Genomic DNA, 288358 nt, shown 5'->3' with positions numbered 1-288358 from the left:
GGCGACGAGATGGGATACTGAGACAACAGAGCTGACCAGCATGTGGCAGACAGCGCGAAGATGACCAGCAAGATGGCCAGCAGCGCCGTGCCACCCGCACCATTCAATCCGGCCAGCGAGGACTGGGAGTCCTACATTGATCGTTCCAAATGTTCTTGGAATCAAACAACCTGAAAGACACCACCGGCAGCAAGAAGCGAGCAGTCTTTCTGACACACTGCGGACCCGCCATTTTTAAAATGGCCAAGGCGCTCGCGAAGCCTGCTGATGTCAAGACCATGGATTGGGACAACCTAGCTCCCATCCTCCGGAACCACTACACTCCGGCTGTACCGATCCTTATCAGAAGGCATGACTTTACCAGCATGACCAGCGTGAGGGTGAGAGCATTGGTGAGTTTGTAGCCGACCTGAGGGACCTAGGAGGCTTGTGCGGATTCGCCAATCTGAGCGAGGCCATGCGCGATCGAGTCATCCTCGGCCTGAAAGACCCAACACTCCAAAGCAGGTTGATGGCAAAGGAGACATCTCCTCGCATAGCCAGCCACCGCGAGCCGGCCACCCGTTCTCAAGGCAGCATTCAAATGGAACCGACCACCAATCCACCAGCAAGACAACTACATTTTTCGAATCCTTCACAGTGAAGTGGAAGAAATCCACCAGGCTTCAATTGTGAGACACCTTTCTTACATTGACGCTTGAGCTTGCTCTACTGTTCTTGATTTTTAAGTCTCTTTTGCGAAAGCTCCTAGCGTTTTCTTCTGTCCTCTTTTGCCAGATGTCAGAGTAGTGATAAGCACAGAGGCAATGGATTATTTTGGATTCACAGAATATAAATGCACATTGAATAAAAGATATGAATAACGTTGATGTTAAGCTCTACTATTAATCCAGGCAAACTGATTTAAAACATGATAGAAAGCATGCACATCAAGCAAAAGATGATACCCAAATCTTTTAAAGCTAATAGGAGCCCCTCAATAACAATAGCAGAGATACCCAAGGGTGGCCATTTTCTGCATTACCCAGTACATATAATCCTCAATTTACAACTACAATGGAGCCCAAAATTTATGTTACTAAGTGAGAAATTTGGTGAGTTTTGTCCCATTTTATGACTTTTCTTGCTACATTTGTTAAGTGAATCACAGAAGTTGTTAAATTAGTAACATGGTTATGAAGTGAATCTGGTTTCCACATTGACTTTTCTCATCAGAAGGTTGCAATCACATGACCCAGGGACTCTGCAAGCATCATAATTGTTAAGTCAAGGACTACTAGTAGCTGGTTCTATGCAGAAGCTCTCAGTTAAAAGACCAGCACTAAATTCTTTTATTAGAATGTGGCATCATGATTTCATAGAACTGGTTTTATGGTCAAGAGATGGCAAGACCTGATTTTGACCAAGTGGCACATGACTCTGGGATGAGAGCTGAAAATTGAAGAAATTCACAGGTATATTTTACAGCTCTGGGAATGTTTACCCCAACTCACTCACTCTCTCTCCCCTGTCTCTCTCTCCCTCCCTCCCTCCTTTCTCTCTCTCTCACATACACATATACACTCACTCTCTTACACATACTTTGCCTTCATTCAGCAAACAATCAAAATATGTCACTAGATTGCAAGTATTACAAAGTCCATCCCACATGGCTCTCAGTTCCCTATAGTAGTTTACCTATTCCTAAATTGGCTTGTCTACATATCTGAGACTTCTTTATAGAACTCCATCCTATTTAGTTTTAGCATTATCTATGTTATATTCCACTCTTTCATTCCTCTTCAATCCATCTATAACATGAGAAATAAGAATATGAATTATGCCCTACCTAAGATGCCCGTTTTTTGAAAGTTTCTATCAATGAAATTTTCTCTACTTTATTCCCAGAAATGGACTTTGTATATGCTGTGTTTAAGCATGATTTGTAGAATAAGAAAATGATAAAGGTTCAGTCTAAAATACCAACAAGGAAGAAATGAGGTTGCTGAGAACCAATAAAAATTTGGGGAACTAAATGCTCCTAAGGTCATCAAGAGTTGCAGAAACCAAATCCACCTATACGATGAAAAGAAATTGCAGTGCCATGAAAGCTTATCTTCTAACCTTTTCATGTGTAAATGGAAATTTTAGTGTACATGTAACAGGAGTGGTGCTTGCATCATAATATTGCTGTACTGATGTTGCTAGTGTCATCACTCTTACTACAGACACTGCTGTTTTGTTTCTACCTGCTTAGCTGTCAGGATCAATAACTAGGCCTAGACATGAAGAGCTCAATCACCTGATCAAGCCTATACAAAAGAATCTTTTCAGACTGACAGCTGGCACTTGGGTGAGACTTGACAAGGCCAAATAGGATTGGATGGGGACTTTGGGATTCTTGACTAATTCATCATTTGATTTCTTCCCCTGGCTCAGCCAGTTATGCCTTCTAAATTAGCAGAGCTGATATATTTGTACTTCCCAATACATTCCCATCCCTGCCACTGGGATGTTTAATTTTTCTTCTTTCTAGCTCTTTTTCTATATGTCCCAGTCAAAGCTGCAGAAGTATCATATACAGAGAAAGAGTCAGCCACCCTATAATCTGGGATCTGCTTATTTTTTACTTTACTTACTCTGTATGTTCCTTAATTTTTTTAGGATTTACTTTATACTTTATTTTGTTTTTTAACTTGAGTAAAAAAATAGTGAAAATTAAAAAAAATGAAATATGTTTCTTGGTGCTTTGCCATATGGGCTTTGATGGATTCAACTGGGGAAGTGCTAGTGACCACTGTCCCAGAATAAATTATATCATTATCTTATTGCAGGGAACAATTCATTGCAGAAAACAACAATTATTAATCCAGAAAACTTTTTATATGTATATTGATTTTCTAAAACATGTATCTATATAAATTCTCTTTCCAAATCTTATTTTCTGTCTTTCTTCTTCTAGGTTTTCTTATTGATTTCTATGAACTTACTTTATTACTTATTTTACTATAGGTATTTTATAGTTCTCTATGGGCTTATAGCTCATTCTATGAACCTTGTTTTAGATTTGTATTTGCAATCTACTTGTTGTGGTTAGCCAGCAGCAGGTGCAGATGGCTGAGAGCGAAGACTCAGATGAGGGGCCAGAACCGTTAGGGAGTGGACTGCTGCCTTCAGAGATTGTGGGGCTGGCAGCAGCGATGGGATTCCCAAGGAGCCTGTGCCAAGTGCATGTGCACACAGGGCTGCTCAGTGAGGAAAGAACAGCTGCAGCAGCACAGGCGACTCAGGAGTAAGGCTGCAAGGTAATGTTTCCTCCTTCAAGAAAATAAAAGTCAGCTGTGAATCAGACATCCTTTGTAGGAACTAAAACATTTTGAAACTCCAGCCTCATGGACACTGCATTATCTTAGTTGGTATTTGAAGACTCTTGTGTTGTGAAATATTTTTATCTGTGATTCTTGGAAGTCTCACACAGTTTTGGCAAGGTTTGTGCTTATCAAAGTTAATTAGTTTGCAGCAGCCTTTTAACCGGGATTCGTGAAACTCATTAAAAGTTTCTGTTCCCTTTGGTTATTGTTTGTTTTATTGGAAAAAGTTTGGGTCAGAACACTACTCAGGCAATGAAATGCACCCCAAAAAGATATATGGCTTGGATTATAGCAATGAACCATTGACTTGCTTGTTTGCACTCTCCTCACAGATGCCTCTGGTTTCCATGGTTTCATTGTGCCCTTATTCTATTGGACCTCAATTAGGTACCTATGGATTTCTTGGAGGTTGTTTTCATCCTATTCCCTTTTATTCTCCAATAGACTTGAATTTTCCACCCCATGTTAGTGATCTGGGTTTTACTCACCCAGTTTTCAGCTGTTCCTCCTTGCTATGGTAGGCAGAAAGAACAGGGTCTCAACTTTGGCCACTTTAAGCTTACGGACCAACTACTAGAGTTAGGATTTGAAGTCCACAAGCTTTAAAGTGGCCAAGGTTGAGACCCTGGAATAGAGAGTGGATTTTTTTAAATTGGAGAAGTGAAAGAAAATCCCAAGTGATGAAACATGCTTCAGGAAACAAACTAAATCAGTATTATTTTGTTCTATAGGAAAAATAGCAGAAAAATAACAGATAATAAACACTCAGAAGAAGATCATCTTAAATTGCAGATAGCTGTTTCACTACATGAAAATTAGATCAATAGTAGGAAAATTAGCATCAGTTAAGTCATTTCAAATCTGTCTGTACGTCTATAAAAGAAAAGGATATCTAGAATATTTCTAAATGTCTTTTCAATTTTAAATATTAAATCATTATTGTTGATGTTCCATACTAGCAGGCTTGTAGGCCTGCATTCCTATTGGTTGTGGAAGAGCCAGGCCGTGATTGGACAATATAAAGCAATCCTGATTAGTTCGCATAAGGGTTTCCGCGATTGGGTAAAACCAAGCGCGGCAAGCTCAAACGTCTGTCATAGGCTGCCTAGCCTCAGCCAGCTCTATAAAAAGAGCTGCCGCAGCTAGGGTTTTCGTCTCAGTATCTGGTTGCTTAATAAAGAGCTGTTGTTCACTACTACGAGTCTTGTCTCTCCTTGCGACCCACCGCCCAGACATGACACTGGCGACGAGGATGGGATACTGAGACAACAGAGCTGACCAGCATGTGGCAGACAGCGCGAAGATGACCAGCAAGATGGCCAGCAGCGCCGTGCCACCCGCACCATTCAATCCGGCCAGCGAGGACTGGGAGTCCTACATTGATCGTTTCCAAATGTTCTTGGAATCAAACAACCTGAAAGACACCACCGGCAGCAAGAAGCGAGCAGTCTTTCTGACACACTGCAGGACCCGCCATTTTAAAATGGCCAAGGCGCTCAAGCCTGCTGATGTCAAGACCATGGATTGGGACAACCTAGCTCCATCCTCCGAACCACTACACTCCGGCTGTACCGATCCTTATCAGAAGGCATGACTTTTACCAGCATGACCAGCGTGAGGGTGAGAGCATTGGTGAGTTTGTAGCCGACCTGAGGGACCTAGGAGGCTTGTGCGGATTCGCCAATCTAGACGAGGCCATGCGCGATCGAGTCATCCTCGGCCTGAAAGACCCAACACTCCAAAGCAGGTTGATGGCAAAAGGAGACATCTCCCTCGCCGACGCCGTAGCCAAAGCCACCGCAGCCGAAGCCACCCGTAAGTCAGCGGTGCGAATGCAGCATTCAAATGGAACCGACCACCAATCCACCAGCGAGACGACAACTACATCAGAAAAACACACAGCATCCACCCACCACGGCGACATCGAATCCCCTTCTGACAGTGAAGTGGAAGAAATCCACAGGCTTCAATTGGAACGCGAGTGGCGAGACCGGCACGGTCGTAAGTTGGGATACCAATGTGACGGCTGTGGAGGAAATCACCCGCGTTCTGAATGCAAGTTCTTGGATGCTGTTTGCCATTTTTGCGAAAAACGAGGGCATATTGCCAAAGTATGCCGCAACAAACAAAACTCCAGCCCCCAACGCCGGGGAAACAGCCCGAGAAGAATAGATGGCACCCCTACCATAAACCGGGACCACCCAAATGACAGCCGATGGAGCCGAGACAGCTGACCCAAGAGGTTCTTCGATGCACCAAGAAGAGAAGAAATGCACCAAACAGTCATCATCGGCCATGCTTCATCGATAGACGCATGAAAGATACGTGTGGAGGTCACCATCGAGAATCAACCTTGCACCATGGAAGTCGACTCCGGCTCCTCCCTCTCTATGGTCTCCTGGAAGACCATAAACCACTAATTCCAGCATACGCCGCCAAGAGCTGCTGACCAGAAACTAATATTGAGAGACTATCAAGGTAACTGCATTCCGGTCGCTGGCACTGGACATTTTAAAGTCTCCTTCAAAGACCACACCACCATCCTACCACTCACAATCATTGATAAAGACTGACCCAGCCTACTCAGGTTGCAATGGTTCGCACCGCTGGGAATCGAAATGGCAGGCATCAACCACACAGAAGATGAAGACTGGGAGGCAGCACTCGTTTGGGACTTCCAAGAGGTCTTCGATGACACCTTAGGCAAGTACAAGGGGTCCCCAATCTCCTTTAATCTTAGCCCTGACATTGCTCCCATCCGCCTCAAACCGCGCCGAGTGCCATTTGCACTCAAGCCTAAGATAGACGAGCAATTAGATAAGCTCATAGCACAAGGTGTATTAGAACCTATCAATCATGCCCGATGGGAAACACCAATTGTCACCCCCATCAAGCCAGATGGTTCCCTGAGAATTTGTGGAGACTACAAGGCCACCCTCAACCATGCCCTACAGCAAAGTGCCTACCCTGTGCCAGTAGTCCAGCACCTCCTACACTCACTGGGAGGTGGCAGAATCTTTGCAAAGCTCGACCTGGCACAAGCCTATCAACAACTACCGGTCGATGCTGAAACTGCCGAAGCCCAAACAATTGTGATACATAGAGGGGCATTCAAAAGTAACCGGCTCCAATTTGGGGTCAGCGTCACCCTGGGGGTTTTTCAAAGCCTAGTGGAGAGATTGCTGCAGGGAATTAAAGGAGTCATGCCCTATTTCGACGACGTTTTAGTAGCAGCCCCTACTAAAAAACAATTGGAAAAATGACTGAGGGCGGTCCTACAGAAATTCAAAGACACTGGCCTCAAGGTAAAAAAGGAGAAGTGCCAATTATGTACTTAAAAGGTTGAATTTCTTGGATACCTCCTTGACAAACAAGGAATTCACCCTACTGACAAAAAATTAAAAGCCATCAAAGACGCCCCCAGACCAAAAAACAAAATGGACCTCCAAGCTTTCCTCGGACTCATTAATTTCTATAACATTTTCCTACCCCAGAAAGTGACTGTCGCGGAACCCCTGCATAGACTCCTTGATAAAAAGGCTTCCTGGATATGGGGACGGCGAGAAGAGCACGCATTTCAGCAAATAAAAACCCTTTTGACTTCAGACGCAGTCCTCATTCAATATAATGAAACACTACCACTGACTGTCACTTGCGACGCATCACCCTTCGGTGTTGGCGCCATCCTGAGCAACATTTTGCCGAATGGAACAGAAGCTCCCGTTGCATTCTTTTCCAGAACCTTGTCCAAGCCAGAGAGGAACTACAGCCAGCTGGACAAAGAAGCCCTCGCCATTGTTTCCGCAGTAAAGAGATTCCACTAATACATTTATGGTAGGACATTTTCCATTATTACAGACCATAAGCCCCTACTTGGCATCTTGGTGGGTAACAAACCCACCCCACACATCCTGTCACCTAGAATGACAAGATGGTCTGAATTTCTTGCCGCTTATAATTACCAATTGATACATCGCCCAGGCAAGACTATCTCGCATGCTGATGCATTAAGCCGCTCCCCCTTGCCAGACTTGCAAGATGACCCAGCACCCACATTACCAATTTTGCAAATTGAAATGATACCCATGCCACCAGTAACCGCACAAGACATTGCCCACGAAACTAGAAAGGACAAATTCTTGGCACGAGTTCTCAGCTAGGTGGAGAGGGGATGGCCAGAAAACGAGCCAAACGAACTTTTTAAACAATTTAAAAACCGATAAACTGAACTCTTTTCACAAAGGGGTTGCATGTTGTGGGGAGATCGGGTAGTAATACCGGAGAAACTACAGAAAAAAGTTTTAGACTTGCTGCATGACGGACACCCTGGTATTGTACGTATGAAAGCCCTGGCCAGGAGCTATGCTTGGTGGCCAGGCATGGACAAGCAAATTGAAATCTGGGTCGCCGCTTGTAACAGATGCCAAGAGACTCGCTCGGCTCCCCCAAAAGCACCACCATTAGAATGGGAGACACCCAGGGGCCCTTGGTCGCGCATCCATATTGACTTCGCAGGGCCGACCAAGGGGCATACCTTCTTAATCACTGTTGACGCTTATTCGAATTGGCTCAAGGTGAGAAAAATGAAGACAACCACCACGGAAGCTGTCATCAAGAAATTAAATAAACTTTTCGCCACGCATGGTCTGCCAGATGTGATAGTATCTGACAATGGCCCACAATTTACCGCCTTGGCTTTTGAACAATACTTGGCAGACCGCGGTATCCGACACGCATTGACATCGCCAGCTCACCCGGCGGCGAATGGTAGAGCTGAACGCATGGTTCAATTTACAAAAAAAACTCTTCAAAAAATGGAACATGGCAATATCCACGAGAAAGTTTCCAAGATGCTTCTCCTACAACACATCACACCGAACACCACTACCAACAAGAGCCCAGCAGAACTGCTAATGGGCAGAAGACTCAGGTCACCTCTGGACCGCCTGTACCCTGCTTACACCCCAGAAAAACTCTTTGGCTCCAGCAGCAAGCACCGCGCCTTCAAGGTAGGAGACACTGTTTTTGCCAAAAACTTTATGGGGGGCCCACTTTGGCTCCCTGCAAAAATCACCCAAATCACAGGCCCCCGCTCCTACCGGCTCGAGACCACCGATGGGAGATCGTGGAAACGTCATATTGACCAGCTAAGATCCAGGCTGGCCACTTTCCCCCTCATAGACTCTAACCAAGGAATCAGAGGGGGGGGGGAAACCTCAAGTTCAGAAGAAGAACTGACACCTGCACAAGCAGAACACCCCCCCACACATATTAAATAAAAACCAACAATACTTACCAGCCAGAAGGGATTCGTGGCAGACGGGTACTTCGCCTGGAAGCAGCAGCCGGACAAGCTCTACCAGCCCAGAGAACCCAGGCGGGAGCAACAGAGCAAATGACTCAACTGACCCAGAATCACCAAGTGGGAGTCGCAGGTACAGGACCGGCTCACCCTTCCAGGCTGTTCCATCGAGTAGCTTGAGAGCGACGCGGAGCCTGTCCGAACCCGATGGCGAACAGAGACATTGTGAACTGCGCAAGTCTAGTAGGCAGGTACGAAGACCCGCCTACTTGCGAGACTACGTTACCCCGCCCCTTGGACAGAACCAAGAGGGGAGGGGTGTTCCATACTAGCAGGCTTGTAGGCCTGCATTCCTATTGGTCCGGAAGAGCCGGGCCGTGATTGGACAATATAAAGCAATCTTGATTGGTTCGCATAAGGGTTGCCGCGATTGGGTAAAACCAAGCGCGGCAAGCTCAAACGTCTGTCATAGGCTGCCTAGACACAGCCAGCTCTATAAAAAGAGCTGTCGCGGCTAGGGTTTTCATCTCAGTATCTGGTTGCTTAATAAAGAGCTGTTGTTCACTACTACGAGTCTTGTCTCTCCTTGGGACCCACCGCCCAGACATGACAGTTGAAAATCTTGTTCCACATTGTTAAAAGAAATACTGAGATATAGTTGTAAGAGGCTGCATCTCATTTTGTGGTCAAACTCCCCTGGGTGGAATAGAGGTTTGTATTTGATGGGAGATTGCTTTTTAAAATCAAAATATGACTTTCCTTCTGATTTTTGAAAAGGGGGATTTATTAATTCATTCTGCCAATGTCAAAATTCATTTTTTTTTAAAAAAACTTCCAGTCATTAACATGTGTAATGCCACCTAATGAATGTCAAGAGTTATGCTCCAAGTAAAGATTTTTTTTCTTCTGTTTAATTATATATTTGATTAAAACATGTTTAGGAATCTATTATTTATGTATTCGATTTAAAGTTTATTATGCTTTTTTTTGCCAAATAGGTACTAGAGCATCTGAGAAAAACATTCCCATCTGACTACCCCATAAAATACACACATATACACACATATTGCAGCAGAAGGCAATATCTACACTCAAGATTTCCAAATAAAAGATACAGCAATTTATTGTTATATATTCACTAGATTTACATTGTTTTTCTACTAGAAGTTCAAAGTGCCATTCATACCACATCCACCAATTTTCTGACACTACCATAATCCTATACGAGTAGTGAGTGAGAGTTTGAGACTGATTCCAATAATCCCAGAAAACTTCCATGGTTGAAAAATAACTTTAACAGGGAATTTCCTAATCCAAGGCAATCCTTTTGTTCAGTGCCTGAAATAACAAAACTGGAAATAGGGAGGTTAACAATGTGTTTTGTTATAATAGCAGAAAACTCTGTGAATGGGCAAGTGGCAAATAGTTTCTTTTTAAAGGGGTTTGAAAAAGAATGGAAAATGGGTTTAATAAATCTAATTGAGGAACACTCTTATCTGTGAAATAATAGAAAGTATTTGTAGCTCTGGCTTAAATTTTGGCAATCTTGCCCTACAAACTTGTTTCAATTTAGTTTCTGAATATTTTGTTATCAGACTAGGTAATATCATCAGCAGGATTTTCTTGTCCTATTCTCCTTGGAGCTATATTTAAATTCTGAGCAGCTGACTATTTCTCTTGTTGATTGGTTGTTCAAATGGTTTGGTGTCTTACTTATTCTACAAGTATAGATCAATATACATGTTAATTGCTTCAATACCAGGCTTCAATAAATTCATGTGTGTGGCGGCTGTGAGCATGGCTAATGATTTTTGTTCCTTCCCAATTGAATTGGTGTTATTTATTATCTATGTAGTTTGAGATAAAGGATTTTTGGTCGTGTCATTTAACTGCTACTTGATGTTCACGAACCCTTATTTTCAATCGCCTTCCTGTTTATCCCACATAGAATTGCAATTGATTTTGTATACTATGTTGCTGTTGTCCTCCTTCTGTATTTTGTCTTTGACTTTAGATAGCTCTTTTCTGAGTGTAAATGTTGATTTGTGAACTATTATTTTTCCTAGGGGTTAAGGTATTCTGGGGGCCATTTCGCATGTTCGTTTGATATATGTCAGGACTTGTTTTTGTGTTGTGGTTGGCTGTGTATTTTGTTAGGGTTTGGATAACAAGGATCATATTATGACATTTTCCTTCACAATGGCTATCCCAAAAATTTCATAATACAATTCCTGTCATCCAAACCCATCCAAGCATATTGATATAAAGCCAGCATATGAATATGTAAGAAATCAAACCACTTGAACAACCAATCAACAAAAGAATCTATCAGCTGCTCAGAATTTAAATATAGCTCCAAATGAACTATAATTCGAATGACCAACTGACCACCCTGGCACACAAGACATTTATGAGCTAAAGAAAATAGGACAAGAAAATCTTGCTGATGATGTTACCCAGTCCAGTAATGAAATGTTCAGAAACTAAATTGAAACAAGCTTGGAGAGCAAACCACTCTCCATTTTATCTGGTTGGGTTTTGTTGTTGTTTTTCAGGGAAGAGAGATTGGCTTTTGAGATTGGACTTATTGCATTCAATCAAGCAGCAATTGATAATAAATGGTATAAAGAAACAAATGTGGATATTTGATCAGGGACCAATAGAGTTAATATTTGAGGTGATTTGGGATTAAACTTTTATTTAATATGTTTATTATTGTTTTTCTGTTAACTGTGTTCTTATTAATATAATTGATAGATGACAGACTTACAATTTGTAATAAGGTTAGTATAATATTTTAAATTATTTTGGCCTGTTTTGTAAGGGATGGAAAACTAACATTGCTGTATTATATTAATTAGCATTCAACGAGGGAGAATGTTATGTGTATACATGTTAGTCTTTTTAATAGGTTCTTTAGTACAGATGGGTAATAAATGACAAGAGTGTACTCTAATATCCCCATCCTACACCCCCCAATTACATTCTGTGCATGCTTTACATTTCTTAATGTTTTTTTATTCTCATGACATATCAAAATAGCACCTCCAAAATTTTATCTAAGAGAATTTTCCTCCTCTGTTTATTTGCAGTTATGCCTGCTCTGTCATAAATAAAACATGGAGAACCAAACCGCAGTGCCTTACTTTCTGCTGCTGGAATTCTCAAAAAATCATCATCTACAGCTTTTGCATTTCTTCTTCTTCTTTGTGTTATATCTGGCAACTGTAACCACAAATCTTCTCATCATCTCTGCTGTTGCTTTTGACCATCGACTGCACAGCCCCATGTACTTCTTTTTAATGAATTTAGGTCTACAGGACCTGGGCATTGCTTCAGTTATTGTCCCCAAATCCATGATAAATTCTCTCTTGGACACTAGATATATCTCTTACTTTGGTTGTGTTGCTCAAGTCTTTCTCTTTCTTTTTTTTGAAGCCTCGGAATTATGCCTACTGACCGTTATGGCATATGATCGGTATGTTGCCATTTGCAATCCATTGCACTATGAGATGGTGATGAATTCAAAATATTGTGCTGAAATAATAATTATAGTGTGGATTACAGGTTTCCTCTATGGAATGTTGCACGCCACTGGCACCTTTTCAATTATTTTTTGTTCTAATGTGATCAACCAATTTTTCTGTGAAATTCCACACTTGATAAAACTATCCTGTTCTGGCTTAAATCTACTTGAGGTTGGAATTATAGTGGTCAGTATCATTGTTGGACTAGGATGTTTTACTTTTATTGTTGTTTCTTATGTAGTGATCTTCAAGACAGTGTTAACAATTCCTTCTGAAAAAGGAAGGCAAAAAGCCTTATCCACTTGTATTCCCCATCTTACAGTAGTGTCTATATTATTATTAACTGGATGCTTTGTCTATCTGAGATCGTCCTCCAACACTCCATCTTACTTAGATTTTGGGTTGACTGTTCTGTATGCCCTCCTTCCACCCCTGTTCAATCCAATCATCTATAGCATTAGAAATAAGAATATCAAATCTGTCCTTTCTAAACTGTGGAGATTGTGACAAATTCTTTTATTGTTGTTTATATTCTATTTATTGTTTTTTTTTTGGGTTTTTTGTCTTTTTTTTACTTTTGTGAAAATATGATAGAAAGGGAGATGGAGGCAAAGCTTAACCAATGTTCTTCACCTCTAATTACTGTCAACAATTTTACAGATGCTCAATATGGATGTTTGGCAGCTCTGGCATTCTACACACTAACAATTCTTTATGTTTGATGTAATGAGAATCAGAGTACAATGTGATTGGGGAAAATGGGAAAGAGAGAGGAAATTTAAATGTGTTCTATTTTTCACAGTACTTTCCTATATGAAATGGCTTCCCTCTAATGCTGGTCCCTCTAATGCTTTAAGAAGAGACTGGACTCCTGCTTGAACAGGGGGCTGGACTAGGAGACCTTCCAGGTGCCTTTCAACTGTATTCTGACTGATTGATTGGTCCATAATATGTCTAGCTAAAGCTTCAGAGTTTCCAAAATACATAGTCTTCTCTATCACTTCCCTCCTGAAATGGTCATTTCCCCACAAACTTTGATATTTTGCTCCTTTCAGACAACCTGAAATCCTGGGAACTACCTGGACAAATCCCTATATTTTTCTTGGCAACATTTTTTTTTCAGAAGGGGTTGTCATTGTCTCCTTTCAAGTTCTGATAGAAAGGGACTGGTCCAAAGTCATACAGCTGGCTACATTCCTAAAATGGATAGAAGTCTCAGACTTTGGTTTTAGCCTGTTGCCTTAACTTCTACATTCAGTTGGTTTTCAGATTCTTTAGCTCATAATGTTTCTTTTCTTTAGAAGTGCTTTGGCAGGTCCAGACATATGGCAGGGTGCATAAGCTGTGTAAACAGATACTATTTCATACAATCTTTTGATAACCATGAGAAATAAAAAGCAAGAAATTAAATTAAGATGATGCTTAATTCTACCAGAACATCAAAAAAGCTTTCAGAAGTCTAACAGCTTAATACAAAATGGAAGATATAAGGCATGTTCCCTGGTCCAAAATCTGAGGAAGGGAAGATAGATAGAGCTACACCAAGGATAATATCTTATTGAAATGTTTTTGAGAAATAATGAGTTTCATCCAAACTTCTGATAACATATACAAAAAGCCATATCACTATTTTGTGATATCTCTGCCACCACTCTCACAATATTTTGGTGAATGTTTACAAAATGGAAGGTTTACCATATATTTGGGGGCTCACTATAAGTATATTTGGGGGTACCATGTACTTATTGAATCTTAGGTAACATGTAATTTACTTTGAGGAAGATGATGGGCTTTCTGCTAAAGGGATATGAAATATTCTCATACATTTATAGTGTTCTATTGGATTTTGCAGTCTTATTTCTTGCTTTGTCTGTGTATACATTATACTTAACTGTTAGAATTATGATTTTGCTCTGCTTTGCCGAATAAACTCAAGTTTTAAGGGCTTTTTGTGTGTATATTATTGTTGTTTCATTCTAATCCATGAACCTCCTATTCCCATCATGGGTGGTGAAAAGGAGTGATCCTATACCTCTTTAAGAATCTTCCTAGTTTGTAATTTCAGTTGCATCGGGGGATGTCTTTATGTGCCCTTGATTTAGTGAAAAAGTCAACATTCTATCAAAGATAAATTTTAAAAGGCAAATTTAAAATACAAGAAAACCAATATAAGTTACCTAGTGCAATATTGAAAATATTACAAAGTAATATCCATCCTACATGGCCATCAATTCCCTATCTTATAGTTGTTTGCCTACCACTTAAACTGGCTTGTTTGTATATCTGTGATATCCCACTAGCACCCCAAATTATTTAGTTTTAGCATTATCTATCTTACATTCCATACCAAAATGCAAGTTATACCATGTTATCATATTGCTCTTTCTACTCACTAAATTCTCAAAAAAATTACGGCTATAGACTTTGCATTATATTTGAAAATTGCAACAGGAAATCTTCTCATATCTTCAATAACTTTGGATGAGAACTGAACCCCATGAATTTCTTTCTGATAAATTTGGGTATGTGTGACATAGGCATTATTTCAAGCATTTCTCAAGGCTATAGCAAGTTTTTGTTTTTTTTAATAACAAATTTTATTAATTTTCAAAGACAATACACAGACAAACAAAACATAAAACATAAGAACATAAAACATCTTTTCTAAAAACTGCTTAACAAAACAAATAAAACATCTCATTTAAGTACATTACTCTTTTCCAACTTCTCACTGTTTCTTCCTTTATTTCTGTTCAATTTTATTCATTAAACTTATACTTTCAAGTATAAGTATATTACTATATTTCATATTATTACTATTTCATATGTTCTTATCCAACATCATTAATCCTCGATAAACAAACATAAGCAAACAAAATACATAACATAAAAACATAAAACTTCTTTTTAAAGCGGCTTAACCCGGGTTATAACTTTTGTACAGACATAAATCAAATTCATGCTCACCTTATATACTATTTCATATCTTCTTTTCACTCTCTTAATTCTATTTTATTTATTTAATCTCAATTTAAATCATTATACTTGTATCTTTTGTCCGTTCTTTTTCAATTATCTATTTATCTTTTCTCTTTACCACAAACTTTTTCCTGTAATCACCGGTTGAAGTATGACACCTTTCTATTTTCCCCCCAAATTTAACACTTAAAATAATACATAGGTTCTATTCTGATTCTGCTTAGTACATTCTACATAACATTTTAAAATATAAACATAATGATCTTATAGTATATTAAAAATAATGTTCCATAACAAATTAATTAATTAAACTCTATTAATTAAATCTTAGGCATTTTACACATTCCCTACAATATTCTATTAACACATATTTCAAATACAAATACTACAATACAATCTTGTGTACTTTTGCAGAATCTCTTTTTAGATTATGTTTTACCCTTTATCTCTGAAAAACCTGTTTATTAGCATCTTGTTTTAAGCCTTTATAACTTCCCTTCACTTTTTCCCTTCCTTCCTTGTCAAATCTAGCCTTTTTACCCTCCCCCTCTCTCAATCTCCAGCCTTTTAGTCTCCCCTCTCTGTTGTATTCCTCTCTTCTGTTGCTTTCTGACATTATATCGATTTTTCACCTTATTTTTCCCTTTCTTGGTTGTTTTTTAGAACTTAAATTCTCCATTTTCTTTTCCTTTTTACCCTTTTCTTTCTCATTTAAAATCATATGTCCATTAAAGATGACTTCTTCTTCATCATCCCAGCCTTTTTCTTGTTGCATTTCCTGATAAGTAGAAATCGCCATTTCTAAGAAGCAAAGGATAGATCCAAAGGAGCCCTTGCCTTCTTCTTCTTCTTCTCTTAATTTTTCAAATTGCATTTTCAGTTCTTCAACAGATACCATTGTAAAAAATTTTTAAACAATCCAAATGTTTTCTTAGTCTTTCAAAAGATAGTTCACAAAAGTCCCAAAGTCATCAAGCAATCAAAGTCAGCACAATCAGCACAGTCTGTTTCATTTAGCACTTTCTTCTACTTTCTCTTCCTGGGGTAGCATTCAATTACACAATTCCAAGGTATTTTTGGAAGTTTTATTGCAATTTAATCTCTGATCTTATAAAACTCCAAGCAATCTCCTTCAACAAACATTAGTATAAATAATTTACCTCTCTTCCTTCCCACTTAAAGCAAAAAGATTTTAATTTTTAAATGTCAGTGTTTAGAAATCTAATGTCCCCTTGGCTTTAATTTTCAAAGTTAGTACCTTCTGCTGCCAAAGTGGGTATTTCCTATTTCCATCTGCTGTCTCCGTAGGGAAGTGAGGAGAAAAAAACAACAACTTTCCCTTTACTTTCCACCGCAGCTTAACGATCTTCTGGGAAACAATGTATCACTTAAGGAGCCAAAGTTCCAGGGTATTCAGATGTTAATTGTTGTCCCGGTTCAGCCAAAAGCCTTCTCTTTCTTCACTTCCTTCTGCACAAAACTTGTCCGGCTGAGAGGTTCTTTGTGACGGCCATTGCTGACCGCCGCTCCACCACCTTTGGAAAAGGGAGTTAAGCCAGCTGGGGAAGGGGTGTGTGATATCCCCCGACCCCTGCCCGGATCTCCCCTCTCTTCAGTTATCCCTACAGGATAACTATAGCCTCCCAATCCAATTGGATCGAAGGCACTCCAGCAGCGAGCGCGGCAGGGATCGCGCACAAACGCGAATTCCTGCTGCCTCTGAAGCCTGACAAACCGGAACTCCCAAGGCTATAGCAAGTTTTTTCATGGGCATGTGACACCTTTCTTACATTGCTTGAATTGTTCTACTCATTTTTAAGTCTCTTTTAAAGCTCCTGTTTTCTTCATCCTCTTTTGCCAGATGTCAGAGTAATGATAAGTACAGAGGCAATGGATTCTTTTGGATTCACAGAATATAAATGCACATTGAATAAAGGTATGAATAACGAGATGTTAAGCTCTACTATTAATCCAGGCAAACTGATTTAAAACATGATAGAAAGCATGCACATCAAGCAAGATGATACCCAAATCTTTTTTAAGCTAATAGGAGCCCCTCAATAACAATAGCAGAGATACCCAAGGGTGGCCATTTTCTGCATTACCCAATACATATAATCCTCAACTTACAACTGCAATTGAGCCCAAAATTTATGTTGCTAAGTGAGAAATTTGGTGAGTTTTGTCCCATTTTATGACTTTTCTTGCTACATTTGTTAAGTGAATCACAGAAGTTGTTAAATTACTAACATGGTTATGAAGTGAATCTGGTTTCCACATTGACTTTTCTTGTCAGAAGGTTGCAATCACATGACCCAGGGACTCTGCAAGCATCATAATTGTTAAGTCAAGGACTACTAGTAGCTGGTTCTATGCAGAAGCTCTCAGTTAAAAGACCAGCACTAAGTTCTTTATTAGAATGTGGCATCATGATTTCATAGAACTGGTTTTATGGTCAAGAGATGGCAAGACCTGATTTTGACCAAGTGGTACATGACTCTGGGATGAGAGCTGAAAATTGAAGAAATTCACAGGTATATTTTACAGCTCTGGGAATGTTTACCCCAACACTCACTCACTCTCTCTCCCCTGTCTCTCTCTCCCTCCCTCCCTCCTCTCTCTCTCTCTCTCTCTCTCTCACATACACATATACACTCACTCTCTCACACATACTTTGCCTTTATTCAGCAAACAATCAAAATATGTCACTAGATTGCAAGTATTACAAAGTCCATCCCAGATGGCTCTCAGTTCCCTATAGTAGTTTACCTATTTCTAAATTGGCTTGTCTACATATCTGAACTTCTTTATAGAACTCCATCCTATTTAGTTTTAGCATTATCTATGTTATATTCCACTCTTTCATTCCTCTTCAATCCATCTATAACATGAGAAATAAGAATATGAATTAGGCCCTACCTAAGATGCCCGGTGTTTGAAAGTTTCTATCAATGAAATTTTCTCTACTTTATTCCTAGAAATGGACTTTGTATATGCTGTGTTTAAGCATGATTTGTAGAATAAGAAAATGTTCAGTCTAAAATACCAACAAGGAAGAAATGAGGTTGCCCAGAACCAATAAAAATTTGGGGAACTAAATGCTCCTGAGGTCATCAAGAGTTGCAGAAACGAAATCCACCTATACGATGAAACGAAACTTGCAGTGCCATGAAAGGTTATCTTCTAACCTTTTCATGTGTAAATGGAAATTTTAGTGTACATGTAACAGGAGTGGTGCTTGCATCATAATATTGCTGTACTGATGTTGCTAGTGTCATCACTCTTACTACAGACACTGCTGTTTTGTTTCTACCTGCTTAGCTGTCAGGAACAATAACTAGGCCTAGACATGAAGAGCTCAATCACCTGATCAAGCCTATACAAAAGAATCTTTTCAGACTGACAGCTGGCACTTGGGTGAGACTTGACAAGGCCAAATAGGATTGGATGGGGACTTTGGGATTCATCATTTGATTTCTTCCCCTGGCTCAGCCAGTTATGCCTTCTAAATTAGCAGAGCTGATATATTTGTACTTCCCAATACATTCCCATCCCTGCCACTGGGATGTTTAATTTTTCTTCTTTCTAGCTCTTTTTCTATTTGTCCCAATCAAAGCTGCAGAAGTATCATATACAAAGAGTCAGCCACCCTATAATCTGCCTCTTGGGATCTGCTTATTTTTATATCTTACTCTGTATGTTCCTTATTTTTTTTAGGATTTACTTTATACTTTACTTTGTTTTTTAACTTGAGTAAAAAAATAGTAAAAATTAAAAAATTTAAATATGTTTCTTGGTGCTTTGCCATATGGGCTTTGATGGATTCAACTGGGGAAGTGCTAGTGACCACTGTCCCAGAATAAATTATATCATTATCTTATTGCAGGGAACAATTCATTGCAGAAAAAAACAATTATTAATCCAGAAAACTTTTTATATGTATATTGATTTTCTAAAACATGTATCTATATAAATTCTCTTTCCAAATCTTATTTTCTGTCTTTCTTCTTCTAGGTTTTCTTATTGATTTCTATGAACTTATTTTATTACTTATTTTACTATAGGTATTTTATAGTTCTCTATGGGCTTATAGCTCATTCTATGAACCTTGTTTTAGATTTGTATTTGCAATCTACTTGTTGTGGTTAGCCAGCAGCAGGTGCAGATGGCTGAGGAGAGTGAGGACTCAGATGAGGGGCCAGAACCGTTAGGGAGTGGACTGCTGCCTTCAGAGATTGTGGGGGCTGACAGCAGCGATGGGATTTCCAAGGAGCCTGTGCCAAGTGCGTGTGCACACAGGGCTGCTCGTAGGAAAGAACAGCTGCAGCAGCACAGGCGACTCAGGAGTAAGGCTGCAAGGTAATGGTTCCTCCTTCAAGAAAATAAAAGTCAGCTTTGAATCAGACATCCTTTGTAGGAAGCAAAAACGTTTTGAAACTCCAGCCTCGTGGACACTTTAAGCTTATGGACCAACTACTAGTGTTAGGATTTGAAGTCCACAAGGCTTAAAGTGGCCAAGGTTGGAGACCCCTGGAATAGAGAGTGGGATTTTTTTAAATTGGAGAAGTGAAAGAAAATCACAAGTGATGAAACATGCTTCAGGAAACAAACTAAATCAGTATTATTTTGTTCTATAGGAAAAAATAGCAGAAAAATAACAGATAATAAACACTCAGAAGAAGATCATCTTAAATTGCAGATAGCTGTTTCACTACATGAAAATTAGATCAATAGTAGGAAAATTAGCATCAGTTAAGTCATTTCAAATCTGTCTGTACGTCTATAAAAGAAAAGGATATCTAGAATATTTCTAAATGTCTTTTCAATTTTAAATATTAAATTATTATTGTTGAAAATCTTGTTCCACATTGTTAAAAGAAGTACTGAGATATCAGAGTTCATAGTTGTAAGAGGCTGCATCTCATTGGAATAGAGGTTTGTATTTGATGGGAGATTGCTTTTTAAAATCAAAGTATGACTTTCCTTCTGATTTTTGAAAAGGGGGATTTATTAATTCATTCTACCAATGTCTAAATTCATTTTTTTTTAAAAAAAAACTTCTGATGTCATTAACATGTGTAATACCACCTAATGAATGTCAAGAGTTATGCTGTAAGTAAAGATTTTTTTTCTTCTGTTTAATTATATATTTGATTAAAACATGTTTAGGAATCTATTATTTATGGATTCGATTTAAAATTTATTATGCTTTTTTTGCCAAATAGGTACTAGAGCATCTGAGAAAAACATTCCCATCTGTCTATCCCATAAAATACACACATATACACACATATTGCAGCAGAAGGCAATATCTACACTCAAGATTTCCAAATAAAAGATACAGCAATTTATTGTTATATATTCGCTAGATTTAAATTGTTTTTCTACTAGAAGGTCAGAGTGCCATTCATACCACATCAACCAATTTTCTGACACTACCACAATCCTATACGAGTAGTGAGTGAGAGTTTGAGACTGATTCAAATAATCCCAGAAAACTTCCATGGTTGAAAAATAACAGGGAATTTCCTAATCCAAGGCAATCCTTTTGTTCAGTGCCTGAAATAACAAAACTGGAAATAGGGAGGTTAACAATGTGCTTTGTTATAATAGCAGAAAACTCTGTGAATGGACAAGTGGCAAATAGTTTCTTTTTAAAGGGGTTTGAAAAAGAATGGAGGAATACTCTTATCTGTGAAATAATAGAAAGTATTTGTAGCTCTGGCTTAAATTTTGGTAATCTTGCCCTACAAGCTTGTTTCAATTTAGTTTCTGAACATTTTGTTACCAGACTAGGTAATATCATCAGCAGGATTTTCTTGTCCTATTCTCCTTGGAGCTATATTTAAATTCTGAGCAGCTGACTATTTCTCTTGTTGATTGGTTGTTCAAATGGTTTGGTGTCTTACTTATTCTACAAGTATAGATCAATGTACATGTTAATTGCTTCAATATCAGGCTTCAATAAATTCATGTGTGTGGCGGCTGTGAGCATGGCTAATGATTTTTGTTCCTTCCCAATTGAATTGGTGTTATTTATTATCTATGTAGTTTGAGATAAAGGATTTTTGGTCGTGTCATTTAACTGCTACTTGATGTTCACGAACCCTTATTTTCAATCGCCTTCCTGTTTATCCCACATAGAATTGCAATTGATTTTGTATACTATGTTGCTGTTGTCCTCCTTCTGTATTTTGTCTTTGACTTTAGATAGCTCTTTTCTGAGTGTAAATGTTGATTTGTGAACTATTATTTTTCCTAGGGGTTAAGGTATTCTGGGGGCCATTTCGCATGTTCGTTTGATATATGTCAGGACTTGTTTTTGTGTTGTGGTTGGCTGTGTATTTTGTTAGGGTTTGGATAACAAGGATCATATTATGACATTTTCCTTCACAATGGCTATCCCCAAAAAATATTTTGTTTTCTTTTTAGGGAAGAGAGATTGGCTTTTGAGATTGGACTTATTGCATTCAATCAATCAGCAATTGATAATAAATGGTATAAAGAAACAAATGTGGATATTTGATCAGGGAAGAATAGAGTTAATATTTGAGATGATTTGGGATTAAACTTTTATTGAATATGTTTATTATTGTTTTTTTGTTAACTGTGTTCTTTTTAATATAATTTATAGATGACAGACTTACAATTTGTAAATAAGGTTAGTATAATATTTTAAATTATTTTGGCCTGTTTTGTAAGGGATAGAAAACTAACATTGCTGTATTATATTAATTAGCATTCAACGAGGGAGAATGTTATGTGTATACATGTTAGTCTTTTTAATAGGTTCTTTAGTACAGATGGGTAATAAATGACAAGAGTGTACTCTAATATCCCCATCCTACACCCCCCAATTACATTCTGTGCATGCTTTACATTTCTTAATGTTTTTTATTCTCATGACATATCAAAATAGCACCTCCAAAATTTTATCTAAGAGAATTTTCCTCCTCTGTTTATTTGCAGTTATGCCAGCTTTGTCATAAATAAAACATGGAGAACCAAACCACAGTGTCTTACTTTCTGCTGCTGGAATTCTCAAAAAATCATCATCTACAGCTTTTGCATTTCTTCTTCTTCTTTGTGTTATATCTGGCAACTGTAACCACAAATCTTCTCATCATCTCTGCTGTTGCTTTTGACCATCGACTGCACAGCCCCATGTACTTCTTTTTAATGAATTTAGGTCTACAGGACCTGGGCATTGCTTCAGTTATTGTCCCCAAATCCATGATAAATTCTCTCTTGGACACTAGATATATCTCTTACTTTGGTTGTGTTGCTCAAGTCTTTCTCTTTCTTTTTTTTGAAGCCTCGGAATTATGCCTCCTGACCGTTATGGCATATGATCGGTATGTTGCCATTTGCAATCCATTGCACTATGAGATGGTGATGAATTCAAAATATTGTGCTGAAATAATAATTATAGTGTGGATTACAGGTTTCCTCTATGGAATGTTGCACGCCACTGGCACCTTTTCAATTATTTTTTGTTCTAATGTGATCAACCAATTTTTCTGTGAAATTCCACACTTGATAAAACTATCCTGTTCTGGCTTAAATCTACTTGAGGTTGGAGTTCTAGTGGTCAGTATCATTGTTGGACTAGGATGTTTTACTTTTATTGTTGTTTCTTATGTAGTGATCTTCAAGACAGTGTTAACAATTCCTTCTGAAAAAGGAAGGCAAAAAGCCTTATCCACTTGTATTCCCCATCTTACAGTAGTATCTATATTATTATTAACTGGATGCTTTGTCTATCTGAGACCGACCTCCAACACTCCATCTTACTTAGATTTTGGGTTGACTGTTCTATATGCCCTCCTCCCACCCCTGTTCAATCCAATCATCTACAGCATGAGAAATAAGAATATCAAATCTGTCCTTTCTAAACTGTGGAGATTGTGACAAATTATTTTATTGTTGTTTATATTCTATTTATTCTATTTTTTATTTTTGCTGTCTTTTCTTTTACTTTTGTGAAAATATGATAGAAAGGGAGATGGAGGCAAAGCTTAACCAATGTTCTTCACCTCTAATTACTGTCAACAACTTTACAGATACTCAATATGGATGTTTGGCAGCTCTGGCATTCTACACACTAACAATTCTTTATGTTTGATGTAATGAGAATCAGAGTACAATGTGATTGGGGGAAATGGGAAAGAAAGGAAATTTAAATGTGTTCTATTTTTCACAGTACTTTCCTATATGAAATAGCTTCCCTCTAATGCTTTAAGAAGAGACTGGACTCCTGTTTGAACAGGGAACTTGCCTAGGAGACCTTCCAGGTGCCTTTCAACTGTATTCTGATTGATTAATTAGTCCATAATATGTCTAGCTAAAGTTTCAGTTTCCAAAATACATAGTCTTCTCTATCACTTCCCTCCTGAAATGGTCATTTCCCCACAAACTTTGATATTTTGCTCCTTTCAGACAACCTGAAGTCCTGGGAACTACCTGGACAAGTCCCTATATTTTTCCTGGCAACATTTTTTTTCAGAAGGGGATGTCATTGCCTCCTTTCAAGTTCTGAGAGAACGGGACTGGTCCAAAGTCATACAGCTGGCTACATTCCTAAAATAGATAGAAGTCTCAGACTTTGGTTTTAGCCTGTTGCCTTAACTTCTACATTCAGTTGGTTTTCAGATTCTTTAGCTCATAATGTTTCTTTTCTTTAGAAGTGCTTTGGCAGATCTAGACATATGGCAGGGTGCATAAGCTGTGTAAACAGATACTATTTCATACAATCTTTTGATAACCATGAGAAATAAAAAGCAAGAAATTAAATTAAGATGATGCTTAATTCTACCAGAACATCAAAAAAGCTTTCAGAAGTCTAACAGCTTAATACAAAATGGAAGATATAAGGCATGTTCCCTGGTCCAAAATCTGAGGAAGGGAAGATAGATAGAGCTACACCAAGGATAATATCTTATTGAAATGTTTTTGAGAAATAATAAGTTTCATCCAAACTTCTGATAACATATACAAAAAGCCATAACACTATTTTGTGATATCTCTGCCACCACTCTCACAATATTTTGGTGAATGTTTACAAAATGGAAGGTTTACCATATATTTGGGGGCTCACTATAAGTATATTTTGGGGTACCATATACTTATTGAATCTTAAGTAACATAAGTAATTTACTTTGAGGAAGATGATGGGCTTTCTGCTAAAGGGATATGAAATATTCTCATACAATTATAGTGTTCTATTGGACTTTGCAGTCTTGTTTTCTTGCTTTGTCTGTGTATACATTATACTTAACTGTTAGAATTATGATTTTACTCTGCTTTGCTGAATAAACTCAAGTTTTAAGGGCTTAAGGGGAAATCTTGTTTTATGAGAAAAGAAAATACGAAAGTATAAATAGGACAGACAAAAGTATAAATATAATGATTAGAAAGATACTGAAATTTAGAAAAAGATGAATATGTAAACGAGTTTATTTCTGTATAGAGATGTGATAACCTGGAATCATTCTGTTCTCAAAAAGATATTTTAATTGTATGTTTTGTGAAAACCCAAATAAAATTTTTACAAAAAAAAAAAAAGAATCTTCCTAGTTTGTAATTCCAGTTGCATCGGGGTTGTCTTTATAATCCCTTAATTTGGTGAAAAAGGTCATCAAATGCAAACCCAGGGACTCTGCAAGCATCATAATTGTGAACAGTTGCCAAGTATCCAAACGTAAATCATGTGACCATTGGGATTCTGTAATGGTCATAAGGGTGAAAAATAGTCATAATACACTTTTTCCAGTGCTGTTGTAATTTTGAACAGTCACTAAGCAAACTGTTGTAAGTGAAGGACTACTGGTAGTTGGTTCTATGTCAAAGATCTCAGCTAAAAGGCCAGCACTAGGTTTTTATGAGAATGTGGCATCATGATTTCATAGAACTGGTTTTATGGTCAAGAGATGGCAAGACCTGATTTTGACCAAGTGGCACATGACTCTGGGATGAGAGCTGAAAATTGAAGAAATTCACAGGTATATTTTACAGCTCTGGGAATGTTTACCCCAACTCTCTCTCTCTCCCTCTCCCTCTCCCTCTCCCTCTCTCTCTCTCTCCCTCCCCCCTCTCTCTCCCCTGTCTCTCTCCCTCCCTCCCTCCTCTCTCTCTCTCTCACATACACATATACACTCACTCTCTCACACATACTTTGCCTTTATTCAGCAAACAATCAAAATATGTCATTAGATTGCAAGTATTACAAAGTCTATCCCACATGGCTCTCAGTTCCCTATAGTAGTTTACCTATTCCTAAACTGGCTTGTCTACATATCTGAGACTTCCTTGTAGAACTCCATCCTATTTAGTTTTAGCATTATCTATATTATATTCCACTCTTTCATTCCTCTTCAATCCATCTATAACATGAGAAATAAGAATATGAATTATCCCCTACCTAAGATGCTCAGTTTTTGAAAGTTTCTATCAATGAAACTTTCTCTACTTTATTCCCAGAAATGGACTTTGTATATGATGTGTTTAAGCATGATTTGTAGAATAAGAAAATGATAAATGTTCAGTCTAAAATACCAACAAGGAAGAAATGAGGTTGCTGAGACCAAATCCACCCATATGATGAAAAGAAATTTGCAGTGCCATGAAAGGTTATCTTCTAACCTTTTCATGTGTAAATGGAAATTTTAGTGTACATGTAACAGGAGTGGTGCTTGCATCATAATATTGCTGTACTGATGTTGCTAGTGTCATCACTCTTACTACAAACACTGCTAGTTTTTTTTTATTATTATTGGTTTTTAAAGCAAACATAAGCAAACAAAACATAAAAACATCAAGCCATCTTCCATATATATACATACAGTGTGCCGGTTGGTTTACAAATTGTTTTGTGCTTCCATTTTGTAGTCTTCAATTACAATTACATTGTATATATTCTCATATTTTCAATCAAGTATTAAATAGATTAATATCATTATTAATCAATCATTTGACTATATTTTTATTCATTCATGTTTTACGAAATAATCATATTTTACTTAATTTGTTTTATGACAGTTCATATTATCATCTCAAATCTATCCTGGAATCATTTTGTAGATATAATAAGAAAAGAATAACTCTTTATATATTTATTATTTTCTAAGAATCTACATAATTCATTACTATATTTTATTGTCTAACCATTGATAGAATAGATCCCAAATTTTATAAAATTGTTTATCATCTTGTTCTATGGTTTCAAATGTTAATCTACTCATTTCAGCACATTCCAATATTTTCTTAATGATTTCCTCCTGTGATGGTATTTTCTCATTTTTCCAATTTTTAGCAAATACAATCCTAGCCGCTGTTAATACATTTACAATCAGGTATTTCAGTTCTTTACTATATATTTCAGGTAAAATTCCCAATAAAAATATCTCTGGTTTCAAATCTATATGCTTTTTTGTCATTTTTTCCAACCACATGTGGATTTTAGTCTAATATTTTTTAGCATCCGTACATGTCCACCACGTATGGTAATATGAGCCAGGTGTCTGATGACATTTCCAACATTTTTCAGATTTATTCTTGAACATTCTTGCTATTCTTGTCAGGGGAAAATGCCACCTGTAAAACATCTTATACAAATTTTCTTTATATGCTGTTGACATTGTCATTTTATAATTTTGAGACCACAATTTTTGCCATTTCTCTAGATCAATCCCATATCCAAAATTCTTCCCCCAAGCAATCATAGTTCCTTTAACTTGTTCATCTTCTAGTTTAATTTATAACAAATATCCATACAATTTTTTAATCTTTTCATCAGTACCTGTCAAAAACTTATCTAAGTCAGTCAGTTTATCATGAAAACCTTCTGTTTTAGAGTCTTTATCATACCTTGAATGTATTTGTGCATATGAAAACCAATTCATCTTTATACCTTGTTCCTCTAGTTTTTGTATAGATTTAAGTTCACCCTTTTCATTCAATATTTCACCATATCTAACTGTCTGTTCCTTTTTTAATATTATTGGATAAGAAAATGCTTCAATAGTCGATAGCCAGACTGGAATTTTCAAATAACATTGCCTTTTAGTCTTCTCCCAGTTTAACCACAGAGACTCCCGTATAGAATGTCTTCTAAAATACCCCTGTGTTTTAGTTCCTTTATACCATAGAAAAGCATGCCACCCCAACAACAGATCATGTCCTTATAATGTCAACAATCTAGTATTTCTTAATGTTATTCATTCCTTAACCTGCATCAAATTTGTAGCTTGGTAATACAACTCCCAATTAGGCAAACCAAATCCTCCTCTTATTCTAGCATCTTGCAAAAGTTTTAACTTTATTCTCGCTTTCTTACCTTGCCATATATATTTCAACACAATTTTATTTAAATCTTCAAAGTAGTCTTTTCCAAGCCTAATTGGAATTGTTTGAAACAAATATAAAATTCTGGGTAATATATTCATCTTGATTGTTGATATTCTCCCTATTAATGACAGTTGTAAATTTTCCCATTTCGCCAAATCTAGCGTGATCTGCTGCTTAAGTTTGATATAATTATTCTCTTTTAGTGTACTGCATCTTGTTGTCAAGTGTATCACCAAGTACTTGATCTTATTCGTAACCTGGATTTTCAATAGGTCTGCCAGTTCTTCCTTTTGTCTTGATAGCATATTCTTTGTCAAGATCTTTGTCTTATCTTTATTTATTTTCAAACCAGCCACCTTTCCATATGTCTCTATCTTTTCTATCAATTTTGATGCTCTTTCTAGTGGGTCTTCTAGAATGAAAACCAGATCATCTGCCAATGCTTGCAACTTAAATTCTTCCTTTTTAATTTTCACCCCTTTTATATTCTTTTCGTCTCTAATATTTCTGTTTAGCACTTCCAAGGTTAACACAAACAACAGAGGTGATAGTGGGCACCCTTGTCTTGTTCCTTTTCTTATATCAATAGAGTCTGTCAGTTCTCCCTCTATCATTACCTTTGCCATTTGCTTATGATATATAGCTTCTATTGCTTGAATAAATTTTTTAGAAAAGCCCATCTGTTCCAGCTGTAGTAACATGAATTGCCAATTCACATTATCAAATGCCTTCTGTGCATCTAAAAATATCAAAGCCATTTGTTTTTCAGGATGTGCCTCGTAGTGTTCCAAGGTGTCCAAGATTACTCTCATATTGTCTTTAATTTGTTTCTTTGGCAGAAATCCATTTTGATCAGAATGGATAAAATTATTTAAGTATTTTTAAGTCTTTCTGCCAATATTGAAGCAAAAATTTTATAATCTGCGTTTAGTAAGGAAATAGGTCTATAGTTCTTAATTTGTAATGGATCGTCCTCCTCTTTTGGGACAAGTGTAATATAAGCTTCTGACCATGATTTAGGTATCCTCTTCTTTAACATAACTTCATTCATAATTTCTAGCAATGGAAGGTTCAGCGATTCTTGTAATGTTTTACAAAATTCTGCCGGAAGTCCATCTGGGCCTGGTGCCTTTCCATTATTTTGCTTCTTGAGTGCTTCAGTTAACTCCATCATCATTATATTGCTTTCTAACATTGTTTCAATCTCTGTAGGTATCTGGGGTAGATTAGCATTCTGTAAATACTGTTTAACTCTTTCCTCATCAATATTCTCTTGTGTGTATAGTTTCCCATAATAGTCTCGTATGATTTCCTTCTTCTCTTTACTACCATAGCAAACTTAGCCTTGGTCATCTATTAATTGCAATATTTTCCATGATTCTTTCTTCTTTCTCAATTTATATGCTAACCATCTACTTGGTTTATTTGCATCTTCAAGGTTGTTCTGTTTAGCACCTCTAATTTTCTGTGCTAGTTCTTCTTTTTCTATTAGACCCATTTTATGTTTAATTATATCCATTTTTAACTTAATGTCCTCTTTCTGTGGCATTTTCTGTAGCTCTTTTTCAAGTCCTTTATACTCATCCTCTAATGCCTTAGAGGCTAATCTTTTCATAGTATTTCTTTTCCTTGTATAGTCTATTATTAAGCCTCTGGCATATGCCTTCATTGTATCCCATACGTTCTGGATTGATGTATCTTCTTTTTTGTTTTCTCTAAAGAAGAAAGCCAGTTCTTTCTCCATCCACTGTGTGAAGTCTTTTTCCTTTAATATAGTATTATTTAATGTCCATCTAGATCTTCTCCTTTGTCCTTTCAATTTAATTGTCATTGGATTGTGATCTGCACAAGTACTTGTTTCAATATTCATTTCTTGAATGTTAGGTATTAATTCTGTTGACATCCATATCATATCTATTCTGGACCATGATAAATGTCTATTTGAGTAGAAGGTGTATTGTTTAGTTTTAGCATTTCTTTCTCTCCATGTATCTTTTAAGTTTATTTCATCTACCATTAAAAAAAAAAAAAGATTTAGGGAGAGTCTTTCTGTTTTGCTTTGTTGTTTTTTGTGCTGTGTAGTCCAGTTTATTGTCTACAATTCCATTAAAATCTCCCATCATAGCTATATTAGCATAGTCCAGTTCAATTATTTTCATATGTAATTTTTTATAAAATTCTTCTTGATTGTCATTCAGGGCATAAATTGCAATCAGGAGTGTTTTCACATTATTGTCCATTATTTCCACTATTAGTATTCTTCCATCGTCATCAGTATAAATCAATTTCGCTGGGATATCTTTAATATATAGAACCACTCCTCTTTTCTTGCATTGTGTCAAAGAAGTAAATATTTTCCCTAATTTTGGCTGTATCAACAATTGTTCATATTGCTTTTTGATATGTACTTCTTGTATGCAGATTATATCAAATTTCAATTTCTCTAATTTATTGAAGGTTTTCCTTCTTTTAACAACTGAGTTAAGTCCATTTATATTAATTGTAATCAGTTTTTTCTCTTCCATGGTTATATTTTATAGTCAGGAGGGCGGAGCTGGCGGTTGCAACGATATGGCATGCGATCTTGGAGGTCTGAGATCGCTGCTGATATCTTTGCTCCTGGATGGTCCAATTGGATCTAAACCGTCCCGAAGAGACAAGGAAAGTAAAGAGCGCATCCTGTTGATCCCAGGGATACCGCAAAGTAGATCCAGGAGAAGCTCTTTTTGCCAGCAGCATAGAGGCAGCCATTAAAGCTGCTGAAGTTGGGACAGCTCCGAAACGAAAGAGAACGGAAAGAGAGAGTGTGCCGGTTTGGTGAGAACTTTTTCTTTATTTTAAGATTTGAAAGGACACCCTAAGGAAAAGAAAGAATCTCTAAAAGTTTTGACAGAAGTGATTAAGCAGCGATTTTAAACAGGAATGTCAAAGTAATATATTTTTTTTCTCATTGCTGGATTTTCTACACATGATCTTACATTTTGAAACTGGACTGGTTTTTTCTCTTTTTTCATCTACTCTTTCTCTCCTTTTTGACTTTGTAATATTCTAGGCTAGAGACTCCCTTTTAGTTTTTTTTTTAAATATCTTTTCCTTTTTTAATTAATTCTTATTATATTTTGCTTGGAAAAGGAGGGGGAAAGTGAAAATAAAAGAAACTTTGTAACACTGCCAACTAGAGGGTTGGAAATATTCTATTTCTTTTTCTTGACCAGACAAAGATGAGAAAAAACTGAGACTTCTTTTCAAGGACATTGCTATTTGATAAGATAGAGGGAAGAGCATGGGAGATTATTATTGCAGGTGCTCTTCTGGGTTTCTATTAACAGCTGGAGTCTGGTGTTGAAGCTTATAGGAAAAGAAAAGGTGATAAGTCTCTGGAGAAGAGTTATAACAAGAGCCTTGGATAATTAAACAAAGTGCAGTGTGCTCTTTTGATTTTTTCTAAGCTGTGCTACCCCTCCTCATCAGTTTACTTTTTGTAATAGCTATTTGGATTTTTGGCCCTTTGGAACTTGTCTTTTTTTTTCTTGCCTTTTGAAGTTAAATTTCTACGTTTGCTTTTTATTTTAAAGGAAAAGCTTTAGTATTAATGATTTCCTTCCTTTTCTTTTTAAGAAATTTGTCTTTTTTCTTTTTTCTGTCTCCCTCCCTGGTACTTTTTTTTCTTTCCATTTACCTTCCATATTGGTTTTTTTTTTTCTGGCCTTCTTTTTTTTCTTATGCATCCTTTCATATCTGAGACTTCTTAATTGGATTAAGGTGTTGAAGAACCTGAAGAATTTTTCTTTTTTCTTTTTTTCTTTTTCACTTTTCCACCATTTTTAGGATTTAACAACTTTCTCTCCTTTGTATGTGTTTATGGTCTTTTCCTCCATTTTTGAGTTTTTATTGTTTTTCAACCAATCGATTGAATTAAGGTATACAAGAACCTGAAGAAATTTCTTTTTTTTTCTCTTTTTATTATTATTATTATTGCTACTATTTGGCTTTATTTTCCTGCTATTTTTATTTGGAATCGCAATTGGTTACTTCACAAGTGGATTAAGGTCTAGAAGAACCTGAAGATTTTGAATTGCTTGAAATGAGTAGGAAACTAACAGCCCTTGGTTCCTCAACCTCTACTTCTTCCTCTCCAACATCTGGAGGACAACGTTCAATACAGACAATGTTATGGCAAGAAAAAGAAAAAGTGACCCTGCAGATGATTATGCAAGGAATTCAAAATATTCAAACAAGAACAGAGAATATTGAAAAGAGAACAGAGAACATCGAACAAAGAACAGGGAAAACTGATGAAAAGGTGGAGAACATTCAACAAATGATGATGAAATATGATGAGAGATTCCAAAAAATTGAAGAAGAAGATAAACAAAGAGAAAAGAAGATTGGAGATATTGATAACAGATTAACTGTGGTTGAGCAAGATAAAAATGCTGAGATGGGAGATGGACAGATCAGAATTTTATCTTAGATTCCAAAACATAGAGGAAGAAAAAGGACAAAACCTAGCTGAGATAATGATAGAAATATTGGCTGAAGCTTTGGAAATAACTGAAGAGAAGATGATGGATAGATGAGGTTTATCGAGTCTTCACAAGATATGCAATGAGAAATAGCTTACCAAGAGAAGTTCACATTAGATTTACAAAGAAAATCTAAAATGCAAATATTGCAAGTGGCAAAAGAGAAAACATTGAAATATAAAGACAAGGAGATTGTGGTCTTGAAACAAGTACCCAGAAGAGTGAGAGAGAGGAGAAGAGAATACCGATTCCTGACCAAAATGCTACTTAAAAAAGAGGTGAATTATAGATGGCTGATTCCAGAAGGTTTAATGTTCACATGGCAAGAGATATATAATTGACTCAGTTGAGAAAGCTGAATCATTTTACATAGAATTTTTTGGAGGGAAAGAGGAAGAGGCAGAAAAAGAAATTTCACTAATTGAATTCCAAGAGGACGGCCAAATGACAACTGAAAAAGAAGAAGGTGCAGTAGGTGGAAAGGTGGAAGCCAAAGAACAACGTGAACCAAGATCTACGAGAGCTGCTAAACCTAACTACAAAAGACACTGCTGTTTTGTTTCTACCTGCTTAGCTGTCAGGACCAATAACTATACCTAGACATGAAGAGCTCAATCACCTGATCAAGCCTATACAAAAGAATCTTTTCAGACTGACAACTGGCACTTGGGTGAGACTTGACAAGGCCAAATAGGATTGGATGGGGACTTTGGGATTCATCATTTGATTTCTCCCTCTGGCTCGGCCAGTTATGCCTCCTAAATTAGCAGAGCTGATATATTTGTATTTCCCAATACATTCCCATCCCTGCCACTGGGATGTTCAGTTTTTCTTCTTTCTAGCTATTTTTCCATTTGTCCCAGTCAAAGCTGCAGAACTATCATATACAGCCAGAGGTAGGATTGAAATTTTTTTACTACCAGTTCTGTTGGCATGGCTTGGTGGGTGTGGTGTGGCTTGGTGGGTGTGGTGTGGCTTGGTGGGCATGGCAGGGGAAGATACTGTAAAATCTCCATTCCCGCCAGACTCCTCGGGAAGGATACTGCAAAATATCCGTTCCCTTCCCACTCCTGGGGAAAAGTTACTGTAAAATCCCATTCCCTCCCCAACCCACTAACCTGCTTTCCAGCTTTGTTCTCCTGTGCAGGGCAACAAAAGAAGACCCAGCCAATCAGCTGGGATGCAGAAGGCAGATAATAGATGGGGGCGGGTACAGTCAGATATGGTATTTGCCGGTTCTCAGAACTGCTCAAAATTTCCTCTATCAGTTCTCCAGAACTGATCAGAACCTGCTGAATACCACCTCTGATATACAGAGAAAGAGTCAGCCATCCTATAATCTGCCTCTTGGTATCTGCTTATTCTTGTATCTTACTTTGTATGTTCCTTAAAATTCTTAGGATGTACTTTATACTTTACTTTGTTTTTTTTAACGGGTAAAAATAGTGAAAATGAAAAAAAAACTGAAATTGTTTCTTGGTGCTTTGCCACATGGGCTTTAATGGATTCTACTGGGGAAGTGCTAGTGGCCACTATCCCAGAATAAATTATATCATTACCTTATTGCAGGGAACAATTCATTGCAGAAAACAACAATTATTAATCCAGAAAACTTTTTATATGTATATTGATTTTCTAAAACATGTATCTATATAAATTCTCTTTCCAAATCTTAGGGCATTTCTAATACCTCTCTTTGCCAAGAATAGTTCAAAAGGGCTGGAAATAAACTGGGGGCCATTGTCAGAGACGAGGATGTCAGGATACCCATGAGTTCCAAAGATGTTGTCCAAGGCCCTAGTCACTGCTTCTGTAGTGGTAGATTTAAGCAGTTAGTTGTATCAATTTTGAATAGGAATCCACCAAAACCAGTAAAAATTTTCCCTTGGACAGGGCCTGCCAGGTCTATATGGATCCTGGACCGAGGAGTCTTAGTATTTTCCCATTCCCCTGAGGTGGCAGATGGGGAGAGCAGGCCTGGACAATTGGCAGGCCTGACATCTTTGTACTTTATTGTATATTGCCTCATCCAGCCCTGGCCACCACACATAGTTTCTGGACAAAGCCTCCATCCTGGTTATTCAAGGATGTCCCTCGTGTAGGACAGATATAATGTTGGGCCTTAACTTTTGAGCAATAACTACCTTGCTACACCATAGCAGACAACCCTTAAGCACACTTGTTTACCTCCATCTTGCAGGGTTTACCTGCTAAGAGAACATCAACATTAATTTTGTAAATATTAAAACAGGTTTGGTTAGATAGTGACTCAGCTGTAGGACATGCTTTATTAATGGTAAAGCAGTCCTCTTTAGACTTAAAGTTTTTTGTCTGAAGTTGGTAGGGAGCTTGCTGGTTCAGGCTTTTTCCAGCCTGGCAGATTCTTGCTAGATGGCCCTTTCCCTGGCACATGAGGTAGATCATACTTCTGAAGCGGCACGTGGCTCTGGGACGATTGCCTCCACAGCTTAGGCAGATGATTTGTGGTGTGATCTGTCTTCTCTTAGCTGGGTTATTTCTTTGTTGAGCTGGCTGAGGCCCCTTCAGGTGGTTGATGTCCTCTTCACCCTCGTAAAAATCTGCACTGATGCTTTCTTCATAGTGGACAGCTGCTTTGGTCCTTCAACCTGGGTGTCTGCTGGAGCCTTGAAATTCTGCTGTGGAAAGTGTTGACGTTTCTGTGGCTTGTGCTTCTTCAATGGCTTCTTTCAGGTTTAGGTTGGCTTTAGCTAAGAGGCACCTCTGCAAATGGAGGTCTCTAACACCACAGACCAACTGATCCAGAAGCATGTCATCCAGGTCCCAGAATCCACAGTGAAGGGCAGCCGATCTGAAAGCAGCCATATATTCACTGATGGATTCTCCCTTCACTTGACTTCTTCTTCAGAAGGCATGATGGTGGGCTATGCAGGATGGTTTCGGCACATAGTGATTGCTGAGAACCTCTTGTAGCTCTTCCCAGGTGATGGCTTTGATGGTCTGGGGTGATAAAAGGGCAGTGTCAGTGTCGAAGACAGTGGTTTTGCAGAATCTGAGGAAGTAAGTCTTCTTCCTGTTCACAAGGATCTCTTTTAGATTGGTGGCGTCCATCACACACTCAAAATGGCTTATGTAGGACGTCCAGGTTTCAGTAGACAGGTGGAAAGGCAGGAAGTTAGGTTGTGCTGCCATCAGAAGTGACCCAGTGACAAAAACTTCCGGTTTGTTGGCTTCGGCAGCGGCAGGGATTCGCGATACTGCGCGATCCCTGCGGCGCTAGCCATCTTGGTGTCTCCGATCCCGACGGGTCTGGAGGCTAAGGCTGCCCCATAGAGGCAGCCGAAGACAGGGGGGATCCGGAGAGGGGTTTGGGGGTGTTGCAGACCCCCTCCCCAGCCGGCAAAACCCCCTTTTCTCTTGTAATGGCCGCCACAAAGAAGCCGGCAGCTGGGTAAGACTGTGCAGGAGGAAGAGGGAGAAAGTCTTGAAGAGAAAGTTTTTTCTTGGCTGACCCAGGACTTTAAGATACACCTAACATCCTGAAAACTATGACTTTTTGAATGATACTTTGTTTCCAGAGGAGAATTTCAAGCGGCAAATTTGAGGTGCTGAAAGGGAAAGTTTACTCTCCTTCCCTATGGAATCAACAAATGGATATTGAGAAACCTGTCTTTTTGTAGAAGGTAAAAATTTGGCTCCTTGTTATAAGTGGGAAGGGAGAGGACAAAAAAAATATATTAATATCTTGTTGGAGGAGATGCCTTGAAGATTTTGAGACTAGAAATTAATTGCAACAAGGCTTTAAAATATAGATTGGACTTTTCTTTTCTTTTTATTGATATTACCCCAGGAAGAGAAAGTGAGAACTTTGTGCTTTGTTTGGACTGATTGATGACTCTGGGACTTTGGGGAACTGTTCTAACTTTTGAAACATCTTGGTTGTTTTAAGAAGAAGAAAAAAAGAAAAGATTTACAATGGCTTTACCTGTTGATGAACTTAGAAAGGAATATGGAAAAATAAAGAAAGAAGACAAGGACGCTGTGAAAGAAGCCTTTCATTTTTTAGAAATGGCGCTTGCTATTTATCAGCAAACACAACAACAGATGGAGAAAGCAGAAGAAGAAGAAGAAGAAGAAGAAGAAGAAGAAGAAGAAGAAGAAGAAGAAGAAGAAGAAGAAGAAGAAGAAGAAGAAGAAGAAGAAGAAGAAGAAGAAGAAGAAGAAGAAGATGCCATCTTTAATGAATCCAAAGATTTAACTAAGAAAGAAAGGAGAAAGAGAGAAAGGAAAATGAAGGACTTAAGACTTAAAAAAACACCCAAGAAAGAGAAAAATAAGATGCAAAATCAACACAACGTTAGAAAGCAAAAGAAAAATGGAATACAACAGAGAGGGGAAGCTAACAAGGCAGAGGTTAGGAGGGGGGTAAAAAGGTCAGGTGGGATAAGAAAGGAAGGAAAGGGGGAAAAAAGCCACAAAGATATGAAACAAGATGGGAAAAAAGGAATTTTTATAGGGACAAAGGGTAATGTATAATTTCTTTAAAAAAGAAGATTCTGCAAGGTACATAAGATGGTATTGTAGTATTTGTATTAGAAATAGAAAACTAGAATGTTATAAGAATTAATAAAAGATTAAAATATTGAAATGTTTAGTAATGATAGACTTTAAAATTTAACAAAAAATTAAAGGGAATGTTTAAAATATTGAGTTTAATTAAAGAGTTTAATTGACTAATGTGTTGATGTTATTATAAACTTATTACTGTAGCATTTGTCTTTGAAATAGATAATTGGAATGTTATAAGATTTAATATTTAGATTTATTATCTAATTATGTATTTAATCACTTTGGATTTATTATTTTTTCTTCTTTTTAAAAGTTAGTAGGTAGAATGTACTAAGCAGAATCAGATTGGGTACTAGGCATTATTTTAAATGTTAACTTAGGGGGACCATAGAAAGGCATCATACTCTGATTAGTGATTCCAGGAGAAATCTTTTTTTTTTTTTTACTATAGGGAATGAGATAAATGGATAATTTGGAAAGAATGGACAAAAGATACAAGCATAATGATTTAAATTAAAATGAATTAAATAAAATAGAATTAAGAAGAGTGAAAAGCGGGGAGAAGCTAAATAGAAGATATAGAATGGTAAATAAGATAGGTAATGGTATATAAGATGAGCACGAATTTAATTGAAGTCCATATAGAGAGAGGTAATCTGGGGCCAAGTTACTTTCTAAAAAGAAGTTTTATGTTTTTGTGTTTTGTGTGTTTATGTCTGTGTGAGAATTAATAAAACCTTGGAGGAATGTTGGATGAGAATAATGGTAACTAAGTCAGAGAGAAATGAAGATGATAACTATAAAGTGGATAAATATAGGAAAAATAATAATAATAATGAAATTGAATAAGAGTAAAGAGAAATAATGAGAAATTTGCTAAGAGATATTTATATGTTCATATGGAAATGGTGTAAAATAGAATTATGTTGCATAAAATAATGTTTTATTCGACTTGTAAAATTTATAATGGAAAGAGGTTTTATGTATTCAATGGTTAATGATGGTTTGTTTGTCTTTAAAATTAATAAAATTTCTTTCAAAAAAAAAAAAAAAAAAAGAAGTGGCCCAGTGACCGCTAGGTCAGTGACTTCAGCTCTAGTGACTTCAGCCTTGTTAGTTCAGCTCTTTTTGCCTCAGAATTACCTCACTGCACTAACATCCCATCCTTGTCACCAGTTTTAAGTTTGGCACGTGGGAGTAAAGAGACAGAGGCTTAACTAAAGGCTAACAGGCTTTATTGCTATAAAGTAGCACAGCCGTGGCTTGCCACAAGCTAACAGTCAGCTGGCTGACAGAGAACAGCTGATTCTGTTTGACAGTCCTTTTATACTGAGCCAATCAGGGGTGGCTCTGGCTCCCGCTCACAGAGCGGACCGGAGTGAAGACTTTGGCAAGATGCAGCATTATTATTGTTGAAAATCTTGTTCCCCGTTGTTAAAAGAAGTACGGAGATGTCAGAGTTCATAGTTGTAATAGGTTGCATCTCATTTTGTGGTAAACTCTCCTGAGTGGAATAGAGGTTTGTATTTGATGGGAGATTGCTTTTTAAAATCAAAGTATGACTTTCCCTATGATTTTTGAAAAAGGGGATTTATTAATTCATTCTGCCAATGTCTCAATTCATTTTTAAAAAAAACTTCCAATGTGATTAACATGTGTAATACCACCTAATGAATGTCAAGAGTTATGCTCTAAGTAAAGATTTTTTTTCTTCTGTTTAATTACATATTTGATTAAAACATGTTTAGGAATCTATTATTTATGTATTCGATTTAAAGTTTATTATGCTTTTTTTTTGCCAAATAGGTACTAGAGCATCTGAGAAAAACATTCCCATCTGACTATCCCATAAAATACACACATATACACACATATTGCAGCAGAAGGCAATATCTACACTCAAGATTTCCAAATAAAAGATACAGCAATTTATTGTTATATATTCACTAGATTTACATTGTTTTTCTATTAGAAGTTCAAAGTGCCATTCATACCACATCCACCAATTTTCTGATTCTACCACAATCCTATACGAGTAGTGAGTGAGAGTTTGAGACTGATTCAAATAATCACAGAAAACTTCCATTGTTGAAAATTAACTTTAACAGGGAATTTCCTAATCCAAGGCAATCCTTTTGATCAGTGCCTGAAATAACAAAACTGGAAATAGGGAGGTTAACAATGTGCTTTGTTATAATAGCAGAAAACTCTGTGAATGGATAAGTGGCAAATAGTTTCTTTTAAGGGGTTTGAACAAGAATGGAAAATGGATTTAATAAATCTAATTGAGGAACACTCTTATCTGTGATAAGAGCTCTGGCTTAAATTTTGGCAATCCTGCCCTACAAGCTTGTTTCAATTTAGTTTGATCTAAAGCCAGTATATGAATATCTAAGAAATCAAACCACTTGAACAACCAATCAACAAAAGAACCAATCAACTGCTCAGAATTTAAATATAGCTCCAAATGAACAATAATTCAAATGACCAACTGACCACACTGGCACACAAGACATTTATAAACTAAAGAGAATAGGACAAGAAAATCCTGCTTCTGATGTTACCTAGTCCGGTAATGAAATGATCAGAAACTAAATTGAAACAAGCTTGGAGAGCAAACCACTCTCCATTTTATCTGTTTTGTTTTGGGTTTTTTTTTTTAAGGGAAGAGAGATTGGCTTTTGAGATTGGACTTATTGCATTCAATCAATCAGCAATTGATAATAAATGGTATAAAGAAACAAATGTGGATATTTGATCAGGGACCAATAGAGTTAATATTTGAGGTGATTTGGGATTAAACTTTTATTTAATATGTTTATTATTGTTTTTCTGTTAACTGGTTTTTTTATTCATATAGTTTATAGATGACAGACTTACAATTTGTAAATAAAGTTAGTATAATATTTTAAATTATTTTGGCCTGTTTTGTAAGGGGTAGAAAACTAACATTGCTGTATTATATTAATCAGCATTCAACGAGGGAGAATGTTATGTGTATACATGTTAGACTTTTTTCTTTTTCTTTTTTTAATATACTGTTTCTTTTTAATGTCTTTTTGTTGTGTTTTTTTTTATTCTTTTGTCCTTTTTAAAGTATTCTGATATTTTGTATTTTAACCTTCTTTTAACAAACTATTTTTTTCCAGAAAAAAAATGAAGTAGGATAGAGAAAATGTGAGGTTGGTGGTTGGTTCAAGTACAATTGAATGGAAATGAATCAGCGTTCACCTAGTGAGAATGTTTTGTGAGTGTGCTCTGACATGCCCATCTTGCATTTGCTACTTCCATGGCCTGATACTCTCTTTATTCTGTTCATGCTTTACACTTCTTTTTATTTGCAATTATCTCCACATATCAATATGCCACTTCCCTGCAGTTATGTCCTACAGCTCTCTCTTAAATGACATATGGCGAATCAAACTCTGGTGTCTTAATTTTTGTTTCTGGAATTCTCAAAAGATTGGCATCTGCAGCTTTTGCACTTCTTATTCTTCATATTATATCTGGCAACAGTAACAGTAAATCATCTCATCATCTGCAGTAGCTTTTGACCATCAGCTACACAGTCCGATGTACTTGTTTCTAATGAATTTGGCTCTGCAGGACTTGGGCATTATTTCAGTCATTGTCCCCAATTCCATGATCAATTATCTCATAGACACCAGACACACCTCTTACTTTGGTTGTGTTGTTCAAATCTTTCTCTTTCTCTCCTTTGAAGCTTCTGATTTCTCCCTCTTGACAGTCATGACATATGATCATTATGTTGCCATTTGCTATCCCCTGCACTACGTAATGGTGATGACTTGGGAAGTCTGCACTGAAATAATAATTCTAGTGTGGATCATAGGGATTCTCTATGCAATATTGTCTAAAAGTTTTTCTTGTGTAACTATTATCATTCCACTAGATTTCTATTGGTTTTCTGAACTTTCTTTTCTGCCTTTTCTCTTTGTAATTTGCAGAGTTATTTTCTACCTCTGCATTAATAATGTAGGTATACCTAGCCAAGGTCAAGCTCTTCCCCTGCCTGTGGCATGCAGAATAGAGGTTGGGATTTTTAAAAAAATGGAGGTGAAAGATACTCACAAATGATGAAATTATATGCTGGAAAATCTTCTCCCTTGGTTCATGTTTCACCTCTCACAATTCACACTGCAACTCTCCTTCTGTTAACAATCTGAAATATTAATGTTCTGTGGGGTAAGGTAACTAACTGGTCATAGAGGTAGCCGTAATACTCTTAATGGCCAATTATGTTAATAAGCACAAAGGAACCAACATTACACATGTTTACTAAGTATATTATTAATCACAAACAAGTAAGTTTCATTTTGGTGTACAACTCTCTAGAGAAAAACAAAACAAAGATTAATAAACATTCAAAATAGAAATCTCTACAACTGCAGATTGATGATGATAATTTGTTTTACATCTGCAGATAGTACATGATAATTTGTTGGACAGCAATGACCTAGTGGTAAGATATGTAACACTTTTTAATACATAGAAGACATAATCTTTAAAGACAAGTCAGTTATAAATTGAAAATTTAACAAATCAGTTATTTTCATCTTTTATGGAGCAAATTAGTATTTATTTCCATATGCCTTAGTATTGTATCTCAGGATTGGCTTTATAATTTTTTTGCAGAAGAGAATTTAAGTAAATTGGATAAGATAGTTTTCTAGTGTAGTGGAATGAGAAGTAAGTAAGTAAAGTTATATCAGTTTTTTTAATTTAATAACATCCCATTAAATAAGCTCAGGAATTTTGTATATATGTATTTAAAGACTTTTTATTCTATTTTTAGTCTAAAATATGTGAGGAAAACTGAGAAAAAGAAATCATCTCTATCCTTTAAATAAAGACATAATAATGCAGGCAAATGCACACTCAAAGAAAAATTATACAAAGAGGAAATTTCTGCTCCCAAGATTTCCAAGTAAAAAAAGACTTGGCATATTAACTCATTATTTATTTGCTAAATATACATTGCCTTTCTTCTAGAACTACAAAGTAACAGATATAAGACATTCTCCAATTTTCCAAGAGTATCACAATACTATAGCTGAAGTAAGACATCATGATGGGTCCAATTATTCCGAGTAATTTTCCATTGATGAAAATAAATGTGAAGAGTGTTTTTTTTACTCCTAGGCAATTGATCAGTACATGAAGTAACAGAACTGAAAAGAGGAAAGAAGGAAAAATATGAAGTTAGTGATTGGTTCCTTAGTATGGGTGGATTGAAATTGTCAAGTTGATCCTACATCTGTTTTTCATTCTCTGATTCTCTGTTCATTCTGTCCATTATTTACATTTCTTGATGTTTTCTATATCAAAATGCCACTTCCCAAATGTTATCTAACTACATCTCCATTTTCTATATCCTTGCAGTTCTTCCAACTTTATTACAAATGAAACATGAAGAATCAAACCACAATGCATTACTTTCTGCTTCTGGAATTCTCAAAAAATCGGGATCTGCAGCTTTTGCATTTTTTCATATTCTTTATGTTATATCTGGCAACTGTAACAACAAATCTTCTCATCATCTCTGCAATAGCTTTCGACCATCGCCTGCACAGCCCCATGTACTTCTTTCTCATGAATTTAGCTCTGCAGGACATTGGCATTGTTTCAGTCATTGTGCCCAAATCCATGATAAATTCTCTCATGGGTAGCAGACACATCTCTTATTCTGGTTGTGCTGCTCAAATCTTTCTCTTTCTCTTCTTTGGAGCTTCTGATTTCTCTCTCCTAACAGTCATGGCATATGATCGATATGTTGCCATTTGCCATCCACTACACTATGAGAGGGTAATGAATTGGAAAGCCTGCATTGTAATAATTCTTCTAGTGTGGGTTACAGGTATTCTGTATGGAACGTTGCATACTACTGGCACTTTTTCCATCCTTTTTTGTTCTAATGTGGTCAACCAATTCTTCTGTGATATTCCACAGTTGCTAAAACTATCCTGCTCTGGCATAAATCTATTTGAGGTTGGAATTCTTGTGGCTAGTTTCATTGTTGGATTCGGTTGTTTTACTTTTATAATTGTATCTTATGCAGTGATCTTCAAGGCAGTGTTAAGAATCTCTTCTGAAAAAGGAAGGCAAAAAGCTTTATCCACTTGTATTCCCCATCTTATGGTAGTGTCTATGTTATTATTAAGTGGATGCTTTGCCTATCTAAGACGTTCCTCTAAAACTCCATCATATTTAGATTTTGGGTTGACTGTTCTGTATGCCCTCCTTCCACCCCTGTTCAATCCAATCATCTATAGCATGAGAAATAAGAATATCAAATTTTTCCTTTGTCATCTATGGAGATTTTGACAGATTCTTTTAATGATCTTTATCATTAATGATGTTTATATCTCCCCTCTTTGGAAAAGCTTTATAGCTCCTGCTGCTTTAAGAATGTTCAAAACATTCTTAAAGATCCATCTCATTCTGGGCACCCTATTACCATCTGGCAGACTGTTCAGGATAATAAAAACAAGGACAAATAGGCTGAAAAACACTTTCTATCCCAGAACAGTAACTATTTTGAATTCTGCTGTATCGTGAAATATTAATGCAATATCAGGAGTTTTCAATTCAATTGTATAGAATGTGAAAGATGTGTAATTGTGTTTTATTTTTATAGTAATAATGTACACTAAAGATGGCATTTAATTTCATTGTATGAGGTACAACGACAATAAACTAAACTATTCTGTTCACTTTTTTCCTCTTTCTTTGTCTTCTCTGAATAAAGGGGGAAAGGATAAAGGGATGCAGGTATATTTAACCTTTACACCAAGAAGAACTCAAGAAGTTACTCAGCAAACATTCTGCATCCTTAATTGTTGTTATAAAACTTTAAATGTAGTTGATTGGCAGCCTCTTGATTTTTGGAGAGGTGAATACCAGGATCTAGTACATTTGTACGAAACAAACATAATTGTGAAGTTGTTTAAACTATGTGACCTATTTGAGGCATGTTATGTTTAAGCACGGTTTGTAAGATATGAGCAAGAAAAAAGTCCAATCCAAAATGGCAACGAAGAAATGATGTTGACCAGAACAATCAAGAACTGGTAGAGCTGAAACCTTTTTGAGGTAATCAAGATTTCTAGAAAAAAATCTACTTGTCCAACAAAAAGAAACTTGCAGTACCATGAAAAGCTATGTTCTATCCTTTTCATATATCAATATACATTTTAAATAATAATTGATGTTGTATCAAAATACTGATGTATTGATTTTATCAATGTGACCAAATTTGCCCCTACATAATAATAACGTAGGTTTTCTTTCTACTGACCTATGGAAGCATTAGAATCTTATACTTTCTATTACATGTTCTGCCCTCCCAAAAGGATGTTCATTCATTTTCTCATTTTCTACCAATAGTTTTTATTCTTTCAATCCAGCCAAAGCTAGGTACAATTAGTGAGGGGTTGGTCTTCCCACCAATTTTCTTCTAGAGATGTTCTTACAGGGCATTTTTCTTGATTTCTATGGATTTATTTTATTATTTATTCTATTATAACTTTTCTAAGTCTGAATGGGCTTACATTTCATTTCATTCCCTGAACTTTGTTTTAGGTATGTATCAGTAGAATTATCAGGCAGCCACTTTCTTCCTACAAAGGAGTGTGGCTTGCAATATAACAGTGCAATAATCATGCTTTCTTGGACTCCCACACAAATGCCACCATGTTCTATTATTTTGTTGTATAACTACTGACATTCCACTTGGTTTCTATAGGTTTCCTGATATTTCTTTTTGGCCTTTTCCCTTATAATTGGCAGAATTATTATCCATCTCTAGGTATGTGAATATAACTAGCCAAGGTCAATGTCTGGTTCCTGCTGGAAGGCTGCCATTCTGAAAGGGAGAGGGGTTATGCTTCTTGGGGGTATGTTTCTTGGGGTTGAATGCTTTGAATGCTTTTGTTATGCCCCTGAAAGAATCTGATTCCAAGGGGGAGGCTGAGCAGCTGACAGGGAGTGGGAGTGTGGCTCCATTGGCTGTGGAAGATACTGCGGAAGGGCAAAGTCTGGCTGGGCAAAGCAGGGGAGAGGTAGAGCAAGGAAGAAGGAATTCAGAGGAAGATCCAGGCCCACCCCTTCTTTGTCCTAGGGTATGCAGGGAGGAACAGAGAAGGGAGAAATGTGAGTTGCATGGCTTATAGGGGAGGAAAGGGACCTGATTCCCTTCATTAGCTGCAGCTGGGAACACAATGTTTAAAAAAGGATGTTGTGCACAGCAACTTGTTGGAAGCAAATTGTGAGTTATCTTTTATTCTCAAGGCTTATCTGAGTTCCTGGCATCTTCCCAACTCTGTGTGTTTGTTGGCCTTTGAAGTCTGCAATTCCTTATCCTGCCCTGTCCAGTTAATTGCTGCAGCATAGTTTGTGTGGATTTTATTTACAGTTTATATGTATTTTGTTTTTGGACCGAATTTCCTCCACTTAAAGACTGTTCATGGGAGAGGTTTTTTTCCAGCCAAAGGTAACTGGACATTGGGGGCAAAGTTGGAAGTATTAAAGGGACTTTTCTTACTTATGTGACTGTGTGGCCATTGTGCCATGCCCCGGGTCATCACAACTTTTGCTTTTGCTGTAGCTGCATGGGAATTAGTGTTGGGGACTGATCGCTCAGGATGGATTCCCTCCAGCCAGTTCCAAACTGTTACCCAAGGCCATGGTGCCCTGAGGATGACCTGTTATCACCATCCTACCTTGAAGTTCTCATAAAATCTTTGTGGCATCATATTGGCTATTGGTGGACATGGGGCACTGGGTGAGGATTGAACAGGAGAAATCAGCTTAATGCTTCACAAAGGAAACTTCAGAGTCCACCTGACTTCTCTGCTATCACTTCTCTCAGTAAAAGTTCCATTTGAACTATGATTGTTTCAGGAGTCATGCTTTCCTGAGAAGATAGCTGAGACAGGTTCTTAAAGTCAAGCTCTTCCCCTACATGTGGGATATAGGATAGAAGGTGTTGTGATTCAATAAAAGTGAATAACCTAAATGCAAATTAGGGGTTGAAAACCTGCACACTTTATTGGTCCTTATACAACAACTTGGGATTGGACCAGATATATGTTTTTATTTCTCTTTAAAGCAAGTTAAGTATTATTGTTGAATATGTGCTTACATGGCATTTAACTTTGTTGAAAAAAATGCTGAGATGTCAAGAGTTCAAAGGTGCAATATGTTGTGTCTCATTTTCTGTCCAAACTATACCTTAAACATTATTTGTTTGTGTTGGATGGGATACTGTCTTTTCCAACTGATTTTCATTTCTTTCTGATAGTTGGATAAGAGGATTTATTAATTTATTCTGCTCTTATTTGAGGTCCTTTGATTGAATGTATTTAACAGTGGTATAATTGTGTGTTGATCATGATGTGAATATCAAAATAGCAGTTATGTCATAACACGTACTATCATTTTCTGTTTAATAATATGCTATTAAATACATGTTTAATAATCTTGTATTTATGTATTAATTTAAAAGCTATTTATGCTACTTAGGCTAGATATTAGGCTAATATCTCATAGGAAAATTGAGATAAAAGCATTGTCATCATTTACAATTTACATAAACACACAAAGAGAGAGATTATAAAAGGAGGAAATGTCTGCTCTCAGGGTTTCCAAGTAAGAAATATAGCAAATTATTTTTATATTTATTGGGTAGATTTACATTTCCTTTCTTATAGAAGCACAAAGCATCATACATTGGAATTCTCAAATTTTCCAATACTACCACAATACTATAAAAGTGCAGACAATTTATGAGTCCAATTATTCTGAGTAATCTTTCATTGATGAAAATGGACCTAAACCAACTTTTTTCTACCCTTAGCCAGTAGTTTTGATCACGACATGAGATAACACAACTGAAAGAGGATGGGTAAAATTGGGGGAAAGTGTACTCTGATATGCCCATCTCTGTTTTCTATGTTCTGATCCTCTGTTCCTTCTCCCCATGCTTTAAGTTTCTTAATGTATTCTATTCTCACCACATATCATACCTTTGTTTATTTTTATAGTTGTATTTTATGCAATGATTTTCAAGACTGTGTTAAAAATCCCTTCTAAACAAGGAAGGCAAAAAGCCTTATCCACCTGTATTCCCCATGTTACGGTAATGTCTATATTATCATTAAGTGGATGCTTTGTCTATCTGAGACCTTCCTGTAACACTCCATCATACTTAGATTTTGGTTTGAGTGTTCTGTATGCCCTCCTTCCACCCCTGTTCAATCCAGTTATCTATAGCATGAGAAATAATAATATAAAACTTCCTATTAGAGAGAACAGATCTAGACAACAGATCTAGAAGAAAACCAAGAACTAAAAGCAAGACAAGAACCATCCTATACAGGCAGTAACATGGATAGAGAAATTACCCTGTTTTCAATTAACATTAACGACTTAAATTCACTATCTAAAAGGAAACAGACACTTGAGAAACTTAAAAAACAAAATGCAGATATCACATGTATACAAGAAGGTCACATTCCAGAGTACCAAATCTCCTAATTTGGGTAAAATGTATTGGGCTCTTTCAAACCAAAAGAAAAGGGGCATTGTAGTATATGTAAAAGATTGGCTGCAACATAAGCAGATATATAAAGATGAAGAAGGGAGAATGCTATTTATAGAAATAATGCTAAACCAAAAAAAGATGTTATTAGCTACAATATATGCTCCAAATATAAATCAAAAAGAATTTTATTCTTGGCTTCACCATAGGATAGTAGAAACTGAATACTCAAATATATGCATAGTAGGAGACTACAGTGCAGTCCCAGATATGGATAAATACTATAAAAGCTCTAAAAAGAATAAAAGAAAGAGGAGAACACTCCCGTCCACCTTTAACAGCATAAAGATAGAACTAAATTTGAAGGATGCATGGAGAGAATTAAATCCCACTAAAAAACAATACACATTCTTCTCCAATCCGCACCATTCCTGGTCAAGAAGAGACCTGATATGGATAGACACGGGTTTAATGGAGAATATTGAAAAGATAGAGATATTACCAAACACATGGGCCAACCATAACCTGATCCAAATTAAATGGAAAGGAAATAGAAAGATTGGAAGATGGACACTTAACAATAATGTGTTAAGGGATAAAAAATATATTATAATGATAAAAAAATTAAAAATATTCTCTGAAATCAATAAGAGAGAACACACATCCCTACAGAATTTATGGGACACAACAAAGGCCTATGTAAGAGGTTTAACTATTGGTTATGGTATTAAAAGGAATAAAGAAAAAAGCCAACAAAAGGATTGGCAGGAGAAACTGAAAGACCTAGAAATTAGTACACAAAGAGATCCGAGTAATCAAAATATTAAAAAAGAAATAGATTTGGTGAAGCATAAAATAAATTTGAGTGTATAGGAGGACCTGGCTAGGAAAATCAAATTAGCAAAACAAAATTATTTCGAAAATGCGAATAAGCTAGGGAGATGACGAAGAAATTATTATAACAAGGTAGAATACATCGATGATAGAAAAATGTAAATGTAACTATCACTCAAACCTTGCTGTAAAATGCATATATGTATATAAATATGTTTGTTTGTTTGTTTTTAATTGCATAAATGTTGAATAAAATATTTTTTTCTTAAAAAATATCAAACGTGTCCTTTCTCAACTCTGGAGGTTTTGATAAATTCTTTTAAAGTTCTTTCTATTCTCTTCATTATGTTTTTTTCCTGTCCTTTCTTTTACTTCTATGAATAAAAGAATATGGTAGAAAGGTATAGTTGGAATGCAGCCAATCCAGCCTCTCAGACCAAAAGAATTGAGCACTCCATATGTTGCTTAGGCAATGTGCTACATTCCTAATTACTGTCAATACACTTTACCAATGCTATATATGGATGTTTAGCAGCTCTGACATTCCATAGACTGATAATTCTTGTTGTTTAGTGAAGGAAGATACAGAATGTATCTTCAATTGGTGGTGTGAGAGTTTTACATGTTTTATTTTTTATACTGTTTCCATCTTCCCTTAAAACATTAATAAAATGAGCTGAGGATCCAGTTGAAACTAAATTTAAAAACTAAAGTCCAAATGAAACTAAATTTTTAAAAAGTAAAAATCTTTTGATGTTTTTTTTGGGGGGTGTGTGTGTGTGTTGGGGTGTTTTATTCTAACTTCTTCAAACCACCAAATAAGTTACCCAGACCTAATTCACATATCAAAGGATAAGGTCTGTAAACAGAAATAGAATTAATTAAATTAGGTCTCCCAGCAGAATTTCATGTTTGTAAGAATAAACATAATAGATGACAAACTTACACACACACACATACACACACACATGCCTATCAAGTGTCATCCTAGAATCAGCACATAGACACTTCTACATCCCAGACAGGCTTCCCTATAAAAGTATGTCCTTGTACCCCACTTCTCTATCCTATCCTATCCTACCCCACCCAAATATCTTATAAACACTTATAATCTCTTATAATCTCTTATAATTAGGTGCTACTTAATAACAACAGCAGAGATACCAAAGTGTGGCCATTTTCTGCATTAGTCAATACAGGTAATCCTCAATTTACAACCACAACTGAACAGATTTTTCTGAATAAAAATAAAAGAAACAGTTGCAAAAAAAAAATCAAAATGGATATAGTAAAGGTACAGCACTTTCCTAATGTTGGGCTTGCTGGAAAAAAAAGATTGAGATTATCAAGAATTCTAGGAAACCATATCCACTCGTCTAATAAAAGGAAACTTGCAGTGCCACGAAGGGCTATTTTCTACCCCTTTCATGTATAAATGGAAGATTTTAAAATCCTTTTCTCTCAACATCCAATGAGGTAGCAAAGGATCTTAGAAACAAGCCACTGGCTTAAAAACTGGTGTCATTAACATAACTTCAGCTTTCTAAACCATGGTCTGAATTACCTACATGAAGGGTTACCAGCAAGGGATGGACTGCAGCTCACAAGAACTGGAAAGAATATATTCGGAAAATGACTGGCTCATCTTATCAAAAAGGCTTTAAACTAAAAGGGAGAACGGGGAAGGACAATCTTAACAACCTTTAGAACCTAAGTCCAAGCAAAAACCACTAGATAATCAATCACATAAGGAGGTAGGGAGTAAAGAAATAGAAGAAATAAAACAAAGAAAATCACAATGAAGGAGAGGGTGATGGGAAAAAAAATGAAATTCCAGTTACAAAGTAGGACATGTAAGAAAAATACCCAAGATCAATGGTGGGATTCAAATTTTTTTACTACTGGTTCTGTGGGTGTGGTTTGGTGGGTGTGGCATGGCTTGGTGGGTGTGTCTTGATGGATGTGGCAGGGGAAGGATATTGTAAAATCTCCATTCCCACCCCACTCCAGGGAAAGGATACTGTAAAATCTCCATTCCTCCCCACTCCTGGGGTAAGGTTATCACTGGTTCTCCAAACTACTCAAAATTTCCGCTACCGATTCTCCAGAACTGGTTAGAGCCTGCTGAATACCACCTCTGCCCAAGACTGATAAAGGACTCAAATGCCTGAACAATAATGATAAAAGGGTGAACTTGAAATATTAGTACACGAAGGCAGATAAATAGTTACCATTATTGAAACTTAATGGGATGAACCTCATGACTAGAATGTACTGCTGGAAGGATACAAACTATTCAAAAGAAACAGACCTAACAAAAGAGGAGGTGGAGTTTTATTATATATAAAAGATCACCACAGCCCTACAGAAATAAATAAATAAAAAACAAGGGTGACAATCTCCTAGAATCTATATAGATCAATATAAAATGGGGGGAAATGGCATTGCTATAGGGGTATATACTACAGGGCACCCAACCAAACAGAAGAAACAGATGAATTATTTGCTAATCAGTTAATAAATGTATGTGGGAAACAAACTGTAGTAGTAATGGGAGGATTTAACTTCCCTGATATCAACTGGGAGAAAAACTCTGCAGCAAGTGGGATATAGAACAGATTCCTAATCATCTTAATTGACGACTTTGTCATCCAAAGGATAGAGGAGGGAACTAGAGGAAAAGCTATACAGGACTTAGTCATATTGGAATTCAATATAATGTAGACACCAGCAATATAATATAAACCAACCCAACCAAGCCCAGTCCACGCTTTGGTATCTCTGCTGTTGTTATTAAGCAACACCAATTAGCTTATAAGAGATTTGGTATCATCTTACTTGATGTGCATACTTTTTATCTTTTGTTTTAAATCAGTTTTCTTAATAATAGTAGTGCTTAACATTACTTAATAGTAGTGTTTAACATTGTTTTATTCATATCTTTATTCATTTGAATTTATTGTCTATGGATCCAAAAGACTCCAATGCCAGTATACCTTATCACTACTCTAACATCTGGCAAAAGAGGAGGAAGAATCGGGAGCTGTAAAGAAGATGTAAAAATGAGTTGATCTATGCAACCAATGTAAGAAAAGTGTCACATGCCCATGAAAAAAAAATTGTTATAGCCTTGAGAAATGCTTGAATTAAAGCCTAGGTCACACACAGCCAAATTCCAGCCAGAAAGAAATTTGTGGGGTTAACTACCCATCCAAAGCAGTGGCGGAATGTAACTTTTTAAACTACCAGTTCTGTGGGCATGGCTAGGTGGGTGTGGTTAGTTGGTGATGTGACTGGGTGGGCTTTTTTTTGCCTAATGGGCCTCAGGGAAGTAGCTTCCTGGGAGCAAAAATGGCGGGTTGCTACACATCCCCCCACATTTTTGGTATCAGGAGGCTTCCCTGAGGCCCAGTAGGCAACATTTTTGCCTACTGGGCCTCAGGGAAGTGTCATAGGTGAAGAAGTAGAATTTGTACAACAGCAAGGGGGGGGGACAACCGTGCCACATGATTTAGATTAAATAGAAGGCAAGAAATCCCACAATTTCCTGCTTTCTAGCTAATCTAAATTGCACAGCTGATAGTCAAAAAAAAAAAAGGAAATACTTTGTGTTACATCCAGTGACAGTCTTCACTCTGGTCTGCTGCTAAAGCGGGAACCAGAGCTGTTGCTGATTGGCTGAGCTGTTTGACAGCTCGCTATAAAAGGGAGCTGTCAGACGGGCTCAGCTGTTCTCTGTCAGCTGGCTGCCAAGTTAGCTGGCAGCAGGCGCGGCTGGGTTACTTTGTGGCCAATAAAGCCTGTTAACCTTTCTCTAGCCTTTGCCTCTCATTCCTTGCATGCCAAACTTAAAACTGGCAACAAGGATGGGTTGTTAGCGAAGTGAGGCATTTCTGAGGCAACAAAGAGAGCTGAAAAGTCACAGAGCTAAAGTGCTAACAAGGTTAACAAGGCTGCCACTAAGCTGACCCCAGAAGGCAGCAGCACCACCCAACTTCCCACCATTCCACCCAGCTACAGAAACATGGCAATCATATATTAACCATTTCGAGTGTGTGATGGATGCCGCCAACAGAGATCCCCGCCAACAGAACAAAAGCTTACTTCTTAAACTTCTGTGGAGCTATGGTCTTCGACACCGCCACTGCCCTGCTGGCACCACAGACGGCTGTCACCTGGGAAGAGCTGCAGGAGGTCCTCAGCAATCACTACTCTCCCAGACCATCCTGCATCACCTGCCGCCATGCCTTCCGGAAGAGAGCCCAAGTGGAGGGAGAATCCGTCAGTGAATACATGATGGCCGTCAGATCAGCCACCCTTCACTGCAGATTCAGAGACTAACTTGATGACATGCTGCTAGATCAGCTGGTCTGTGGGGTAAGAGACCTCCAGCTACAGAGGCACCTCTTAGCCAAAGCAGATCTCAGCCTGAAGCAAGTGATCGAAGAAGCACAAGCTGTGGAGCTGTCAAATCTATCCGTGGCTGAATTTCAAAACTCAGGCAGCCTTCCAGGTGTCAAGGCAAATGCAGCAGTCCACTATGAAGACATGTTTGAAGCTGAGTACTTTGAGGGGGAAGAAGAAGTGAACCATCTAAGAATGCCTCTGACACCTCAAAGAAAAAGCAACCCAGCTGAGAAAAGACCAAGCATGCCACAAATCATCTGCCTCAGCTGTCGGGGAAACCATCCAAGAGCCACCTTTCGCTTCAGAAACATGATCTGCTTGAAGTGCCAGAGGAAGGGGAACTTGACAAGAATTTGCCAAGCTGCCAGAAACCTGAATCAGCCACCTCCAATCCAAACACAGACCAAAACCTTCAGAACCAAAGAGGATTGCTTTGCAATTACCAAGACATATCCCAGAGCTGAGTCACTACCACAACGCTTTAATATTAAGATTAATGTTGATCTTCTTTTAGAAAGAAAGCCATGCCACATGGAAGTGGACCTCCTCCCTCTCCATCCTGTCCTGGGACACTCTGAAGCAGCTGGTTCCAGACATCATCAAGAAACAGCTGACACTCTGTAAGCTGGCCTTGAAGGACTACCAGGGCCAGACTATACCAGTCATCAGGACAGGCAAGTTCCACATTCAATTCCATCATTTTAATGGGCACTTGCCTCTGGTAATAGTTAATGGATACCTGCCAAGCTTATTAGGGCTAGATAGGTTCAATTCCCTAGGTTTGCAAGTAACTGGCATAATTCTATTAACACTTTTTGAAGATAAGCTTGGCTGCTATAAGGGCACACCCATTACCCTAAATTTAGACCCATAGGTGGCTCCAATAAGGCTCAAACCACAGAGAATCCCTTTATCCCCACGTGCAAAAGTGAATGCCCAGCTGGACAAACTAATAGCCCAAGGGGTTCTAGAATCCATTGATTTCTCTAAATGGGAAACACCCATAGTAATACCTCTGAAACAGGATGGTTCAATTCTCCTTTGTTTGGACTATAAATCAACCATAAACAAAGGCCTACAACCCAACACCTACCCAGTACCCATCATACAACACCTGCTGCATGCCTTGGGCAAAAGCTCCATTTTTACGAAACTTGACATGACACAGGCTTACCAACAGTTCCCTGTGGATGAGCAGACAGCAGAAGCGCAAACCACCATAACCCACAGAGGTGCTTTTAAATGTAAATGCCTCCAATTTGGAGTTAGCATAGCCCCTAGCATTTTCCAATCAATAATGGAGTGGTTACTTTACAACATACCAGGAGTCATCCCCTATTCTGATGACATTCTCATCGCCTCAGATAGTGCACAGGAACATTTAAAGAGTTTACAAAGGGTTCTGCAATGCTTTAAAGATACTGGACTCAAACTTAACAGAAAAAAGTACATTTTTGCCACTTCCCAAATCAACTTTCTGGGCTATCATATTGATTCTTCAGGGATTCACCCCATGGAATCCAAAGTTAGGGCCATCCAAGATGCTCCAGCTCCCACAAATAAGACAGAGCTGCAAGCCTTTTGGGGGCTTACTTAACTTTTACAATTCATTCTTGCCTCACAAGGCCACTATCGCTGAACCATTACATAGGCTTTTAGACTCTACCACTACTTGGACCTGGGGACCAAATGAACAGGCCTCTTTTAAGGCTGTTAAAGCCCTATTCACTTCAGATTGCATTTTAATGCAATTTAACAATGCCCTTCCTTTGGTGCTTGTGTGTGATGCCTCTCCTTTCGGCATTGGGGTAGTTTTAGGCCACAGACTGCCTAATGGCCAAGAAGCCCCTATTGCTTATTTTTCCAGAACGCTTTCAAAAACAGAATGCAATTATGCACAAATTGATAAAGAGGCCCTTGCTGCTGTGGCATCAGTCAAAAAATTTCACGAGTACTTAAACGGCCATAATTTTGAACTCATTACTGACCACCAGCCTCTCCTAGGCATACTGGCTGGTGACAAACCCAGCCCTCAAATTATGTCACCAAGAATGACAAGATGGACTATTTTTTTGTCTGCTTTTAACTACAAATTGCTTTACAGACCCAGGAAGCAAGTAGCCCATGATGATGCTTTAAGCTGATGCCCCTTACCCATTTTGGTTGATGACCCTGCACCTACAACGACCACCTTTCTAATTGAAGATCTGCAATTACCTTTGAATGCTAATGACATTGCCCAATTTTACCTCCAAAGACCCTCAATTGAATAAAATTTTGGACTGGGTCAGGAGGGGGTGGCCCAGGGACCCTGTTCCAGTGGATCTTCGCCTGTTCAAAGCACACCACCTGGAATTGAGTGTACTGAAAGTCTGTTTGTTGTGGGGAAACAGGGTGGTCATCCCTAGAGACCTGAGGCCCCATATTATGTCTGTATTACATGAAGGGCACCCTGGCATTCACAAGGATGAAGGCCCTAGCAAGAAGTTATGTCTGGTGGCCAGGTCTCAATGAGGCAGTTTCCAGGAAGGTGCAGGGATGTCAGGCATGTCAATTATCTAGACCTGCACCTCCAGCTGCTGTCACCAGTGAATGGGAGGACACGAAGACTCCATGGTTCAGGGTCCACATTGACATAGCAGGCCCATTTCAGGGGAAAACCTTTCTAGTGGTTGTGGACTCCTACTCAAAATGGATTGAGCTGGCTCTCCTTAAATCCAACACCACTGAGGGAGTGTCTGGCATTCTAGATGCTCTGTTTGGGACCTATGGTTACCTTGACACCCTGGTATCAGACAATGGGCCACAATTTACTTCCTCTTCTTTCGAGCTCTTCCTGGCCCAAAGGGGCATCAGGCACACCCTAATTTCCCCCTTTCACCCCACAGCAAATGGGATGGCTGAAAGAGCTGTGAGATCAGCCAAGGAAGCCCTGGGGTAGATGACTGGGGGGGGGGGGCTGGCCTTCTAAGATTGCCCTATAACATCTAACACAACACACCACCCCAAATGCCCAGACCAACCTATCCCCAGTAAAACTATTGATGGGCAGGAGGTTAAGAATGACCCTGAACCAGCTCCAACCAGCCTATGCCTCTAGCACACCCCTGGATTCCAATAGCAAAGTATGGGAATTCAGGCTAAGGGACCCGGTCTACGCCTGTAACTATGCAGGGAACCCCCTATGTTTGCCTGGGTGGGTGGTGAGAATAACTGGCCCCAAGTCCTATAAGGTACGGATGGCTGATGGGAGACTATGGTGCCAACACGTGGACCAGCTAAGGAGCCTTTGGAGTACTCCTGCAGGTCCGCCCCAAGATGACGCCGAGGCCGCGGAGGTCGAGGAGAATGAAGACCCAACCGAATACTACAGGCCGACACCCGAGCAGTGGTCTCTTGTGAAGGACTTACCAGAACCAGACACACCGCCAGTGACCGAGGCCTTCCTGCCGCCCATTGAAGCCATCCCGCCATCTGCTGAGGCCGCCTCGGGGAGATAGCCAACACCACTCCCAGTGGAAGACTCCAGCACTGCAGCCGATCCTCCTCTGTCAGTGACTCCAGCCAGACTGAGGAGAACCGAGAGAGTGAGGCGTCACCTTGCCTACTGGAGCACTACGCATGCACAGTGCCAGGGGTAAGGAGTGTTACATCCAGTGACAGTCTTCACTCTGGTCCGCTGCTAAAGCGGGAACCAGAGACGTTGCTGATTGGCTGAGCCATTTGATAGCTCACTATAAAAGGGAGCTGTCAGGTGGGCTCAGCTCTTCTCTGTCAGCTGGCTGCTGAGTTAGATGGCGGCAGGTGCGGCTGGGTTACTTTGTGGCCAATAAAGCCCGTTAACCTTTCTCTATCCTCTGCCTCTCATTCCTTGTTCACCAAACTTAAACTTTGATTTTTGGAGGGAAACAGCTCGCTCCCAGCTGATCTTCGGAGCTACTGGTTCGTCCGAACTAGGCTGAAACAGTAGAATCCCATCCCTGATCCAAAATTATTGTAGATATGAGATTTCCTGTTGCAATTGCCAGATATAATGCAAAGTCAATAGCTGTAATTTTCTGAGAATCTAGTGAGCAGAAAGTAAAGCACTGGTTCCATATTCCATGTTTCATTTAAAATAAAGATAAATGTTACACCAGTAAATAGAAGAAGTAGGAGATACAATTTGGGATTCTGTAATTTTATATTTAGTAAAAGTAGAAAGCAAAAAGGAGAGAGCGAGACATATTTAGTTTAGTTTAGTTTAGTTTACTTTATTGTCATTGCACCTCGTACAATGAAATCAAACACCATCTTCACTGCACATCATGACCATGAAAATAAACACAAACACACATCCTTCACCCTCCACACATTGAACCAAAAAAACCCGACACCGCACCAATACTGCACTATACAGCAGAATTCAAAACAGCTGCTGCCCTGGGGTAGAAGCTGTTTTTCAGCCTATTTGTCCTTGTTTTTATTATTCTGTACTGTTGTGTATTAAGAACCTGCCAGCAGTTCTCCTTCTGGTCCGCCGTCAGAGCGGGAGCGCCGATCGCTCCCATTGGCTGATGCCGTTTAACAGCTGGCTATAAAAGGGAGCTGTCAAACGGCATCAGCTGTCGCCACCAGCTGGCTGTCAGATTGCCTCTGAAGCCGCGGCGACCCTTTATTCGTTGAATAAAGTATGTTAGCCCTAACCTGGCTCCGTCTCACTCTGTAACCGCTGCTCTACAACACTGGCGACGAAGGCAGGATACAGTATAAGACGTCCATCAACCGTTTCCTTCAAGTTAGCGCATACCCAGTACCTGTTATTCAACACCTGCTTCACTCATTTGAGCCAGGCGTAGTTTTTGCAAAATTGGACATGTCCCAGGCATACCAACAATTCCCTGTGGACCAGCACACTGCTGACCTCCAAACCATAGTAACACACAGGGGCGCTTTCAGATGTAAACGCTTACAGTTTGGGGTCAGCGTAGCTCCTGGCATTTTTCAATCACTCATGGAAAGAATCCTCCAGGGCCTACCCGGGGTGGTTCCATACTTTGATGACATTTTAGTATCGGCCTCTAACAAGGCACAACTGCTACTCAGAGTAAGGTCTGTTCTTGACAGATTTAGACTAAATGGGCTCAAATTGAAAAAAGACAAATGCACCATAGCTACCAATCAAGTAGACTTCCTTGGTTATCGAATTGATGCCTCTGGGATTCACCCCATTGAAAGTAAAGTCAGAGCCATTCACGAGGCACCCACTCCCTCTAACAAAACTGAATTACAGGCCTTTTTAGGGCTCTTAAATTTTTATGCATCCTTCCTACCCCACAAAGCCTCTGTAGCTGAGCCCCTACATAGGCTCCTAGACAAGAAGGTCTCCTGGCACTGGGGACAGAAAGAAGCCAACGCTTTCCAGGAAGTGAAGTCTCTGTTAACTTCAGACGCAGTGTTAGTTCAATTTAACAAGGACTTGCCCCTAGTACTCGCCGCTGATGCCTCACCTTTTGGGATAGGAGCAGTTTTAAGCCACAGACTTTCAAATGGATCTGAGGCACCCATTGCCTATTTTTCAAGGACATTCTCTGCTGCTGAGAGGAATTAAAGCCAGATCGATAAGGAGGCTTTGGCAGCTGTAGCTGCTGTAAAAAAGTTCCATGAGTTTCTCTATGGCCATTTTTTTGAACTGGTAACAGACCACAAACCTCTCTTAGGACTGTTAGCTGGTGACAAACAAACCCCACAGGTACTTTCCCCGAGAATGACCAGATGGACTCTTTTTTTGGCCGCTTATTCATATACCTTGATCCATCGCCCCAGAATAAATCTGAGCCATGCAGATGCCCTCAGCAGGTGCCCCCTGCCTACACCAGTCGAGGACCCAGCTCCCATCCACGCAATCTTCGAGTGCACGGGACTTGACCTCCCGGTTTCAGCCGGGGATGTTGCTGCGCACTCAAAAAAAGATCCATTGATTTCCCAGGTCCTGGACTGGGTGGGAAGGGGGTGGCCTGATATGCAATTTGCCCCGGATTTAATCCCTTTTAGGATCCGCAAGCAGGAGTTGTCTGCAATTCAGGGCTGTCTGTTATGGGGGACTAGGGTGGTCATTCCTGCCACCTTGCAAGAACCAGTTCTAAGGGCACTGCACGAGGGACATCCGGGCATGGTAAGGATGAAGGCCTTGGCCCGCAGCTACGTTTGGTGGCCAGGACTAGATGCCCAAATTGCCAGCTGGGTCAACGCATGCCAGGCCTGCCAGGCGACAAGGGCAGCTCCACCCACCACTACACCCACCAGGTGGGAAGATGCGGGGGCACCCTGGGCCAGGCTACATATTGACCTAGCTGGCCCCATGCTGGGGAAGACATTCTTGGTGGTTGTAGACTCATTTTCCAAATGGACTGAAGTGGCCATGCTATCTTCCACCACAACTCAAGCCATCACAAGGGTTTTGATCAGACTGTTTGCTACTCATGGACTGCCAGACACCCTGGTGTCAGATAACGGGCCTCAATTCAGCTCTAATGATTTTGCCATCTTCACTGCCAACCTGGGCATCAGACAAGCCCTCACGGCCCCCTTTCACCCCGCTAGTAATGGGATGGCGGAGAGGGCTGTTAGATCAGCCAAGGAAGTTTTGGCCAAGCTGGGCCAGGCGGACTGGCACTCCAAGCTGTCCACTTACCTACTCACGCAACATGCCACGCCATGCCCCGCAACCAACAAGTCACCTGCTGAAGTTTTGATGGGCAGGCGACTCAGGACCACCCTGGACAGGTTGCACCCTCACTACACCCCCAGCACACCCCTGGCATCTGACAGCCATGCCAGGGAATTCGCCCTGCAAGACCTGGTTTATGCCAGGAACTATGCAGGGCACCCGTTATGGCTGCCAGGGCAGATAGTTTCTGTTACAGGGCCCAGGTCTTACAGAGTCCTCCTGGAAGATGGGAGAACCTGGAGAAGGCATATCGACCATCTCAGGAGACGCTGGACCTCGCCTGCCGCCGAAGGGCCTGACAACCAGCCGCCGAGTTACCCGGTCTACTCGCCGCCTGCCGCAGCTGTCCCGCAGAACTACCCGGTCTACCAGCAGCCCGACTTCCCAGCCAACCGTCCACCGCATGAAGACTCACCTGAGCAGCCGCCAGATAGCAGGTCCGGGATGGCCGTCGACCCTCCGCAGACGCCTGGCACCGCCGGAGTAGAAAGGGACCGTGCAGCAGCCGCCAAGCCTCCAGAGCCGCAGAGATCAGGCCGCGAGCGAAGGCCGGCATTATGGCTGCAGGACTACGCATGCTCGCGGCCAGGGGGAAGGAGTGTTGTGTATTAAGAACCTGCCAGCAGTTCTCCTTCTGGTCCGCCGTCAGAGTGGGAGCGCCGATCGCTCCCATTGGCTGATGCCGTTTGACAGCCGGCTATAAAAGGGAGCTGTCAAACGGCATCAGCTGTCGCCGCCAGCTGGCTGTCAGATTGCCTCTGAAGCCGCGGCGACCCTTTATTCATTGAATAAAGTATGTTAGCCCTAACCTGGCTCCGTCTCACTCTGTAACCGCTGCTCTACAACATGTACCATCTGCCAGATGGTAATAGTTCAAAAAAAGGGTTCCCAGGATGAGATGGATCTTTGAGAATGTTTTGAACTTTCTTAAGGCAGCAGGAGCTATAAAGCTCTTCCAAAGAGGGGAAAGGGCAACCAATTATCTTCTGGGCAATGACATTAACCCTCTGGAGTGCTTTCCTATCTGCCACTGTGCAATTGGCAAACCATACAGAGGTGCAGTATGTTAAAGTGCTCTCTATGGTGCAGCAGTAGAAGGTCACCAGCAGTTTTTCATTCAGTTGTTGTTTTCTGAGAAGTCTCAGGTAGTATAATCTCTGCTGAGCCCTTTTGACCGGTGCTGCAATGTGGGCACCCCAGGTCAGGTCCTCTTTTAGAGTAACACCCAGAAACTTAAAACTGGCCACTTGCTCTACTCGGTCTCCATAGACAGAGAGAGGGGAAAAGAGAGAAATATGGGCTACTCTATAAATTATTACTTTCTTATTTACACAGTATGCTAAATTATAATTTCTTGATTTGGGGTTAATACACCATTGAGGTTATAGTTAATAGCTTTTATTATTGTGATTTATGATTGTTTGTTTTGAGATTCCGCAAATTATAAAACCACTAATCCTATGGTGACATAGGAAACTATTTCTGTAATAAAATACTCCAAACAACTTCTTCTGTTAGATGTTTCAAGACCCGAACAATCCAGTGAAGGCATGAGGAAAAATGCTCATAAACAGATTTGCAGAAATCTAATATCTATTTTATCTTTACTTTTGATAGAATGCTGACTTCTTTCATAAAACAAGGGACTCACGTGGACATCTCTAGATGGAACTAGAATTAGAAAAACTTTTAAAGAGATAGGAATCATTTTATTGCACAAAATGTGAATAGATTAGAATTCATGGATTACTAAGAAACAAACACACACACACACACACACACAAACCTCAAAAGTTGAGTTTAATCAGCAAAGCAGAGCAAAACAATAACTTTAACAATGAAATATAACATACTTTTAAAAATTTAGTTTCAATTGGATACTCCGCTGATTCTGTTAATGTTTTAAGAGAAGATAGAAATGGTATAAAGAGTAAAATATATTTTGATATAAATCTCTCACACCACCAGTTGCATTAAACTCTGTACCTAAAACATAAATTGTCAGCATGTGGAATGTCAGAGCTGTCAAACATTCATATTTATAATATGTAAAGTGCATTGACAGTAATTAGGAATGTAGCACATTGGCAAAGCAACAAGTGGAGTACTTAAAGTTCTTCTGGTTTGAGAGGTTGTATATGCTACATCCAAATTATCTCTTTCTACCATATTATTTTATTCACAGAGGTAAAAGGAAAGACAGAAAAACAAAATAAAAAAACTATGGGGAAGGAAATATAAACAACAATAAAAGAATTTATCAAAACCTCCGCATTTGAGAAAGGACATATTTAATATTTTTATTTCTCATGCTATAGATGATTGGATTGAACAGGGGTGGAAGGAGGGCATACAAAACAGTCAAACTAAAATCTAAGTAAGATGGAGTGTTAGAGGAAGGTCTCAGATAGGCAATGCATCCACTTAGTAACAATATAGACACTACTGTAAGATGGGGAATACAAGTAGATAAGGCCTTTTGTCTTCCTTTTTCAGAAGGGATTCTTAATACTGTCTTGAAGATCACTGCATAAGATACAATGATAAAAGTAAAACAACCTAGTCCAGCTGTGATACTGACTACAAGAATTCTAGCCTCAAGTAGATTTAATCCAGAACAGGATAGTTTTAGCAAGTGTGGAATTTCACAGAAGAATTGGTTGACCACATTAGAACAAAAAAGGATGGAAAAAGTGCCAGTAGTATGCAACATTCCACAGAGCAGACCTGAAACCCACACTAGAATGATTATTTCAGTGCAGGCTTTCCAATTCATCACCATCTCGTAGTGCAGTGGGTGACAAATAGCAACATACCGATCATATGCCATGACAGTCAGGAGGGCAAAATCAGACACTACAAAGGAAATAAAGAGAAAGTTCTGAGCAGTACAACCAAAGTAAGAGATGCATCTGTTATCCATGAGAGAATTTATCATGGATTTGGGCACAATGACTGAAACAATGCCAATGTCCTGCAAAGCTAAATTCATGAGAAAGAAGTACATGGGGCTGTGTAGTCGATGGTCAAAAGCTACTGCAGAGATGATGAGAAGATTGGTGGTTACAGTTGCCAGATATAACCCAAAGAAGAAAAAGAAATGCAAAAGCTGCAGATGCCGATTTTTTGAGAATTCGAAAAGCAGAAAGTAAAACACTGCAGTTTGATTCTTCATATTTCATTTATGACAAAACTGGCATAACTGCAAGGAAAGCAGAGAAATTCAGTTAGATAAAATTTTGGAGGTGGCATTTTTCTATATGGCGAGTATAGAAAACATCAACAAACATAAAACATGGATGGAATGAACAGAGGACCAGAAAACAGGAATGTAGGATAGGGATATTAGAGTACATGCTTTTCTATTTTTACCCATATGTATTAAAGGGCCAACCACCAAGCTCTTATTTTTCCTTCTTTCATCTTTTCAGTTGTGTTATCTCAAAAGGGTTGGTTAGGAGTAGAGCAAAGTTGGTTCAGGTCTACCTTCATCGATCAAAGATTACTTTGAATAATTGGACCCCTGATAATGTGTCTTCACACCTAAAGTGTTGGAAAATTGGAGAATTCCAATGGATGGGTGCATTAAGCTTCTAGAAGAAAAACATGCATATCTACCCAATAAATATAAAAATAATTTGCTATATCTCTTACTTGGAAATCTTGAGAGCAGCCATTTCCTCTTTGTATAATTTGTTTCTCTGTATGTTTATGTAAATGATGTCAATGCTTCTTCTTAATTTTCCTACCACATATTAGGCTAATATAACAATATAGAAAACTTTTAAACTAATACATAAATATAAGATTATTAAACATATATTCAGTGGCATATTGTTTAACATACTGTTTTAGATACAATATATTGTAACTGCTGTTTTGATATTCCCTTGGTGATAAAGACACAGTTATACCTCTATTAAATACATTTAATCAAAAGATGGCAAATATTAATAGAATAAATTAATAAATCCCCTTATCCAACAATCAGAAAGAAATGAAAACAGTTTGAGAAAGCAGTATCCCATCCAATTTAAATCAATAATGTCTGTAGTGGAGTTTGGACAGAAAATGAGACACAACCTATTGCATCTTTGAACTCTGACATCTCAGCATTTTTTCAACAATGTTAAATGTTATGTAAGCACATTTTCAACAACAATACTTAACTTGTTTAAAAACAGAGAAATAAAAACAGACTTTCTTTTCTTTTCCCTTTTTTCATATATAAATAGATTATGAAGTGACCCAATGCTAATTCAGCTGTTAGGGATCAGTTCATACTTGAAGGTTTTGTCCATTTTTTTTTTGCAAATTATAACTGTTTTTATTCTTCATAATTATGTGGAAAAGGTACCAATGTTAGATATGTAGTTAATTCATTATTTAAAGTCTACACAGAAATCTCTCCAAATCTCTCTTTACCACTAGGTCAGTGCTGTCCCACTAATTTTCATGTAATGAAAAATCTATCTGCAGTCATAGATAATTCTTTTCTGAATGTTTATTAATCTTGTTTTATTTCCCTCAAGAGATTTGTACACTAAAATGAAATTGACTTCTGTGTGCTTATTAACATAGTTAGCAAATGTAAATAAAACTAACTTCTGTGTGCTCATTAACATAATTGACCATTAAGAACACAATAGCTTCCTCCAGGACCAGTTATCATATCACATAGAATAATAATATCTCAGATGATTAACAGAATGGGTAAACCAATGTAAATTTTGAGAGGTGAAAAATACTCAAGTGAGAAGACTTTCCTGAAAAATATTTCATCGTTTGTGTTTCTCTTTCACCTCAATTAAAAAAAAATCTCACCTTCTATTCTGCATGCCACAACAAGCGAAAGAGCTTAACTTTGATTAGATATGTCCACATACCTAGAAGTAAATAATAGTTTGCCAAATATAAGGGGAAAAGGCCAAAAAGAAATACTAGGAAACCTATAGAAACCAAACGTAATGTCAGTAGTTACATTACAAAACAGAACCCAGTGGCATTTGTGTGGGAGTCCAAAAAACACGACTATTCTACTGTTTGTTTGTTTTTGAAACAAATTTTATTGATTTTAAAGACAAACAAACCATCATTAACCATTAAATACATAAAACCTCTTTCCATTATTAATTTTACAAGTCAAGTAAAATATTATTTTATACAACATAATTCTGTTTTACACCATTTCAATATGGACATATAGATATCTCTTAACAAATTTCTCATTATTTCTCTTTTCATTATTCAATTTCATTATTATTATTATTATTTTCTATATTTATCCAGTTTATAATCATCATCTACATTTCTCTCTGACTTGATTACCATTATTCTCATCCAACATTCCTCCGAGGTTTTATTAATTCTCAAAGAAAACATGAACACACAAAACACAAAAATATAAAACTTCTTTTAAGAAAGTAGTTTGGCCCCAGATTACCTCTCTTTGTATGGACTTCAATTAAATTCGTGCTCATCTTATATACCTATCTTATTTACCATTCTATATCTTCTATATAACTTCTCCTGCTTTTCACGCTTCTTATTTCTATTTTATTTAATTCATTTTAATTTAAATCATTGTATTTGTATTTTTTGTCCATTCTTTCCAAATTATCCATTTATCTCATTCCCTACAGTAAGAAAAAAAAAAGGATTTCTCCTGAAATCACTGATCAGAGTGTGATGCCTTTCTATCCTCCCTAAATTAATATTTAAAATAACGCCTAGTACCCAATCTGATTCTGCTTAGTACATTCTACCTGCTAACCTTTAAAAGAGAAATAATAATAATAATAAGTCCATAATAATTAATATAATTAAATAATAAATCTAAATGTTAAATCTTATAACATTCCAATTGTCTATTTCAAAGGACAAGTGCTACAATAATGAGTTTATAATAAAATCAAAACAATAGTCAATTAAACTTTTTAATTAAACTCAGTATTTTAAACATTCCTTTTAATATTTTGTTAAATTTTAAAATCTTTCATTACTAAACATTTCAATATTTTGGTCTTTTATTAATTCTTATAACATTCTAGTTTTCTATTTCTAATACAAGTACTACAATACCATCTTATGTACCTTGCAGAATCTTATTTTTTAAAGAAATTATACATTACCTTTTATCCCTAAAAAAAATTCCTTTTTTCACATCTTGTTTCATACCTTTGTGGCTTTTTCCTCCCTTTTCCCTTCCTTTCTTATCCCACCTGGCCTTTTTACCCTCCCCTCTACTAACCTCCGCCTTTTTAGCTTCCCTCTCTGTTGTATTCCTTTTTCCTTTTGCTTAGTAACATTGAGTTGATTTTGCATCTTATTTTTCTCTTTCTTAAAGTGTTTTTTTAAGTCTTAAGTCCTTCATTTTCCTTCCTTTCTTTCTCTTTTCTCTCTTAATTAAGATTTTAGATTCTTCTTCTTCTTCTTCTTCTTCTTCTTCTTCTTCTTCTTCTTCTTCTTCTTCTTCTTCTTCTTCTTCTTCTTCTTCTTCTTCTTCTTCTTCTTCTTCTTCTTCTTCTTCTTCTTCTTCTTCTTCTTCTTCTTCTTCTTCTTCTTCTTCTTCTTCTTCTTCTTCTTCTTCTTCTTCTTCTTCTATTTCCTCCATCTGTTGTTGTGTTTGCTGATAAATAGCAAGCGCCATTTCTAAAAAAAGGAAGGCTTCTTTCACAGCGTCCTTGCTTTCTTTCTTTATTTCTCCATATTCCTTTCTAAGTTCATCAACAGGTAAAGCCATTGTGAATCTTTTTTTTGTTCTTCTTCTTAAAGCAACCAAGATGTTTCAAAAGTTAAAACAATTCCCAAAGTCCCAGAGACATCAATCAGTCCAGACAAAGCACAAAGTTCTCATTTTCTCTTCCTGGAGTGGTATCAGTAAAAGGAAAAGAAAAAAAAGCCCAGTCTGTATTTTAAAGCCTTGTTGCAATTAATTTCTAGTCCAAAGATCTTCAAGGCATCTCCTCCAGCAAGATCTTAATATTTTTGTCCTCTCCTTCCCACTTATAACAAGAAACCAAGTTTTTACTTTTTATAAAAACAACAGGTTTCTCAATGGCCATTGTTGATTCCATAGGGAAGGAGAGTAAACTTTCCATTCAGCACCTCAATTTTGCCGCTTGAAATTCTCCTCTGGAAACAAAGTATCGTTCAAGAAGTCATATTTTTCAGGATTAGACGTCTCTTAAAATCCTGGGTCAGCCAAAAACTTTCTCTGAAACTTTCTCCTCTCTTCCTCCTGCTCAGTCTTACCCAGCTGCCGGCTTCTTTGTGGCGGCCATTACAGACCGCCGCTCGACCGCCTTGAGTAAAGGGGGTTTTGCCGGCTGGAGAGGGGGTCTGCAACATTCCCAAACCCCTCACCAGCTCCCCCTATCTTTTGGCTGCCTCTGCGGGGCAGCCTTAGCCTCCAGATCTGTCAGGATCGGAGGCACCAAGACGGCTAGCGCCACAGGGATCGCGCAGGATCGCGAATCCCTGCCGCTGGCGAAGCCGACAAACTGGAAGTTTCACTATTCTACTGTTATATTGCAAGCCACCTTCCTTAGTAGAGAGAATGTGGCTGCCTGATGAGACTGCTGATACTTACCTAAAATAAGACTAAGAGAATGATATGCAATATAACCTGATAGAGACTTATAAAAACTAGAATAGAATAAATAATAAAATAAATCTAAATAAATCAGTACAAAATCTCTCAGATCAGATACATGGTGGTTATTATTTAAAAAAAAAATTATACAAATACTTTTTTTAGGATATCAATGTACATAATATATAGTGGAACCTGAACACACTTGTAGGTGGATCATAAGCTTCCTAACAAATAGGAAGCAGAAGGTGAAGCTAGGCAATTAGCACAGGGGCCCCCAAGGTTGTGTGCTTTCTCAATTTCTCTTCTCCCTATATATCAATGACTGCACGTCAAATGATCCATCTGTTAAAATACTGAAGTTTTCAGATGATACAACAATATTGGTCTCATTTGAGACAACAAATCCACATACAGACAGGAGGTTGTACAACTTGCTTAGTTGTGTAACCAGATCAATCTGGAATTGAACACTCTCAAAACTGTAGAAATGGTGGTAGACTTTAGAATAAACCCTCCCATACTACCACCTCTTACAATACTAGACAACACCATATCAACAGTAGAAACCTTCAAATTTCTAGGTTCTATCATATCATAAGACCTAAAATTGACAACTAACATCAAAAACTCCATCAAAAAAGCACAACAAAGAATGTTCTTTCTGCACCAACTCAGAAAACTCAAATTGCCCAAGGAGCTGCTAATACAGTTCTACAGAGGAATTATTGAATCTGCCATTTGCACCTCTATAACTATCTGGTTTAGTTCAAGACAGACAGACTTCAGAAAGTAATTAGGACTGAAGAAAAAACAATTACTACCAAACCATGTACAACATACATTAATATAATGTCTGAAATCAGTTGAAAAGCTATGCAGCAACAATATCAAAAACAAGGAAATGAGGAAAGCATAAAAAAGTCTCCAAATTATTTCTCTTCTTTATAAAATTCTAATTCTCTTCTTTTTCTGTATAAAAAGGAGCAAAAATAAAACATAATCAGTTTTTTGTGACTCTAACAATATAATTCCAGATAAACTTGAGGAGTTGGTTTCTTGACTGACCTACCTCAAAATGCTGACACCTCCTCAAATTCAGAATAAGCTTCTGTGCAGGGGTGGGCTGGTGGGGGCTCAGAGAGGCTAGGGTGAAACTTAAGAGACTTAAGAAACTTAAAAAGAAATTTTCTGACAGTGAAAACAATCAACTAATGGAACAGCTTGCCCTTGGAAGTTGTGGGAGCATCATCACGTGAGACTTTCAAGAAGAGATTGGACTGCCATTTGTCAGAAATGGTGTAAGGTCTCCTGCTTGGGTGGGGGGTTGGACTAGATGACCTATAAAGTCCCTTCCAACTCTGATTATCTGTTAAGTTTAGGGTGATTCCCTAGCTAAGACTCTGTGGGGCTTGGTGAGCCCCCATATCCCACTCCTGGCTGGCCCTGTCCTGCCCTGCCCTGCCACACAAGGGGGGAGGAGAGAGATGAGTGAGAGAGAAAAGGGAATTCTCTCTCTTTTGCACACACGTGCACGCGTGTGCGCGCACACACATACAAAAGCAGGACACCCTCCAGGGCTGGGATCACAGAGGCAACTCTTCTCACTGCTGCCACTGTGTGCTCATGTAAGTAGCTGGCCGTGCTGCACAGGAGAGTCAGATCTCTTCCTTCATTGCATTCGGTGGTGGTGACAGCTGTTCCTCCTTCCTGAAACAACATGAAGGGGACCATGGCTGGTGCTGAGCTGCCCACAAAGGATGCAGAATCATAAAAAGCAGCCGTTACAAATGCATTGCCCACAACCAGCTGCTTTTTGCAATTCTGCATCCTTCATGGGCAGTTCAGTGCCAGACATGATCCCTTTTGTGTCAGCTCAGGTGTGAGAGAGAAATGAGAAAATGATGGAGGGAGAGAATGAGAGAGAGGAAAGAGAGAAACAAATGAGAGAGAGAGAGAAGGGGGAGAGGAACACAGAAATGAGATAGAGCTGGAGGGAGAGAATGAGAGAGAGGGAAAATAAATGAGAGAGAAGGGGGAAAGAAAAGAAGAAAGAAAAAGAAAGGAGAAAAGGAGAAGGGGTGGAAAAAGAGAGAAAAACAGAAATGAGAGGGAGAGAGGGAGACAGAGAGAGAGAGACAACGAGAGACCCATTTTCCACAGAAAATACCAGGAGCAACAAAACCTGGGTAAGTGTGGCTGGTGGGGTGTCATGTGACTGGGTGGGAGTGATGTTGAGTTGGCCATGCTCACCCAATCACATGCCCATCCGATCTCATGACCACCTAACCATGCCCACCCAGCCACATGACCAGCCAGCCACGCCCAGCCAGCCACACCCACCCATGCAGTCATTAGGGCAGAGAGCCCCTTGCTAAAAAATTTGAAGCCCACCCCTGATTCTGTGTTACAGCATGGGTAATCATATGCCATAACTGTGAGGCACAGTAATGGCAATGGAAATGAACATTGTATTTTGAGGAATTTAATGACCTATTTTGATTTTCTTTATTGAAAAAGTCTAAACATTTACAGTCCATTCTGAGCTAACCTGTTTGTTTTTCCCTGTTACTTACCGAATAAGAGGATGAGTGGGGAATCTTTACATAACTCCAAAGTTTCTGCTGTCTGTATAAGTCTCAGATTTTTACTTCCCATCCCAGAGTCCTGCATATTTCAAGAGAGAGTAGCCATTAGATAGACTTCTGAAAGACTCATTTGACTATGCTATACAAAAATCTGAATACCTTGTTAACTAATTATAAAGTAGTACCCACACAAATTAGGTAAATGTTGAAAGACTTTATTGAATAAAGCAGAGCAAAGTAATATCTCCAAAATCATAAGTACAAGACTAAGAGGAAGATGGCCAACTAAAATAAATACCTAAGGAGAGATCTCTGAGGGGTTTTTCCCTGGGTTGTAGCTCTTTAGCTTTTCAACTGAAGGGACTGGACTTCCTTCATTTAGAATAGAATAGAATAGAATAGAATAGAATAGAATAGAATAGAATAGAATAGAATAGAATAGAATAGAATAGAATAGAATAGAATAGAATAGAATAGAATAGAATAATAGAGATGGAATGGACCTTGGAGGTCTTCTAGTGACTAGAAGACCTGCAAGTACCTTCCAGAACTGGACTGCTGTTCTGTTTCAAACCATCCTCTGAAGCTACGTCTAGTACCAAGGTTTGTGCTCCTTCTTTCCTCTACTTCCCTCCCTCCCTCCTTCCTTCCTTCCTTCCTTCCTTCCTTCCTTCCTTCCTTCCTTCCTTCCTTCCTTCCTTCCTTCTTTCTTTCTTTCTTTCTTTCTTTCTTTCTTTCTTTCTTTCTTTCTTTCTTTCTTTCTTTCTTTTTCAGCATCCTCCTGGGTGCTGAAAAAAGAAGCACTTTGAAGGTAAGTACAACAGTGAGGGGGGATCAGCTGTGCTATATGATTTAGATTAGCTAGAAAGCAAGAATTTCCTACTTTCTAGCTAATCTAAATCACGTGGCACAACTGATCATTACCTAGCTGATCATCAGAAATACCGGTTCAGCTGAACCGGTAGCATTTTTTACTACCCATTCGACCAAACCTGTAGCAATTTTTTTACTACCAGTTCCACTGGACCAGTAGCATTTTTTACTTTGGCCCAGATCGGCCAAACCGGTAGAATACCACCACTGGTTTGATTGCCACATCTTTGTGGCAGCCTCTGAGATATTGGGACACTGCTATCATGTCACCCCGAGACCTTCTTTTCAGCAAACTAGACATACACAGTTCCAGCAACCGTTCTTTATATGTTTTAGCCTTCAGTCCACTAATCATCTTTGTTGCTCTTCTCTGCACTCTTTCTAGAATAGAAAATTCAAGGCCTGGGAGCCAGATCTGACCCACGGGGTGCTTAGATCTGGCCTGTAGGCCTCACACATCCTCCTGACCTCCATTTTCCCTGGCAAAGGATTGCAGAAGACCGTCCCAGCCAAAAATGGCATTCAGGGGCCTGTTTTCAATGGCAGAGCACTCGGACCACCACAGGCAACCCCCCGACAAAAGTCATGCTGCCCACACCCATCCCAGCCCTTCAAGGTCAAATACAACCCTGATGCTTCCTTTAATGAAATTGAGATTGATATCCCTGTTCTAAAATCTCAACATCTTTTTTGCATTGTAGAGACCAAACTGGATGTAGTATTCCAAGTGTGGCCTTACCAAAGCACTGTAAAGTTATGTTAACACTTCACATTATCTTGATTCTATCCTTCTGTTTATGCAGCCTAGAACTGTGTTGGCTTTTTTGGCAGCTGCAACACCCTGCTGGGTCATATTTAAATGATTGCCCACTAGGACTCCAAGATCCCTCTCACAGTTACTACTATTGAACGAGGTGCCACATATACTGTACCTATGCATTTTGTTTTTCTTGCTTAAATGTAGAACCTTACTTTTTTCACCATTGGATTTCATTTTGTTAGATAGTGCCCAATGTTCAAGTCTGTCAAGACCCTTCTGTATCTTAAGCCTATCTTCTGGAGCATTGGCTATTCCTACTAGCTTGGTGTCATCTGCAAATTTGATGAGTTCCACACCTATCCTTTCATCCAAATTATTGATGAAGATGTTGAAGAATACCTGGCCTAAAACAGAGCCTTGGGATACCCCATTGCATATTTCCCTCCATGTAGATGCAGTTCAATTGATAACTATACATTGAATGTGAATCCAGTTAGAAATCCATCTGGTGGTGATGCTGTTTAACCCACATTTTTCTATTTAACAAAGTAGTAGGTTATAGCCTACCTTATCAAATGCCTTATTGAAGCCCAAGTAAATTAAGTTGTAAAGTAATGAAGTCCAAGACAGCATTCCTCTGGTCCGCTAATTTTGTCTCTTTGTCAAAGAATGCAATAAGGTTAACCTGGCATGATTTGTTTTTGACAAACCCATATTGGCTTTTGGTTATTACTTTGTTTGCTTCTAGGCATTCTCTGATTCACTGCTTGATTATCCTTTCCATAATCTTCCCTGGTATTGAGGTCAGCGTGATAGGTTTTTAGTTTCCTAAATCTATTATTTTTTTTCCTTTTTTGAAGATGGAAACTACATTACTCTTTTCCAGTCCTCTGGCAGTTCACCCAGTGCTCAAGGATACAGTTCAATGATTTTGAAATCACATCAGCCAGTTTCTTCAGAACCTTGGAATATAATCCATCTGGTCCTGGTGATATAAACTGATCTGGAATGGACAGGTGATCACTTATCATTTTGCTCCTGATTTTAATTTGTGTTCTTAATCTGTTTTTTGCGGTGCTGTTTTTGATAGTGTTGTGAATCAATAAAAGAAACTAAGCCTAAATGCAAAGCAGATTTTGGAAGCCTGCAAACTTGATTGGTCCTTAAACAACGAACAAGGATTGGTCCATAACAAGCCCCTGATTGGCCACATCTAGGACACTTCTTATTGGTTATCAGTTGAACTTGATGCACTTATTATTGGTTAATAGGGTAGCAGCCAACCCTATAAAAGGGTTACTGCTGCCCATAGCCTTGCTCTGTTCTGTACTATTTACTGTTATTAAAGAGTTGAAGTCACTGGTCAGATGTCTGGTCTCCATTATTCTCCAAACTTAACACTGGCGACGAGGGGTGGGATGCTGGAGACCGAAGAGCTGACTGATCTACAGAGCAACCAACAGAGCACGTGGGTCGAACACGCACTATCAACGGCAACATGACCAGCAGTGCCGTACCACCCGCTCCATTCGACCCAGAAAACGAAGACTGGGAATCGTACATGGATAGGTTCCAGATGTTTCTGGAGACCAACAATTTGAAAGACGCAACAACCAGCAAAAAAAAGAGCTATATTTCTAACCCACTGTGGGCCTACCGTGTTTAAAATGGCAAAATCACTTGCCAAGCCAGCTGAAGTAAAAGCGATGGACTGGGACGTCCTCGAGCCTTTGCTACGGGCCCACTACGCGCCCACTGTGCCAACCTTAGTCAGAAGACACGAATATTACCAGAGGGACCAGCGGAAAGGCGAAAGCCTTGCCAACTACATCGCAGACCTCCGCAACCTTGGAGGCCTCTGCGGATTCTCTGATTTAGAAGAAGCCCTCCAAGACCGCCTGGTTCTGGGCCTAGAAGACGGCACGATCCAGAGCAAAATCATGGCTAAGGGGGACATCAGCCTCACCGATGCCCTTAAAGAAGCCATTGCAGCGGAGGCAACCAAAAAGTCGGCAGCCCGAATGCACCGCACCAGCGCACCGCTACGTCAACTCGCCAAAGATACCTCGCCTCGCTCAGAGAGACACCCGGTATCGACTCACCACGAAGACCTAGAATCCCCATCAGAAAGCGATGAGGAAGAGGTCAACCGACTCCGAACGGAACGAGACCAGTTCACACAACCCTCATCTCGACCTTGTGCAGGATGTGGGGCGAATCACCCACGATCCAGCTGCAAATTCCTCGATGCACTCTGCCGCGTTTGCGGGAAAAGAGGTCACATCGCAAAGGTTTGCAGAAGCAAACAAAACTCCAACTCCAAACCCCGACAGGCAATGCCAGTCTTCAGAATTCTTCGGCACACCCCGAAACAAACTGAATCACCAATGGGGAAGCCACTCCTACAGAAACAAACCGTCCACCACTTCCACCAGGCGGCAAGAAACCAGGCGGGAAGAGACCCACCAAACAATTACCATAGGCCACGCTACATCCCTTGATGCCGGGAAAATCAGAGTAAAGGTCGCTATCGAAAACAAACCTTGTGTAATGGAGGTGGACTCAGGATCATCCCTCTCGATGGTGTCCTGGAAGACGCTTCAACAGCTCATCCTGACGATTCGCGCCAAGACCTAGACCCTCAAAGGGTTATACTCATAGATTACCAGGGTAACCGAATTCCCGTTGTCGGGTCCCACCGATTCCAGGTCTCTTTCAAGGACCGCACCGTCGCACTGCCACTGACTGTCGTGGACCGTGACCGGCCTAGTCTTTTAGGCCTTCAATGGTTCAAACCGCTTGGAATCACTGTAGCCGGAGTCCACCGTGCCGAGAGCAACGATTGGGAGGAAGCTCTCGTGCAAGAATTCCAAGACGTTTTTGCGAACGGACTAGGCAAGTACAAGGGGACCCGATCTCATTTAACTTGAACCCTGAGGTAGCACCCATCCGCCTTAAGCCGCGTCGGGTGCCGTTCGCCCTGAAACCTAAAATCGATGAACAACTCGATAAGCTAATAGAACAGGGCGTTCTGGAACCCACCGACCACGCCCGGTGGGAAACCCCAATAGTGACGCCTATCAAGCCTGATGGGTCACTGAGAATTTGCGAGACTACCAGGCCACCTAAACCACGCACTTCAGCAAAGTGCGTATCCAGTGCCGGTAGTGCAACACCTGCTCCATTCCCGGGCAGCGGGAAAGTTTTTCGCTAAATTAGACCTAGCGCAGGCACATCAACAATTGCCTGTAGATCCAGCCACCGCGGAGGCGCAAACTATCGTCACGCATAGGGGTGCATTTAAATGCAACCGGCTCCAGTTCGGGGTGAGCGTCGCTCCAGGAATTTTTCAGAGCTTAATGGAAAGGCTGTTACAAGGAATAAGAGGGGTCGTACCGTATTTCGACGATGTACTCATCGCCGCCCTAACAGAGACATTCTAGAAAACGACTCCGAGTGGTCTTACAAAGGTTCCAAAACGCAGGCCTCAAAGTAAAAAAAAAATAAATGCCAGTTATGTACCGAAAAAGGGTGGAGTTTTTGGGATACCTCCTGGACAGTCAAGGAATCCATCCCACTGAGGACAAATTAAAGGCAATTAAGAAGGCCCCCACTCCAAGGAACAAGGCAGATCTACAGGCGTTCCTTGGACTTATCAATTTTTATAACGTCTTTTTACCCAATAAAGCAATGGTAGCTGAACCATTACATAGACTCTTAGACAAAAAAGCAACGTGGGTTTGGGGACAACGTGAACAATACGCTTTCCAACAAGTAAAGAAATTGCTAACTTCTGATTCTGTACTTATGCAGTACAACGAGACTCTGCCGTTAAGTATTACTTGTGACGCCTCACCTTTTTGGGGTTGGAGCAATCCTGGCCCACGTATTACGAACGGAGCAGAAGCTCCCGTCGCGTTTTTCACGAACTTTAGCTAAAGCTGAAAGAAATTATAGTCAGCTGGATAAAGAAGCTTTAGCTATTGTGGCTGCAGTTAAAAGATTTCATGAATATGTGTATGGGCGTGCATTTACAATAATTACTGATCATAAACCACTACTGGGGATTATTGCGGGTAATAAACCAACCCCGTATATATTGTCCCCCAGAATGACCCGCTGGTCTGAATTCTTGGCGGCGTACAACTACACCTTGCAACACCGCCGGGAAATCAATTCTCCACGCTGATGCATTGAGCAGAACACCGCTTCCAGAATCGGTTGAAGATCCAGCCCCAACCATCACAACGTTGCAAATTGAGACTCTACACGCGCCCCATTGATGGCGAGAGACATTGCCCTCGAGACAAAACGAGATCCGGTCCTGCAACACATCCTACGCTGGGTTGAGCGTGGTTGGCCAACAGAACAACTATCACCTGAATGGGCGCCTTTTAAAGCCCGCCAAACCGAACTGTTTTCTCAAAAGGGCTGCATCTTGTGGGGTGATAGAGTCGTAATCCCGGGCAAGCTGCAACGAACTGTTTTAGCGGTATTGCACGATGGACATCTGGGCATCGTGCAAATGAAAGCACTCGCATGGAGCTATGCCTGGTGGCCGGGAATCGACAAAAGAATCGAGGCCTGGGTCGCTACTTGTCAACGTTGCCAAGACGTCAGCAACGCCCCACCTAAAGCAAACCCAACCGAATGGGAAACTCCGAGGGACCATGGTCCCGTATTCATATTGACTTTGCGGGGCCTACAAAAGGGCACACTTTCCTTATTACAGTCGACGCCTATTCAAATTGGCTCGAGATCCATCGAATGAACACAACTACAACGGACTCAGTTATCAACAAATTAAACAGGTTATTTGCCACACATGGTTTTCCGGACGTTCTCGTCTCGGATAACGGCCCACAGTTCACAGCATTACCATTTGAACAATATCTTGCTGACCGGGGCATCCGCCATGCGCTAACCTCGTCCGCGCACCCTGTGGCGAACGGACGTGCAGAGCGCATGGTACAGTTTGTAAAAAAGACCCTCCACAAAATGGAATTCGGAAACATCGATGAGAAAATCAATCGAATTTTATTGTTGCAGCACATCACGCCCCACAGCGTTACCAACAAAACGCCACATAGACCAACTCCGTTCGAGATTACCACCCAGCACCCAGAGCTCCCCGGGTTCACCAACTGAGGGGGGAGGAAATATCGAGGAAATTGACTTCGATATGACGGATAGCAGGCCAACGGAAACCCTACGGCCCAGCGAAGTACCGGAAATTGAAGCGGGGAGGGAGTTGACTTTTCCATGGGACTTGAACACGGGGAAACCGAACTGCGAAACCCAAGAAACACTGATTGACGGAGACAACCACAACGAAAGCAGCACGGAATCACCGTGCAGCGAACGTAACTTAATAGAGATCATCCAAACGCTCCACCGGAACCGGACCTTGGGACAAACCCGGTGGAGCCACGAAATCATCCAGACAGACCAAACGGCCTGTCTATCTTGAAGATTTTGTTACAGCTCCCCTCAAACGGAACTTTGTTCTATTGCTTGTACTTGCATAATGTTGAATTCCAATATCGCATGATCATATATATATATAATGTCCCACGTTGGAACCCTCCAAATACAGCTGAAATCCAGCAAATGGCTTCTGGAGCTTGACACTGAAGCTATTTGCATGCCAAAAGCTGTGGGTGGGTGGGGGAGCTGCAATCTATTATGAGTAGAAGCCACTGTTTTGGTATTTACCTTTTAAATGGACAATAAGTTGTGCCTTTTTTTTTCTTAATCACCTTCAAGGACTATTAATGTTAGTCTTTTTTCTTTTTCTTTTTAAAATATACTGTTTCTTTTTAATGTCTTTTTTGTTATGGGTTTTTTATAATTATTTTGTCCTTTTTAAAGTATTTTGGCATTTTGTATCTTATTACATTTTATTGTATTGTATGCTAAATGACATATGGAGAATCAAACTAAAGTGTCTTACTTTTTGCTCCTGGAATTTTTTTTCTAAAAAGGCATCTGCAGCTTTTGCATTTCTTCTTCTTCTTCTTTGTGTTATATCTGACAACTGTAACAGCCAATCTCATCATCTCTGCAGCATCTATCCATGCTTCACTAAGGATGACATGTGGAGAGGCCAGTTCAGAAACAAAGTCAGCCTCCAAGTTTGTTTGTTTGTTTTTAAAAAGCCAACATTAAAGTTCAATATAGCTATTTTCTAAGGCTTCCACAGAGTTTCCAGAGTCTGTGAAGCCACAGTGGTGTAGTGGTTAGAGTGCAGGACTGCAGGCTACTCCTGCTGTCTGCCAGCTGCCTGCAATTTGGCAGTTCAAATCTCACCAGGCTCAAGGTTGACTCAGCCATCCATCCTTCCCAGGTGGGTAAAATGAGGACCTAAAATGTTGGGGACAATATGCTGACTCTGTAAACTGCTTAGAGAGGGGTGTAAAGCATTGTAAAGCAGTATATAAGTCTAAGTGCTATTGCTATAGCTGTGAATAAAGGAAAGTTCATCTGGAAAATCATTCTAGTGGCTTTCATATATCATATCTTGCCAGCCACATTTTTAAACCAGAATTTACATTATTAGCCATTACTTGGGGGGTGGGGGGATAGGATACTGGAGAAAATGACATTGTGGATTTGATAATAACACCTTGTGATGAGATACAATTATTATTAAAACCCATGCTGTAATATAGAATTTTATTCTGAATTTGTGGAGATGTTAGCTTTTTGAAATAGGCCAGTCAGGAAAACAATTCCTCAAGTTTAATTGAAATTATAGTTTTAAAAAATGGATTTTTAATGCATATGTAACAGGAATGGTGCCTGCATCATAATAGTATATACTGATGTTGTCAATGTGCTAGATAGATAGATAGATAGATAGATAGATAGATAGATAGATAGATAGATAGATAGATAGATAGATGGATGGATGGATGGATGGATGGATGGATGGATAGATAGAGATAGAGATAGAGATAGAGATAGAGATAGAGATAGAGATAGAGATAGAGATAGAGATAGAGATAGAGATAGAGATAGAGATAGAGATAGAGATACCCACCTTTCCTCAAGAATAGACTTGACTCCGTCCAGTACCCAGAAAACCAGATAACCACCAAACCACCTCATTTTGTTCATTGCACTGATCTCATCATCATGGCTGGAAGCAATGAACCAAACATTATTCTTCTAACATTATGTTCGTTATACCTCCCAATACAAGCCATTCCCTTCCACTGGGATGTTAAGAGTTTCTTCATTTTCTAGCTGTTTTTCCATTCACCTTAGTCAAAGTTTCAGAACTGTCAGCTACAGGGAAAGAGTCAGCCATTCTAAAATCTGTGTCTAGGGATCTTCTTATCGTATCTTACTCTCTATGCCCCTTAAAACAGTGATCCCCAACCTTTTTGACGCCGCGGCCCGGTACCGGCATCAGCTGGGCGCCCGGCCCGGTACGGCATCAACTGGGCGCCGCCATCTTTTGAAGAAAAGTGGCGGCGCCAGCCTCGATGAGCTTTTTCGGGTAGAAATGGCTTTCTACCGGAAAAGCTCACGGAAGACTAGCGCCGCCATCTTTTTGATGAAAAAGTGCTTCGATGAGCTTTCTACCGGAAAAGCTCACCGGAAGCACTTTTTTACCAAAAAGATGGCGGCGCCTATCAACCAGCGCCCGGTAAGACTTGTTCCGCGGACCGGTACCGGTCCGCGGACCGGTGGTTGGGGACCCCTGCCTTAAAATGTTTATGATTACGTTGTAATCTTTGCAAATGTTTTTTACTTGAGTAAAAATTACTGAAATATGAAAAAAGTATGAAATCTGTTTCTTAATGCTTTGCCATATGGGCTTAATGGATTCTTCTGGGGAAGTGTATAGACCACAGGAGAGAATATTACTTATTTCAGGAAACAATTTATTGCAGAAAAATAAAAATTATTAACTGACAAAACTGAGAATATCCACACTGATTTTTAAAACATGTATCTATCTAAATTCTCTTTCTAAATTTTATTTGCTGTGCTTCTTCTGTGAGCTTTCTTATTGATTTCTATGGATTTGCTGTATTGCTTATTCTATTTTTTCTCTTTTAGCTATTTTATAGCTCTCCATGGGCTTACATTGTACTTCATTCTATGAGGCATGTTTTAGGTCTGTATTTGCAGTGTACTCAAGCAGCCAAATGGACCCTAGAAGGGAGTGTGGCTTGGAATAAAACAGTGAACTATCAACTTGTGTTCTTGCACTCCTAACACCAATTCTACAGTTCTATGGTTTTATTGCAATCCATTAGGTGTCAATGGGTTTCCTGTAGTTCTTTTCTTCCTCTTTCCCTTTATTTTCCACTCTTGTGTTAATGATCTGTGCTTAACTGGGCTTAACTAACTAACTAATCAGCTGTTCTCTTAGAGAGGATGGGATTTCTTAAAACCTAGAAGTGAAAGAGAATCCCAAGTGATGAAACATGGTTCAGGGAGATCTTCTCACCTGATTCATGTTTCACCTCTCACAGTTTGGATTGCTGGAATTACTGCAACCCCAATTCTGTTAACATTATTCTGAGATATTGTTATATTATGATGTAGGAAGTTAAAACCCACCCTCTCCTAGAGAAACATTTTGGGAAATATTAAAAGGACAGAATATTTTCCCTAAAAGAGAGGCAGAACCTCAGCCCCTGCCACACACCCTTGTTAATGGCCATGAGGACCTGGGCCAATCTATTCTACATAACAAAGATCTACCTCCTTCAGGCAGAGCCATTTAATTGCCCTTCATTTAATTGCCCATCAACCAAAAAGATTCAACCAAGCTACCCCTGCATGGCTCCATAGGAGTCTGACAACCAATCAGAATACATTTATTGCCACAGGAACAGGAAGCAAGTTCAAAGCCCAACAGAGGTTATAGATCTCACTCCCTCTCTCACTCGTGTGTTTTTTTTGCCCAGGACCTCAATGTGGTCTTCTCTACCATTAAAACCATCCTTCCAAGCACTCTCCATGTTTCCAGTTTTTTCTTCCCATTTGGAACTGAACCAAGATGGACATTTCTTCCAACAATGAGATAACTGGTACTGGAGCTCTGGGGATAGCTATAGAGTTATTAATAGCTAATTATGTTAATAAGCACAGAGAAGTCATTTTTATTTGCTAATTATCTTAAGAAGCACACAAAAGTCAGTTTATTTTGGTGTTTAAGACTCTTGAGGAAAAAATAACAGATAATAAACATTCAGAAGAAGATCTCTCAACTGCAGATAGCTTTTTCACTATCCGAAAATTAGATCATTTGTAGGAAAATTAGCATCAGCAAAGTAATTTCAAATCTCCCTCGATATGAATAAAAGAAATGATAATATTTGTGTTTTCTTTCTAAGCATTAAAGTATTATTATTGAAAATGTGTATTCATATTGCTGAAAGAAATACTGATGTGTCAGAGTTCATAGTTGTAATAGGTGCATCTCATTTTGTGGCCAAACACTCCTGGAGGGAATAGAGATTTGTACTTAATGGAAGACTGCTTTTTCAAACTTCCCTCTGATTGTTGAAAAAGGGGGTTTATTTATTTGTTCATTTTGTCAGTATTGGACTTCTATATTAAAAATGTTTTCCAGTGTGTCTATTATGTATAATATCACCCAGTGAATGTCAAGTGAAAGTTATGTTGTAAGTAAAGTTTTGTTTTTCTTCTGTTTAATTATATGTCATTCAATGCATGTTTAGGATTCTAGTATTTATGTATTAGATTTAGAGCTTATTATACTATTTAATTGTTTTTTCTTTTGTCAAGTAGATGCAAAGGCAACTGAGAAGAACACTTCCATCTTCTGTCACATAAAATACAGAGAGAGAGAGAGAGAGAGAGAGAGAGAGAGAGAGAGAGAGAGAGAACACAGGGGGCAAGATCTACTCCGAATATTTCCAAGTAAAAGATACAGCAACTTATATTATATTTATTTGCTAGATTTACATTGTTTTTCTTCTAGATGCACAAACACCACACATAGCAAGCTCATCCACCATTTTTTCAAAACAATCACAAAGTTGCAAGGGATTGTAACTGGTCCAAACATTCCCAGTAATCTTCTATGGCTGAAAGTAGACTTCAACAGGGCTTTCCTAATTGTAGGCAATCCTTTTAATCGAAATAACCTAACTGGGAGTAGGAAAGAAGAGAAAATGTAAGGTTGGTGGTTGTTTAAAATGTACAGATTAAAATGGACAGAAATTAAGGTAGAACTCTTCTATTCTAATGTGCTGATCCTACATTTATTCTTTCCGTGGTCTGTTTCTCTTTACCTTCTGTTCATGCTGTACACTTTGCTTTGTATACTATTCTCACCACATATCAAAATGCCACTTTTCAGCTTTTATCTAACTATCATTCCCTTCTCTTTTTTCTTACAGTTATACCCTGGAGCTTTGTCGTAAATGAAACATGAATAATCAAACCATTTCTTACTTTTTACTGCTGGAATTCTCAAAAATTCAGCATATACAGCTTTTACATTTTTTCTTGTTCTTTGTGTTATATCTGGCAACTGTAGTAACAAATCTTCTCATCATCTCTGCAGTAGCTTTTGATCATCAACTGCACAGCCCTATGTACTTCTTTCTAATGAATTTAGCTCTGCAGGACTTGGGCATTGTTTCAGTCATTGTCCCTAAATCCATGATAAACTCTCTCATGGACACCAGACACATCTCTTATTCTGGTTGTGTTGCTCAAATCTTTCTATTTCTCTTCTTTGAAGCTTCTGATTTCTCCCTCCTGACAGTTATGGCATATGATCGGTATGTTGCCATTTGCCATCCACTGCACTATGAGATAGTGATGAATTGGAAAGCCTGCATTGAAATAACAATTGTAGTGTGGTTTGCTGGTCTTCTGTATGGAATGTTGCATACTGCTGGAACCTTTTCGATCCTTTTTTGTTCTAATGTGATCAATCAATTCTTTTGTGAAATTCCACAATTGCTAAAACTATCCTGCTCTGGATTAAATCTACTTGAGGTTGGATTTCTTGTGATTGGTATCATTGCTGGACTAGGTTGTTTTACGTTTATAGTTGTATCTTATGCAGTGATCTTCAAGACAGTGTTAAGAATCCCTTCTGAAAAAGGGAGGCAAAAAGCTTTATCTACTTGTCTTCCCCACCTTATTGTAGTATCTATGTTAATAGTAACTGGAAGCTTTGGCTATATGAGATCTCCCTCTGATACCCCATCTTATTTGGATTTTGGATTGACTGTTCTGTATTCTCTTCTTCCACCTCTGTTCAATCCCATCATTTATAGCATGAGAAATAGGAATATTAAATATGTCCTGTCTAAACTGTGGAGATTCTGAAAAAAAACCTTTTAATATTGCTCCTATTCTGGTCATCACAATTTTTCATTTTTGTAGCTATTCTTTTAAATGTCTGAATACAGGAATAAGTTAAAAAATAAACATAGTTGGGATGCATGCACATCCAACCTTTAAATCCAGAAGAATTGCAGAACTGAAGAAGTTACTCAAAAAATATTTTGCATCCCTAACTGTTGTTTGTACACTTTAAATCAAGGGTGTCCAACCTTTCACCTTCCCTGGGCCACATTAGAAGATGAAAATTTGGCTTGGGCCGCACATAAAATAAAATAACAGTAACGATACCTGATCATCCAAAAACAGTGGGGGCGCTGTGCGACAGTGATGGCCGCAGCGCAATACAGTTCAACAGGCTCATCTACACTCTGCACAGGCCGCAAGATGTGGCCTGTCGGAGCTTCTAAAATAGACGGGGGCAGGTGAAGCTGGCGCGCTGGCGTCACTTTTGTGACGCGCTCACCCATACTCAGCACAGGCCGCAAGATGTGGCCTCTCAGAGATAATATAATGGATGGGGCGGGTGAAGCACGCTGGCGCGCTGGCGTCACCGTTCTGATGTGCCCGGCCACATTCCCGCCGCATAGCGCCGGCAGTGTAACGAAACTTTGGAATTTCTTAAAAATAAAAAATTGCACTGGGCGCATTACGAGCCAACGTGGGCCGCATGCGGCCCGTGGGCCTTGAGTTGGACAAGCCTGCTTTAAATGTAGTTGATTGGCAGTCTCTTGATTTTTGGAACTGAGTACCAGGATGTAGTACAATTGTGCAAAACAAGCGTAATCATAAAAATGTTTAAACTACATGGCCTATTTTTCCATGTTCTTTTGGAATAAAATGGCTTCCCCTACAATGCTTGCACATAATATGACTACTTAAGGTATCAACTTTTCCAAGACTTCTCTCCTTAAGTTTGATGTTTAGTTTCATAATGTCAGTCTTAATTCCTTCCAACTGCCTGGAAAAATCAGTGCATTTTCTTGCCAAAGATTTTCATAAGGGATTTGCCATTGCCTCCTTCCTACGGCTGTGAAAGTTAGTGATTGGCCCAAGTTACCCATTTGGCTTCGTTCCTACAGCAGAACTAGACATCACTGTGATCTGGTTTCTAGTGTGGTGCCTTAAGCACTACACCAAACAGGTTCTTACTCATTTTAGCTTTTCCTTTAGAAGTGCTTTGGAAAAAGCAAACACTTGGCATGATGGGCATGATGGGTAAGCTGATACTATCTTCCACAACTCTTTTGTAACCACAGCAATATGAAAAAGAAAAAATCAATTTCATAACTATATTAGACCTTCATATAAGTTTACAGTAACGTGCAATATGTCAATTGGAAAAGATAAGATATGCTTTATTTTGTAATAGCTGAAGAAACGAGTATAAATAGTTGTACTCCAGAATGATATTTTATTAAAATTTGCTTGAGAACTACTTCATAACAGTTGCTAATATTGTATATTAAAAGGCTTAGCCAGGTTTTGTGTTATCTATGCCACCATCCTGGTAAATGAAATAAAGATATATTTAAATAAAGATAGGACAAATACTTTATTTTAATATAACAATATTTCAGGAAGGTGGCATATGCATATTGGAATTGCCTAGATAATATCAGTACCTTTTTTGAGAGTGAGGGGCTTTCAGCTAAAGTAATATGACATTTTCTTCTATATTTATATTCCTGTATTGAATGTATCTTTCTTGTTTTCTTACCTTGATATTTCTTGTCCATATTATATTTTGCAGTTATAGTTATTATGTTGCCCTGTTTATTGAATAAAGTATTTTAATATTTATCTAATTTGTGTGAATATTAATTTCTAATTCATGAATATTGTATTCAGATTTGTGTATAGCATAGTCAAATGAATCTTTCTAATCTTTCTAATAGACATTCTCTCTTGAAATATCCAGGACTCTGATATGGAAACTGAAAATCTGAGACTTACAAAGAAACCAAGAGCTTTGGAGTTATGTAAAGACCCCACCCCCAAGATATTCAGCAAGTAAGATAAAAAAACAAGCAGGTTAGCTCAGACTGGACTGTAAATTTTAGACCTTTTAAATATAGAAATCAAAATATGTCATTAAATTCCTCAAACTACAATGTTCATTTGCATTGTTATTGCCCTACCTCACAGTTATGGCATATGATTACCCAAGCTGAAATTAGCTTAATGCTTCACACAGGAATCTTCAGAGTCTGCCTGACTTCTCTAATACCTCTTCTCTCAGCAAAAGTTCCTTTTGAATTATGATTGTTTCAGGAGTCATGCTTTCCTGAGAAGATAGCTGAGATGGGTCCTTATGGTCAAGCTCTTCCCCTACATGTGGCATACAGGATAGAAGATGAGATTTTTTAAAAAAAACTGGAGTTCAAAGAGAATTACAAATGATGAAATATTTGACAGGGAGGCCTTCTCATTTGATTGTTTTTCACCTCTCACAATTTTCACTGCAGCCCCCATTCTGTTAATAATCTAAGATATTATTATTCTATCTGATAGGATAACTGGTTCAGGAGGAAGCTATTGTGCACTTGATGGTCAATTATGTTAATGGGCTCAGAGAAGTCAGTTTTATTTATATTTGCTAACTATATTAATAAGGACACAGAAATCAATTTCTTTTGATGTACAAGTCTCTGGAGGGAAATAAAACAAGATTAATAAGCATTCAGAATAGAAATCTCTATGATTGCAGATACCGTGTTTCTCATATAATAAGGCCGGGTCTTATTTTTTTTTGAGCCCCGAAAAAATGGCTAGGCCATCTTTTCGGGGGTGACTTAATTTTTTTCCCCCCTTGCATCTTCGGGCGGGTGGGCAGCGATGGCTTGGATGTTGACCTCAGCATTGGTGGGGCACTTCGTATTGGGGTCAATGCAGGCAGCACCATATCCGTGTGTGCAACAAAAGTACTTCCTAACAGCAAGTCCCCCCACCATTCCCCCCATTTCGCACATTTTACTATAGGCCTTAATTTGGGGGGAGGGGCTTAATTTCATTTCATGCCTATAAAACATGATGGGACTTCCTATTGGGGGAGGCCATATTGTTGGAGAAACAGGGTAGATGTTTCACTACATGAAAATTAGTGGGACAGCATTGACTTGAAGAGAGATTTGACAGATTCTGTGTAGACTTTAAATATGAATTAACTACATATTTAACACTGGTATCTTTTCCACATAATAATTATAAAGAATAAAAAAACAATTATAATTTGCAGAAATTTGGACCAAACCTTCATGCATTAACTGATCCCTAACAGCTGAATTAGCAATGATAAAGTAATTTCATAATCTACCAGTATATGTAAAAAAGAAATATATGGTAAAATTTGTTTTTATTTCTTTATTTCTAAACAAGTTAATTATTATTGTTGAATATGTGCTAACATGGCATTTGACATTGTTGAAAACAAATGCTGAGAGGTCAGAGCTCAAAGGTGCAATAGGTTGTGTCTCATTTTCTGTCTAACTTCTACTACAAACATTATTGGTTTGTAATAGATGGAATACTGTCTTTTCAAAATAAGTTTTCATTTCCATCTCATCGTTGGATAAAGGAACTTTTTAGTCTGCTAATATTTGAGGTCCTTTGATTACATGTATTAAGCAGTGGTGTAATGTCATGTTTATCACTAGGTGAGTATCAAAATAGTAGTTACGTTGTAATTTAAGTTTTATAATTTCCTATTTAACAATATTCTATTAAATACATGTTTAATAATCCTGCATTTATGTATTGCTTTAAAGGGTTTTTATTATATTATTTTAGTCTAATATCTAGTAGGGAAATTGGAAAAAACACTGTCACTTACATAAATACAGATACAGAGAGAAATTATATAAAGAGGAAATGTCTGCTCTCAAAATTTCCAAGGAAGAGATATAGCAAAATATTTTTATATTTATTGGCTAGATTTACATTGCCTTTCTTCTAGAAGCATCATTACATTGCAATTATTCAATTTTCCAACCCAATTACAATCCTGTAGGAGTGCAGACACATTATGATGGGTCCAATTATTCCGAGTAATTTTTCATTGATGAAAATAAACTTAAACCAGCTTTGTTCTACTCCTAGCCAACCATTTTTATCACTACGTGAGAAGACATAACATTTAAAATAGGAAAGAAGGGGAAAATGTGAGTTTGGTATCTGGTCCTGGTAAAAATGGGAAACTGTGTGCTCTGATATCCCCATCCTACATGTCTGTTTTTCATGCTCTGATCTTCAGTTCATTCAATCCATAATTTACATTTTTGATGTTTTCTATTCTTACCACATATAAAAATGCCACCTCCAAAACTTTATCTAACTGAATTTATCTCCTTTAAACAAGTTAAGTATCACTGTTGAATATGTGCTTACATAACATTTAACACTGTTGAAAAAAAATGCTGAGATGTCAGAGTTCAAAGATGCAACAGGTTGCGTCTCATTTTCTGTCCAAACTCTACTACAAACATTATTGTTTTGTATTGTTTTGGGATAGTATCTTTTCAAGCTGAGTTTTCATTTCCTTCTGATTGTTGGATAAAAAGATTTATTATTATTTTAATATGAATTAATTAATATTAATTAATTAATTAATGCCTGCCATCCCTGTCCTATTATTTCTTTTTCTTTTATGTATCCATTTCATGTATTCATAATTATTTTATACTTATAGCTATTATCTTGTAAGTGATTGACAAATCAAAAATAAAATAAAAATAAATAAATAAAAATAAAATAATTTATTCTGCTAATATTTCAGGTGCTTTGATTAAATATATTTAACAGTGATATAATTATGTGTTGATCACCAAGTGAATATCAAAATAGCAGTTATATTGTAACTGTTTTCTATTTGATAATATGCTATTAAACATGTGTTTAATAATCTTGTATTTATATATTAGTTTGAAAGCTATTTATGCTACTGTTTTAGCCTAATATCTGGTAGGGAAATTGAGATACAAGCATTGCCATCACTTATGTAAACACATACAGAGAGAAATTATACAAAGAGGAAATGGCTAATATTAAGATTTCCAAGTAAGAAATATAGCAAATAATTTTTATATTTATTGGGTAGATATGCATTGCTTTTCTTCTAGAATTACAATGCACCCATACATTGGAATTCTACAATTCTCCAAAACTGTAGGAGTGAAGACACATTATCATGGGCCCAATTATTCTGAGTAATTTTTGATTGATGAAAATAGACCAGAACCAACTTTTTTCTACTCCTAGCCAATGCTTTTGAGATAATACAACTGAAAAGATGAAAGAAGGAAAATATGACAAAGCATTGTACATTGGAATTCTCTAATTTTCCAACCCTACCACAAGCCTATAGGAGTGCAGACACATTATGATGGGTCAAATTATTCTGAGTAATCATTCATTGATGAAAATAGACCCAAAACAACTTTGTTCTGCTCCTAACCAACCATTTTGATCACTACATGACTGAAAAGAGGAAAGAAGAAAAAATCTGACCTTGTCTCAGCTACTCTTTGGCACAAATGCAGGGAGAAAATAAGACACTCTTCGCTTCAGTATTTCATAACACAAAAGATTATTGTTTATTCCTTCCTCCGCAATGAGTCCAAGATAATAGCTAACCAAACAAAATAAAGTTGGATCTAACCGGAGTTTCCTGGGACTCAATATTTATAATGATTTCCCCTCATTACCCTTCATTACCCCTGATTACCCTGATTACCCATGATTACTGTTTTTAATGATAATTATTCGTATGAACTCAATTACATGAATCGTGGTTAATGCATAGAGCTTCACCTCACAGCATTTTACATAGACCACGCATATTATTATGATACAGAGTTTATTCTGATGAAGAAGAATGCCATCCTTCAGATCGCTGTGGCTTCGATGCAAACGCATGTGTTGCGTAGTCACGACATGCGTCCCCCTCTACCAGGAACCAGTCTATAAAACAATATACATTATATCACTAATTATGTCTCTACCTGTGGTCCAGGTTTATCAGGATATTTGGTATGAAATTGCCTTATCAGTCTATTTGCACACACATCTGCTACTTTCATCCAGGTTGCTTCTGTTTCAGGATATCCTTTCCATCTCACTAAGTATTGTAACACTCTTCTACATATCCGTGAATCTAGAATTTTATCAATTTCAGCATGGGTTACATCTTTAGCTATTACAGATTTCTCACATTGAGGTATATCAATGTGTTCTACAGGCTTAAGTAAACTAGCATGAAATACAGGATGTATTCGATGTAACCGTGGTGGCAATTTAAGTTTTACAGTTACAGGGTTTATCACTTTCATAATTTGGAAAGGTCCAATATATTTTGGTCCCAATTTTTAACTATTTAGGTGTAATTTTATATATTTAGTTGATAGGTAAACATGATATCCAGGTTTGAATGTTTTATACTCTTTTCTTTTCTTGTCTGTTTGATGTTTATATTCTAGTGCTGTTTTATTGAGAGTCTTTTTTACTTTATCCCAACTATCCTGAACTTTTCGGTCACATTTGGACATTTATGGGTTGTTGTTCATCACATTGTAAATCAGGGATTGGCACAAATTCTATCCCATTTACTACCTGGAATGGGCTATATCCTGTGCTTTCATGTATAGCATTATTATATGCTACTTCAGCAAATGGAACTAAATCAGCCCATTTTCGCTGTTGATAGATGTATATGATCTCAAATACCTTTCAATCATCACATTAGCTCTTTCAGAAGCACCATTGGTGCTGGGATGGTATGCAGAGCTAAGACCTTGAGAGCATCCTAAAAGGCGTACAAACGCTCTCCAAAATCGTGCTGTGAATTGCACACCTCTATCTGAAATTATCCTCCTAGGTGTGCCATGTAATCTATATACATGTTTTATAAACAGGTTGGCTAATTTTGTTGCCAAAGGTAATCCTTTACATGGTATAAAGTGAGCTTGTTTTGAAAACAAGTCTATAATAGTCCAGATTACTGTATATCCATTACTGCTGGGCAACTCCACAATAAAGTCCAATAGTCCTAAAGATTTTCCTACTCGAGGTTTCGTAGTAGCACAAATGTGGCATTCTTTAAGGTACTGCTCAATGTCTGATCTCATATGTGGCCACCAAAACTGCCACCTTACCAAATGAAGTGTTTTTAAAAATCCAAAGTGTCCAGCCTGGCTTACATCATGACATTGGGATAATATTTTTTTCCTACAATTTGATGGAACATATATTTTATCCCCTCTCCAATGCAATCCATCTTTATGTAAACAGGCACTATTATTTGTTTTTATCCATACATCCATTTTTGTAGCCTCTTCTAATTCCTTTTTGGTTATCTCTTTCGTGGTCAACATCTGAATTTGTTTGGTTGACGGTCCTACAGAGATCATGGACTGAATAACTTCATCTCTAGACACATTGTATTGAGGTAGTCTAGATAGTGCATCTGCCATAAGTTTTTACCTCCCGGAACATATCACAACTGGAAATCAAAACATTTAAAATACAAAGCCCATCTTACTTGTTTATGGGATAGTTTTCTCAGTTTCTGTAATGCTTGTAAATTTTTATGATCCATCCAAACTTCAATTTTTTTTTCAACCCTTCTAATAGGTGTCTCCATGTACTAAGTGCCCATTTTATGGCAAAAGCCTCCTTTTCCCAAATAGCCCGCCTGCGTTCTGCGTAAATTTCCGTGATGTATATGCACATGGCTGTAATTGTCCATCAATGTTATACTGTAAGAGGACAGGCCCCACAGCCACATCACTTGCATCAGCTTGAACTACAAACCTTTTAGTTGTATCAGGATGTTTTAAAATGGGCTCTTGAGCAAATAAAGCTTTCAGGTCATCAAACGCTCACTGACACTGCTGTGACCATACAGTGGGTTGACTAGGTCTGGGTTTTGGCACTTGAGGTTTAGTTTTTAACTATTCTGTTCATGGTAAAGCAATTTGTGCGAATTTAGGAATAAACTGCCGGTAAAAGTTCACAAATCCTAAACAACTTTGTAATTGCTTTCATGTTTTTGGCTCTTTCCAATCAACTATGGCTCTGACTTTGTTGGGATCCATTTCTATTCCTTTATTGGATATTCTGTACCCCAAATAATCCAACGACGTACAGTGAAACTCGCACTTTGAAAGTGTGAAGTAAATTGGTGTGAAGTAATTTTTTCAGAACTTTCCTCACTAAGGTCACATGTTCCTCCATTGTTTTGGTATAAATTAAAATATCATCTAAATATACTAGAATGCCATGATATAGATGTTCTTGTAATACTTCATTTATAAGTTGCATGAAGACAGCGGGTTCCCCTTGCAACCCAAATGGCATAATGTTAAACTGAAAACTTCCAAGGGGGCAATTAAAAGTAGTTTTCCATTGATCCCCCTCTCGTATACGAACTCTATAGTAGGCTTTTCGGAAGTCCAATTTTGTAAAATACCTGCCAGTCGCCAATGTTGCTAACAAATCATTGATCAGTCATAAAGGATATACATTGTCTATACAAATAGCATTGAGCCCGTGGAAATCAACACAAAGACGTAATCCATCATCTTTTTTTTCACGAAATAAAACAGGGGCAGCTATATGTGATTTCCCGGGTTGAATAAATCCATGCGCTAAATTTTTATCTATATATTGTCTTATTTCCTCCATCTCTTTTGGAGTCATGGCATACATTCGTGGTTTTGGAAACTTTGCTCCAGGAATTAAATCAATTGTGCAATCAGTTGTTCTGTGTGGTGGTAATGTTTCACGGTCCTTTTTGCTAAACACATCTGCTAGGTCTTTATATTCCTCTGGATAACATAGTTCTTCAGAATCATCTATAGCTGTTACAACTTCCCTATTATTTACATATGGAGGGGACATAGGGCCAACTGCAATTCGTAATTTCCTAAAACTGTTTCCCCACCATATCGTGGGCTTCCATTTGTCTAACCATATTAGACCTAAAATTAGCGCCTCCCTCATTTGTGGTACTACAATAAATCATAATGACTCCCAATGACTCCCTATCTCTATTTTGATAGGGATTGTCATTATTGTAGCAGGACTCACACCTAATAATGAACCATCCACTTGTTCAAAATGCAGAGGTTTGGGCAGTTCTTCCACTGCTATGCAATTCATCAACCACTTTTTTACTAATTTACTAAATCTAGTACATCCAGTGTCGATTAATGCTCCATACTGACCCCTCAATTTGCTTGTTAGATTTTCCAATACTACTGGTATAACAAATGGTTGCACAGGATTACTCACAAAATCATCCTCATCTGGACTGTCATCTCCACTATCGTATAACCCCGAGACTACCTTGGGTAGTTGTTTGCCATCAGGTGTTTTCCTCTCACGTCTATTTGTCATTACTTCCGTGTTCATTTTTTGTGACACCCCTTGAGATCTTTCAGATGTAACTGTCCCTTGTTTCGTACCACGGGGCATAATACCACCTGGTAAATTGCTATTTGTGGTGCTGGGAATGTGAGCCACCTGTTTTCTATTATCTAGTTCTATAGATGGACACTCCATTGCCCTATGTCCCAGACCTTGACATCGGAAACACTTCATGGGCCCCATTCCCCTACCAATCCTTTTAGTCTCCTCCCCCACTTTACCCTGTGGTGCTACCTGCTCCTATTGGTTGTCTTTTGGGACCTCCAAAAGTAGGACAGAACTCCCTCAGTCCCACATCCAACTCCACAACTGTTTTATACCATTCCCCCAGTTTCTGGGGAACCCCCCTATAAAGACAAGCCTGTCTCAATCCTCTGTCTAAACCAGATCTGAATTCTCTAATCAATAGTCTTTCTGGCCAGGTGTGCAACTTAGTTGCTAATTTCCAAAATTCTCTGACATACTCCACAGCAGGCCTCCCATCCTGCTTCAGTGACATTAATGCTTCTTCATACTGATGTATCCTTAACCTATCTTCAAATTGAACTTTGAGTGCATCCAAAAACAAACCAACATCAATCAATTCCTTTGCATGCACACTATGAAACTCTGCAGCCCAATCAGCAGCATCACCTGTTAACACTGTAGTTATCGCAACTATAATAGACCATTGAAAAGGATAGAAATTTGAATATAATTCTAGGTGGTTCACAATTTGGCTTAAAAATAATGCTAACCTACCAGGGTTCCCATCAAAGGAAGTGTTTATAGGAGGAGGACTACCCCAAACCATTCTTTGAGGCCAATACCCAGATGTGCCTGATGGACCCCAGGAGTGAGTTGTTTGTCTGGTTTCTTGCTTAATGTTTTAGTTGTCAATATAGGGAAGAAAAGAAAAGAAAAACAAATCCTTTCCCTTCCCTCTCTCATTCACCGCTTCAAAGTCTTCTTTGGGAACAATGTTGTTCTTTATAATTCAAATTGCAGGGTACCTTGTATTGTTGTTTTTCCAGTTCGACCCGGTCAGCCAAAACTTTCTCTTCTTATCTTCCTCCTGCACATTCTTTTCCGGTCAAGTTCTTCTTTGAGGTGGCCATTTCTGACCACTGCTGCAACTGCCTTCGGGAAAGGGAGTAAGGCCAGCTGTGGAGGAGAGATGCAATTCTCCTTGACCCTGCTGGCAGTCTCTCACCTCTTCACCACCTCTATGGAGTGGCTTAGCCCCCAAACCAGCCAGCTTGGGGTGCTCCAGTGGTGAGCACAGATCGAAACTGCACACGATTGCTGATTTCAGTCTGTCACCGAAGAAGCTCAAACTGGAATTTCCAGGGTTTTCTTAATCTTATGCAATCCTTTTGATCAAGACATGAAACAATCAAACTGGAAATATGAAATGGAAAATATGAGGTTGATGGTTGGTTATTTAGGACAGGTAGATTACAAATGGATAGAAATGAACAAGAGAGTAATCTAATACTCTAATATGCACATCTTACATTTATGTTCTCCATTATCTGTTTCTCTCCTCATTCGGTTCAAACATATTTTTTATTTACTGTTCTCACCACATGTCAAAATGCCATTTTTCAAATTTTATCTAACTGCCTTCTCTGTTTCCTTGCAGTTATTCCCTGCATCTTTGTCCTAAAACATGAGGAATCAAAACATTTCTTACTTTTTGATGATGGAATTCTCAAAAGATCGGCATCTACAGCTTTTATTTTTTTCTTGTTCTTTGTGTTATATCTGCCAATTGTAGCAACAAATCTTCTCATCCTCTCTGCAGTAGCTTTGGATCATCAACTGCACAGCCCTATGTACTTCTTTTTAATGAATTTGGCTCTACGGGACTTAGGCATTGCTGCAGTCATTGTCCCCAAATCCATGATAAATTCTTTCATGGATACCAGGCAAATCCCTTACTTTGGTTGTACTGCTTAAATCTTTCTCTTTATCTCCTTTACAACTTCTGATTTGTCCCTCCTGACAGTCATGGCATATGATAGGTATGTTGCCATTTGCCATCCACTGCACTATGAGATGGTGATAAATTGGAAATACTGTACTGAAATAATAATTATAGTGTGGGTTACAGGCCTCCTCTATGGAATGTTGCATACCACTGGCACATTTTCTATACCTTTTTGTTCTAATGTTGTCAACCAATTTTTCTGTGATGTTCCACAGTTGCTAAAGTTATCTTGCTCTGGATTTAATCTACTTGAGGTTGGAGTACTTGTGGTCAGTAACATTGCGGGACTAGGTTGTTTTACTTTCATTATCATATCTTACATTATGATCTTCAAGGCAGTATTAAAAATCCCTTCTGAACAAGTAGGCAAAAAAACCGTTACCCCAACATGAGCCTGAAATGTTGGAAGTGCAAAAAGAAAGATGGAACATTCTACTACATATGGTGGTCCTGTATAGGATCCCAAAGATACTGGCTGAGAATTTAAAAATGGCTGGAGTAAATTACGAATGAACAGATTGAACCTAAACCAGAATTCTTCCTACTAGGGATATTTAGGGGAAAATATCCAAAAAAAGTTAAATACATAATATTACATACATTGATGGTGGCTAGATTGGCCTTTGTGGTGTGTTAGAAACAGCCCTATATTCCACCAGAGGAACTGATAATTCAAAAGATAACAAGTTGTGCAGAAATGGATAAACTAACCCCAGCCCTAAAAGATAAGGAATCATCAGAGTACTATACGATTTGGAATTGTTGGTATGAATGGATAGACCGGAGACAGATTATATAATAAATGGTAAAGAAAGATAAGAAATAGCTGTAGTAAATATGTATTTGCACTAAATATTAATTGTAAATATTGCACAAAATAATGACATAAACAAGAAACCACAAACTGTCGATGCTGAAATTGTTTTTAACCAGTCTTTTTCTGTGGGTTTTTTTTGTGTTGTTCATTTTATTTTAATTGTAAAATTAATCAAGTTTATTTTTTTAAAAAAGTCTTATGAACTTGTCTTTCCCACCTTATTGTAGTGTCTATGTTAGTATTAAGTGCATTAATGGCCTATGGGAGACCTCTCTCTAATGCCTCATTTTACTTAGATTTGTGGTTGACTGTGCTGTGTCCTCTTCTTCCACCTCTATTCAATCCTATCCTCTATAATATGAGAAATAGGAATATCAAATATGTCCTGCCTAAACTGTGGAGAATGTTATTTCTATTCTGGTCATCCCAATTTTGCATTTTCCTACCTATTCTTTTAATTTTCTGAATATAGGAATATGTTAAAAGGGAGCTATGCAGTAACTGGATGAAGGCACATTCAACCTTTCAATCCAGAAGAATTGTAGAACTGAAGAAGTTACTCAGCAAAAATTCTGCTGTACTTTAAATATGCTAAATGTGTGTAATTGGCAGCTTCTGTGTTGCCATAGAATAAATACTCTTGATTTTTGGTGAAGTTCATACCAGGATGCAATATAATTGTCAAAAACAAGTGTTAATTATTTAAGCTTGTTTAAGTGAGAGTTGTTTAAACTATGTAGCCTGTTTTTCCCTGTGCCCTCTGTGTAAAATGATTTCCTCTACAATGCTTTCACACAATATGATTAGTTAAAGCTTCAACTTTTCCAAAAGTTCACAGGATTTTATGCTGTTCTCTCCTTAAATGGTCATTGCTCATACACTTTGACATTTGTTCCTTTATGTCAATCTTAACTTCTTCCATCCACCTGGGAAGTCACTGCATTTTTATTGATAAAGTTTTTCAGAAGGAATTTTCCATTGCCTCCTTCCTAGGACTGAGAAAGTGAATAACTGGTCCAAAGTTTCCCATCTGGTTTTGCTTCTACAGAAGGACTAGACATCACTGTCTCATGGATTCTAGAGTGGTGCCTAAAGCACCACACAAAACAGGTTCTCACTGATTTTAGCAGTAACATGCAACAACATGTCAATTGCAAGAGATAAATACTCCATTATCTAATAACTGAAGAAACTACAACAGATGTAAATAGATGTACACCAGAATGATATTTTATTAAAATGAGCTTGAGAATGATTTCATCCAAGCTGCTAATAAGGTATACTAAAATGTTTATTCAGGTTTAGTGTTATCTATGCCATCATCTGTCCAATGCCTTTTAAAATTTATTCCATGTAAATGTACTAATAAAAATTGGATCCTATATTTATACTTATATTGAATGTTTCCTTGTTGTTTTCTTGCCTTGTTTGTGAATTTTTCCTACATTAGATTTTACTCAATAAAGTCTTTGACCATTTATCTCATTTGCATGGGTATTACTTTCTAATCTGTGGTGGGATTCAATTTTTTTTACTACCGGTTCTGTGGGCGTGGCTTGGTGGGCGTGGCAGGTGAAGGATACTGTAAAATCTCAAGTCAGAGATGGTATTTGCTGGTTCTCCAAACTACTCAAAATTTCCACTACTGGTTCTGCAGAACTGGTCAGAACCTGCTGAATACCACCTCTGTTTCTAATTTATAAACATAATCTTCAGATTTTTATGTGGCGTATTCAACAAATCCACACTTTTCAAGAGTCCTTTTAATGCCAATTCCATCTGGAGATGTCCAGGATGCTGGGAAGGCAATGAAATGTGTGAGTCTTACACAGAGAATTAGAATTTTGGAGTTCTATAAAGATTCACCACCCCCTTTATTCAGCAAATATGAGGAAGAACAGTCTCCAAAAATTTTACTTTTGAAATATGAGAAATCAAAACATGTTAATAAATTCTCAAAATACAGTGCTCATATACATTACCATTATTCTACCTCAGAATTATGGCATATGATTACCAAGTTAGAACACAGGGAATAGATTTCTACTGGTCTTTAAACTTCACATCCCCTACTTATTTAAAGAAAAGCTTGAATTTTCCACTCCTATATTAATGATGTGGGCTCTTTAGGCTATCTTGCCCCATCCATGGTGGGCAGGATTGAGGATGGAAATTCTTAAAATAGGAGGTGATACAGAATCCCAAGTGATAAAAGTTTAGTCACATTTTCTCACTTGATTCATATCCATATTTCATCTACTGAATTTCTAGGTATAATTGGACAGGCGTCATTCTACCAATTTTCCTTTAGAAATATTCTTACTATGCATTTTTCTTAGAAGTTTTGTAATTATATTATAATTGTTTCAAATATACTTTACAAGTAAAAGATGCTGAAGTATGACACATGTTCTCCTGGGTAAGTGGTAGGGGCCATAGGAGTGGGATAGTATAAATTACACAATTACATATGCATGTATATATATGTATATATGCAGGTCTTGGCGTGTTCGGGTCTTTTCCCGTGTAAGATTGAGAGTATCTTGGCAATATTTCGATGAGGTCCCACTCACCATCTTCAGGCTGGTGCTTTTGGCTTCGTGCTTGTGCGAGCAAAGCGTGATTGGAGCTGCCGTCTCCCTATATATACTGATGAGGAGGTTGGCTGTGTTGTCATTTCTTGATTGGTTGATGGAGTTGATGTTTGCAGATTGGCTGGCTTTTTTGTAAGAACATGTATGGCTGAGGTATTAGCTGTGTGTCTCTCAGCCTCCTGTGTTGTAACAACCTGGGTACCCAGACATCTTGTATCTTGATTGGCTGGCAGCATACTCCATTAAAGTAACACAATGCTGCCAGCCAATCAAGATACAAAAAGAGCCAAAAAACAGACAGAAGATATTAGAGACACCAATCAAGCAGAACACAGCAAACTCCGAGACCAATAAACACAGACCAAGACTCCCAACCAATCAGGATGAAGAAAAAACCATTCTGGCACAGCAATAGGCTGCCCCAAATTTAAATCTGAAACCACTGTAAAAGTCTGACTCACAGACGGACACAATACAGAAGCCTGATGATGGCAGATGAGATTCTGCTGAAACGTTGCTACAACTTTAAAAGAACAACTACAATGACGTGGGAAAATACCCAACCAAGCCGAACACCATATATATATATATATATATATATATATATATATATATATATATATATATATATATATATATATATATATATATATATATATATATATATATATATTGTATGTACAGTGATTTTCTAAAACCAATATTTATATAAACCCTTTTCTAAATATTAACCACTGTGTATATAATCTATGAGATTTTGTACTGATTTCTATGGATTTATTTTATTATTTATTGTATTATAAGTTTTATAAGTCTGTATGGGCTTATATTGTGTCTCATTCTCTGAGCCTTGTTCTCTGATTGCATGTATCAGCAATCTCATCAGGCAGCCATATTCTCCCTAACAAGGAATATGGCTTGCAATATAACAGTACAATAATCATGCTTTTTTGGACTCCCACATAAATGCAACTGAGTTCTTTTATTTGGTAACCATTGGCATTTATTAGCTTTCTAGAAGTTTCCTGTTACTTTTTTTGTTCTTTCCCTCTAAAAATGGCAGAATTATTATCCCACCTCTAGGTATGTGGACATACCTAGACAAGGTCAAGCTTTTCCCCTACCTGTGGCATGCAGAATAGAGGGTGAGGTTTTTCGTTTGTTTGTTTTACAAAAATTGGGGGTCAAAGAGAATTTTTAAAAAATGAAATATGTGCCAGGGAAGTCTTCTCACTGGATTGTTTTTTACCTTTCAGAATTGAAACTGCAGCTCCCATTCTGTTAATAATCTGAAATATTATTATTCTATGTGATATGATATGATAACTGGTCCTAGAGGAAGCTATTGTGTTCTTGATGGTCAATTATGTTAATGAGCACAGAGAAGTCAGTTTTATTTACATTTGCTAAACATGTTAATAAGCAGGCGGAAGTCAGTTTTCTTTTGGTGTACAAGTCTCTTGAGAGAAATAAACAAGATTAATAAACATCCAGAATAGAAATATCTAGACTATAGATAGTTTCACTACATGAAAATTAGTGGGACTGCATTGACTTAAAGAGAGATTTGTAGAGATTTCTGTGTAGACTTTAAATAATGAATTTACTACATTGGTACCTTTTCCACATGATAATTATGAAGAATAAAAAAACAGTTATAATTTTCAAAAATTTGGACTAAATCTTCATGAACTGATCTCTAATAGGTGAATTCGCATTGGCAAAGTCATCTCATAATCTATCTGTATATGAATTTAAAAAATGCATGGTAAGATTTTTGTTTTTAAGCAAGCTATGTATTATTGTTGAAAATGTTCTTGCATGACATTCAACATTGTAAAAAAAAAAATGCTGAGATGTTACAATTGCAGTATGTCTCATTTTCTGTCCAAACTTTACTACAAACATTGGTTTTTATTGGATGGGATACTGTCTTTTCAAACTGAGCTTTAATTTCCTGCTGATTGTTGGATAAGGAGATTTATTAATTTATTATTCTAATATTTGAGGTCTTTTGATTAAATTTAACAGTGGTAAAATTGTGTGTTTATCAGCAAATGAATATCAAAGTAGCAGTTATGTTGTAAATTAAATTGTATAATTTTCTATTTAACAATATGCTGTTAAATATATGTTTAATATGGTTTTTATGTATTGTTTAAAGGCTTTTTATGCTATTATTTTAGCGTAAAATCTGGTAGGGAAATTGAGAAAAAAACCATTGCCATTGCTTACATCAATACACACACAGACAGAAATTATACATTTGCTTTCAGTATTTCCAAATAGGACATATAACAAAATATTTTTATATTTGTGGGCATCATACATTGAAATTCTTCAATTCTCCAACACTACCACAGTCTTGTAGAAGTGCATACACATAATAGGTCTAATTATTCCAAATAATCTTTCACTGACAAAAAATGACTTTTGTCAACTTTGTTCTACTCTTAGCCAATGGTTTTGATTACTACAAGATATAATATAATTTAAAAGAGGAAAGTAGGAAAAATGTGACATTAGTGGCTGTTTCTTTATTATAGATGGGTAAAAATGGGAAACTGCTCTAATATCTCCATCATACAACCCTGTTTTCCGTCTTCTGATCCTCTGTTCATTCTCCCCATGCTTTATGTTTCTTAATGTTTTCTATTCTCACCATATATCAAAATGCCACTTCCAAAATTTTACCTAACTGAATTTCCCTCCTTTCTTTCCTTGCAGTTATTCCAGCTTCGTCATAAATAAAACATGGAGAACCAAACCACAGTGCCTTACTTTCTGCTTCTGGAATTCTCAAAAAATCGGCATCTGCAGCTTTTACATTTCTTTTTCTTCTTTGTGTTATATCTGGCAACTGTAACCACCAATCTTCTTATCATCACTGCAATAGCTTTTGACCATCGACTACACAGCCCCATGTACTTCTTTCTCATGAATTTAGCTCTGCAGGACATTGGCATTGTTTCAGTCATTGTCCCCAAATCCATGATAAATTCTCTCATGGACACCAGACACATCTCTTACTTTGGTTGTGTTACTCAAAACTGCCTCTTTCTCTCCTTTGAAGTTTCTGATTTCTCCCTCCTGACAGTCATGGCATATGATCGGTATGTTGCCATTTGCCACCCACTGCACTATGAGATGGTGATGAATTGGAAATACTGTACTGAAATAATAATTCTAGTGTGGGTTACAGGTCTCCTCTATGGAATGTTGCATACCATTAGCACTTTTTCCATCCTTTTTTGTTCTAATGTGGTCAACCAATTCTTCTGTGAAGTTCCACAATTGCTAAAACTATCCTGCTCTGGATTAAATCTACTTGAGGTTGGATTTCTTGTGGCCAGTATCATTGTTGTACTAGGTTGTTTTATTTTTATCATTGTATCTTATGCAGTGATCTTCAAGACAGTATTAAGAATCCCTTCTGAAAAAGGAAGACAAAAGGCCTTATCTACTTGTATTCCCCATCTAACAGTCGTGTCTATGTTATTATTAAATGGATGCATTGCCTATCTGAGACCTTCTTCTAACACTCCATCTTACTTTGATTTTGTTTTAACTGTTCTGTATGCCCTCATTCCACCCCTGTTCAATCCAATCATCTATAGCATGAGAAATAAGAATATCAAATATGTCCTTTCTCAAATGTGGAGGTTTTGATAAATTATTTCAATGTTGTATATATATATATAACATTGAAATAATTTATCAAAACCTCCACATTTGAGAAAGGACATATTATATATATATTAATTTTCCTTCTCTTAATAAAGGAATAAAAGTAGAAATGGATAGTTGGGATGGAGGCAAATCCAACAAACAGAAAAACCATAGAACTCAAGATGTTATTTGCAAAAATCCTGCATCCCTAATTATGTCAATTTAGTTTACCAATGCTAAATATGAATGTTTGGCATCTCTGGAATTCCACAGGCTTGGAAAATTTGCTTGGGAAAATGACATTGTGGGTTTGATAATGACCCGTTGTGATGGAATGCTAGCGATACTACAACTGTGTAGTGATATAGAATCTGATTCTGAATTTGAGGAGAAGTTAGTTTTTTGAGATAAGCCTGTCAAGAAACCAACTCCTCAGGTTAACCTGAATTATGCTGATATTTTTAGAATATGAAAAGCCTGCAGTATTGCATTCTAATGACTGTGTCACCATGGCACTCAGTAGTAAACAGTGCAGGGAAAAACATCTAAGATTATCTTATTGCAAGGAACAATGTATTGCAGAAAACAAAAAATATTTCCCAACAAAACTGAGACAATGTAATTTAGTTTTTGACATGTGTCCTTACATAACTCTCTAAATTTTATTTACTGTGTATCTTGTTCTGTGAGATTTTATTTATTTATTTCTATTACATTTACTGAACTCCTTATGCTATTATTAATATTTTATAGGTCTCTGTAGGTTTACATTGTATCTCATTCTATGAGCCTTGTTTTAGTATATATCTGAAGTTTCCTCAGGTAGCCAAATGCAGACTACAAAGGGGTGTAACTTGGAATAAAACAATGTAATAATCATCTTGCTTGTTTGGCCTGCCATCACAAATTCCAACAGTTTCTATGGTTTTATTGTATACCTTATTTTATTGGCATTCCACTAGATTTCTTTTTTTTCTTTTTCTTTTTATAAAAAAGTTTGTTTTTATATTTTTAACAACAAACATAGACAAACATAAATATAAGACAACAAATAAAAATCTTCTTTCAATTGTACAGCGTTTCAGTTGGTACATATTTCTTGTGCACAATATCTATAATCTTTTCCTCTTATGTTTAAATTTGCATTCATGTTACATTAATCAACTTTTCATATCATATTATATTGTTATTACTTCATCATTAGACTTTGATTTCAAATACACATTGTCCTTTAAAGCAAATCTCAGTTCTTACTAATTTTAGTTCATATTATAATTAATTCCAAAATAATCAATTATAACATATCATTACTATTAAATTATACTTCAATTTCCTACATTTCTATCTAACTATTGGTAAAATAAATCCCATATCTTAAACTACTCTTTTTCTTCTTGCTGTCTAATTGCTAATGTTAAGCAACTCATTTCTGCATATTCCATAATTTTCTTAATCACATCCTCCTCCCTCAGAATTTTCTCATTTCTCCAATTTTGAGCAATACAATTCTAGCTGTAGTTAAAACCTTAATAATAAGATAAGTCAGTTCTTTGTTAAAACCTTCGGGTAATATTCCCAACAAAAATATCTCAGGTTTTAAATCTATATGTTGTTTTATCAGTAAATTCTTTATAGAACCATTCTATCTTACTATCTTTATCATATCTGGAATGTATTTGCACATATGAATACCAATGCATATTTATCCCTTGCTCATCTAATTCTTACTTTGTTTTGAGTTCATCCTTTTCATTTAAAATCTCACCATATAACAACGTCTTCCATTTAAAAAAATAATTGGATAAGCAAATGCCTCTATTGTTGATAACCAGGCTGGTATTTTCAGATAATGTTGCTTCTTATTTTCTCCCAAGTTGATAGCAAGGCATCTCAGATATAATGTCTCCTAAAATACCCATGTGCTTTACTTTCTTTATACCATAAAAATGCATGCCACCCTAATTGTAAATCATGGCCTTCCAGAGTTAGCAATCTAACATTTCTCAAAAAAATCCATTCTTTCACCCACACCAGTGTTACAGCCTGGTAGTATAATTCCCAATTGGGTAATCCAATTCTGTCACAATCTGTTGTTTATAATAATTATCTTCCTTTAATGTTCTGCATCTTGCTGTCAATTGTATTCCCAAATATTTTACTTTGTTTGTGATCTGGATATTTAATCTGTCCATCAATTCTTTCTTTTGTTTTTCCATTATGTTCTTAACTAACATCTTGGTTTTATCTTTATTTCTTTTTAGTCTTGCTACCTGTCCATATTCTTCTATCTTTTGTATCAATTTAGATGCTGTTTCCGATGGTTCTTCTAATATAAAGACCAGATCATCTGCAAATGCTTGTAATTTATATTCTTCCTTTTTTATTTTCATTCCCTATATTTCCTTATCTTTCCTAATGTTTCTATTAAGCACTTCCAAAGTTAATATAAACAACAGTGGCAACAGAGGACATCCTTGCCTAGTTCCTTTTCTGATGTTAATATTACTTTCAAATCTCCATTTATCATTACTTTTGCAGATTGTTTGTGATATGTAGTCTCAATCACCTTAATAAATCTTTCTCCAAAGCCCATCTCTTCCATTTGCAATAACATAAACTGCCAATTTACATTATCAAAGGCTTTCTGTGCATCTAAAAATACCAAGGCCATTTGCTTCTCTGGATGTGCTTCATAGTATTCCAGTGTATTCAGAATTATTCTCGTGTTATCTTTTATTTGCCTCTTGGGCAGAAATCCATTTTGATCAGTATGTATAAAGTGATTCAAATATTTTTTAAGTCTTTCTGCCATTATTGAGGTGAATATTTTATAGTCTGCATTCCGCAGGGACATAGGTCTATAGTTTTTTATTTGTTGCAAGTTGGTATAAGAGTAATATAAGCCTCTGTCCATAAATTGGGTATTTTAGTTTTGGCTAAAACCTCATTCATTACTTCAAGCATTATGGTATTTAAAGATTCCTGCAAAGTCTTATAAAATTCCATTGGTAGCCCTTCCGGGCCTGGAGCCTTTCTAGCATTTTGTCTGTTTATCACTTCTGTCAGTTCCATCATTATTATTTCCCCTTCTAGCATTACCTTAGTTTCTTCAGGTATTTGGGATAACTCTGCTTTTTGCAAATATTGTTTAACTTTTTCTTCTTCAATATCCTCTCGATCATATAATTTTTCATAGTACTTCTGTACTATTTCTCCCGCCCCCATTTCCATTACAAACCATTCAATGCTCATCTATCAATTGTATTATCCTTTTTGTTTCTCTCTCCTTTTTCTTTTTCTTTTAAATATACTTTATTAATTTTTACAATTAAAATAGACCAACACACACATAAATGCAAGAGAGAAAAAGAAGACAAGAAAGAAAGAAAAAAGACTAGAAGGGAAAAGATAGAAAACAATTAAAAACATTTTCATCTTCAACAATTTGTGAGACCTCCTTTTTATCCTTATTTTATACCTTATACACAATTAATCCTTACATATATCTATATATCACTACTATAATTCTATCATATCTTCTTTTGCCTTTTAGTGTGAAGCCTATCTTTGATCTATCCATTTGTACCAGCTGTTCCAGCTGTCATAATATATTGAAGTGTCTTTATCTTTTAATGCCAAGGTTAATTTGTCCATTTCTGCACAACTTGAAATTTTTTGAATAATCATCTCTGATGGAACATGAGGCTGTTTCCAACATTGTGCAAAAGCCAATCTGGCCACTGTCAAAATATGTATTATGATATATTTCACTTTTTTTGGTAGTTCTTTATCAAAGATCTCTAATAGAAAGGACTCTGGTTTAAATTCGATCTGTTCTCTTGTCATTTCCTCCAGCCAATTTCTAATTTTCTGCCAATATTTTTGAGCTTCTGTACAAGACCACCACATATGGAAGAAAGTTCCCTCTTTTTGTTTGCATTTCCAGCAGTCCGGTCTCATATTGGGGTGCATCTTCACTAATCTCGAAGGAGGAAGGTGCCACCTGTAAAACATTTTATAGGCATTTTCTTTGTACGCTACCAATTTTGTGATTTTGTTATTTCTACTCCAGACCTTTCCCCATTCTGTTAAATGATACTACGTCCTATGTTCCTACTCCAGGCTATCATGTTCCCTTTAACAATTTCTTCCTCTAATTCTACCTCTAATAAATAATTATAAAATTTTGTTATATTTTTTTTGCCTGATCCTAATAAAATTTTATCTAATTTCTGGAGTTTATTATTAATTCCAAATTCTTTCTTGTCCTGTTTGTATCTACTTTGAATTTGAAGATATGCCCACCGATCAATTTTTAATCCCTGATTTTGAAGGTCTTGCCACAATTTCAGATTTCCTTGTGTATCCAATAGGTCCTTATATTTAATCATTTTAGTAATATCCAAATTATTTGGGTGGATCATTGCCTCCATTGTTGAGATCCAAATTGGTATCTTTAAGTAGTGTTTTTTCCATATTTTCTTCCAATTAGTCAATAATGAATCTCTGATTAGGTGTCTGTGAAAATATTTCTGGCTAGTTTTCCCAATATCTCATAAAAAAGCATGCCACCCCCTCTGTAAGTCATGGCCTTCTAAGAATAATATTCTCTTATAAGTCAAAATCACCCATTCCTTCAACCATACTAAAGAGGCTGCACCTATAATACAACTCCCAATTTGGAAGTGCCAGCCCTCCCTTTCTCTTCATATCCTGCATTGCCTTTAAGTTTATTCTAGGTTTTTTTTCCCTTGCCTAATGAATTTTGCAGTTATTTTATTAAGTTCTTCAAAAAAACTTTTTGTGTACTTTAATTGGAATCGTCTGAAATATATAGAGGAATTGTGGAAGAATATTCATTTTAATAGCAGCAATCCTGCCTAATAATGAAAGTTGCAGCTTGGCCCATGTTTCTAAATCCTTCTTTACCTGTTGCATTAATTTATCATAATTATTTTCTTTAAGTGTCTTACAATATGCTGTCAACCATATTCCTAAATATTTAACTTTCTTTATCACTTGTAGTCCCATAACTTCTTCTAGTTCTAATTTCTGTTTTTCTGTTAAATTTTTGGTCATTAATTTTGTTTTCTTCCTGTTAATTTTTAGTCCTGCTACTGCTCCAAATTATTCTAATTCATTGATCAATTTTTGTCCTCTTTCTATTGGTTCTTCAATGAAAAAAATCATATCATCCACAAACACTTGCAACTTATATTCTTCTTTCTTAACCTTTAATCCTTTTATGTCTGGGTTCTGTCTAATTCACGTTAATAATGCTTCTAGTGATAATATGAAGAGCAGGGGTGAGAGTGGGCAGCCCTGTCTGACTCTTTTTTCTATTTTTATTGGGCGGGTATATTCCCCGTTTATTATAATATTTGCCTGTTGTGTACCATAAATGGTTGTTTTATATTTTCAAATTTGATGCCTAAATTCATATTATAATTTTTTTGGATTAAAAATTGCCAATTTAAATTATTGAAGGCCTTCTTTGCATCTAAAAACATAAGTGCGATTTGTTTTTCGGGGTGAGTTTCATAAAATTCTAAAACATCTAATACTATTCTTAAATTATTCCTGATTTGTCGAGAGGAATCCATTTTGGTCTTCATGTATATGCTCATTTAACATTCTTTTTAGTCTACTTGCTCTAATAGAGGTAAATATTTTGTAATCAGTATTTAGCAAAGAAATTGGCCTATAATTTTGTATATATCGGGGATCTGAATCCTCCTTCGGGATCAGCAAAATCAATGCTCCTCTCCATGAATCCGGCATCCTGGCTGCCAATAAGACGTCATTAAAAACTTCCACCATAAGAGGTCCTATTTGTTCTGCTATTGCCTTGTACAGCTCCCCTGGGATCCCATCTGGTCCCGGGGATTTGTTGTTTTTCTGGTTCTCTATTGCTGATTTCAATTCGAGCCAAGTAATATCTTTGTTTAATAATTCTTCCATTTCTTCCCCAATTGCTTTATCCTTCATTTCATCTAAATAGTTTCTTATCCTATCTTCGTTAACTTCTTCCTTTTTATATAACTCTTCAAAATACTTGTGGGCAATTTCTTTTTTCTGTTCTATCCCTTGTAGTATATCCCCCTTTCCATCTATTAGCTGATAAATCAATCTTTTTTCTTTCCTTTTTTTAAGTCTATATGATAGCCAGATATCTCCCTGGCTTGTTGGCATGCTCAAAATAAGTTTGTCTAGTTGTATTCAGATTTATAATCATTTTCTCTTGTTCAATTAAATTCAATTTATGTTTAGTGATTGTTATCTGATTTTGCAATTTTGAATCCTTTGGGGTACTCTAGTTGAGTTTCTAATTCCTTAATTTTTTGTTGTAATTTGTTTTGCTGGGTATATTTTTCTTTACTCCTCTTGGCATTATAAGAGATTGTTATACCTCTTATTACTACTTTCATTGTATCCCAAATGTTTTGTTTCATAGTTGCTCCATTATCATTTTCCTTTAAAAAATAGTTTAATTCCTCCTTAAGTTTGTTAGTATATTATTTTTCTCTTATTAACAGAGTATTTAATGTCCATCTTTTCTTGGGTTTTTCCCTACCCTTCCATATTAGCTGAATTGGATTGTGATCTGCCCATTCATTGGGTAGGATTTCAATCCCTTTTATCTCATTTACTATTTCCCCATTCATCCATGCCATATCAATTTTGTCCATATTTGATGAGGATTTGAATAGAATGTAAATTGTTTTTTCTCAGGATGTAATCTTCTCCATATATCAATAAAATTTAACTCCTTCATAATTTCCATGCATATTTTGGGAAGCTCTCTTTTTTTCCCTTTCTTCCTCCCCCCCATTACTGTGGTCTTTTTGATAATCAGCAGTAGAATTAAAGTCCCCTATAATACAAATATTTCTTTTTTCCAATCCTACTATTTTCCCATAAAGATGCTTTAAAAACTCTTTTTGATCTCCATTCGGGGTGTAGATTACCACTAAGAGAATTGGGATGGCATTAATCCAGATCTGCAAAACCAGAGTTCTTCCCTCAGGATCCGACCATATTAAATCTGCTTTCATATCCTCTTTAACATATACTGCAATCCCTTTCTTTTTCACTGCATCTGCTGGTGCAGTGAATAGCTTCCCTAATTTCTGACATTCTAAGTATTTTTCATCTGATTTCTTTATATGAGTTTCTTGTAGACATACTATATCAGCATTTTGTTTGATTAATTTGGCTATTATCCTTTTCCTTTTTATTGTCAAGTTTAAATCATTTATATTAATTGATATTAGTTTCTTTTCTTCTTCCATTTATTTATTTATTTATTTATTTATTTATTTATTTATTTATTTATTTGATTTGATTTGTCAATTGTTTACAAGATAATAAGTATAAGTGTATACATAGTTGTGAATACATGAGATGGGTACATATAAGAAAAATAAAAGAATAGAGAAACAATAGGACAGGGACGGTAGGCACGTTGGTACGCTTATGCACGCCCCCTACAGACCTCTTAGGAAAGGGGTGAGGTCAATGGTAGACAGTCTAAGGTTAAAGTTTTTGGGGTTTGGGGAAGAGACTACAGAGTCGGGTAGAGTATTCCAGACATTGACTACTCTATTGCTGAAGTCGTATTTCCTGCAATCAAGTTTGGTGCGGTTTACTTTGAGTTTGTATCTATTGTGTGCTCTTGTGTTGTTATGGTTGAAGCTGAAGTATTCATTGACAGGTAGGACATTGCAATGTATGATTTTATATACCATGCTTAAGTCAGACCGAAGACGGCGTAATTCAAGGTTTTCTAGTTCTAGAATTTCAAGTCTGGTGGCATAAGGTATTCTACAACTAGTAGAGGAGTGGAGAACTCTTCTTGTGAAATATTTCTGGACTTTCTCAATTGTGCTAATATCAGATACGTAATGAGGGTTCCAGACTGATGAACTGTATTCGAGTATTGGTCTAGCAAATGTTTTGTATGCTCTGGTTAGTAGTGTGATTGCCAGAGAAAAAGCTACGTAGGATTAGGTTTACAACTCTTAATGCCTTTTTGGCTATGTAATTGCAGTGGGCTCTAGCACTCAGATCATTAGAGGTGAGTATTCCAAGGTCCTTTACAGAGCTTGGGTCATCAACAAGGTCTTGACTATTCAGCTTGTATTTTATTTTCTGATTTTTTTTGCCAATATGTAAGACAGAGCATTTATTTGTTGAGATTTGAAGTTGCCATTTGTTTGACCATTCGGATACATAGTCAAGATCTTTTGTAGGGTAGCAGTATTGTCTGTAGTATTGAACAGCTTTACATCATCAGCGAAGAGAACGCAATTGCTCTTAATATGATCACAGAGGTCGTTTATGTAGAGTATATGAAGAGAGTTGGTCCTAGAACACTGCCCTGAGGGACACCACTATTGACAGGTACTGGATTTGATAGGACTCTCCCGATTTTGACCATTTGTTGTCTGTTTGATAGGAATGCTTCTATCCAGTTATTCAGTTGTCCAGATATACCATAGGATTTTATTTTTAGGAGTAGTTTGTCGTGTACCACTGAATCAAAGGCTTTACAGAAGTCTATGTAGATTGCGTCTATTGCTTTGCCCTGGTCGAGTTGAGTCGTCCATATGTTTTTGCAGTGTAAGAGTTGCAGATTACAGGATAGTTTTTTTCTGAAACCAAATTGTTTATTGGAGAGTAGGTTGTTTGTCTCTAAGTGGAGGATGATGGATTGGTTAATAATTGATTCCATGACTTTGCAGGTGACGCAGCATAAGGAGATTGGTCTGTAATTTTCAACTAGGCTTAGGTCTCCCTTTTTGAAGATGGGGATGACTGTGGCTTGTGACCATAGGTTAGGCAAGGAGCTGGTCCTGAAAGATTTTTCAAAGATTATGCTTAGAGGTTTGGCTATGGCAGTGGATATCTTTCCTAAGAAGTAGGCACATATTCCATCTGGTCCAATAGATAGGGATGGTTTTAGATTGCGTAGTGATTTTTCAACATTGTCTTCTGTGAAATCGATATGTATTAGGTCATTGTTGTTATCTGTGGTACGGTTAGGAAATACTGGGCAAGATCCATTGCTGTTTACAAATACTGAGCCGAAGAATGTGTTAAAGATGTTGGCTTTAATGGTTAATTAGTTAATTAACCATTAAATGGTTAATATAATTAATAATAAAATGGTTAATTTAATTAGTTCTGTTTCACTTTTTGTCTTGTAATGGCTCCGGTCTCTCCTTGTGCCTGAAGATGTGTCCTACTTTCTTCTCTCTCCTGTTGTAATTGAGTTGATTTCCTTGATTTCCTAAAGATCCATCTCTGTTCTTATGATAGCCTTGATATTCCTGGGAGTTCGTTTCCAGTTCATCCTTACTGCTCTGGTCTTCCGGGCCTACCAACCGTTCATAAATTCCTGGGCCTTTTCCATAGAGTCTATTTTGATTTTCCTCTCATCCCAAGAAACTAACATCCCCTCTGGGATTAGCCATTTAAATATGATTCTTTTCTGATTTAGGTAAAATGCTAAGAATTTATAATCTCGTCTTTGTTCTCTTGCTCTTCTTGGTATTTGTTTGAGAACCAAGACTTCTCTGCCTTTACACGTGATTGATTCATCTCTTGACATCCTATGTATGATATCCCGGACACTCCTTCTTGCAAATCATATATGGACTTCTCTTGGGCATTTATGGCATCTTGCATAATTAGTGCTAACCCTGTAAACTTCATCAAACTCCCTCAAGATGTCATCTTTATCCTTTTCCAATAGTCCAGCCAATATTCCTACCATTAGTTGTCCCAAGTTTTCTTCTTTTGATTCCACTATATTTTGGAATCTCAAGTATGTAGCAGCCTTATCCATCCCTAGGTAGACCAGTGAGTCCTCCATTTCTTTACTCACATTCTTTAAATGTTCATCTACTCTTTCTAATTTCCTTTCAGTTCGTTCAGTCCTTTTCTCTACCTCTTTTATTGTTACCCAACTTTGTTCTCTACTTTGGAGATATCCGCTTTCATTTCTGCTTTTAATTTCCCAATCTCCTCTTTTAATTCATTGATATCTGCTCTCGTCTCATTATGGTTTTTCATCAATGTTTCTTGCAGCTTCATCATCAATTCCTGTAAAGTAAGCAGAATTGATTGGATATTGGCATTCGAGATGTTAGCTTTTTTCTCCACTGGTAATGTTTCTTCAATGTTTTTTTTTTTGTGCCATGGGTGAAGCTGTTGCTGATGTGGTTGTTAACGTCGGGGTGACCTTTCTTCCAGTTTTCAGAGTTGCAGTTGTTGTGGAAGTCATTTCTTTTAAGATTTGTTTCTGTTGTTGTAATATATTAATTATATTATTCCAAATTAACATACAGTAATAGAATCTCTATATTAGGATTGACTGGTATCTAATTACTTAATCTATCTATCTGCTGGATATCTGTACTCTTTACCAATTACTGGAGTATAATTTCATATAGATAAAAATATTATCACTGTATTATTTTAAATCCAAATTCTAATCACATATATAATTTTGTAAGGCCTCAATGCTCAGCCTCTATACATGACTTCACACAATAGAAAAATTATATAAATATTATATCCAAATCCAACTATATTTAAATATTATAAATAAATATATGCATTATCTAACCTTATTTTGAATATTCTTAAACACAAACGGTATTACATTCATCCCCAAGTGGATTAATTAAATATTTAGAGTGATCGCACAATGAATTGTAATATTAATATATGAAATCCTTTATAGTTATTAATTAAATAATACTTAATGTTCTTACTATTTTTCCTATATATCTAATCAAAGTATATCACTATTATTAATAAATCAATTAAATCAATTAATTCAATTATTTAACAACCAATTACAACAATCAATTTTTCTTTCCCTAGTATACATATTTATAAACATTATAAAGAGAGATTGAAAAAGGAGAGATAGTTCATCATAGTGCTGGAAGGTGGGGGAATAAAGAAAAATGAGCAGATGTATACAGGAAAAAGGGAGTAAAGAAGGGGAAAAAGGAGTTTTAAGGTAAGTTTTTAGCTTTCTGTCTTTAAGTTTTAAGAGCTTACACTCCAAACGCACCTTTTTCAATTTATATGCTGGCCATCTGCCTGGTTTGTTTGCATTTTTGAAGAAATTCTGTTTAGCTCTCCAAATTTTTGTGCCAATTTTTCTTTTTCCATTAACCCCAACTTGTGTTTAACTACTTCCATTTGGTTTTTAATCTCCTTCTTTTGTGGATATCTTTGTAGTTCTTCCTCCAGTTTCTTGTAGTCTTCCTCCAATTTTTGTTGTGTTTGTCTTTTTTTAAATATTCCTTCTTCTTTTATAATTTATAATCAAACCTCTGGTGTAGGCCTTCATTGTATCCCATACATTTTGTAGTAAAGTTTCTTCCTTGTTATTTTCTTTGAAAAAAAAAAAGCTAGTTCCTTTTCCATATTTTATATAAATTCTTTTTCCTTCAAGAATGAGTTGTTCAAAGTCCATCTTGATCTTTTCTTTTGACCCTGCCATTTGACCCATACTGGGTTATGGTCCACCCAAGTACTTGTTTCTATAGTTACTTCTTGAATGTTGGAGATTAGCTCTATTGACATCCAAATCATATCAATTTTTGACCTTGATAAATGTCTATTGGAATAAAATGTATATTGTCCATTCTTAGAGTTCATTTCCCTCCAAACATCTTGGATGCTTAATTCCTCTACCATTTTGAAAAAGGATTTCAGGAGTGTCTTTCCATTTTGTTTATTTGTGTTCTGTGTTTTATAATCCAACTTTGTATCCACTATCACATTAAAATCTCCCAAAATACATATATTATCATATTCCAATTCTATTATTTTCTTATGCAATTTTTTGTAAAATTCTTCTTGCTTTTCATTTGGTGCATAAATTTCTACTAAAAGTATCTTTAAGTTGTTGTCAATTATTTTCACCATCAATATTCTTCCTTCTTCATCTGTATAAATTAATTTAGATTTGATTGTGTTTTTAATATATAGAGCTACTCCTCTTTTATTTTGTTGTGCCAATGAAGTGTATACATTCCCAATTCTAGGATAGTTCAATACTTGGACATGTTGTTTTTTAATATGGACTTCTTACAAGCAGATTATATCTAATTTTAATTTTTCTAGTTTATGAAATTTTTTTTTTCTTTTGATGGCTGAATTCAGTCCATTTATATTTATTGTAATCAATTTTTTTCTTTCATTTTTTATACTTTATATGTAGGGTTTATTGCTCTCGTTATCTTTTGCTCTTTTGGTTCTTTTGGTTCTACCCTTCCACCTATTGCACCTTCTTCTCGTATCTTTTCATCTCTTTTTTCTTTATCTCTTACTTCAACCATCTCCTCTCAAAGTTTAACTATTTCCTTGTCTCACTTCTCTTTTTCTTTTCTGCTGTAATATTCACCATAAAATAATTCTGCTCTCTCTATTGAGTCCAATCTGTGCCTTTACTCTTGCCAAGTAAATATTTTTGGGGGGTTTGTCAATTGCTTACAAGATAATAGTTATAAGTAAAAACATAGTTATGAATACATGGATACATATAAGAAAAATAAAAGAAACAATAGGACAGGGATGGTAGGCACATTGGGTTTTCTATAAAAATACTGAAGTCTGTAGAGATTCTCAGTCATCTAGGTCATGACTGTCCCAAAAGTGCTTTACCTGGAGGGAACTAGACTTTCTTGTTTGTTCTTTGCGGTTTTGCTCCGCATTAGGAAGGCTTCTCCCTGGGTGGTCGAATGCATCAAGAAAGACACCAACGCAGGTTCTATCTTGGGTGAGCTGCCCCTCTCATAAGCTCGGGGAAGCTCTTTTATTAAAAAATACACAGTGATACGTCACAAGCAGTGAAGTCTATCCAATCATTAAGTTACATGAGTAGGAATATTAGTGCACACATAGTAACATCCAATCACAGTTACATGGTCAGTTTAAAAGGTACTAAGTAGCAAATCAGCGCTTACATTCCAGTTATTTGCCCATGATGACGTGTTTGTTGATTGATGTTGTCTGTTCCTGGTACGCGCTTTCAACCTATGTGAGGCCTAGCCTGTACCGAAGTTGTAGAAACTAATTTATTACTGCAGTTCTTTGAAGATGTTTTGCTTCTCATCCAAGAAGCTTCTTTAGGTCTGACAGGATGGTGGGGAATGGAAGGATTTATATTCCTTGCATCTATAATTCACTCCCTTCTTAATTTAAATGTTCATCAAGAATTGATATTCTCTTCTCAAATCTCTCACTTTTCTCAGTACTTGTTTTAAGACTGTTATCTCCTTTCCTTTATATTTCAATGGGTCATCCCTTGCTCTCTGTAGTATTTCTGTTTTGTTTGCTTTCTTTGTAAATCTCACGTGGGTTTCTCTAGGTAGTTTCTTTTTCATGGCATATCTTGTATACACTCAGAAAACTTCAACTATTCCATCCATCATTTTTTCTTTGGATATCTCCAAGGCTCCTGCCAGTATTTCTATCATTATTTCTGCAAGATTTTCTCCTTTTTCTTCCTTGGTATTTTGAAATCTCAAATAGAAATCTTCCCTATTCATCTCCCAAGCAATCATTCCTTTTTCCTTGTCTCGTTCAACTGCTATAAGCCTATTATCAATTTCTCCAACTTTTTTCTCTGTCTGGTCTCCTTTTTCTTCTATTTCTTGAAATCTATCTTCATTCTTCATCATCATTTGTTGTATATTCTCTACTTTCTCATCTGTTTTCCCTGTTCTCTCTTTTATTCTTTCCATTCTATCTTCCAAGCATTTTCCTTGTTCTTGTATTGCTTGCATTATCATATGTAATGTAACCTCCTTTTCCTTCTCCTTCTCCTTCTCCTTCTCTCTTTTTCTTTCTCTTTCTCCTGCTGTAACATGGTGTGAATTGGCCACTGCCTAGCTGGGCTTAGAGAGGAGGAGGTAGGAATTGATGAGCCTGTAGTAGCTGTCTTCCTCATCTCTGATTGATTACAATCCTAGTCAAAAAAAATCTGCTTACAACACCTGGAACAATCTTCTTCTATACATTAATCCCATTATAAGGGGGAAAGGATTGGAAATAAAAAGAAAAAGAAAAGAAAAAAATTATGAAGAAAAACCAATTTCACCCAAACATCCAGAGACTAAAATATAAAAACATAAAAAGCAAGAAAGGTGTGAAAGAATCTTTAAATATATAACAGTAATCCACAAATAGTATTAAAAGGGAAAGAAAAAAGAAAAAAAGAGTTGTATTCCAACAGTAGGGCTAAAGTCAAATTGAAGGTTTAAAAAGAGCCAGAAAGATCAGGCCAAGAATGACGACCAGCCATCAAAAAAAGAGAGAGAGAAAGGTATAATTGCAGTTTAAAAATGTGTCATAGAGTAAATCACTGCCACCATGCAACGTCCAAGGCACACTATCAGAATTTCAACAAAATATAATCCAAGGTCACAATAGTCTCTTTTCTTTCAACTTCAATCTCCAGCCACTTAAATTGTTTTACAAGAGGAGCACCTGCATAAACATTTCTTCAGTGCTCAACTCTCTAACTTCTCTTAATGTAAACAGTCTGTGACTGGGATAATTTTCTCACAATTTATTCCTTCAGTTCCTTTGAAAAGATTTTTTAAGTCTCTAGGTGGCAGTGTTACTTTACTTGACTTGACTTTCACTCCTTTGTTACAGTTAATCAGGAAAGGAAAAAAAATCTAAAAAGTTTCTAAAGTAAAAGATTCCCTTTAAGGAGGAAAAAAGAAAACCAACAAAAAATTCAAAGTCTTTCTTTAAAATAAGTGTTAATAATTGTCTTTCTTTAATTATAGTTATAAAGTCCAGTCCAGTTAAGAAATAAATCCTTATTAAAAATGCAGTAAAATAGTTCTAATTGATTTTGGCTGAAGGTTCAATTTCATCGCTTGTTTCCTCTTCTGTCTTCTATATTCTTAAAATATCTCTCCCCCCCTCCCCCAGGGTGTTCTCTTATTTCTTGCCAGAAAAAAAAATTAAAATCTCACCCAAAGCTGACACATTTTCTTTCTTCTTCTTCCCTTCTGAAGCTGTCCCAACCTTTCAGCAGCTTCAATGGCCACTTTCCTCTGCAGCCAGATTGGAGAGCTTTTCCTGGATCAACCAGGGACTTTGTGGTGTCCCTGGGATTGACAGGATGTGCTCTCCTCGACTACCAACTCTACCGTCTGGTTTGGTTCCAATTGAACCTTCTAGCTGTGAGGATATTGATGCCGGTCCCGGAGCCCTGGAATCACTTGTCATATCATTGTGACATCAGCCCGCCCTCCTGGCATTCCACTAGATTTCTATTGATTTTTTAAAGCTTTATATCCATCTTTCCCCTAGTTATTTTATAGAAAAGTATGAATTTTCCACCCCTGTGTTAATGATGTGGACTTATCATTAACCCAGTTCTTAGCTCTTCCCCCATCCATGGTGGACAGGATTGAGGATGGAATTTCTTAAAATTGGAGGTGATACAAATCCCAAATGATGAAACTGCTGTAGAACTTGCTTCAGTCAAGTCTTCTCACTTGATCCATATTTTACCTCCTACAGTTTGGACTGCTACTATGATGGTAACCCCAATTCTGTTAACATCATTCTGAGACAGTATTATGCTGTAAGATAAAAGGTCCTGGAGGAGGCAGCTGTGCAGTTGTTAATGTCTAATTCAGTTAATCAGCACCCAGAAGTCAATTTTATTTTTGTTTGCTAATTATATTAACAAGCACACAGAAGCCAGTTTTATTTTGGTGTATAAGACTCTTGAGGGCAACAAAATAGATTTAATTTAAAAAACATAATAGGAATCTCTTCAACTTCAGATTGCTATTTCATCACATGAAAATTAGTGGGACAGCTTTTGTTCAGTGAAGAGATATTAACACTCTTAAAGCATATAACAGAAGACAGAATCTGTGGAAGAAATAGTAAGTTACTTATGTACAGAAAGCTTAACTGAAAAGGCATTTCCTTCTTTAAAGCAGCATATTGGCATTTATTTAAATATGTCTGGCTTGTTATATCTCTGCCTTGGATTCATATTTTTTTCCATTTTGCAGAGAATTTAATTAAATGATAACATAGTGTTCAGATATGACAGCAATAGAAGTTAGGCTATTTTAGGGAACACGACAAAAGTTTCTTAAAGATTAAGAATTGTGGACTTAAGAAAGTAGATTTAAAGGTATTATGAATCAGAATTCCATTTGTTAGAGATTTCAATGCAGATAGTAAACAATGATTTTAGTAAATCATTAACATGTTGATATATTTCCCACATTATCATTATAAAGAATGAAATATAGTTATAATGTGCAAAAATCTAGATCAAATGTTCAGGCCTGTAAAAAAATTTCAAATGAAATTGATTGAATGGGTGAACTGATCAATAATATGGAAATTAGCATCAGCAAAGTCATTTCACTAATGGACAGTAATATTTCTATTTTTCATTTTTAAAAACATTTCAGTGTTATCATTGAAAATGTGGGTACATAGCATTCCACATTGTTTAAATAAAGAGTGAGATATCAGAGTTCATAGCTGTAATAATTTGTTTCTCATTTTCTGGCCAAACTCTCCTGGAGGGAATGTAGGTTTGTATTTGATGAGATATTACTTTTTAATTGTAAGCTATTACTTTCCTTATGATTGTTAGAAAAGTGGATGTATTGATTTATTCTGGTAATTTACCTATTAGGTTAAAAGGTTATATGGTTGTTGTTTTTTGCTAATTATCTGCTAAGGTAATAGAAAATATTTCTGTCTGGCACATCACACACAGAGACACAGACAGACACACATGCACATTGTACAAGTGAAAAATTTCTGCCTTCAAAATTTCCAAGTAAAACACTTAATTTATTTTTTACATTTATTTGCTAGATTTTCATTGCACAAAGCACTATACATAGGATGTTCCCCAATTTTCCAACACTATCACAAATCTATACAAGTAGTGAAAGATTATGATGGATTCAAATATTGCCAGTACTCTTTCATAATTGAAACTGGACTTGATCAATATTTTCCTAATCTTTAGCAATTATTTTGATCAGTAAAGGACAAAGGTATGCTCTAATATGCCCATCCTACTTGTATTTCTTTCAGGCTCTGATCCTCTATGCATTCTGTCCATGGTTTCTAATTGTTTCTAATTGTTTTCTGTTTTCATCACATATCAAAATGCCACTTCCAAACTTTTATCTAATTCTATTTTACTTCTCTGCTTTCTTGCAGCTAAGCCTGCAGCTTTATCATAAGTGAAACATGGATAATCACACCACGGTGTCCTATTTTCTGCTCCTGGAATTTTCAAACAGTCGGCATCTACAACTTTTACATTTCTTCTTCTTTTTCTTGTTATATCTAGCAATTGTAACAACAAATCTTCTCATCATCTGTGCTGTTGCATTTGACCATCATCTACATAGCGGCATGTATTTCTTTCTAATGAATTTGGCTCTACAAGATGTAGGTTCTGTTTCTGTCATTGTCCCCAAATCCATGATAAATTCCCTCCTGGACACAAGACACATTTCTTACTTTGGCTGTGTTGCTCAAGTCTTTCTCTTTGTCTCCTTTCTGGGTTCTAATGTATCCCTCCTGACAGTCATGGCATATGATCGGTATGTTGCCATTTGCCATCCACTGCACTATGAAACAGTAATGAATTGGAAAGCCTGCATTGAAATATTGATGCTGGTATGGGTTACTAGTCTTCTCTATGGAATGTTGCATACAATTGGCACATTTTCATTCTTTTTTTGTTCTAACGTGGTCAACCAATTTTTCTGTGAAATTCCACAATTGCTAAAACTCTCCTGCTCTGGGTTCAATCTAGTTGAAGCTGGAGTTCTTGTAGCCAGTGCTACTGCAGGATTAGGTTGTTTTACGTTTATTATTGTATCTTATGCCATGATATTCAAGGCAGTGCTAAGAATCTCTTCTGAACAAGGAAGGCAAAAAGCCTTATCAACTTGTATTCCCCACCTCATAGTAGTGTCAATGATTTTATTGACTGGATGTTTTGCCTATTTGATCCCTCCTTCTAATACCCCATCATACTTAGATTTGTGGTTGACTATTCTGTATTCCCTTCTTCCACCACTGTTCAATCCAATTATCTATAGCATGAGGAATAAGAATATCAAATATGTCCTTTCTAAAGTGTGGAGATTCTGAAAAAAAATCTTTGAATGTTGCTTCTACTCTGGTCATTACAATTTTGTATTTTCTTGACTTTTATGTTTCTGAGCAGAAAGAAGTTAGAAAGAAGTATATAATTGGGACATAGGTGAAGATAACCTCTCAAACCACAAGAATAGTAGAACTGAAGAAGTTGCTGAGCAAATGTCATGCATCTCTAATTACTATCAATGTGCTTTAGAGATCCTAAATCTGAATGTTTGGCAGTTATATCACAGGCTGGCAAATCCTGGTTTTTACTGGAGTGAGGATCAGGGTGTAATGCAATTGGAAAAAACAGGTTTAACGGAGAGGAGGTTTAAACAATATGGTCAAATTTTCACTTTTATAAAATGTCTCCCCCTCCAATGTTTATGGCTAATTAAAGTTTCAGATTTTCAAAACAACAACAAACAAACATCAATCTCTATAATTCTTCTGTCTTTAAATGGTAATTTTCTGCACACATTGAATTTTTTTCATATTTGAGACAGCCTGAATTTCTGGTGTCTGCCAGGACAAGAAGTGGTTTTCCATTGCCATTGGTGTGGTGGTGGGGGAGAGATGTGTGTGTGTGAGAGAGAGTCCCATAGTCATACAGGTGGATTCATTCCTAAGGTTTCCAGCCAGTTAGCGTAAGTACTGCACTGCACCATTCAGAAATCTCACAACTTGATGTAAATTGGAAGAAATAATGCATGCATCCTTGTGCAATACTTGGGGAAGGGAGCACGCATAGACGTACACCAAGAATGATATCTTACTGAAATGTGATTAAGAAATATTGAGTTTCATTCAAGTTAGTGATAAGGTGCAGTATACCAAAGCCATATCCAGGTTTAATGTTATCTCTGCCCCCATCTGACAAATATTGTTATAAATGAATAAAAGATGGAAGATTTGCTAAATATTTTGGGGCTTGAATGAGTGTATTTGAGAAAGGTGCCGTATACTTTTTAGACAACATCAGTATCATCCTTTGAGGAGGTTGATGGCTAAAGGGATTTCAGCTGAAAGGTTATTACAGTTTCTCCTACATTTATAATCATCGATTGAATATTGCTGTCTTGCATTCCTGCCTGATCTGTGGATATTTCTTATCTACATTATACTTTGCAGTTAAAGTTGTTATTTTTCTCTGCTTTACTTAATGATCCCTTTCATCTTTACACAGATATTATTTTCTAATGCATTAACCTTTTATTCACATTTGGTGTGTTGCAGAAAGGAATGAGTCCAAATTCTTCAAGAATTGTTTTTCCTAATTCTAGTTCTATCTAGAGATGTCAATATGAGCCATTAGTGTTTACTGAAGCAAGTAGCATTCTATCAAGAATCAAAAGATTCTTGAAGTCTTTTAAGGACCTAGGAGTACTTAAATCATCTAAGCCCCCCAAGCTCACTCTAACAGCATTGCCAAAAAGGCTTTAAGAAATGTTAACCTTATTTTGCAAAGCTTCTTCTCCAGCAGCATTGAATTGTTCACTAGGGCATGCAAAACATTTGCCAGACCAATTCTGAAATACAACCATTATATTTTTATATTTATCTTTTAGAATAAATGTCAGCAGAAGAATACATGGTGATATTTTTATTTTATTCCTTTACTTAATTTTCACATCTCCCTCAGCGATGGACTCTGGGTTGTATATAATAAAATATTTTAAAAAGGTTTAAAAAGTTAAGAATTTAGAAAGAGGCTAGTATTAAATGCTGATAAAATTAATTGAAAGATGAAGGGAGGGATTTCAGGGCACTGGCCAGAATCAGTGATGTGTGTTCCTCTGGTTCCCCATATGAGACTATAGCACCATGCTTGATACTCTTTTGGAATGAATATGGGGGCCTGCATCACCTATGAGGTGAGAATATTCCATAGGAGAGGGGCAAAGGCCAAGAAGGCTTTTTTCCTGGACCTCACCAGTTGAAGTTCTTTAACTGACAGGCTCTGCAACATACCTTCCCCGCCTGACTAAGTGAAATGTGCCCATGTAGTGGATGAAGATGGTTCTATAGATAGCCTGGCCCCAAGCCATGTAGATCTTTAATAACCTATATTATAACTATTATACTTATAGGTCCTTGAATTGGACCTGGAATCAAACTGCCACCCAATGCAGTTGGGTGTTATCTTCTTCTTTGGGCATGCAGCCTTATTCTGTACCAGCATAAGTTTCTGGATACTCTTCAAGGATAGCACCATGTAGGTAGCCAACATTACTATACTGCAAATTGAAGGTGACCAGGGCATACATGACCAAGTGGAGAGCCTCTCTATCCAGGAAAGGATCAAAACACAATCTGAAGCTGAGCAAATCCCTCCTAAGCATGGTTGCTCCAGCTCTTTAAGCAGGAGTTGGAGTCCAGGAGGACTCCACTAGGTTTCTGTGAGTGTCCTTAAACTTCTTTTCTATCTTTTCTCTTAAATTTTCCATTTCTCTGTTCATGATGGGTTAAGTTCATAGCTCTTACCCAGTTGTCATGGATAGAACAGATGATGGGTTCTTAAAAGGTAGATAGAGTGAGGAAATCTGTTATAGAATATGCTTCAGATAAGTCTTCTCATTTGATCAATATTTCACACATTTTGGACTACTGCTATGACTGCATTCCAAATTCTGTTTACATTATTCTGAGATATTATTAAGCAATGTAATTAGCGGTCTAGTATTCTGAGATTATAGTTATTGGTCAGTTATGTTAATCAGCACACAGAAATCAATTTTATTTTGGTATACAAGACCCTTGGGGGAAACAAAACAGATATTAATAAGCATTCAGAATAAGAACATCTTAGACTGCAGATACCTGTTTCACTACATGACACTTAGTGGGGCAGCATTTATTTAATGGAGAGATAATTAATATTCTTCCAAGCATATATATCAGAAGACAAAAATTATGGAGAAAAGTCTCTTACAGATTGAACGTGTAACAGAAAAATAATTTCCTTCTTTACTGAAGCAAAATGGTATTTATTTAAATATATCTGATGTGATATCATTATAAATTTTGACTTTATACATTTCCCACTGGGAAGAGAATTGAATTAAATGATTGCATAAAGTAGTATTCTGATGCAATGAAAAAATAGTTTTTTGGGACAGGCAACATTTTTTAACATTATTTTTCAAAAATTTGGAGATTTAAATATATTATGAATCAAAATCCAATCTGCAGAGATTTCTAAATTGTAGCTGTAAATATACCTTTTAAGCTATAATTTGCAGAAATTTAGACCAGGTCTCCAGGAATGTAAAATAATTTTGAAATGAATTGATCATTGATAAGAAAATTAGCAATTGCAAAATCATTTCACAATCTCCATAGATATGAATAAAGAGAAAGTAACATGTCTGAATGTCTTCTTTATTTGTTTCTATTTATTTCTTTAAATACTATTGTTGAAAACATAGGTTCACATTTGAAGAAATCTTGGTATTTCCAAGTTCATAACTGTAATAGATTGTGTATTGTTTTTTGGGCACTGTCTCCTGGAAAAAATATAGATGTATATTGGATGGGAGACTTCTTTTTCAAATTGAGTTTTCATTTTCCTTCTAATTATTGGACAATGGGATTTATTAATTTATTCCTGCTAATATCTCATTTCTTTTGATTAAGTGCCCTTTACAGTACAGTAGTACAGTTTTGTTTAATATTACCAAGCAAATATCAAAATAACAGTTAATTGGTAAGTAAAGTTGTATTTTTCTTCTTTAAAAAATAATATACAATTAAATACATGATTAGGAGTCTCGTATTTATGTATTGTTTTAAAGGCTATCTATCCTATTTTTTTCAGCCAAAAAGCTGCTAGAGGAAAAAAGAACATTTCTATGTGTATTTCATATAAACACACACACACACACACACACACACACACACACACACACTCACATTACACATGAGGGCAATTTCTGCCCTTAAGATTTTGAAGTAAAAGGGATTGCAATGTATTTTAATATTTATTTGCTAAATATACACTGTCTTTCCTCTAGAAGCACAGAGCACATTCATGGAACATAGCATAATAGAGTTGGAAGGGATCTCAGAGGTCTTCTAGACCAACCCCCTGATTGAGCAGGAGACCCTATATCATTTCAGACAAATGGTTGTCCAGTCTCTTTTTTGAAAGTCTTCAGTGATGGAGCACCCACAGTTTATGAAAGCAAATAATTAAATTGATTAATTGCTCTCACCATTCGCAAATTTCTCTTTAATTCTAGGTTGCTTCTCTCCATGATTAGTTTCCAACCATCATTTCTTGTCTTGCCTATATACATCACACATCCTTTAATTTCCCAACACTTGAACAATTTTGTACAAGTGGTGAGGAATTGTGACTTGTTCAAATAGTCCCAGTAATCTTCCATGGTTGACAATTGAGTCAGATGGGTTTTTTCTAATTTTAGGTACTCCTTTTGATAAGTACATAAAATAACAGAACTGGAAGAAGAATTAATGGGGAAATGTGCAGTAAGTAGTTGTTTCTTTAGAACAGATGGATAGAAATTGACAAGTGTATGCTCTAATAACACATATGCCCATCCTATATTTATTTTTCCTATGCTCTGATCTTCTATTCATCCTCTATTTCTTCTGTCAATGCTTTATTTTTACTTTCATTTTCTGATCTCAACACATATCAAAATGCTACTTACCAAATTTTATCTAATTGTATCTTCTCTGCTTCCTTGCAGTTATGCCATGCAATTTTGTTGTGAATGAAACATGAATAATCAAACCACAATGCCTTATTTTCTGCTCTTGAAATTTTCAGTAACTAGGCAATTGCAACTGTTACATTTCTTTTTATTTTTTGTGTTGTACCTGGCAATTATAACAGCAAATCTTCTCATCATCTCTGTAATAGCTTTTGACCGGCAACTACACAAACCCATGTACTTCTTTCTGATGAATTTGGCTCTACAAGATGTAGGTTCTGTTTCTGTCATTGTTCCCAAATCCATGGTGAATTCCCTCATAGATACCAGATACATTTCTTACTTTGGTTGTGTTGTTCAGGTTTTTCTCTTTGTCTCCTTTCTGGGTTCTAATGTATCCCTCCTGACAGTCATGGCATATGATCGGTATGTTGCCATTTGCCATCCACTGCACTATGAGAAGGTTATGAACTGAAAAGCCTGCACTGAAATGATGATTCCGGTGTGGGCTGCTAATCTTGCCTATGGAATGTTGCATACAATTGGCACATTTTCATTCTTTTTTTTGTTCTAACGTGGTCAACCAATTTTTCTGTGAAATTCCACAGTTGCTAAAACTCTCCTGCTCTGGGTTCAATCTAGTTGAAGCTGGAGTTCTTGTAGCCAGTGCTATTGTAGGATTAGGTTGTTTTACATTTATTATTGTATCTTATGCCATGATATTCAAGGCAGTGCTAAGAATCTCTTCTGAACAAGGAAGGCAAAAAGCCTTATCAACTTGTATTCCACATTTTATAGTAGTATCTATGTTTTTAGTAACTGGAATCTTTGCCTACCTGAGACCTTCCTCTAACACCAGTTCTTACCTAGTTTTTGGGGTGACTGTTCTGTATTCAATTCTTCCACCCCTGTTCAATCCAATCATCTATAGCATGAGGAATAAGAATATCAAATATGTCCTGTCTAAACTGTGCAGATTTTGAAAATTTTGTTTATTGTGGTTTCTATTATTTTCACCACAATTTTTCCTTTTCTTTTTTTCTTTCCTTTTTGTCCCCCCCGCTTTAATTCTCTGAATAAAAGATTAAGTTAAAATGGGAGACATAGCTATGAAGGGGGATAATTCCACCTCTCAATCAAGGAGAGTGGTAGAAAATTGCTTAGCAAAAATCCTACATCCTTACTTACTATTAATGCACTTTATAGATGCTAAATATGTTTGGCAGCTCTGGCATGGCACAGGCTGATAACTCCTGTTTCTTATTGAAGTGACATTGTGATATAATGTGATAGTAGAAATCAATTGTAATTGCAAGAAGGTTTAAGTTATGCCATCTATTTTCCCCTCGCCTTTCCTGAATAAAATTGGCTTTCCCTTATTAGTGCATCAATTTTATTAATGTGTCCTATATCATGATTTAGAAGACAGTGTGAAAAATGTGCTCTCTGAGTTTAGTGATTTTCTTGCAGATTTTTCATTACCAAAATTCTTGCAGATTTTTCATTACCATTTTTCATTATCTAGGTTGGTAATGAAATATCTGCAAGGAAAACACCAAGCTCAAAGAGCACCAAAGACCCTACAGTTCAATGTTGAGCTACAAATTTCTATTACTGTGGAAAATACATTCTAGGCAAAGAAGGCAGAGTGTTAGAGAGGTTTCCATATTTTATTTAACTACATGCCTGGTTTATCTGAGAACCCACTTTAATATTCAATTTTATTTTGATTCAACATTGACTTTCCTATATTAATTTCTTCTACCCTTGCTCAATCCAATCATCTATAGCATCAAAAATAGGAATATGATATATGTGAAAATGTGACTTTTGTGATTATAAATACAGTATATCATCTTGCATATTGAAAAATGAAATAAAATATAGAAATCTGGATTGATTATTTCATTATAAGTGAATTTTGCTGAATTTATCCACTCAGGTGCACTCCTGGTATGTAAAACCTTTGAGATAATTGCATTGGAACCATTTTAGATGAGTCTGGTAACATTCTTGGAATTCAAGGTTTTAGCAGAATCTGGTTATTTCTTCAAAACCATGATGTGTTTATTATGTCAGTGCTACTCAGGTTCTTCTACATGTAAACGTATGGGGGCCATAATGCATATGAAAAGGAGAGAAAAAACCTATATCACAAAGGTATGACACTATTTCATTATTTGCCCCACTTTTTCCATCATTATTGGAATAGAAAATGACATATAAAGAAAGAATAATAGATTATCTGGCTGTAATGGCAAAAAGTAATACAAGTTCATCCTGTAAAACAAGGCATCCAATTATGCAGTTGAACATATATATGCCTTGTAGTTTACCTATCCATTTCAAGCATTAAAAAAGTGGTAAGAGAAAAGATGAATAAGAAGAAGCCTAACATCTGCACAGACTTGTCATATAATGAAGCTATAACTCTGTTTTAAATTTAATAGTAGGCAAGTTAACTTTTCATCCTGGTAGCTGATATACAGTTATGTGAAAAAGTAAATACTATCTCGTTGTGCTCTATGGTTTTACATATCAGGACAGAATAAAAATCATCTGGTCTTTAGCAGTTCTTAGAAGTAGGAAAATACAACCACAGTTAAACAACAACACATGATGTGTTATACCATGTCATTATTTATTTTACAAAAAGAAAACAAAAATTAAGAAGCACAATATAATTTAAAGAGGATGTAGTTACTTTTTCACATGACTGTATATTCAACTATTTATTTGCAGTGCACCTTCATATCAGATATGGAGTTGTTAGCAATTTGCGCAGTGCTTTTCTCCAAGATGATGCAGTAGGAAGATGCATTTAAAATATACATTATTTCAATATGGATCTATATATTAAAGTCTACTACATTATGAAGACAGCAATGACAAATTTTGATCAGTACTAGCTTTTCAAACACTTCCAAAGTTCCTTTTATTTTTCTCAAATCTGAAGAAATAATAAAACATTATCTCTACAAATAACCAGATCTACAGAAATATATGCTATCTGTTAGCTGTGTGAAATGGACCAGGTCATGAAATAGTGATAACATTATTCTGATCTGCAAGTTCTAATCATGAAAGTCAAGGAACACATGAGAAAAAAATGGGACAAAATTTAAATATAAAGAAGTTGAGACTAATGACAATATGTACATTGACTACACTTAGAATTGACATTGAGAAGGATTCCCAGGAGAGGTATAGTGAACTGAAGATGGCTTTGTGAAACCAGAGCTAGTGTTCACAACAAAGCCAAGGAATTGATGAGGAGACCAATTTCTTGGAATTTCTCTAGATAAGGATAGTAAAGGAAATCAGCCACATGTGTTCCAGATAGCTGTTTCTTATGTGGAGACCACATAATGAAAATATGCCAATTGCCCAAAAAGTTTGGAGATCCCTAATTCCTGGTACAGCTCCATTTAATTATTACATGCTGTAGCTTTCTCGTTCATAGCAAAAACCCACAAAATAATGGAGAAGCTAGCACTGGAATTTGTCTGGTATTTGAGAGCTTATCATTAGTTTTAAAAAGTTGAATAAAGAAGTGCATAATAAACATTGAAAGTAGCAAAAACAGAGAATGATCTATCTTTTATTTTATGTAATAGAGGAAGAGGGAATCTATCAAAATGGACAGAAGCCAAGGCACTTTCTATGCTATGCAAAATGAATTTATGGAACTCACATGACACAAGATATGAAGATAATCAAAAAGTAAGATGCTATTAAAATGGAGGATACAATCTCTTAAAAGCTGAAAATAAAATAACATCTCATGTTATGAGACTTGTCCCAAACAGGCTTCATGCAAGTCTTTTCAATTCATCCATGCTTAAAATCCTGGTATTCTACAGATCCAATTATGAGATGTTAATATGCAATGGAATAAATGGTGCCAGAGCATTCTAAATAGCTATGAAATTACAAATTGTTCATGATGTTAACAAACATACAGCAATTAATTTTAATTTGGTGCACATGAGCTCTGAGAGACACAAAAATATACACATTTTTTTAATATAAACCTTTTATTTCACTGTAGACGGGTTCCTAAAAATGAGCAACATACCATTAATTTTTAATATTCTGAAGAATATACATTAGAATAAAAATATTTTATGCAGAAAAATAGTAAGTCATAAGAAAAAAAATGCTTTTCTGCCAGTAATTTATTTTACTGCGAAACTTGCTTCTATAATTTGCAGATTTAAAAGAGGATTTCATCAGCTCTTTCACAAGCTTATGCTGTGATATAGAACAAAATATGTTATTTGGGGGAATACAATAGAGTTGTTTTTGCTGAAAATTTTGACTTCAAACATTGGATTTAACATAATTATGAATCAGAATAAAAGCATGAGAATCTTTAAAAGTTAGGCGTTATTACATATTTATCATATTAGTGCTTTCGAATGCTGATTGTAGAGATTGTAAAGATATTTACAATTTACAAAAATATACATCTCAAACCATCATGCAAAAAAGAGAGTATTGAAATGAAATTTCCTGGATAAACCGATAGGTAAATTAGCTTCCTTTGAACATAAAACATATTTATATTGACAATCTGAAACTATTACTTTTGATTGAAGAAAGCATTCTAAAACCTAGCTAGAAATATATATGAAAATATATAGCCCTAAACATGTGGAAAAACTGAAGAACTCATATCACTTTCCAGCGTGAAGCATCATAAACCTGTTCACGCATCTGGTATGTAATGACAATTGAAACCTTTATGGATATGAATAGAACAATGGATGGTAACATATCAAAATGCATTTTTATTCTTTGTTTTTAAACATTTAAATATGGTTGGGAATATGTATCTACATTGTGGGAAGAAATGCTGCATTGTCAGAATTCATAGTTATCATATGATGCAATAAGTAGAATCTGTTAAGAAGAAAAAGTATTTGTTTATCACAAAAAACACTCACACATGCACACATGCACACTAACTAAAACAATGTGGTATTTTCTGTCCTGAAGATTTCCTATAAACCTAGCAATTTATTTTTATATTTATTTGCTGGATTTACATGCCCTTTCTTCTAAATGCACAAAGTATATATAAAGCACATCCTCCAATTTTCCAACACTACCACAAGCTTGTACAAGTGGTGAGAGATTGTGACTGGTTCAAATATATTCAGTAAACTTCCATGGTTGAAAATGGACTGGAACAGGGTTTTCCTAATCCCAGTATTCCTTTTGATAAGTACATGAATTAACAGAACTGAAAGATGGAAGAAGGAGATATTGAAGTTGGTGGTTGGTTCCTGAGTAAAATGAATATAAATTGACAGTGCAGTCTAATTGATATTGATATTTTCCATAGTGTGATCTTCTGTTTATTCTCTCCATGTTTTATGTTTCTTTTTGTTTTCTACTCTCAATATCAAAAAGCCACTTCTCAAATTTTGTCTAATTGCATCTCCATCCTCTGCTTCCTTGCAATTTTGCCATGCAGCTTTGTCATAAATGAAATACGAATAATCAAACTGTAGTGTCTTACTTTTTGCTCCTGCAATTCTCAAAAAATCAACATCTGCAGATTTTATATTTTTTCATGTTCTTTGTGTTATATTTAGCAACTCTAACAACAAATCTTCTGATCATCGACTGCATAGACCCATGTATTTCTTTCTAATGAATTTGGCACTGCAGGGCCTAGGCTTTGTTTCTGTGACTTTTCCAACATCCATGGTGAATTTCCTCCTAGATACCAGATACATTTCTTACTTGTGTTGTGTTGCTTAAATCTTTCTATTTATCTCCTTTACAGCTTCTGATTTCTTCCTCCTCACAGCAATGGCATATGATTGATATGTTGCAATTTGTAACCCATTCCAATCAATTTAACTACTGAATTGGTACCTTAAATAATCTCTGGAGTTGGGTTTCCAATGGGAGATTTTGGTGGGATTTGTTTCCTTCTGCAGAAAAAAAGGCAGCCCCAATTCCAAACAAGTTAACATTAAAGTTCAATCTGTGCAAACTATTTGCAAAATGTATAGTCTCAGAATGTATAGTCTGAGATTTCCACAGAGTTTTCAAAGTCTTTGAAGAAAGGAAGATTCCGTCTGGCAATTTTTTCTGGTTAGTTTCATATATCATGTTTTTTGCCATGTTTTTTTTAAAATGACACATTACTTTATTAACTATTACTTCTGAAGAAGGAGAAATTTCCTGCATAAAATACCATAGTGCATTTGAGAATGACACATTATGATGGAGTGGAGCTGTAATTATTAGCCATGCTGTAATACAGAATCTTATACAAAAGGCAGTTTGCTTTTTAAAGATGTCCTTATTTCCAAGTTTTAAAGCATGTCATAGTTGATCCATGGGTTTCCAATTAGTTATGTCAAGACATGTTCTGTTTAAGCATGATTTGTAAAATAAAAATAGCAATAGCAGTTAGATTTATATACCCCTTCGCAGTGCTTTCTTTTTAAAAATAATAAATTTATTTATTCAGCATTTCAATGTTAACTTATAATTTACCTGCCAGATACGTTCCCATTGTTCCAAATCAATACGATAGCCAATTTTTTTTAGCCCAGGTTATCATATTCTCTTTGACAGTTTCCTCTTCCATTTTGTATTCCAATAAATAGTTGTATATTTTACTAATCTTTTTTTAACCCCTTGTAGTATTTTGTCTAATTCTTATTGTGTTGTACACAAAAACCATATTGTTCCTTGTCCTTTTTATATCGAGTCTGAACCTGGAGGGAAGGCCACCAGCCTATTTCAATTCCCTGTGACTTTCGTTGATTTTGTGTTTTTAATTCCCCTTTTTCATTTAAAGTTCTTTGTATTTTATTATTTTATTTAGGTCTAAAGCTTTGGGATATATCAATGCTTCCACTGTTGATAACCAGAGAGGTATTTTCACATAGTAGTTCTTGTTAGATCTGGAGGTGTGGGCGCAATAACGGAGATGAGGCATCTATAGTGACTCAACTCAACACTTTAATAGTGACTTCAGAACAGAACGTCGCAGGTGACCGTTAACGGCAAAGTCTCGTTATACTGCATTAATACAGCATCTGAGGTTAAGAGATCTTTTACTTGCTGGAATGCTCGTTCTTCCCGATGTCCCCAGACCCAGGAAGCTTTCTTGTCGAGTAGTCTATGTAGGGGTTCAGCTACAGTCGCCTTCTGGGGCATGAAGATGTTATAAAAGTTAATGAGTCCCAGGAAGGCTTGGAGGTCTTGGGGCCCGCAGATAAGCGGGTTATTCTTGGATTCGCTTTGTAATCAATTCGAGGATAAGTCTAGAGTACACCAGACTGAGGAAGCACTAACGGCATTAAAACAGAATGGAAGACCAGCTATTAAATACATCAGTGAGTTTAGACGATTGGCTGGGAAACTGAGAACTTGGCCAGAAGGTCTATTGATTAGGAAATTCAGGGCCAGTTTAGATAGAGGATTACAACAGGTTTGTCTCTACAGGGGTGTGCCCCAACTGTTGAGGTAATTCCCTGTTAGGAGAATGAGCACATACAGGGAGACATAGTGAGAGTAATGTTGAATAATACACACACAGCACACAGATACACTGTACAGTAAATGTAGGTTTTTACTTCCTCTTTTCCATCAGTATATCAGGATTTGGTGGAAGTATTTAGTGAGATGAAGTGTGAAATTCTACCACCGCACCACCCAACAGACTGTGCTATCAAACTGATTCCAGCGGCAATATTGCCAAAACCCTGGATGTATGCAATGACACCGAAGGAAATGACAGAAATGCAGAACTTTCTAGACAAGAATTTAGCTTGGGGGTTCATTAAAGCTGGACAATCACACATAACTGCCCTTGTACTATTCCAAGAAAAAAAAGATGGTGGCCTACGTTTGTATGTTGATTTTAGAGGGCTTAACGCAGTCTGCGTCAATAATCTGTACCCGTTACCATTAATCAGTGAGTTGTTGGCTACCTTATCAACTGGGCATTTCTTTACTAAATTAGATTTGTGTGAGGCATATTATTGGGTGAGAGTAAGACCTGAAGATGAATGGAAGACAACATTCAATTGTCCCCTCGGTAGCTATCAATTTTGAGTAATACGTTTTGGATTACAAGCCCCCCCCCCACGGTGTTCATGCAACTTATTAATGGCGTACCACAAGAACATTTATACTGTGGGGTGCTAGAATATTTGGGTGATATACTTATTTACACAAAAACTATGGAAGAACATGTCCAATTGGTGAGGAATGTATTAACTAAATTATTAAATGCCAAATTATATATCAAATTATCTAAGTGTGAGTTCCATTGTACGAAACTAGACTACTTGGGATACCAAATCTCTAATGCAGGATTGGAGATGGATCCAATGAAGGTAAAAGCTGTAATGGAATGGAAAATCCCCCAAACAAGAAAACAGGTACAAAGTTTTTTGGGCTTTGCAAACTTTTATCGACAATTTATATCTAAATTTGCCCACATTGCACTACCGTTAACTGAGTTGCTAAAAACAAAGAAACAAATAGAAAAATAAAAACCAACCCAACCAGTTAAATGGTTGGAACAATGTCAACAAGCCTTTGAAACATTGAAATCATTATTCTCTCAAGCACCCATTTTACGACTTACTGATCCAATGAAGAAGTACATCATGCAGATGGATGTGAGTGATGTGGCCATAGAGGCTGTCCTGTTACAAGAGAATGAAACCAGAGCACTACAGCCATGCGCATATACATCATGGAAGTTTACTACTACAAAGAGAGGCTGGGCAATATGAAAGAAGGAGGCCTTTGATGTAAAATGGGCACTAAGTACTTGGAGACATTTCCTGGAAGGGGCACAGGAGGTTTTTGAAATTACCATCATGGCTAGGGCAGATTCATCCCATTTTTCATACAAATTTACTTAAAATAAGTGTCAGTAGAAATGACGAGATACCTATGAAACAAGTACGTGGAGAACCAGAACAATTTGAAATAGATAGAATAATAGATTCTAGAATATGAAGACATACTATTCGATATCTAGTGAGATGGAAAGGGTATCCTGAATCAGAGGCATCCTGGGTGAATGAGTTGGATATATATGCAGATAGACTGAGGAAAAAATTCCAGAACCTTCATTCCGATAAGCCAGGGGCCATTGTATAACCTTTATACACCATTATCCCTTTGTCTAATGTGTTCTTGTATTCTAGGCAGAATCTTGGTAGAGGGGGGCCACCTGTCATGACTCCAATAAAGAACGGACTGGAGCCGAGACAGCCAAGATGCGATACAACCATAGTCTTTTACTTTCCTTACATTGATTGTGTTACTATGTTGGCATTATGATGAAAATTCTTCAAATGACTGACATCGACTTCCTGACAAGGAGTGGTACAATAATGATGATTCATGGCTGAATGTCAAGGGGGTGGTCTTGTAATAATGGTGCAGGGCAAATAGGGCTGCATGGACTCATTGAGCAGGGGAAAGGTGCAGTTACCATGTTTCTTTAATTTAAGGATGCCGGATGTTAGGCAGCGAAGGCAGCCGGAGGGTGGTTATAGTAATTATGTGATTATCCAAGGTATAACATATATAAATACAGCTCTGGATTGCAATGAAACCCAGAGCTGACTTTAACCATAATTTGATTGCTGTTACCTGTTGTTGTAGTGTGGGAAATGAATGAAAGTTTCACTGAAGCTACACGAGTGAGTTGATATCTTATTGTTTACCCCCACAATATTGGACAAACAGCTGACAATCAATTTATCATAATTGTCTTCTTTAATTGAAGAACATTTCACAGTGAGCCAAATCCCAAGATACTTTACTTTTTTCATTATCTAATTCCTAATTTGCTTGATAATTCTTCATTCTTCCTTTTTGTACAGTTTTTGGTTATTATTTTAGTCTCCTATAACAAATACCATATCATTGGTGAAGGCTTGAATAGTCAGTCCTTTAATATTCTGATTCTTCCTTATCTGGATCAACAGTACCTCTGCAGATAGTATATGTTGCAATGGGGCAAATGGCCATCCCTGTCTTACTCCTTTATTTATTTTTAGACCATCCGTGGTTTCTCCATTCAATATTACTTTTGCATTTTGTATTGTATATATTGTTTTGATGAGTCCTAGAAATTTTCCAGCAAATTGCATCTTAGATAGTTGTTCAATAAGAAAACGCCAGTTTAAATTATTGAACGCTTTCTGGGCATCCACAAACATAAGTGCCATTGGTTTGTTTGAATAATTCCCATAGTATTCTAGGACATCCATGATTAATTTTGTGTTGTTCTTTATCTGCCAGTGCTTTCTAAGCAGTTTACAGAGTCAGCATATTGCCCCCAATAATCTGGGTCCCCCTACTTCAGAAGAATGGAAGGCTGAGTCAACTTTGAGCCTGGTGAGATTTGATCTGCCAAATTGCAGTCAGCTGGCAGTCAGCAGAAGTAGCCTGCAGTACTGCATTCTAATCACTGCACCACCACAGCTCTTAAGAATAAAATAAAGATTCAATCCAAAATACAAATAAGAATGAAATGATGGTGACCAATGCTTCTGCTTTTGTGTTGGAAGTGCTGAGTGCTTCCAGATTAAAAGGATTAGCTGGGGGTATCACTGTTGTCCAGGGAGTGCTCAGTTGGGGGCTCCTTTCATATCCCCATTAATGTGACCACCAAAGTAGTATCTCTTTAATCTACTCCCATTTGCGCACTTTTGAACTGCTAGAGTAGGAACTAGAACAAATGATGGGAGATCACCTCAACATACAGCAGCACTCGAGTTTCAAACATGCGCTTGCAAATTGTCAACCCTGCATTCTAACCACGAACCACTATTCTTCTCATGAGGTTGACCAGAGTCAGTGACATCTGGGGGAACTGAAACCCTCTTGAGATCATCAAGAGTTGTAGAAAATACATTCTAGCTGTCCTATCAAATGAGACTTGCAATGCCATGAAAAATTGCCTTCTATATTGATTTCATATATAAATGTGAAATTTTAATGTGTATGTGTGTGTGTGTGTGTGTGTGTGTGTGTGTGTACTGTATATATAACATAGGAAGCACAGCTGTACTGTCAATGTGACCATCCTTGCCTTCACCTATGGACACTGCTGTCTTTGTCTCTATCTGCATAGTGGAGCATATGTAACCTGTACCTCCCCCATATATGCTGTGAATTCCCAAATGTAATATACAATTTTGGGGCACAATCAGCTATTGTGTTCCTTCATCCCAGTCAAAGCTGCCAGATACTGAGAAAGCTTCGGTCATCCTAACAATCTACCTCTAAGGATCTCATGATTCTTGTATCATGTTGTGCATAGTTCTTAAATATTTCATCATTATTTCATAATTGTTGCAAATGTTCATTACTTGAATGCCAGAATATGAAAAATGATAAAATCTGTTTGTTTTGTTATAAGGGATTATTATGCAATGTGATAATTAGTACCAAGGAATTCAGAAGTAGCTACAGAGTTGTCAATTATACAACAGTTTCCATCCATGAGACATGGATAATCAAACCACAATACCTTACTTTTTGTTGCTGGAATTCTCAAAAACTCAGCAATTGCCGGTTTTACATTTTTTCTTGTTGTTTGTATTATATTCAGCAACTCTAACAACAAATCTTCTCATCATATCTGCAGTAGCTTTTGACCATCGATTGCACAGACCCACGTACTTCTTCCTCATGAATTTGGCATGGCAGGATCTAGGCTCTGTTTCTGCCATTGTTCCCAAATCCTTTTATAAATTCTCTGATGGACACGAGTCACAATTCTTACTTTGGTTGTGTTGCTCAAGTCTTTCTCTTTGCATCCTTTACAATTTCAAATTTCTTCCTCCTCACAGTGATGGCATATGATAGATATGTTGCAATTTGTAATCCATTCCAATATGACACATTGATGAATTGGAAATCCTGCACTGAAATTCTGTGTCTGGTTTGGATTGCCAGTCTTCTCTTTGGAATTTTGCATACCACTTGCACATTTTCCATCCATTTCTGTTCTAATATTGTAAATCAGTTTTTCTGTGAAATTCCACAGTTGTTAAAGCTATCCTGCTCTGGAACCAATCTGGTTGAATTTGGAATTGTTATGGTCAGTGTAATTGTTGCATTAGGTTGTTTTATTTGTATTATCATATCATATGCTATGATCTTCAAAGTAGTGCAAATAATCCCTTCTGAGCAAGGAAGGCTAAAAGCCTTATCAACTTGTATTCCACATATTACAGTAGTGTCCATACTTTTATTAAGTGCATCTTTTGCCAATATGAAATGTCCTTCTGACACCCCATCATACTTAGATTTTGGGTTTACTATTCTATATTGCATTCTTCCACCCCTGATGAACCCAATTATCTATAGCATGAGGAATAAAAACATCAAATTTGTCCTGTCTAAACTGTGGAAACTGTGAATTTTCTTTCAATGCTTCTCTTTTATTCAGCAGAACAGCACTTTCTTGTCTTTTCTTTGACTTTTCTACATAGATTGGGTGGTGAGTAATCCAACTTCTCAAGCCAGAAGAATGATAGAACTCCAGAAATTGCTCAGCAAAAATCCTACATCTGTAATTACTTTCAATGAATGATACAGATGCTAAATATGGATGAAATGAGGATCAGATTTAATGCCATTATAGAAAAATATATTGTAACAGAAAGGTGGTTTTAAAAATATGATCATTGTTTCTGTGGTTTCTCTTGTATCAAATGAGCTTCCCCTTTTTAATCAATGTATTATATCTATCAAAGTATCCTACATCTTGAGCCTTGAGACAGTGTGGAAAATGCCTTCTATACAAAGAAGGTACAAGGACTTTTCTACTAGTTTTCCTGACCTTACACTTTTTCCTATTTCTGCATGCTTCTACCTATCAGAGAACTTTACTACTCAATCTTATCTAGATTAACATTAACTTTCTCACATCCACTCCTCTACTCATTGTAGAATACATTATGCCACCAGACTTGAAATTCTAGACCTAGAAAACCTTGAATTACGCAGTCTTTGGTCTGATCTAAGTATGGTATATAAAATCATACATTGCAACGACTTACCTGTCAATGAATACTTCAGCTTCAACCATAACAACACAAGAGCACACAATAGATACAAACTCAAGGTTAACCGCACCAAACTTGATTGCAGGAAATATGACTTCAGCAACAGAGTGGTCAATGTCTGGAATACTCTACCTGACTCTGTGGTTTCTTCCCCAAACCCTAAAAACTTTAACCTTAGACTGTCTACTATTGACCTCACCCCTTTCCTAAGAGGTCTGTAGGGGGCATGCATAAGCACACCAACATGCCTATCATCCCTGTCCTATTGTTTCTTTTAATTTTTCTTATATGCACCCATTTCATATATTCATAACTATGTATATACTTATACCTATTATCTTGTAAGCGATTGACAAATCAAAATAAATAAAAAATAAATTCATTCACTTAACCTTTGATCAATCCAATATAATCAGAAATAGGAATATGGAATTTGTTCTATATAAGAGGTGGAAATGTGAGTTCTGTGACTGTATTTTATACATTCTGTAAAAATATAGCTTTGCATATTGAGAAATAAATGTGGAAATGTTGAATGATAAATTGGAAAAATTTTTTGCTGAATTTTCCAAAGATTGTAATAATATAATTCCTATTGTTGTGAGAAAATGTTTATTTGGGAAAAATTACCCTGAGTCTGGTAATGTCCTTGAAATCCAAGGTTTTGCAGAATCTGGTTGTTTCTTCAAAATGATCAAGTCAGCATCATGCCTGTGCTACAAAAGTTCTTTGTATATACTATATGTGTGGCCATAATGCACATGCAAAAGGGAAAAACCTCTATCACAGTGTTATAACACTCATTCATTTTAATTATGGAAGAGTTATTGGAATAGCAAATAACCTATAAGAAAGTATAATCATTTGTTTGTCTGCAGTAGCAAAAGAGAAAAAGATCATAATTTGATAATGGGTCCTACTATGGAGTTGAACATATACAAGACTTGTAGTTTATCTATATTTTTCATTATTTCATTTTCTTTGACATATCCACTGATACTTTTTTAAAACAAAAAGCCTAAGTACCATATCTATTGGGGTTCATTGCCTTCCTTGTGAATAAGCTAGGTATCTAAATTCAAATCTTCAGGAATATGTTGTTCTGCTGATAAGGCAGAAGATCATTTGGGCAATATTTGTCACCAATTGGGCCATGGGGACACAATTACTTGAGGTTGGCTCTTAGTTTGGCCTTGCAGAGGAACTTTTGCTGTGAACCCAAATACCTCCAGAAATGAGTGAATGAATGTGGTGGAGTTTCTGAAAGGGTCCAGGTTGAAGCATGGAAAGGCAGAGGGTAGTGCAATACTAGCAAATCAAATTCAGTTTGAGTGGATGACATTATGATTACATGTCCATAAAAAGAGTTGCAAAGATCTTCATGCTACGGTATATAGGATGTGAGGATGAGTTTATAGCTTAGTATAGAATGGCATAGTGCTTTTTAACCTGGAACAATCATGAATTGCCATTACTGATAGATTTGTAGTGCTTATCTAATCATGGATGTGATGATTGTGTTGATCATGTTAAGAAGTGGGATGTGTGAAGAAAAAATGAAATCCCAGAATATTTTATTATCATCATGTGAAATGTATACATAGTCATGAATTCATAGTGTGAACTGTGTATAGAAAGATATATATTTATTCAATTTGTGGGGGTATTACTTCTTTAATTCATGAACCCACCTATTTACATGTCATTGACAAAAAGGAATAAACATATACCCCTTCAAAAACTTTTCTATCTGAAATTCCATCTGGAGATGTCCATGACTCTGGTATGAGAACAAAAAAATCAGATATTTTTCACAGATAAAGATCTGCAGCTATGGAAGATTCCACATAAAGACACACACACACACACAAACACACACACACACACTATTCATGAAGCAAGAGTCAAAGTCATGCAGGTTAGCTCAGCTTTACACTTTTAGATTTTCTTAATATGAAGGAGAAAAATATACCATTAAACTTTTCAAAGTACAAGTGTCTTCTGCATAAACATTAAACTTCCTGACAATTATGAGATATGAATGACATGTTGCCATTTGGCAGTATAAGATATCAACTAGTCAGATATCCTGCACTGAAATTGAGATTCTAATTTGGGTTACCAGACTTCTCTATGGAATGTTGTTTATCAGAATTGCCTTTTGAATTGCCTTTTATTCTAAGGGTATTAACAAGCATTTCGGTAAAATTCCATTGTGGCCAAAGCCATTCTACTCTATTCTCAATCTAATTGAAATTAGAGTTGTTGCAGATGATAACAACATGAAACAGTGTAAAGAATCTCTTCTGTACAAGAAAGATAGAAGGCCTTTTCCACATGTTCCCTATCTTACAGTTGTTCCCTATTCTGTAAACTGATATGTTTGTATATCTAAAACTTTTCTATAGTACCCCAATTTATTTAGATTTAGTATGATCTAACTGTGAGCTGCCACCCCATGCTGCTTGTGCTTTACTGCTATGTATTGAGACTGCCAGGAACTGTGGTGAGGGGGAATGAAGGGGGGACTGCCTGGGGAAATGAAAGTAAATGCTGTATCTTCTTGAGACAGTGCCTCAAGGTCAGCCAGCTGGAAGAAGGAGGAAGATGCATACCAAATTATGCTTAGACTGACCATTATGAAAACATCTTGCCTCAACTTGATCAGTCACATGGGGTGGCCAATGATTGACAGCTAAGGAAGGGAAGATTGAATTTAGGGATTTTAGTTCACAATTCTCAGTTCTAGCTTTGCATTATTGCAATACATTTCACTTCTCATAAAACTATATCTTTCTAAACAAATGGAGCTAAGGATCATTTTTATTTAGAAGTTTAAACAGTGGGAGGTCTTCCACTAACCCATATTCCATTCATTTATCCCTGTTCAATACAATCATTTACAGCTTGAGAAATAAAAATATCAACTATCTTCCTTCCTTTTTCCAACCATCCTCTAGTCCCTTCTCTCTCCTCTCCTTTCCTCTCTTTTGGTAGAAGTGGCCTTTGTTCTTGTCTGGTTTCTCAATTCATCAAAAGTCATTGACTGTAAAGGAAGCAGAGCTATGATTGAGGTTTAATCACTTAATCCAAACCTTTTTTAGCTGCAATATTGTAGGCCATCCTTCTTAGGTGTTACATTCTGGGCACGGGTGCAAGGAACGGAGACGAGTCAGAGAACTAGTGAACTTCAACTCTTTATTAAGGATTAGAAACAGAGCCAAAAACCTTGGACAGCAGCAGCTCTTTTATAGAGCTAGCTGCTGACCCGTTAACCAATGAATTGTGTCCAAATGCTTAACTTTTGCCCAATGAGAGATGTTCAACTAATAGACAATCAGGCTGCTCCGTAAGGACCAATCCCTGTTTGCTATCCATGGGCCAATCAAAGGTGCAGGATTACGAGCCTGCTTATCATGAGGTTGACAAGTTTTATTAAATAGTTTTTATTAGTCCATAACACCCCTCCCCCCTAGGTTTCGTTTGAGGGGTGCGGTAACATACTCGTGTAGATATGCAGGTCGTTTCACCTGCCTGTTTGATTTTCGCTGTTCCACCGGTTTTTGTCTGCTGTCCGATTCCGGTGGAATGCTTTCAGGGTTTTCTGGTATGGCTAGTTCCGTTTCCGTGCGGGAGGACTTGGCGCGGCTCTCGTTGTTGTTATCCCAGTCTCTTAGGCTTACTTCCGGGTCCCATGGGCTTGCCTCCCTCGTGCTATTTCTGGGCGGTGATGCCACCCCGCTCCCTGATTCTTCTTCAGGTTGCGCATTTCTTCGGTTAGGTTGCTGGGTCCCCGTGATTACATCGTCATCTATTTCGTTTCCGGCCTCCTCGATATCCCCTCCCCCCTTAGTTTGTGAATTAGGGAAGTCACGGGAGGTGGGTGCCAATCTGGATCGAAGCTGATCTATATGGCGTTTCCATGCTCTCCCATCATTAGTCTGTAGGCGGTAGGATCTGGGGCCGGTGGGTTGGGTAATAGTTGCAGGGATCCATAATGGGTCGCCAGAAAAGTTTTTAGCAAACACCAAGTCGCCTACCTTGAATTCGCGGCACTTCCCGCTAGATCCGAAAGGTTTTTCTGGTGAATAAGAAGGATGGAGACGGTCGAGGTGAGAGCGAAGTTTTCGCCCCATTAGCAGTTCGGCAGGTGTCTTATTCGTGATGCTGTGTGGGGTGATGTGTTGGAGCAGGAGTATTCGGTTGAGCTTGTCGTCGATATCCCCATAGTCCATTTTATGTAGGGTTTTTTTGACGAATTGTACCATTTGCTCCGCCCTTCCGTTAGCCGCAGGGTGCGCTGGCGAGGTGAGTGCATGGCGGATGCCCCGGTCCGCTAGGTACTGTTCAAAAGCTAGGGCAGTGAACTGGGGCCCGTTATCAGAAACTAAAACGTCTGGTAACCCATGCGTTGCGAATAATTTATTCAGTTTATTAATGACTGACTCTGTTGTGGTTGTCTTCATCTTCTGGATTTCTAGCCAGTTTGAATAGGCGTCAACTGTTAATAAAAACGTGTGTCCTTTGGTGGATCCCGCAAAATCAACGTGGATGCGGGACCACGGACCCCGAGGGGTTTCCCATTCAGTTGGTGTCGCTCTCGGTGGGGTGTTGCTAACGTCTTGGCACTTCTGGCACGTGGTTACCCAGGCTGCGATCTGCTTATCGATGCCCGGCCACCACGCGTAACCCCGTGCGAGCGCCTTCATGCGCCACGATGCCCGGATGTCCCTCGTGTAAGACTTTTAAAACAGTCTGTTGTAGCCTCTCTGGGACGACTACTCTATCCCCCCAGAGAACGCAGCCTCTCTGGGAGAAAAGTTCTGTCTGCCGATTCTTGAATGGCACGAAATTGTCGTGGAGTTGGTCGGCTGGCCATCCTCGTTCGACCCAGGTGAGAACTCGTGCCAGGACAGGATCTCGTTTCATCTCGATGGCAATGTCTCTTGCTGTTAGTGGCGGTGAGTGCAGCGTTTCGATTTGGAGCATCGTGAGGGTTGGAGCTGGGTCGTTGACGGTTTCCGGAAGTGGGGAACAGCTTAACGCATCAGCATGGGGAATGGCTTTCCCCAGGCGATGTTGCAACAGATAATTGTAGGCAGCTAGGAACTCAGACCAACGAGTCATTCTTGGCGATAATATATAGGGGGTTGGCTTGTCTCCCGCTATAATACCAAGCAATGGTTTGTGATCCGTGACTATCGTAAATGCTCATCCATACACGTATTCATGAAAGCACTTCACAGCAGATACAACAGCAAGGGCCTCTTTATCGAGTTGGCTATAGTTCCTTTCAGCCTTTGATAATGTTTGTGAGAAAAACGCAATAGGTGCTTCATTTCCGTTTGGTAGTACATGGCTTAAGATTGCTCCCACTCCAAACGGTGAAGCGTCGCAAGTAATAGTTAAGGGTAAAGTCTCGTTGTACTGCATCAAAACAGCGTCGGAGGTTAGTAAGTCTCTCACTTGTTGGAAGGCGCGTTCCTCTCGATGTCCCCAGACCCAGGTTGCTCTTTTATCGAGAAGTCTGTGTAAGGGCTCCGCTACTGTCGCCTTCTGGGGCAAGAAAATGTTGTAGAAGTTAATGAGCCCCAGGAAGGCTTGGAGGTCTGTTCTATTTTTAGGCATTGGGGCGTTTTTAATCGCTTTTAGCTTGTTATCAGTGGGATGGATTCCTTGACTATCGAGAAGGGATCCCAGGAACTCCACCCTCTCAGTACACAGTTGACATTTATTTTTTTTAACCTTCAGGCCGGCGTCTTTAAATTTCCTTAGAACCATTCTGAGACGCTTTTCTAAGATGTCTCTATTAGGGGTGGCGATTAAAACATCATCAAAATATGGCACGACCCCTTTTATGCCTTGTAAGAGTCTCTCCATTAAACTTTGAAAAATTCCCGGAGCTACGCTCACTCCGAATTGAAGTCTATTGCACTTAAAAGCGCCTCTATGCGTAACGATAGTTTGTGCTTCCGCAGTTTCCACATCTACGGGCAACTGTTGGTATGCTTGTGCTAAATCCAATTTAGCGAATATCTTCCCACCACCCAGGGAGTGGAGAAGGTGCTGAACCACCGGCACTGGGTAAGCACTCTGCTGAAGTGCGTGGTTCAAAGTGGCCTGATAATCCCCACAAATTCTTAACGATCCATCTGGTTTAATGGGTGTTACAATTGGGGTTTCCCAATGGGCGTGGTCAGTTGGTTCTAAAATGCCCTGGGCTATTAATTTATCGAGTTGCTCATCGATCTTTGGTTTTAGTGCAAAAGGCACCCGACGAGGCTTAAGGCAGATGGGAGCTACTTCAGGATTGAGGTTAAACGATATTGGGGTCCCCTTGTACTTGCCTAGCTCATCTGAAAAAACGTCCTGGAATTCTTGGATGAGAGACTCCTCCCAGTCATTACTCTCAGCTCGGTGGATGCCGGCTACCTCGATCCCGAGCGGGGCGAACCATTGTAGGCCTAATAAGCTAGGCGGTCACGGTCGATGACGGTCAGCGGTAGTGATGCGATACGATTCTTGAAGGAGACTTGGACTTGGCTGGAACCGACGACGGGATTCTGTTGCCCTGGTAATCCTTGAGTATGATCCTTTGGGGGCTGAGGTCCTGGCGGCGGATGGCGGGATTAGTTGTTTGAAGGTCTTCCAGGAAACCATCGAGAGAGACGACCCCGAGTCGACTTCCATCACGCATGGCTGGTTCTCGATGGCGACCTTCACTCGGATCTTTCTTGCATCTAAGGATGTAGCATGGCCGATGGTAATGGTTTGGTATGCCTCTTCTCATCTTGTTGAAGTGGCAGGTGTTTTATTTCTGTAGGAGTGGTTGTTCCATTGGTGGTTCTGGTGGTTTCGATTCGCAGGAGTGAATCCTGAAGACTGGCTGCAGTTATTCTCCCTGCACTTTGGACTGGATCCTCGCTTGCTTCTACAGACCTTGGCCTCTTTTTCCACAGGAACGGCAGAGTGCGTCAAGGAATTTGCAATCGGATCGTGAGTGGTTTGCCCTACAACCCGCGCATTGTCGCGGGAATCGTTGGTTTTGTTGGTCTCATTCGGACCGGAGTTGGTTGACCTCTTCCTCATCACTTTCTGATGGGGATTCCAGGTCTTCATGGTGCGCCGTTGTTGAGTGCCTCTCGGGGCGAGGCGAGGTGTCATTCGCGAGTTGACGGAGTGGTGCGTTGGTGCGGCACATTCGAGCAGCCGACTTCCTGGTTGCTTCTGCTGCGGTAGCGTCTGCGATGGCATCGGCAAGATCGATGTCCGCTTTGGCCATGATCTTGCTCTGCACCGTCTGGTCATCTAATCCCAGAACTATGCAGTCTCGCAAAGCTTCTTTGAGGTTGGAAAACCCACAGAGGCCTCCCAAGTTCTGGAGGTCAGCGATGAAGTCTGCAAGACTTTCGCTTTTCCGTTGGTCCCTCTGGTAAAATTCGTGCCTTCAGACAAGTGTTGGCACTGCGGGGCATAGTGGGCCCGTAGGAGGGGCGCGAGGGTGTCCCAATCCATCGATTTCACCTCAGCCGGTTTTGCAAGTGATTTCGCCATCTTAAATACGGCCGGCCCGCAATGGGTCAGGAATATTGCTTGTTTCTTGCCGGTTGTAGCGTCCTTTAAATTATTGGTCTCCAGAAACATCTGGAACCGATCCATATACGAGTCCCAGTCTTCGTTTGCCGGGTCAAATGGAGCGGGTGGTATAGCACCGCTGGCCATATTGCCGTCGTTGGTGCGCGTTCAGCCACGTGCTCTTTAGTGTTCAGTCAGCTCTATCGTCTCCGCATCCCATCCTCGTCACCAGTGTTACATTCTGGGCATGGGTGCAAGGAACGGAGACGAGTCAGAGAACTAGTGAACTTCAACTCTTTATTAAGGATTAGAAACAGAGCCAAAAACCCTGGGCAGCAGCAGCTCTTTTATAGAGCTGGCTGCTGACCCGTTAACCAATGAATTGTGTCCAAATGCTTAACTTTTGCCCAATGAGAGATGTTCAACTAATAGCCAATCAGGCTGCTCCGTAAGGACCAATCCCTGTTCGCTATCCATGGGCCAATCAAAGGTGCAGGATTACGAGCCTGCTTATCATGAGGTTGACAAGTTTTATTAAATAGTTTTTATTAGTCCATAACATTAGGAGTCTAGGTATAAGGTTCAGCAGCATCTCAAGTGTCCTAAGGTAACAAGTGAGTTTGATATTCACAAGGCCACTATCACAATCAATTCAACTACCAAATTCATACTTTTTAAAAAAATCTCTGAAATTGGAGTTCCAATAGGAGATATCCATGGGATTTTTTTGATTCTGCAGAAACAAAACAATGACACTCTGAACAAGCCAACATTAAAGCTCAAACTGTGAACATTATTTAGACATGAATCTATAGTCTTCCATAGATTTTCCAAAGACTTGGAAACAGGGGTGGGATTCAAATTTTTTAACAACTGGTTCTGTGGGCATGGCTTAGTTGGTGGGCATAGCTTGGTGGTCATGTGACTGGGTGGACGTGGCTTGGTGGTCATGTTATTGGCCAACTCACATCGAGGCATGCATCTCCTCACCTGGTCTCTCATGACTGTGGGGATGCTGCAACAGTCGTAAGTGTGAAAAATGGTCATAAGTCACTTTTTCAGTGCCATTGTAATTTTGAATGGTCACTCCACACAAGCAAAGTACCAGCAAAGGAGGGGGAAAAAACTTCAGAGAAGTTCCTGAGACAGGAAGTCTAGTCCTGCCAAGAATGTAATAAGGGTCAATGGAGAGGCAGTTTCTGTAAGCAACACTAGAATGTTTCCTTTCTGCCTTCCTTACAGGATTAGGCTAGTAATTTCTTCTAACAATCGGTTCTCCGAACTGCTTAGAATGTTAACAACCATTTATAGCAAATAGGTGAGAACTGGTAGAATCCCACCCCTGCTTGGAAGGAAGCAAGATTTCATTTAACAATTTATTCTTACTGTTTACACATATTACACGTTGCCATGTTTTTTTCAACCCCATAGTATTCTATTAACCATCACTTGTAGGAAATAATAAATTTTGTGGACACAATGTCATTGTGTGTTTGAGATTGACATATCAAAAGGAAGCGGTGCTATTATTACAATCCATGCTGTAAGATAGAATCTTATTCTGAATTTGACCAAAAATCAGTTTTTGGGGGATAGGGCAGTCAAACCAACTCCTCTTTGATTGCAATTATACTTTTATAATCTTGAAAGCTGATCGTGTTTTATTTCCCCTCCATCTTACACACAATAAATTTGATTTTTTTTTAATACTGTCTTCATTTCCTAGTTTATAGCATGTTTTTGTCATTGTTTCTCTAGTGGTTGCAGACATTATGTTAAGATGTGTTGTGTTTAAGCATGTTTGTATAATAAGAACAAGATAAAAGTTCAATCCCAAATACCAACAAGGAAGAAATGAAGTTGACCAGAGACTTAAAATCTGGAGCAACTGAAACCCACTTGAAGTCATCAAGAGTTGTAGGAAACAGAATCAAGCTGTCCAATGAAAGGAGACCTGCAGTGCTATGATAGATCTATACACCTTTTATATATAAATATGAGGTTGTAGTGCCTACGTAAATTGTGGCACTTTAGTCACAATACTAATGTACTGCACTGACTTTTTCATTGTGACTACCCTTGCCCTGACCTATGGACTGTTACATTTGTTTCTGTCTGTTTACTAAAGTAAATGCATCCTATACTTCCCAGTACAAATTCTGCCTTCCCAAATGGGATGTTCAGTTTTTCTTCACTTTCTAGTTATTTTCCCCTTCATCCTAATCAAAGTTGCCAGATACAGAGAAAGGTCCTACAATCTGCCTGTAAGAAACCAATGTTTATTTAAATACGTCTGACATTATAACTCTGGCTTAGCTTTACAATTTTTCCACTGGGAAGAGAATTTAATCAAACCTTTCCACACTGTCATATAGAGGAATAAGAAGCTAGGCTATTTTGGGATGAACAACAAAAGGATTTTTAAAAATTATTTTCCAAATATTTGGACTTCAGAGAATATAATTTTAGTGAGATTTTCATGTACACAATATGGAATGAATGAATTAGATAATAATGTGTTTGATCCTTAAATTTGCAGAAATTTAGACCAAAAATATTGATGCATGTAAAAGAATTTTGAAAAAAAATTAATTAAGTGGGAGAATTGATCACCAACAGGTAATTCAGTTTCACCAAAGTCATTTTAAACCTCCCTGAATATGAATAAAATAATGGATGGTAACATTTCTAAATGTATTTCTTATCTTTTGTTTTTAAACATTTGTGATTGTTGGGCAATGGAATTTATTAATTTATTCTGCTAATTTGTGATTTTGTTTGCTTAGAAATATTTTACAATGAGATAATCAGGCATAATATCACCTAATGAATATCAAGAAAAGAGTTCTGTTGTAAGTAAATTTCCATCTACTTTTAATTATATACTATAAAATACATGGTTAGGAATCTAGAATTTATGTCCTAGTTTAAAAGCTTATTCTACTATTTTTCTTAATTCCCTGCTAGGGAAACCAAGGAAATAAATATATGTTTCCTACATAAACACACACACACACACACACACACACACACACAAACAAACAAATAAACAATGTGGAATTTTCTGCCGTTAAGGACCTAGCAATTTATTTTTATATTTATTTGGTAGATTTCCATTGCCTTTCTTCTAGAAGCCCAAAGCACCTACAAAGCTACCCTTCAATTGTTCAACAATATCACAATGAGTGGTGAGAGAGGGTGACTAGTTTAAATATTGCCAGTAATCTTCCATGGTTGAAAATGTACTTGAGCAGGGTTTTCCGATTTTGAACTATTCCTTTTGATCAGTTCTTCTTGGAGTTCTTATGGTCAGTGCCATTGTAGGACTAAGTTGTTTTACTTTTATTATTGTATCTTATGCTATGATCTTCAAGACAGTTTGAAGAATCCCTTCTGAAAATGGAAGGCTAAAAGTCTTATCAACTTGTATCCCTCACATTACAGTAGTATCCATACTCTTATTAACTGCATCCTTTGCCAATATGGAACGTCCTTCTGGCACACCATCTTCCTTAGATTTTGGGTTGATTGTTCTATTTTCCCTTCTTCCACCTCTGTTCAACCCAATCATCTATAGCATAAGGAATAAAAATTTGCTTGCTTAAACTTTGGAGATTCTGAAATTTTCTTTCAACATTTTTTTCTATTCTGCTCAGCACAACTGCATTTTGTTGTCTTTTCTTTGCCTTTTCTACACAGCTGGGGTGGAGGAAAATCCAACCTCTCAATCCACAATAATGGTAGAACTCTAGAAGTTGCTAAGGAAAAAACCCTACACCTATAATTATTTTCTATGCATTTTAGAGATGCTAAATGTGGATGGAATGAGGATCAGGGTATAATGTTATTGTGGAAAAACAAATGTAATTGCAAAGAAGTTTAAACAAAGTGTCCTATTTATTACTATGCTTTCCTATATAAAATGTATCTCTCCATTAACATTAACATTAATTTTTCCATATTCATGTCTTTCACTTGTACTCAATTGTTTAGCCTCAGAAATGGGAATATGAAATCTGTTTTATCTAAAAGGTGTAAATGTGAGTTCTGTCATAGCAAATTATTTTGTTTTGCATATTGAAAGATGAAATAAATATGGAAACTCTGAATGATTAATTAGAAGAGAATTTTGCTGAATTCAGGCACACAGATGCTCCCCAGAGGTATAAATAAACCTTTCACAAAGATCAGAACAACATTATTCCTGTTGTTTGAGAAAATATTTATTTGGGAGAATTGCATTATTAGACCTTTACATATACAGTAGATTTGGTAAATATGCAATGTTTGTTGCACTGAATTAAAAATAACGAGGAAAAGTTGTGATACAATACAACTTCCTCCTCATATTTTCCCTGCAACCATCACCTTGTGAGGTATGTTGGTAACATTGCAACCCAAGATTTTGGCAGAATCTAGCTATTTCTTCAAAATTATCAAGTAAGCATCATGCCAGTGATACACAAGTTCTTTTGCTTGCATGTGTGTGATCACAATGCATATGCAAAAGGGGAAAACTTCTATCATGATGGTGTGACATTCATTTTTGGCCTAATATTTTTTTTTATCATGGCAGGGTCCCAAAAGACTCTAAAGTGAAGAGTGGATTACAGTAAATGAATGTTCTGTGGTTACTGACAGAATCTTATCCAAGCATGGCAAGGCAGAGGACAGTGAAATCCTAACTTCTCAGGCCTAATCAATGGAATCAACTCAACAATAAAATTTTCAAAATTACAATAGAAGGAAAAAATAACTATGGAAAATAAATACTGATAAACCACATTAAAATGAAGTGATCTCAAATTTTGTTTTATAACACCCTACTTACTTTTGGGTGCATTGCCATGAAATGTCTTCTTCCTTCCTTCCTTCCTTCCTTCCTTCCTTCCTTCCTTCCTTCCTTCCTTCCTTCCTTCCTTCCTTCCTTTCTTTCTTTCTTTCTTTCTTTCTTTCTTTCTTTCTTTCTTTCTTTCTTTCTTTCTTTCTTTCCCTCCCTCCCTCCCTCCCTCCCTCCCTCCTTCCTTCCTTCCTTCCTTCCTTCCTTCCTTCCTTCCTTCCTTCTTCCTTCCTCTTTCTCTCTCCCTCCCTCCAATTTCTGCTGGCTTCCTCATTTACTTTGCTGTTAGGGAATAAAGTAAATCAGCCAAAGAAAATTGTGCCCTGTTGAATTTGCATAATCTCACAATGGCAGTTAAAGAAATAAGATCTAGATGAAATTTAGAGTACATCTGTAGTGCTCTAAAAATAACATGGATGATATTATGATGACATGTTCTTAAAAACAATTATGAAGATGTTAGCAGAATGTGAGGATGAACTTATAATTCAGTGTAGAATGCCAGAGTGCTTTTCAACTTGGAAAAATCTCAAATTGCTATTACTAAGACTTTTGCAGTGTTTAACCGTGAATGTGGTGAGTGTGTTGATCATATTAAACTGTGGGATATGTTTAGAAAAATGAAATTCAAGAACATCTCATTGTCCTAATGTACAGTCTATACACAGTGAGGAACCCATAGTGCAGATTATGTATTGTGTATATATTGAGGGAAGTTGAATTGGAAGATTATAGTTTTAAATCTGAAAGAAGAAACCTCAATAGCCTCTTCTATGTTAATGACAATATCTGTAAGTGCTAATGATCAGAAAATAAAGGAACATAATTAAAGTAGGATTAAAATTAAATATATAGAAGTTGTTGCTCAGATAAGGAGAGAATGGGCATCAACCAAATGTGCTGTTTTGTTGCTTCTTGTGAGGAGACCATAGGACAGTGATTTTCTGTGGGTTTGAATGCTGGGAGACAAAAAAGACACTAAGTTCACAAAACTCATCTTCTAATCAGTTTTGGAAATTGCCCATTGACTACCGTATTTACCGGACTATAAGCTGCTACTTTTTCCCCACACTTTGAACCCTGTGGCTTGTACAACAATGTGGCTTATCTATAGATTTTTCTTTGCTAACTGCCATCAGGGGGCGCAAAAATGTGACAGATGCAAGAGGTCAATGCAAAGAAGAAGATGCTACCAGTACTTTTTGGCGCACTCAATGCAAGCAGCATGACACGCACATTTTCACATCCTGATCATGGAAAGTACACGAAGAAAAGCATATGATGCAGCTTTTAAGTTGAAAGCAATCGATCTGTCTATCCAGGAAGGAAATAGAGCTGCTGCACATAAGCTTGGCATTAATGAATCAATGGTGAGACGTTGGAGATGGCAACGTGAAGAACTGATTCAATGCGAAAGGACAACAAAGGCTTTCAGAGGTCATAAAAGCAGATGACCTAAACTTGAAAATGTTCTTTAAAAAAAAAAGTTTTATTTGGGTTTTCACACATACAAAATACAAGTAAAACATCTTTTTTGAAAATAGCATGGTCCCGGGTTGAACTTCTTTATACAGACACAAAACTCAATTTCATGCTCCTTTTTGTGTTCTATTCCATATCTTATACTATTCTACATTTTCTATATAGTTTTCCCCCTCTTTTAACTTTCTCAATTTTATTTTAATTATCTCATCTCAATTCAAATCATTATATTGTACAAATCATTATGTACATTTAAGTTACAAGTTATATTTTAGAGCAATGGGATTTAATTTATCTTCAACGGGTCTAGAGATACTCAGTTATTATGCATAAATGCAATTCAAATATAATTTGTTGCATATAATTTAGACCTATTACTTTGGAATGTATGTTCTCCTGGATGTACAACAGCTACAACTCTTATGAAAGTTGTATGGTTTGAGAAAGGGCTTGTATGCACTTGGTCAAATGGTAAGATAAGAACTCTGAGGAATGCACCTTCACAGACAACAAGCAGCAAGAGACAAAAATAGAAACAGTGAAAAAAAGAGAAACTTTTGGATAAATGGGGATGATAGAAGATCATCAGATCCATTTCTGCCATATAAACTTGACAATGTGCAACAGAACCTCCTTATTACATTTTTTGGGTGGGGGGTTGTTATTTATAATTTAACAAATATCTTCATTTGTTCCTTAATAATATCTCTTATCAATTATTGTCTGAATATGATAAATCCATTCTTCAAAAATAATTTATTTTCTCAAAAACATCCATCTGAAATTGTTTTCCAATTTAATTATAATGTCAATTTCCAAGAAACTGAGAAATATGATATTTTGATTTTTGGATTTTATAATTATTTGGGATTATAGAAATAATTTAAACTATTGATAATTTTAGAGTGTTTGATACATGTACCCAAGAAAATTGGAAATCATTATTCTTCTTCCTTCTTTACTTTTTGCACTTTTAACTTACTTTCAACAATCAACCCTTTAAAAAGCTAAAGATATAATAAAAATTCCAGATGAATAAAACTCTTCCAGGATATGTTTCTGGCAGGTTTTCTGATTTAATCTAAATTTGAATTCTCCATTGGGAAGTGAGGTTTAGTGAACTTGAATCCCAGTTCAGTTGGTAAGATAAAGATGATTAGATAATGCAATGGGATAACTGATATTAGAATATTCTCAAATACAGTAGCTGTTAATGGTTAATTACATCCATAAGAACTCAGGTTGATTTTTTATTTTTTTTTTGTCTAGTTTGATTTCATATTTTAATTAATTGCCTCTTGAGGGAAACAAAACTATTAATAAGATTGCTGAATATAAAATCAATCTTATCCCCTGAAGATAGATCTGAGCAATAGTTTGGTTGCATCTATTGAAGAACCAAGGTTTAACAATCTAAAAAGTATACATCAGAAGGCCAACAATTCTATGAAGAAAGCTAGTAAGTATAACATGGAAAATATTTTTGCCATTTGACAGAAAAAGCAATTCCTGTCTTATTGAGATTCACTGGCATTTATTTAACTCTACATTAAATGATTGTACTTAGCTTAGCTACTATAATTTTCACATTGAGAAAAGAATACAATGAAGTGATATATAACTTGCTATTCTTTTATCACAGAATAAGTTATACAAATGAAGATAAAAAGGAAAGATGTATTTTTAGTCATTTGGATCTAAAGGTTAAATTAAAAGTATTATGAATAAAAAAAAATTATATGGCCTGTTATTGTATTCTAATAAATGGAGTATGTATTAAGCATGAAAATACTTTTCAAACATGCTGATACTAATGATTAATGGACAGAAATAGTTATAGTTTGCAGAAATTTAGAAACCTATTTTCAATATTGAAATAAAATGGATTGACTGAACTGATCACTAGTAAGAGAATTAACATAATCAAAGTCATTTTTAGATTCATTTGTACATTTTATATAAATGTATAAATGTTAACACTGGTAAATGTTAACACTGCACTTTTCAAAAGATGATGATCTTATATTGATAAGATCTTATCTTATTTCATTTCATATTTAGAAATTATTAATTATTAATATTTCTTATTGATTTGGAAAGTTTAAAGGTGGTAATAGTTTAGCTAGACATATAGATCAAAATATGTGACTGTCCAGTTTACATTAAAACTAGAAAACAATGAAAAATAAACTAAAAGTAATTCAGTGTATGAAAAATATGAATCTTGGCAACCAAGATTTACAGAACTATAGTATGGTATCATAGAGTTAGAAGAGGTTATTTAGGATATTAAATCCAATAGAGTATCTTGGGGATCCAAATTGGAGTATTTTTGATAGATGGTTGTCCAGCCACTTCTTGAAAACATTCACTAAAGATAAATCAGCTCCATCCTTGGTAATTGATTTCCATGTCAAACTGATCTTATTTTTAAACCTTTGTAAATGTTTAAGATAAGGAAATGTTAACTGGAGAATTTTGATTAGAATATGAATGTGTTCTCCTTAGCTCTCATTTTTCTTAAGCTGAACATGCTTTCCTCTTCATGTACTGTAATTTTAAGGACCACCTGCTCAATACCAGCATGAATTATAATGTTTTCTTTTGTAAAATTCAAATATATCATTAATGTACTTAAAGGTATTAACATATAGGTATTTTTCAATTATGTGTTTGTCAACTAATATTTATTTGCTTCCGGGAGTTCCACCCACTTTAACATTTCCAGGGTTGAGAAACACTGGCAATGTTAAAGTGGGTGGTCTTGAACTCCCAGAATACCTCAGTTGAATTCAATGCATCTTAAAGTTGTCAAGGCTTGAAGCATTAAGCCATTTTTTTCAATTGACAACATTCCCAGACTGACTATTAAATTCTCTCTCTCTCTCTCTCTCTCTCTCTCTCTCTCTCTCTCTGTGTGTGTGTGTGTGTGTGTGTGTGTTTTTTTCTATATGTGCTATACAAATTCAGCCAATTGAAAGTCCATTCCTTCAATTTTTTCAAAGTAAAAGGACATAGCAACTAATTCTATTGTTTCTCTATTAGGTTTGCATCCAGCCTTTCCTTAAGGTGTTCTCTCTATACGGGACATCTGACTTCAATTTTCCATTATTGTAACAATTCTTTAAGAGTGATAAGAGATAGTTACTGGTTCAAAAACTCCAGAAACTCCAGAAACTCCAGTTAAAATGATTTGAAAAGATATTTCAAGTCCCAGGCAAACATTTTAATATATACAACAAGGAAAAGAAATGAAAGACAGAAGAAAATGGAGGTTTATGGTTTGGTGTTTAGTCAAGGATAATTTGAAATATATAAATAGTGTTGTAATCGGACACAAAATGTATTACATCCGTTTTCTGAACTGTGTTTTCATTCTTTGCATGTTTTCCCTCTATTTTTCAATTCTGATCTGAGACTGTACCAAGTTATATATGTTCACTGTTTTTAACTACCTTCCCCATCTCTGTTTATAAATTAAATTAAGTTAAATGAAATTAATTCATAAATTAATCATGGATAATCAAACCACAGTGGCTTACTTTTTGCTCCTGGAATTCTCAAAAAAATGGCATTTACAGATGTTACATTTCTTTTTATTCTTTGTGTTATATTTGTCAATTGTAATAGCAAACCTTCTCATCATCTCTGCAGTAGCAATAGATAATCGACTTCATAGCCCCATGTACTGGTTTCTAATGAATTTGGCTTTGCAGGACTTGGGCTCAGTTTCCGTCATTGTCCCTAAATCTATGATAAATTCTCTCATAGACACACGACACATCTCTTATTTTGGTTGTGTTGCTCAAGTCTTTCTCTTTGTCTCATTTGCAGCTTCTGATTTATCTCTCCTGACAGTCATGGCATATGATAGGTATGTTGCTATTTGCAATTCCCTGCACTATGAGATGGTGATGAATTGGAAAGCCTGCACTGAAATAACAATTTTAGTGTGGATTATAAGTCTTCTCTATGGAACATTGCACACTACTGGCACTTTTTCAATCCTTTTTTGTTCTAATGTTGTTAATCAATTTTTCTGTGAAATTCCACAATTGCTAAAATTATCCTGCTCTGGTTTCAGTCTAGTTGAGTTTGGAGTTATTGTGGTCAGTATCATTGTAGGACTAGGTTGTTTTACTTTTATTATCACATCATATGTCATGATTTTCAAGGCAGTGCTAAAAATCCCTTCTGAACAAGGGCGGCAAAAAGCCTTATCAACCTGTATTCCTCATCTTACAGTAGTCTTTATGTTTTTATTAACTGGATTTTTTGCCTATTTGAGGCCTCCCTCTAACACCCCATCTTACTTAGATTTTGGGTTGACTGTTCTGTATTCCCTTCTTCCACCCCTGTTCAATCCAATCATCTATAGCCTGAGAAATAAGAATATCAAATTTGTCCTTTATAAAATCTTTAAGTTCTAAAAAATTATTTTAGTGCTATTTATATTCTATTCAACAGAAAATTATATGTTCATGTCATTTCCTTTACTTCTTTGAATAAATCAGTAAGTTAGAAAGGGAGATATATAACTTCTATGGAGGCAGATTAACCTCTTCATCTAAAAGAATTGAATTCCAGTGACTGATCAGCAAAAATCCTGCATCCCTAATTACTATCAATGCATTTTATAGATGCTAAATGTCTGGCAACCTCTGGCATTCCACAAGCTGACAAATCCTGATTTAATGAAGGAAGGATCAAGGTGCAATATTATGGGAAAAAACTGCAACAGTAGGAAAGTTTAAATGATGTGGTCTATTTTTCTCAATGTTTTCCTAAGTGGACTGGCTTCTGCTTTAATGCTTGTACATAATATGGCTAGTTAAAGCTTTAGTTTTTCCAGACATACATAGGACTCTACATTCTTCTCTCCTTAAATGGTCATTTGCTCATACATTTTGATATTTTGCATCTTTGAGTTGGTCTTAACCCCTGGTGTCTTTTTGCATAATTCCATGCATTTTTCTTGGCAAGCTATTTCCAAAGAGGTTTGCCATTGCATAGAGTGAATTATAACTCACTGGTTCCCTATTCCTAGTCTGATACTTTAAGTACTACATCAAACTGGTTTTTACATACTTTATCTCAGGAGTGTTCTCTTTTCCTTAGAAGTTCTTTGGAAAGATTAAATATCTGACAATGTGGATAGGATGGATAAGCTTGTCACTAATTGTAATTTGATAATCACAAGATGCATAATTCCAATAAAATATCATATAAACTTTCAGAAATCTCACAACTTCATACAAATTAGAAAAGATGAGATATGCTGCGTGGTCCAACACTTGAAGGAACAAATATAAATGGATGTACATTAGGATGAAATGTGCTTAAGGATGATCAATTTCATCAAAGCTACTGATAAGGCATACCAAACATCATATCTAAATTTTAGGTCATCTGTACTATCTTCTGCTTAGCATAAGAGTACTTCAGAAAGATGTCATATGATTAATGGAATTATCTAGGCAATATCAATATTTTCTTTTGATGAGGGTGGGGAGCTTTCAGTTAAAGAGATATGAAATTTTCTTGTACATTTATACTCCTCTATTGAATATTGCTGTCTTTTTTCCTGCATTGTTTGTGGATATTTTTTGTCATTATGCATTGATCTCCTTTGCTTAATAAACTCAACTTTTACCCAATTTATGTGGGTGTTGCTTTCTAATCCATCAATTTCTTGTTCACATTTTTGTATGGCAAAAAGGAATGAGTCAAAACCCTTTCAAACTGGTTCTCAACCTCTTTTGTAAGTGTGTGTTTTGAAAAAAGTATATTAAGAAAAAATATAATCAAAGGTTTGTAGAGTTGGAAATGACATTGGATGTGTTCCAGATCAATGCCCTCCATAGAAGAGGAAGCAGTTGTATCTTTTTCTGGGCTTGCATATCTGTCCTTTGCAATCTTCATCTGCACCTGAAGAATGTCACAATTGTTTCATGAAGTTTCAGAGAATGTTGTGTTCATTCTCTTGTTCATTCTCTGAAGCAATGTTTATAATAAGATACAATTAACAGCTGAGTACATTTAGAGATACACAATTTAGATTCCTTATTTTGCCTACAGCTAAACAGCAAGAGGGAAATGTAGAAACAATGAAAAAAAATGGAAACTTTTAGTTAGTTGAGGATGATAGAAGATTTTGAGATCCCCTTCAGCCAAAGAAGCTGCATGTCTCAACCTGGAATTGAATTACTTTATATTATCAAAATGTTATTGGATCTCAGGAGTTCTGAAACTTTAAGGAAATTAATCTAATGCACACTTCCTACAGTGTAATATTGAACAATGATGCGATTTAGTTTAATAATTTAGATTCAACTGAAATTATAGGATGAAAAATACACAAGAGACAAATGTGAAAGATGATCATATATTTGAGAAAGTGATAAACAAGTATGTGCAGATTTAACACAAAAGTGAACAATCAGAAAGGATGAAAACCAAAATAAAAGGCATTGTTTTTCTGTTCTGCTTTTAATCATTAACTTTATAGTAAAAAGTCATTTAACCAAGCTAGTTCTTCCTTGCTGTTTGCTTGCCAAACATGAAGTGTAAACTAAACAGCCTTTCACTTTCACTTCAATTAATTAATTGCTACCTGATTCCACTTCAGCATGGCCATGCCTAACCATCACAAGTTTAACAATGGAAGCAGCCTGTACTACTTTATAGAATTCTGTTTGGATTCTCCATTGTCTGACTATTTTTTCCCTTTAATTACAGAATCTAAATATACAAAGAATTCAGTACAATTTTTGTTAATTTTATTCCAAGGTAGAGGAGGGAGAAAAGCTCATTTTGTGCATCAATTCCTTTTTCACCACTAGGGAGATTTATGATGACTGAATTGAATAGATTCTCTCCAATTGTATATGTATTGGAATTAACAAACTTTTATTAATTATAACCATCCTACTGTATTCATGCTCACTTTCATGCCTGACTCACAAAGACTGAAGTCAGCAATAGTGGTTTCCAATTCAAATTAGTAGAGGATATTAGAGTGTCATAATTTCTGCACCAACTAAGATGCTTGAGAGGGAGATGATTACTGCAAATAAATGAACACTGAAGAACACATGAATAAAGGCGAATGTTTTAAAGAAAACTAAAATGAAATCGAATGAACAAATTCAGTATTGCCATGCCCACAGTGCTGAAATACCATAATATATTCAGCATATATAATAATATATTCATTAATTACATTTCTATCCTGCCTTTCTTCCAAAGTGATGCTCAATGAATATAATAATTTATCTCATTTATAACAGCAAGAGCTTCTTAATCTTTGTTAAACATTTGATGTTATATACCATAGTATCTATTTGCAAAACTGAAAGCTTAAGAGCACCCTTCTATAGTGATTCTTCTCCTGTTTGAGGGGTGGGCAAGCAGTAGTTGAATCCATGCTTGTTCCAATGTGGAATGTCATAAGGCTTACCTCTTTCCCCCATTACCTGACAGCTATGTGAAATTACTCACATAAGTTATCCATAGGTTTGGAACGAAACATTGTCAGTAACTTTATGACTCCCAATAATACATAAGAATCCCAGGCCAAGTGAACATGCAATGGAGGTGCTTCTGGCTGGATGAAAAAAACATCAACTATATGATTCATTTTCCAGTTACTCTGAGGAACATCTCCTCACCTTGTCCTCTGTATGCATTGTGAAAAGGGATGCTTAGGAGTTTTTCAGCCCTAAATTTTACAAGGACACCCACCTGGAGAAAGTATTGTACAGTAGTGGCACTAACATTATGGAACACTTTGTCACCAAATTGCATTCTGTCTTCCATCTGGCATTTTTTTTAATTTGCAAAGTGCAAACAATTATATTTAGATTTAGTTGCTATTGATTGACATAGCTACTTTTTGTATGTATTTCTGATTATTTGACTTGATTTTGAATGCAGTTTTGATTTATGATGGATTTTATATGGAAGAGTATAGACGCTTTCTTTTTGACTATTGCTGTAAACTGTCAAAGTGTCAATTTGGCAGTGTACGTAGTAGACCAATCAAACAACCAATCATCCAACAAATTAATAAAACACACTTCAGAAATGGACTAACAGATGAAAAGCAACAGAACTTTCTTTAAGATTAAAATTAAGAGTATTAAACTATGCATATTTCAAAAATTTGTCCACAATTTTTATGAGCAGAATGTTCCAATTTTGTTGCTCATGGGCACCTCTCTCCCTCTCCCCCAGCTCTCTCCAACAGTGAATACATTTGAATCCCATTTATTTTTATAGGATAATTTAGTTCCTTTTAAGATGAGTCTCATTGAAAGCAATCTAGGTATTTGTTCAATTCACTTTCAATAACAAGAGAACTTAGTAGATATCTAATTCAATAACTCAAATAACTAGAGATCCCCAAAAAGAGATATTGAAATTTTTGTTACATTAGATCCAAAAGAGCACAACCAGTCCAGAGCTATAGGCACTAACAAATTTGTCTACAATGATTGGGAGGGGGGGGAATCAATTTCTTTATTTTAGTTTACTTTACTTTGTTTTTATAAAACTGAAATTTCTATGGGAGAGAATTGGCAAATTGGACTTTAGTGGACATGAATAAAAATAATCAGTGAGTCTACTACTACTTAATTATTATGGTAGCTGATCATCTACAGAAATATTTTAATATAGACATTTTATTCATTTTATGAATGAATATTATTGTTTTATTATTGAATTTATACTCCCACTTTCTGTCCGTTCCAGTAGCATCATTAAAAAAAACCAGGTCCATTTAATACAGTTTAAGATATTTAAATAATTAAGAATTAAATCTTGGCAAAGAAATTTTTAACCATTATCCTAAATATACTGAAGGAGCCAAAGTTGATGTCTTGCAAAACACGTTGTCCTCGGTGTATGTAGAAAATAATTAGGAAATTCACATACCAATTTCCAATCTTATCTTGAATAATTTCCACAAAGTAAATTGGATGTCCTCGTTTCTCGGAGTAATGATAATGGGATTCATTAATGGAGGTGGAATAGTATACAAAAGGGCTGTCAACAAATCTGTAAAGGGAGAGGACAAGCCTTTTGGTCTGGCATAAGAGAAAGCAGCAGTAACAGCAAACAAGGAAAATACTGTCAAGTGTGGAATGCAGGTGGAAATGGCCTTTTGCCTATTTTTAATTGATTTCATTTTGAAGACAGTAGAGACAATTAACCCAAAAGAGAAAGAGATAGCTGAAACACAAAAGGATTCTACAATAACTGTTGTAGCACATATTAACTTCTTATTGATTTCTGTGTCAGTACAAGAGATGCTTAGTAGCTGAGGGATATCACAGAAATATTATTTTATAATATTGGATCAGCAGAAATGAAAGTTAAAGGTCTGTACAGTTTGTATCAATGCACTGATTATGCTGGTGTTCCTACAAGCTTCTGCCATTTGAAAGCAGGCATTCCAGTTCATGATCAGCTGATATTGAAGAGGATAAGATATGGCTACATAGTGGTCATAAGCCATAGTAATGAGCAAAGTCACCTCAGCTGTTACAAGGGTCACCACCAAAGCAACTTGGGCAACACACTCCCAAAATGAAATCTCTTTATAATTTCTCAAGCTGCGGTCCAGGGATTTGGGAACTGTCATTGAAATGTAGCAAACATCTACTAAAGATAGGTTAACTAGGAAGAAATACACGGGGTTGTGAAGCTTAGGATTCTGAACAACAATTGTGATGATGAGAAAAATTCCAGTTAGTGCTGTTAGGTTAAAAAAAAAAACCTACAAAGTATAAATATTGTAGTTCTCAAATATCAGAAAACCCAAGAACAATAAATTTAGTTATCTTTGTTTGATTTAACATTTCTTATTCTGTGGAGAAAAAGTACAGATATTGTCAAGAAATCTACGCAAGAAAAATAAAATATTTTATTATATTTTACTTTAAATATGGATCTAGAGATCTAATTAATTAACTTCTGAGAAATATTTAGAAGTAGGCAGAAAATAAACTGACTTTAATGTACTTGCCACTTCTTAGCTTTTGCTGTAAACAATGAGAAAATAAAAAAGTCTGCACTTTTAAGTATCTTTTTATTGATTAGTGTGTTTAGAGTGATCTTTTTATTGATCACTAAAAATAAAAAGATAAAAAGTATCTTTTTATTGATTAGTGTGTTTATTAGTGTGTTTATTATTGATTAGTGTGATTAGAGTGTTTAGTGCAAATAGTGTGATTACTGACTAGTTTAAAAGATCAAAATTCATGTAATTTAATTGAATAGCAAAATCATAGATCTAGTGAATTTAAATGAACAGTGTGGTTAATGACTAGTGTAATTAATTGATTAATGATTAGAGTAATTAACTACTCAGGCTGATTGTTGCTCAGGAATATTATCTAACTTGAGAGATTACTGCAATTGATTGTTTGATATAATATTGGCTATATAGATTACCCAAAATTGTTCCTCTAATTAATTCAATCAACGTACTATTTTAACAATCCTACCATGCCAAAAAAGAAAATCCTACGTCAAACCACAACCTAAAGAGAAGATGATCCCCACCAGTGAACCACAAGACTCCTGCACATGCCTTAAATGCTACAAAAATCTAAAGGATAATGAAAACTCCATCAAATGTTCTCTGTGTAAAAATACACTCATCATGACTGCTTGGGATTACCTGAGCAGATGATTCAATACCTAAAATCATCCAATGAGTTTCCACATATCTGCAAATCATGCAGACCCAAACTGGATCTGCCTGAAAGAGTTGATACCATTGAAACCATTGAAACATCCCCTACCATCGAAACCATTACAACATCCCTCAACATCATAGTAGCATCCCTGGACGCCGTAAAAGAAAGAATATCCAACCTTGAAAAAAGGACACAACGCAAAAACCTGAACATCCAATAGCTACTAACCACATCTCTACCAATCAACCACAATCCAATCCACAACCCAATCCACAAATAAACACAACCCAGACAAATATTGATATCCCAATTCTCATCAGAGAAGCCGTTGAGCGTGAACGGAAACGCCCAAACGCCATCTTATTTGGTCTAGAAGACATCAATGTCAATGATGACATCACAACTGTCTGAAACATCATCAGAAATTATCAAGCATCAACCATCTCCGCTGATGAAATACTTGACATTTCCGCATTGACCGAGAGCTCAAAAATAGAGATGGCTCTGTGGCCCCACGCTTGTGCAGGGTCATTTGCAAAAATGAATCAAGCAAACGTAAATTCATTTATACTATAAACTCACTGCACCAAAACCAACACCATCCATAAGAACCTCCGTTGCCGCCCTGACCTAACCATACAGCAACGTGCCCGCTCCCGTGCACTCCGCATCGAACTCAAAAACCGTCTAGATAATGGAGAGAAGGACCTGTACATTGACTACCATGCTGACTGTATCAAAAGTAAACCACTCAACCCAATACTCAGCTTTTACCCTCAACCACAACCCTACCTCAACCCATCCACCATCACCCAAGACTAGGCACGCACGCCCCAACTACCTCAATTCCAACTTCTGCCGGCCTTAAATGCAAACTACTCAATGCAAGAAGCCTCGTGAATAAAATACCTGAATTTCTCTTCCTCCTAAATATGGCTAACTTCGACATTATATTTGTCTGTGAAACACGGCTCAATGCATCTCTCCCGACTCCATTACCACAGTAAGAGACTATCATGTTTACCGATCAGATCGTGAAAATCGTCGAGGAGGTGGAGTTGCTATATTCTATAAAAATCCTTACATCTAAAAATATCCAAGTTACCCAGGAGTTTGCCCTTCCTGAAACCATCATCTGTGAACTATCCTCAAATATCACAATTCGATTCTTACTATGTTACAGAGCACCTGATTATGACATCGAACATGTAAACAAGCTAAATACATTACTAACATGGGCTGCATCCTGCCCATACCCTTTTATCCTTCTTGGTGATTTCAATCTACCTCATATTAACTGGACCCTAAATGATTGTACAACTGAAATCATACACACAACCTTCTACAATGCTATTACAAATCTGGGACTGGAACAACTAGTAACCAACAACACTAGACTAAACAACTGCCTCGATCTCATCTTCTGCAACAGTTTGAACCTAATCTACGGAATACAATCTAAAGAACCCTTTTCCAGTAGTGACCACAATATGATCGACTTTTGTCTCAACATACATCCACACAAAAATCACCACAATGATGTAATCCCCTATTGTAACTTCAAAAAGGCAACTATGATCTTATAGACAACGATCTCTCATCCCTTGATTGGCAATCTCTATTCACTGGATGCAATACTGTTGAAGACCATTATAACATATTTTTACTTGAAGTCAAAAGAGTCATCAAACTATATGTACCAACAACAACTCCCAAAACAAAACAAAAAAGCAGATTACCCATATCAATAAGGAAACTTCAATCCAAAAGAGATCACTCTGGCGGAAAAACAAATCTGGTCACGTTGCCAATTTCAAAAACCGATACAAAAATCTATGCCACCAGATAAAGACCGAATGCACCAATTATCACATTAAACAAGAGGAAAACCTTCTAAGCACCAATTCCACCCGCGCTTTTTACAATTTTGTAAACAACAAACTAAAAGACTCAAGGTCCATCCCTCCCTTGATAGGACCTGATGGTAAAGACTGCACTTACGACACCATTAAAGCCAACATCTTTAACACATTCTTCGGCTCAGTATTTGTAAACAGCAATGGATCATGCCCAGTATTTCCTAGCCGTACCACAGATAACAACAATGATCTAATACATATCGATTTCACAGAAGACAATGTTGAAAAAGCAATACGCAACCTAAAACCATCTCTATCTATTGGACCGGATGGAATATGTGCCTACTTCTTAAGAAAGCTATCCTCTGCCATAGCCAAACCTCTAAGCATAATCTTTGAAAAATCTTTCAGAACCAGCTCCTTGCCCAACCTATGGTCACAAGCCACAGTCATCCCCATCTTCAAAAAGGGAGACCCAAGCCTAGTTGAAAACTACAGGCCAATCTCCTTATGCTGCGTCACCTGTAAAGTCATGGAATCAATTATTAACCAATCCATCATCCTTCACTTAGAGACAAATAACCTACTCTCCAATAAACAATTTGGTTTCAGGAAAAAACTATCCTGTAATCTGCAACTCTTACACTGCAAAAACATATGGACGACACAACTCGACCAGGGCAAAACAATAGACGCAATCTACATAGACTTCTGTAAAGCCTTTGATTCAGTGGTACACGACAAACTACTCCTAAAAATAAAATCCTATGGTATCTCTGGACAACTGAATAACTGGATAGAAGCATTCCTGTCAAACAGACAACAAATGGTCAAAATCGGGAGCGTCCTATCAAATCCAGTACCTGTCAATAGTGGTGTTCCCCAAGGCAGTGTTCTAGGACCAACTCTCTTCATACTCTACATAAACGACCTCTGTGATCATATTAAGAGCAATTGCGTTCTCTTCGCTGATGATGTAAAGCTGTTCAATACCACAGACAATACTGCTACCCTACAAAAAGATCTTGACTATGTATCCGAATGGTCAAACAAATGGCAACTTCAAATCTCAACAAATAAATGCTCTGTCTTACATATTGGCAAAAAAAATCAGAAAATAAAATACAAGCTGAATAGTCAAGATCTTGTTGATGACCCAAGCTCTGTAAAGGACCTTGGAATACTCACCTCTAATGATCTAAGTGCTAGAGCACACTGCAACTACATAGCCAAAAAGGCATTAAGAGTTGTTAACCTAATCCTACATAGCTTTTTCTCTGGTAATATCACACTACTAACCAGAGCATACAAAACATTTGCTAGACCAGGGGTGGGCAAACTTTTTGGCTCGGGGGCCGCATTGACTTTTAAAATTTGACAGACGGGCCGGGTCAGCACAAGATTTTTGGGAATCGCCTCCCCACCCTTCCCCCTCTTCTCCTCCTTCCCCTCCCTCGGAGGCTCCCCTCCCCTCAGAGGCCCCTGAGTCAGGAGTTGCTACCGCCGGCGCGGCTCAGCGGCTCCAATCCCGCGTTGCCTCGGGAAGGGAAGGCAAAAGGTGCTTTGCAGCGGGAGCAGCGGCACCGGAGGCTCAGGCTTAGCGGCTCCTGGTTTTGCCTTTTCCTTCCCAAGGCAACGCGGACTGGAGCCGCATGGAGCTGCGCCGGCGGTAGCAACTCCTGACAGCCCCAACCGGACACCTGAGCGGAGCCCGGGCGTAACTGCCTGTTGCTGCTGCGGAGCACCGCCGGTCGCCTCCACCAAGCAGCCTGCCCGCCCACCGGGCTTCCTCTGCCGCGCGGCTCGGGGCCAGGCGCAAGCGCCCGTGAGTTAAAAGGAAGCCGAAGTTGCTGGGAAGTTGCTCGGGTGCTGGGAGCAGGCTTTTAAAGTGCCGCCCGAGCAAAGTTTAAGCAGCCCGCCCACCCGCCGGGCGGAACCCTTCCTGCTGCTCGGCGGGAAGGCGCTCCAGCCTGCAAACTTTGCCTTTGCAAAGTTTAAGCCTGGAAGCCCGGAAACCCAAGCAACTTCCCAGCAACTTTCGGCTTCCTTTTAACTTGCAGGCACTTGTGCCTGGCGGAGGAAGCCCGGAGCCTCCTCAAGCAGTCCGCCCGCCCGCCCGCCGGGCTTCCCCTCCGCCACGCGGCTTAGGGCCAGGCGCGGCGCCAGCGAGTTAAAGGAAGCCGAAAGTTGCTGGGAAGTTGCTCGGGTGCTGGGAGCAGGCTTTTAAAGTGCCGCCCGAGCAGGACCGCCCGAGCCGGGAAACGGGGCACCAAGGCAGGGCAAGGCTCCACCAGCAGTGGCCTAGCTTTAGGTGGCTCAAGCAGCCCGCCCGCCCGCCGGGTGGAACCCTTCCCGCTCCTCGGCGGGAAGACGCTCCAGCCTGCAAGCTTTGCCTTTGCAAAGTTTAAGCCTGGAAGCCCTGGAAAAAAAAGGGGATCGGCGGGGACTCACCTTCGGAGAGAGTCGCACTCGAAGGTGATTTCGAACTCCCAGCCGAGGCCTTTGCAAATTTCTTTTCTTTCCTACCCCTAGATCGCTCCGCACTGTTTTGCAGCTTTGGGGGCCACGCGGCACAGGGCAATACGCCATGCCCAGCGATTTTTTTTCAGGGCGGGCCAGATTGGACAGACCAATGGCAGCGATTTTTTTCAGGGCGGGCCGCATTGGACAGACCAACGGGCCGGATGTGGCCCGCGGGCCGTAGTTTGCCCACCCCTGTGCTAGACCAATACTCGAATACAGTTCATCAGTCTGGAATCCACACTACGTATCTGATATTAGCACAATTGAGAAAGTCCAGAAATATTTCACAAGAAGAGTTCTCCACTCCTCTACTCGCTGTAGAATACCTTATGCCACCAGACTTGAAATTCTAGAACTAGAAAACCTTGAATTACGCCGTCTTCGGTCTGACTTAAGCATGGTATACAAAATCATACATTGCAATGTCCTACCTGTCAATGAATACTTCAGCTTCAACCATAACAACACAAGAGCACACAATAGATACAAACTCAAAGTAAACCGCACCAAACTTGATTGCAGGAAATACGACTTCAGCAATAGAGTGGTCAATGTCTGGAATACTCTACCCGACTCTGTAGTTTCTTCCCCAAACCCCAAAAACTTTAACCTTAGACTGTCTACTATTGACCTCACCCCTTTCCTAAGAGGTCTGTAGGGGGCGTGCATAAAGCGCACCAACGTGCCTACCGTCCCTGTCCTATTGTTTCTCCTATTCTTTTATTTTTCTTATATGTAACCATTTCATGTATTCACAACTATGTATACATTTACCGTATTTGCCGGCGTATAAGACGACTTTTTGCCCTGAAAACATGCCTCCAAGTGGGGGTTCGTCTTATACGGCGAGTATATAACAAAGGTCGTCTTATACGCCAGCAAATACGTTGTCACTCGGTGCAAGAGCGACGGGGCGGAGCTCCGCAACTTGCGAAGCCCCTTCAAGCCCAGCCGGAGTCTCTCTTCCTCCTCCTCCCCCACCCACCCACCCACCCACTCCGCTCGTGCGAGCGGACAGGCAGGCTCCAGACTTTGCCCCCATCCCTCACCTCCTTCCATCCCCTCCACCCCCCCAGTGGCAGAAACTTCGCCGCACGTGGGGACGAGTGGAGGGTGGGAGAGCAGCGACGCAGCTCAAAGCTGAGAAAGCGCCATCCTTGCTTTTGTGCTTCGGGAAGAGTTCGTGTTTTTGTTTTTGTTTTTCTCCCAGGAATGGGATGCTGCTCGTCGATTTTCTTTGGGAAGTTTTCTCTTCCCGGTTTCAGCCTTTGCTCTGAATCCTCCCCCGATTCACTTCTGGAAAGGATGCTTGTGTAACTCTTTTCCTAAGCGTTGCTGGGGTGGAGGGGGGCAGTGTGCAGCGTGAGCGAGAGGCTCTTTCCTTTCTCCCTGAGTGCAAAACCGTCTGCCTTCTTCTCTCTTGGACGGACCGAGCAAGGCTAATAAGATAATAATAAGATAATAAGATAAGATCCTAAGCGCGTTGTGGAAACAGATCTGGATCTCATTGGAGAAAGGTAGCAAATGAATGAACTAGACTTTTGGCAAGCCTCGGGTAGGAACTCGCGCTTTCTGGAAAGTTAGTGAGCAGGAAAATAGACATCCTTTCCGCTTTCTCCCAGCGTGGGTATTTCATTATCCCTCCTGTAAGAAGTAACAACCACAAAGCCAAGGGAAAAAATGATGCGCAGGAAAAAGCCACAGTAGGAAGCAAAGATTTCTCCCCCCACCCCCCACCCTCTCTCTCTGAAATAATTAATGTCGCAATCAGTGTGGTGCACCCTTGGAGACAAATTGGTTGGGGAGGTGGAAAGATATTAAGAAACAACTCGACTGTTTTTCGTCCAGTTTTATTTTTATTTATTTATTTTCCCCTGAAAAAAGCAGATCGCTCAACGGTGTCACAAAGAAAGGGAGAGGAATTGAGTGCCAGCCTGAGAAAGGCGAAGCTGCCTCTCTAAAGCATTTTGGTGGCTTTGTAAGTTTGGGGGAAAGGGCGGGGGTGTCAATCAAGAATTATATCCAGAATACCCCAAGTGTTACAACTTAACCGTATTTGCCGGCGTATGACTTTTTGCCCTGAAAAACATGCCTCCAAGTGGGGGGTCGTCTTATACGGCGAGTATATAACAAACTCTATATTTTGAGTGGAAATGTTGGGGCTCGTCTTATACGCCCAGTCGTCTTATACGCCGGCAAATACGGTATACTTATTATCTTGTAAACAATTGGCAAATCAAATAAATAAATAAAATAAATAAATAAATAAATCTTGCTTGGATTTCAAGAATACATTCTTGAAAATTCTATATAGGTAGTCTAGAAATCCAGAGAGAAAAACTAAGATATCTGATGGTGTCTTATAGTAATTAATTGGTTAAAGCAATTCTTTCAACTGGGGAAGATAAGCAAAGTTTCAATCCCTGCCTTGAATATATAGATATGTTCCCTGGAGGCAACTAGAATGTCGGTTGAGAAAATGCAATCATTAAATGGAAGCAACCCTGAACAGCAAAAAGAAAAAAGAAAGAAAGAAAGATTTATGCAAAATCTTCCAACAAAATGGATATCCATACAACTTCATCAAAAAGTTCCTGATAGCACAGTACCTCAGGATAGCACAGGATAGCACAACCGACACAAACCATAAAAAGGATAAAATGGTTGTACATCAAATACATCTCAGAAACCAACAACAAGACTATTACAGCCACATGGAATCAGTGTAACACTGATTCAGTGTACATTATAACTATAAAAATAAAACACAAACATACATCCTTCACATTCTATTCAATTGAATTGAAAACCTGATATTGTATTATTATTGCACTAGATAGTAGATTTCAATATAGTTACTGCCCTGGGATAGAAGCTATTTTTCAGCCTATTTGTCCATGTTTTTATTATCCTGTACCATCTGACAGGTGATAATAGTTCAAAATAAGGGTGCCCAGGAGGAGATGGATCTTTAAGAATGTTTTTAACTTTCTTAAGGCAGCGGGAGCTATAAAGCTCTTCCAAAGAGGGGAGAGGGCAACCAATGATCCTCTGGTTAATGAGGTTAAATCTCTATATACCGTGCAAAAGAGAAATCAACACGACAAAAAGGGAACAAAAAGACCAAAACACTTCTCCAAATTAGCATAGATTAATACCAAGATTAATATCAGACTAACAATCAAGAAGTAAATAATACCCCAATCAAGGAACTTCCAATCTTAGAAACCCCAAAACCACTCCCACCAACACTGACAAGGCAAGCAATTAAAATATAAATTGAGAGTAAACCCCACTCCTTACTATCACTAGCACTGATGATCTTACTTAGTTTGTGTAATAAATCTGCAAGAAACATCTCAAGAAAATAGCCAAGCTCATAAAGCCCTAAAGACCCTCCATTTCAACCCTGAGAAATGCATGTGACTCTGAGAAATGCATTTGAAATAAATGCATGTGGAAAAAAAAAATACCTTTGAATGATACAATTAAAGGGAATGAGTTTGTACCAATAAAGGAGAATATTTGTATCTCAGGGTTACAAATAGTCTCCTTCATTGGTATAAACTCATTCTCTTTAATTGTACAATTCAAAGATATTTTTTCACCTGCACTTACATCCACAATTAACACCAACACCACAGACAATACTACTACCCTCCAAAAAGACCTTGACTATGTATCAGAATGGTCAATCAAATGGCAGAGTTGATTGCTCTGTCTTACATATTGGCAGAAAAATATCAGAAAATAAAATACAAGCTAAATAGTCAAGACCTTGTTGAGGATCTAAACTTCGTCAATGACCTTGGAGTACTCATCTCAAATGATCTAAGTGCTAGAGCCCACTGTAACTACATAGCCAAAAAGGCATTAAGAGTTCTTAACCTAATCCTTTTCTAGCTTTTTCTCTGTAATATCACACTACTAACTAGGGCATACAAAACATTTGCTAGACTCAAATACTCAAATACAGCTCATCAATCTGGAAGCCACGTATCTGATATTAACACAGTCCAGAAATATTTCCAGAAATATTTCACAAGAAGAGTTCTCCGTTCCTCTACTCATTGCAGAATACCTTATGCCACCAGACTTGAAACTCTAGACCTAGAAAATTAGAACTACACCGCCTCCAGTCCGATCTAAATATAGTATATAAAATCATACATTGCAATGTCCTACCTGCAAATGAATACTTCAGCTTGAATCATAACAATACAAGAGCACACAATAGATACAAACTCAAGGTTAACTGCACCAAACTTGACTGCAGAAAATACGACTTCAGCAACAGAGTGGTCAATGTTTGGAATACTCTACCTGACTCTGTGGTTTCTTCCCCAAACCCCAAAAACTTTAACGTTAGACTGTCAACTATTGACCTCACCCCCTTCCTAAGAAGCCTGTAGGGGGTGTGCATAAGCGCACCAATCGTGCCAACCGTCTCTGTCCTATTTTTTAAAAAATATTTTTCTTATAAGTATCTATCTCATGTATTCAAAACTATATTTATTCTTATATCTGTATCTTGTAAGCGATTGACAAATCAAATAAATACTAAATACTAAAATTAGGATTGACCTCGCCTACCTTGATTGATTTAGAACAAGAAAGCAGAGTGCAAGTCATTGATTTGACATGAAATGAAAACCTGGTGAAAATGTGTGATAGGACAGAATAAAGGTAAGAGGTCATATCACTATGGGAAGAAATATCAATCTGGTTCAGTTCAGTAGTGGGTTCCTACCTTCATTGCTACCATTTCAGTTGTCTCCTAATGTGCCAATCAGCTGAGAGGATGAAGAAACAAAAATCTAGGAGTGATCCTCCCATCCTCCCATGCACTTTTCGCTTCTTTTATCCTCTCAGCTGATCATCGGAGGAACCAGTTCAGCCATACTGATAGTTTTTTTTTTTACTACCAATTCGGCCAAACCAGTCCAAACTGGTAGCATAACACCACTGGTTCACTTCCAAGCTGGGAAAAAGATACTGGAAACATGGAGGCTTATTGGAAAGATGGTTTATTGATAAAGCAGAATCACACGTAATTCTCGGCAGCTGACAAAATGGAGTTGATGATGGGGGGGGGGTTAGGGGGGTTATACCTTCTTTGGGCTTTGTTTTTGAGCTTCCAGTTCCTGTGCAAGAACATGTCATTTAATAATCTATTGACTGTTGTCAGATTCCTATGGGGGTTATGTAGGGGTTCATAACTGGCTCTATAGGCAAAAGAGGAAATACAAACCCTAGGTGTTTGTCTGAGCTAATCTGGTCAATCTCTGGCTAATTGTTTATCTGAGCTCCCAGGTTTGGACCACTCTGGGATGATGCAATGAAGGAGCTTGTGTTCTGAAAAGGTGTTGGACAATTCCTATTGTGCCTAATGGTTTTCGTCCTGTGTTGGATCTTGGGTGAGGAGCTGCTGCTAATCCTATCACTTTGCCTTTGTTAGCTGTCAAACTTTGCTGCAAGCAGTTTTGAAATATCCTGTCTTGAATGGATTTTTGCCTGCAGTATTTGCTTTGCTTATGAATAGAGCCATCTAGATAGTTGGCTTCTTCTTTCCATAATCTCTTTATCTCTTAAGTACTGGCATCTGCTGTGGGCTATTTAGAAAGACTTGGGGGCTGCTTCTTGCCTCGAAAAACATGTTTCTCCATTTTCCATTTAGGGAAACATAACATTCTACCTTTTTAATATTTCTCCAAACATTTCATTTTTCTGGTGGGTAGATGCTGACTTTCTACATCCCTGTTTGAAAAAGTGCCATGTAAGCACTCAAATTTAACCTTGGGTGCATTAGGTTAGTGATTGTGGTTTAATGCAGCATTTCTTACAAGGTGGCTACTGTATGAAAAGAGAGAAAGAATGACAAAGGAGGAAAGAGGGATAGGATAATGGAAGAACAGATATTTGTAACATTAAAGGGTGAGGTGTGATAAATTTGATCATATTTGTTGTTATTAAGATCAAAAGTCACTTCAGAAAATATTTTATTTGCTGTTACTATTGTAATAAAATTTTCATTAAAAATATTTTCAAAAAATATTAAGGAACACTATCCTCCCTCTTTAATTTATACAGACAATTGTTCAATATATTCCACATCATTTTTTAAGGATTTCTCTCCATCCAGGAACTTTTCAAATAAATATCTAACTGTCATTATCAGTAAAGATGGCATATGTGTGATATGATGGATTTTAAGTATATATTTCTGTCTGAATGTCTTATGTCTGTTGGTGATATACTTAATTTGATGCATGTCAGGCATGACCAATGATTGTAGTTCCACTCCTCTCTAGATGAATGCAATGTTTGTTAAAAAGAAGCAGAGTTTTGATCACTCGGTCTGACTTGCCATTTCAAAGTCAAAAATTATCATTTTGTGCATTCCTCTTTTCCTATGGTGGTCATGCTGTATTTAAGGACATATATTTTTCAAAGGAAGCCAAACATATTATTTCTTAAAGTTTTAAAAGCATACGATATCTGTATGCATATTCTCACACTTCATATTTTTGTTTGAGTTATATTTCAGACTTCTAATGCTACTGAATACTCTTGGGAACTGATTAAATGATTCTGGGTCCTGTGGTATTTTCAGAAAGATGTATAAAGTGCAGTTTGAAAGGACACATGATTATTCTGATATCCCAACTCATATTCGGAAAGCCTTCCATTATTGAAGACATCATTCAGATAATCTAAAATGTGGAACTGAAAGGTAATTTCTCTATATTCTATAAGAGCCATAGTGGTGCGGTGATTAGAATGCAGTACTGCAGGCCAACTCACTGCTCGCTCCAGGAGTTCGATTCTGAACATTCTAAGGTTCGATTCTAAGGTTGGTAAAATGTGGAGCCAGATTGTTGGGGGCAATATGATGATTCTATAAACCACTTACAGAGGGCTGTACAACATTGGGAAGTGGCATATATGTCCAAGTGCTATTGTTATTTCACATAATTATTATCTCTGAACAATCTCTCACATATTTATTTTGGAAACATAATCCATGGTAAGCACAATGAAAATGTTTGTGCATTAACTTTGTGCCCAAATTATTCAGAAATTAATTACTACTAAATTAAATAGGGGTTTGATCTCATGGAAGGAGAAATTATTTAGTTGATGAAACAATTGAAAATATTCCAGAAGGTAAAGCAATATATTCTCCAGATTGAGCTTTATTCCTGGTGACTTTATAGAACATACATGTCTATATCCTTAATAGCTAAAACTTGGTATTTTTTGTATCTTAAGTAGGAGACAAGGAAAATGTAACTGTATTTCAGAACCTTATATTTATATTCCAACATCCCTTAATTTTATTTTTCATAATTACTATTTGATCTGTTGAAATTATTTTTTTACTTTTTGCACAGGAATATAGGAATCATTCTCAGGAAAAATGCCTAATGGAAGCGAATTCTCTACTTTTCTTCTCCTGGGTTTTTCTGATCAATTTGAGCAAAATCTGCTATATTTCACTCTCTTTTTAGTGATCTATATAGCAGCTTTGATAGCAAATGCTCTCATCATTTTAGCAGTGTCTTTCCACCAACAACTTCATACACCCATGTACTTTTTCTTAGTGAATTTATCAGTTGTTGACCTTGGCTCTCTTTCTGTCACTATTCCGAAAGCCATGACAAATGCATTCTTGAACAGCAGAGAGATCTCATACTACGGGTGCATCACACAAGTATTTTCTTTATTCTTCTTCCTGATCTCAGATTTGTTCTTCCTCACAGGCATGGCCTATGATAGATACATTGCTATCTGTGATCCACTGCATTATAAAAGCATAATGGACAGGAAAGCCTGCCTTCAGATGGCAGCAATTGCATGGATAACTGGTTTTCTTTATTCAGCTTTACATACTTGTAGCACTTTTGCAGTCACCTTTTGTTCCAATGTTCTGAATCAGTTCTTCTGTGAAATCCCACAGCTTCTGAAGGTATCATGTAATAATTCATACCAGATTGAAGTTGGAGTTATTCTATTCAGTGCATTCATCGTTTTCGGTTGCTTCAGTTTAATAATTGTTTCATATGTGCGGATTTTCAAATCTGTGTTTAGAATTCCTACTTCTCATGGACAGAGCAAAGCTTTCTCAACTTGCATTCCCCATCTCATTGTTGTCTCCTTGTTTATCAGCACTGGAAGTGTTGCCTACTTAAAACCTACTTCAGACTCTCCTTCGGATATAGACACAGTAATCACTGTGTTATATTCTGTGATTCCTCCTTTGATGAATCCAATTATCTATACAATGAGGAACAGAGAAATCAAAGTTGCCTTGTGGAAAATGTTTAAGTGTGACATTACATCAAGGAATCTATCATTATTTTTTATTTCAAAATGATTTTCCAACATTAGAGTATTTAGTTTTAGAAAGAAAACCCAATTTCACAAACAGATGGCACAATTAAAATAAACAGCATGTTTATTTGGGCTGCCTAAAACTTTCATTGGCTAATTGAATTCTATGCATTCACTCCACTGGAAAATCCATAAAATGTACTAGTACTTTATGTTATTAGATCCAAATTATGTCATTTCACTTTGATATTTTAGTTGTTTTAGCTGCAGGGACCTTTAGTTCTTCCATGCTTTGTAAAATGGAAAGTGTAACTTCCATTAATTCTCTTTGAAAAGCAAGACAAATCTTGAATAGAGTGCTTGAATAGATATAAAGAGAGTTTATATTCTCTTTGTGCAGATATTATATCCTTATCTCCATGTAGGTCTATATCTACATTTCTGTATACAATATCTCTAGCTATCCGATAAATATATTTAAATTTGTTTTGGGAAAAAAAAGTTTCACAATGTGTTAGAAAATAGAATCATAGATTTATAGGATTGGAAATGAACTTGAAGGCCTTCCATTTCAACCCCCTGAATAAGGAAGAAATCCTCAGACCATCCCAAAGAATTGTTCCAAGCTCAACCATCTCAACTTAAAACTGAATTCCTTTTGGGGTATTGGATATGAGTATTAGGTATGGGAATTAGGTATGTCTAGTTTATGAAAAGAAGGACTAGGGGTTACATGGCATCACTGTTCCAATATCTAAAGGGCTGCCACAAAAAAGAGGAGATGAACCTGTTCACCAAAGCACCTGAAGGCAAAACAAGAAGCAATGGATAGAAACCCAATCAAGGAGAGAAGTAACATAGGAGAAATTTCCTGACAGTTAGAACAATTGATCATTGGAACAGCTTGTCTCTAAAAGTTGTGCATGCTCCAGAATTGGAGGTTTTTAAGATGACATTGGACAGCCATTTCTCTGAAGTGTTATAGAGGTTCCTGCCTGAACAGACTTCCAAGATTTCTTCCAACTCTGTTATTCTATTATTCTGTTATGTTTGCAGTTATTCCATGTTTGCTAATGCAGTTAACATTGAAACATTGGTTAGAAATATATATAGACAGATATATATTTGTAAAAGTCATAAACCAGAATGTGAATATTCAGCAGAAATGTACAGTACAATAAGGAAAGATACAAACCAAAATAGAAGTTCTTGTCTGTATGTTCTGTTTTTAATTATTTCTGAAATGGTGCAGGAATGTAATGGATTCATAGCTGAGTAGATACAATACTCAAATGGATACAGACTAATGTTATACACATAACTTTATAGAGCCCCACTATATATCTTTAATTAGATAGATCTGAGTGATTATATTGTGATATCAAGTTGTTTGATTCCTAATGACCACATAGATTTTGTTAGTGACAACGCGTCCCAAAAGTATATTCACCTGGGATAATTTGAGTGTGGTTATTTGAGTGTGGCTAAGGGAGACTTCTGGGTTGATTCATTTGATGTTCCATTGGTTTTCTTGGTATTTTTAATAAATGAGAGGAAGAAAATGTAAGCAAGAAAAGGGGCACAAGGGGATTTAACAGAAGAATTCAGTATCTATATGGACTATGGAAGTAGCCAATAATGGTGAACTATATAAAGATCTTCAATGAACAATAAACACACACACACACACACACACACAAAACACACCATCATTATATTATAGGAAATAGAATTAAGCACAAAATTTCTAACAAAACTGTAAAAAAAAGGGTGGAAGATTACTTTCAATCTCTTCAGGAGAAGAAAACATCTTCCAATTGCTTCTTAATGCAACATTCTTATTAATTGAAGCATGAAAAATCAGAGGAATTGAAGATATTTGGGTAGAAGATTATATATTGAATAATAATATGTTCATTTATAGTAAACATTTAAGGCTCTTTGTAATTCAATAAGTACCTGTATATCACATTTCATCTTCACTTTTCTCACTTGAAAGAGTTTTTGAAGCAAATTCTCTTTATCAGACTAAATTAGAATACGTAAAAACCAGTAGAGTAGTGTTGGGAAGCAGGTGGGGAATAAAACCATGTACTGTATGTCCACTTTCAGTACTTCCCCACCATATCAGTACAGCAAAGTTAGCTATGATTGAACTAAGGACAACAAGATGTAAAAGCATAGAAAAAAACCTGCAACTCAACCTGATGAATCCACACAATATATGAGAAAAGATAATATTTCAAAACATGAAAAAACAAAAAGCATATAAATCTTCCAAATCTTATTTGGTAAAATATTAGTCTTTTAATTAGGCAATCTAGAAAAAAAGAATCATAGAGACTCAAGTTTAAGGAATTATCTAACAGAATTGTGTGTTCATTTTCCAAGATTTTGTATGTAACTCTTCCTTTAATATTAATTCTATAAGCAGCAGAATAATTATTTTGTTAAAAAATGATCAAGACCCAACTTCCAGTTTCCTCTTGAAAAAGCACCTTTGGGACAACCATAATCTGGATGACTGAGAATTTCCATAGATAGCTTCAGGAGTTAGAAAGATACAAAATGAGGTTTGGATAGCATGGATCTTTATAGTATAATGAAATCAAGGTTAATGTGGATCTTTAAAAAATCCTAATGTTATACATGTCTTAGTGGGAATATGTAATAGATACATATGGCTTTGAATACTGTAAGACTGAATTTGGCCTGGTCTACCCAATGCAAAGAGGAAATATGATAGCAGTTTAGGGAGTGGTGTCAAACTGGCCACGCCCACCCAATCGGCCATACCCAGCTGGCCCCCTGGAGCCAACCACAGCCCTGATGCAGCCATCAATGAAATTGAGTTCAACACCCCTACTCTATCTGATATAGACTGCTAACCAGATATCCTCAGGACTTTGAAGGTACTAACCAGCATTTGGAGCTAGTACACTTTCTGCAACAGTGGTGTAATATGGGCAAACTGTGGGATGCTTAGAATTCTCCTTGCAAGCTATCACTTTTTCAGATATATTAAGTTTAAAAGCAGGTGACCATACAATTCAATACATACAATACATATAAATACATACAATACATATAAAAGACATATCTCTGGACACCTACATAACTGGATAGAAGCATTCCTGTCAAACAGACAACAAATGGTCAAAATTGGGAGCGTCCTATCAAATTCTGTACCTGTCAACAGTGATGTCCCCGGGTGGCACGCTTTTTTATGATACAAGGGAACTAAAATACAGGGGTATTTTAGAAGACATCATATACGGGAGTCTTTGTGGTTAAATTGGGAGAAGATTAAAAGACAATGTTATTTGAAAATTCCAGTCTGGTTATCGACTATTGAAACATTTTCCTATCCTATAATATACAAGAAGGAACAAACAGTTAGATATGGTGAAATATTGAATGAAAAGGGTGAACTTAAATCTATGCAAAAACTAGAGGAACAAGGTATAAAGATGAATTGGTTTTCATATGCGCAAATACACTCAAGGTATGATAAAGATTTTAAAACAGAAGGTTTCTATGATAAGTTGACTGATCTAGATAAGATTTTGACAGGTACTGATGAAAAGGTGATTAAAAAACTGTATGGATATTTATTAGAAATTAAACTAGAAGAAGAACAAGTTATGGTTGTTTGTGGGGAGAACTTTGGATATGGGATTGATTTAGAGAAATAGCAAAAATTGTGGTCTCAAAATTATAAAATGACAATATCAACAGCTTATAAAGCAAATTTGTATAAGATGTTTTACAGGTGGCATTTTCCCCTGACAAGAATAGCAAGAATGTTCAAGAATAAATCCGAAAAATGTTGGAAATGTCATCAGATACCTGGCTCATACTACCATATGTGGTGGACTTGTGCGGACGCTAGAAAATACTGGACTAAAATCCACATGTGGTTGGAAAAAATGACAAAAAAACATATAGATTTGAAACCAGAGATATTTTTATTGGGAATTTTACCTGATACATATAGCAAAGATTTGAAATATTTGATTGTAAATGTATTAACAGCGGCTAGGATTGTATTTGCTAAAAACTGGAAAAATGAGAAAATACCATCGCAGGAGGAAATCATTAAGAAAATATTGGAATGTGCTGAAATGAGTAGATTGACATTTGAAATTAGAGAACAAGAGGATAAACAATTTTATAAAATTTTCTATCAATGGTTAGATAATAAAATACAGGAATGAAATATGTAGATTTTTAGAAAATAATAAATATATAAAGATGTACTTTTTTATTATATCTACAAAATGTTTTTAGGATAGATTTGGGAGGATAATATGAATTGTTATAAAATAAACTAAGTAAATTATGGTTATCTCGTAAAATATGAATGAATAAAATTATAGTCGAATGATTGATTAATAATGATACTAGGGTACTCAATTTTTGATTGATAATATGAGTTATTATGCAATGTAACTGTAACTGATGACTACGAAATGGATGCACAAAATAATCTGTAAACCAACCGGCACACTGCTTGTATACTTATGGAAGAAAGTTTGATGCTTTTATGTTTTGTTTGTTTATGTTTGTTTTTAAAAACCAATAAAATTTATTTTTTTTAAAAAAAACAGTGATGTCCCCCAAGGCAGTGTTTTGGGACCAACTCTCTTCATACTCTACATAAATGACCTCTGTGATCATATTAAGAGCAACTGCGTTCTCTTTGCTGATGATATAAAGCTATTCAACACCATAGACAATACTGCTACCCTTCAAAAAGACTTCGATTATGTATCAGAATGGTCAAACAAATGACAACTTCAAATCTCAACAAATAAATGCTCTGTCTTATATACTGGCAAAAAAATAATAATCAGAAAATAAAATACAAGCTGAATAGTCAAGATATTGTTGGGGATCCAAACTCTGTCAAGGACCTTGAAGTACTCATCTCTAATGATCTAAGTGCTAGAGCCCACTGTAACTACATAGCCAAAAAGGCATTAAGAGTTGTTAACCTTATCTTACGTAGCTTTTTCTCTGGTAATATTACATTAATAACTAGAGCATACAAAACATTTGCTAGACCAATACTTGAATACAGCTCATCGGTCTGGAACCTGCATTATGTATCTGATATTAACACAGTTGAGAAAGTCCAGAAATATTTCACAAGAAAAATTCTACACTCCTCTAATCGTTGCAGAATACCATGCTACCAGACTTGAAATTCTAGACCTAGAAAACCTAGAACTATGCCGCCTTCAGTCTGATCTAAGTATAGTATATAAAATCATACATTACAATGTCCTACCTGTCAATGAATACTTCAGCTTCAACCATAACAATACAAGAGCACACAATAGATATAAACTCAAGGTAAACTGCACCAAACTTGATTTCAGGAAATACGACTTCAGCAACAGAGTGGTCAATGTCTGGAATACTCTACCTAACTCTCTGGTTTCTTCCCCAAATCCCAAAAACTTTAATCTTAGACTGTCTACTATTGACCTCACCCCTTTCCTAAGAGGTCTGTAGTGGGTGTGCATAAGTTTGGCCTACCGTCCCTGTCCTATTGTTTCTTTTTATTTTTCTTATATGTATCCATTTCATGTATTCATAATTATTTATAGTTATACCTCTTATCTTGTAAGCGATTGACAAATCATATAAATAAATAAATAAAATAAACAATATGTAGCTAATGAATTTTATACAATATATACAGATAGTCCTTGACATGACCATAACTTGAACAGGTACTCTAATTGGCAAATGATGCAATATTATATGTTAATTGCTGGCTTGTTTTGCTTCAGCTAACAAGGGAACAAAGACCAAAACACTTCCCCACCAGTAATCAACACTAAGATGAGCATAGACTCCAAGAGTAACATCAGACCAACATCCAAGAAGTAAACAATACCCCATTCAAGGAACTGCCAAACAAGTGCACAGCAAATATTCCACGAAAGAACCTCCAAGACTATTCCCTCCAACAATAACTGGGCCAACCATTACAATATATACTGAGAGCAACCCCCACTTTTTTGATAATGTTATATAGTTTGGGTAATGAAATGTCTACAAGGAAACAACGCAGCTCAAAGAGCATCAAGGACCCCTCTATGATTCTCTAGTGATTATATAAGAAATTGAACTATGATGTCCAGGGAAATAGTCATTTAATTGGAAAAGAAAAAAAATAGAAAAACATAAATATTCTTCTACTGATATTCATGTTTGAAAGAAGAAACAAGTCCCTTTACCACAATATGACAGACTTGGATATGACATTTTCTTGAGAATGGAACACAGATAAAAACAGTAGTTAAGGTTATGCTAAATTAACTTTCAAGACAGAAATATAAATAAAGAGGAACTTAAAGAGTCTAGTAAGTATGAAGTGTTTGTCCAGATTTTGAAATATATTAAAGTTGTAAATGTTTGCTGGACCTTTCTTTAAAAATGTGTCAGTCTAATTTTATATATGAATTATCTAATCAAGCTGTAAATCAATTATGGTTGATCATAAGCAGAATCTAAAGCAAACAATCATTTGACAAAAAGAAAGAATGAATTAATACAGCAGAACTGCATACATGAGACAGATTTCTCAAAGGTATTTAGTTTTTCCTCACATTTATTAAAGAAAGAAGCTTTATATGTGTCAACTTGGTTTGTTTAAGGGATGGCCAAAACTTCTAACTTGATTTTTCTCATTTTGAATTAAAGTTTGGAGCAACCTAAGCTCACAAGAAGTTCAGCTTGATAATAAGAGAGTATAAGGCAAAAATTAATCTTAATGATACTGGATGTTTTTTAAAAGTTGTCTGTCTTACTTCCTGATACACTAATTATATAAGAGTAATGATATAGGTCAGCAAAAATTGAGATCTATTAATGTAAAGAATTGGACTAAGCAAAACAATTAGCAGATACATCAACTGACATCACTGAGACAAGTTCTGAGATTTTGTCTCAGTGTGGGATGGAAGGGAGGTGTTTTTAGAAGAGATGAATGAAATATGAAGAGAACCAGTTAGGTTTGCAGGTTAAGGCACTAGATTACAGCATGGAAGGCTGTGTGTTGTAGTCCTACCTTAGGTATGAAAGTTGGTTTGGTGGGATAGTCTCTCTCTCCCACTCCCTCCCTCCCTCCCCCCCCCTCTCTCCACCTCACAGGGTTGTTTTGTGGGGGAAATAGGAGAAGGAAGGTATGCTTTGAATTATTTATTAAAAATAATCAAAGTAGGAGAAAATTAAATAAATAAGTGTAAGCATAAACCATGCATATATACAGTTAGCAGGGTTATACAAAGTTTGAAGGTATTCCCAGTTGCCCACTTAAAGCAAGTAGGCACAGATTGGAGAACAGCAATAGAATAAGATGGTCAAAGTACTTTAGTGACAAGAATAGTTTCAAATGGCATGAGAAAAGGCAATAATAAATCACTCCTGTATTTTACCAAGAAAGCTACATGGCATAAAAAGTGATATAATTTTAAAAGTGGTTGACAATGTAGTACCAGGTGATGAGCTCCTCAACCCAGATAGCATTCAACATGCTATGAGAAAAAGCTCAGGATGGAGACTTTTTTGTCTCCTTTTGCTACTTCCATTTAGCTCAATAATTAGACAGTATAAGCTTAAATGTTCATTTAACTTGAAATTTTGCTAATTGTTTTGGTTAAATCAAAACAATACAATGTTATTAGCTGCCATAACACTAGTTCTTTCTCTCCATCTCTCCTTGTTGGTATATGCCTGTTTGTCTTATCATCAGTCCATCATCTATCTATCTATCTATCTATCTATCTATCTATCTATCTATCTATCTATCTATCTATCTATCTATCATCTATCTATCTTACTTTATTTCTTTGCATATGTCTAATTAATAAAGGATAATGCTTTCTCTCCCATTTTCAAAAGGGAAAATGTTTTGCCTTATTAGAATCATACAGTAGAGGCTGCCTGATTTATTAATTCAGACATCTGCCTATTTGTCATTGATGCTTCTAAGTCAGCATGAAAGAGCAGAGAAATTTTTAAACTTCTACTGGATCATTATGTATTATCAGCACAATAAGAAAATTATTGCTATTCAGTAACTGAAGGTAAACATACAATTTTGGTTGTCCCTTATACTCTCATTAATTCAGAGTATCAAAAAGAGTTTTTCTCTTTACAGGCTGCTTACAAAAGAAAGAAATGGATAATCGAAGTGTTATTATTGATTTCCAACTCTTAGGATACTCCGATGTTCTGGCACTTCGCATGTTAACATTTGGAGGATTTTTTTTTATCTATCTGGCTGCATTGATTGGAAACCTTCTTATGATAACTGTTGTAACCCTCAACCCTCATCTTCAAACACCAATGTATTTTTTCCTAGTTAATTTAAATATTGTTGATCTAAGCTTCATTTCGGTCACTGTTCCAAAAGCTATGGCTAATTCAGTTATGAATACCAGGAGGATATCATATTATGAATGCATGGCACAAGTCTTCTTCTTTTTTTGGGCAGGAGCATCAGAATTCTTGCTCCTGACCTTGATGGCTTATGATAGATATGTTGCTATATGTAATCCACTGAATTATGTGAAAGAAATGAACAGGGAGGCTTGTTTGAAAATGGCCACCAGTGCATGGATCTTTGGGTTTTTTGATGCATCACTAAACACAGCTTGCACTTTTACTATCCCATTCTGTTCCAACAAAATCAACCAATTCTTCTGTGAAATCCCACAGATCCTGAAACTTTCATGTTCCAGTTCCTCCTATCTTACTGAACTTGGGCCCCTCATATTTACTGTGTTAATATGTGTAAGCTGCTTTAGTTTCACAGTTACTTCTTATGTGTACATCTTTAGAGCTGTTTTTATTATTCCTTCTGTGGAAGGAAAGAAAAAAGCCTTTTCAACTTGTCTGCCCCATTTGGCTGTGCTTTGCTTATTCTACTTTACTGGAGTCTATGCTTGTTTGGGAACAATGTTCAGAACCTCATCAGGCTTAGATCTGCTACTTGCAGTGTTGTACTCAATGGTCCCTCCTTTCATGAACCCTATCATTTACAGTATGAGAAACAAAGAGATCACAACAGCACTTTGGAAGCTTCCACAAAAAACAAGAAATATGATTTCAGTTTAGATATTTGATTCCACCTTTTAAAATACAAATACAAATAAAGGAAATTGATTAAACTCCAATGAACTCAATAGAACATGTTACTTGTCACCAGCAAATTGTAACAATTTCAACAGAGCACTGAGATCAAACAACATATAATACCATCGAAACAATTACTAAGCATATATTTGACTCTTTTAATAATAAAAAGAAGGCTTAGGAAGAACTATTTTTTTAAATTCACATACCCCAAAAACAATCTAGACTTGCATCTTAAGTAAAATTGCATCCCCCGACCCCCAGTTGAAGAATACAGTGGGATGAAAGGCATTCGCTTCAGTGACAGTTCAGGAGATATACTCTGTTAAAGCAGCGTGATTTCCTCACTTCTAAAACAAAGTGTTGGACTGGCCCAACATTATAGTCTCTAGAACTGTTCAATTGTACAAAGTTAAAAGCTTGAGTTAGCAATATTTAACTTCTAACATTAGTATTGAACCACTTATGAAAAAAAGAGTTATATGTTGATCAATAATAAGAGATGTATGAGCCATAGAGACTTAGTTATACATTGATATAATTTCTCTCTCTCCCCCCCATATTCCATTAATTATTTTAACTTCAACTACATATGTTCATGGTACAATGTAAAGGAGCACTCATAAATTAGGTCAGTACAAGACTTTGATTCAGACATTGTCTGAATTAATTCAGATAGTGCTTCCAGAGCTATCCAACAGAAATTGATATTTAATATCAGAAAAATATATAATTCTAAAAATGCTGATGACATATATTTTTTAAAAAAGAAATTGAGTTTATTGAGGGACAAGATTTTGAAAAACATGTCAATAGAAAACACAGTGAAAATAAATAAATAATTAATAGCTATTGGGGAAATGGTATTCAATGGGGAAACAACATTAAAACATATTTTAACAAATAGAAATTAATAGGGTTTTGAGATTTTTTTTGGGGGGGGGGGGTGTTAATGATGCCACAGCATATACATTGTAGTTTGTAGGGATAAGAAGTCAAACATATGCTCCGTATAAGATATGTTGCCAAGGAAAGGAGAAGGGGAGTTCATAAGGGTTTTGGAGAATCAGGAGAAAAAGAAGGTACATGAGGTGGAGCTCTCAACTCAGAATTGGGAGGCTGTGAGTTCGATCCTAGATAAAGGCTAATATTTGGACGAGACTCTCCTGCTCGAGCAGGGGGGTGGACTAGATGACCTCCAAGGTCCCTTCCAACTCTGTTATTCTATGCCTATGTCTCCTCATCATTAGGGGCAAGAATTTTGAGGGGGGAAAGAATAATGATAATCCATCCGCCTAAAATGTAAACACGAAAAGAAGCACAACCAGAAGCATCTTTATAGTGAGGTTATATTAAACAGAATCTTGTAAAAGTGAGAGTATATCCCCTGTCTTCTTTTACAGTCTCTGGAAATGTTCTTAATTTAAACAAAGAAACAAATGTTTGTTTATTTATTTATTTATTTCATTTATTTATTTATTTGTTTTTTTCAATTGCTTACAAGATAATAGGTATAAGTAAAAACATAGTTTTGAATACATGGATACATATAAGAAAAATAAAAAATATATAAAAGAAACAAAAGGACAGGGACGGTAGGCACGTTGGTGCGCTTATGCATACCCCCTATAGACCTCTTAGGAAAGGGTTGAGGTCAATAGTAGACAGTATAAGGTTAAAGTTTTTGGGGTTTGGGGAAAAAAACCACAGAGTCAGGTAGAGTATTCCAGACATTGACCACTCTATTGCTCAAGTCGTATTTCCTGCAATCAAGTTTGGTGCGGTTAACCTTGAGTTTGTATCTATTGTGTGCTCTTGTATTGTTATGATTGAAGCTATTCATCTGCAGGTAGGACATTGCAATGTATGATTTTATATACTATACTTAGATCGGGCCGAAGGCGGCATAGTTCTAGGTTTTCTAGGTCTAGAATTTCGAGTCTGGTGGCATAAGGTATTCTGCAACGAGTAGAGGAGTGGAGACCTCGTCTTGTGAAATATTTCTGGACTTTCTCAACTGTGTTAATATCAGATACGTAATGTGGGTTCCAGACTGATGAGCTGTATTCGAGTATTGGTCTAGCAAAAGTTTTGTATGCTCTAGTTATTAGTGTAATATTACCAGAGAAAAAGCTACATAAGATAAGGTTAACAACTCTTAATGCCTTTTTGGCTATGTAGTTACAGTGGGCTCTAGCACTTAGGTCATTTGAGATGAGTACTCCAAGATCCTTGACAGAGTTTGGATCATCAACAAGATCTTGACTATTCAGCTTGTATTTTATTTTCTGATTTTTTTTGCCAATATGTAGGACAGAGCATTTATTTGTTGAGATTTGAAGTTGTCATTTGTTTGACCATTCTGATACATAGTCAAGGTCTTTTTGAAGGGTAGCAGTATTGTCTGTGGTGTTGAATAGCTTTATATCATCAGCAAAAAGAATGTAGTTGCTATTGATATAATCACAGAATAAATTTATGTAGAGTATGAAGAGAGTTGGTCCTAGAGCACTGCCTTGGGGGACACCACTGTTGACAGGTGCAGAATTTGATAGGACACTCCCAATTTTGAACATTTGTTGTCTGTTTGACAGGAATGCTTCTATCTAGTAATGCAGGTGGCCACGAGATACCGTAATATTTTAGTTTTAGGAGTAGTTTGTCATGTACCACTGAATCAAAGCCTTTACAGAAGTCTGTGTAGATTGCGTCTATTGCTTTGCCCTGATCGAGTTGTGTAGTCCATATGTTTTTGCAGTGTAAGAGTTGCAGATTACATGATAGTTTTTTCCTAAAAACCAAATTGTTTATTAGAGAGTAGGTTGTTTGTTTCTAAGTGGAGGATAATGGATTGATTAATAATTGATTCCATGACTTTACAGGTGATGCAGCATAAAGAGATTGGTTTATAATTTTTAACTAGGCTGAGGTCTCCTGTTTTGAAGATGGGGATGACCGTGGCTTGTGACCATAGTTTTGGCAAGGAGCTGGTCCTGAAAGATTTTTCAAAGATTATGCTTAGAGGTTTAGCTATGGCAGTGGGTAGCTTTTTTAAGAAGTAGGCACATATTCCATCTGGTCCAATAGATAGGGATGGTTTTAGATTGCGCAGTGCTTTTTCAACAATGTCTTCTGTAAAATCGATATGTATTAGATCATTGTAGTTGTCTGTGGTTCAGCTAGGAAATACTGGGCATGATCCATTGCTGTTTACAAATACTGAGCCAAAGAATGTGTTAAAGATGTTGGCTTTAATAGTGTCGTCATTGCAGTCTTTACCATTAGGTCCTTTCAGGGGTGGGATGGACCTTGAGTCTTTTAGTTTGTTGTTTATAAAATTGTATTAAGCACAGGTAGAATTGGTGCATAGAAGGTTTTCTTCTTGTTTAATGTGATAATTGGTGCATTCAGTTTTTATCTGGTGGCATAAATTTTTGTATCGGCTTTTGAAGTTGGCAACGTGACCAGATTTGTTTTTCTGCCAAAGTGATTTCTTTTTGGATTGAAGCTTCCTTATTGTTTTGGGTAATTTGTTTTTTCTGGTTTTGGTTTCCACAGATCCTATCTGTAGGTACATCCAAACTTTGTCAAGAACCTTGGAGTACTCATCTCTAATGATCTAAGTGCTAGAGCTCACTGTAACTACATAGCCAAAAAGGCATTAAGAGTTCTTAACCTAATCCTACGTAGCTTTTTCTCTGGTAATATCACACTACTAACTAGGGCATACAAAACATTTGCTAGACCTATACTTGAATACAGCTCATCGGTCTGGAACCTGCATTATGTATCTGATATTAACACAATTGAAAAAGTCCAGAAATATTTCACAAGAAGAGTTCTCCGCTCCTCTACTCATTGCAGAATACCTTATGCTACCAGACTTGAAACTCTAGACCTAGAAAACCTAGGACTACGCCACCTCTGGTCCGATCTAAATATAGTATATAAAATCATACATTGCAATGTCCTACCTGCAAATGAATACTTCAGCTTCAGTCATAACAATACAAGAGCACCCAATAGATACAAACTCAAGGTTAACCGCACCAAACTTGACTGCAGAAAATATGACTTGAAGCAACATAGTGGTCAATGTTTGGAATACTCTACCTGACTCTGTGTCTTCTTCCCCAAACCCCAAAAACTTTAACCTTAGACGGTCTACTATTGACCTCACCCCCTTCTAAGAGGCCTGTAGGGGGCGTGCATAAGTGCACCAATCGTACCTACCGTCCCTGTCCTATTGTTTTTTATTTTTCTTATAAGTATCTAACTTATGTATTCAAAACTATATTTAGTCTTATACCTGTATCTTGTAAGCGATTGACAAATAAAATAAACACTAAATATTAAATGGTTATATCTTTTTATACGTATATCTATGCAGATAGTTCTCACTTAACAACCATATATATTTCAGATTGTTTGAAGCTACAATGATGCTCAATTAATGGTAGTTACAACGGGTTCCCAGACTTATAACTCTTGCTGCATGCCCATGACTCATGATCATGTTTTGAATGCTTAGCTACCAGGCTGCATTCCTGATTGTCATAGCATTCTGAGATATATGATTGTAATTTTTGACCTTCTTTGCCACTTCCTACAAGCAAAGTCAATGGGAGAACAAGCAGAAAAGTAAAAATAGCAATCATGTGAAGTCTTTGGTTAATGACCTGTGCCAGTCCTTGCTTAAGGACTTCAATTGAAAATATTGTAAATGATGTTGTAAAGCAGCATGATCATGTGACATCACACTCAACTACCATGCCACTTAACCATGGAAGTTCTGAGCCTAATTAGGGATGCTAAGTAAGGACTAACTGTATCTGTATCATCTATGTGCATGTGCATGTGTATGTGAATATGTATTCCATATTTCCCCAAAAACAAGACCCAGTCTTATATTTTTTGGGCTCCAAAATAAGCATTAGGGCTTATTTTCAGGAAAATACAATATCAGGGTGTCAGCCCTGCTAGGTGCACCACTGCCTGGGATGTGCAGTGGGAAGGCGGTGAAGGTGTGGGGACCAATGGTGTCTGGCAGCAGCTGCAGCCCACCATCCCTTTGGTTGGCACATTCTGGCTTTCCTCAGCCCACACAGGACAGGTGAGTTGATTACCTGTCCGAGCAGCAGACAGAGGCAGAGGCATGGGGGGAGGTATGCAATCTAGATGTGCTGCATGGGCCATGGGAAATTCAAGAGTTGGTGGGCTGGAGTGTGCAAGTGGCTTCAGGAGGCTCATCTTCATGAAGTGGCACCAGCAACAGACAGAGGTGCACAGGGGAAGGCAAGAGATCCCAACACACTGTGCAGGCTTCAAGCAAGCCAAGAGAAGTGAAGACAAGCCTCCTGTGGTTGGCTGCCCACACCATCCAACTATCTCTCAGCTTTCCTGTGGCCTGTGCAATGCATCTGGATCACCTGCCTTCCCCCCCTGTGTCTCTGCCTCCATCTGCAGCCACGAGACTGCATGAAGATGTGCCTCTGCCACCACTGGTCCATTCTGGCCCATCGACAGGATTGCATGCCTCCCCTGCCTCTGTCTCTACCTGCTACTTAGACAGCTAATCCCCTGCATGGTGATTACCTGTCCTCACCTGCACTGCATAGGCTTAGGTGTTACCAGATACTGTCAGCCCCCATGCCCTCATCGCTTCAAGTGCTGGCCATACCCAGCCACCCCAGTAATGACAAACTTTAACTAGTGCTTATATTATGAGCATGTTAAAAACCAGGCTATGGCTTATTTTCTGGTTAGTGCTTATTTTCGAGGAAACACTGTTGCTATATATAATCTATATCTATTTTTCTATAGCTATATATCTATATTCTATCTGTCTATCTATCTATCTATCTATCTATCTATCTATCTATCTATCTATCTATCTATCTATCATCTATCTATCTATCTATCTATCTATCATCAATCCATCTATCTCTATATACTGTATCTGTATCTCTCATCACCAGGAAATAACTTGATGACACATTCTCTTTTACATACTCTCTCCTGACATTATTTAATATTTGCCAACTATGTCCAGATTATTCACCAAAGTGAATTCTTCCAAAATTTAACACAATACTTCTATGATATTTCATTGCTAATATACAGATATTATTAGAAGCCAGGTGGTATATGAAGAATCTATGTCACTGATAAAATAACTGGAATTAAATGGATATTTGTTAATGTAAATTGGAAAAACCTACATTGGAGCTTCTCTACATTTTCTCTATTACATTCTCTTTTTTAGGTATGATTTTCATCATTATACATTTCAGCATTCTCAGATTAACTGATAGAAAAGAAAAAACTAATTTTGTTTCTGGGACCACAGACACTTAATGAAGATAGTTACTATCATTAATATTAATTGGAAAACATAATAATCCCAAGAATATTATTATTTTTCTCTGACTTATCTGTATAATCAAATAAACTAAGATAGCATAATTCTATTAAGTTTAATATAATGCTATGGTGAACATTAAAAAGTAAATTTTATTAGATAATGAGTGAAATTTATGTTAAAGTTCAATAAACTTTAACATAAATTGATTGTCTCATTTAATGAGATTTATTTACTGAACTTTACATGCCTTAATTAGAGACCAAGCTTGAAGAACAACTCGGAAACAAATAATTGCCTCAAATTTTCTTCCTAAGAGATTAATTAAAATAGCTTATTTATAGTAAAGAGCTTCTATCCTTCAATTTTGTATATGTCAGAGAAAAGAAAAATTAGCATTTAAAAGTATTGCCTGTTAATTTGATGGGGGGAAAAAAGAACTTTAAGACTTCATAAATAATTGTGTACACATGCACACACACACACACACTTTATTATTTATTTATTTAGCTAGCTAGCTAACTGCTAAATAAAAAATGTTTATTTATTTATTTAGGGATTATTTATTGCAATGTAGAAATTAATAGCTAGCTAGTTAGCAATCAGATTTCTACACTGCCATTTTTATATAAGTGACTCTGGGCAATTTGTAATAAAACATATAGCAATATTAAAAAGCATAATTAACAATAGATAAAAGTAGAATTAAGAACAAAGTTAAAATTAAAATGGTAAGAATGTAAAATAGGCAGAGAAAGTGTCACTCCCAGAGTTCTTTATTACTCAAAGGGATTGGACAAAATCCAAAATAGATGGGTCTAATGATGGCTTCTTAAGAAGAAGGTGCACTGGTGCCTCTTTAAATTGTTCCAGGAACATATATATCTCAAGGGTAAATTAATTTTTACCATGACCCACCTAAATATCTCTAATACTGTCCTTGACCAACCAGGAGAGCCATGTATCTAAATCACAGGTGGCCATGCTTACAGCAACGAGGATCCTTTCTACTTCCTTGGGTCCAAAAGGATATTCCCAGATAACTGGTTAAGTCCATTCCAGTCATGATAGATCAAGAGAGGGTAAGATGGCCAGAGGACTTGCTCATCCATTGATCCATTTATCACTAGCAGAGATTCCAGAGGTCCCAGAAGACTAAATAAGATTAATAGGACACTCCCAGGCCAGGCATGGGCAAACTTTGGGAACCCCACCCCCCATCATTCAACTACTGCAATCATCTTTAAGAGCATATGTCATACATCTCCTTCAATCTATCAATGTCCAATACAATGGTAATTAGAACAGAGATATTTTACAGGGATGATCATGGACTAAGTGAATTGAACTCCACTATATAAATAGGATTAGCTGTGGTGTATAAAAACCAGCAAGGTATCTGAAAGACGTAAACTGCCAGACACAAGAAATTAGGAACCTAACTATAAAATATAACCATGGAAGAGAAAAAAAATGATTACAATTAATATAAATGGACTTAACTCAGCCGTTAAAAGAAGGAAAACCTTTGATAAATTGGAGAAATTAAAATTTGATATAATCTTTCTACAAGAAGTACATATTAAAAAACAATATGAACAATTGTTGGTACAGCCAAAATTAGGGAAAATATTTACTTCCTTGACCCAATGTAAGAAAAGAGGAGTGGTTTTATATATCAAGAGACCACCCCAGCAAAATTGATCTATACTGATGATGATGGAAGAATACTAATGGTGGAAATAATGGACAATAATATGAAAACACTCCTGATTGCAGTATATGCTCTGAATGACAAAGAAGAAGAATTCTACAAAAAACTACATATGAAAATAATTGAACTGGACTATGCTAATATAGTTATGATGGGAGATTTTAATGGAATTGTAGACAACAAATTGGACTATACAGCACAAAAAACAACAAAGCAAAACAGAAAGACTCTCCCTAAATCTTTTTTTTAAATGGTAGATGAAATAAACTTAAAAGATACATGGAGAGAAAGAAATGCTAAAACTAAACAATATACCTTCTATTCAAATAGACACGTATCATGGTCCAGAATAGATATGATATGGATGTCAACAGAATTAATACCTAACATTAATACCTAACATTCAAGAAATAAATATTGAAACAAGTACTTGGGCAGATCACAATCCAATGACAATTAAATGGAAAGGACAAAAAAGAAGATCTAGATGGACATTAAATAATACTATTTTAAAAGAAAAAGACTTCACACAGTGGATGGAGAAAGAATTGGCCTTTTTCTTTAGAGAAAACAAAAAAGAAGATACATCAATTCAGAATGTATGGGATACAATGAAGGCATATGTTAGAGGCTTGATAATAGACTATACAAGGAAAAAGAATACTATGAAAAGGCTAGCCTCTAAGGCCTTAGAGGGTGTGCATAAAAGACTTGAAAAAGAGCTACAGAAAATGCCACAGAAAAAGGACATCAAGCTAAAAATGGATATAATTAAACATAAAATGGGTCAAATAGAAAAAGAAGAATTAGCACAGAAAATTAGAGGTGATAAACAGAACTACTTTGAAGATGCAAACAAACCAGGTAGATGGTTAGCATACAAATTGAGAAAGGAGAAAGAATCAAGGAAAATATTGCAATTAATAGATGACCAAGGCCAAGTTTGCTATGGTAGTAAAGAGAAGAAGGAAATCATTCAAGACTTCTATGGGAAATTATATATGCAAGAGAATATTGATGAAGAAAGAGTTAAGCAGTACTTACAGAATGCTAATTTACCTCAGATACCTAAAGAGACTGAAAAAATGTTAGAAAGCAACATAACAATGATGGAACTAAAGTAATTACCTTATGTTTCATTTTTCTTTCTGCAAACCTTAGCCAATTAAAGAATTTTTGGAATGTTTCTGTTTTGTTTTTCTTTAAATAGCAGAAACCGTACCATAAGTAATGATCCATTATACTCAAAACATAGCAGGCACCTCCCAAACTGGGTTCTTAGGACCAATTATGTCAGCAAACACAATCTCTAAAGGTTCCTTGGTCTTAAACCCATTTAGTCTGTTTGCAGGAGTAACCTTGCTTTTTTTCTGGTTACAGGCATTACAGTTTAAATACTTGCTACAGGGTTTTAATTTTACTCCCTCTGACAATTCAACAGTTTGTTTGAGCATTTTGAAATTAATGTGCCCCAGATGTCTATGCAGTAAATGTACACATTCATCGTGTGGCTTAACATTGTTATAAACCGAGTTAGCCATCTGCAACTGGTCATCATGTATCACATATAAATCATTCTCTAAAGTAGCAGTAACACTTTTACCCTCTTTCTCTATTATACAGTTATCTCCCCTAAAGGTTACTACATAACAAATATTAAATAAAGCCCTTACTGATAATAAATTATATTTCAGTTTAGGTACATACAACATAGGTAAATGCTCATTTACATATGAACAATATGCAGTACCTTCACCAGATGCTTTCATCTTCCATCCATTTGCCAATGATACATGTTGCTTCCTTGTGGACATCTTTACAAACCTCTCTCTATTTCTAGTAATGCAAAGCGATGCTCCACTATCAACTACCCACAAATCATGGTTTACAGTTGAATTGCTAGACATAGCTAAATTCACATTCTTCTTAGACTTCTGGTGATTACTAGTATTCTGTTGTTTGCCCTTCTTACAGAATCTAGCTATGTCCCCTAGCCCCACAAGAAAAACATTTCCTAACAGTATAGTCAATTGAAGACAAATCCTCTTCTTGTGGTTGTTTCTTCCTCAGTTGGTCCCTATCCAGCCATCTTCTTTCCTCTTCTAACAACCTTCCAGTTATAGCAGTCAGTTTTCAGTCCAGAGATAATCCAAATAACAAAGTCCAGTATCATAAACAGTTCAGTAATCAGACTCACATTAATCCAAGAAGAACGACAATCAGCAACAGTCAATAGGTAAAAATGCAGGAACCAAAAACAGCGAACATCAGAACATCAACCAACTAGCAACAATAGAACAGTTCAACCCAGGTTTTTGGCTCCATCTTATGGCCGATTGAGGAACCATACCCAATTACAATTTTAGCATTCTCTTAAAGAGACAGTATTAAATGTCTATCCTGGTTTATATATTTCCAACCCAACTGTTAGGTGACTATCAATTCCTAACAGTGATCACCAGAGGTTGTGAGCCCAATGGATTGGGGCCAGTTGTAGGAGGCTTGGCTGTTGTTGGTGTGTTTGAGATGTGGGTTGTGGAGATAGGTGGCTGTAGTTTCTTTTCAAACCTGCAGTAAAACACATTCAGGTCATCTGCTAGTTGTTTATTCTCCTTCTGCCTGGGAAGGAGGTTTGCTGTAGCCAGTGATGTTTTTAAGAGTTTTCCACACGTTTGCTGGTTCATTTGTTGAGAACTGATTCCTTCACTTTTCAGAGTAGCTTCTTTTTGATGCTCTGATCTCTCTTGTTAATATGTTTCTGGCCTGGTTGTACAGCATTCTGTCACCTTTTCTTTGGAACGATGTAGCTGCTTAAGTTTAACTGTGAATCAAGGTTTATTGTTACTATATATTTGCAGGTTCCTTGTTGGTACACATAGGTCTTTGCAGAAGCTAACATATGATGTTACAGGATCTGTACATAATCTATACATAAGAATTTGATATAATAACTGTCAAGGCAAAATAGCACCATTTTAAGCAGATTTAATTTTAAACAGATTTAAGAGGTTAAAATTTAAGATTTTAAAATACTATATTCCAGGGCTTTTAACTTTTAAACTTATGAGTATAATTATATATTGATTAATTGTCCTTACTGTTAGGAAGTTTCTCCTTAATTCCAGGTTGCTTCTCTCCTTGATTAGTTTCCATTCATTGTTTCTTTTCCTACAATATTCTGGAATTTTCCATCCAATTACTAATTGGGACAATCCTTTTTCACTTGTGGAAACAGAAAAAAATAGGCATGTTGTGCTATTTCTGGAAGAATTTTCCCCAGTATTGTGAGTTTCTTTCATTTTAACATGTATCAATATGGCACTTATCAGTTTACAGGTAAGTTGTACAAGTAATAATAAATGCAGCCTAGTTTTACAAATGACCTTGCGATTGGAGTATATAAAGGTTTTTTTTTTATCCAGAAATACACTTGAGGTTTGATATTTTCTTGTACGTTTTCCTTATATTTAGCACTTTAGCCAAAGCAATTTTGATGTCTCTATTTCTCATACTATAGATTATAGGGTTCAAAAAAGGTGGGATAATGCAATATAATAAAGTTGAGATGAAGTCCAATGAAGTGGAGGAAGTCTTCAAATAAGCAAAGAATCCGGAGAATAAGAATATGGAAACCACAATAACATGGGGTAGGCAAGTAGAAACTGCCTTTTTCCTTCCTTCCAATGAGTGAATTTTCAGCACAGCAGTGAAAATGCATACATAAGTATAAAGAATAAAGAAAAAACAAACAGATCCTAAAGCAGACATGACCATAAGTACTTTGATTTCATTTTTGTTTAACCCTGTACAACTGAGTTTAAGGAGCTTTGGAATTTCACAGAAGAACTGATTGATGATGTTGGAACAAAAAGGGGTTCCAAAGACAAAAGAGGCATTCAACAATCCGTTAAAAAGGCTGCTGATCCAAACTGCAAAAATCATATAAATACAAGCTTGCTTGTTCATTATTTTTTCATATTGTAATGGATTGCAAATAGCAATATAGCGATCATATGCCATGACAGTGAGGAGCCACAAATCAGATCCCAGAAAGAAGACCAAAAAGAAAACTTGACAAATGCATCCAAAATAAGAAATGTGTCTTGTATTCATGAGAATATTGGCCATGGATTTAGGCAGAATGACTGAAATGGCCAGAAGGTCTTGTATGGCCAAGTTCAGCAGGAAGAAGTACATAGGTGTATGCAGTTGATGGTTGAAAATTATTGCGAATATGATGAGGAAGTTTCCTGTTAGAATTGCAAAATATATCACTAGAAAAACAAAGAAATAAAGTAGCTGCTGTTCTTGTACTTCTGAGAATTCCATGAGCAGAAAGTAATAGTTTGTGGATTGGTTATGCATTTTCCTCTCAAGATGTTTGTAGTAACTGACAAAAACAGAAAGACAGCTATTTTAAAAGAAGTCTGTTTCAAAATCATTCATATAATTCATCTGGAATAAGAGATCTGATTCAGCATGGGGATAAGGATTTCATTCATTCATTCAATATTAATAACTGCCATATAAATCAGCAGTTAAAATATACATAGCAATCAAATAATTGGCTGATTAACAACACATTCAGCATCCTAGTCTTGGCTATCAATTCAGCAATCTAATTAGATATTTTACCTATTTACTACCATTCTAAAGATTCTAGAAGTTTTGCTAGATTGGTAGTTTTTTTTAAATGAGACATTATTATCTACAAGTCTTCAGATAAAATCAGTTCTTACTACTATACTGCTATTCTCCTTTCCTATACTGCTATTCTCCTTTTCAATATTTACTGAAACAATTTTTATTAACTTTCTTTAAGAATAATGGTTGCAAGAACATCTAGTTTAATGAAAAAAAAGACTGCGGTGATATGATATCAGTGTTCCAATATCTAAGGGGCTGCCACAAAGAAGTATCAATCTATATTCCAGAGCACCTAAAGGCAAGACAAGAAGCAAAGGATAGAACCACCTGAGGACAGGAGAGAAGCAGCCTAGAACTAAGGAGAAATTTCCTGACAGTAAGAACAATTAATTAGTGGAATGACTTGCGTCCAAAAATTGGGGATGCTTCATCACTGGAGATTTTTAAAAAGGAATTGGACAATTATTTTTCTGAAATGGTATAGGGTCTCCTGCTTGAGCAGAGGGTTGGATTAGAAAGCCTCCAAGGTCCCTTCCAATGCTGTAATTCTGTTATAATTCCAAATATATTCACTAGTGAATGATCATAACTGAATCTTTTTAATGAAAAAATCAAAACTATTCTGAAAAACACCAACTGTCAGTTCCAATAATTATTGAAATATAAATATGGAATAATTATTAAACATTTGGAGTTAGAAAGATAAAATCTAAGTTATTTTCCATCAATATATTCTAAGTTGCAATTCTTTAAAATCATTTCTTCATTTCTTTTGGAGGAAATCATGCTGGTGCTCTTAATTTTCTCAAGACTGAAATAACACATTGCATCAATAAAAAGAAGCTCATTCTTTTTGAAAGGACAGAAATAGAAATCACTATATAAATAGATTTAAAAATAATCTCTTTTTGATTAATGCAATCTTCTAAAAAAAGAAAGCATTACATATAAGGAAAGTAGATGAATAAAGTTAAAAAGGCTTACCATACTTCCTGGTTTAGAGAACAAAAAGAACAGAGAATTCTCATGAATTTGATTGAAAATTTATTCTAAGAGCTAATTATAAATAAACTAAGAGTTATTATCAATTGGATTAACTACACATTGCCTATCAACATGCCAGTAACTAGAGGTCAAAATTGTACCCAATGTTCTGTTATGATGGTAAATTAACAATATGATTCCAGAAGGCTATTAGCTTCTCATCCATCCTTTGAGCTTCTTAAGAGGAACTTGGGTACTTTAATATTACTATGAATTTTTCTGAAATAAACGCTAGTATTAATCATGTCTCTAGAATCAATTACCTTTCACACATATTTCCAGTATAATCAGGTTTTGATTACGAAAGTCTCATAGTAAAATAATGAATAAATATAAGAAAAACCCCATATCAGTTTGAGGACTAATATCATTTTTAAAACCATATCAAAATTTCTTATATTTTTTGGACAAATGCCATATTCTGAGATAAAATATAGATATCCTTGTAAGTGCATTTAAACAAAAGAACAATGGACTTATATTTTAAAATTGATCCCATGCGATAATTTAATTTCTCTTTTACAATACTTTATTTTACCATCTTCATTCTCTGACTTTAAGCACTTTGTAAGGGCTGATATTCAACATCATTAAATTATGACAATTTGTACTTGAATAATGATGTTAATAAAACAGGCAGAAATGAGAAAAATTCACTGAAATGATCCACAGTTCTCTCTACCTGCCCAAGTAGTTAGAGTATAAAGTGATATAATGAAATTACTATGCATATAAGCAGCTAACATTAAAGTTGAAATTTTCTTTGAAAAAAAGAGAGAGAAATAGTTTTATCACTCACAAATGTTGGCAAGCAGAAATATGTTACAATCTAAAACTAAACCCTACCCTTTTAGTTTTCAACATTGAATGTTCACCCATTCACGCCTGATTGTTTCTGAAATCTTACAGAAAACAAAAAGGTTTATAAAGAAATAGAAAGGAATTTATTGACATGTATTCTGCCCCCCAGTGATTTCTGGTTGCTCCTCCCAAATCAGTTCCAGAAGTCAATGCAACTAAAATAGACAGAGAAAGAAACTTGTTAATTGTCTCTTATAAACCGAAGAGCTATTTTCTGAAAATATAACAGCTCTGGCATTTCTCCCCTGTTTTCAGAATGCTCATGTTTCAATTCAAATTGCCTTTGATCAGATAAACAGTAAACTGTCATAAGTGAGTTTTGCTATTGTGATAATTGGCTGTAGAAAAATCCATTATGCCAGTGGTGGGTTTCAAATTTTTTGATTCCACTTCTGTGGGCATAGTTAGGTGGGTGTGGCTAGGTGGTCATGACCAGTTGGTCATGTGACTGGGTGGGCGTGGCTAGGTGGTCAAGTGATTGCGGGGGGGTCAAAAATCTTTTTTTTTCTTTTTTTCTTTCACAGCACCACCCCACACCCCGTTTTTGGCCTACTGGGTCTCAGGGAAGCCTCCTGGGTGCTGAAAAAAGAAGCATTTTGAAGCCTTTTGAGGTAAATATAACATCGAGGGTGGGGGAAAACAGCTGTGCCGCATGATTTAGAATGGTATTTAGAACACCATTTTTTGCTACCTGTTGTGGACCGTCGGAGATACGAGGCAGACACAGAGTGATCGGTTAGAAGCTTTATTCAATGAATAAAGGGTTGCTGTGGCTGCCAAGGCTAACAAGGCAGATCAGCTGGCGGCAACCGCTGATGCCGTTTGACAGCTCCTTTTATAGCCGGCTGTCAAATGGCATCAGCCAATGGGAGCGATCGGCGCTCCCGCCAGAACTGCGGACCTGAGTGGGGACTGCCGTCAGTTCTGTGAATACCACACTCCTTTCCCCTGGCCAGGAGCATGTGTAGTCCTGTAAATAGGCTGGTTGCCTGCGCTGGCGGCTGGACCGCCTTAGTCCCGGAGAGTCTCTGGTTTGGGAAGAGTCCTTTGCCCCTTGGATCGCCCTGGAAGTTGCAGGAGTGCGAGTTCGATCTACAGGAGCCTTAGCTCGAGTGCCCAGCGGTGGTCCAGGTAGGTTTCTTCGCTCGGCTTGCTTCGGGTGTGTTTTCCGGCTGGAACGGTAGACCGGGTCATTTGGTCAGGAGTCCATAGCGTTTCCTGGGTAGACCGGGTCGTCTGGTTGGGAACCTTTGGCATTGGCTGGGTAGACCGGACCCTCGGTGTTCGCTGGGTAAACCAGGTCCTCGGTGTTTGCTGGGTAGACCGGACCCTCGGCGTTCCCTGGGTAGATCAGTTCCTCAATGTTTGACGGGTAGACCGGTCTCTTTGCGTTTGATGGGTAGACCAGTTCGCCTGGCTGGGGACCGTTGTCGCTCGCTGGGTAGACCGGGTCGCTTGGCTGGATGCGGGAGTCATCAGTAGTCCTTCTCCAACGCCTCCTCAGCTGGTCTACGTGTCTGCGCCACATACGACCATCATCCAGGAGGACCCTGTAGGATCTTGGCCCTGTAACTGATATAACCTGTCCTGGTACCCATAATGGGTCCCCTGCATAATTCCTGGCATAGACCAGGTCATGCAGGGCAAATTCCCTGGCAAGGCTATCAGAACCCAAGGGGGTGCCAGGGGTGTAATGGGGGTGCAATCTATCCAAGGTGGTCCTAAGGTGCCTGCCCATTAGCAATTCTGCAGGTGATTTGTTAGTTGTGGTACAGGGGGTTGTATGCTGGGTCAGAAGGTATCTGGACAGTTTGGAATGCCAGTCTATCTGGCCAAACCTTGCCAATGCTTCTTTTACTGACCTAACTGCCCTCTCAGCCATCCCGTTGCTCGCAGGGTGAAAAGGGGCTGTGAGGACGTGCCTGATCCCCAGATTGGCTGTGAAAACCCTGAACTCACAAGAGGTGAACTGGGGGCCATTGTCGGATACCAGTGTGTCAGGGAGGCCATGGGTGACAAATACTCTGGTCAGGGCTTTTGTGATGGCCAGTGTGGTTGTGGAAGGAAGTAGAGCCAAGTCAATCCATTTAGAGAAAGAGTCCACTAGGACTAGGAAAGTCTGCCCATGTACTGGGCCTGCCAGGTCGATGTGTAGCCGAGACCAAGGGGCTCCAGCATCCTCCCACCGGGTAGGTGTGGCTGCAGGTGGGGCTGGTCTGGTAGCTTGGCATGGCTGGCACGAGCTTACCCAGCTGGAGATCTGGGCATCCATGCCTGGCCACCATACATAGCTGCGTGCCAGGGCCTTCATCCTTACGATGCCTGGGTGGCCATCGTGTAGGACCTTTAAGACTGGCTCTTGTAGTGTGGCAGGGATGACCACCCTTGTCCCTCACAACAAACAACCCTGCAGGGATGACAACTCTTGTCTGCGAATCTTGAATGGCAAAAATTCAGGAGTGTAATGAATTGCAGGCCACCCCCTTCCCACCCAGTCCAGGACTTGGGCAATTACCTTGTCCCTTTTGGAGTGAGTGGCAATGTCCTCGGCTGTAATAGGCAAGTTGAGTTCGTTGGCCTCAAAAATAGCATGTATGGGTGCGGGGTCTTCAACTGGAACTGGTAGGGGGCAGCGACTAAGGGCATCTGCGTGGCACATGTTCTTCCCCGGGTGATGCACTAGTTTGTATGAATAGGCGGCCAGGAACAGAGTCCACCTGGTCATCCTTGGTGATAGGACCTGTGGGGTTTGCTTGTCCCCTGACAAAAGGCCTAAAAGTGGTTTATGGTCTGTTATAAGTTCAAAGTAGTGACCATAAAGGAATTCGTGAAACTTTTTAACAGCAGCCACTGCAGCCAAAGCCTCTTTATCAATTTGGCTGTAGTTTCTTTCTGCAGCAGAGAAGGTTCTTGAGAAGAAGGCAATTGGTGCCTCAAAGCCATTTGGGAGCCTGTGGCTCAGAACTGCCCCTACACCAAAGGGGGAAGCATCTGCTGCCAGGACTAGGGGCAGCTGCTGATTGAATTGAACTAAAACTGCATCAGATGTGAGCAAGGACTTGATGGATTTGAAGGCATAGGTCCCCAATGCCAGGGGGATTGTTTATCTAAAAGTCTGTGCAGAGGTTCTGCTATAGATGCTTTATGCGGGAGGAATGCAGCATAAAAAATTAGAAGCCCTAAGAAGGCTTGGAGTTCAGTCTTGTTGGAAGGTGTGGGTGCCTCGTGGATAGCCCTGACTTTGGACTCAATTGGGTGAATACCAGAGGTGTCAATTCTGTAGCCTAGAAAGTCCACTTGCTTAGTGGCGATGGTGCACTTCTCCCTCTTTAGTTTGAGGCCATACTGCCTAAACCGCTCAAGGACTGTTCTGACCCTCTGTATTAGTTGTGTCTTATCCATAGCTGAAACCAAAATGTCGTCAAAATAGGGGACTACGCCTGGGAGAAGCCTCTCCATGAGGGATTGAAAAATCCCAGGGGCTACACTAACACCAAATTGGAGATGTTTGCACTTAAATGCACCCCTATGGGTGACTATGGTTTGTAATTCTGCAGTCTGGTTGTCAACAGGAAACTGTTGATAGGCCTGGGACATATCTAATTTTGCAAAGATAGTACCAGGCCCAAAGGTGTGTAAAAGGTGTTGGATGACAGGGACAGGGTATGTGCTGACTTGCAGAAAACGATTGAGGGAAGTTTTATAACCAGCGCAGATTCTCACGCTGCCATCTTTTTTAAGTGGGGTGACTATGGGGGTCTCCCATCTTGCAAAATCTACCGGTTCTAACACCCCTTGCTTTAGCAAATTATCTAGCTCTATGTCTAACTTGGGGCAAATAGCAAAAGGTACTCTGTGTGGTTTAAGGCGAATGGGAGTTGCCTGTGGGTCTACATTGAATGAAATAGGGGTACCAGAGTAACACCCTAAATCTTTGCTAAATACATCAGAGTAGTCTCTGAATAGGGTGTCTACTTCAGAGGTTGAAACAGCATGGATACCAGTTATGCTGAGGCCAAGAGCAGGGAACCAATCTAGTCCCAGTAAACTAGGGAGGGCACCATCTACTACCACCAAAGGCAAATGGCCTTTGAAGTTTTGGAGACAGGGATATTCTTGCCTTGGTAATCACGCGGAGTCAGGTGGCAGTTCAGGAGCTTCTTCTTGGACATTCTGGGATGCATCTTCTTCAGGGTTTCCCAGGAGATGATTGAGAGTGCAGATCCTGTGTCCACCTCCATCCTGCAAGGCTTACCTTCTAAAAAAACAAAGATACTTATTTTGTTAGAGCCTTTTGAAGTGTGATCTGAGTGGTAGCAGGTATAGCAATCCTCAACTTGCCTTTGAAAATTAGCAGTAGGTTGAGGTCTCTGTGGAAAAGTTCTCCCTGCTTGGCAGACTCTAGCTAGGTGGCCTTTCTTTTGACAGTTCAGGCAGATTGCATTCCTGAACCTGCAGGATGCCCTAAGATGGGTATCTCCACAGCTAAGGCAGATAGGTTGCTGCCTGGGGGCGAGGTTGGTTTTTTGCCTAGGTCCTTCTAGGGGGGGCTTCTGTTGTCTAAGGCGGTTTACCTCCATTGTGTCTTCAGGATTTTCATCTAGGTAAACTTCCTCAGAGTGGATAGTTGAGCTTCCTTGCCTGATAGGGGTCCCTTGTATTTCAGCTGCTGACAGAGCAGATAGCTCAGCAGCTTGGGCTTCCTCTATAGCTATAGCTAAGGTCAGGTCTTTTTTAGCTAGCAAACGTCTTTGAAGCCTCAGGTCCTTGACCCCACAGACAATCTGATCTAGGAGCATGTCTTCTAGGTCAGGGATCCCCAACCTTTTTGACGCCGCGGCCTGGTTCCGCGTCAGCTGGGCGCCAGCGGCCCGGTTCCGCGTCAGCTGGCGCCGCCATCTTTTTTGACGAAAAATCACTTCCGGTGACGTCACGAGTGATTTTCGTCAAATATGCGCCCAGCGCTTCTGGTGAGCTTTTCGGGTAGAAATGGCTTTCTACCGGAAAAGCTCACCAACGCTAGCGCCGCCATCTTTTTGATTTAAAAATTGCTTTTTTACCAAAAAGATGGCGGCGCCAACAACCAGCGGCCCAGTAAGGCTTGTTCCGCGACCCGGTGCCGGTCCGTGGACCGGCGGTTGGGGACCCCTGTTCTAGGTAATCTCTGAACCCACATTGTAGGGCAGCTGATCGCAAAGCTGCCATATACTCACTAACTGACTCCCCCTCAGACTGCTTCCTCATCCTAAAGGCTTGTCTCCTAGCGATTTGGGAAGGCTTAGGGGAGTAGTGGTTGGAGAGGATCTCCTGAAGCTCCTCCCAGGGAATGGTTCTAATAGAATGGGGAGCGACCAGTGCTGTAGCAGTGTCAAAAACCGCGGCCCAGCAAAAACTAAGGAAGAATGATTTCTTTCGGTGGTCTGTGGCGTCCGTGAGGTCTATCGCATCTAGGAAGCAGATGAAGCGATTTTTGTACGATTCCCACGTCTCAGCAGTCGGCTTGAAGGGTGGGAATGCTGGGCTGGAAGTCATCGTGAGGCGGCAGCGGCTGTCTCCTCAGCTGGGGAAGGTTTTGAAACTCGCGCTCTTAAAGAGCGATTGCGGCTGCGCCTGTCAGGCGACGTCTGTCTCCTCAGCTGTGGAGGCTTTTAAACTTCGCGCTCGCAGAGAGCGTCAGCGGCTACGGCTGTCAGCTCTCGGTGGCTCCGCTCTTTTTTAGTGACTTCGCTCAGCTTGTCGAACGTCTGGTTGCCTCTTATTGCATCCCGCCCTCGTCGCCAGTGTTGTGGAGCGGCGGAGATACGAGGCAGACACAGAGCGATCGGTTAGAAGCTTTATTCAATGAATAAAGGGTTGCCATGGCTGCCGAGGCTAACAAGGCAGATCAGCTGGCGGCAACAGCTGATGCCGTTTGACAGCTCCTTTTATAGACGGCTGTCAAACGGCATCAGCCAATGGGAGCGATCGGCGCTACCGCCAGAACTGCGGACCTGAGTGGGGACTGCTGTCAGTTCTGTGAATACCACACTACCTGTTCAGGTGAATCAGCCAAACCAGCAGCATTTCACCTCTGCATTGTGCTAGGGAAGAATGGTGCTGCAGCAATCTCCATTTTTTGCAACCCTCTATGGGGAAATCCACTCATTAATATAAATGTGGATTTTAAACCATCAAGAAATATCATAGTACACAATGCAGGAATTGTTTTTTTTTTTTTTAAGTATTAGGTTAATGGCAACTTCGTTCAAAAAGTAAAAAGAAAAATATTGCTAGGACAGGACTTGCACAAGAACCAAAGAACCTTTAGCAAATTATTTTGTGATCTACATTATCCAGTGAAGGGGAATTAAGCTTTAAGTTTTCTGCTAATTATTTTTCATCAGTTCATCTGTGGTTCTTATGTTAAATGTTTCTTCTGATGTCACATAATTCATTTTGATTATAAAATCTGTTTGTTGTTGTTTTTTTGGCCTAGTCACACATAGTACTCATATTAACACAAAAATAACCAAAAACAATTTGCATTCACTGGTGGAAAGACTACACTGGCAGTCAGAAATGCAACCATAGATCATTCTTTAAAGGGCACTAAACAGGACTTACTGCTGACATCAATTTGCACAAACAATAGCAACACATCATCAAGTGACATAAAAGGGAAAAACAGGCCAGAACTTCTAATGCACTAATACTGTCATCTTGTAAGATTGGAAATATCACATGCAACCCTCATATATTATTCTTCAGAGAGTTTAATGCATCTTGTGTTATTGTAAACAACTGTCCATTTTTTGTTTTGTGATTTTTATTTATATGTTTTATTTGTAATTTTCCTTTAACATCCATACATATTTTGGAGACAGTGTATTGACTGGGTCAATATTTTTTTTACACAATGCTAGTAATAATAATGCAATTAGGTATACATAATCCTAGTTTTCCAACTTCTGATCTTAACCTGCACATTGTACTTATCAGTAACATTTCTTCATGCAGTATGTCTCAGCTGTTCATCCGGATTGCAGACAAGGGGAAATAAACCACTCACGAGATCTACAAAATGAGATTTTATTTGTTCATCCACTTCTCTGGTTCGGGTAACAACGAGCAATTCAAATTAAAGTCACCTCTGGCGCTCACCACAGCCAGAGCTGTATTTATACATACACTAAAAACATAATTGGGTTATCTAGCATCCGGTAGCAGCTACCACTCAACATTCGGCAGTTTCAGGAAACTGCATATGATGTTCATATGTCTTTGCCCTGTCCACCCACGCCCCCTGAGCACCACCACCCTCATGCACATGCTACTTCCTCCCCCCCCCCGGCTCCATTGTTTAAACTTCCACCACCCAGCATGTCCAATATGCCACTATTCACTGCAGACAGCACACGACAGGCTGGTGTCTGATGTCATTGATAGTTTCTTGCTGTTCGTTGGCAACCAGGACTCTACATCACATCAGCAACCAGGATTCCACATCACGCCTGTTATCATCCAGGTTCCACACCAAGCGCCACAGAGGGTGGAAGTTTGGAAACTTCTCAAGCCTCAGATGCTGGTGTTGTGGCTCCATGCAAGCTGTTGGAGACTTGAAAGTATGTTTGTTATCCCCTATTAAGTCACTAATATTTTAATATTTTAAAATTACTCAGTATTCCACCATAAATCCAATATCCCAATTTTTTAAAAACACCTATAGGACCAATCATTAACCAAATTTAATCAATGCTGGGAGTATATCTTCAATCCCCTAAAATTAAAAGTTTCAATATATTTTTACACATATTTAATAATAATAATAATGCAGCTAAATTACCACATCATAGACTTCCACCTTCTAACCTTAATTTAATTTATAATTTATGGTTATAGTAAATTCTATTATCTATCTATATATGTTCTACTGTTTTTCCAATTTACATTTTCTACTTCTTTTAATTTCTAATATATTCAACGTATTGAGAGTTATTTTATCTCTATCCATCATTTATTACTCTTTTTGAGACTTCATCATTAATTTTTGTATCCCTCTTTAATGCTTTCCTCTTGGGACCTTATTTCTCTTTCTACCATTTTTATACCAACTAAATATTCCCTCTGCTTACTCCTTGTCTCCTTCTGCCACATCATTTGAGCACCCATCCATAGTCCTTTCATTATTTGGGGGAGATTTCCCTTTTTCCCTTTTTCCCTTCAGCTTTAACCTTCAACCACAACCCTACCTCAACCAATCCACCATCACCCAAGACTAAGCACGCACGCCCCTAACTACCTCAATTCCAACTACTGCTGGCCTTAAATGCAAGTTACTCAATGCAAGAAGCCTTGTGAATAAAATACTTGAATTTCTCCTCTTACTAAATATGGCTAAATTCGACATCATATTTGTCTGTGAAACATGACTCAACACATCTCTCCCTGACTCCATTACCACAGTAAGAGACTATCATGTTTACCGATCAGATCGTGAAATTTGTAGAGGAGGTGGTGTTGCTATCTTCTATAAAAAGTCCTTACATCTAAAAAACATCCAAGTTACCCAGGAGCTTGCTCTTCCTGAGACCATCATCTGTGAACTATCCTTAAGTATCACATTTCAGTTCTTACTATGTTACAGAGCACTTGATTATGACATCGAACATGAAAACAAGCTAAACTCACTACTAACATGGGCAACATCCTGCCAACGCGCTTTTATCTTTCTTGGTGACTTCAATCTACCTCACATTGACTGGACCCTAAATGAATGTACAACTGAAGCCATACACGCAACCTTCTACGATGCTGTTACAAATCTGGGACTGGAACAACTAGTAACCAACAACACTAGACTAAACAACTGCCTCAATCTCATCTTCTGCAATAGTTTGAATTTAATTTATGGAATACAAACTAAAGAACCCTTTTCCAGCAGTGACCACAATATGATTGATTTTTGTCTCAACATACGCCCCCACAAAAATCATCACAATGATGTAATCCCCAATTATAACTTCAAAAAAGGCAACTATGATCTTATAGACAACGATCTCTCATCCCTTGATTGGCAATCTCTATTCACTGGATGCAATACTGTTAAAGACCATTACAACATATTTTTACTTGAAGTCAAAAGAGTCATCAAACTATATGTACCAACAACAACTCCCCCCCGCCAAAAAAAACCCAGATTACCCATTTCAATAAGGAAACTTCAATCCAAAAAGAGATCACTCTGGTGGAAAAACAAATCTGGTCACGTTGCCAATTTCAAAAGCCGATACAAAAATTTATGCCACCAGATAAAGACTAAATGAACCAATTATCACATTAAACAAGAAGAAAACTTTCTACACACCAATTCCACCTGCACTTTCTACAATTTTATAAACAACAAACTAAATGACTCAAGGTCCATCCCACCCCTGATAGGACCTAATGGTAAAGACTGCAACGACAACACCATTAAAGCCAACATCTTTAACACATTCTTCGGCTCAGTATTTGTAAACAACAATGGATCATGCCCAGTATTTCCTAGCCAAACCACAGACGACTACAATGATCTAATACATATCGATTTTACAGAAGACAATGTTGAAAAAGCACTACGCAATTTAAAACCATCTCTATCTATTGGACCAGATGGAATATGTGCCTACTTCTTAAAAAAGCTATCCACTGCCATAGCTGAACTTCTAAGCATAATCTTTGAAAAATCTTTCTGGACCAGCTCCTTTCCTAACCTATGGTCACAAGCCACGGTTATCCACATCTTCAAAAAGGGAGACTCCAGCCTAGTTGAAAACTACAGACTAATCTCCTTATGCTGTGTCACCTGTAAAGTCATGGAATCAATTATTAATCAATCCATTATCCTCCACTTAGAGAGAAACAACCTACTCTCCAATAAACAATTTGGTTTCAGGAAAAAACTATCCTGTAATCTGCAACTCTTACACTGCAAAAACATATGGACTACACAACTCGATCAGGGCAAAGCAATAGACGCAATCTACATAGACTTCTGTAAAGCCTTTGATTCAGTGGTACATGACAAACTACTCCTAAAACTAAAATCTTATGGTATCTCTGGACAACTGCATAACTGGATAGAAGCATTCCTGTGAAACAGACAACAAATGGTCAAAATTGGAGCATCCTATCAAATTCTGTACCTGTCAATAGTGGTGTCCCCCAAGGCAGTGTTCTAGGACCAGCATTCTTCATACTCTACATAAATGACCTCTGTAATCATATTAAGAGCAACTGCGTTCTTTTCGCTGATGATGTAAAGCTGTTCAATACCATAGACAATACTGCTACCCTTCAAAAAGATCTTGACTATGTATCAGAATGGTCAAACAAATGGCAACTTCAAATCTCAACAAATAAATGCTCTGTCTTACATATTGGCAAAAAAAAATATCAGAAAATAAAATACAAGCTGAATAGTCAAGATCTTGTTGATGATCCAAGCTCTGTAAAGGACCTTGGAATACTCATCTCTAATGATCTAAGTGCTAGAGCCCACTGTAACTACATAGCCAAAAAGGCATTAAGAGTTGTTAACCTAATCCTATGTAGCTTTTTCTCTGGTAATATCACACTACTAACTAGAGCATACAAAACATTTGCTAGACCAATACTCGAATACAGCTCATCAGTCTGGAACCCACATTACGTATCTGATATTAGCACAGTTGAGAAAGTCCAGAAATATTTCACAAGAAGAGTTCTCCACTCCTCTACTCGTTGTAGAATACCTTATGCCACCAGACTTGAAATTCTAGACCTAGAAAACCTTGAATTATGCCGTCTTTGGTCTGATCTAAGTATGGTATATGAAATCATACATTGCAATGTCCTACCTGTCAATGAATACTTCAGCTTCAACCATAACAACACAAGAGCATACAATAGATACAAACTCAAGGTTAATTGCACCAAACTTGATTGCAGAAAATACGACTTCAGCAACAGAGTAGTCAATGTCTGGAATATTCTACCTGACTCAGTAGTTTCTTCCCCAAACCCTAAAAACTTTAACCTTAGACTGTCTACTATTGACCTCAACCCTTTCCTAAGAGGTCTGTAGGGGGCGTGCATAAGCGCACCAATGTGCCTACTGTCCCTGTCCTATTGTTTCTTTTATTTTTCTTATATGTACCCATTTCATGTATTCATAACTATGTATGTACTTATACCTATTATCTTGTAAGCAATTGACAAATCAAATAAATAAATAAATAAAATAAAAATAAATATCAATGGAGACTTGTGAAAAGAGTTCATAGTTGTAAATTTTGAGGAACTCATATTTCTGACAACTTTACTTGTTCGGTCCACACTATGGCCACTACAAAGAAGGCCCAACAGTGCCTGCACTTTCTGAGGTTGCTGGAAAAAAAGTGGTCTGGGTGACAAGTTGCTGGTTACTTTTTACCGGTCTACCATTGAGAGCATTTTGGCATACTGTGTAATTGTATGATATCCTGGATGCTCTGCAGTGGATAAGAAGATGCTCCAGAGAGTTATAAACACAGCACAAAAAAATCATTGGTTGTTCTCTTTCTTCTTTGGAAGAGATTGCGAAGACCAGACTCCTTTCTAGAACACTAAAAATCTCCACAGACCGTTCTCATCCTGGACATTCATATTTTGAACTTTTACCATCAGGGAGGCATTATAGGTGTCTTAAAATGAGGACTAATAGATTGAGAAACAGGTTTTTTTCCAACGCAGTAATTGTCTTTTCAATTTTTATCAATCTTTGAGAACAGTTGAAATGTTTCCCTCCCTTCTTCATTATTACTTAACTGTTAATAAGCATACCATTGGATAGTCATACAGTTTTATCTTATAAGTTATTTACTATTAATAAGCAAAATAATTATTCAAATTCATCCTAGTAACTGGTATAAATTTCCTTATAAATCTTTCACATTTCTTGTCAATATTTTATCAATCTTTAGAAACAATTACAATGTTTCCCTCTCTTCTTTATTATTGCATTAATTATAAATAAACATAACAATTACATAACAATACAGTTTTATCTCATAGATTATTTACTTATTTCATTTCTAACTCCTAGTATGTTTCCCCCCCTTTTTTTATTTCCTGCTTTTGTCCCTCATGAGTTCTTTCCCTTTCTATCTTCCCCCCTTTTTCTCATCCCTTTTTTTATAACCTTCTCTCTCTAATTTTCCCTTCTGTGGTTTTCTTTTCTGCTTGCCCTTGCTGTTATACTTCCTTCCTTTTCTGCTTGTCCTTGCTGTTATACTTCCTTTTTAGACTATTTTTCTTTTTGGCTGTTCCCTTTGATCTCAAACTTTTAACTCCTTTCCCCCTTTTCCCCTTATTACCACACTTTGTATTATTTGATAATTGAAAATGGCTTCTTCTTCATCCCGCCCTTCTTCTTGCTCTTGAAGCTTTTCCTTTTGCTTTTCATAGTTCAGGATCTCCATTTCAAGAAATTCAAATACGAAGCCAAAGGATCTTCCTCCCCTTTCTGCATCTTCTTTCTGTTTTTTAAGATTCATCTTCAATTCCTCCAGGAGTGATGCCATTTTAAACACTTTTGAACAACCACCTAATTGACCACCTGATTGTAAAAACAGGAAAAAAAAATGCCAAAACCTTTTTTTTATATCACCAAATGATCCCAGACTGTTCCTTCTTGTTTCTTTCCTTTACTTTTACTTTCCGTGGGTTACTGTATCTTTTAATAAGGTTTCAGTTACAATGTATCCTCAGGAGTCCTTTCAAAGTTTTGCTGTTAATCCTCTTTATTTTTCCAGATGGCACTCCATTTTTTCATTATTCCAAGTTCCACCCTTTTGCCTCCACTCTTCTTCTTTTTAGGGCTTTAAAATGACCAAAGAACAAATCTTTATTCTCCGTTTGACACTTAAATTTCAGCTTAAAGTTGCCTATTAGTGTCAAAGTAGATTAATATAGATTTCTTTCCATACCATTTGTAATTGTCAATATAAAGGTTTAAAAAAGGGGTTTTAACCTCCTTTTCTCTCTCCTTTGCCACTTAAAAGTCTTCTTTGAGAAGTATCCCTCTAAGTACTTTTAGATTCAGGGTACCTTGCTTAGATGTTCTCTGTTGTTTAGCCTGCTCTGTCCTGCTTTCCTCTTTGTCTTCCTCCTGCACAATCTTATCCAGTCGGGTTCTTCTTTGAGGTGGCCATTTCTGACCACCAATGCAATCACCTTCGGGAAAGGGAGTTTAGACCAGCCAAGGAGGAGAGATGCGGCTCCCCTCCACTTGGCTAGCAATCTCTCCCCTCTTCACCACCTCTATGGGGTGGCTTGAGCCTCGAATCCAATAGATCGGGGCGCTCCAGTGGCAAGCACAGATTGAAACTGTGCACGATCGTGGATTTCAGTCTGTCGCTGAACAAACCCCACTAAATAACTTTTAAGAACTATAAAATAGAATGGAATACCTTTATTATCATTGTATTTCTACGAATACAATGAAATTTGAAAGCCACTCCAGCACAGTGCCCCAAACACCACAGCACAATCATACTACAGAGTAAATAATAATAATAATAATAATAATAATAATAATAATAATAATAATAATAATAATAATAATAATAATAATAATAATAATAATAATAATAATAAATCACAGACAAAAGTATAAGTATAATGAATAAAAAGATATAGAAATTTAGGTAAAAGAAATACAATTAAATAAGAAGAAAATGAGATAATCATAAAAGAAAATTAAGAGAATTAAAGGGAGAAATAGTGAGAAGTTGGAAAAAGAGTAATAAGATATGAAGTTGAATATATAAGATGAATATGCATATGAAATTGTGTCTTTATGGAAATGTGATAACCCGGAACCATGCTCTGCTCAAATAAGATGTTTTATTTGTTTTGTTAAAACTCAATAAAACTTTATTTTTTAAAAAAGTTATTTAGTGATTTTCCAATTTGTTTCTTCCCAATTGTCCAAATTTTGAAGTCTTTTCTTCTTTTCTTTTTTTTCTGTCACCTTCCTTTTTTTTAAATCTCGTAGGATGTTCTATCAGGTAGCTTAAGTAATTCAAATCCAAATTGGCCTGCTGAATTTCCTCCAGATTTTAAGTTCAACGTTCAATAAGCAATTTTAATAGAGATCTATTTGCAGTTCAATTTGCCTTAGAGATTTTCAGAGAGCTCACTAATGTTTCCAAACATCCAAGTCACCTACCATAATAGATTCAAGGTCAGATGTTGTTTAATTTCTCTTCTTTCATTTACTTGTGTTAAATGATTGTCACTTTCACTTTGGTTCCCACATTGTAATGCTCCTTCTCTTCCAGTAGATGGCACCCCTACTCTCAATTCCAGCATTGGACAGTGTCAAATAGCTGATTCTCAAACAATTCAAGGGGAATTAAAAATAAAAAAGCAATTTCTTCCAATAATCACTTTTCAAGTAATTGTTTAATCTTCTCCAAGTTTTCTATGTTTTAAAGTTTCAATTAAATATTTCTTTTACTCCTGGGTAATCTTTCTCCCGTTATTCAATCACCACTTTCTTACTACTTGGAGATTATTTTTTTTGGAATTTTTTAACTTGGGTTAGATTTCTAGCATAAAAGTTGGAAGTTGTCTCACCCAGTTTCAATGCTCTGTCCTCCAGCACAAATCTTAGTGACCCAGTTGTCACAGCTTGTGACTTGCCACCTGAAGTCTGGCAGAAGTAATACTTCTGCCATTGTCACCACATTGTCTCCTAAAATGAAATAGGAGGAGGCCATTTCACCCTTCCAACCACGTTCTACAGACATTTTTTTTTAAATTAATCCAATTTGCAATGATCCTAGATTAAAATGAATTGTTCTTGAACTCTCAATGCATAGCTCAATTAGTTATACCCCCGCCCCTCTTGAATCTCAAAACTGGAAACTTACATTTGAATCTGATCCAAAGTTATATTTACATAGGATATCTATTTGAACACAGACATGGAAATATACTGTATATATGCATATACACATAATCATTTGTACCAATTTATCTGTATTGGGAAAGGGCAGTAAGGAGAACCAACCATTAAAAATGTACAATATTTTATATGAAAATTCTGAACATTCTGCTATCTCAGTTCTGAAATAATAAATTGGCAGGCTATTTAATGTGCATCTTGTATTACTTTCTGATGCTAGAGCAGCAAGATAGCTTAATTCTTGAATCATCATAACCCTAAGGAGAATCACCATACATCTCTCAGTCTTATCAGCCTTAGTGACTGTGTGTCATAGCCGTCCCAACACAAATGCATTCTATTCTTTGGACATTATTTGACAAATGAAGGTCCACAGTCCGTATTTGAATTTTATACTTATTGAACAACTTATCCATACCTTAGATTAACTTGATTTGGTGACTTTTGAGATCTTTTCCTCTAATGGCTAATTTTCATGAATTCCATAATGTCTTGATGCATACTTTGTTCACATCTGTGCTAGAGGCAATGAGTTTGAAATGTCCAAAATGGCAACATAGGATAAATAGGGATTTATTTATATACATTTACATGATACTTGCCTATTCTCACATGTAATCACACTAGTTTTAATTGCAAAACAGTATCAGTTAGTCAGCAGTGTAGTCAGATTTTTTAAAAATGGAATTTATGTATCTAAATTAAGCCACTTTGAGTCACCATGCACAAGTATGCAGCAATATAAATTTTCTAAATAAAAGTAGTCAAAAAGAGGCAATTATACAAAACAACAGATTCAGATTTGTCAATCCCAGCAATCAATGGTCTACAGCATTGTTGATGTTGCTGAAACATAGTCCCAGATGATGAATCATGAGCATATTAATTCAATAATTTCTTTCTGCTTGGCTTAGATGAAATGTTAGAAATATGGGAAAGTTTTCCTCCAAATCCAGCTAGCTGAATAGGAATTGACTGAGATACTTCTCAGCTTTTGTGGTTTCGTTCATCCTAGTAGATGGCAAAAGAAAAGCGCTGAAATCTGCAAGATCTTGTAAATTGACATTTAGATTCATTGGGCATATAGAAATAGACTCAAGTTTAACTTACACTTCTATGTCTGGAGCTAATGGAGTTATTGATTCAATTGCAAAACAAAACAAATACTTACAAAACAAAATGAAATGAAATAGAATGGGTTTTTTCCCCCTAAGAATTGCTCTTATTGAATAATCTTGAAACGGCAAGGTTGATACTGGTGTTTCTCATACTATAGATAATAGGATTCAAAAGAGGTGGGATAAGAGAATACATCACAGTTGATGCTAAATTTGAATTACTGGAAGGAGGCTCCAGATGAGCAATGAAGGCAGATAATAGGAACATGGAAACAACAATAAGATGGGGTAAGCAAGTAGAAACTGCTTTTTTCCTTCCTTCCAAGGTGCGAATTTTCAGCACAGCAGTGAAAATGGATACATAAGTATAAAGAATAAAGAAAAAACAAACAAGTCCTAAAGCACAAACAAACACAATTAGTCTGATTTCATTTTGGTTTAAGCCTGAACAGGTGAGTTTAAGTAACTGTGGAATGTCACAGAAAAATTGATTGATATTATTGGAACAAAAAGATGTTCCAAATGTAAAGCAAGTATGCAATGATCCATTAAGAAGGCTGCTGCCCCATACAGCAAGAATCATGTAAATGCAGGCTTGCTTGTTCATTATTGTTTGATAATGTAATGGATTGCAAATAGCAACATAACGATCATAGGCCATGACTGTGAGGATCCAAATATCAGATCCCAGAAAAAAGACAAGAAGGAAGACTTGAGAAACACATCCAAGATAAGAAATGTGTCTTGTGTTCATCAGCATATTGGCCATAGATTTAGGAACAATGACTGAAGTGGTACCAAGATCTTGTATGGCTAAATTTAACAAAAATAGATACATGGGAGTATGCAAATGATGGTTCAAAATTATTGCAGACATGATGAGAAGGTTCCCTGTTAGAATTGCCAAATACAATACTAGGAAAGCAAAGAAATGTAATATCTGTAATTCATGTATTTTTGAGAATTCAAAGAGCAGAAAATCAGAGACAGTTGATTGATTATCCATGTTTTATAATACTGTAAGTGATGTCTCTGGAAAGAAAAGAAATACAATCATTTTGAATGCAGCCTTTTTCATGCCTGTTAATGAAGGCAATGCTAGAAATAAGAGGATATTTATTGACCAATACCTTAGTATTAAATTGTCATCAGAACTTCTGATGAGAGTCTTAGTCTGCAATTGAATATTTTCAGTGCTATTTCAAAGTTCAGACTAGTGACAACTGATTAGATATAGTGCCATTGATACTAATTCTAATGTTGCTTTCCATGCCTTTGATTTATGAGCATGAAAATAAAATCCCTAAATAGATATTTAAAAAGTATTGTTTCAAATATATAGGTACAGTTATCAAATTACTGCTCTGATCTCCATAATTTTAAAAGTTGGAACTTTAAATCCAATTATCTCAGCAAATTTTAGTGTATGAATTTGGAATAGCCATTTTGATTTTGTTATGAGAGTTACAATCATATTCGATTAAACAAGATGAAAATAAAATGCAGGATCTAATTTCAGGATAAAATAGATGAAGGGAAATACAATATTAAATTGCATATGTAATAAACACAAAGAATCAGCATTCAGATAAATACATCATCTTCAAATGATACTTCAATCTGTTAGATATAATATAATTAGCTGACTTGCTTTAACTAGTCTTGCTGTCACATTTCTTGCCAGAGTATACTTCCATGTCATAATATTTTCTCTGAGATAGAATCATATGTCTAAGGGCATTACCTAGAAAATAAAGATGATTAAATAGCAACAGCAATAGTGCTTAGACTAATATACTGCTTTATAGTGCTTTACAGCCCTGTCCAAGAGGTTTTTTTTGCAGAGTCAGCATATTGCCCTCAACAATCTGGGTCCTCATTTTACCCACCTTGGGAGAATGGAAGGATGGGTCAACCTTGAGTGATTGTTTCTGATTATTCCTCCAACATACTGCAAGAAAATATGCATTTTAAAAACACAAGTGCATATTCAAGTATAATTATTTTAATTGTTATTACATATTTGTGATTAGTAAGATAAAATCTAAGCCTTTTAACACAATGTGTTTAAATTGTGATTCTATAATTTATCTTTCTCCTTCCTATTCTCTCCCCCTCAAAAAAACCCATCAATTTGGAAGGAAAATGTGTTGCTGCATCTAGAGAAAATCTTTCTAGATTGTTCCTAAGAGTTTATACCAACTTAATGGCACATAAGTAATCATACTGATGCTGTAAATTTTGTCAATTGAAATAATTAATGATTGCAATAAATGTAAACTGTTTTTTTTAAATGACAGAGAACAAAATCAATATTTCATGTGAAGGAGTGAATATTTTTATTGTAGTTAATGACCAGAATTTTAAACAAAAACACATTAAAAATAAAAGTATAGCAAGATAAAATAACAATAGCAATATCACTGAGACATATATACTGTTTCATAGTGCTTTACAGCCCTTTCTAATCTGTTTACAGTCAACATAATGCCCCCAACAATCTGAGTTCACATTTTACTGACTTCAGAAGGATGGAAGTCTGGATCAATCTTGAGCCAGTAACACTTGAACTTGCAAATTTCCATATCACTCCCGAATGTTACAAATTACATTTTGATTATGAATGTGTCCCAAAATAACAGAATACTGATCATGAAAACAATGTTTTATTTACAAGTTGTTAAATTTGAGTTCTTATATGTCTTAAATTTTACTTATCAATTTATTTTGTTTTTTTATATCAAATTTGACATAAGAATAATTTTGATTACCAAAATTTAAAATTATATCTGGAATTTCCTATTTGGGTCTTCCGATCATAAATAAGTTATATTACTAAATTGTAACAGAATAGTGAAAAAATATACAAATAAACTTGAGGAATAACCATATTGTGAAACCAAATTGAAAAGCCTTCTAATTTCATTTAGTTTTTAAAAAGAAACTTCCTGTTCTGAGAGTAAGAATACATATACATGGGAAATGTATTTAGAAAAAGGTATTTTGATAGAACAATAGCCTCATATTTTTAATTATTTATCTTCATCATGACAGTTTTATTTAATGTCTTTTTTTTAATGACAATAAGCACTGTAATATAGTATTATGTTATCTACAATTCTTAGCTTTCAATAACATCAGCAACTCAACATTTGGGAGTTATGTTATGGCAATATGTAATTTAAAAATGAGTTTAAAATGCCATCTCTGAACATTTGGCCTCCAATAAGCAGTTGCGTGCTTGCATATACACAATTTCATATATAAATTTTTCACTGAAATATTATTGAACACTGCATATTCTCTCTTCTTTCTATAGAAGAGAAATAGTAGAGAGTGCTATAAAATAAACTTCTCAATATGCATTTAAATAACTGATGTTCAAACCAGTTTATCTAAGGCAAGGGTCTTCAAACTTGGAAGCTTTAAGACTTGTGGACTTCAACTCTCAGAATTCCTGAGCTAACATGACAGGAGGAGGAATTCTGGGAGTTGAAGTCCACAAGTCTTAAAGCTGTCAAGTTTGAAGACCCCTGATCTAAGGAATTGAGAAATAGCTTAACTAATCACTAATTCAATCCATCCAATTCAAGTCCTAATCTTAACCTGTTTGGCTGCCAACGATGCACATTCACCCAGTCGTACCAGATGTTGCTGAAATCTTTCAAATGATGAGATGATTTTCATCCAACTGGCAGGAATTTTTAATAAATACTCTCTGATTTCTAGTGATCTCTTGTGATCCCACAAGAGCTTAATTGGCTTCTCCCAAAGCACTTCACTCCAGAATTAATCCTGGGCAAACCAGAGAGAAAAAAGAAGCAGTAATTCTTTAATTGTATTTTTGATTCTATAGTTTTAGTTTACTTTATTGTCATTGTACCTTGTACAACAAAATCAAACACCATCTTCAGTGCACATCATGACCATGACCATGAAAATAAAGACAAACACACATCCTTCACCCTTCACACATTGAACCGAAACCCCCGGACACCACACCAACACTACACTATATAGCAGAATTCAAAAGAGCTACAGCCCTGGTATAGAAGCTGTTTTTCAGCCTATTTGTCCTTGTTTTTATTATTCTGTACCGTCTGCCAGATGGTAACTGTTCAAAAAAAGGGTTTCCAGGATGACATGGATCTTTGAAAATGTTTTGAACTTTCTTAAGGCAGTGGGAGCTATAAAGCTCTTCCAAAGAGGGGAGAGGGCAAGCAATGATCTTCTGGGCAATGACATTAACTCTCTGGAGTGCTTTCCTATCTCCCACTGTGCAATTGGCAAACCATACAGAGGTGCAGTATGTTAAAATGCTCTCTGTGATGCAGCGGTAGAAGGTCACCATCAGTTTTTCATTCAGTTGTAGTTTTCTGAGAAGTCTCAGGTAGTATAATCTCTGCTGGGCTCTTTTGACCAGTGCTGCAAAGTGAGCACCCCAGGTCAGGTCCTCTTTTAGGGTAACACCCAGAAACTTAAAACTGGCCACTTGCTCTACTCAGTCTCCATTGATAAGGAAGGGCTGGATATCTGATCTGTTCCTTCTATAATCCACTGTAAGCTCCTTGGTCTTATTGGTGTTGAGGACCAAGTTATTGTCTCCACACCACGAAAGCAACCGGTCCACCTCATCTCGGTAGGCAGACTCATCCCTCCTGGAGATAAGTCACACCACTGTTGTATCATCTGCAAATTTAGCAATAGTGAAGTGGGAATGCAGTCATGCACATAAAGAGTATAAAGTAAGGGACACAACACAACCCTGTGGTGTACCAGTGTTTAGAATAAGGGATGAAGAGGTATGATTATCTAATCTGACCCTCTGTGAGCAGTCAGACAGAAAATCCATAATCCAAAGGCAGATTGAATTAGAAAGTCCAAGGTTCAGAAGTTTAGACATCTATGTGGAAGAATTGTGTTAAATGCAGAACTAAAATCCACAAAAAGCATCCTCATATAGCCCCGCCCCCACTGTTCTAGATGAGTCAGAGCAGTGTGAAGAATGATGGCTATAGCATCCTCTGTAGATATATTTCTTCTGTATGCAAACTGGTGTTTATCAAATGTATGTGGAAGACCAAAATGTATGTTTATCATACAAAATGTTTATCAAATGTATGTGGAAGACCAAAAATGATGTGCTGCAGACCAATTTCTCAATTTCTCAACTTCATGATGATAGGAGTGAGTGCCATTGGTCTGTAATAGTTGAGGTTATTGATAGGGAACTTCTTTGGCAGTGGAACAATGGTGGAAGCCTTCAAAGAAGATGGAATAGTGGACTGGGATAAATTCCGTCTGAAGATCCTGGTAAAGACTCCAGCCAACTGATCAGCACAGTCTTTAAGCACTCAGCCAGAGATACCATCAGGACCGGCAGACTTTCTAGGGTCCATGGCCTTCAGAATGCTCCTCACCTCCTGTTCCTCCACAATGAGGTGGGGGCTACAATTGGCTGGTAGTTGTATTTTATCTTTCTCTGATGTCTCCACTTCAAAGTGAGCAAAGAAATGATTCAGTTCCTCTGCCAATGAAGCATCCCCCTCAGCAGGGATGACATTGGTCGGTTGATGGTTGGTAATTTGTTGAATCCCTCGTCACACCTGCCTCATGTTATTGTTATAAAAATTATCCTCAAACTTCCTCTTATAATCAGTCTTGGCCTTCCAAATACCTTTCTTCAGATTAGTTCTGGCAACACTGTGTCTTGCCCCATCACTGGACCTAAAGGCCTTGGTCCTGTCATGCAAGAGGCGCTGGACTTCCTTGGTCATCCAGGGTTTCTGATTTAGATAGATCCTAATACGTTTATTCACAGTGATAGCATCTGTGTAGTGTTTGATATAGTACAGAACAGTTGCAGTGTGCACCTCTAGGTCAGGGTGGTAAAAGATGTCTCAATTTGTGTTCTCAAAATAATCCTGAAGTTGTTGGGAAGCATCTTCTGGCCAAGATTTCACTGTCTTTATTATAGGCAGAGCCCGTCTCCTAAGAGAGATGTATGCTTGTGTTTAAAGCAGTGACATATGGTCTGATTGTCCCAAATGTGGTAATTGCATAACCTTATAACCATGTTTGTTGCTGGTATATACTTTGTCCAATATGTTTGCTCCTCTAGTAGCAAACTTAACATGCTGAAAGAATTTAGGGAGCACTGCTTTTAAATCAGTTTGATTAAAGTCCCCCGCTATGATATGCACAGCATCAGGATTCTTATTCTGCTGATTACAAACAGTGTTATACAAGAATCCCAAAGCTATGGTAGAATTGGCATCAGGAGGGACATAGACTGCAGTAATCAAAACCACACTGAATTCCTGCGGAAGATATATGGGTCTACATTTAAGAGTCATATACTCCAGGTCCATGGAGCAGTGGCTGTCTACAGTCTTTGTATTGATACACCAGCTTTTGTTCACATAAAGGGTTAAACCTCCCCCTTTGATCTTGCCAGAATCTCTACTCCTGTCCTACTGGTGAGCTATGAACACTTCCAACTCAACAGCTGCATCTGGAATGAGTAAATGAAGCCAAGTTTCTGTGATTAGCAAAACACAGCAGTTCTTGATGAATTTAGTCTTTGCAATCTGTAGCCTTAATTCATCCATTTTGTTAGTCAGAGATCTATAATGGTTTATTATGTTTATTGAGTCTATTGCTGAACATATGGCCTCAACTAAACAATTGTTTACTTGTATACATTTCTGTGTGTACTTAAAAGAGAATGAAAAAGAAAGAGTCAAGTCATGCTTATGAACCAGTGTTTGGCCATTTTGTACTTTTCAGTTATTTTAATATTTTGTATGACTTTCCCATTACTTTTGAGAAAAACAGCATCAGAAATCATATTATGAGCCATCTTCAGAGTTAAAAGGATAAATCAATTCTTCCATGACTGACTAAGATAACAAATGGATTTGAAAGATAACAGAGCTGACTTGCTGTTGTTTCTGTTACCATAATAACTATATAATTTTAGTGTGTGCTTTATAATAATCATAATCATAATCAATTTCAAAATATTAGTCCTTTGCATTTTAAAAATCCAAATATAAATTCAAGGGGGGCTGATATGTATGGGAATAATTAAAAAGCTAAGAGGTGGAGGAGGAGGAGGAGGAGGAGACCACACAGAATTATTTTGTTCAGTCTTGCATACCTATTGACATAAAGTTAGTTCAAAGGCTGAGAAATAATACATTAAACTATGATTTAGAATTTCATAAATATGTGTCCTTAGAGGAATAAAATAACTCTTTTCACAACTGTCCATCACAATATACCCAAAGGTCTTCAGACATAAAATAAATAAATAATGTAACTTAATTGCAAATCAAAATATTGTATTCCTTCCAAGATCCGGGCTCATCTGATTCACTATAATAAAATGTGTGCTTTGTAAATATTTAGTAATAGTAATGCTGTTTACTTCTGTAAATTTATTAGAGGCTAATAAAATGATTTAGTTGTATGTATTACCAAATAGGTGCACCAAGTCAGTTAGATGACCCTGCCCCCCTCTCATATTTCATCACCATGTTAGTGACCACTTGACAATCTGTGACTAACATGATCTCCAAAGTAATAATCATTGCTATTGTAATTGAGTTGATCCACCTTGCTGTTATCTTCCTCTTTTTCTTTCCACCTTTCCCAGCATTGCAGACTTTCCCTTAGAGCAATATCTTTGCATAATGTTCTATTTGCTTCCTTGGCTGTCTTCCCTAACATTACAGTTCAAAAGTGTCAATACTCTTTCTATCTTGTTTCTCCCAAGTTCAACATTCTTTCCATAAAATGTCATAGGGCGGGAGTGTTAAACGTGCAGCATAATGTTGTCATCATGTGACGTATGGTGATTTTCTCCCCCCTTCACTAAACCAGGGATAGGCATGGCCAGCCCGTGATGCAACCAGCCTGCGGGCCACAAGTTTGATACCTCTGTCATAGGAGATACTATTACCTGCAGTATTCTGATCTTTTTAAGTATAGAAATATCAAAGAATGACATCTGCATTTATTTTCTAAGGCCTTTACTCTATCAAGTGATGTTTCTATTTTGTATTTTTTGACTACGTGCAGTTTTAATGATGGCTGATCCTAAAAGGAAGACTGTTTAATACCTTCACTGTTATTTCTAAGGCAAGTTGTACATGTTGTCATTAATTTATTCTTTATATTCCTTATTCTTTATATTTAATTTCAGTTCATTTTTTCCATGCACCTTGATTTTATTACTAGATAACTTGCTATTACCAGGTATTACTTGCAGATCCTTTGCATTTTTGGCTATCAGAATAGTGTCATCAGCATAACTCAGGTTATTGATGTTTCTTTTACTATTTTAAAACTACACTCATCTTCTTCCAATCCAGTTATCCTTAATATATATCCAGCATGCAAGATAAATAAATAAGGAGAGAGTGTATAGCTTTGTTACCCATCATTTTTGCTTTGTTTGATAAAACTTCATTCCTCCTATCAGCTCAAATATAATAATTTAGTGCTTTAATCTCTAAAAAATAGCATTTGTCTTACATTTGCTATGAACAGAGGAAAGCTTAGTTTTGGTAGGAACACAAACATGACATACAAGTGAAACACAACATTTTCTTATCTGTTCATTTTTATTAATTTTCTTAATTTTCTTAAAGTTAGCCATTTTAAAAAATTGATCTATTTTTAAACCTATTATCTATCACCAGTATTTATATACAACTTTTCCTAGCTCTATAAGTGAATGCTTAATTGGTAAGCATTACTTATAAGAACTATATACTAATTCTTAGTAATGTAGTATACTAGTATATTCTGTTGATAATGGTTAGTACATGTTCAATAACATAGTGTAATAAAAAAATGAAGACCAAGATCTTTGCCCAAAACAGAAGAAAAGAGTCACCCATTATTGGAACATATCAGTATAATGAGATGTAGTGCAGTTGAGTTTATTGACCCAGCTTCTTTGCTATGTTGCTCTACACTTCTAAGTAGTGTTTCACTCTTGAGGCATTTCCATGAAGTCTGTTCCCCAGACAATAGACAAATTTCTCATTTATCTGACACATAAACAGGAACATATGTATAAAGAGTCATAGTATTGTATAGGTTATCTAAAAATTATTGATAGAAGAACATCAGAATTAAACTGAGAAGCAAAGACCAAAAAATAGTAAGTTAATAATAGATATAAATTGTATAAGTGAACATTTTCTTTTCTGTTTTGTTGACTGGATTTATTGTTTATTTTCCATCATGTAGAATCCAAAGTATAATTTTGTCTTTTTAAAATGTAGATTACATTTATTTTAAAGTAAGCATTTTTTTTGCTATTTAGCAACTCTGGGGGCTACCTATTGAGTAGTTAAAAATATTAAATGCAACAATGGTAATAACATTAAAAAATGGTGGTAGATATTTTTCCTGAATTACAGACAAGTAAAGCATGTTAGAACATCCTTGTAGGTTGTATGGGACTTAGAGTATGTAATTATCCTGTTATTATCAGATTGGGAAATGTTCATCTGTATGTTTTTTCACCAATGCACTGCAATCTTAGCAATCTGGATGCTTCCACTTGTTTTGGATACATAAATACACACATAGAGATACAGACACGCAGATTGCCAAAGTTTCAATTAAGAAATAAGCAATCTTAGGGTGTTTGTTAGCTAATATGGGCAGAGGTGAAAGGTTATCCTAAACTAGTAGATGACATCAGAATGAATATCAAGGTGAACAGTTCCATGCTTTTATGTGTCCATAATTACAAAGATCAGAATGGTGCAGACAATGGAATATTTCAATTTTTCTTATTTCAATTCAGTTATTTTATTACTTTTTGATTTTAATTCTAATGAGAGAGTAGTTATAAATGAAACTAAAAATTGAGTGAATTTTTAATTTCAAAGACATATTAGTGCTTTTCATTTATTCAAAGATGAATATACAATGGAAGACAACAGTATACTGAAGCACAAAGGTACAAATTGAGCATTATAATTTGTGATTGGCCAGAGAAATAGTTATTTTTCAAAAAGTGGCTTCAACTGTACTTTTAATTATTTTTTCTTCTTTTTTTTCAGATGGTATATTCATCTTAGTAATGAGGAAGAAACTCTTGGTGGGTAACCAGACATCCATGTCTACATTCTTACTTCTGGAATTCTCAGGCATTCGGGAACTGCAAATTCTACATTGTTTTGTATTTCTAGCCTTCTACTTCACAACTGCAATAGCAAATCTTCTCATAATTTCAGTTGTGACATTTGAGCACCATTTGCACATTCCAATGTACTTTTTTTTGATGAACTTGGCCATTCTGGATCTTGCTTCTGTTTCAGTCATTATGCCTAAATCCATAGCAAATTCTCTCATGAATACCAGATATATTTCTTATTCTGGTTGCATTTCTCAAGCTCTCCTGTTTGTTTCATTTTTGACATCTGATTTCTTTCTTCTCACAGTCATGGCATATGACAGATATGTTGCTATTTGCAACCCCTTGCAGTATGAAATGGTGATGAATAGGAGAACATGTGCTCAGATGATTGCTAGTGTATGGATCAGTGGTTTTTTCTTTGGAATACTGCATGCAATTGGCACATTTACACTTCCTTTTTGCTCTGATGTTGTTGATCAGTTCTTCTGTGAGATCCCACAATTATTAAAGCTCACTTGCTCAGATTTCAATCAAGGTGAAGTTGGAATTCTTGCCTTCAGTATTATTATAGTATTGGGTTTATTTATCTTCATTTTGGTAAGTTACATAAAGATCTTGAGTGCAGTGTTCAGAATACCATCTACACAGGGAAGACAAAAGGCCTTATCCACTTGTCTTCCCCATCTCATTGTTGTCTCTGTGTTAATGTTCACAGGAACACTCACATACATGAAGCTTCCCTCAAATTCCCCATCTGATCTGGATATAATGCTGACCATTATATATTCTCTTGTCCCACCCATTCTAAATCCACTGGTTTACAGCATGAGAAACAAAGACATAAAGGCAGCCCTGTTCAAACTATTAGGTCCCAAAATTACTTTTTTCCATACAATAAGTCTTTTTATTCATTTTAATCTTTAATCTTACAATAGTTCAATTGTAAATGTGAAAACCATTAACAAGTATATCCTGCTATTAATTGTTAACTTGTTCTGATTTTAAATTTCTCTTGATAATGTTGCAATATGTCCTAGTACATCAATTTACCTTTATCTGACATTTTTAAAAAGTAATATACTCCTGAACTACGAACGCTAAGGATTTTTTTTTTTTGACAGAATCTGGGTTGATATTTATTCCATAGTATCAATATATAATAAAATGATTTTTAAAGTCCACATTAATTTTAATTTTATCATAGTGTATTTATCCATGTCGCTCAAGCCTGGTTTCTGGATGTGTAGTTAAATGCTTCTGTGAGAAGTGGACGCCAGTCAGGAGTTGGTTCTGCTGATAGAAAATTTCTTCAGATGAAAGAGAATTTGGGGTTATCTATTTGTGGTCTGGAAGAGCTGCTTCTTGCAAAAATGCCTACAGGAATTTAGTTTCTTATGGTTGATTGTGAGGAGCTTGGAAGTCAAGGATTTAAAAACATGACCTAAATTGCCGTGCAGCTTTTTAAAGACATTGTCTAACAAAAAAAATCATCATGATTCAATTGCTTTATTATTTGAGGGAGATATTTCAAACCACAGCAAAGATTTTAAAAAATCTCAGTGAACATCTGCTTTTGAATTTAAAAAGAGGGGGAAATGTCTTAAAATATTTTGAAGGCAAAAAGGTTGACAAGATTACGATATTGGAAATTTTTTAATAGGGAAAGATAACTGATTTTAAAAAAATGAATTATTTTTCTTTGATGAAAGAAAATAGTAAATTTAATTAGAGTAACAGATCAGACCTCTCTGTGAATGAGAAGATAAAAATAATATGAGCTAGACTGTTTGATTGTGACTTTTAGTGAGACTAAAAGGCTCAAAATAGATAAAAGTAAAGCAGAAAAAAAATGAAGCAAGAAAATAACTGACATACTTTCACTTTTTCATCAGGTAACCACAAGAAAAATTTGGAGAATAAGGATTTAGTACAACAAATTTCTGATAATTGCATTTTTAAAAGATTTATTGAAGAAATTATTTGAAGAATTTGCTTTAAAAATGCCTGCAATAGTTTAAAAAGCAATGGAAGAAGGATTTGCAGGGATTAAAAAAAAATCTATGGAAGAAGTGAAGAAAAATGAATGTTCTATAGGGCAATTGGCTGCAGATTTAAACTAAATTACTGACAAAATGAAAAATTTGGGAAAAAAGTCAGAAATTATAAATAGAGAGATGGAAAAGGGTTAATTTTTTTCCTGACAAACAGCTGGGAGGTGTGATTTTTACTTTCAAACAACAGTGATTTAGGTTGAACTCTGTATAAAAACCAAGTCCAATTCAAGGTGTTGGTTTTCGCCTTTAAAGCTCCCCGTGGATTGGGACTAGGATTAACTGAGGGCCCATAAGGAGCCATCGTCCTAATTATATAAACTCCATACCATTCAGTTAAGCAGAGATAGCATGCTGTGAATGCCATTAGTCAAATAATTTTGACTGGTGGGATCTAGAAGGGCATCCTTTTCTGCTGTTGCCCCCACTTTTGGGAACATTTTGCCCTAGAGGTGAGGCAAAACCCCTCACTCTTCTGATTTTAATATAGAAACTTTAAAAAGTGACAACAGAAAAAGACTCAGTGGTGCATTGAGTCTAACGTTTGAGTTTTCCAGATGAATGTTAAGACCAGGCTCTGTCACTTAGCCTGAAGATTAAGAGTATGATGCAACACTGGGGATGGCTTCAGGGGTCTCCCTCCACATTGTTAACTTTTTAAAAACCTTTTAATTTTTTAATTTTGATTTTTAATTTGTAAATTGTATTATTCTTAATTCTGTTTTTAATGTGCTTCTGGTCATGTATTGATACTAATTTATTATATTGTTTGTAAACCATCCACAATCACTTTGATCCTGGAAGATGGTGATAACTTACTGGTTAAAAATTCAATTCTTCCCAATGGGCTTGACCCCTTCAATCCTGATAGACAACTTCCCCTCTCCCTGGAAACAGGTAATAGAGCATAAGCTGCCATTCCTATGGACTTTCCCCACTGCTTTTTTTTTTTTTTTTTAATATCCCTAGGCTATGATCAAGCCAAGCAAGTGGTTGTCAACAAAATAAGAGATATGGAGTTCCAGCCAGAATTTAATGGGATATTTCTACACAGCAGAAATCAGATTGAATGTGGGAACCAGCAAGTTTTCTTAGAGACCTGACTTTTCCTAAGAGGAGTATAGCATTTTTTCAGAGTCAGATGTAATAACCTACATCAACACTCCTGCAGGGCAGGTATGATCAAACACCAATAGCTGAGCAAATGTGTACATGTGGCAGTGGGGAAATTGAAGATATTTTAATTTTATATGAAAATTGATATCTCCTGGAATTATAACATAGTTGTTTTATTTATTTAAAGTTAAAAGTTCTAAGAAAGATATCAAAATAACATAGATTAAATTATGAGAGGGGGGGGTTAGTAGATAATTTAAAACTTTTATAGCTGATTTTCCTCCACTTATTACCAAGTTTGAACAAAAGTTGAAATATGAATTGGCTGAATCTCATACAATGATATTGAAATAAAAGAATAACAGAATAATAAAGTTGGAAAGTACCTTCAAGGTATTTAATTCAACCCGCTGCTTAAGCAGGGGACCCTATGTCATTTCAGACAAATGGCTGTTCAATCTCTTCTTTAAAACCTCCAATGATGGAGCATCCAAAACTTCAAGAGATTAAGGTAGGATGGAAGTTCCTGGAGATTTGACAAACCAGCCACAAAAGTCTTTGAGATTATTGTTGCAAAATAGGTTAACTCCTTATACTCTAATTAAAAGAACATATACTGGCTTTCATTTCTGGAGAATGCTTGGTGAAGTATTGCACTGACTTACTTTTGAAGTCTTGTTCAACTGAATATCTATTTATTTATTGAAGCACAAATCAAGTTGATGTATAGTACCTCTCTGTTTCTCTGAATTATAAAAGTGAGCACAAAATTAGTTCTCAGATTGAACAAGAATCATTCTTATTAGCTCATTTGTAGAAGAACAGAGGAAAACTTAGATGAATAGCATAGAATGAAAAATTCAAAATTCTCGAGGGTTATAATAATTCTCCACATGCTTCAAGTGTTTATTCAGATACTGAAGTAATTGAATTTAAAGCCACCTGTCAGGATTCCGACCAATGCCCTAATAAAAGCAGGAGCCACAAGAAAAATTTCAAGAAAAAGCCAGCTCTGACCCCACTCAGTTCATTCCTTGTCTCTAGCCCTGTTTCCCAATCCCCACAAGGTGTGTCATCAGTCACATTCCCCAACAAAGCAATTTTGTGGGTAGTAGAAGTCACTCCCTCTTTCTGTTACTGGTTTCTGTGGAGATGGCCTTGACTTTGGCCAACTAGGATGTGTGTTGTTTTGACTGAGGTGCACATTTCTCAATACAGCTGCAAGGCTTGGTTCCCCATCCCCCTGCCCATGGCAATTCAGGAGCAGAATAGGGAAGCTTCATGAGTTGACACCACCATTAGGGAAGCAGTCTATCCAAAATAAGTGAGCAAAGCTCCATAATGTGTTGACACCCTCCTTTCCCCATTCAACATGTCATTTCTAAAAAAAACCAATAGATTAAAATAAAACTGCAATCCTTTTAATTGTCTCCTGGCAAAGCTTTCTGAAAAGTAAGAACTGGATTATCGGGTATAAGGAAAACTATTGTGTCTTCACTACAAATTTACAAGAGTTAAGAGATCGTTTAGCTTGGAATCACTGAAAGAGAGGAAGTGGTGAAAGTCAGACTCTTTCTAAACTTTGTACTGCTTATCTAATTATTCCATAGTAAGTGTGTAGTAGTTAGTTTGGCTATATTAGAATTAGAATTCTTTTATTGGCCAAATGTGATTAGACACACAAGGAATTTGTCTTGGTACAAATGCTCTCTGTATACATAAAAGATACATTCGTCAAGAGTCAAAAATCATAAGGTACTACACTTAATAAAAGTCATAGGGTACAATAAGCAATCAAATCATACTAGGAAACAGTCTGTATAAATCGTAAGGATGCAAGAGACAAAGTTACAGTCATACAGTCACAAGTGTGAGGGGATGCATGATAATGAGTAATGAGAAGATTAATAGTAATAGTAGTGCAGACTTTGTAAATAGTTGGACAGTGTTGAGGGAATTAGCAGAGTGATGATGTTTGGGAAAATACTGTTCTTGTGTCTAGTTGTTCTGGTGTGCAGTGCTCTATAGTGCTGTTTGAGGGTAGGAGTTGAAACAGTTTATGTCTGGGATATGAGAGGTCTGTAAATATTTTCATAGCCCTCTTTTTGACTTGTGCAGTATACAGGTCCTCAATTGAAGACAGGTTGGTAATAATTGCTTTTTCTGCAGTCCTAATTATCCTCTGAAGTCTGTGTCTGTCTTGTTGGTTGCAGAACCAAACCAGACAGTTATAGAGGTGCAGATTACAGACTCAATAATTACTCTGTAGAACTGTATTAATAGCTCCTTGGGCAGTTTGAGCTTTCTGAGTTGGTGCAGAAAGAACATTCTTTGTTGTGCTTTTTTGATGACATTTGTGATGTTAGGTGTCCATTTTAGGTCATATGATATAATAGAACCTGGAGATTTGAAAATCTCTACTGTTGATACTGTGTTGTCTAGTATTGTAAGAGGTGGTAGTATGGGAGGGTTTCTTCTAAAGTCTACCACCGTTTCTACAGTTTTGAGTGTGTTCAGTTCCAGATTGTTCCAGTACCACCACAAGACAAGTTGTACAACCTCCTATCTGTATGTGGATTCGTCGTTGTCTCAAATGAGACCAATCACTGTTGTGTCATCTGCAAACTTCAGTATTTTAGCAGCTAGATCATTTGAGATGCAGTCATTGGTATATAGGGAGAAGAGAAGTGGAGAAAGCACACAGCCTTGTGGGGGTCCTGTGCTAATTGTACAGATATCAGATCAGAGGTGGTATTCAGCAGGTTCTGACCAGTTCTGGAGAACCGGTAGCAGAAATTTTGAGTAGTTCGGAGAATCAACAAGTACCACCTCTGACTGGAGATTTTACAGTATCCTTCCCCTGCCATGCCCACCAAGCCATACCCACAGAACCTGTACTAAAACAATTTGAATCCCACCACTATATCAGATGTGATTTTGTCTAGCTTCACTAGCTACTTCCTGTCTGTTAGGAAGCTTATGATCCACTTACAAGTGTGTTCAGGTAGTGCTAGCTGGTTTAATTTAGTTAGAAGAATGTCTGCAATGATGGTATTGAATGCTGAACTGAAGTCTACAAAGAGGACCCTTGCATAGGTATTTGGAGATTCAAGATATTGTAGGATGTAGTGCAGAGCCATATTAACAGCATCATCTGTCAATCTATTTGTTCGGTAATAGCAGATCTGTGAGGGTTTTCAGGTGGGACAGCACTAGCCTTTCAAAGATTTTCATAACTATCGATGATAGAGCAACTGGTCTGTAGTCATTCAGTTCCTTGATGGATGGCTTCTTTGGCACTGGGATGATAGTAGAGTGCTTGAAGCAAGAAGGAACACAGCACCTCTCTAGCAATTTATTGAAGATTCAAGTGAAGATGGGGCCCAATTGGTCAGCACAGACTTTTAAGCAAGAAGGACTTATCTTGTCTGGGCCTGGTGCTTTTCCTGGCTTTTTTCTGTGAAATAGATCTTGCACTTCTTTTTCTATGATGACCAGAGGTTGTGAACCCAACTCAGTTGTAGGAATCTTGGCTGTTGTTGGTGTGTTTGAGATATGGGTTGTGGAGATAGGTGGCTGTAGTTTCCTTTCAAACCTGCAGTAAAACACATTCAGATCATTTGCTAGTTGCTGATTTCCTTCTTCCCGGGAAGGAGGTTTGCTGTAGCCAGTGATGTTTTTAATAGTTTTCCACATGTTTGCTGGTTCATTTGTTCATAACTGATTCCTTAACTTTTCAGAGTAGCTTCTTTTTTGCTGCTCTGATCTCTCTTGTTAATATGTTTCTGGCCCGATTGTATCTGTAGGCTTCCTCTTTGGAACGACGTAGCTGCTTAAGTTTAGCTGTGAACCAAGGTTTATTGTTACTATATATTTGCGGGTTCTTTGTTGGTACACATAAGTCTTTGCAGAAGCTGACATATGTTTTTATTTTATTTATTTATTTAATTTGTCAGTCGCTTACAAGATAATAGGTATAAGTATAAACATAAGTAAGAATGCAGGAAATAGGTACAAATAAATGAGGACAATAGGACAGGGATGGTAGGCACGATGGTGCACTTATACACGCCCCTTATGTTACATGTTATGATATGATGTTACAGTATGTGTGAGCTCATCTAGGTCTGTAGAGGTATCTTCAAAAATATTCCAATTAATGCAATCAAGGCAAGCCTGGAGCTTCAGCTTTGCCTCATCAGACCAGTCCTCACTGATTTAATTGTTGGTTTCATGGTTTTAAGTCTTTGTCTGTAGGCATGTACAAGGTGAATCATGCAGTGATCAGAGTGTCCCACAGCTGCTCTCTATAAGCATCTTTTACTGTTGTGTAGCAGTGATCTAAAGTATCTTTGCCTCTGTTGGGACAATTTACATGCTGGAAATATTTTGGGAGCTCTTTCCTTAAATTTGATTGATTGAAATCTTCTAAAATGATGGGAAGGGAATCTAGGTGTTTGGCTTCAGCATCTATAATTTGATCAGCTAGAGTTCATAATGCCTTGTTTACACCAGCTTGTGGAGGAACATACACAACTATTAAGAGAAATGAGGAGAATTCACCTGGAGAACAAAATGGCTTGCAGTTGATATGTAAAGACTCTAAATTTTCATCACAGAATTCATATATTATAGTTATATCCTGAGACCAGATGTTGTTGATATATAAACATAATCCTCCACCCTTTGTTTTACCTGATGTCTCTTCAATTCTGTCTGATCTAAATATCTGAAATCCTGGGATGTATATGCTGTTGTCATGATGAATTTCTGCACTGCCAGGTTTCAGTAAAACAGAGAATTGCTGAATTGTAGAAATCAGAATTGCATCTATTTAAATAGATTCTTGTACATAGGGGAGCAGCAATAAACAAACACTCTGATCAACTTTCAGTGTCGTTCTGGTTCATTGTGCCTGACAGATAGTCCTTGACATATGATTGTAATGGTGCTTGTGGTTGTATGTCATGATGGCTGTAAATCAGTCATGTAACCTACACAAATCCAACTGTTTTTTGCAGCAGTTGTTGAGTAAATATTGTGGCTATTAAACTAACCCATCATTGCTAAGTTGTGGTTTTTCAGTTAAATCATTGTAAAACACAGTCATATAATTGAGGGATGCCTCAAACAGCTGTAGATGAAATATTGTCATGTTGCCAAGCATCCAAAGTAAAGTCACATGGCCACTTGGGGGGAGAGCAGTTGTCAAAATTTTAGAATTCTTTTTGCATGTAAACTGATACTTATGATTGATTGTAAGTGTAGGAGTACCTGCATTCAAGTTCTGGATTAGATTTTTTTCCATGAGATGCCTTGCAGAACATTCATGGGCATTAGTGTCTACTGTGGGATGGATATCTGTACTAGAGTTGGCTGCAACTACGTAGCCTGCAAGATTACCCAAATTCTCCAACGACTCATTGCCATGCTTTCTATAATCCTTTTCATCTCCAAAATCTTATTCTGTAAGTAAATTTAGTGAAAGCCTCATGAAATCTTCCTGTACTATAGTAACAGCAAGGAAACCCTACCAGCTATTTTGTGTAGGTGATGGCAATAACACTTATTGCTGAGTAGCCATAAATCATATCAAAATATAGAATATATAATACATATTAATAAGATTATAATATAAAACTAAACTAAAGATTAAGGAGACAACATTCTAAGCCACTTTCTACTCATCTAAATTGTCATGAGAAATGTTACTTTTGTTTTGGTACAACTTCATATTGGGCTATCTAGATACGTGGCCATTCCTCAGAACAAAAAGATAGGATTACAAAAGAAATCCACCAGCTACTTTCTAGAAAAGGTTTCTCATTTTTAATAATTTTGACAGGGCAAATCTGATGTCCTTGTTTCTCATACTATAGATGAGAGGATTCAATAAAGGAGGGGTAAAACAGTACAGTACAGTTGTTGCTAAATCCTGTACGCTGGAGGGTGGCTTCATATATGCAATTAATGAAGATAGAAGAAATATTGAAACAACAAACAGATGAGGTAAACAAGTGGAGAAAGCTTTTTTCCTCCCTTCCTTTGAAGGAATTTTAAGAACGGCATTGAAAACAGACACATAAGTAATAAGAATATAGAAAAAACAACCAATGCCCAAGATACAAATTACAACAATTACTTTGATTTCATATTGATTTAAATCCATGCAGGTGAGCTTAAGTAACTGTGGGATTTCACAGAAAATCTGATTGATAGTATTGGAACAAAAAGGAGCTGCAAAGGTAAAACAAGTATTCAACCATGCATTAAGAAGGCTGCTGACCCACACAGCAAGAATCATGTAAATGCAGGCTTGTTTGTTCATTATTGTTTCATAGTGTAAAGGATTGCAAATGGCAACATAGCGATCATAAGCCATGACTGTGAGGATCCAAAAATCAGAACCCATAAAAAAAGCAACAAAGAAAACTTGACAAATGCATCCAAAATAAGAGATGTGCCTTGTGTTCATGAGTATATTGGCTATAGATTTAGGGACAATGACAGAAATGGCACCAAGGTCTTGTATGGCCAAGTTCATCAGGAAGAAGTACATGGGATTGTGGAGATGATGGTCATAAAATATTGCAGAGATAATAAGGAGATTCCCTGTCAGAATTGCCAAGTACAATACAGTGAAAACAAAGAAGTAAAGCATCTGCAATTCTTCTACCTCTGTGAAGTCAAAAAGCATAAAATCAGATATAATGGATAGATTATCCATGGCTTACAATATGGCACATGATGTTTCTAGAAAAAAGAATAGAAGGACAGTTATTGTATTTTGAATTTCATCCTAAAATTTTAATTATCTGATTTATTTTTTATTTAATCTGTATAGATTTATTAATTTTTATTCCTTTAAATATTCAAGAAAAGGTAAGGAGAAATAATGGTGAAGCATCTGGTGCTAGTTTTTGGTGTTACTTTTGGCAAATTTCAACAATGGATTTTTTAGAATATTCCCCATCTTGTTACATGAAATATTTCCATCCATTTGCTTTGTAACTATGATTCTTCAATCTCCCCATACTGAAACCATTTTCATACTATATCACATATTATAGCAATAAATAAACTTGATTAAATAAATATAGAAAGGCAAATCAAAATGAATATATGGTAAGATTTTTGGCTATTCCAGGGTGTTTAACCCTTAATTTTTACAAGAAGCCTGCAAAAGATTATTACAGCAATAAATAAGCTTGAGTGTAAAAAAAAATGTAGATCTCATACAGTTATAAGAACTAAGGAGAGGTGAGGTCAATGCAAAGTTCTTTAAAAGTACATGAAAATTTATTTATTTATTTTTTAATTCAAAAATGTATTTAAATATGCGTATTTACCATTTTGAAATGGTTTTGATTCAGGTTTGTTTCAATGACCAAATCTTCATTAAATGCTATTAACTTATACTTAATTAGTTATAACAAGTCAACTATTCAATCACTAGCCAAATATTTATTATTTGAACTGAGGCCCAATAAAATATACAGTTAAAAGAGTTCTGTCCCAGCCTAAACCCATAGTTGCAGTTTACCCGAATAATGAAATTATAAATATCCTCCAAGAATGGAAAATTCAGTTATTGGCCTGTGCTTCAGTGCCAAAATTAGCTTCACATTTGAACAAACAAAATTCATAAAAGCAGTTATATTTACTTTAAGATTCCTGATTTATATTTTCACAAATGGACTTGTACAACAGTCAAAGTTCTGTGGTCTCCCAACATAAAGTGTTAACATATAAACCTATTCAACTAAGGGAATAATTTTCAGTGTAAGCAGAAATTAATCAGCTGAAATTATAAAATTAATCTTGATTTATAATGGATATTATATTGACAACCTTAATTAATTAACAGAACTGACAGACATATTATTTCTTATGCTAAATTAAAGATTTAAAGTTTTAAAAAAATCCTTTAGGTATTTTCTCATATTTATAAATATTAACATATACACAGAGATAACAGAGATAAACAAATTCCTCAGTATATATTTAGAATTATAATGCTTATGTTTATTTTCTGAGGAAGCCACTAATAGTTCTACTGTTCATTCAATAAATTTACAGAAAGCTTACATATTTCCCTTCCAAGCAATATTTTATTTATGCCTGATACCTTTCAATTCTCAGCATTAAGTACTCATCTCATCTTAAATAATGTTGCTAAAATGTCTCAGACAAGAAAGATTAAAAAAGAAATGCATTTATTAATAACTCTCATCCCTTGAGTGTTTTCTGCTCATCCAACAGAGATTCAATTTATTTAAATCATGTATCAAGGTTCAAAACAAGAACCTGTAAGGAAATATAACTTTTAAAGAAAATATTCCTGCTTTTCAAATGAAAAAAATCTTTTTAATTTCTGGGTGTGCTCTCATGATAACAATAAGTAGCTGATAAAACAATCACAATATACTAGTTCTCTGCTTTGAAAATGTCTTGGAAAATGTCCAGATTTTAATTAAAAGTTCTAAGTTTTAACAATATAACAAAAACAAAACTGGTAAAAACTATTGCATTTAAAAGAAAGCAAAATGTAACCCTAAAATAATAAAATAGAAAAAAAATGTATTTCAATTTTTCAAAATTGTATTATTATGGTTGGTCACAGAGTCAGCCATATATTTATGTTGGATTTGGCAAAAACCTAGGATAGGTTATTTGATGATGTTAAAGGTATTGTCACAGGATTTAAGTTGTTCCAATTAAAGTAGTCTTTGTCAATAGACTCTATGGTGATTTTGTCAATGCTGATGGTGTTCAAGTGTGCTCCAGTTAGTTTGGGATTGCACTCAAGACACTTATTATTATTGGCACTATCTTCGTTTTCTTTTGCTAATCATTCTACTTCTATTAGCAGTTCATTGTATTTTGTGATTTTCTCTAATTCTTTGTCTTCTATTCTGCTGCCTCTAGATCTGTGATAATCAGGGGTGTGGCACAAAGACAATACAGTCAGATAATCAGTAAGAGTCCCTTTATTAGCTCCAACTTTGCCCCCATGTCCTGGTTACCTTCTGGCTGGAGAAAAACTCTCCCAGGAACAGCTTCAAAAAAGGCAACGACGATCTCATAGACAACGATCTCTCATGCCTTGATTGGCAATCTCTATTCACTGGATGAAATACTGTTGAAGACCATTACAACATATTTTTACTTGAAGTCAAAAGAGTCATCAAACTATATGTACCAACAACAACTCCCAAAACAAAACAAAAAATGGATTACCCATAACAATAAGGAAACTTCAATCCAAAAAGAGATCACTCTGGTGGAAAAACAAATCTGGTCACGTTGCCAATTTCAAAAGCTGATACAAAAATTTATGCCACCAGATAAAAACTGAATGCACCAATTATCACATTAAACAAGAGGAAAACCTACGCACCAATTCCACCTGCGCTTTCTACAATTTTGTAAACAACAAACTAAAAGACTCAAGGTCCATCCCACCCCTGAAAGGACCTAATGGTAAAGACTGCAGTGATGACACTATTAAAGCCAACCTCTTTAACACATTCTTTGGCTTAGTATTTGTAAACAGTAATGGATCATGCCCAGTATTTCCTAGTTGAACCACAGACAACTACAATGATCTAATACATATCGATTTTACAGAAGACAATGTTGAAAAAGCACTACGCAATCTAAAACCATCTCTATCTATTGGACCGGACGGAATATGTGCCTACGTCTTAAAAAAGCTATCCACTGCCATAGCCAAACCTCTAAGCATAATCTTTGAAAAATCTTTCTGGACCAGCTCCTTGCCTAACCTATGGTCACAAGCCACGGTTATCCACATCTTCAAAAAGGGAGACCCAAGCATAGTTGAAAATTACAGACCAATCTCCTTATGCTGCGTCACCTGTAAAGTCATGGAATCAATTATTAACCAATCCATTATCCTCCACTTAGAGACAAACAACCTACTCTCTAATAAACAATTTGGTTTCAGGAAAAAACTATCCTGTAATCTGCAACTCTTACACTTCAAAAACATATGGACTACACAACTCGATCAGGGCAAAAAAATAGATGCAATCTACATAGACTTCTGTAAAGCCTTTGATTCAGTGGTACATGACAAACTACTCATAAAACTAAAATCTTATGGTATCTCTGGACAACTGCATAACTGGATAGAAGCATTCCTGTCAAACAGACAACAAATGGTCAAATGGTCAAAATTGGGAGTGTCCTATAAAATTCTGTACCTGTCAATAGTGGTGTCCCCCAAGGCAGTGTTCTAGGACCAACTCTCTTCATACTCTACATAAATGACCTCTGTGATCATATTAAGAGCAACTGCATTCTTTTCGCTGATGATGTAAAGCTGTTCAATACCACATACAACACTGCTACCCTTCAAAAAGATTTTGACTAAGTATCAGAATGGTCAAACAAATGGAAACTTCAAATCTCAACAAATAAATGCTCTGTCTTACATATTGGCAAAAAAAAATATCAGAAAATAAAATACAAGCTGAATAGTCAAGATCTTGTTGATGATCCAAGCTCTGTAAAGGACCTTGGAATACTCATCTCTAATGATCTAAGTGCTAGAGCCCACTGTAACTACATAGCCAAAAAGGCATTAAGAGTTGTTAACCTAATCCTACGTAGCTTTTTCTCTGGTAATATTACACTAATAACTTGAGCATACAAAACATTTGCTAGACCAATACTGGAATACAGCTCATCAGTCTGGAACCCACATTACGTATCTGATATTAGCACAGTTGAGAAAGTCCAGAAATATTTCACAAGAAGAGTTCTCCGCTCCTCTACTCGTTGTAGAATACCTTGTGCCACCAGACTTGAAATTCTAGACCTAGAAAACCTTGAATTAAGCCGTCTTCGGTGTGATCTAAGTATGGTATATAAAATCATACATTGCAATGTCCTACCTGTCAATGAATACTTCAGCTTCAACCATAACAACACAAGAGCAAACAACAGATACAAACTTAAGGTTAACCGCACCAAACTTGATTGCAGGAAATACGACTTCAGCAATAGAGTGGTCAATGTCTGGAATACTCTACCTGACTCTGTGGTTTCTTCCCCAAACCCCAAAAACTTTAACCTTAGGCTGTCTACTATTGACCTCACCCCTTTCCTAAGAGGTCTGTAGGGGGCGTGCATAAGCGCACCAACGTGCCTACCATCCCTGTCCTATTGTTTCTTTTATTTTTCTTATATGTACCCATTTCATGTATTTATAACTATGTATCTACTAATACCCATTATCTTGTAAGCGATTGACAAATCAAAAATCTAATCTAATCTTTCTCTGCGCCACGATTTTTATGCCTTTGAGGGAAAGTTGATGGAAACTCTGTTTTTAAGCATTCTTTTTGCAAGGAAATGAAGCTTCCAGTCTGTGTCAGTTCTATGTTTGAGTGAAAAGTGTTTGGGTGCCTATGGGATGCTTAGAAATGGATACATCTATTCTATTTACAAGCATCCCATAGGCATCCAAGCACTTTTTGTCCAGACAGAGAACTGATAAGGGCTGAAAACTTTGTTTCCTTGCAAAAGGGGTACTTAAAAATGGAGCAGATCATTTTTCACTTTTCTGGATGTTTTAATAGTGGCAGAAAGGAGTTGGGGGGAGGAGAAGGAGAAAGGAACCGCAAATACCTTTCACACCCAGAAAGAAAGTTTCTGGAGTGTGTGATCTTGTGAGAGAGTTCAGGCACCCAGTCTCTGCAAAAAAGTATAGGTTCCTGAACTTGTAAAACATTACAACACCAAGGATCTTCCATTGACTTTCCTCTCCCTCAAAGGCACAGAAACCATGGCACAGAGGAGATAGATCTTGTAAGATAAGTGAGTCTGGCATGGCAGAAGGGAGGGGGAGGGAATTGTGGGGAGTGGAGAGGGGAGAAACTGGGTGAATATTGCAGACTTCTGCAGTCATTTGAAAGGGCAAACAACTGTCATGGTATTGCAACATTCATATTTTCGGGACTTGCTCATAAACACTAGAAATCATCTCATAACTTCAAATGGGTATTAAATGAGCACTCATAACCTGGCGATTATCTGTATTTTTAAAATTAATATGGGAAGTTATGGTTATATCATTCTTTCAGTCTATATGTTGGAAGAGACTATTATTTATACAAAGAATGAGATTGTGTTCCTTGTACTTCAATCTGTAGTAAGACTACTAACCATGTGTTAAACAGGCTACTTTGGTCTGGGGCTGCAAAAAGAACCATCAACCTGAGAGTCCACTTGAAGAAGTAAAGCAGGACAAAAAAAAGATGGTTAATGTTCAGACTTTAACCAATAAATCCCTAAACATTATTCTTTACTATTAAAAAAGTTTTCTTTCTCTTTCTTTGGAAATTTAATTATATAGAAAAAAGAGAAGATATTAAATATAAATGTTGTATTTTGAAAATTATTTTGCAACTCATTAATCCAAGAGTAATGGTGGTTCAACCTATAAGTATATGTACTGTATATGTATATACATATACATATACACATACACATACAGGTATATAAAAATTAATGGCAACTATATAAATCACTTAAGATTTGGAGATGATGTTGTTCTCTTCTCCAAGAAGAGGTACAAAGACATGCACACACAGAGAGGAGACAGAGAGAGACAGAGACAGAGACAGAGACAGAGAGAGAGAGAGAGAGAGAGAGAGAGAGAGGGGGAGGAGGAGGAGGAGGAGGAGGAGGAGGAGGAGATATAATAGACCACTATATATACTTTGACCAATAGATCTCAATGGAAGGTGATACAATAAAGGAAATTGAACAGCATGCTAAATGTAGTTGGCAGGCATTGACAAGCTAAGCATAATTTTCAGGAACAACCTTCCCCTATACCTGAAGAGAAAAGTTTTCAATCAGTGTCTGCTACCTGCTCTAACATATACCAGTGAAACTTACATTAAACTCACAAGTGACACAAACAGTCATGGAAAGATACATCCTCAGTATTATAAGACAAGATCAAAAGACCTGCTCAAGGATTAGAGAACAAATGAAAGTATACAATATCATCAAGAGAGTAAAAGAATTGAAATGGAAATGGGTTGGTCACATAGCAAGAAGAACTTATCAAGGCAGTCATAACACAGATCTCACTTGATAAAAAGCATCCACGAAAGAGACCTAAAGCAAGATGGATCAATGACATCAGCAAATATTGTAGGCCCAATTGGCAAAAGAAAGCTTAGGACTAAATAGGTTGGAAACATATGGGAGAGTTTGGCAGATACCTGACAATCAGCTGGCTGGCAGCGTGTGCACTGCACATGTGCAGTGGATCTGTTCCAGGCGACAGCTCGCATGCCAGCAAAAATGGCTCTGCATGTCACTTCTGGCACACATGCCATAGGTTCGCCATCATGGGTCTAGTACTTTCCAGATATAGAAGTGAGTTCTTGAAGTTTCAGTTCCATCACTTTCAAACCTATTGCTTTTGGAATATTATCAAAGGGAAATGTGTATTTCTAGAGGGCTTCAACAATAGAAGGAATTGTGAATCACTCCTATAATGATCATAGAAGAGAGTACATGAATGGTTTCATCCTATTTGGGATTCTTCAGCATATATAGTTGCTGTTCCTTGGGATTCCAGACCTTAATAGGGAAATGAACTCAAAAACCTTCATATTACAGACTAAACTCAATGTATTAACTTGAAGAACTACTCTTGAAGAAAGTTAAAAATAGCATCTATCAGCATCTATGTTCCTTTGAGATCACAGAGAGGTGAGTTTCTTCTTTGGTAATTATGAATTTATACTGATAATTGCTAAAACGATTTTCCTTTTTTTGTTACATTTTATGCTAAAGTGAAAGTTAAGAACCATCCTGCAATAGTACTAAAATTATTTGAGCACACATCAATTTCACTAAAATATCTTGGAAGGATTTTAAATAGGATCTTGAATGCAAGCACTATTATTGATTTATAAATCTATTGCAGTTCTTTAGTCTTATAGTTGGATTATAATAGAACTATAATCAGAAAATAATTTAGTGTCCCATAGTCATGTACTCTTGAAGTTCTTTTGGAGTACTGAGATCAAATTTACAAAGATGTAATAAATTTATTTCCTATCATTTTCTGTCAAGTGTTGTAGCACTTATTTCATCTTTAAGAGAGGTATGGATAGAAGTTCATTAAGTTCTTGCTTTACTGGAAAAATACATGTGTCATCTTGTAATGAAGTCATCTTGTAATGAATCTTGTAATCTCTTACTTCATTCTTATTGTCTTTATATAATATCCCTGGAATATTTCTTAAATCCTTAAAATACTACAGGTATTTTGCAGATTGATTAAATAATCTCTTCATCACTTTGTAAATTATGGTGCTATATCTATTAGAAAAATATCCCTTTCATATTAATCCTATCTGGTTTGATGTGCCACTTCAGATATAACATTTTGAGGAGTATAATAGTAGTGATTAGTATAGAAACAGTACCATTACTATTTCTTTGAGAAAACTCTTTTAATTCTTCCATTGGTAAACAGATTAGTTTTCAACAGTTGACATATTTTAAACACATTTAACTACCTTATAAAATATTGTTTGCAAAGCATATTTAATCATAATTCAATATTGATTTTTTAAAAAAAAAACCATGATACAACTCACTGAGTTGGATAGCAGACTTCTCTAATAGCAGACTGCTCTGGTACAAACTAGGATATGATTTAGAAAACATTTGAATACAAAATTGTGTAACTGCTTGATTATTAATTTATGTGAGAAATTTGAAAAAGTCAGCAATGAAAATGTTATTTTTCATTAGTAGACTAGGAGAATAAAAATAATCAAGCTTTAAGAAATTAAAACAAATATATTTTTGGAGGGTGGAAATTTCTATCAAAGCCATTCTTAAACATTTTTCTGCAAGACTAATTTTACCTGTGGATCATTTAAATGTCATTAAATCCAATCATATATAAATTAATCTGACTTATATGATACATCACCAAATTTGAGATCTAATATCTTATATTTAAATCCAAACAAAGTTTCAAAAAAGCTTTCATTAAAAAAGGCATAATTAATACTCTACTATAATAAGAGTAACTTTGTGGCAAGATGGGCTGCAAACAAATAAAGAAATTAAAGACAAATAAAGAATTAGAAGGGGCTGCCACATCACTAGAATTGATACTATTCTAGTTTCAGTGTCTCTGTCTTCTGGTTCATAGATATTGAAATATTGAAAATGGAATATGAACAAGGAAGAACAGCTTTCTCTCACTATATCTCAAATGTATTGACCTTTTTCATAATATTTAATAATGCATGAAGAAGCCACTTACCTGGAAAAAGCAATAGTTAGAACTTAATTTATTTCATGAAGATTCCTAGAAATCCAAACACTTTTAGACTATAAAATATTTTTCAAAGTATCATGGCAAGCAGAAATTAACTGTTCAAATCTTCTAATTTCAAATCCAGGAAAGGATTTCTGATCAAGAGCAACCATATTACCCTAGAGGTTCCAACTCTGACTCAATAAAAAAATATCAATATTCTCAATATTCTCTTTTAGAAGTATTATTAACTTTGCTGACATTGAAAAGCAAAGGAAGTTTGAATATAGTATAAATTGTTTTTTTAAACTCCCCAAAACTAATCTAATTCAATTTATAGTCATAATTAAAACTATATTTCAAAAAGATTCATTTTGTTTCTTCCCAGGGACAGAAAATATCTTATGAAGCAATGAGCAATCAAACAGTCTCTGATTTCTCCTTCTTGAATTTACAACAAATTTAGAACTTCAGATATTGCATTTTGTTGTGTTCTTAATACTATACTTGGAAATAGTTATAGCAAATATTCTTATAATCTCTGCAGTACTTTTTGACAGTCACCTACATCACCCCAAGTACTTCTTTCTGAAGAACTTGACCATACAAGATATTGGTCAAGTTTCAGTCATTATTCCTAAATTCATGATCAATTGTCTCAAGAATACTTAGATACATTGCTCAAGTTTTTTCCCTTGTATTTTTCATGGGGTCTGATTTTTCCCTTCTCACAGTCATGGCATATGATTGCTATATTGCCATTTGCAAATCTTTAAATTATGAGGTCATGATGAGCAGGACAGTCTGCAAGCAAATCATTGCTAGCAAATGGATAAGTGGTCTTCTTTATGGATTAGTACACACTGCAGGCACATTTGTAAACTCTTTCTGCTCTAACCTTGTCAATCAATTTTTCTGTGAGATACCACATTTGCTTACTCTCTCCTGCTCAGACTGGTATCTTCATGAAATTTTAATTATTTTATTAAGTTGTTGTTTAGCTTTAACTTGCTTTACGTTTGTCATTCTCTCTTATACAAAGATTTTGATTATACTGTTGAGAATTCTGACAGTTCATGGGGAAAAAGAAGTACTCTCAACCTGCCTTCCACATCTCATTGTATTTTCCATATTTGTGTCAACTACAATGTTTGCTTATTTGAAGCCCAACTCTAACATTGAGTTACATCTGAATTTATTATTTACTGTAATATATTCTTTAATGCCCCCCCATACTGAACCCAATAATTTATGGTCTGAGAAACAAAGACATCGGACTTGCCTTAGTAAAATTACTATGTCTCAATCCTTCTTCTGAAAAAAATAATGCAATTTTTTCTGATTAATATGTTGGAGGCACTATTTATTGCCAAGTAAAGGAATTCTTCATATTTCTGCCAATTCTTGTTTAATGTGATAATTTGTTTTATATTTTACTTCAAAGTCATTTAATTTGGAAACTAAAAACAAAATCAAATATTGAAAGACATTTGAGTCCTGAGTGATTGTGGCAGGAAGCTATATCAGGAGTTAATCTGAATCTTTAACATATGTAAGTCTGGAAGTATTCTGAGTGCTAGTTGTTGTTGATGGATGCACTCTGCTAATCTTCTGCTTCTTTATTCTACATTTGTTGCTATTACTGTTCTTACACTACATGTTTTTATATGATTCCTGGTATTTATATTTTTGAGGAGGGGGAGACTGCTGGGTATTTTGCTTTGCTTAGGATGATTTGGAGGGCTATATTTGGTTCACAGAATACAACAAAATAGAATAACAGAGTTTGAAAATATCTTGGAGGTCTTCTAGTCCAACCCCACTGCTTAGGCAGGACACCCTATACCATTCCTGTCATGCCCCTGTCAGAGTCTGAATCCGAGGAGAAAACTGAGCAGCTGACAGGGAATGGGAGTGTGGCTCCATTGGTTGTGGAGGAGGCTGGGGAAGGGCAAAGTCTGGCTGGGCAGAGCAGGGAAGAGATAGAACAAGGGAGAGGGAGTTCAGAGGAAGAACCAGGCCCACCCCTCTTCATCCTAGGGCACGCAGGGAGGAACAGAGAAGAGAGCAATGTGGTTGCATGGATTATGGGGGAGGAAAGGGCCCTGATTCTCTTCATTAGCCATAGCTGGGAAGACAGTTGATCAGTCAGGCTGCGTGCGGCAGGTTGTTGGGAGCAAATGTGACTTTATCCTGTGTTGTCATGGCTTATCTGTGTTCCTGGCATCTTCCTAACCATGTGAGTTTTGCCATGCCTTCAAGTCTGAAATTCTTGTTCCTGTCCTGCCAAACTAATTACTTCAGTTTAGCTTGTTTGGACTTTAAGTTACAGTTTGTGTTGATCATGTTTTGGGATTAATTTTCTGCAGTCAAAAGCTGTTCCTGGGAAAGTTTTTCTCCAGCCAGAAGGTAACCTAGACATTGGGGGCAAAGTTGGAGATAATAAAGGGACTCTTATTGACTGGGTTGCCTTTGTGCCATGCCCCAGGTTATCACAATTCCAATCCAACAGCTATTCAATCTCATCTTAAAAATCTCCAGTGAAGGAGGCAAGCTGTTCCATTGATAAATTGTTCTTGTTGTCAGGAAATTTCTTCTTAATTCTAAGTTGGATGTCTCCTTGATAAGTTTCCATCTGTTACTTTTTGTTTTGCCTTCAGGTGCTTTGAAGAATTGGTTTAGTCTCTCTTCTTAGCAATGCTGCAAGACTGCTATTTTGTCATATCATGCCCTAGCCCTTCCCTTTGTTAGACTAAACATACCTAGTTACTGCAACTAGAGTCTCAACATTTTTTTTATATTGTGCATATAAAAAAACTGGATATTCCAAGTGTGGTCTAACTATAAACTGGTAAGTGGTACTAATGCTTCATATGATCTTGATTCAATTCCTCTGTTAATGCAGGCTCAGCTGCCATTGGCTTTTTTGGAAGCCATAGCATGCTGTTCATATTTAAGCAGTTGTCCACCAGGACTCCTGTTGTCTCACAGTTATGGCTGATGAGCACCACACCACCTATTCAATATCTGTGCATTTCTACCTAATTGTAAAACCTTCTTTTCTCATAACTGAATTGTATTTAGTTGGATAGGGCCCAGTGTTCAAGTCTGTCAAATTCCTTCTGGATGTTAAGCCTATTTTCTAAAATGTTGGTTATTCTCCCCAGCTTGCTGTCATCTGAAAATTTGATGAGTTCCTTATCTAAATTGATTATGAAGATGTTCAAGAGTACCAAGACTGAGGTAAAAACTTTGGGTTATCCTCTGCATGCTTCACTCCATGTAGATGTAGTTCCACTGAAGATTACACATTGAGTGTAGTTGATTAGCCAATTATAAATTCAATTGATGATGATGCTGCCTATTCCACATTTTTCTATTAACCAAGCAGTAGATTGTAATCTACTTTGTCAAAGTTACTTAAAGATAAGCAGCCAATAAACAAACAAACAAATAACAAACTTATGTCAACATAGGTATCCCTTTTGTTGGAGATGCTATACAAATGATCTCTTTTCTTTTTCTAATATTCAGGATTCCTTCAATATATTTGTGCTTGCTCATCTAAATAGTATTGTTACACGGCTTCTTTTGTGAAAAGTTGGATTATTAGTGTAGAATGGTGTAGTGGAGCACTTGGTTGGTGTGGATAGTTTTATGATAGATTTCTATTTCTAATTTGCCATCACTGATGAGGATTTCTAGGAAAAGTAGACTATTGTTGGTTTCTTCTTACCTTATTAATTTCATTCCATTGAATATGTTATTACAATGCATATTGTGTGTATTATTGTGATACAAGATAAGATTATTACCAGGAAATCATGCTGGTCAAATACAGAAATTAAAATCCTAATTGATTGCATGAAAATTCTCCCCAGAAATGAGATTTATAGTTTCTTTTGTATTAATATGTCTTTATAACTTTGTAACTTTATTCCGTGTCTTAATATAGCTATTTTGAAATAACATGTAAGTCATAATTGTCATGGTGATACCCAGACATTTTACTTTGACACCAGGTAACATACCACATTTTTAACATTTCTATTTCTTTAAATAACTTTGAAGTTTTAAAGATGATGGGAATAAATCAATAACTACTGTGAATCAATAAAACAATAAATGGAAAAATAGAATCTACCAAAGAATACACTTTTATCTTGGTGTTGAAGTGTAAAATCTGAACTAATATTTTTAAAAATATATTAGTCAATTGGCAACTTGTTCAGAAATCTTCTAAATGAAAATGTTATAGCCAAATACATATAAAGTGGAGATTTCTGGTGACTAAAATATTATTTCTTTACCAAGAAAATAAAACCAATTGAAACATCAATCATTCTTCTCACTGTTTTTTTTTTCAACTCATTAATCAACCTAAATTAAATTATTCAAGTTAACAATCAATTTCTACTAATCCTTTTTGCTATTCTTCCTACAGAGACCACATAATTCCAAATCTTACCTATGACTCTGAGTTCCTGCTTCTGGAATTTTCTCAAGTTCAAGAGTTACAGATTTTACACTCCTTCCTCTTTCTAGGAATATACATTATAACATTGCTGGGAAATATTTTCAACATCATTTCCATTGCCCTTGACCATAACCTGCACAAATCAATGTACTTCTTGATGAAATTAGCAATTATTGATGTAACTTCCATTTCATCAATTATACCCAAATCTATGTTGAGTTCACCCATGAGCAGACATTTCATTTTTTATTCTAAATATGTCATTTAGGTTTTCTTTTTCTTCAATGAATCTGAGACCTCCCTCTTAACAGTAATGGCACATTATCATCATGTTGCTATTTGCAATCTATTATACTATGAAGCAACAATAAACAGTGGAGACTATATTAAAATGGTAGCTTTAGTGTGGATAGCTGGTTTTCTTTATTTCATATTGCACACAAGCAGTACATTTTCAATAATTTTCTGATCAAATAAAGTTGACCAAGTTTTCTATGAAATACCTAAGCTACTGAAACTTTCTTGCTCTGATTTATACCTAGTTGAAGTTATTTTTCTTGTAGTGAGTTCTAGCCTAGGGGTGGGATGTTTTTTCTTTATCTCTACAAGTTATGTATGGATCTTCAGAATTGTACTTTAATTCCCTTCCATAAGTAAAAGACTCTCTCCACCTGCCTCTGACATTTTACTGTTGTTTCATTGTACATTTGTATTGCTTTGTCTATACTAGACCTCCCAGCAATAGTTCATCTTATTTAGACTTAGCTTTTGTCATAATATGTGAATATTTCATAGTTTATTCTTATATATAATACAAATTGTTTGTAGCTAGTGTATTTTGCACATTAATTAAATTCAATATTAATCCTACTTATTTTGTAAAGTAGGAAAAAGAGAGAGGAGGGGAGAGGAGGGGAGAGGAGAGGAAAAGAAAAGAAAAGAAAAGAGAAGAGAAGAGAAGAAAAGAAAAGAAAAGAAAAGAAAAGAAAAGAAAAGAAAAGAAAAGAAAAGAAACTCAGAAACAGTCTCAGGAGCTGTTTCATCCCAATCTCATCCCACTGAATCAAGCAGAAATAGTAATACTGTGAATTCCATTAGTAAAAGAATTTTCACCAGTGGGATCTAGGAAGAGATCTTACTCTGCTGTTGTTCCCATCCTTTGGGGCATCTTTTCCACAGATGTGAAGCAAGCCTAACTTCCAGAAAAACTAATGGTTTTCTGGAAGAATATTAAAATGTGGCTTTTCCAATTAACATAGGAGCTAAGATTATGGTGTGACCTGAGGGATAGCTGGTGGTTTGAGGGCACCATCTCCACCTTGTTAACTCCTTGGCCTTCTGAATTTTTAAACCTTGATTTTGACTTTAATTTGAAAATTTTAATCTTGCTCTTAATTCTGTTTTAAAATGCTTCTTAGTCATGTCCTTATATTGTTTTATTATATTGATGTCCACTACTCAGACTCACTTAAATGAGATGGGCAGCGTAGCAATTGAATCAAATAAATAAATGGGGAAAAGATGAAAAATATTGTATTTTTTAAACTTTTGTAAGTTATATAAATGTGGAAGAGGAATTCGTTTCACCAAGTTTGAAGGAAAAAAACAGATGTTTTCTATATAGATCTCCATCTATATCCAAAACTTATACTGATTGTTGACTATGGCAGCTGTATCAGAGTGTAAATTAATCTAAAGGGGTATAAGACTTTGCTTGACATTGGGATTTTATGTCATAAATGAAGATAAGATAGCATTTTATAAAAGACTTACAGATAAACATTTTGAATTTTCATATAAAAATTGGTGTCTCCTAGGGGATGAGAATGTTGTCCACAGAAAGAACTTCTGAAAAAATATAAAATTATATAAATTATCAAAGATAATAGATAGATAAATAGATAGATAGATGATAGATAGATAGATAGATAGATAGATAGATAGATAGATAGATAGATAGATAGATAGATAGATAGATAGATAGATAGATCTGTGTGTGAGAGAGAGAAGGGGTGAGAGAGAGATGATAGGTATTAACATTGAATGGATAATTTGGACCTCTTGATTTTGTCAATTTATTAGTAATAGCAGTAAGCACTTAGACTTATATACCACTTCATAGCATACTTCCCCACCCTTCATAAGTGGTTTACATAGTCAGCATATTGCCCCAAACAATCTGGGTCCTTTACTGACCTCAGAAGGATGGATGGCTGAGTAAGTGAGAATAGAACTGCTGACAGCTGGCCAAATTAGACTAATACAGCATTCTAACCACTGTACCACCATCACTATTTTTACCATGTTTATCCAAGAGTTGAAAAGTGAACTGTCTCATCAATGACACTGGAACAGAAGAAGAGAAGGGTTTGCCACACTAAGGTACGGTGGAAATTCTTGGACATTGACAAACTGGCCAGAGATTGTGGTTGCAAAATAACTCCTGAAACATTTAAATATAAACTGACTTTCTTTTCTAGATAATGCCTTGTAAAGTGTTGCATTGACTTACTTTTAAAGACTTGCTACAATGAATATCTGTTATTCACTGAAACATATATCAAAGTGATTTAATGTACAGTATATCACAGTTTCACTGACCGATAAAAGTGAACACAAAGCTATGTATCTCCTCAGACTGAACATGAGATGAAACAAAATTTGCTTTATGTTTTCCTTCAAAGTCATTAAACTTGGAAAGTAAAGACAATGTCAAACTTTGTGCATATTGAATGATATCTTAGTACTGCTTGATTGCTGCAGGAATATATATTTGGAATTAATCTGAAGATTTAATATTTATAAATTATTGGTTTTGTCAAGAAATTTGATTACTTCTCCCACAATATTTCTATTGGTCTGGGACTAAGAACTAAGAACATTCAAATATAAACATGGGTGGAATATTCCATTGCTTGACATTTGGGAAATCCAATCCCTCTTATTTCTTTTTTTTTAAAAAAACAAATTTTATTAATTTTACAATTAAAAACAAATCAACAACACATACACGAATAGAAAAATAGGAAAAGAAAAAAGAAAAAAGAAAGAAAAGTAAAGAGAGAAAAGAAAGAAAGAAAAAGAGAGGAAAAATGAACACTTAAAAACATTCTCATTTTCGACAGTTTGTAAGATCTTTTCTCTTCTTGTTTTATGCCATATACGCACATCTTATCCATATATATATTTATATTTCACTCATATAAGTTTGTCCCATTCTTTTTTACCTTATGATATAAGGTCTATCTTTGATCTAACCATTTATGCTAACAATTCCAATTGTTAAAATATATTGAAGGATCTTTATTTTTTAAAGCTAAAGTTAGTTTATCCATTTCTGCACAGTCTGAGATTTTTTGGATGATCACCTGTTCTGTAGGTATGTGAGGTAGTTTCCAACACTGAGCAAATGGTAGTCTGGCCGCTGTTAATATGTGTATTGTTATATATTTCACTTTTTTAGGTAGCTGTTTATCGAAAATCCCTAACAGGAAGGACTCTGGTTTATACTCAATCTGTTCTTTTGATATATCTTCTAGCCACTTTCTAATTCTTTGCCAGTATTTCTGGGTTTCTTTACCACCACATATGAAAAAAGGTTCCATCTATTCTTTTACATTTCCAACATTTCGGGCTCGTGTTGGGGTGTATCTTCGCTAATCTCGAGGGAGTAAGGTGCCATCTGTAAAACATTTTGTAAGCGTTTTCTTTATATGCTGCCGATTTGGTGATCTTATTGTTTCTACTCCAGATCTTTTCCCATTCTATTAATGTGATACTCCGTCCTACGTTCCTACTCTAGGCTATCATATTCCCTTTGACTGTCTCTTCTTCTAACTCTACTTCTAATAGATAGATGTAAAATTTAGTTATATTTTTCTTGTCTGATCCTAGTAAGATTTTGTCTAATTGCTGGAGTTTGTTGTTAATTCTGAATTCTTTTCTATCCTGTTTGTATCTACTATGAATTTGGAGATATACCCACTGATCTATTTTAAATTCTTGCTCTTGCAGCTCTTGTCGTGTTTTCAAATTTCCTTGTGCATCTAATAAATCTTTATATTTAATCATTTTGGTAATGTCCAGATTGTTTGGATGAATCATCGTCTCCATTGTCGATAACCAAATCGGTACTTTTAAATAGTGTTTTTTCTGTATTTTTTTCCAATTGGTTAAAAGTGAATCTCTAATTAAGTGTCTGTGGAAGTATGTCTGATTGACTTTCCCTACCTCCCATAAAAAGGCGTGCCATTCCCTCTGCAAATCGTGACCTTCTAACAGTAGCGTTCTTTTATTGATTAAATTCACCCAATCTTTTAACCATACTAGAGAGGCTGCCGTACAATATAATTCCCAATTTGGAAGTGCCAGTCCACCCTTGCTCTTCAAATCCTGCAATGCCTTCAAATTTATTCTAGATTTCTTTCCTTGCCAAATAAATTTAGCAATTATTTTGTTAAGTTCTTCAAAAAAATTTCTATGTAATTTGATTGGAATCATCTGAAATAAGTATAAAAATTTTGGTAGAATATTCATTTTGATGGAAGTAATCCTACCCAATAGTGAAAGTTGCAACCTACCCCATGATTCTAGATCTTTCTTTACTTGATGCAACAATTTATCGTAATTGTTCTTGTTAGGGATATACACCCTAGCAGAACATGCAACGGCAGTCAGGCAGGCAGGCAGATATGTGAGATAAACATTGTTGTAGCTTACACTCAGTAAAACAGATACACAGTGCTAGTTAAATAGTTTATTCCAGTAAGATTGTTAGCATAGTCAAACAGTCCATATATCATACACTAAGTTCAGTCCGTGCAGGGATTAATCAGTTGCAAAGTCCAGTGTCGAAAAAGAGGTCAGTAAACTCACAAATAATCAGTCCAGTAATATATCTCTTTTTGCAGTAGAGATATGAAGAAAATCAAACCTCTTTTCTTCGTTCAGCAATAGCAGGGAAAAAACGCAGTTATCACCCATCAATCCATCATTGTCAGCAATCCAGTAAAAGCCAGCAAACAGTGAGCTCTCTTGCTCCCTCTTATGGTGATTTTACAACCGCACCCAAAATACATGTTTTACAGTTAAAGTGATACACACAATCATAGTCTATATATATTATTTTACCCAAACTAAGTTAGGTAACCATGTTATCCCTAACAGTTCTCTTTAAGTGTCTTACAATGTGGTGTTAGCCATATTCCTAAATATTTAACTTTCTTTGTTACATGTATTCCCATAATTTTTTCTAAATCTTTTTTCTGTTCTTCTGTTAAATTTTTAGTCATTAGTTTTGTTTTCTTTCTATTGATTTTAAGTCCTGCTACCGCACCAAATTGTTCTAGTTCTTTTATCAATTTTTGTCCTTTTTCTATTGGTTCCTCCATAAAAAAGACCATATCATCGGCAAATGCTTGCAATTTGTATTCTTCTTTTTTAATCTTCAATCCTTTAATCTCTGGATTTTGCCTAATTCGTGTTAAAAGTGTTTCTAAAGCGAATATGAAGAGCAGGGGTGAGAGAGGGCAACCCTGTCTAACTCCTTTTTCTATTTTTATTGGGCAAGTGTATTCCCCGTTTATTATGATATTGGCCTGCTGTGTATTGTAAATTGTTGTTATAATATTTTCAAATTTAGTGCCTAGATTCATGTTATAAATTTTTTGAATTAAAAATTGCCAATTTAAGTTGTCGAATACCTTTCCTCAAGCCTGCAGTTTGTTTTTTGGGGTGGGCTTCATAAAATTCTAAAACATCTACTACTGTTCTTAAATTATTTCTTATCTGTCTAGTCGGGAGAAATCCGTTTTGGTCTTCATGTATATACAAATTTAAAATTCGTTTTAGTCTGTTAGCTATGATGGAGGTAAATATTTTGTAGTCGGTGTTTAGGAGTGAAATTGGTCTGTAGTTGTTGATATATCTAAGGTCAGATTCCTCCTTCGGGATCAGCGAAATCAATGCTCCCCTCCACGAGTCTGGCATCCTGGCTGCCAATAAGACATCATTAAACACTTCCATCATAAGAGGTCCAATTTGTTCCACAATTGCCTTATATAGTTCTCCCGGGTTTCCATCTGGCCCTGGGGGCTTTATTATTCCCCTGATTCTCTATTGCTGATTTCAGTTAGGACCAAGTAATATCTTTATTTAATAATTCTATCAATTCATCTCCAATTACTTTATCTTTCATTTCATCTAAGTAATTTCTTATTCTATCCTCATTGACTTCTTCTTTTTTGTATAACTGTTCAAAGTATTTGTGTGCAATGTCTTTTTTCTTTTTTTTATCTCTTGTTGTATGTCGCCCTTCTCGTCTATTAATTGGTATATCAATCTCTTTTCTTTCTTTTTTTTTTAGTTTATAAGATAACCATCTCCCTGGTTTATTAGCATATTCAAAATAAATTTGTTTAGTCATTTTCAAATTTATTTCCATTTTTTCTTATTCAATTAAGTTCAGATTATGTTTGACTGTTATTATCTGATTTTGTACTCTTTGATCTTTGGGGGTCTTTTGTAATTGGGTTTCTAATTCCTTAATTTGCTGTTGTAATTTATTTTGTTGGGCCAACAAAATCAATTACAATCCCTCTTATTTCTTAAGGATAAACATAGTCATGATGATGATCACCACTAACCTCTAATTAATTTCAGAATTTAATGTGAGCAGAGTACAGTATATTTTACCATTGCCAATAATAAATACAGTACCATACATCATACAATACAATAGGTTATGTCTCATTTGAGGGATGTACACTCATCCTATAGACATGTTTTTTCAATAAGGATCAGTTTAATATATCTGTGGAGGAGATATACTAATGAGTGCTTGCATGGGAAATATTTGTTACCTTTGAAAGCATAAATAGGATGTTTGATATTGCATTTGGGGATAAGTCATTTTTATTCCTCTCTATTTGATCATTTATTTTGTGGTTCCCTTTACTGGATTAGCTTTAACTGAAATGATGTCTCCATCTTTTCTGTAATGTATGTACTACTCCAGAATATAATGCAATGAATGGTTGCAAGTACACAACATAGGTAGTCTAGTGAAGAGAAGGACCAGGGGAGACATGATAGCTGTGTTTCAATATTTGATGGGCTGCCATAGAGAGGAAGGGGTCAAGATATTTTTCAAGGCATCTGAAGGCCAGACAAAAAATAATGGATGGAAACTGATCAAGGAGAGATTCAACCTAGAAATAAGGAGAACATTTCTGAAAGTGAGCACAATCAACCAATGGAACAACTTGTCTTCAGAAGTTGTGGGAGCTTTATCACTGGAAGCTTTCAGGAGGAGACTTGACTGCCATTTGTCAGAAATGGTGTAGGGTCTCCTGCTTGGATGGGGAGTTGGATTAGAAGACCTACAAGGTCCCTTCCAACTCCGTTAATCTGTTAAATCTGTCTCCAAAATCTACTTTGGTCTGTGCAATTCATGAATCAAGCACTATAAAATTTGTGTTGTTGTGTTGTGTTTTATTGTAGTCTATATGAGTCTGCCTTGGAAAACAATCCACAAGCTTCAACTGGTCCATCAGTGGTGACCATGCCTTGTGAGCTGCACTGGTTACTAGTTTAGTTCCAGATACATGACGGTGGTCATTAAAGCCTTACATGATGTAGGACCTTATATGTGGACTGATATTAGATTCAACTGAGTTGTGCTGTTTGCTTTGAAGTGTGTACAACAGTGCAGTGTCCTATGGTTAATTTAAGAATTTTGTTTTTTAGATGTCAACACTGGCACCAGTGGGGCCTAGTAGGAACACTGTAGAAACAAAATGGAGTCTCTGAAGCAATGCAGGATCATAAAAATGCAGTGTGCTCTTGCTTGTGAATGGAATAACATTTCTTATGTGGATTTGGAACAGAAAACCAAAGCAATATGAAATATATGAAAGCTGCTTCTACTGTTCAACATTACTTCCCAATGATTTCCTGCCTTTCTAAACCTTGTTAAGCTTGATATTGCTTTATCATTGTCATTGAACAAAGAAGGCATACCTGAAAAATGAGGAAAATCTAAAATAAAGACAGTGCACATATACAAAGAGATGGCCTCTGATTTGAGTTTGTGATCTTGGCTTTTTGTATGCACACAATGATGATGTTTGTCCATCATATTCGAAGAGGATCATGACATCTAATGGATGGTGGGCTGTCCACAGTGTGTCTGCAGGTGACTAGTAACACTTATACAGGCACAAAATGTTCTGCCACATGTGTGGACACCATTGTTGCAGCATTTGCAGCCCTGGCTTTGTGGAGTGCTTGCTTCTTTTGTGCTGTACTTTTGTCTTCAAATGTTTGGCAGCCTTGGTGGATCAACATGTGCTATGTCAATCAATCTTGTGCCAGGATTTCCCAGGAGGTGGTGTCAATGTCCAGGGACTTGATGGAGGCTTTCAACGTGTCTTTGTATCACTTCCTTTCTTCCCCTTGTGATCACTTTCCTTGAGATAGCTCACCATAGAGGGGTTGTTTAGGGATGCAATGGTCTGGCATCCTTGCAACATAGCCTGCTCAGCATGTCTGGGCTTTCATCAGCAGGGTATGGACTGATGACAGGCCTGTTCTGGAGAGGATTTTTGTGTCTGGCACTTGTCCTGCCACTGGCTCCTCAGAAGTCTGCAGAGGCAAGTTGTGCTCCACACAGACACACGCACACACACTACACAACATGCAAACACGTATCTTGAATGAGACATATACATTTGAGAATGAATTCTTAATAACAAATTAAACGCTCATGATTCTACAAACAAAAGCAGACTGATATTTCATTTGAATCATGACTGAAGTCTGGTAAAACTTTTCTGTGGCCTAAACCCAGAAACATTAAATTGAATGTGTGATCTAAATTTATGGTACAACAGTTCAATGAAGTGTTTTTTTAAAGAGGTAAACACTTCATTAAACATCTGTACCATAAATTCAGATTACACATTCAATTTAGATTAACAATTGTCAAGACTCTTCTACTACTTAAAGAAACATTGAAAATATAATCACTTCTAATATACAAATAAAAGAATTTTTTTCAACTGAGAAATTTTCTGCTGTAGTGTTCACTAATATTTAATAGGAATTAAATACTATCATAAAAGTCAGCAAGAAAATGATATGATTGTCATGACTAATTATATCTTTATAGTATAGATTGTACTATATTTAAATCTGACCATAAATGGGGAAAAATATACTAGGAATGAGGCAAAGGGACTGTTGAATATTTAATCCAATAAATTTATCAGTAACAAAAACTAAGTATAGAGCAAGTTTTTTTAAAAAAAAAATTAGGAACTATTTCTAATTAGTTGTGACGGACTCTTGAGTATTGATGTCATGTCAAAACAAACATGATGATGTTGCAGAAGCAGCAAATCCTTTAAATATTGATTAGAAGAAGCAATACTTATAATCTGGAAATTTTCAAAGGAAGCAAAAAAAAAGTTTCAATGAACAGAAAGCCATGGCTCAGTTATGAAAATCAATATTATTCTAGAATTGCAAATAAATCTAAGTGAATTTTGTAAGAAAGGTAAGTAAAATCATTTATAATTTATTATTTTTCTTGTCATCATTCTTCATCCTATTCCCTAAACCTGAGACTTTGATAACTCAGTTTTTTATTTGTTATATCCTGGAGCTTGCAAAATGTTTTTTTAAACATGTCATTACATCACAATATAATGCTCAAGGCAAAATACAAGAATATTGTTGCTTTTCCATCAGATCATATGATTTAATTTCATATCAGATTTATGACCAGAGATGTGAAAATGAAACATTTTCCTAGCAATGACAGCTGTATATTTTCTCAATGTATCTTTATAGCTTCATTCTGCATTTTATGACAATCTTAATATCCATTTTATTCATTAATTGTGTTTTTCGTTCTATTTGTTAAATTTGTTTTTAAAAACACATTAATCACTTGTCATCTTGTTCAGAAATCTCCCATATGTAAATACTATAACCATGTATATTTAGAGTGGAAACTTACATTGTCTGAGAAACTGTTCCTTCACCAAAAAGTTAAAACTGAATTAAAAATCAAAAGTTGTCCTCATCTGACTTTTTAGCTCGTTCGTTAACATAAACTAAATGATTCAATGTAAGAGCACTGTATTATCAGAGAAATCCTTAAATAATAATAATAATAATAATCCTTCGTGCAATTGGGATGGCACGCATTTCTGTGGTATAATGAAAGCAGGGCACATAGATATTTTAGGAGACATTATGTCAGGGATGCTTTATTAACAGTATGGGGGAATGTAAGGGAATATCATTATATGAAAATACCAGTCTGGTTATCAACAATAGAAGCATTTGCATACCCAAATGTTTTTAAAATGGAGAATATTATTAGATATGAGGAAATCTTAAATAAACAGGGTGAACTCAAAACAAAGCAAGAACTAAAGGAACAAGGGATAAATATAGATTGGTATGCATATCTGTAAATACATTCAAGGTATGAAAAGGATACTAAGACTTCTGGGTTTTATAAGGAAATGACTGAATTAAATAAATCATAACAGGCACTGAAGAGAAGATGATTAAAAATTATATGGTTATTTATTAGGAATGAAATTAGAAGGAATATAATTTAGTAAGGATGGAATATATTTATGAAAGATGATAACTATAATGTTATTGATAGTATAATAATTAGATAACATGATATAGAATGTCAATTAGAATGGTTATGAATGTAATTAAATAAGAAATGTTTGATAATATCATTATGCACACAAGATATATGTACCCAACTGACACGTTATAGAGCTGGAAGATGATTTTATTTGTTGTTTTTGTTTTTGTTTTTGTTTTAATAAAAAAAATTAAGAGCACTGTATTATCAGAGAAAACCTTTTTTTAAATTAATCCTTTTTTCTCTTCTTCCCACAGAGAAAACAGAATGTCAAATCTTACCTCCGCTTCTGGGTTCCTGCTTCTGAAATTTTCTCAAGTTCGAGAGTTACAGATCTTATATTTCTTCCTGTTTCTAGCAGTATACCTGATCACCCTGCTGGGGAATCTTTTCACCATCATTTCAATTGTTGTTGACCATCACCTGCACACACCAATGTACTTCTTCTTAATGAACTTGGCAATTATTGATATTGGTTCCATATCATCCATTGTACCCAAATCCATGTTCAACTCTCTCGGGAACAACAGTTTCATTTCTTATTTTGAATGTGTCGTTCAGGTTTTCTTTTTCTTTTTCTTTGATGCATCTGAGTTCTCTCTCTTAACGGTAATGGCACATGACCGTCATGTTGCTATTTATAATCCATTACAATATGAAACAATAATGAATAGCAGAACCTGTATTAAAATGGTAGCCATGGTGTGGTTATCTGGTTTTCTTTATGCCATATTGCACACAAGCAGTACATTTTCAATAACTTTCTGTTCAAATGAAGTTGACCAATTTTTCTGTGAAATCCCCAAACTACTGAAACTTTCTTGCTCTGACCTATACTTAGTGGAAGGTGTTCTTCTTGTAGTGAGCTGTAACCTAGCATTCGGTTGCTTTATCTTCATCATTATAAGTTATGTATGGATCTTCAGAGCTATACTTCAGATCCGTTCTGTACAGGGACGGCAAAAAGCTCTCTCTACTTGTCTCCCACACTTAATTGTAGTCTCAGTGTTCATTTGTATTGGTTTCTTTGTCTATGCACGACCTCCCAGCAACAGTTCATCTTATTTAGACTTAGTTTTTTCCATAATATATGTGATCTTTCCTCCTATGATGAATCCATTCATTTACAGCATTAGAAATAAAGAGTTTCAGAATGCCTTGTGCAAGTTTTTAAATCTTGGGCAACTTTTCCACACTTTTCCAGGTTTGTTCTAAATCATTTTAAAAACTGTGGAAAAGTTGCCCAAGATTGTAAATTTTCTTTTCCAAACAGCCTTGTCCCTAGATTATATACTTCAAAGTTTATTTTGAAAGATACCTATTGCTTGTTTGTAGACAGAACCAGTATAGTTTGACAACAATAAACTAAATATCAATTCTATATAATCTAAAAAAAGAAAGAAGGAAAGAGAGAAAGAAAGAAATGAGAGGGGAGGAGAAAAGAAAAGCAGAAAAGTTGTTTTGTCAGACAAGTTATTTTCTATTTTATTTTTATTTGTCTATTCCTGTGATGGTGAACCTATGGCATATGTGCCACAGGTGGCACGTACAGCCATTTGTGCCAGCCCGCGAGCCACAGGTAAACTTTCCTTACTGTGCATGCATGCTCCTCTCAGCTGATTTTCAGTTGGTTTGAGGCCTTTTTCGGCCTCCCAGGCTTGAGGAAAGCCTCTGCAGCTTGAAAAATAGGTTCCATTTCATCACTTCCTGTATAGCAGAAGTGATAAAACAGGCCTATTTTTCAGGCTGCAGAGGCTTTCCTCAAGCCTGGGAGGCCAAAATAGGCCTCAAATAGGCAAAAAATCAGCTGTGAGGCACAGTGTAGGGGTGGGGGGGCACTCATTATCTTCTGAGTGCTGGCACGCGAGCGAGCGAGTGCAAGTGCTCACACAATTTTTGGCTCAGGAGCCCAAAAATGTTAGCCACCACTGTTCTATTCTAGTCTATTCTCCATGTTCACATTTACATACTTAGAAAAGTTGCAAGTTCAAAATGTAAACAATGCAGTGCAATACAATGCAATGCAATGCAATGCAATGCAATACAACACTGCTTAGCTAGTTATTTTAAAGGATGTGACAGTATATTTAGGATAGGGAGAAAGGGAAGAGAGAACAGATTTTAAAATAGTGTATGATTTTTGACAAATCACAATGGTAGATTGAGTCAAGTTGATCATTCATTTGTTTTTCCTTAAGAATCAAAAATAATTTGGAAAATCCTTTGACAAAGAGAGTAATCTAGGACAATAATGCTATCCCACTTGGGTTTATTTTGTTTGTTTCTGTGTTTTAACTTTGGACAGAAAACAAAGCAGGGATCTCAGAAAATATTCAAAAATTGTTTATCTATTTCTTTGATATTTGTTACTCGTTCTTCCTGCCACTGTATTAAAAATGAACAATTAATGTTTATCCTAAAGAATGTGTACCAGCTTTTTCTCATTCATCTCCACTGTGAAACTCAATCAATGTGTTAGTTTTTTCAAAAAGAAATTCTCTAGTATTAAAAGAAGAACAAAAATTGTCTTCTTAGCTTAAATAAATAAATATTATTATGTTTAAATGGCTGACTTAACTAAAGTAACATTTCACCAGATCATACATTCAAGATTCCATTCATTATGTTTTTAAAGTAACTTATCTATTGAAATACACATATACAATTGAAAAGAAATAATTTATTCTAAAACATGTTTGATTGTTAAATATATATTTTATTCACCTTTAAGCTGAGCAGCAAAAGGTTTGTTTTAAAATGCCAGACCATTGGGAAAATAATACAACTCCAGTCATAAGAAATTTAGGCAGGCAGAATTGGGAGTAAAGCCTCTGAAATTCTATCTATACTTCAATATCCAGAGGAAGAGATGAAATCCATAATGAATAAAACACTGTTTACCCTGCATCTTAAGCAATAGAAGTATTGACTGCACTGCACCATAGGAGTCACTTCTGTCATTCTACATTCTGTCTAAATACTTATGACAGATGATTCAATCAGCAAATAATGCTTCAAGTCAGTGAAATAAGAAGGGAAGCTTTATATGATTTATTCTGCTTTATATCCCTTAAAATTAGAGCCTATTCCCAAGTGTCCTGCTAGATTCAGGTGTGCAGGGAAATGTTTCAATTTCAAGGCATGTGAGCTAGACTAAGGTTCTGAACAGCCATTGTATCTAGAATGCAAACATCTTTCATTTTTTCTTACACAGCAACATATCTTTAGTAAATAAAGTGGTGACATCTTTCTCAACAACTATGAGTTTTAAGCACTTCTATAGCTAAACTCTGTCATTGTAATGATAATGACAACGCAATAAGCAGAGCAGAGCAGAAAAGTAGATATTTTCAAAGTATTTTAAATGTCTTTCTAACAAAACACTTTTCCTCATTACATAAATTAACACAAATAATTAAAACCTAACATACAATCCAAAGTATTGCCATAGAACCCAAATTATATTGCCCTTGACTTAAAATATATATAAAAACTTTATTTTCCATAACTGAGGAAAATTGACAGACATCTAATGGTAGTGCTTTTCTATGAGTATTGTTTAAAGATGACCCATCATTGAAGAATTGATGCAATTATGGATTTCTAGAATATACATACATACATATTTACAAAAAGGCAATGTATCATTGTAGATTTCATGGTTAAAGAACTGAGCAAATAAGAAACACCTGGAGTGAAATAGAAAGCCATACTTTTAAATATGTTGAAATTGATTGATTTATTAATGCCACTTTAATAACAATAGTGAGAAGGAGGAGGAGGAGAAGCAGCTAAACAATTAAAAAGTACAGTAGTAATATGTTAATGACAATGGACTGCAGAAGTCTTTCATACTGAAGAAGAAATTGTTGATATAATGAGGAATGAATGTAAGTTTGCAATAAAATGTTTGGATTATATCCTGGATGCATAATGGTGTCAGGTTTTTCTTTTGCCTGTAGTTTTCCTATATTGAAAGAAGAACTAGTCTTGTAATTTTGAGAATTTATTGTATTTCTCTCCCCCCCCCCCTTATAGAGAATACTATGTCAGCACAATGGAAACTGTTGAAATTATCATAGTTCCCAAAATATGGAAATAATTTTATGATAGGAAAAAGATTTCCACAATCCAATTGACTGAACAAAAAATATATTTTATTGGATGAATTCATTTGGGGAAAAATGATAACACATCATGATCTAATGATAGTAACTGATCAATTATACTCGGGGGGGGGGAGGTCTCATTAAATATATATTCTCCTATGTTTATTAACTGATTGCCTTCAATAAGAAAGTAGAACCAATTCTGTGTGATCTGTAATGACAGAGAAGCCAATACTTTTGATAGCAGGATAACTAGGGAACTGAGTAAATCTAAAAAGTTCTCTCTCTGTGTGTGCATGTGTATGTGCATACCCATTCAGAAGATGACTGCTTCCAGTTTTGCTTGGAATAATTTATGCACACAGTATCATTTATGCCCAGTTTCAGTTGAGGAATTTTGATGCTTCAATAATGAGATCAATATGAAATTATATTGAGAAAAAACAGGTTGGAGTACAATTATATTTATTACTAATTATGAGTAAATCTATCTATCTATCTATCTATCTATCTATCTATCTATCTATCTATCTATCTATCTATCTATCTATCTATCTATCTATCTATCTATCTATCTATCTATCTATCTATCTATCCTATATTTTCCACAGTATACTTTTCTGTATTTTTCCTCTACTTCACTTTTCCCTGTCCACCTGAAGGGGCAAATGAGGAAGTAAAGAAGATTTTTACTATTGCTAAAGTATATTCTATATTATGACAACCAATGAAAAACTGCTTGCATGGGTCTAATTCTGCATATTATGTTGCAAACAAATAATGTTGTGAATTTATCATATCTTGTATTTATAAGTGCTCTGTGGATTAAATAATTTTTCTGAATACATTATTACTGCAAAAAGTGTTATATCAAGTAGCAGTTTCATCCTTCGTATTTCTAGAATGATCAGAAATTTGAATGAAAAACCTGGTAAGGCTTTTCAAAAACTGCTGTATATACTTTATGTCTGTCATCTCTCTCTCTCTCTCTCCCCCCTGAATACTTTTCTTTACCCAATTTTATGTACAATAATAATTGAGAGTATGACAAGCTCCTTACTTTGGAATTTTCCCCCTCCTTCCCTAAAATATCTGAGAATTTGACCTTATACCAACAGACCTAAACAGATGAAACTCTGCTTTGTTTTCCAAAAGAGCCTCTCCCATGTAATGATGCTTTCTTCTAGTCAGCTCTTTTATCAGTTTCATTGACTTGACTTATTGGTTTCAGAAGAGACTTTCTCATATAAAAACTTCTCCTTATTTATGACATTTAAAAAGTTCTAAGAACTTAGCTTTCACAACCAGAACTATTTATTTATTTATTTATTTTTATTTATTTGATTTGTCAATCGCTTACAGCTATGCAGCAGATAAATAATTGTCTTACTGCCCCCCAATCTCACCCCTCCACACACTACCGCTAATTTTTCTCTAAGAAAAACAATGCTATGTGATCAAAAGAGTAAACCAATTTGTAACCTTAATTGCTCTTCCATTCTGCAATTAATTACTTCCCTTCCTACAATAGTAACGTTTCAACTTTATAGCAAGCATGTCCATTTTAAAAATTTAACTATGTACACAGCTATGTCTCATGTTTCTTTCCATTAATCAAGGGTCAATCTGATGATTTCCTATGGCTGGTAGAATATTAATTTTCTTAAGCTTCAGGTTCTCTTTTACCTCTCTATGGGATCAATTGGTCTTCAATCTGGAATTGATTTCTTCAACACTTTCTTCAAAAGTACTTAGTTTGCTAGCTTTTTTTCTTCTTCTTTTTCTCTCCAACTATTACATCCACATCAGTTTCTATCCTACTCTCTAAGAGAGATTATGGAACCTTTCTGACAAACCTATCATTCTCATAGCTCTTTTTCACTCTCAGGTTTTCAGCTATAAGTTAAACAAAATGACATGAAGTAGAATAAAATAGAATGGCGTTCTTAAAAATGTTTTTATTACAGTAGTTAGACAATGTATTATACCATTTTAAGAGATTAGCCATTGGGAGTTTGGTCCCTTTTCATTTTGAATCAGGAAAAACTATTTAACTATGCAAAACTAGTGCTGAGAGGATTGGGTAGTAAGTTCAGTCATTCTGTTGGATACCTCATCTATATTTCTGTTTTATGTTGTGATGGGAGGACTGGATGATAAGATAACACCAATTATAGAAACATTTAAATTGTTTATTGTAGTGAAAATTTTGCCTTCTAAAATTTTATCACTTAAAAATATGACTACTGACCTATAAAAATGATGAAATTATATGAAATTATGATCCCTATCCTCTATTCTTCAGTTTTCAAAGATCAGTATGAGCTGAATCAATGACAATTATCTCTATATATTAATTATTTGCAAATAATTAGTTTTTTTTTCCCCACAGATAATTATACACATTAAATTTCTACACAGCATGCCAAATCTTACCAGACCTACTGAATTCCTGCTCCTGGAGTTTTCTCAAGTCTATAAATTACAGATTTTGCACTTTTTCCTATTTCTAACAATATACATAGTGTCCCTCACAGGCAATCTTTTCATTGTCATTGTAGTCCTCATGAACCATCGTTTGCATTCTCCAATGTATTTATTCTTAATGAATTTGGCTCTGGCGGATATTGGTTCCATTTCAGTCATTGTACCCAAATCTATGACTAATTCACTCATGAATAACAGGTTTATTTCTTATTCTGAATGCACTGCTCAAGTTTTTTTCTTTCTGTTTTTTGAAGCCTCTGAATACTTCCTTTTAACAGTAATGGCTCATGATCGCCATGTTGCAATTTGTAATCCTCTACAATATGAGACAATCATGAACAAAGCAGCCTGCATTCAGATGATAGTTATTGTGTGGCTTGTTAGTCTGTTTTATGCAGTGTTGCACACAAGTGGCACATTTTCAATAAAATTTTGTTCTAATAAGGTTGATCAATTTTTCTGTGAAATTCCAAAATTGCTTAAAATCTCTTGCTCTGATTCATATCTATTTGAAGTTGGAGTAATTGTCTTTTGTGGTATCATAATATTTGGATGTTTTATTTTTGTTGTTACAACATATGTGTGGATTTTCACCACAGTGCTCAAAATCCCTTCTGTACATGGGCGGGAAAAGGCCATACGCACTTGCCTCCCTCACCTCAGTGTTTTCTCTTTGATGTTGTTCACTGGACTCTTTGTTTATATAAGACCACCCAGTAATACTTCATCTGATCTGGAGTTAATCTTTGTGGTGATATATGCAATTCTTCCTCCTGTCCTGAATCCATTTATTTATAGCATGAGAAATAAAGAGTTTCAAAATGCCTTGTGGAATTTATACAAACCTTGGTAATTTAAAATACAATTTGCTGGTTTGTTCTTAATTGTTTTGGAAAGTAATTTACTTACTTTATCAAAATATTCTGCCAAACCTTGTGTGCATGTTTATCTCCCTGTGTATTAATAATAAAATGCATTATACCAATTTTTCAGTGTCTAGCTCCTATAAAATTAGTCATATTCTAATAAATATTCTCTCTATGTTGTTTGCCTGTATGTTCATTGAATCTGAACAAGTTTAATGTCAGCTGTGTATTTCTACAAAAAAAAATGTAAAGACACAAGATTTTGCAAAAGAATTTCCATTTGAAATGAAAATTTGGGGGATATGTCACACACAATATCAATGATAAAATCAGCTCTTGCTAGAAGAAAACCTTCCTTCCTTCCTTCCTTCCTTCCTCTCCCAAAGTCCCTTGGTACTTTACATTTTAAAAAATGTAAAATACCAAGAATAATACAATAAAATAACACATGATGTGCATCTAGAAAGGGAAAAATAACAACAAAAACAGCAAAAAAAATCCTACAGGAGCTCATCAAATACCCTATCAATAGGACTGGGGAAATAACCAAGTTTTCAATGTTTTTTGGAAGGAGGTGGAACTATATAAATTCTTAAATTAACCATAATCCCCTTCTATTCTAAACATCTTAAACTAAAGATCACTATAGCTAGCTCTGGATTACAATATAAAAAAAATATTAATTGGAAGATTTAAGGATTGATCCAGAGCATTGTTATTGGCTGCAGAGGCCTTTCCAGAAGGCCTCTGATGGAAAAATGGAGGCTGGGGAGCACCCCATGTATATATCTGGAGCTCGTTTCTCAGCTGCAGAGGCCTTTCCTTGAAGGCCTCTGAGAATAAAATGGAGGGTCTGGCTGTGCATGCAAGCGGTGACAAGCAGATTCAGAAGTGGGCCAGCAGTGAGCTCCTGGTGGGCAGGACCATCGGTTCCACCCCCACAAGGTGAGTCAATGGAAGTGAACCCCCCCCCCAAAAAAAATAAGACCTGGTGCTTTTTTTGATGTCACAAAAATTATAAGACCAGATCTTATTTTCGAGGAAACACATGAAACACTGAAATTAAAAATACTGCTGGGTGGAATTTATTGGGAAATAAATTCATTGTTCTTCTTTTCATCATTATTGCTCCCATGCTCTTAATCTGAGCTCTTATCCATCCATCTTTTGCCTTTTTTCCTCCAAATACTTATTCTACCTCCAAATCTGTCAAATTCCCAACTCAACCCATTATAATGTTGCATTACAGAGTAATGCAAATTGTCATAAGAACAATGCAGAATGATATTTCTGTTGTACAATTATTATCATTCCCTCAAATCACATGATGATTTCACATACTAGGTTCAGGCCCCTAGATGGGATTGGCTGACCAGTATAAGAAATGATGCTAATATTTGATACATTACATACATTACATAATCAATTACATAATTATATAGTTTATGTTTTTGTTTGCATTCTTTGTAGATTCAGATATTTCTCCTCTTACTATTGTGGCATATGATCAGTATGTTGCCATTTACAATCCTTTATGATATGAACTGATAATGAATAGGAAGGTTTGTACCAAAATAGTTAAATAGTGTCTGGATTGTCAGCTTTCTCACTGCTGTACTAAACATGATAGGAACTTTCATTACTCCTTTTTGCCTTAATATTATCAATCAGTTTTAAATTATCATCATTAAATCATTAAATCATCATTAAATTATCATTAAATTATAATCAACTGTGAAATCCCACCTTTACTTAAACTTGCCTGCTCAGATTTATATGTAATTGATACTGGAATTGTAGTACTTATTTTTACAATAACATTTGGTTGTTTTGCTTTTATCATTCTTTCTTTAAGAATCCTTTAAAAATTCTTTATCATTGTTATTTCTGTACAGATCTTTTCTATTATTATAATTATTTTGACTGCTGGACTCAAGTTGTTTAGCTTCCAAGCAAGTTTTATTTCTTGTGAGTAAGATGAAAAATACAATATACATTAGAAATTTGATTTTATTTGTTTTGTGGGATTTGAAGAATGTTTCTCCAAAAATGCTCATATCATAATTTATTTAACAGATAGTTATTCAATGATATCTTATAATACTTAACTTGACAAATATAGAGAAAATGATACATAATGCCTATCACTTGAATACTGCATTTCCCAACTCACATATTATGTATTGGTAAAGTTAGTCCATATGTATTGCTTTTTTCTATAACAGATTGCCATTTATATAAGTTAAATTAAAGGGATAGAATTGAATCTAATCTAATTTTGTTTATCAACTAAAGAAACTTGTTCTAAATGAATTTTAGTTATTTATTTGGTTCAAATGATCATATTTTACAAATCATTATAAGATAATAGAATGTTCTTTATTAATTAAAAGAGTTGGAACAAAAATGCTTGTTTATTTAAATAAATAATATATAAACTTATACTCTGTGTAAAGTATATTTGATTCTGAAGTAGAAACCATGTATATAGAGAGAACATAGGAAGACAGGATGAAAAGTCACTACTATCCGATAAGAGAGATTTAAACCAAGGCCAATAAAATATCTGAGACAAGATCCTCACTACTTTACCTAAAGATAAAATAAGTGAGGGGAAACAAATTGAAATTTACAAGACTCTGTTACTTTTGCTGTTACAATAAAAGTTTCAGTATTTATAATTACAGGACAGGGACTAGAGTCATTAATTGTTAAAAGGAACCTAATAAATGGATTTCCAGAAGAAGAAATAATAAAGAATATTTGTAGCTCAGGATTGAAATAAAAGTCCTTCATATTCTCTGAGCTTGGTTGTTTCCTTGTAATCATTCAACTATCCAAACTAGGCAACACGGTGCTCTTTGAATCTCTGTGAATAAGGAAAAGATTTGAGATTACCCACAAGCTGTCCCTCACGAACAGCTTGCAAGGTAGTGGCTCCAGAAGATTTAGAGCCCTGGGAGGCAAGGAAATATCCATGTTGCTCAAGCCACACAGTCTGTATCTTTTAAAGGACATTAGGTTTGCATACTTCAATTTCAAAAATTGCTTATTAACTGCTTTCAGCTATTAGACCAGGGGTGGGATTCTACCGGTTCTGTCAGGTTCTATAGAACCCCTTGTTAACTTTCTAAGTAGTCCGGAGACCCAGTAGTTAGAAGCAATCTCCTTTTGTTTTCTTCCACCTTTATTACATTCTTGCCAGTATGTCTAGACTTCCTGTCTCCAGAGCTTCTAAGGCTTGACTTTCTTAAAGGGGAAGGGATTTTTAAAGATTTTTACACTGCTGTTGGGAAGAAATACTTCCCTGGACAATCAGCACTGAAGAAATAATTGAATAATAAAGCAAAGCTTTTAGTGACAGGGAACCAAGATGAGTGACATTCAGCAAGGCTTCTTGGCTAGCTAAAACATTCAAACGTAAGTTTACATACCCTTTCTGCATTTTGGTCTAAAACTGGTTTTTGGTGAAGGTTAATTCTGTGCTTGATGACATTTACTCCTGTGTTTATTGATGGGATAATTTTCCCTATTCAGCTTCAACAAGCAACAGCTACTGTTGTGATTTAATTATTTGTATTGTGTTTGAATTTTTTCCTGCCTCGTGGTTTCTTTTCTATCTTTGGAGGGGGTCTTCCTTCACTGCTTTAATACTATCTGGCACTGTCCTTTTGGGGTATACTTCCAAGAGGCAGGATGCAAGATTGGTACTGATTTTTTTACTGCCTTTCTGGGGTGGTATGTGAGCTTTCCTTAAATCTGGATGATTTCCTTAGGATATCTTGTGAGGTGAATGAGGCCAGCTGGTATCTTTAAGTGATGCAAATGGATCTAAGGATTGCTTTTCCAGGGTATGCTTTTTCTGGAGAGCTTAAATGACCTCTTTAGCTGCCAGCAGAAAGGGAGTGGGGGAAAACAGTGCATTCCTCAAGTGCCTAGATAATCGCCCTGGCAGCCCAAAGTTGTTGGAGCGCAAAAATATTACTGGAAAGCATGACTGATGACTCTTGGCTATGGATGTGTCTCACAAGATGGCAGCGCACATGGTTGCAGTGGCTCAATGCTCCCGACAACTGTTCTTCTTTTTGTGTTTTTACTTCTTTTTTTTCCTGAATTTTACTCCATCCTGCAACGGACTAACGTACTGTCGAGAAGACCTGATAAGTATAGGACAGCAACTCAAAACTGAAGTCACCTATGCATATACAGAATCCCACAATATCCCATTGGAGCTAGCAAGATCTCCAGTAGCTCCATGGATTGTTGTCGGATTAAGTAAGCGTAGAAGATGGCATAGGGAAAGAAAATAGAAGCAGGGATGCAGAGCGGGCCTGCTAACTCAATTGAGGAAGAGACCGCAGAAACCCCCATTACCATCTATGTTCCTCACAAATGCCAGATCCCTTTTAAACAAAGTGGATGAACTACAGCTGCAGATCTCCCACAACCACACAATTTGTGAGTCCTGTCTGCTAATCGTCACAGAATCCTGGCTGCACCTGAAAATCCCTGATGCTACAGTGGAGCTAGCAGACCAGACCTTGCACCATCAAGATTGCAATATAGCCTCTGGTAAGAGAAGAGGAGGGGGCCTAATTATTTATATATGTAAAGACTGGTGCACAAACAGCAAAATAACAAACAGCCATTGCTCACCAGATTTAGAGGCCATGACTGTTCAGTGTAGACCATTTTATCTGTCACAGGAGCTAACAGTAGTTACCATCTGTTATGAACTAACAAAAAAAAAACCATTTAATAAAACTTATTAACATTATGTTAAGCAGGCTTGAAATCCTGCACTTTGGATTGGCCCTTGGATAGCGAACTGGGATTGGTCCTCACGGAGCAACCTGATTGGCTATTAGTTTAACATCTCTCATTGGGCAAAAGTTAAGCATTTGGACACAGGTCATTGGTTAACAGGTCAGTAGCTAGCTCTATAAAAGGGCTACTGCTGCCCTAGGGTTTTGCTCTCTGTTTCTGATCATTAATAAAGATTTGAAGTTCACTAAGTCACTGACTCGTCTCAATTACTTGCACCCATGCCCAGAATTTAACACTGGCGACGAGGATGGGATGCAAGAGACGATAGAGCTGACTGAACACTAAAGAGCGCCAAACAGAGCACGTGGCTGAGCACGCACCAACGACGGCAACATGGCCAGCAGTGCTATACCACCCGCTCCATTTGACCCGGCAAACGAAGACTGGGACTCATATATGGGTCGGTTCCAGATGTTTCTGGAGACCAATAACTTAAAGGACGTGACAACCGGCAAGAAACGAGCAATATTCCTGACCCATTGCGGGCCAGCTGTATTTAAAATGGTGAAATCACTTGCAAAACCAGCTGAGGTGAAATCAATGGACTGGATCCTAAAGGTGCCACTCCTAAAGGCCCATTATGCACCCGCAGTGCCTACACTTGTACAAAGACACGAATTTTACCAGAGGGACCAACGGAAAGGCGAAAGTCTCGCAGACTACATCGCTGACCTCCAGAACTTGGGAGGCTTCTGTGGGTTCTCCAACCTCGAAGAAGCCTTGCGAGACCGCATAATTCTGGGATTAGATGACCAGACGGTACAGAGCAAGATCATGGCCAAGGGGGACATCGATCTTGCTGATGCCATCGCAGATGCTACTGCAGCAGAAGCAACCAGGAAGTCGGCCGCTCGAATGCGCCGCACCAACGCACTGCTCCATCAACTCGCGAATGACACCTCACCTCGCCCCGAGAGGCACTCAACAACGGCGCATCATGAAGACCTGGAATCCCCATCAGAAAGTGATGAGGAAGAGGTCAACCGACTCTGGTCCGAATGAGACCAACAAAACCAACGATTCCCGCGACAATGCGCGGGTTGTGGGGCAAACCACCCACGATCCGATTGCAAATTCCTCGACACACTCTGCCGTTCCTGTGGAAAAAGAGGCCACATTGCAAAGGTCTGCAGAATCAAGCGAGGGTCCAGCCCCAAGCGCAGGGAGAATAACTGCAGCCAGTCTTCGGGATTCGCACCCGCAAATCGGAACCACCCGAACCACCAATGGAACAACCACTCCTATAGAAATAAAGCACCTGCCTCTTCAACGAGACGAGAAGAGGCACACCAAACCATTACCATCGGCCACGCTACATCCTTAGACACAAGGAAGATCCGAGTGAAGGTCGCCATCGAGAACCAACCTTGCGTGATGGAAGTCGACTCGGGGTCATCCCTCTCAATGGTTTCCTGGAAAACCTTCAAGCAACTAATCCCGGCCATCCGTCGACAGGACCTCAGCCCCCAAAGGATCATACTCAAGGATTACCGGTCGTCACTTCCAGCCAAGTCCAAGTCTCCTTCAAGAACCGTATCGCATCACTACCGCTGACTGTTGTCGATCGTGATCGGCCTAGCTTATTAGGCCTACAATGGTTCGCCCCGCTCGGGATCGTGGTAGCCGGCGTCCACCGAGCTGAGAGCAACGACTGGGAGGAGTCGCTCGTCCAAGAATTCCAGGACGTTTTTTCAGACGGACTAGGCAAGTACAAGGGGACCCCAATATCGTTTAACCTCAACCCTGAAGTAGCTCCTATCCGCCTTAAGCCTCGTCGGGTGCCTTTTGCACTAAAACCAAAGATCGACGAGCAACTCGATAAATTAATAGCCCAGGGCGTTTTAGTACCAACCGACCACGCCCGTTGGGAAACCCCAAATGTAACACCCATTAAACCAGATGGATCGTTAAGAATTTGTGGGGATTATCGGGCCACTTTGAACCACGCACTTCAGCAAAGTGCTTACCCGGTACCGGTGGTTCAACACCTTCTCCACTCCCTGGGTGGTGGGAAAATATTCACTAAATTGGATTTGGCACAAGCGTACCAACAGTTGCCCGTTGATGCGGAAACTGCGGAAGCACAAACTATCGTTACGCATAGAGGTGCTTTTAAGTGCAATAGACTCCAATTCGGAGTGAGCGTAGCTCCGGGAATTTTTCAAAGTTTAATGGAGAGACTCTTACAAGGCATAAAAGGGGTCGTACCATATTTTGATGATGTGTTGATCGCTGCCCCCTAATAGAGACATCTTAGAAAAGCATCTCAGAATGGTTCTAAAGAAATTTAAAGACGCCGGCCTGAAGGTTAAAAAAAATAAATGTCAACTGTGTACCGAGAGGGTAGAGTTCCTGGGATACCTTCTCGATAGTCAAGGAATCCACCCCACTGATAACAAGCTAAAAGCAATTAAAAAGGCCCCAACGCCCAAGAATAGAACAGACCTCCAAGCCTTTCTGGGGCTCATTAACTTCTACAACATTTTCTTGCCCCAGAAGGCGACTGTAGCGGAGCCCTTACACAGACTTCTTGATAAAAGAGCTACCTGGGTCTGGGGACGTCGAGAGGAACGCGCCTTCCAACAAGTGAAAGACTTGCTAACCTCCGACGCTGTTTTGATGCAGTACAACGAGACTTTACCTTTAACTATTACTTGCGACGCTTCACCGTTTGGAGTGGGAGTGATCTTAAACCATGTACTTCCAAACGGAAACGAAGCACCTATTGCGTTTTTCTCATGAACATTATCAAAGGCCAAAATGAACTATAGCCAACTCGATAAGGAGGCCCTTGCTGTTTTGTCTGCTGTGAAGCGCTTTCACGAGTACGTGTATGGACGAGCATTTACGATAGTCACAGATCACAAACCATTGCTTGGTATTATAGCGGGAGACAAGCCAACCCCCTATATATTATCGCCAAGAATGACTCGATGGTCTGAGTTCCTAGCTGCCTACAATTACGTGTTGCAACATCGCCCAGGGAAAGCCATTCCCCACGCTGATGCGTTGAGTCGTTCTCCACTTCCGGAAGCCGTCGACGACCCAGCTCCAACCCTCACGATGCTCCAAATCGAAACGCTGCACTCGCTGCCACTAACAGCGAGAGACATCGCGATCGAGACAAAACGGGACCCTTTCCTGGCACGAGTCCTCAGCTGGGTCGAAAGGGGATGGCCAGCCGACCAAATCCACGACGATTTCGCACCATTCAAGAATCGGCAGACAGAGCTTTTCTCCCAGAGAGGTTGCATTCTCTGGGGGGATAGAGTAGTCGTCCCAGAAAGGCTACAACAGACTGTTCTAAAAGTATTACACGAGGGACATCCGGGCATTGTGCGCATGAAGGCGCTCGCACGAAGCTACGCATGGTGGCCGGGCATTGATAAACAGGTTGCAGCCTGGGTAACCACGTGCCAGAAGTGCCAAGACGTTAGCAACGCCCCACCTAAAGCGATGCCAACCGAGTGGGAAACCCCTCAAGGTCCGTGGTCCCGTATCCACGTTGATTTTGCGGGACCCACCAAAGGACACACGTTTCTATTAACAGTTGACGCCTATTCAAACTGGCTAGAAATCCAAAAGATGAAGACAACCACAACAGAGTCAGTCATTAATAAACTGAATAAATTATTCGCAATGCATGGGTTACCAGACATTTTGGTTTCTGATAACGGGCCCCAGTTCACGGCCCTAGCTTTTGAACAGTATCTAGCGGACCGGGGCATCCGTCACGTGCTCACCTCGCCAGCGCACCCTGCGGCTAACGGAAGGGCGGAGCGAATGGTACAGTTCGTCAAGAAAACCCTACATAAAATGGACTATGGGGACATCAACGACAAGCTCAACCGAATACTCCTGCTCCAACACATCACCCCACACAGCATCACGAATAAGACGCCTGCCGAACTACTAATGGGGCGGAGACTTCGCTCTCACCTCGACCGCCTCCATCCCTCTTATTCACCAGAAAAACCCTGTGGATCCAGTGGGAAGTGCCGCGAATTCAAGGTAGGCGACTTGGTGTTTGCTAAAAACTTTTCAGGCGACCCATTATGGATCCCTGCAACTATTACCCAACCCACCAGCCCCAGATCCTACCGCCTACAGACTAATGACGGGAGACTTTGGAAACGCCATATAGATCAACTTCGATCCAGAATGGCACCCACCTCCCGTGACTCCCATGATTCACAAACTAAGGGGGGAGGAGATATCGAGGTGGCCAAAAATGGGCTAGATGATGACATAATCACGGGGACCCAGCAACCTAACCGAAGAAACGCGCAACCTGAAGAGGAATCAGGGAGCGGGGTGATATCTCCGCCCAGAAATAGCATGAGGGAGGGAAGCCCACGGGACCCGGAAGCAGGCCTAGGAGACTGGGAAAGCCGCGCCGAGTCCTCCCGTGTGGAAACGGAACTAGCCGCACCAGAAACCCTTGATAGCGTTCCACCGGAATCGGACTGCAGACAAAAACCGGTGGAACTGCGAAAATCAAACAGGCAGGTGAAACAACCTGCATATCTACGCGAATATGTTACCGAACCCCTCATACGGAACCTTGGGGGGAGGGGCGTTATGAACTAACAAAAAAACCATTTAATAAAACTTATTAACATTATGTTAAGCAGGCTTGAAATCCTGCACTTTGGATTGGCCCTTGGATAGCGAACTGGGATTGGTCCTCACAGAGCAACCTGATTGGCTATTAGTTTAACATCTCTCATTGGGCAAAAGTTAAGCATTTGGACACAGGTCATTGGTTAACAGGTCAGTAGCTAGCTCTATAAAAGGGCTACTGCTGCCCTAGGGTTTTGCTCTCTGTTTCTGATCATTAATAAAGAGTTGAAGTTCACTAAGTCACTGACTCGTCTCAATTACTTGCAACCATGCCCAGAATATAACACCATCACTGCTGTACATTTACATCCAGATGTTAATGTTAGCATGGTGCTCAGTCACCTTCAAGGCATAATTACCACGCAACAGAGAGCTCATCCTGAGGGCATTCACATCATTGCTGGGGACTTCAACAGAGCATGCCTAAAAACTGTGCTCCCCAAACTTTACCAACATGTTAAGTGCCAAACCAGGGGAAAAAACACACTTGATCATTTGTAGTCAAATATTAAGCATGCTTATAGAGTAAAACCTCTTCCCCACTTAGGACAATCAGACCATTTCACCCTGCTTTTACTACCAGCCTACACTCTCCTTAGGAAGAGAACAAAACCTAGCAGTCAAACTATGAGATGCTTGCCTGAAAATGCCCTCTCCCAGCTTCAGGACTGTTTTGCCCACACAGATTAGACCATCTTCAAACAACAAGACTTCAAGTTATACACAGAGACTGTGCTTTTCTACATGAAGACCTGTGTAGAAAATGTCACTGTGGATAAATGCATATGGACCTTCCCAAACAGGAAACCCTGGGTGACCAGTGAAGTCCAGACTCTGATCAGGGCTCGTGACCTGGCTTTCAGAGCAGGTGACACCTCACAGTACAGCACTGCCAGAGCTGAGTTGAGAAGGGGCATCAAACATGCTAAGGAGATGTATAGGAGGAAGGTCGAGGGCCACTTTACTGACAGTGACCCATGGCAGATGTGGAGGAGGATACAGGCCCTGACCAACTATAAAGGCTAGGGCCCAACAAACAGTGAGAGCAGTAGCACTCTGGCAGAGGAGCTAAACAGCTTTTTCACACGCTTTGAGACCACCAAGAACCTAGACATACTGCCTCATGAGGACCATGATGCTGCATCTCTTTCTCTTCAGGTGCATGAGGTGAGAAAAACACTGAGAGCAGTAAATCCCAGGAAAGCTGCTGAGCCTGATGGCATTCCTGGTGCAGTAGTTAAAGCATGTGCTGACCAGTTGGCAGAAATACTTACAGAGCTGTTCAATCTGTCTTTAACACATGCCATCGTCCCACAATGCCTGAAGGCTGCAACCATCATCCCCATTCCCAAAAAAACAAATATAAACACTCTCAATGACTATAGGCCCATAGCGTTAACAAGCTCCATTATGAAGGTTTTTGAGTGACTAGTTTCACAGCACATCAGAGACTGCCTCCCTCCCTCCTTTGATCAACATCAGTTTGCTTATAGAGCAAACAGATCTACAGAGGATGCTGTGGTCATCACACTTCATAGCGCGCTGAGCCATCTGGAGAACAAACAGAACTATGTGAGGATGCTCTTTGTGTACTACACCTCTGTGTTTAACACTATCATCCCAGATATACTAGTAACCAAACTTTATAAACTGCAGGTCCCCATCCCCATGTGCTCTTGGATTAAGAACTTTTTGACAAACAAACCACAGTCTGTTAGACTTGGCCCCCACCTTTCTTCCACTATTACACTCAGTACTGGTCCCCCCCAGGGTTGTGTCTTGAGCCCCCTGCTATATTCCTTGTACACCTTTGACTGCTCACCAAGCCACGCAACAAACATCATTATAAAGTTTGTGGACGACACAACCGTGATTGGTCTCATCTCCAGAGAGGGTGAGATGGCATATAGGGCAGAAGTAGAGAACCTGTCTATCTGGTGTTGACAGAACAATCTGTCACTGAATGTCCATAAAACCAAAGAACTGATTATGGACTTCAGGAAACATGGACAGGACAATGCCCCACTCATCATCAATGGAGAATGAGTGGAAACTGTCCCTACGATCAGATTCCTTGGCATCCATATTTCAGCTGATATCTCCTGGTCCCCTAATACCAAGGCCATAGTGAAGAAGGCTCAGCAGTGGCTGCACTTCCTGCGGGTTCTCAGGAAGAACAATCTGGATAAGAAGCTGTTGCTGGCTTTCTATAAAGCCTTTGTAGAGAGCAGTCTGACATATTGTCTGGGTGTGTGGTATGCAGGCTCCACATTTGAGGACAGGAAAACTGTACAGAGGGTGATAAACACAGCTCAAAAGATCATTGGTTGCCCTCTGCCCTCCTTGGAAGACTTAGCCAGGTCCTGCTGCCAAAGCAGAATCAAGGCCATTATAAAAGACCCCTCACACCCTGGCAATTATCTTTTTGACCTGCTGCCATCTGGATGGCATTTTAGGTCAATAAAATCCCACACCACTAGACTAACAAATAGTTTCTTTCCCTGGGCCATCCGAACCACAAATAAACACAAAGTCACTACTTTATTAAGATATGAAAAGATGTGAAATCTCAATACCCCATTCAGATGAATAATAACATATTTCAGTACAATTCATCTCTTGTGTATTATGCTCGGCTAAGCATTACAGTCAGTGTTGGATGTATATTTTGTGTATATTCCTAGATATTGTACTCTCAAATTGCAAATGGAGATGTGGGTACTCTATTTTTCTTATCTTCATTTTTAAGTGCTTTGGTTTTATTATATTGCGAACAGTTGCTGGGGTGAATCCTCAGTTTCGTTGTACTTGTACAATGACAATAAAGTTCTTCTAATTCTAATTCTAATTGGAGAATATACATCCAGGAGTGGGGAGAAGACCAGGGTCAAGGGGGAGATGAATGATGTATTTTAGTATTGGCTGAATCCAGTTAATGGCAACATGGCTACTTCTAATAAATCAATTTTATTTTCTCTGAGAGATGTTGCTAGAGACTTATCATTTGAATGGGGGTGGATTTGTTGGAGTCCTGACAACCCCCATGTTACAGGCTGATCTATGGGTTAAGAAAAGGGTTGTTATTGTTTGCTTTTGCCATAATGTTCTAATAATTTGTTTTCCTTGCCCTTCCATAGTTTTTTTTCAGATTGAACATCTTACTTTTACAACTTGAATTTAATAAGTCTGAGTCAAATTAATGAGTTAAATTAAATTAAGTTTGTTTGAAAAAATAGTGGACAACCATTGTCTGAAATGGTATAAAGTATCTTGCTTAAGCAGGAATTGGACTAAAAGTCAACAAAGTTTTTTCCAACTCTGTTATTCTGTTAATAGAAGGTAAGTTCCACATTTCAACTCATTTTCTTTAATAATTAAATTAAACTAAAATTGCTTCTCAAACTGGACTGATATAGTCAAATAAAATTGATGGTCAAATTAATTTCTGCATATCTACATTGTTTAAATATCTGAATCCATTCAAAATAAATGAAATTGATTTAACTAGAATGCTTTGATTCGCTTTATCCCTGATCAATTCAACATTTTAAATCAGATAAAATGTAAGAAATATACATGATTCTTTTAAATAAATCTAGAAGCTTCATATCTGAAGTTGATCCTCAGAATCTTCATTCTGTTTTCAAGCTCTAAGTAGCTGCCAGCTGAATCTCTCTTCTCCCTTCTTTAAAGTATTGTATTTGGAGCCTCCTTTGTCTTTTTGTTTTCTTCTTTGCTAAGAAACTCTTGAACTCTTGAGAAGAGTTTATTTGCCTTGTAAATAAAAGCAAGAAAAGCCATTGAGGATACATTCAGTTCATCGCCTTTAGCAGACTTAGTGTTAGGAATGTAAGTCACCTAACAGTTATTTGGATTGGAAATATTCAAACTAGGATAGACATTTTAATACTACGTCTTTAAGAGAATCCTAAAACTGTAATTGGGTGTGGTTTCTCAAATGGCCATAAGATGGAGCCAGAAACCTGGGTTGCTTAGTCTCAGAGGAGTGTGTGTTTGAGTCTCTATTCCTTCTGTTGGAGAGAGTTGCTGTTCCTCCTAAATGACTGTTACTAATCGTTGATGTAAGTCTGTTACTGAACTGTTTTTGATATTTGGATTATCCCTGAACTGAACACTGACTGCTTTACCTGTGAATGACTTGAACTGCTTATCTTGGACTTTGCTTAAACGTTTATGAGAAGTAAAAACCTACATTTACTGTACAGTGTATCTGTGTGCTGTGTGTGTGTTATTCTTCACTTCTCTCACTTCATCTCCCTGTATGTGCTCATTCTCCTAACGGGGAATTACCTCAACACTTTGTGATGTTGGTCAGACCTCAAGATGAACATCTTTGCCATTATGATTCTGGGAATTCAAGCTGAAAAGCCTCCTATGCTTCCAGGCTTAATTTATTTTCTTGTTGAAATTTCTTCCTGCTTTGATTTAAACATTTGTATGTTTCATTTTATATCCAAATTATGGCAGGAATGTAAGGTTGTATTTAAAAACTTGGATAGCTTTGAAAGACATTTTGAAATGAATTGGAAATATTTTAATAGCTTCCACTTTACTTCCAGGACTGTCAGAAATGTGACCAAAAATGGAAAATGACACAACAATGTTTCTTCTCTTGGAATTCTCAAAGATATGGGAAATTAAGATTGTATATTCAACTTTCTTCTTGTTATTATATTTAATAACAATAACAGGAAATGTTTTGATCATCTCAGCAGTTGCTTTGGATCCCAAGCTTCACACTCCCATGTATTTCTTCCTGACGAACCTGGCTCTTCAAGACACTGGTTCTGTTTCAGTCATCATTTCCAAAGCTGTTTTTAATTTAGTGATGAATATAAGATATATTTCCTATTCTGGATGTGTTGCTCAAGTCCTCTTGTTTGTTTTCTTTCTGGGTTGTGATATTGCTCTTCTGACTGTCATGGCATATGATTGGTTTGTTGCCATTTGCCATCCTTTGCAATATGAAATGATAACGAACAAAAGGTCTGTACTAAAATGGTTGGCAGTGTCTGGATTGTCAGTTTCATTAATGCTGGATTGCATACTATTGGAACTTTTAATAATCATTTCTGCTCTAATACAATCAATCAGTTCTATTGTGAAATCCCACAATTACTTAAGTTTGCCTGCTCAGATATATATGTAATTAAAATTGGATATATAATATTTATTATGATATTAGTATTTGGTTGCTTTATCTTCATCACTGTTACTTATGGACAGATCTTCTCTGTTGTTTCAAGAATCCCTTCTGTTCAGGGAAGGAAAAAGCCTTTTCTACTTGTTTTCCCCATGTCACATTTTCTCCATATTTTTGGTTGCCTCTTTATTTGCTTACCTGATTCCTTGACCCGACAAACCATCACACTTTGATTTCACTGTTACAATAACTTATTCCATTATTCCACCCATGTTGAACCCATTAATCTACAACATGAGAAACAAGGACATTAAAGTTGCTCTTTCAAAAAAATTTACTCTGGAAAATAGAAAATGGACAATGTAATTGCAAACAGGGAAGGAGAAGTTTAATGTAAATTCTACTATCCAGTTTCATACTCCTATTAGATTAAAATATTTGATGTTAACTTTTCATTCTTAAGAAATGTAACAATAAATATATAAAAATCCTATGTCTGTACTTTTGTATGTGTTTGTTGAGTTGTAGTTTTCAAATGTTTATGTCATACTGTACATAAAAAAAAAATAGGTTTTTCCCCAGAATAATTGTAGCCACAACATGGCTAAAGGAGAATCTATATTCTGGATTTGTCCTACATTAATCTCACACTTGAGAATACTTTTCCCTTTGATTTTTCCTCAGGCTTTATCCATATTCTTCACAGCTTTTTCTTTTTAGAATAGAATAGAATAGAATAGAATAGAATAGAATAGAATAGAATAGAATAGAATAGAATAGAATAGAATAGAATAGAATAGAATAGAATAGAATACTTTATTGGCCAAGTGTGATTGGACACACAAGGAATTTGTCTTGGTGTAAATACTCTCAGTATACATAAAGAAAAGGTACATTCATTAAGAATCAAGAATCATAATGTACAACACTTAATGATAGTACTTCTATTAAATATTAAATGATAAAATTCCATTTTCTTCTTCTTCAATCTCTTCCTTCTTTACCTTTGCTTTGAATTAGGCTGTCATACTTGTAGTTATTCCTTTTACCGTAGTCTTCTCTTTGAACCCAATCATTTAAAATTAATTCCAATTACTAGATCATAAGGCTATTTAGGGAATAACCTATCACTATGACATGCGAATCCATAGCTTTGACTAAAGAGATTTGTTTAACATCCCCAAAACATTTGTACAGGGCTAATTATCTATATATGTCACTTTCCTTATGAGACAAAGATGTATTATGAACCTTCTATTTTCAGCATTCACAAGACCTTGAACAAATACCCACTGATTTAGCCTAGTACTATAATTTTACTCTGTAGGGGAGTCTGAACCATTGTTGATATGAAAATCTCCCTTGATTTTGAAGTAATTTCTTTTATAATGCATTTTTTTCAAAGATTCCTTTGAATCTTAACTAACCAGAATTGACCCAGACTTAATGCAGTCAGAAAAGCAGAAGAAACTGGAACATTTGTTTTTATTTTTCCTATCAGTGCTTGAGGAGACTTCTGTTTTACAAGATAAGGGTAGGTTGGAACAATGCAAACTCTGTCCTGAACCCATGCTTCTCTTGATTGGTCAGGGTCTTTTGGGAAGTGTCATGTGGCTGGGTCTAAGGAATAGTTAATGCTTTTTGTATTACAAGGTAGTATCATGTATCTTGGAGGAGGTGGTACTGTAGTTATTGATAGCTTTTGATACAACTGACCATCATATCTTTGGTTCTGGACAACTTTGTGTTAGTAGTAAGGTCACTTTTTTCCTATGGTCTTTCTTCCATGGCCAGTATTTTTTTGAGGAAGTGTTGTAACCTCAGAGCCCTGAAATTTGAGGTACATCATGGCTCAGATCTCTCATCACACCTTCTTGATATCTACTTAAATTCGCTGACTTGGTTGTTTGTCATCTTGTCATGAGGTTTGATAGGTTTGCTGGTGATACATCTAAAGCTCTGACCAGATAGGTGATGCTGTTTTGATGGTGATCCAATGTCTAGAGGCTATGAGATTATGTATGGGGAGGAAACACTTTCAACTCAACCTTGGCAAAATGGAGTGGCTTTGGTTTTGGATGTAGTGATGTGATATATTTTTCTCTCAATGGGCTACAACAGATATGATACAAAATGTGGGGTCCTCCTGGACTTGAGAGACAATTGTGGCTAGAGAGGCCTTTTCACAGATCATCTTTGAACATATATATATATATTCTTTGCATATTAAATTGCTCATATTTCTGGACTTGTAGGGCTTGCTTTCTCTCAATTGTGCCTTGATGACTTCCTTCCACATTCTGCAATGTGCTCTACATGGAATTTCCTTTGAAGATCATCTGGATTATAGCTGGTTTAGAATGCAATACTGTGTGCAGTTCTGTTCAATATTGTCAATATTATACTGTTGTTGTGTGGGCGGCACTATCTCTACTTTCTGGGTGAGATTCAGCATTAACTTCCAAAGTCCATCATTGCAAACGGACAGGCTATCTTCCCTTGAGGTTTTCTGTCAATTCCATTGTGTTAGGTACAGTGAGTATATTCTAATTCTCTTTCCTCAAAAGTTGCCATCTAGTGGAATTTTGAAAGTGTGACTTTATGTCTAACAGTAATTGTCTTTAGTATATGTAAGGCAATATATTTATTTAAGTCCAGTTTGAGTCCAACAGAAAGGAGTGGAAATAATTTTTGATGATTAAACTGTTCAAATGTGCCTAAGTCCATCTTCAACATATCTGTAAATCTATGACCTAGTCAGTATCTAGTAGCACATCAGGAAATATGTTCCCTAGAAAGAAAATAGAAAAAGATACAGTAGTCACCTGAACTATTGGCTAAATGCTAGGCTTATTTTCTTGAATAACAAACTTCTGAAATGCATTGATTCTAGAGCTTATTATGTTAATTAGGAAAAGGAAAGCAAAAAGAAAAATGACCTTTGAGGTTGTTCTAATCAACTGTTCAGGACCACTGGGAACTAAATGAGTCTCTGATTTGGCATAGAAAGTCTGATAAAACTATACTAATGAGGAAAACAATTTAAAATCAATATTTATAGTGCAAAGTACACATACAATGATCAGTTTCAAAGGAGGAATCTTCCAGGAACAGGAAAATTAATATGTGAAAATCACATTAAAAGAGGAAAGTAAGCTGATTTCTTTTCCACTTTTACTTCCTTTCCTTCATCTTCATACATTCATATTCTACAGTTATTCATATTTTACTGCTATCTATTCATTCAGCATTTTCTTTATAAATTCCCCACATTTTTTCTCTTCCCCCTGCTAAAGAAATCTACATATTTAAATTTTTGATGTGACAACCAGAAGAAACTTTGGAATGGGATGAGAAATCTCCACTTTTCTTCCAATTTGGAGGATGCTGGGATTGGGGCATATTCAGATTTCAATATATTTCTACATCTTTTTCAACTATAAGATGAATTATGGTGCTCAAATTGTACAAAAGTTAAATTCATTTAAATAAGTTTACATCTTTATTTTCTTTAGAGCTATTTTCTGTTCTGTGCAGTAGAAACTCCAATGGGATATGGATTATGTTAAACCTGAGTTCTACAGATTTTTATAAATCTGTTTGATTATTAATGATTAAGATGATGTGATTAATTAATTTCATGCAGTTATCCATATTCTGGGGAAAATAAGTTGGGCCTACAGTTATTAAAGAAAGTATATTAAATGAAAAATATATATGTTTAATTCTGAATATGACAGAATTTATAAACATTGAAGCCATATCTCTTCAAATCTAAATCTTCCATTTAGGATACATTTGAAAATTTCTTTTTTCATTCTTTCACCAATTTTTGTTCTTCTGTTTCTGAAGAAAATTATAGGTTTTAGTGCAGATTCTTTTCAAGGTATAATTCAAATGGAACTGAATCTCTTTGCAAGGTGGCTGTTGAAAAGCAGATAGTGGAAGAGAGACCCTCATTCAGGTAATACAGATAGGATTACACAACCAAGATCCCAATACAAATTATCATTAGCTAAAGATTCAAGAATCTTCGTTTTATTTTTTTTCCTGAAATTTTACCTTTAGTTTCAGGATCCAGATGGAGATGCTTGCAGTAATTTTATCTACTATTTAAAATAATTAAAAGTGAGATTCTCCACTGTCTTTGAATTCAGAACTATAAATGCTGACATGAGACATGATTAATGTTAAATAAAAGCAATTGGCTCAATACCTGTTAATGTAAATTAGTCTCAGACAATTAAGTCATAAGAAAACAATACTTACATTGGGGAATGTTTATTAGTATTTGGAAATACCAATTTTAGCTTAATCTTTCACATAAATACATACAATTTGCTATTTAAATGTCTTTAATCAATTACCATTCTCTAGGTTTCTGATATCTGTGACAAAACAATGGATAATGACACATCTATATTTCTTCTACTGGAATTCTCAACAATTAGGGAACTACAGGTTATGTACACAGCTATATTTCTGATTCTGTATTTAATGACCCTAATAGGGAACTTTCTCATTATCTCTGCAGTTGCTTTTGACTCTCGCCTTCACACCCCCATGTATGTCTTTCTGATGAATTTAGCTTTACAAGACATTGGTTCTGTTTCACTCATTGTCCCCAAATCTGTTATCAATTCCATTATTAATGAACGGTATATTTCTTATTCTGGATGTGTTGCTCAAGTCCTCTTGTTTGTCTTCTTTATAGATTGTGATATTTCTCTTCTTACTGTCATGGCATATGATCGATTTGTTGCCATTTGTAATCCTTTACGATATGAGATGATAATGAATAGGAAGGCTTGTATCAAAATGATTGGCAGTGTATGGACGGCTAGCTTTCTCAATGCTGTATTAAACACAATTGGAACATTCACTACTCATTTCTGTTCTAATGCAATCAATCAGTTTTACTGTGAAATCCCACAGTTACTTAAGCTTGCCTGTTCAGATGCATTTGTGATTGAAATTGCTGGCATAATATTCAGTTTTACATTAGCATTTGGTTGTTTTGTCTTTATCTTTGTTACTTACATTCAGATCTTTACTGCTGTTTCAAAAATCCCTTCTGTTCAGGGAAGAAAAAAAGCCTTCTCCACTTGCTTCCCACACATCACAGTTTTTTCCTTATTTTTATTTACTTCGTCATTTGCTTACTTGAGAACTCCATCTGATACCCCATCACACTTTGATTTTGCAATTACCATCATGTATTCTATTGTTCCACCTATGTTAAATCCATTAATATACAGCTTTAGAAATAAGGATATCAAAATTGCCCTTTCAAGACTTTTTGGTCTGAGGACTCGTATTTTAATCAGCAAAAATTAGGAGCAGACATATGAAGAGTTAAATATAAAATGAAGCCTATCTCATAGTTTCATGTTGTGATCTGATTGAAGAGTCTTGAAAGTGAAAGAATGTTATATGCCACTGTCAAAGTTGGAGATTACTCAATTGTCCACATAGACATTTAAAGAAAATGGAGAGCAAAGTTTAAAACATTAGAATCCCCTATAACCCTTTGGAAATGCAGGTTTCCGAAGAGAGAATGATAACAGAAGCCATAACAGGTAAACAAAGAAAGAAGGTGGAAGTCTTCTAAATGTGACAAGAGATGCTGTTGGAATGAGAGGTGAATAGACAAAGGTAGCAGCAGAGGAAGCCATGATATAGATGATTGATATGTAAGGCAAAAGATCTGTGTCTAGTGAGAAGAAGCAAGAAGATCCCTAAGGTCACTGAAATGAAAGAGTCAGAAAACAGCCAGTAGAAAGATATGCAACCCTTGGTTCTAGAAGGTGGTAGAGCAAGTTCCACTTGTCTTAGGTGCTGGTCAATCAGGTAGTAAGAGAGAGGTTGTTAACATTCCTAAGACTATTGGCAAGTAATATGGAGGAAGAAATTAGCAGTGAACTTTGTTTGCATTAAAAACAAACTGTTAGAATGTTAATTATCTTCTACATATTAAAACAGATGTTATACCTATTTACCATATACACACACAGAGAGAGAGAGAGAGAGACAAACACATGTACACAAAGCACACACCCAGATAAATGTTTGTATATACATTGCATATGTAGATGTATAGAAATATTTATACAGATAAATTCTTACAAATATATTTTGTACTATGTATAGTAATAAACAGCACCTTTTCACTTATTAGCTCTGTGCATATGTATTAAATTCTGTGTATATTCTTTGTGTATTCAACTGGGCCTGTATACATGAACAAGTGTACTAACACCATTTTTCCCCTTTGGATCCAGTTAGCTGCACATTATTATTCTGAAATTCAAGTCCTGTCTCCTGTTTTCTACATAAATCATTAACTTCATAGTTCTTTCTATGTCCAGTGCAAAGAATGTTGTTTTTAGTTTCCAGCAGCAGATCAGGAAATATGCATCTGAGAAAAAGTAAACTGAAAATCCCAAAATTATTTGGACAGAAATACTATTCTATTTTTGTCTTTTTGTAATTGTAGTAAGAGTACTTCAGTCATAAGCTCATTGATGTGTGTGTGTGTGTGTGTGTGTGTGTGTGTGTGTGTGTGTGTGTAATAGTAGTAGTAGTAATAGTAGTCAGTCGAAATTAAGCCATTTAATTAAATTCTAATCCTTAAGTTAAATAAAGAATTAGTATACATATTTATATTTAGTTGACATATCATGCAGAGAGAAACACAAATGTTTATGTATAGAAATATTTATATATGACAAGTGTTATAAATACACTTTGCACTATTTTTAATACTAATAAACAGCACTGTATCTAAACCACTTTCCTCTCCTTGGAATACAGATGTCTGTAGTCAAGCTTTCCTAGTCTTTGCATAAATCATAATACTGAGCCATATATATTTCTAACATCTAATACTGAATATCCTTGTTAGATGTCAAGCAAACAACATATGTTATAATCTAATCTGATTATGTCTCACAAAAGTTAAAAGAGATTTCAATGGCTGAACAATTCAATAATTCATTGTCCCCAAGTCCAATGCAAAGTTTGTCATTTTTAGTTTCCAATAATAGGCCAGAAAATATGTAAATGTAAACTGAAAATCCCAAAATTATTTGGAAGAAAATATCATTCAATCTTGGGAAGCCTTCTTTTTAAAGAAAAAAAAAAAGGCTTAGGGATTAAATCATGAACTCATGGATATGCACAGACAGAAATGTACATCTATCATCATCATCATCATCATCATCATCATCATCATCATCATCATCATCATCATCATCATTATCCATACAAGATTTATATGGCTACCAATAACATAATATTGACAGTTAAAACCCATTGTAATATGCACACTAATAAATACATAACTGGCAAGTTAGGTACAGCTACAATCAGTCATCAACATAAATCATTTTATGGACTTTACAAAATATTCCAGCTCCTCTTCCTGATGATTTAGCCTTATCTTTAAGGCCTATGAAAGGCCAACAAGTCCAGAGCCAATCTAAAGGATGGGTAACTTAACTGATCTTTCCTAAGGATGATAGTCTATTCTTTCTTCTATGTGAAATCCAGTTTTACATAGCATGAGGAATGTTTTCAGATTGCATTGCACAATACAATTTTTTTAAGTATGAGAATTTTCAAATCTAATGCATAGGTCTGTTCTTAAATGATTTTGGAATGTACTATTACTTTATTTCATTGTTTAAAGCAAAAAACAATATCTATAGCGTTCTAGGACCCACACTCTTTATACTCTCTATAAATGACCTTTGCGATCACCTTGTAAGCAACTGTGTCCTCTTTACAGATGATGTAAAACTATTCAACACCACTGACAATGCTACTATCCTTCAAAGCGACCTTGATTATGTGTCTGAATGGTCAAACATCTGGCAACTCCAAATCTCGACCAACAAATGCTCTGTCCTACACATTGGTAAAAAAAAATCAGTACACCAAATTCAAACTAGGTGGATTTGACCTCATTGCTGATTCTCACTCTGTCAAGGACCTTGGAGTTCTCATATCAAATGACCTAAGTGCCAGAGCTCACTGTAACAGCATTGCCAAAAAGGCATTAAGAGTTGTAAATCTAATCTTACAAAGCTTCTTCTCCAGAATATCGAATTGCTAACTAGAGCATACAAAACTTTTGCCAGACCAATACTCGAATACAGCTCATCAGTCTGGAATCCACACTGCATATCAGACAATAATACAATTGAGCAAGTCCAGAAGTATTTAACAAGAGGAGTACTATACTCCTCTGCTCACAACAGAATACCCTATATCACCAGGCTTGAGATTTTGGGCTTGGACAACCTTGAACTACTCCACCTATGGTTAGACTTAAGTGTAGCACACAAAATTATCTGCTACAATGTCCTACCAGTCAATGACTATTTCAGCTTCAACCACAGCAATACAAGAGCACATAGCAGATACAAACTCAATGTAAACCGCTTCAAACTTGATTGCAGAAAGTACGACTTCAGCAACAGAGTGGTCAATGCCTGGAATGCATTACCTGACTCTGTTGTTACATCCTCTAACCCCCACTCAAATAAATATTTTTTTGTAAAAATGTCTCCTTTGTAGTAAAAAGGATGAAATAAATGACCATTTGATTAGTGTCTGCAGCAAA

At 36.8% G+C, this 288358-nt stretch overlaps 17 protein-coding genes and 5 pseudogenes across 17 annotated transcripts; 17 read left to right on the top strand and 5 right to left on the bottom strand.

The window, feature by feature from the left end:
* The first annotated feature begins 11771 nt into the window (after nucleotides 1-11771).
* LOC148129077 (olfactory receptor 14A16-like) lies at nucleotides 11772-12686 on the top strand. The gene has a single exon (XM_087947946.1). It carries the CDS (start codon nucleotides 11772-11774, stop codon nucleotides 12684-12686), a length of 915 nt encoding a protein of 304 aa, XP_087804072.1.
* Nucleotides 12687-22154: 9468 nt separating this feature from the next.
* On the top strand, nucleotides 22155-23069 carry LOC148129076 (olfactory receptor 14C36-like). The gene has a single exon (XM_087947170.1). It carries the CDS (start codon nucleotides 22155-22157, stop codon nucleotides 23067-23069), a length of 915 nt encoding a protein of 304 aa, XP_087803296.1.
* Nucleotides 23070-41995: 18926 nt separating this feature from the next.
* On the top strand, nucleotides 41996-42922 carry LOC113425631 (olfactory receptor 14A16-like). Its single transcript, XM_026687855.2, has one exon. It carries the CDS (start codon nucleotides 42008-42010, stop codon nucleotides 42920-42922), a length of 915 nt encoding a protein of 304 aa, XP_026543640.2. The 5' UTR covers nucleotides 41996-42007.
* An 18426-nt stretch (nucleotides 42923-61348) lies between these two features.
* LOC113425633 (olfactory receptor 14A16-like) lies at nucleotides 61349-62263 on the bottom strand. Its single transcript, XM_026687857.1, has one exon. It carries the CDS (start codon nucleotides 62261-62263, stop codon nucleotides 61349-61351), a length of 915 nt encoding a protein of 304 aa, XP_026543642.1.
* Nucleotides 62264-81322: 19059 nt separating this feature from the next.
* LOC113425634 (olfactory receptor 14C36-like) lies at nucleotides 81323-82234 on the top strand. The gene has a single exon (XM_026687858.2). It carries the CDS (start codon nucleotides 81323-81325, stop codon nucleotides 82232-82234), a length of 912 nt encoding a protein of 303 aa, XP_026543643.1.
* An 11089-nt stretch (nucleotides 82235-93323) lies between these two features.
* LOC113425630 (olfactory receptor 14A16-like) lies at nucleotides 93324-96554 on the top strand (annotated as a pseudogene).
* A 3255-nt stretch (nucleotides 96555-99809) lies between these two features.
* On the top strand, nucleotides 99810-100724 carry LOC113425632 (olfactory receptor 14A16-like). The gene has a single exon (XM_026687856.2). The coding sequence runs from the start codon at nucleotides 99810-99812 to the stop codon at nucleotides 100722-100724; it is 915 nt and encodes a 304-aa protein (XP_026543641.1).
* A 17286-nt stretch (nucleotides 100725-118010) lies between these two features.
* LOC113425628 (olfactory receptor 14A16-like) lies at nucleotides 118011-118925 on the top strand. Its single transcript, XM_026687853.2, has one exon. It carries the CDS (start codon nucleotides 118011-118013, stop codon nucleotides 118923-118925), a length of 915 nt encoding a protein of 304 aa, XP_026543638.2.
* Nucleotides 118926-123662: 4737 nt separating this feature from the next.
* Nucleotides 123663-124578, top strand: LOC113425627 (olfactory receptor 14C36-like; annotated as a pseudogene).
* Nucleotides 124579-135109: 10531 nt separating this feature from the next.
* LOC113425626 (olfactory receptor 14A16-like) lies at nucleotides 135110-136025 on the top strand (annotated as a pseudogene).
* An 18037-nt stretch (nucleotides 136026-154062) lies between these two features.
* Nucleotides 154063-155001, top strand: LOC113425635 (olfactory receptor 14A16-like). The gene has a single exon (XM_026687859.2). The coding sequence runs from the start codon at nucleotides 154063-154065 to the stop codon at nucleotides 154999-155001; it is 939 nt and encodes a 312-aa protein (XP_026543644.2).
* Nucleotides 155002-159500: 4499 nt separating this feature from the next.
* Nucleotides 159501-170415, bottom strand: LOC113425625 (olfactory receptor 14C36-like; annotated as a pseudogene).
* A 2664-nt stretch (nucleotides 170416-173079) lies between these two features.
* Nucleotides 173080-174036, top strand: LOC113425624 (olfactory receptor 14A16-like). The gene has a single exon (XM_026687851.1). The coding sequence runs from the start codon at nucleotides 173080-173082 to the stop codon at nucleotides 174034-174036; it is 957 nt and encodes a 318-aa protein (XP_026543636.1).
* Nucleotides 174037-182189: 8153 nt separating this feature from the next.
* Nucleotides 182190-183128, top strand: LOC113425623 (olfactory receptor 14I1-like). Its single transcript, XM_026687850.2, has one exon. It carries the CDS (start codon nucleotides 182190-182192, stop codon nucleotides 183126-183128), a length of 939 nt encoding a protein of 312 aa, XP_026543635.2.
* An 11507-nt stretch (nucleotides 183129-194635) lies between these two features.
* Nucleotides 194636-195586, bottom strand: LOC113425622 (olfactory receptor 14J1-like). The gene has a single exon (XM_026687849.2). It carries the CDS (start codon nucleotides 195584-195586, stop codon nucleotides 194636-194638), a length of 951 nt encoding a protein of 316 aa, XP_026543634.1.
* An 18346-nt stretch (nucleotides 195587-213932) lies between these two features.
* Nucleotides 213933-214853, bottom strand: LOC113425621 (olfactory receptor 14J1-like). The gene has a single exon (XM_026687846.2). The coding sequence runs from the start codon at nucleotides 214845-214847 to the stop codon at nucleotides 213933-213935; it is 915 nt and encodes a 304-aa protein (XP_026543631.1). The 5' UTR covers nucleotides 214848-214853.
* Nucleotides 214854-223949: 9096 nt separating this feature from the next.
* LOC113425620 (olfactory receptor 14A16-like) lies at nucleotides 223950-226024 on the top strand. Its single transcript, XM_026687845.2, has 2 exons — nucleotides 223950-224874; nucleotides 225969-226024. The coding sequence occupies exons 1-2, from the start codon at nucleotides 223950-223952 to the stop codon at nucleotides 226022-226024; spliced, it is 981 nt and encodes a 326-aa protein (XP_026543630.2).
* A 6958-nt stretch (nucleotides 226025-232982) lies between these two features.
* Nucleotides 232983-233900, bottom strand: LOC113425619 (olfactory receptor 14C36-like). Its single transcript, XM_026687844.1, has one exon. It carries the CDS (start codon nucleotides 233898-233900, stop codon nucleotides 232983-232985), a length of 918 nt encoding a protein of 305 aa, XP_026543629.1.
* Nucleotides 233901-257923: 24023 nt separating this feature from the next.
* On the top strand, nucleotides 257924-259900 carry LOC113425617 (olfactory receptor 14J1-like). The gene is made up of 2 exons (XM_026687843.2): nucleotides 257924-258837; nucleotides 259855-259900. The coding sequence occupies exons 1-2, from the start codon at nucleotides 257924-257926 to the stop codon at nucleotides 259898-259900; spliced, it is 960 nt and encodes a 319-aa protein (XP_026543628.2).
* Nucleotides 259901-264187: 4287 nt separating this feature from the next.
* LOC113425616 (olfactory receptor 14A16-like) lies at nucleotides 264188-265664 on the top strand. Its single transcript, XM_026687842.2, has 2 exons — nucleotides 264188-265095; nucleotides 265619-265664. Exons 1-2 carry the CDS (start codon nucleotides 264188-264190, stop codon nucleotides 265662-265664), a joined length of 954 nt encoding a protein of 317 aa, XP_026543627.2.
* A 13846-nt stretch (nucleotides 265665-279510) lies between these two features.
* Nucleotides 279511-280098, top strand: LOC113425615 (olfactory receptor 14L1-like; annotated as a pseudogene).
* A 4032-nt stretch (nucleotides 280099-284130) lies between these two features.
* LOC113425614 (olfactory receptor 14A2-like) lies at nucleotides 284131-285069 on the top strand. The gene has a single exon (XM_026687841.1). It carries the CDS (start codon nucleotides 284134-284136, stop codon nucleotides 285067-285069), a length of 936 nt encoding a protein of 311 aa, XP_026543626.1. The 5' UTR covers nucleotides 284131-284133.
* Nucleotides 285070-288358: the final 3289 nt, after the last annotated feature.

The sequence above is a fragment of the Notechis scutatus genome, chromosome Z (genome assembly GCF_049901735.1).
Source record: "Notechis scutatus isolate UNSWTSFEM ecotype Mainland chromosome Z, rNotScu1.2, whole genome shotgun sequence".
NCBI lineage: Eukaryota > Metazoa > Chordata > Lepidosauria > Squamata > Elapidae > Notechis > Notechis scutatus.
Note: the sequence above shows the minus strand (reverse complement) of the source record. Positions and strands in the feature narration are given on the sequence as shown.

Coding starts and splice junctions, on each gene's coding strand:
- LOC113425632 (XM_026687856.2), top strand. CDS start 99,810: ATGGAGAACCAAACCACAGTGCCTTACTTTCTGCTTCTGGAATTCTCA.
- LOC148129077 (XM_087947946.1), top strand. CDS start 11,772: ATGGAGAACCAAACCGCAGTGCCTTACTTTCTGCTGCTGGAATTCTCA.
- LOC113425631 (XM_026687855.2), top strand. CDS start 42,008: ATGAAGAATCAAACCACAATGCATTACTTTCTGCTTCTGGAATTCTCA.
- LOC113425620 (XM_026687845.2), top strand. CDS start 223,950: ATGAGGAAGAAACTCTTGGTGGGTAACCAGACATCCATGTCTACATTC. Junction 224,875..225,968: donor AGCCCTGTTCAAACTATTAG/GTCCCAAAATTA, acceptor CATTTTTAAAAG/ATTTATTGAAGAAATTATTT.
- LOC113425634 (XM_026687858.2), top strand. CDS start 81,323: ATGAATAATCAAACCATTTCTTACTTTTTACTGCTGGAATTCTCAAAA.
- LOC148129076 (XM_087947170.1), top strand. CDS start 22,155: ATGGAGAACCAAACCACAGTGTCTTACTTTCTGCTGCTGGAATTCTCA.
- LOC113425633 (XM_026687857.1), bottom strand. CDS start 62,263: ATGAAGAATCAAACTGCAGTGTTTTACTTTCTGCTTTTCGAATTCTCA.
- LOC113425624 (XM_026687851.1), top strand. CDS start 173,080: ATGCCTAATGGAAGCGAATTCTCTACTTTTCTTCTCCTGGGTTTTTCT.
- LOC113425621 (XM_026687846.2), bottom strand. CDS start 214,847: ATGGATAATCAATCAACTGTCTCTGATTTTCTGCTCTTTGAATTCTCA.
- LOC113425614 (XM_026687841.1), top strand. CDS start 284,134: ATGGATAATGACACATCTATATTTCTTCTACTGGAATTCTCAACAATT.
- LOC113425617 (XM_026687843.2), top strand. CDS start 257,924: ATGTCAAATCTTACCTCCGCTTCTGGGTTCCTGCTTCTGAAATTTTCT. Junction 258,838..259,854: donor TGCAAGTTTTTAAATCTTGG/GCAACTTTTCCA, acceptor TTTTTCCTTAAG/AATCAAAAATAATTTGGAAA.
- LOC113425619 (XM_026687844.1), bottom strand. CDS start 233,900: ATGGATAATCTATCCATTATATCTGATTTTATGCTTTTTGACTTCACA.
- LOC113425622 (XM_026687849.2), bottom strand. CDS start 195,586: ATGCATAACCAATCCACAAACTATTACTTTCTGCTCATGGAATTCTCA.
- LOC113425635 (XM_026687859.2), top strand. CDS start 154,063: ATGAAATTAATTCATAAATTAATCATGGATAATCAAACCACAGTGGCT.
- LOC113425628 (XM_026687853.2), top strand. CDS start 118,011: ATGGATAATCACACCACGGTGTCCTATTTTCTGCTCCTGGAATTTTCA.
- LOC113425623 (XM_026687850.2), top strand. CDS start 182,190: ATGGATAATCGAAGTGTTATTATTGATTTCCAACTCTTAGGATACTCC.
- LOC113425616 (XM_026687842.2), top strand. CDS start 264,188: ATGCCAAATCTTACCAGACCTACTGAATTCCTGCTCCTGGAGTTTTCT. Junction 265,096..265,618: donor GCCTTGTGGAATTTATACAA/ACCTTGGTAATT, acceptor GCAAAAAAAATC/CTACAGGAGCTCATCAAATA.